Source organism: Lissotriton vulgaris, chromosome 5 (assembly GCF_964263255.1).
Source record: "Lissotriton vulgaris chromosome 5, aLisVul1.2, whole genome shotgun sequence".
NCBI classification, from domain to species: domain Eukaryota; kingdom Metazoa; phylum Chordata; class Amphibia; order Caudata; family Salamandridae; genus Lissotriton; species Lissotriton vulgaris.
In genome coordinates, this window is record NC_141693.1 from 1785342255 (window position 1) to 1785630612 (window position 288358).

The 288358-nt window shown below is 46.2% G+C and overlaps 1 protein-coding gene across 1 annotated transcript; it reads left to right on the forward strand.

Annotated features, from left to right (window-relative positions):
• The first annotated feature begins 63822 nt into the window (after nt 1-63822).
• Nucleotides 63823-190989, forward strand: CAVIN1 (caveolae associated protein 1). Its single transcript, XM_086924115.1, has 2 exons — nt 63823-64539; nt 187566-190989. The coding sequence occupies exons 1-2, from the start codon at nt 64096-64098 to the stop codon at nt 188226-188228; spliced, it is 1107 nt and encodes a 368-aa protein (XP_086780241.1). The 5' UTR covers nt 63823-64095; the 3' UTR covers nt 188229-190989.
• The last annotated feature ends 97369 nt before the right edge of the window (nt 190990-288358 follow it).

Consider the following 288358-nt stretch of genomic DNA (forward strand, 5'->3'; position numbering starts at 1 on the left):
CTGTTCAGACAGTTGGGCAATAAAGGACGCAGAATAAATCTATTTGGTGTTAGTCAGCATACTTTTCTGTGCAGGTGTAGGTGCAACCATATAGTAATATGGGGTCAGAAGTGTTAAACCCTGAAAAAAATGAAAATTTCTGTGCAAATGTTTTCAAACTACATTTTGGTAGTGTCGGGCAATGGTCCCATTGGTAGGAAGGAAAAACATTACGTGGGAATGCTAGATTTGGGTAAAAAATGATGACCACAATGATGGTAACACTACATGCTCTCATAGTCAAATGTGTCCTCTAACATTTCATGGTTTGAAAATGCAGCGGATTTTTCTAAATAAGACAACATATTAATTAGAGTTTCCAAGTCCTATTCATCAGAAAATATTCTGGAGGTAATGATATCATTTAGAGAAATTTTAAATAAATGTAGTATTTTCAAAAGTTCAGTAGGGCCAAATACATCATAATCAACCTTGTCCCAAACTATATCATCAGGAACTGGAACATCTGTAATGTTCTCCGAAAACAAGTTTCTTTGTTCACGATGAGATGATGTATGAGGTTTCAAGACCAAGTTCACATTGGATACTGCAGAGCATTCTGGGAGATATTTTCTATTTATGAGTAAGCAAAAGACAGTCACTAGGCCAATCCAGAACAGAAAAAACAATATTCAGTTATGATCCAGGGCTGGAGCCAAGGTGATACTAAGTTAGTCTTTTTCTGAAAAATGTAAAAATCACAAATTTGTTGCTTACGGGAAACTGGAGCTGGCATTGTCTCCGGTTCACTGGGATCAAGAGAGAAGGTATCAAAATTGATGAAGTAGCCAGTGAGTTCGATCCATTTTGGGTAGCTCAGCATGTTGTGTTGAACTGGTAGGTGTCTCTTGTTGAGGCATATTGATGTAGACTTTGGTGTTAGGAAGGATTGAAATTTGTCTTTCATTTGCGGTTGGAAGTTCTGTTTCCAGAGGAACAAGTTCCATTTCATTGTTGAAAATTCCATCATTTGGTATTGGTGAGTCTTTGAATGTTATTAGTCTTTCTCTCTGAACTTCCTGTATGTTAGCGAGAGGAGAGCGTCGGCTACCCAGGAGCCCACAAGGCCTACCATTCAGTATCGGCCACATAGCGTGGTTTGATCAAATCAATGGAGACAAATCTCTTTTCTTTCTTGCCCGCAGCAGGTGGAAGAAGTACTGTTCTTGTTCCTTTGACGGCCAGGACAGGTACAGGCTTTCTATAGGGTGGCACAAATTCTTTCTTGTCCTCGATCTTTTCTCTGACCAGATCCTCGACTTTGGGATCCAGACAGGTCTTGCTGTGACTGATTTGACTTCCCCAGTTACGGTGCGTTATATTTGCACGTTGCTTAGTAGTGCTCTGGATTCGTTACGATCCTGTAAAACAGCCAAACTTTTAATGATGTCAAATGTTTTTTCATCCGACGCTGTGCTTTCAAAATTGAGATCAGGTACTCACATTCTCGTCCAAAATAGGACCTTGTAAGTAGTGACACCCCCTGGAGAACTTCTTGGCAAATAATTAAGGGCTGGCTGTACCCCATATAAGTGATTGACCCAACTACCACCCAAACCTAATCTCTTGCTGTTAAAGATTGCGTTAAGTCTCGGTTTTTCCTCCCCGCGACCAAATTTCCCTCAGGATGGTACAGAGAGGAGTACCGCAATGCTACACCCAAACCTTCCATGGCTTCCTTGTAAGCCTTAGAGCTAAACGCGGGGCCATGGTCAGAATGTAATGTGACAACTCTGTATGTCCTTATAAAGACCCGTAAATCCTTTATAACAGTTCGAGCGCCACCAAGCGCTGAGTCCATACCCATAGGAATCTGGTGCAGGAATCTACAGCCACCAAGATATACTTGTAAGCCCGATCTGAGTGTGGGGGCCACAGTGATCCAAATAGACAAACATGAGGGGTCTGTCTGATATTAGTAATGGTGTCTGTGCTGGACATACTATGGAGGAAACCTTCATCTTCTGGCAGATGTTGCATTTTGACGACAAAATTCTTCATATGTTTAGTTAGTCCTGGCCACCAATAGCGCTGTTTCAATAATGAAACCATTGTGGTAATTCCTGCGTGTACAGAACCTAGACCCCCGTGTGCAGCTAGTATTTAACCTAATCTGTGATCCATGTTTGGTATTACTCTATCCCCTACTCCTGGAATCTGAGCATATGGAATGTTATTTGCATCTAACTTGTGGGAGTATTTGAGTGGAAAGCCTTTCGTTAAGGCTGTGCTGTTTTTGCGTGAAGCAATGACAGCTACCATTATCTGTCCATCTATTCTCGTTTTTGAATGAGTGATGGCAGCTACGGCAGCAGTTGGTATAGCCCTCTGAGCAGCTTCATCAGCCAATGAATTCCCTTCAACGTGAATTTCATCACGTTGATGACTCAGTGTGTGTATCACGTGAGCTCTTGGTAGTTTGTTTTTCAACTCAGCTACCTGTTCCTATAGCATTTTGTGTTTATTTATTCCACCTTTTGAGTCCTTAAACCCATTTTGACCCCAGTAGTGAAGATATTTGTTGTATGACTGCACACAATAAAAAGAATCACACACGATTAGTGTATGGAATTCTCGATCCGTGTTTATTAGTGCAATTAATAGCACTTTTAGTTCTGACAGCTGAGCCGTGCAGTCTCCTAGAGACTGTGTCCTGGTACTGCTTGGATGGAACTTGACATCCTGCATACAACCTTTTACAAGTGGCGCTGTATTGTTGTTTACTCCCTATGGCCGGGTGAGCAGATGCGTCAGTGTAAATGATATATTCATACTGATATTGAGGAATTATTTCATTTAGTAGAGAATATTCTTGTTCATATTGCAGAAATGCTTGTGTTTTTAAACTAGGATCATATCTGTATTCTACATCCACTGCAGTGAGAGAATTAGCCCATTGTATCCATCTTGGATGTAAGGTTTTAACATTAGGAACTCTTGCCTTTGTAGCAGCCTCTAAGGCTGGTGCTGGAATTACAACAATTATTCGTTTCCCCTAAGCCAGTGCTCTTTCCCTTATTACAGTGGGTCTGTATTGCTGTCAGTATTTTCTCTGTAGAAGCAAAGTGCATTTCAGCGTTTATGTACAAATGTGATTTGTATGTTATGGGTACCATTTCTCATTCTTTAAAGGATAGATAAGTATACCCTGATTGACCTGCTATACCGCGGATCACTATATTGCGTATGTTTACGCATGTCTGCAAGTGTTTTTAGCTATCATATCAGCTTGTAGGGAAAGAAGGATATCTGTGTGTTCCTGTGTCCAATGCCTAACTGAAAAATCAGGTCTGATTAAGTCGTAGAATTTATCAGAAGTGGATAGGACACTTGTAACCACTTATACCAAGAGAAGTATTGAAAAACCCTCATAAACGTTGTGTATAACGAGAAGCGGTATATGTTATTCTCCGCCCCACACAGTCGTTATGGCAACAATCATTGGGTTTAACAATTGGTATCTTGCCAGCCTCACCCGAGGCGATCTCTGGTTTTTTCGTGGCAGTCTCCAGAGAATTTTGAGTCACCCCACAGAAAGTGCGCAATATTGATAAAATAGTTACCAGACGATTTGGGTACTCTTTATTTGAATCGCTGGACCACTAGGTTAAAAATGTGGGTATGCTATCAGGAAATTTAGGAATCCATGGCATATATCAATAGGACTGAAAAAACGTCAACATGTTTCTGCTCTCTTGGCCCGTGGGTCTAAGAGCATTCGTCAGGACAAGTAAACACACACTTAACACAGACAAAAAACTACGTATCACTATTTGTGATGTAGATGGGTAGATTTTAAACTTAATAGTCTTACCCTTTAAGGTTCTATGGAGTCACCTAGAAAATTTAGAGAAAAGGTGGGGTCACTGGTGGCATTTAACCATTGTTCAGGAAATGGTTAACAAAGAAAACATTTGTGTTATCATAAAAGCTCAATTTGAGACCTTGTTTATCAATTTATGGAAAACAAACAATAACAATGGTGACATTTAAGGCGAGTAATTGGTGGCGACATATTGAGAAACTAGCGTTTTTGTGATAAGCCATACATCTATAATTTGTAAAATCCCAAAATGAAGTTTGACATACCTCTAAGTTGGGTGAACTTGGAATGAACCTAATAGAAGGAACGGGGACAATGAATATTTACCCACGCTAGTTGAAAAGAAATGCCCGAATACCTCAAGTGAGGTCTTACCTTAGAGTAATTATATAAGGTTCCCTCAGGAGGTATGGACGATTGTCCCAGGCTATAACGACATCATGGGGGTTAGTAAAAATGATGCCGTGTCGTGGGTATTGAACGCGGGCAGAGAGAAAGAAGCTTACCCGCAACGGAAGCGTGTTCCGCGTCTTGTGCTGACTCTGCCTCCTGGACGCCGGGAGCACGCTTCCAATGGCGTTTTTACAGCGCTTGTCATAGAGATAGAAAGGGGATATTTTAATGAGAAAACGAAGGTCAAGTTTGAAAGGTTAAATATCAAAATTTGGACCATTTCGTGCACTTAAATATAATTGTATGTTATCTACGATGTAGTGATATAATTATCATAGAACTGCCGAAAAATTTAGAGATTGTAATATTTCTAAACTTAAAAAATGGGACAGTCACAGACTCAAACCTGATTAGCGAAAGAATTCACACTGCAGCAAAAATAAGGTTATTTAGGTTGTTCTGTTGACAGAATCAGCGTGCAAAGTGATGCCAGGAGATGTCATCATTCAGACCATACTTGTTGGTCTTAAGACGGTCCACCCAACGTTGTTCCTTTTCGTATAGTACTTTTTCAACATTGGGTATCGTGTCTGATACTCTTTCTATAACTGTCCATTTCAGGTCCTCAATGCTGTGTTTTTGTTCAATGAAGTGTGCACAAAGCTTGGTTGTGTTCTTTTTTAGACGGATATTGCTTTTATGTTCCCCTATGCGCAATTTCACCTTTCTGCAGGTCATTCCAATGTATTTTTTATCACATGGACATGTGACTATATAGATCACATGGGAAGAATTACAGTTACTATGTTGTCGTTGTGTCCAAGTGAATGTTGTAGACAGTTGTAAAGTCTTGGAAAAGGACGTAGATTTACAAGCCGTGCAGGAGCCACATGGATAGTGGCCTGTGACTGGTGCCATATGGATGTTTCTGATTGGGTTTGACAGATTTGTTTGTTTTGGACGAGTATGTACCAGCATGTCACGTACATTTTTTGTTCGTCTGTTTGCAAAACGAGGTTTTGGCCAGTTGAATTTTCCTGTGTTTAGAATGTGCCAGTTCTTCCTGATTAGTTTGTTGACCTGGTATGATGCAGGACCGAATGTGGTCACACAGGTCATGAGGTCCTCATTTTCAGCTTTTTCAAAAGTTGTTAGGAGGTTTTCCCTTGGTTGGTTCAGGGCTCTTTTTTGGCATTTCGATATTGTAGTTGTTTTGTAATGTCTTTGTTGGAGTCTGATACTGAGATCTTTCGATTGTATTAGGTAATCCTTTTTTTGACTACAGTTCCTTTTGAGACGCAAAAACTGACTGTAAGGTAAGTTGTCTCTTAATGGTTGTGGATGATAGCTCTTATAAGACAGCAAGCTGTTTTTAGCAGTGGGTTTTCTGAATGTTTTTGTCTCAATTCGGTTTTCCACTGAAAAGATCGTTAGGTCTAAAAAATCAATGCTCTCCTTGTCAGCTGTATACGTGAATCTGAGCCATGGATCACGTGTATTCAGCCACTCCACAAATGTTTTTAGGTCTTGGTTGTTGAGCCAAATCAAGAGGACGTCATCTATATAACGTTTCCAGTATAGGATACTGGAAACGTAAGGGTTGGCAGTTGTCAGTACATGTTGGGTTTCAAAATTGCTTACGTAGAGGCCTGCCACCGATGGGGCAAAGGCACTGCCCATCGAGGTGCCATGGCTCTGTAGGAACAATTGATTTTCAAATTCAAAATAATTTTCGGTAAGTGCCATCCGGCAACATTCCAGGACAAAGTGTCTCGGTGTTTTGAAATCCCAATTTTCTGTAAAGAGAACGTCTTCCAACATTTCCAGCGTCTCTTTCTGTGGCAGACTGGTGTATAGGGATTCCACGTCAAGTCCCACTAACAGCATACTAGTTGGATCAAAGGGTTGGTCTTTTAGTTGGTTCAACAGGTCTCGGGTGTCTTGTAAGTAGGCAGGTGTTTTTTTAACAAGTGGTTGAAGGAATTGGTCCGCGAATTTTGAGAGGGGTTCCAGCACTGATCCTATACCCGAAACAATTGGGCGGCCTGGTGGAGGAATTCTGTTTTTGTGAGTTTTGGGTAAGGAGTAGAAATACGGGGTCTTTGGGTTTTCAGTCAGTAGGAAATCTGCTTCTTTTTTGCTTACCCATCAGTTTGTTTCTGCTTCATGGACCATCATTCCAATAGTTGTTTTTAGTCTTGATGTTGGGTCCATGGTGATTTTGGTGTAGAATTTTTCATCCGCCAGTAGTTCTAGACATTGATTTCTATAGCCTTCTTTTCCCAGGATAACTATTCCTCCACCCTTATCCGCGGGTTTTATGACAATGTTTTCATTTGTCTGAAGTTCTTCCAAGGCAATTCTTTCTGATCTAGTTAGATTTTGGAAGGGTCTCTTGACATTGACTGCCATGTTGTCAATTCCAGTTAGGACGGCTTGTTCAAAGGTTAGTATCTCTACTGGTACCATGTTTATTGGTGGAGTGAAATTGGATTTTTTACGGAGATTGGTGTCTCCGGGATCAGTGGTAGGTGTGGACTCCCAAAAGTATGCTTTCAACTTGAGAGAGCGACAAAATTCCGATAATTCACACTTTAGTCGGAAAAGGTCGAGGTTAGGAGTTGGGACGTAGCCAAGTCCTTTGTTTAGGACATTCTTTTGTTCCTTAGAAAGGGTTAGAGGGCTTAGGTTCACTATCAGTGACTCGTTTTGCTGGTTCCTGGCTTTGTCGGAGTCATACTTCTTGTTTGAACATTCGGCTGCTGGTCTTGCCATGATATGTTCCTTCTTCTTCCTCTTTGGTTTTGGCCCCTCAATAAAAAAGGATCTTGATTCTGGTTATTTAACCCTTGTGGTGGTATACCCATGAAGTTTTGCATTTGTTGGGGCCCTTGATTGTACGGGTTCATCCAACCCGTGTATGGTTGCATATACGGCTGGAAGAATTGCATTGGGGGCCCATGAAATGTTGTCTTGGCCATCTATTGCCTCTTCTCTGTGGTCTGGACTGATATTGTCCTCTGCCCCGTCGATGGCCAGAATCTTCGGACCCTGTCTCTGATCCTCCTGAGGAATCCCAGCCATCGGAATCATTATCTGATTTTGAATCCGGTGATTTATAATCCTTTTTGGTGTAGGGATGCATTTTCTCATGACTGAATTTTTTGATATCTTTACTTAGTTTTTGTAATTTGTTTTGCATCAGGAAATCCTCGCTCTCTGATATCTCTTTATTTAGCTCTTCCAGTCTTTTTTTATAGACTGCTGGTTGGATGCCTTTCTTTAGTTCAGCTTCACAAACTTCTATTTGGGTTAGTAATTCATCAGAAAGCCTTTTGGCAGTTTTGACTATTAACACCAGGTAGTCAAGAGTGCATTTCCAGGAAATTGCAGACCAATCGCGTCTGAAGGCCAGGTCATGTAAAATAATTCTTGGTGCGTTGGTGATCCACAATCCACGTGGTGCTATCTTTGAGCGTAAGTATTCAGTCATAATGATTCCGTGAATGGCAACCCTTATTTGCTCCTGTTTTTTTGCTGTTAGGCTGTCCCAATCATCGGTCTGGGCTAGTGCTTGAACAAAGTCTGGGTTTTGAATTAGCGTTTGGGCCGCTAGAATCTCGCTTATGTCGCTCCCCGAAAAACTCAAACCATTCATATCTTCCATGTTACGTTTCCAAGGAAGGTCTTATTATTCTTAACAAGAGTCAAAGACAATTTTCCCGCAGCTGCACGCTGCTTGATACGAGTTTATCAATATGAGGGAAGAGGAATGGCTGTCCTATCTGTTCCCCAGAACTAGGTAGAATTTATCAGAAGTGGATAGGACACTTGTAATTGTAATTGGTGGCGACATATTGAGAAACTAGCGTTTGGGGGGGACAACAATCCTTGGGGGAGCCTGAGCCCACAACCGAGAGTAGTGAGCGGAAGGTGTCTAAAGAAATCGGCGGAAAAACATTCAGGGAGTGGGGGTTCGGAGGAGGAAGGGCGCTGATGTGAGACATAGTGGTGGGGGGAATATTGTTTTTGATTGTGGCAATTTTGTCAACTAAAAAAGAATTGAGGGAGTCGCACAAAGCTTGTGATGGCTGAGGCTGAGGTGTTACACGGTCAGGAAGAGAAAGTTCAGCGACAATTGAAAAGATTTCTTTGGTCTTGGAGGCAGAGTTAATTACTTTTTGGGAGAAATAAGCAGATTTGGCTAGGATGATGGATTTTTTATAAGATTTAAGTAAGTCGATGTAAACAGACTTCAACGAGGGATCATAGTTACGCCTCCATCGGCGCTCAGACTGACGAAGAAGGAGTTTGCTGGCCTTGAGTTGGTCAGTGATTGTTGCCATAACGTCTGTGTGGGGCGGAGAATAACATATACCGCTTCTCTTTATACACAACGTTTATGAGGGTTTTTCAATACTTCTCTTGGTATAAGTGGTTACAAGTGTCCTATCCACTTCTGATAAATTCTACCTAGTTCTGGGGAACAGATAGGACAGCCATTCCTCTTCCCTCATATTGATAAACTCGTATCAAGCAGCGTGCAGCTGCGGGAAAATTGTCTTTGACTCTTGTTAAGAATAATAAGACCTTCCTTGGAAACGTAACATGGAAGATATGAATGGTTTGAGTTTTTCGGGGAGCGACATAAGCGAGATTCTAGCGGCCCAAACGCTAATTCAAAACCCAGACTTTGTTCAAGCACTAGCCCAGACCGATGATTGGGATAGCCTAACAGCAAAAAAACAGGAGCAAATAAGGGTTGCCATTCACGGAATCATTATGACTGAATACTTACGCTCAAAGATAGCACCACGTGGATTGTGGATCACCAACGCACCAAGAATTTTTCTACATGACCTGGCCTTCAGACGCGATTGGTCTGCAATTTCCTGGAAATGCACTCTTGACTACCTGGTGTTAATAGTCAAAACTGCCAAAAGGCTTTCTGATGAATTACTAACCCAAATAGAAGTTTGTGAAGCTGAACTAAAGAAAGGCATCCAACCAGCAGTCTATAAAAAAAGACTGGAAGAGCTAAATAAAGAGATATCAGAGAGCGAGGATTTCCTGATGCAAAACAAATTACAAAAACTAAGTAAAGATATCAAAAAATTCAGTCATGAGAAAATGCATCCCTACACCAAAAAGGATTATAAATCACCGGATTCAAAATCAGATAATGATTCCGATGGCTGGGATTCCTCAGGAGGATCAGAGACAGGGTCCGAAGATTCTGGCCATCGACGGGGCAGAGGACAATATCGGTCCAGACCACAGAGAAGAGGCAATAGATGGCCAAGACAACATTTCATGGGCCCCCCAATGCAATTCTTCCAGCCGTATATGCAACCATACACGGGTTGGATGAACCCGTACAATCAAGGGCCCCAACAAATGCAAAACTTCATGGGTATACCACCACAAGGGTTAAATAACCAGAATCAAGATCCTTTTTTATTGAGGGGCCAAAACCAAAGAGGAAGAAGAAGGAACATATCATGGCAAGACCAGCAGCCGAATGTTCAAACAAGAAGTATGACTTCGACAAAGCCAGGAACCAGCAAAACGAGTCACTGATAGTGAACCTAAGCCCTCTAACCCTTTCTAAGGAACAAGAGAATGTCCTAAACAAAGGACTTGGCTACGTCCCAACTCCTAACCTCGACCTTTTCCGACTAAAGTGTGAATTATCGGAATTTTGTCGCTCTCTCAAGTTGAAAGCATACTTTTGGGAGTCCACACCTACCACTGATCCCGGAGACACCAATCTCCGTAAAAAATCCAATTTCACTCCACCAATAAACATGGTACCAGTAGAGATACTAACCTTTGAACAAGCCGTCCTAACTGGAATTGACAACATGGCAGCCAATGTCAAGAGACCCTTCCAAAATCTAACTAGATCAGAAAGAATTGCCTTGGAAGAACTTCAGACAAATGAAAACATTGTCATAAAACCCGCGGATAAGGGTGGAGGAATAGTTATCCTGGGAAAAGAAGGCTATAGAAATCAATGTCTAGAACTACTGGCGGATGAAAAATTCTACACCAAAATCACCATGGACCCAACATCAAGACTAAAAACAACTAGTGGAATGATGGTCCATGAAGCAGAAACAAACGGATGGGTAAGCAAAAAAGAAGCAGACTTCCTACTGACTGAAAACCCAAAGACCCCGTATTTCTACTCCTTACCCAAAACTCACAAAAACAGAATACCTCCACCAGGCCGCCTAATTGTTTCGGGTATAGGATCAGTGCTGGAACCCCTCTCAAAATTCGCGGACCAATTCCTTCAACCACTTGTTAAAAAAACACCTGCCTACTTACAAGACACCCGAGACCTGTTGAACCAACTAAAAGACCAACCCTTTGATCCAACTAGTATGCTGTTAGTGGGACTTGACGTGGAATCCCTATACACCAGTCTGCCACAGAAAGAGACGCTGGAAATGTTGGAAGACGTTCTCTTTACAGAAACTTGGGATTTCAAAACACCGAGACACTTTGTCCTGGAATGTTGCCGGATGGCACTTACCGAAAATTATTTTGAATTTGAAAATCAATTGTTCCTACAGAGCCATGGCACCTCGATGGGCAGTGCCTTTGCCCCATCGGTGGCAGGCCTCTACGTAAGCAATTTTGAAACCCAACATGTACTGACAACTGCCAACCCTTACGTTTCCAGTATCCTATACTGGAAACGTTATATAGATGACGTCCTCTTGATTTGGCTCAACAACCAAGACCTAAAAACATTTGTGGAGTAGCTGAATACACGTGATCCATGGCTCAGATTCACGTATACAGCTGACAAGGAGAGCATTGATTTTTTAGACCTAACGATCTTTTCAGTGGAAAACCGAATTGAGACAAAAACATTCAGAAAACCCACTGCTAAAAACAGCTTGCTGTCTTATAAGAGCTATCATCCACAACCATTAAGAGACAACTTACCTTACAGTCAGTTTTTGCGTCTCAAAAGGAACTGTAGTCAAAAAGAGGATTACCTAATACAATCGAAAGATCTCAGTATCAGACTCCAACAAAGACATTACAAAACAACTACAATATCGAAATGCCAAAAAAGAGCCCTGATACAACCAAGGGAAAACCTCCTAACAACTTTTGAAAAAGCTGAAAATGAGGACCTCATGACCTGTGTGACCACATTCGGTCCTGCATCATACCAGGTCAACAAACTAATCAGGAAGAACTGGCACATTGTAAACACAGGAAAATTCAACTGGCCAAAACCTCGTTTTGCAAACAGACGAACAAAAAATGTACGTGACATGCTGGTACATACTCGTCCAAAACAAACAAATCTGTCAAACCCAATCAGAAACATCTATATGGCACCAGTCACAGGCCACTATCCATGTGGCTCCTGCACGGCTTGTAAATCTACGTCCTTTTCCAAGACTTTACAACTGTCTACAATATTCACTTGGACCCAACGACAACATAGTAACTGTAATTCTTCCCATGTGATCTATATAGTCACATGTCCATGTGATAAAAAATACATTGGAATGACCTGCAGAAAGGTGAAATTGCGCATAGGGGAACATAAAAGCAATATCTGCCTAAAAAAGAACACAACCAAGCTTTGTGCACACTTCATTGAACAAAAACACAGCATTGAGGACCTGAAATGGACAGTTATAGAAAGAGTATCAGACACGATACCCAATGTTGAAAAAGTACTATACGAAAAGGAACAACGTTGGGTGGACCGTCTTAAGACCAACAAGTATGGTCTGAATGATGACATCTCCTGGCATCACTTTGCACGCTGATTCTGTCAACAGAACAACCTAAATAACCTTATTTTTGCTGCAGTGTGAATTCTTTCGCTAATCAGGTTTGAGTCTGTGACTGTCCCATTTTTTACGTTTAGAAATATTACAATCTCTAAATTTTTCGGCAGTTCTATGATAATTATATCACTACATCGTAGATAACATACAATTATATTTAAGTGCACGAAATGGTCCAAATTTTGATATTTAACCTTTCAAACTTGACCTTCGTTTTCTCATTAAAATATCATCATCAATACTTTATTCGAAACAAGTTTCATAAAAGTACAACACACAAGATCCAAAATAGCTATACACAAAAATTAAAATTTCCTCAGTAAACAAATTATTAACATAAAAGTAATTTCAGACAGTGGGCAAAAATTTTGACCTAATGAACCAAGCATTCGCCACATATTTAGCCACCCCACAAATCATATGCATAGAAATGACATTTGTTTGTAAAATACGCATGGCTAATCTATGTTCCCTCACCCCTAAATTCCTACAAACAGGTTTCAACCACCTATCTCTAGGTTTTTTGTAGGCTACACAAGCAAATAGGAAGTGTCCTAATGATTCTTTCGGGCAGGGACAACCTGGACATTTAACCCCTGTACCGCTATATCCCTTCCAACCTTCTTTGAATGTGTTAAGAGGTAAAATGCCGTATCTGAATTCCAAAAACAAAGTTCTATCTCGAGGGACCTGGATAAAATCCAAAAAGGGCTCCAATTTTCCAAGGGGCTTATGTTCAAGAAAGGAGTTGGTTAAGTGGCCCCAATTTTGGTGCCTAAGATCTTTTGCAACAACCCAATCCCAATATAGTTTCTTTACAATTGTTTTTGGGGGCGGCATTTGTGAGATCCAACTCTCCTCCAAACCTATGGCTTTCACGAGCCACTTTAGATTGTTCAACCATTTGATTTTGTTGGCTATATTCAAACCAATCAACTCATCCAAAACCATGGCATAGTTAGAGAGTTCTGGGGTCCTTCTCAGACGAACCCAAAATAACAAAGGGCGAATTTGCACCAGATCTACTATTGATTTTTTGCCCAGGTCTAAAAATAAGGGTTTCAAGGGGGACGATAAAGGTAGCGAAACCATATTTCTAATAAACTTATTTTCCGCCACTTTTAAAGCTTTTGTATTTTCCGCACCCCAAAGTTCTGAACCATAAACTGCCGCCGCCAGTGCTTTCCCTTCGTATACTGCCAGGGTAGGGGCTATGGGTCTGCTAATAGAACGTCGCTGATTTTTGAGAATCACTCCTGCCACCCTTTTAAGGTTTAAAACCATTTTAGTAATATGGGCAGACCAACTCAAATTATTACTGAGTCTTACTCCTAGGTAATCAAATTCTTGAACCACCTCCAGCGCGGAGCCATTCAACAAGAGGTTAACCTTCCTATGTTGCTTTTTCGAAGTTAACACCATCAACTTTGTTTTAGAAGTGTTTATTGTCAACCCTCTATCTTTACAAAAACTGCAAAACCGATCAAGCAGTTTCTGCAGACCCATAGGGGATTTAGACATGAGGAGGGTGTCATCGGCAAACAGGAGAGTAGGTGTTTTCTCACCGGCAAGGGTGGGGGCATCAGCCTGGTCCTCCCTCAAATGGTCTACCACCCCATTAATAAAGAGGGAGAACAAGGTTGGAGCCATCACTCACCCCTGTCTCACTCCCCTGTTTACCGGAATCCTCTCAGTCAGTTGACCCTGAGATCCCCAGCGGATTCTGGCATAATTTCCATCATGAAGTTTAACAATAAATTGTAGAAGGTAACTAGGAAAACCCATATCAGATAAGACCGACCAAAGCTTAGTCCGTGGGATAACGTCAAATGCTGTCTTCAAGTCTATAAAAGCCAAGTATAGACTACCCTTCATAATTAGCACTGACTTCCAACAGACTGCACAAAATCTGAAGACCTGATCTATTGCACCTATATTACTTCTAAACCCGGCCTGAAAGTGGGACAAGATGTTATTATCCATAAGCCAAGATTCTGTGCGATTTATGATCACCCTTCCTACCACCTTCTGAATGGTGTCTATCAGACTTATTGGTCTGTAATTAGAGGGGTCATCCCTTTCGCCCTTTTTAAAAATAGTTATCACCTCAGCGCCTTTCCAGGAGTCTGGAACAGGGTGACCAGCCTGGATCAAGTTCATCAGACATGAAATATACTTAGCCCATACATTTGGGTCATATTTTAACATATCCCCTGGAAGGCCATCTTGGCCTGGGGCCTTCCCAGGCAGTAGTTTAGAGATAGTATCTAATACCTCTCTCTGCGAAAATGGATCCCTATTATGGATCAAAGTTTCACAGAGCATGTTTCCAGGGGTATTAGCTAATTGTGGTAGCGAGCTGTCCAAATTATCCTCGCAGTACAACTTTAAAAAATGGGAATACCATTCCTGCTCCGTAATGTGATTTAAAATCATTCCTGCTCCCTTGCTATCTAGAGTGTTAATTAATTTCCAAAAAGTAACAACATTTTTCCCACGTGCTGCTTCCTTAAGCTGTTGCCAGTGCTCTTCCTCCCAGGCTCGTTTTGCGGATTTTATACTTCTTGTATAATCTTTCCTGGCGGCCCGTACGGCCACAGAGTCCTTACTTTGTATTGCTCTGGTGATTGCTTTCCTCTTGATTCTACAATTACTCGTGTACCATGGGTTACTTGTGGTTTTAAAACCATTAAGGCCTGATTTTGCCGGTTGCTTCTTACAAAAATGGGCTCCTATTTTACTTATTAAGTTACTATAGGATACCAACAAACTGGGACCGGCTACCTTAACTTCAGAGTGGGGCAGAGCTGTCAGACTACTAATTTCTTTGGATACTAAATCCGTAATATTTTGGAGCTTCCCCTCATCACATTTGACTACATTCCATTTCAGCTTCCTATTATTGTTTACAGGGAAGATTTCTTTAGTTAGCATCTCAGTTACCCGACTAGGTTCACGGCCGTGTACCCACCTAAGCTGCATACATAAGGGGTTGTGGTCACTATAGGAGGACTCCCTAACCACCATGTCTATTACGTCGGGCCATGAGTGTGCATCTAAAAGGATGTAGTCGATGCGAGAGGGGCACCCCACCCTATTAAAGGTCATTGCACCTGCGCAATCTGATTTTGTACGGCCGTTTAGGGCCCAAAGGTTATGATCTAGCACCAGGGCATTCAGCTGAATGACTCTTGATGACCATTTCTTAATTGGGTTAAGATTTAGCAGGGGTATGCCTTGTCTACTTTCCACAACGTTCGGACCCAGTAACTCTTCCACATCTAGGGGTTCGAATGTACAGTTGAAATCCCCCCCGACCAGTATTTTAGAACTGGTCGGGAGTTTTGACAACTCCACATCCAATAATTCCAGTATTGGAGAAAGAAGCCCTCCCTGGAGACCTCTAGCATAAATACAAAAAATTTCGTATGTATAACCCCCTATACTATTCTTTAAAGTGATGTGCAAGATGTCGTTAGAAATGTGTTTGTTAGAAATAACACGGCAGTTCAAAGATGTTTTCACCCAAATCTGTAACCCACCAGAGGGTCGGCCTCTTCCCGGTAAGACAGCAGGAACATAGAATGTAGAGTAACCATTCATATATTCAGGGGATAGGCACCATGTTTCTTGAAACATACAGATATCAAAGGTGTTAATAAAATTGTTCCAATCGGAATTTACTAAATTTTTCTTTAGACCTGCAATGTTCCATGATAAAATATTGATAAGGGGACACAGGGACTTGGGTTCCAATTGACCTGTGGGTACTATATCCTGCAAACAGCTACCAACTGCAGCTGGAGATACAGTATATGTATCAGCACAGGTGGGGCCTGCAATAACCACTCTGTCTACAGGTATATTAGATTCATCTCCAGGTAAAGCCTGCTCCACCCTACTACAAAATTGGTCAATGGGCTGCTTGGTAAGTCAATCGACTTCCTCCAGACCATTGAAGCGATTATAACATTGGATAGGATGGTCCAACTGTGGGCCCAGCCATCCCTCCTTGAGCCTGTTACCACCATGGTAGGTTCTACCTCTACCTCTACGCACTTCTTGCCAATCTCCTTTTCCAGCGTCTCCCCAGTTGTAGGAGCGATGATTTCCCGGGGTTTCAAATCTCCTCCAACCTGGTTCATGCGAGGGGATCCTTAGCCAGCTCCATCTGTTATCATGATTCCCCGCGGGCATATAAAAGTAAGACAAAGGTTTAACTAGAATCTCGGAGTCATTAATGCGGCTAGGCCCAGAGCAAATAAACTCTACAATACAAGGGTCTTCAAATGTAATCACCACACAGTCTCCTTTAAGATGTTTCTTTTTCTTTCCCACCCAAGGTGTTCTCTCTACCATAAGAATATTCTTGTTCATATTGGGTGGGGATGGAAGGTTTGTGTCCAACCAATGACAAACTTTATTTTTAAGACCCCAGAATGATTCGGGGATATCTGTAGTGAGCTCAGGGACACCTGTTAATACTACCACAAATGGGCAGGCGTCAGATGGTAAATTAATATTCCGCCGTACCCGTGGTGTCTTCACAGCGGGTTGGCTCTGGATAATACTAGGCACAGTTGCACTGGCTGTTGCTGTGTGTTTCTTAACATCTATAATGGCTTGATCGGTGGTCAGTTTACCAACCTTCTGCACCATAGTAACGGTTGGGCAAGGCTTAGTTTGCTGGGTGGGTACTGTTGTCGGGATCTTAACTGATGGGTGTGGGCTTCCCATAGTACTAGGGGTATTCTTCTCAATTTCTTGATTTACTTTAACCCCCTTGCGATTTAGGTCATTTGATATAATTCCCAATTGGTTTTCTATGCCCTGGAGTCTAACTTCCAGGGGCAAAAGCAAAGACCTAATAAGAGTTGCTAAGGTGTCAAAGAAGGGCGCATCCACATCTTCTTCACTCACTACAGACACATCAGGACTAACATTATCAAGAATGTTAGCCAGACTTGTATCGGATACTGATACATCTGGTAACTCTAAGGGCAGGGGGTGTGATGCTCGAGGTTGCCTAGTAGAGATTACTGGGGCATCCACACTTAATTCTCCCTCCTGTGAACCATTTCCCCCACCAACCGCGTTCCCCATACTGGATAAAATATTTTGACTAGCTATAACATCACCAAGGCCTTCTGTGGCAGATGGTATTGGAGAGGGTGTTTTCCCCACAATAGTGGGCCCCTCTAACTCCAGGGGGACTGTATGTATAATAGCTGGGGTAGCCATAGGTGTTGTAAGGGTTGCAGACTCAAGTGGTGCTACTGGTAATGAAGATACCGTTGACAATACAGGGGTCACAAGAGTAGTAGGTAAATGAGACGTATCCGATAAACGCGATTGTTTATTCGGAGTGCAGGCTAGGGCTATATTACCCAATGATGACCTTTTGGCCTGGAGCAAATCTTGAGAACCCCTCCGTTCCATCAATATAATACCCTCATCAATTAGGGTGTGTGTACGAGTAATAAAACTATCCAGAGTACTAGTAAGTTTTTTGGTTTTGGTGTTTTTTATCCCCGCCACCGCCTGGCTTCTCGTTTTCCGTGCTGACATTATATGACACCAGCAAATAACCAACACGGGGTACTATAGTTGACGGTAAGATGGCGTAACTAAGTTGGCAAACCCTGTTAGTAATATATTACAATGAAAAAAATAATCAACTCAATAGTGCCAATAGTACCAATTGCCAAACAATATGATCCTATACCAAAAAATCACAATAATATCATCTACAATTGTAAAGGCTTGCGAGGGGGTATGGCCAGTCCAGTCCTCTTGGTCCTCGGAGGGCCTCAGAGGGCCCACCCTTTGCCCGGGCTTAGCCCCGGGCTATGTCCCGCGCGCGTCCCGCGTGCGCGCTCACCTCTATGCTAATATAGGAGGGTTGGGGGCGGGAAGAGACACCAGGTGCGCTGGGTTGTAGAAGCGCTGAGCAACCTGGGTCTCGCAGTCCCGGCCCCGGCAGCGTCCGCTAGAGTCCTGGGTCCTAGCTGATCAGGAGCAGGGTGCAGGGCAGCAGATTAAAGGCGTCCGTTTTAAAACAATGTTCCACAGGTTCCACAGCTTGATTCCCGAGGCTGCGAGCGGCACCCGCAGAGCGGGGGCCGCGAGCCTTATGAGAGAGAGCAAGCACAGAGGGGCGGAGGGCTGGGGGCGGGAAGAGACACCAGGTGCGCTGGGTTGTAGAAGCGCTGAGCAACCTGGGTCTCGCAGTCCCGGCCCCGGCAGCGTCCGCTAGAGTCCTGGGTCCTAGCTGATCAGGAGCAGGGTGCAGGGCAGCAGATTAAAGGCGTCCGTTTTAAAACAATGTTCCACAGGTTCCACAGCTTGATTCCCGAGGCTGCGAGCGGCACCCGCAGAGCGGGGGCCGCGAGCCTTATGAGAGAGAGCAAGCACAGAGGGGCGGAGGGCTGGGGGCGGGAAGAGACACCAGGTGCGCTGGGTTGTAGAAGCGCTGAGCAACCTGGGTCTCGCAGTCCCGGCCCCGGCAGCGTCCGCTAGAGTCCTGGGTCCTAGCTGATCAGGAGCAGGGTGCAGGGCAGCAGATTAAAGGCGTCCGTTTTAAAACAATGTTCCACAGGTTCCACAGCTTGATTCCCGAGGCTGCGAGCGGCACCCGCAGAGCGGGGGCCGCGAGCCTTATGAGAGAGAGCAAGCACAGAGGGGCGGAGGGCTGGGGGCGGGAAGAGACACCAGGTGCGCTGGGTTGTAGAAGCGCTGAGCAACCTGGGTCTCGCAGTCCCGGCCCCGGCAGCGTCCGCTAGAGTCCTGGGTCCTAGCTGATCAGGAGCAGGGTGCAGGGCAGCAGATTAAAGGCGTCCGTTTTAAAACAATGTTCCACAGGTTCCACAGCTTGATTCCCGAGGCTGCGAGCGGCACCCGCAGAGCGGGGGCCGCGAGCCTTATGAGAGAGAGCAAGCACAGAGGGGCGGAGGGCTGGGGGCGGGAAGAGACACCAGGTGCGCTGGGTTGTAGAAGCGCTGAGCAACCGGGTCTCGCAGTCCCGGCCCCGGCAGCGTCCGCTAGAGTCCTGGGTCCTAGCTGATCAGGAGCAGGGTGCAGGGCAGCAGATTAAAGGCGTCCGTTTTAAAACAATGTTCCACAGGTTCCACAGCTTGATTCCCGAGGCTGCGAGCGGCATTAAAATATCCCCTTTCTATCTCTATGACAAGCGCTGTAAAAACGCCATTGGAAGCGTGCTCCCGGCGTCCAGGAGGCAGAGTCAGCACAAGACGCAGAACACGCTTCCGTTGCGGGTAAGCTTCTTTCTCTCTGCCCGCGTTCAATACCCACGACACGGCATCATTTTTACTAACCCCCATGATGTCGTTATAGCCTGGGACAATCGTCCATACCTCCTGAGGGAACCTTATATAATTACTCTAAGGTAAGACCTCACTTGAGGTATTCGGGCATTTCTTTTCAACTAGCGTGGGTAAATATTCATTGTCCCCGTTCCTTCTATTAGGTTCATTCCAAGTTCACCCAACTTAGAGGTATGTCAAACTTCATTTTGGGATATTACAAATTATAGATGTATGGCTTATCACAAAAACGCTAGTTTCTCAATATGTCGCCACCAATTACTCGCCTTAAATGTCACCATTGTTATTGTTTGTTTTCCATAAATTGATAAACAAGGTCTCAAATTGTGCTTTTATGATAACAAAAATGTTTTCTTTGTTAACCATTTCCTGAACAATGGTTAAATGCCACCAGTGACCCCACCTTTTCTCTAAATTTTCTAGGTGACTCCATAGAACCTTAAAGGGTAAGACTATTAAGTTTAAAATCTACCCATCTACATCACAAATAGTGATACGTAGTTTTTATCTGTGTTAAGTGTGTGTTTACTTGTCCTGACGAATGCTCTTAGACCCACGGGCCAAGAGAGCAGAAACATGTTGACGTTTTTTCAGTCCTATTGATATATGCCATGGATTCCTAAATTTCCTGATAGCATACCCAAATTTTTAACCTAGTGGTCCAGCGATTCAAATAAAGAGTACCCAAATCGTCTGGTAACTATTTTATCAATATTGCGCACTTTCTGTGGGGTGACTCAAAATTCTCTGGAGACTGCCACGAAAAAACCAGAGATCGCCTCGGGTGAGGCTGGCAAGATACCAATTGTTAAACCCAATGATTGTTGCCATAACGTCTGTGTGGGGCGGAGAATAACATATACCGCTTCTCGTTATACACAACGTTTATGAGGGTTTTTCAATACTTCTCTTGGTATAAGTGGTTACAAGTGTCCTATCCACTTCTGATAAATTCTACCTAGTTCTGGGGAACAGATAGGACAGCCATTCCTCTTCCCTCATATTGATAAACTCTGATTAAGTCGTAGAAAGGTTTTCCTCTTTCTGCGTAATCTAAAATTTATGTTCTGCCAAAGTTTAAAAATCCCAAAATGGATTGTACATTTTTCAGAGATTTAGGAGGTTAGAGCAGTGCGCACTTTTCTAAAAAGTTAGCTGACAGGTTTTTACTTTCACTTGAAAACTCGTATCCCAAAAATAGGACATTGAGGTGGACTATTTTTGATTTTATTTACGTTCAATTTGTAGCCCTCAGAGGCGAACCCCAAAATTATGGTGCTCACTCTGGTCAAGTGTTCCTTTAAATCATCATCCATCTGATAAATATCATCTACATAGGACAATGCCTCTTCATCCAGATTCTGAAGTAATTCTGTTAACCTAGCGCTAAACAACCCTGGGCTATTCTTATTCCCTTAGGGGAGTCTACAAAATTGACGCTGGGAACCTAACGCGGAGAATGCGGTTAAATACCTGCTTTCATGTACTATATTTTGGCAAAAAAATCAATTTGAGATATCTAGTGTTGTTTTGTATTTTTTCCGCACAGTTATTCATTAATGCAGCACTATGTACATTCTGTACAGCAAATGTTTTAGTGCATGTTTTCAGATGTCTGTAGTGTGATATGAATTATCGGGTTTCATTACTGGAAACAAAGGGAAACAACAAGTTTCTATTGTACCCTGGTATTCAAGTTGATCTAAGATCTCCCTGACCTGTTTTTTCACTTCCTGTTTTATTGGGTACTGTCTCTGTGGAGTTGGAGTAGTTTTTATTGGGATTATATGGTGAGGTGACTCAGTATCCCACCCAACATGGTTGCGATAAAGTGCTGGAGCAAGGGCTACTGCCTACTCCTACGCGTATGTGTGTTTTAAGTAAATTGGAATGTGGTCAGAAAAAGTTGGTAAAATTACTGTTTCTCCCTTTGGGCAATACATAACAATTTCAGGCGGTCAATCTTTTTCAGCTAAAAGGATGTCATAGCCATAAGTCAAGTTCTCCCAGAAGAGACCTTTAACTTTTCTGGGTTTGTCCCCCTCCATTTGGAGCGTTATTTCATATAACGTATGTGGGACACTTACCCTCGTATCAGGTGTTTCCACTGTGATGTACTCATTCAACTCCGCTGTCACCAGAAATTCCATCAGGTTCTGACGAGCTATTGTTACTTTTGCCGTGCTGTCTAGCATCGACAGAGCTCATTCCCCGTTCAGACGTTGAGTCCTCAGAATTCTGGGCATGTCTAACTTTTAGACCTGCTACTTTCTTCTTTTTAAATTGAGGTTTTGATTTAGGCTTGTCTTCCTTAGAAGTGTAGCTTGAAGCGTGTTGCCTGTCTCTGGACTTTGTACGCTCCTCTTGTCTGTGTTCTTACCTCCCTTCTCCCTATGAGTTTCTTGGTGAACCCTGAAAGGAACAAGAGGAATGTGTATCAGTATCCTGATACCTGTCAGATTTTTTAATGTTATCCCTATTCCTAAGGTTATATTTCCTTTCAGAGGGCTCCTGTTGAGGAGACACACTCCTGGATTGTGATCTATTCTTTTGTTTATTATTGATATTATCCCATTTCTTGGAAGAATCGGGTGCTTGTTTGGTGTTATCCTTTTTAGGACCACCCCTGAGTTGAGGTTTTGCTGCTCTACCTCCCAAACTATCTCTACCTAATTCAGCATAGGTGTCTGTGATAATTCTAGGTAATTCACATTCCTTTTGTAAAGGAGTGAAATCACTAAGGTGTTGACATACTGCCACTGCTGCTGCCTCCCCTTTTATATTTGCTTATATAATAGGTGATACCTGGGAACAATTACCTAATAATTTCATTCCTAGCTTCAGAGCAGGTTCTGCTCCATACTCAGTTTGTATTTGTCTTAATACATCTGGTAGCATTGCTAATGGCGGGGTACCATGATTTCTGATATATATGGCAGCAAAAACTGTACCCCAAGTGGTACAATCATCCATCTGGTGAGCTATCCCCATTTGCAAGCAAATTAATAACATTCTGTGTTTTTCTTGAGGGCTTGTGTGTTGAAATACTGCCTCTAGCTGTGTTATTTTTTGAGCTATCCAGAATGGCATTTGCTCACGTCGAGTGGGCATTCTACCTATAACTGCGGATAGCGTTTGTGGTATAATATTAATTGCAGAACCCTGAATTTGTCCTGTTTGTGTAGCTCTTGTTGGCTTAAGTGTGAGTGTTCCTATCACGAATTGTGTCAGGTTTCTGTAAAGTTTTATTATTTCTTTATGAAGTGAACGTCGGCCTCCTACTGGCATTGAGTCAATCTCTGGATGTGTTGTATACGCCGCAAGGACTGGTCAAATGGCTCCATCTCTTCCGAGTGGACCTAGTCTTACTTTGTCTTTTTTATGGGGGAGGCGGCTTTTAAGCCAGTTTATGTGCTCCTGATAGGTGAGCGGAATTTTAATGTCCTCATACGGACAGTATTCATTTGATGTTTCATCTACAGTGTAGGACTGAAATGGATTTGATTGTGGATCTGCTTGTGGGAATTTAACCAATGAATAGAATATCTCTCTTCTATATGACTCGTGAGCCTCAATCATGAAGGTGACTGTTGTAGTGACCTGGGGAAGGGCACTAGGACCCTGGGATGGACAGCGGGGGCAAAGGAAACCGGACACCACATCTGGTCAAGGGTGTGAGGATGGGTAGTCTGGGGAGAGAAGGACACAGAGAGGATGCATGCGTGACCAGCTGAATGCCTAGCATAATAAAGAAAGCACAAACACCATACCTGTGTCTGCTGTACTCTGTGAGAACCATAGACGTGACAACTGGGGACGAGGCGGGATCCTCAGCTGGCGATCACCGCTGATTGAGGAGACCGACATGTGCAGGAGAGGATGAACGACGGAGCCAGGTGCCCACCCTGGTCCTCTGGCCAAAAGAAGAGGAAAGAAGTGGACCACTAGTAGAGCGGCGCCGAAGAGGAAAGAAATGGAGCCAGGAGCCCACCCTGGTCAGAGACTCAGAGACGCAGGAACACATCCGACCGCCAGAAAAAGCGATAAGAAACTGAGGCCAAAGAGAGCAGCAGCAAAGTAAAAGTGCTTCAAATTAGAAAAGAGCCCAAAAAGAGCGCCAGACAAGGACATGTACAAATAAGCGCCTGCAAGAGATCGTGCCTGCAGCCCAAATAGCAAAGAGACGTGCGAAGTTCAAAGGAACTATCGTGAGAGCAGGGCAGCCATCTTAGAAACAGGCAGATTGGATCAATCAGGAGACAGGAACAAGCGGCGGCCATTTTAGGAGGTCAGGCAAAGCTCGAGGGAGAGAAATCTCAAGTGACTACGGCGGCCATCTTTAAGTCAGGCAACTAAGCGAATAGGAGCTAAGAACAGCGTGGCAGCCATTTTGAAGTCAGGCAGCCATTGAAATAGATAGGAGACAAGGAAATAAAATGAAAAAGACATAAAAAGAAGAAAGAAACAGTGGAAATAAAGGGAAAAACAGTGGAAACAAAGGGAAAAACACATAATTGAAAAGAAAAAAAAAGAAGTGCAGAAAGTGCAACAGGGACAATAACTTCTCAAGCACATGCATGACCAGACAATTCAGAAGTGAGAGAGGCATTACAACAATGAGACCACGGATGACCAGCAACAGGTATGCACGATACATGGTAACTCCCCTGATGAAGCAGAAGAGACAGCAGCACCTGTGAGGGAGGCTAGACTATATCTGATGTCAGACGCGCCCAAGGAAGATAAAAGAACAGAGCAAATTCATCTTGTGGAGAAGCAGCAAATAAAGAAAACTGCCACTGTGGACATTGACGTGGGGAACTACCAAGCTAAGTTTGTGCTCGACAGTGGAGCAACATGCAAATCATGTGCATGTCAGAATACAAGAAAATGAAAGTGAAACCACAGCTATCACCGTCGACCGTGGATGTATTTATGTGGGGCTCTAAAAACCCAGTAGAAAACATAGGAAAATTCACTGAATCGTTAACATACAAAGGCAAGTCCTACCAAGAAGAAATACATGTGCTCAAAGGCGACATCCCTGCACCATGCCTGCTGAGCAATGTGACAGTGCAGGTGATGGGGCTACTAGCAATGACGTACCACATGTCAGAAACGGAGAACATCCTACAAGAATACCCAGCCATACTAAAGGGTCTAGGTAAACTAAAGGGAAAACAGATAACATTGCACATCAACGAAGCAATTAAGCCTATGGCCCAGCATCATCCACGAGTACCGATCCACCTACAACCGCAAGTAGAAGAAGAAATAACCAGCTTACTGGCGCATGACATAATTGAACCGGCTGAAAGGCCAACGCCCTGGGTGTCTCCGATTGTGGCAGTTCCGAAGAAGAACACCTCAAAGATCTACATATGTGTAGATATGAGGATCCCAAACACAGCAATCGCAAGGTAAAGTCACTCGGGCCACACCTAAACAACATGATCAGCTGTCTCACTGGGGCCTGCCGATTGTCGAAGCTGGACTTCTGCAAAGGGAACCATCAACTAGAACTAGATCACCTCACTAGTCCCGGTACATCACGACTATCTCCACACACCTAGGTCGGTTTAGATACAAGCGACTGAGCTTTGGGATTTCATGGGCGGCGGAGATATTCCAGGAGACAATAAGGCAGGTGATAAATAGCCTAAACTATAGTGAAAGATTGGAGTGGGTACAAAGCGCACTCGGTTTATGCGAATATTTTAAGAATCATTATTCTTGGTATGTGTGCTATGTTAGATTTATGCCTACTGTGCATATGTAATATCAAAAAGAGTGGCCAAGCCCTTGAACAAGCGACTTGGGCTCTAACATGCAAAAACAAAAATCAATTGGTTTGATACGTAATTTAATCTCAATTCTTTTGAATCTGCTTAAAGCATTTTTTTGACATTTATATTAGAAACTTAACAATGTGGAAATACACATAAGAAGTAACATAAATATACAGCACAGATACAATTTTTTGAAAAATACATGTTCAATCCATTTCTGATATTATGCAATTCCAACCCTATGCGTTTCGAGACCCAGGCTCTTCGTCAGGGGTCAATCTGAAAAAATAACGAAAACAAAATCAAGCTTAGACCAAAATTAATTTGATGCATCACGTTCATATTAATATTAGTAGCACATACAAAACACTATTCAACTCCACACTTGTGCAAATGACACCATCACCATAGTGTTTTAACAAGGAAAGTAAACTTACGTGGAACCACAGCAGAAATTACTGAAACTTCACTACAAGAATCAGAATTAAACTATCATTAGGGTATAATCTCTTAAAAAGTTCAATAAAACTCAATACACGACGTAGCTATCGAAGTACCTTGTGTTGTAGATCCTTTGAAGTAATGTTTTGAGTGACATCACATTGCTTCGGAAAGAAGTGTCCGCTATCGAAAAATGGGAATTCACAAGTCTAAAAGAGAATTGTGCAACACTTAGATTCTATCCCGAAAATATTTGATCGTAGAAACTGGAGTCACTGAATAATACATTATATGCTGACAGAGAAACCCACTATTAGATCAGCGCAAATCTGCGTTTTGGAAACATCATACTAATCTTTTCAAGAGCCTGAGTACACGCAAATCTTAGATTAATATGAATAAAGAGAAAAAAACACATCTGGCCTATTCTTTATCATTTGATAGTAGATAATCATACCGTAGTGACTGAACTGTTATTCCGGCGTCCAAAGTACTTTAACTTCTGATCGAAACCAGTCTCAATATGAAAGAATCTGTAAAGACAAGATGCCAATAAAAAAGGGTTCTTGTTTCTAATCTCGCTTAATCGAATTATGCAATTTATAATATCATTACCAGTGTCCTGTGAATGTTCTCAAAAGGCATGTTTACCATAGGTCGTCCTACTTCCGTCAGAGTCCGCTTCCTTCTAATTTCATCTAAAAAAGTGGTGTGAAGTCAGTGTTCAAATTCTAAACGGTCTATTAAATCAAAGAAAGCCTAAGAATCCGAAGTATCTCTTACCGAAAACGTCACAGCTTCACTTTTTAGTATTCGGCCCCAAAGTTCACTGGCACTTCCGTGGAAATGCCGGAACAATGGGAGTAAAGTATCCTGCTTACGTATTACATGACGAATCATCCGCATAGAAAGAAGACTATCTCTAAGTATCGCTGGAAGTCTACCGTAAGTAAAGTATCCTGCTTACATATCACATGATGAATCATGCGCATAGAAAGAAGACTATCTCTAAGTATCGCTGGAAATCTACCGTAGCAAACGAATGATATATTCACTAGAAAAGGTATCAGTTTATATACTGGTTAACACAAAAAAGCACCCGCGATCTTATGGAAGAAAGCAAATAATCAGTATAGTGAAAAACCGCGATTTGATGTAAAGATCACGCATGCAATAAATATTATAAATAGCTTCCAAAAGGAACCTGCACAATAAGTGTCATAATCTTCTATTATCAACACCTGAAAAAGTCATGCGTATTACTCATTAGAGTAGCATACTCCCAATATACGCAATGTCTAACCTGCTGGAGTTACACAAGAGACAACAACATAAAGAAAGGACTAATCTGTCTTGTATGGACAAACAAAACACACCCAAGTGCACTATGTGAATGCAAAAATAAACAATTAAAACTTACATGACACTGGCATTTTACATGATTACTAAATATCTCCCTAAAAATATGTGTACTATTGTGTATAATTGTCAATGAGTGTGAATTATGAAGTGCGTGGAAATGAATACTGTGTAAGCGTTTTATAAAGGCAATATTTATAGAAAACACAACATCTCCAGTTTGTCATTTAATCCTTGCGGATGAAGGGCTTGCAGTTTTTTTATCCAGTTAACTTCTCTCTGTAGAAGTTTTTGGGAATTGTTGGTGCCTGCTTGTTTGATCACATGTTCTATGATTTGAAATTTCAACTGGGCAATCGTTTGTCTTTGTTCTTTCCAATGCGTTGCTAATGGTGAAGTTAAATTTGCTGTCCTGATTCTACTTTTATGTTCTGAAAGGCGTGTTTTCATTTTGCGCTCTGTTTTACCCACGTATAACAAGCCGCATGGGCATTTGATGATGTATATTACATTTTAAGTTTCGCAGGTTTATGTATTGCTGTAATTTAATTGTCTTGCCTTATTGTGGATGTAAAAGAACATCTCCTAGGATTGCATTATTACAATGCACACAATTCCAACATTTGTGAGTGCTTGATTTTTGTAGCATCTTTTCATTTATCGAATCATGTTTACTTGATAATAATTCTTTCAAATTTTTCGCTCTTGTGTACGCAAAGAGAGGTTTATTTTTGAAAAGATGTTTGAAATCTTCTTCTGATTCCAGAAGTTCCCAACGTTTCATTAGAATTTGTTTAATATCTCTAGATGCCGTGGAATATTTAGACACAAATACTGGTCGTTCAGAGGATTTTTTTGTTCTTTTTCCCAGTAATGTTTGTCTAGGTATCAGTTTGGCTTTTTCCATTTTACTCTGTACCAGAGTTTCAGGATAAACTCTTTTCAAATAATTTTCTTTATGTTGTGTACATGTGGCTTCACGTGACTTTGGATCTGATGAGATGTGCCGGAGGATGAAAACTACTATATAACAAAGCATTGTTCTTGTCTGTCGGTTTTTTATACACTTGTGTGTGTATTGCTCCTGATTTTAGTTCTATTAGCAAATCGAGAAAAGTCAAGCAGCTCTTGGATCCACTGAATTAAGTAAATGTATATTGTTTCTCAGTGTAGTTTCCGAGACTTTCCAAATTAAAAATACATCGTCAATATATCTTAGAAAGAAGACAAGCCCTTCTGTCCATGTTGCGTCTGATAGGATGAAGTCATGTTCGAACATAGCCATGAAGGTATTTGCATAGGCCGGGCCCCAGGAAATCCCATCCATGTACCATTCAGTTGAATGAAAAATCGGTCTTGCCAGGTGAAATAGCTATTTTGCAAGCAAAATTCTAGCAGTTGCAAAATGAAACATTTTGGTGCATCTACTGCTTCCAAACCACTCGCATGGGGAATAGAAGTGTATAGAGATACAACATCAATTGTGCAAAGGATCCAATGCTCAGAAACTTGTTCATTTAGGTTATCAAGGCTCCTTAGAAAATCTGATGTGTCCTCGATATATGTGGTCCACTGTTGAACAAACGGTTGTAGATAAAAGTCTATAAATCTACCCGGATTCTCAAATATTGATTCACAGCCTGCAACAATTGGTCGAAATGGAGGATCAGTTTTACTTTTATGGATTTTAGGTAAACAGTATATACTTGGTCTCTTTGGAAATATGTTGGTGTGGTATTTTTTCGTAGTTGAATTTATCCAATGTGATTCCTCCGCTGTGTCCAAAATTTTACTGAGATGTTCATAAATTTCTACAGTAGGATCTTGACTAAGAGGTCCATACGTGTTTGTGTCATTCACATGTTCTGTTGCTTTTTGGTTATATTACTCAATGTCCATGATTACTAGTCCTCCTCCCTTGTCCGCTCTCTGAATGATAATTTCAGTCTTTTTTGCCAGTCCTATGAGTGCACTGTATTCAGCCCTACTTAAATTTTTTTGTCTTCTATTGAAGTTTAATTTTTTGATGTCTTGTTTTATGTATCCAGGGTTTTATGAGAAACTAGCGCCATAAAGGCACTTTTGGCTTTCAATGAAACTATTTCTTTTTGAGAGCCTAGAGAACACACATTTGTATAAAAAGTGTTTTAATCGAAGAGTTCGCATGAACTTGAATATTGATATCTCTGTTTCTAGTTCTGTTGTGTTGTAAGTGCTCACAAAAGAAATTACTTTGTAGCGGACTCCAAGTTCAAATTTAGATAATTTAACTTGCGACATATTCACCACCAGGTTCATTTCGGTGTCTGGCTCCGTAGACCCTTTTTGGGTTTCTCCTTGTCTTTCTCCTTTTTTTTATCCTTTGCCTCTCCTTGTCTTCTGTCTTGTGTAGTCCATAACAACAGTCCTGTCTGTTCTTCCGGTGGTATGCCTATCGCTGTGTCCCCCTCTAAAAAAGACACACTTGGGGATGCACTAGATGTTGCTTCTGGTGATTCAGTTGGTTTCTTAATGGTGCCAGGTGTTAAACGAACTGGTTTTCTGTTCATGTCCAAATCACTATTAGAGACAACGCTTTCTTCTGAGGAAGCTTGTGTGATACGCTTTGTGAATCTACGTTTGGCATATACTTCTGCCCAAGTATATACCTCGTTTAACTTATAATCAATGGTATCTCTTTTGAATTTTCTCAATTTGGTCTCCTGAAGTTCTTTCCTGTATTTATCCAATTTTAGGTTGAGTTCTTCTAAGAATTTATCCCAAGGTTCACTTTCCATGCGTTTTGGCAAGTCCTTTTTCAAGTTGAACATTTCTTCCTCCAGCTCATGTATTGCTCTTGATAATTCTTCGACCAACAATAGAATTAAATCTAATGAGCATTTATTTAGAATGCTGTTCCATTTATCCATGAATATTTGATTGTTTTGTAACCTGAATAACATAGGCCTAATTGATAGTCGTAATCCTCTGGGTATCCTTTTCACTCGATGGTATTGAATGAGGGTAGAGGCATGCAAACGTTGATTTAGTGCTTTACATGTTAGATATTCCAATTGCCTTAGTTGTTGTGTAACAGTTCCGCTTTGTGCATCAAATCATTTGGTTTCTTTGATAAGATTATAAATTTGGTCTGCGTCCTCAGTTGTATAAACTTTGATTGATGTTCTGTTGTCCGTAATACTTGAAATACTATCGAATGCCATTTTTAGAAAAGTGGTGCAGCTTTGTACGAGTCAGTAGCAAAGAGTTATAGATTGGAGTGGGTACAAAGCGCACTCGGTTTATGCGAATATTTTAAGAATCATTATTCTTGATATGTGTGCTCTGTTAGATTTATGCCTACTGTGCATATGTAATATCAAAAAGAGTAGCTAAGCCCTTGAACAAGCGACTTGGGCTCTAACATGCAACAACAAAAATCAATTGGTTTGATACGTAATTTAATCTCAATTCTTTTGAATTTGTTTCAAGCTTTTGTTGGACATTTATATTAGAAACTTAACAATGTGGAAATACACATAAGAAGTAACATAAATATACAGCGCAGATACAATTTTTTGAAAAATACATGTTCAATCCATTTCTGATATTATGCAATTCCAACCCTATGCATTTCGAGACCTAGTCTCTTCGCCAGGGATCAATCTGAAAAAATAACGAAAACAAAATCAAGCTTAGACCAAAATTCATTTGATGCATCACGTTCATGTAAATATTAGTAGCACATACAAAACACTATTCAACTCCACACTTGTGCAAATGACACCATCACCATAGTGTTTGAACAAGGAAAGTAAACTTACGTGGAACCACAGCAGAAATTGCTGAAACTTCACTACAAGAATCAGAATTAAACTATCATCTATATCTATACTATTATTATAAAGAGAGAACACAAACCTTTGAGCCAGGTAAACTACAAAAGTAATGCACCAATCACTACACCCAATACACCATTTGAAAGGGGAGATGTGGCAGAAGGACATAGGCTATAGATATGTACACCATATACATTAATAAAGCAAAAACGCCAAAAGTGGTAAAGTAGTCCCTTCTGGGCGTGGCCATGGGCGTCTCAAACAACAAATGTGGGCGTTTACAGGGCTGTGCCAAGTGCAAATAACAAACATAGGCCAAGCAACTTCACAACACACTTACATATGCACACATAGAGCGGAAATGCGCTTTCACTGAATTTAGAACGCACAATATGCAGACATAGAGCGGAAATGCGCTTTCAATGAATTTCTAACAAACATTTGCATATCCCAACACAAACAGCGGATATGCGCTTTCAATGAATTTAAATTCACACATACAGCCCGGTAACACCAATATACAAAAACAGCAGAGGTGCGCGCTATAAGAAATATATACACATTTGTTGCAGTTACCCAGACAACATTGACGCCTTCGCATTAAAAACCGGGCGGGCCTTCCATCGACGAGGAGTGTCAAATGACGCCACACAGGGGGCAGGATTAATCGCATACTACACCAATCACAACGCACTAAAGAAAACACACACACGACTTCGGCTTACCAAAAAAAAGTCTTTAACCATTAGCTATTGACCAACGACGTCACAGGGGGGGTAAACACGAACAAAAAAAGCCGACATTTCTTAACGGAGAAACGCAATGGACTGCGCATTCACAAGACTTTCCTCACATCTTGCGGACAAGATAAAATGCCTACAATAAGACATACGAATAACGAAAATAACACAACTGCCCATAATCACTTAAGCACTGCCAGGACTTCACCACACAATTGATAACACAAAAGGGAAACTTCTTTGAAGGGATACAAAAACGAACACACGGAAAGAGCCTTCGGAAGAAAAAAAAACATTAAACAGGTGACACAACACTTTCCTCACATCTTGCGGACAACATAAAACGCGGAAAACAATACATACGAATTAAAAAAATAACACAAGTGGGCCAAATCAGTTGAACAGGGCCAGGACTTGCACAGACAACTCTTCTGCAGGGCGGGCGGGGGCCCTGAAGCAGCCTTTTGCTCCCGGACAACGTCGGGTCGGGCTGCTTTTTTACTCGGGAACCACAGCGCCAATCCACACACCCAATACATTGTTGTAATCCTCAGGGTGTGCATATGGACATAGGCTATAGGAAATTAAAAAACGTACATTTAAAAATATAACTTAAAAAAAAAAGTAGTGCCCCGTTAGTAGCGCCGCCCGCGACGCTGACGGCCACTACGTAGCGCTGCCCGCAACGTACGTGATGACGAGGAGGAGCAGCGGTGAAGTGAGGAGCTCTGGGAGGAGCGGCAGCTCAGGTAAGGCTATGGGACACGGGACGGGAGGGAGCCGGTGCGGGAGGTTGGCTCGGAACAACTGCGGTAAGGCTCAGGGTCGGTAAGGCTCATTATCTGGGGGCAGCATTTCAGGGACATGGGACGGGAGGGAGCCGGTGCGGGAGGTTGGCCCGGAACAACTGCGGTAAGGCTCAGGGTCTGGGGGCCCCGGACCCCGCCAGCCACGACATTGTCCGGGACACAGACATGTTGTGGCGGGCGGGGGCCGGGGTGGGAGTGCACGCAAGCCTGAAAGGCTGCCCCCAGCCCCCTTCTGCCCCAGGCAACGCTGGGGCGGGCTGCTAGTTAGGGTATAATCTCTTAAAAAGTTAAAAAAAAGTCATTACACGACATAGCTATCGAAGTACCTTGTGTTGTAGATCCTTTGAAGTAAAGTTTAGTAAAGATTAAATTGTGTATCAAACCTATTGATTTTGTTGTTGGATGTTAGAGCCCAAGTCGCTTGTTCAAGGGCTTGGCCACTCTTTTTAAACTATAGTGATGACATCCTGGTATTTGGAAAAACAGACAAAGAACATGACACAGCTTTGCGTCAAGTGTGCACGCAACTGGAGCAAGAGGGCCTGACATTAAATGGAGACAAATGCGAGTTGGGGAGAGGGGAATTGGTCTTCTTTGGACACATATTCTCCAAGCAAGGGATGAGGCCAGACCCCAGCAAAGTAGAAACGTTGAAGAACGCAATTCCGCCGATGGATGTCGCAAAAGTGAGATCATTTCTAAGACTTTCCAGCTACTGTGCTCGATATATACATGACTTTGCCACAGTGAGCACACCGCTAAGAGAGCTGACCAAACAGGGACAGAAGTTCATTTGGTCTCAGGAGTGCAACAAGGCCTTCAAGGAAATCATGCAAGCAGTAATGACTGTGGAACATCTTGCTTACTTCTACCCGCAACTCTGCACTGAACTGACTGTCGATGCCAGCCTGGTAGGACTAGAGGCAATACTAGCGGAGCATCTGCCAGGGAGAGACTCACTCAGGAAAATTATGGCGTATGCAAGCAAAAGTTTAACAGACATTGAGAAGGCATACTCGCAACCAGAAAAAGAAAGCCTAGCAGTGGTGCGGGCATGTGAACACTAGCACATGTTCATCTACGGGAAGTCATTCACCATCATAACAGACCACTAGGCACTGGTAATGATCTATGGCAGCCAGTCAGCAAAAATGCCACCCAGGATTGAGCGCTGGGGCATAAGGCTGATGGACTATGACTTCACGATTGTGCACAAGCCAGGGAAAGAACACAAACCGGCAGACTACATGTCGAGACACCCGCTGCCACAGGCGCAAGGGATGATGTTGATGGCAGAAGAGTACCTACATTTCTTACTAAAGCCAAACACCCCGGCTTCGATAACACTAGCGGAGCTAGCAAGGGAGACTAAGGAAGATGCAACGCTGCAAATGGCCATCGAGACAATGAGACGGCAGAGATGGAGACACGTCAACAATAACTGCACATGGAAAGAAGGAGTGTGCAAGGAAGAAGTGCTGGCTCTAAAGAAGATACATGAAGAACTTTCGGAGACAGACACAGGAATAATGATGCCTGGGACAAGGATAGTGATACCAAGTTCACTCAGGCGGCAACTGGTAAATCTGTCTCATGAGTCACACCGAGTAGCAACTAAGAAACTGCTAAGAGAGAAGGTATGGTTCCCTGGCCTAGACCACATGGTGGAAAACACCATCGCGACATGCCACCTCTGTCAAGTGACAGGATCACCAGCCAAGCAGGAACCACTGCAAATGTCTGAACTTTCAAGAGCGTTTGGACAACATTAGCAGCTGATTTCTTCGGGCCACTGGACACAGGCAATTATCTGTTGGTGGTCATTGATGAGTATTCACGATTTCCTATAGTGCGTCATGTGTCATCAGCAGCAGCAACCTTACCAATACTGGATGACATATTTGCAGCATGGGGCTCACCAGAAACATTAAAAACAGACAATGGGCCTCCATTCTCAGGAGATGAATTTCGCAGGTTCATGGCCTACCTAGGGATAAAGCACAGGAAGATAACTCTGCTGTGGCCTCAAGCAAATGGAATGGTGGGGAGGTTCATGGGCAACATTAAAAAGGTTGTTCAAAAAGCGAAGGTAGCGCAGCTATCACTTAGTCAAGCTCTGTGTCATATGCTACGGGACTACAGAAACACGCCCCATGGCTCCACAGGAAGATGCCCGGCGGAGCTAGTACTGGGAAGAACAAGCAGGACGAGACTGCCGCAAGTAGTAGAGGTCTCTGAGACAAGCACGACTGAACTACTCAGATTTGACTGATAAGTAAGTACCAAACCAACGTTGGGCGCCATGTCCTGTAGTTCCTATAAACCTATATAGGATCTGCACATTTAGACAACATACACTGTAGGATTGGTGTCCAGACTTATTCTAAACACCCCAACCGGGTATGTTAGCCTGTATACCAGCTAGCTCACAGTGCCACTGTAAACCCCTCTTACCAAGGAGAGAGGAGTTTTTGGCAACTATCTAACATGACAACCCTGATACCTCAGACATGTGGAAACAGTGCTACTTGTTGCTCAGTCACTCGTACTCACGTTGTCTCAGAGAGATACACAGAATAAGTGGTGGGGAAGTTATTCAATAAGCATTTATTGAACCAGCGTCATTCTAGTGTAAAATAGGTGTGCTGAAACAACCATTAGACAGTAACAGATATAAATGATTATAAGTACTAACAGAGTAAAAGGATGGTAGATTTCTACTATAGTGCTAAAATCATGAATACAGGCAAGTATAAAAATGCATGACAATAAAATGCGCACTCCTACGATGCGACCCTAACTAGATGTACATAAATGTACCTAGCATAAATGTAGGTGTGGAAGCCAAGAATCCCTCTAGGATAAAGTCATCCCCATTACCTGAAGTGAGAGACTGTGGGACCCCCTCTTGGTCTCGAGATGGACATTCCGCAAGGGATGTCAGACCACTGCGAGCTGGAGTGTCTGCACGCAGGGGCCTCAGCGTCTCGCATCAGTCTGTCGGCATGGAAGTCCTTGGGGGGCGTGGCTTGGACGCCGATGGCGATGGTCGCCTGAGAGCTCGGCTCCGGGACTGAGCCCGCATTGATCCTGCAGATCGGAGTCCATGGGGCACCCTAGTCCCCGCAAACCGATGATCGAACTGATTGGAACCCACTGGGACACCCGGTGAAACTTGAAAATCGGTTGATCCGACGGAAAATCGAAGTTTGGGGACCAGCGGAGTGCGACCCAAGATGGCGCCCGGACCTTCTCGACGCTTTGCCCGGGCCCCTTAATCCGGAGGAACATCATCGGGCACGGTGCACCCTCCGCCTCCTGTCTCCCTATGACATGATGGTCCGGGTGCTGCTTTACCCAGAATCTGAGCACGGTGACCGATCCCGGACGGTCTGAGGTCCGGGCTATCGTTGACTTTGAAACACGGACGTCTAGCGACCCTGTGTGTGGAACCGACCCCCAGTGCCGCACCCGGCTGCACCCCGCCGAGTGACTGAACTCCATGGGCAGCACGGCGCCTTGGCGCCACAAAGTCTCCGGCGGCGTTGGTGACTCTCGCTCTAGATCCTCATCGGCCAAGCGGGCCTACCAGACTTGGCGCCGATTGTCCCCGCCTCCTTCTCGGTGCCCTCCGACGACACGGTGGTGGCGCGGCCCGGGGTTGCGGAAGACCAACAGGCCTTGGAGACAGAGATCGGCGACCCTCGGCTCCACGTCAATTTGCCGGGAGGGACAGAGTGGACGCCCGTACTCGGTGGCGCCTCTGACTGACTTTCCACCGTGGGACTCCAGCGCCATGGGAAAACCGAGAGGACCCAAAGGAACCACTCCAGCTGCCTCGGATTCGGAGGCACCGGACAAAGATGATCGTGGGGACACGGAGAGCTCTGGAGGCTCTCACTTGCAACAACAATTTGACCGGGTCCTGGAGGCGATAACGACCACGCGCTCGGCCCTCCAGCAGGACATTGCCCAGGTTGCGACGAGCTTGGGCCTCCTTAGAGCGGACCATGGCAAGCTTTCAGATAGGGTCAAGGAAGTGGAGGGCTCGATGAAGACCTTAGAGCCCGCGCAGAAGACCCTGGCCGCGACGATGAAGGATGCCCTATCCAGGATTGAGGCCCTGGAGCGGCGAGCGGAGGATGCAGAGGGGCGTAATAGGCGAAACAACATTCGTGTGGTGGGCCTGCCAGAAAAGATTGAAGATGGCGATATGGTGGCCTACTTGGAAGCCTGGCTCCGGGACGCGGTGGCGCCAGAAGGCCTATCCTCCTTCTACACTCTGGAGCGAGCACACAGGGTGCCAGCGAGGCCGCCGCAGCAGGGCCGCGCCCCACGGCCGGTGGTGGCGCGCTTGCTGCATTTTAGGGACAGGGACCTCATCCTCAATGCCGCCAGACATAATGGCCCTTACAAGGTGGAGAATAGCCAGGTGAACATTTTTCCGGACTACACGTTTGAGACCCAGCACAGACGGTCCTCTTTCCTGGCGATCAAGCGCGAGCTCCGGAGCGAGGGCATCCAATACTCGCTCCTGTTTCCCGCAAGGCTCCGCATAATCGTGGATGACAAGACTCAATTCTTTGATTCCCCGGAGGACGTCTGCAACTGGCTCGAACTCTATAGGGCTGGTAAAGATGGTTTCAGCTCTTCATCGCAGCTGACAACAGAACCTGGACAGCGACGGCGGTCCAGCAGACTTCGGAGTCGCCGTGGCCAGACGGGCAGACCATCGACCGTGGAGACATCAGCGGAAGGGAGTGTTGGAGATGTTGACTACGATGTCTGGTTCGCGAGAAGGCCCCATTATTGAGGAAACGGACCCTGGAGAAGAGGGGGCGCCAACGGACTCGGAGGACTCGGTGACTGACAGTGTCCACATGCCGGTGATCACTCCCAACTCGGTTGAGGACCTTTTGGATGGACAGGGGTGATGGGGTGAGCTACTTCCATTTGGGTGGGGGTCTACAGCGGGGGTGGCAAGGGTTGGCGATTGCCCACGAACTCCGGTGTGATGTGGGGAGAGGTGCCCTACCCGTGACATAGCTTTTGTTTTGAGCTCACTTTTAGTCTCGGTAGTCCGGGATTCGAGGGCCCATTACCGGCGCCCAGCCCGCACCTAGCCCTTAAGGCCCTCCTGCGGTGGCGACCGCAGGATTAGTCAGGGATTTTGGGATTGTTAGGGGTATGGTTTCCATGGGAACTAGATGGTACTATTTGGGTCCTGTTCTGGGGAGGGTGGGCAGGGGTTCGTTCCGACCGGGGGTTGTGGTTTTTTGGTTGGGGAAAATGGCCGCCATCAGTATTGGGTTGATTGTTGCACTTTCTTTGTTGGGACCGGGGAGGAGAGACTCGGAACGAACGCTATGGGACAATGGCTGATGTTGCTAATGTGAAATGCATTACTTGGAACGTACGAGGGCTTCACACTATGTCTAGACGCCACAAAGTCCACGCTTATTTAGTGCGTAGAGGGGTGCAAATGGCGCTGCTGCAGGAGACCCATCTCAACAAGGCGGAAGGGGCGGCGCTACAGCGTAGGTGGAGGGGGCAGGTCTTCTGCACTTCGTATTCAGCGTATGCCAGGGGGGCGCTGATTTGGATCAGGGCTGGGGTTCCATTCCAGGTTACAAAATCTGTGGTGGACCCGGAGGGCCGCTACGTAGCCATCTCAGGCACACTGGGGGGGAGGGACCTGAACGTTTGCTGTGTTTATGCGCCTAATGTGGACCAGCTCGCCTTCCTCTCCGGGTTATCGGGCTCGTTGACCCACTTCTTCTCTGGGCCCCTCCTGCTCGGAGGGGATTTCAATTCAATAGTAGACGTGGAGGCCGACCGTTCGCACCCCCCCCTCCCTGACTCTCCGGTTCACCGTGTGGCTAAAGGTAGGAGGGAATGGCAGACGCACTGGGGGCTCTCGGACATCTGGAGAGCACAGCACCCCGATACTAGAGACTACTCCTACTTCTCGGGCCTGCACGAATTGCACGTCCGATTGGATGGGTTACTGGGCTCGGCGGAGTTGATTTCAGCAGCGGTCCGGTCTGAATATCTGACCAGGACTATTTCAGACCATAATCCTCTCTTGCTGGACCTTCGCTGGTTTCCCGGGTTTCCCGCTGTGCCCACCTGGAAATTGCGTCCGGAGATCTTGGAGGACGGGGTTTTTAAGGCGGACCTGGAGGATACAATCTCGGAATATTTCGCGTCCAACGGGGGTACTGCGGGATCGAGGGCGCTGGAATGGGACGCCTTTAAGGTGGTGGTCAGGGGCTACTGTATTGCTAAGAAGGTGGGCATGCGGCGAGTCATCCTTGATGACTTGGCTGCGGCGGACCGGAAGCTTCGTGAGTTGGAACTCCGCCGCCCTGGGCGTCCTGAACTTCAGGAGCGCACGGCGACGGCGAAAGAGGCGGTGGCGGCGGAGGTCGAGCGGCTGCGCTGCTTCGACTATAAGGCCTATACTGCTAGGTCGCTCGCGGAGGGAGACAGATCGGGCGCACTGCTGGCGTGGTTAGCTAACCCCACACGCCAGACTTCCCTGACGACGTCCATGCGCACGGCAGAAGGGGCCGAAGTGCACACCCAACCTGAGATCCTGAGTTGTTACCTGCGCTACTATGAACGCTTGTACCGCAGCTGCTCGGCCAGGGACCCCTCCCGGATCGAAGACTACCTGCGACCCCTGGAGCTCCCAACAGTGGAGTCGGACGTAGCGAAGGCTCTAGGCTCCGATATCGAACTGGGTGAAATCCGCAGCGCCATTAAAAAGATGGCGAGGAATAAGACCCCGGGCCTAGACGGTCTTCCGATAGAATTTTATTTCGCCTATGTTGACCTCCTGGCGCCAAGGCTGCTGATAGTCTACAGAGAGGCGAAGCGATTGGGTCGGCTCCCCGGCTCGATGTGTGAGGCCTTAGTGGTTCCCCTTCTCAAACCGGGCAGGGATTCATCCGACCCGGCGTCCTACCGTCCACTAGCCATGCTGGCGGTCGATTACAAGATACTGAGCAGCATACTGGCGTCGAGGCTGCTCGGTCACATGCGCTCCCTGGTGCACGAGGACCAGGCCGGATTCATTCCCAAGCGAAACACGACCATGAACATCCGCAGGCTGTTTCGTTTGCTGGGAGAGCCGCTGGTTGACACCCCGTGCCCGGTGGTCCTTTCGGTGGATTTGGAAAAGGCCTTTGACAGCCTGGAATGGGACTACCTGCGTAGTGTGTTACGGCGGTTCGGCCTATGTGAGGGTTTCGTCAGGTGGACTACGGTACTGAATGCCTCGGCATGGGCCAGGGTACGCACAGGCCCGCTGATTTCCTCACAATACTCGGTGGAGAGAGGCACGAGGCAGGGTTGTTCATTATCCCCGCTTCTCTTCGCGCTAGCGGTGGAGCCACTGGCGCTGCGGCTCCGATCCGGGGCCCACTTTCACGGGTTATGGACACCATCGGGCCCGCATTACGTCTCGCTATACGCTGATGACCTGTTACTTCTCCTTGAGGACCCGATTGATGCCTTGAATGGGGCTGCATCGGCGCTCACGGCGTTTGGAGAGATCTCGGGCCTTCGGGTGAATTGGGCCAAGACCTGCCTGTTCCCGGTTCGCAGGGGCACGCCCAGCCCCGATATCAGTAGGGAGATTAGGTGGGAACCCGATTGCTTCAAGTACCTGGGGGTGTACATCTACCACGACCCGATTGACCTCCTGGATGGGAACATAGCTCGCAGCACTCGCGCACTGCGGGGTAACATGGATTTCTGGGCTACCCTGCCACTCTCGGTGGCGGGGCGAATCGCTCTGCTAAAAATGGTGGTGCTCCCTCGGCTGCTCTACTATTTCCGTGCGCTGCCGGTTTGGATCCCGCCAGCCACCTTTCGCCTACTGCGATCAATGGTGGTGAGACTCCTCTGGGGCACCGGCCGCCGGAGAGTGGCCCTCAAGACCCTGACAAGGCCGAAAGCTGAGGGTGGTCTTGCAGTACCAGACTTTGAAAAATACTACTTGGCAGCCCAGCTACAGACCTTCACTCAGGAAGTCGCCAGGGAATTCCGTGGCCCAGAGACCGGGAGGTGCACAGGGATGGCCAGGCACGTTCTCTCCTTCATTGCGTTGCGTCAACGTCTGGCCTTGCAGGACCTGACGCTCGAGGAAAAGACCATTCGACTATGCTGGAACCGCGCCCACGCCCGGGGACGGCTGCGGCTGCCGTACGCACCCGAAATACCTTTGGGTATGTTGACGGCCCTGCCTCACGGCGGTGATTGGTCACGACTAGCGGATTGGGAAGACGCGGGTCTACAACAGGTGGGTGACCTTTACGAGGATGGGGCGCTACTGCCCTTCCAGGAGCTCATTGACCGCTTCGATGTTCCTCGTGGCGACTTTCTTTTGCACACAGCCCTGATCCGAGCGATTCAAGCGCACTGGAAGAACGGAATGGAGGAACCTCCTACATCCCCGGTATGCCAGTATGTCATGATGTCTGCGGGTACGGTCAAGGCGGTCACATGCCTGTATAACAGACTGGTCAATGAGGGGTTAACCCCCCTCGCCACCTTAAGAACCCGCTGGGAGGCGGACGTAGGGAGGGAGATACCGGAGGCGACCTGGTCACAACTCATGAGGCGGGCCTGGAAGGGCACGCGCCACGCCCGCTTTCAACTGGTCCACTTCTATGTGCTCCACAGAGCATATTTGACCCCGGCGGAGATCCAACAATACTTTGCCACGGATTCTGCGGACTGCCCCAGGTGCCGCGCGCCTGGGGCAGACCTCCTCCACATGCTGTGGTCCTGCCCAGGATTGTCCTCCTATTGGCTCGAGGTGGGAGACACCCTGAAGGAGGTGACGGGGAGGTCCTTATCGGTTGATGCGGTGGTAGGACTCTTACACTGGTTTCCACATACCCCCAAAAATAAAATTCCTAGTAAATTCATCGATCTAGGGCTTCTCCTGGCTAAGCGGGAGGTAACTAGGAATTGGAAGGCGAGGGTTGGCCCCACGTGGACCCGATGACATAGCGAACTTTTGAAATGGGCGGCAGGGGAAAGCACGCTGCGATACCAGCTAGCTAGAAGGCAACACAATGAGAAGGCGCAGGAGGCAGCGCTAGAATGGGAGACTTTAGTGCAGGCCCTCAGGGATTATTGCGCTTCCAGCGACTCTGAAAGTGAGGATGCTGCTCGCCCCGAGTCCCGATAGACAGTTGTATTTTACATATCTGTAGAGTTCCCAGGAGACTCTCCCATGATCCCTTCTACATCTCTTACCATACACTGATGGCGGGGTTGGGGAGGGTTCTGTTTAGTTTATAGTGTTTTGGGGGGGTTTTACTTTTGCTTTCCCTTTTGTAGGATGGTTTAGAAAAGCAGATGACGGACTGTGGATCATCCGGACCGGCCTTGCCCTCCTGTCAGGCCCTCACTGGTACTCGCCGCCCGACCCTCGGGTTGTGGGCTGAATGGCTGTTTGATGGAATGTCTTACTGAGTAGGGGTGGGATGTGTTCTATTAATTTTGATTGAACTTATAATGCTGGTCCATTTTGTGACTTTTTACTGATTCCTGCAATAAAAATATATTAAAAAAAAAAAAAATGGAAGTCCTTTTCTCCTCTGACTCCCTCAGCAAGATATGGTGTATATATATCCAAAGTGGTACCCCCTGGGGATATACATTGCTGTGTCATGTCGGACTAGGATGACGGAAGGACTGACCCATATACATAGTTATTATGCAGGAGATGGTAGGCCTGCTGCCCTGCTGTGATTCCAAGAATCCTCATGCAAAATGAATGAGGCTTAAGCTTTTTGGAGAAAACCACATGTCATCTCTGAACATTACCGTAACTAGGTAAAAGGTCAGTACTAAGAACCGTTATGTAGTGTAATGGTACAGAGAATATAGGTGAAAGGTTAGGTGACTACCGGAGCCTATATTGGGGTACTTATATCGAACATAACTGGACTGATTTATTTAGTGAGCAATTGTCCTGTAAATGGGACATGCCACCAGCTCTCTGGGCCTAGACGGGACAGCTATGGTCATCGACAGTAAAAACCTGATAGCAGGAACACAGGGCATGAGGGATTTCACCCCTGATTTGAGAAGAGAAGGATATGCGAACCTAGAAGACGTGTGTAGGTTATGCTTTCATGGTTACCCCCACTTTTTGCTTGATGTCAGTATGTTTTGACTTAGTCTGACTGGGTTCCTGCTAACCAGGACCCTAGACAATGTGCTTTCTCTCCTAAATTGCAGGAACCAAGAAATGGTTGTCTTTTTCGATTGGTACGAGATACAAGATGTAAGTAGCTACCGCATTTCAAGCCTGCATACATTTTCAAGGCTACCAGGCACGATTTAAAGGCTCTGACCTTACATCTCCCACAGAGGATTAGCCCAGGCCTAAACCTTCTGGGGAAGGCCCGCAGACATCCAAAATCAATCGCCTACTACCTATTACTAGCAGGGTGTTAGCAGCATCTCTCTGCGTGACTGGGCTCGTAACTCTACGTGTGATGATTGTAATTTACTCAGCCTGCTATCACTGTTATTGGTTTGTGCCAGTGAAATATTAAGGGATCCCTGTTATATATTTTTGTATAGTTGTTTTTTGTTGTGTGAGAATATTGAGATGTGTGTGAATGTTTTGCTTGTGAGATTGTGGTATTAGAGGTGAGGGTGTTTGATGAGAGGACATTTGACGGGGGTCTTTGTCTTTAATTGTCTGAATGACCAGGACTAAACTAATGTGTCCATTTATGTATTTTACCTGTAAACGATAATAATTGGATATTCCACTCTCATTTGGCAATGAATGAATTCTTTATTATGTTTGTGTTGATACTTTCATCAAAAGATATGCTATAATTATTTTTTTTTAAATATGAATAAAAAGTAATTTCTTTTTGCACATTTCAGTATTGCTAGACTGATTTCTGGGGAACTGTACATTTTTAGCTTTATGTTGGCCACTAGATACATTGATATAGGTCTGACAGGAGCATTTGTACATGGTATTTTTCTTGGTTCCTCCCCCTGGCTCCTGGACCTAAAAAGTATGTTGAGGGGGTACCTTTCTTTGACAATTCTCTCCTAAATTGACCTTGAAAAGTACTTTTGTACCGATACAATTGGCTACTGCTACCTTGTAGATCCCTGGTACATGGTACTAAGATACCCAGGACATAGGTACACCAGGTGTCTCTCTTGGGCTGCAGCATGTATTGTGCCACCCATGGGAGTCCACCCAAACCGTGATCACAGGCCTGACATTGCAGCCTGTGTGGGTTGGCGCTTGCACCTCTGAAGACAGATATACTTCTCCTTATATCTGTGGTCACTACACTTAAAACCTATAATTCACCCCTTTGGCAGGCCAGCTTTGTAAGCGTCGTCAGCAATTTTCACATACAGTGGACATCAGTCATTAGGAGATGTTTGACTATATAGTGGCTGCACCAAACTCGGTCATGTTTGGCATCATACCCCAACACAGATTCCAGTGTTGGAAGTATGATCTCATATACTGGTCGGCTCCCATGGGTACCTCCTGAACTTCCGGTGACAGCCTTTCAGGGTCTGCCAGCATGCTAGTGCTGCTGTCAACCACAGACATGATTCTTCCCTCCTGCTGCTGAGCCAAGCTCAAGCAGGGAAAGGTAGAACAATAGGTTTCCTGTCACAGGGTGGTATAACCACCTCCCAGACAGGACTTACTGCTTTGGGCTGTGGCGGGGGCACTGGCCAGCGGCACCAGACTGCTTTGAAGGTCACATTCGGTGCCCTCCTTTCATACTCCAGTTCGAACCAGTTCAAGGAGCACTTGGCTCCCGCTCTGGTGTGAAACTGGACGAAGGACATGGGAGTATCCTCCCCTCTGTCTGGCCCTTCCTGTGGGTGGGACCCCTGAGTTGTTCTAGTCCTTCTTTCAGGGTACTTAGGGCTTACCTCAAACCTGAAACTAAATCGCTCTTCGATCATCTGGATACTTGAACTTCGTTGGACTTCGACTTGAACCGAGACTGCACCAAGGAAGAATCCTGCTGCCCCTGGTCTCGCTGTTCTTCAAATCTTCTTTATCGTCTGTGTCTGTGCTTCTTCCAGGTTCTTTAACAGACCTGGGTGCATCAAGGACACCCAAAGCAATCTCCCTTGATGTGAAGAAGTCACGCCCCTACATCTGCAGGCACCGCAACAAAGCTGACTGGCCTGCTGCTCCTGTTGTCCTATGAACTTCCCAAAGCTCATCAACACAGGTGGTGGTTCTGCAACCACCTCGGGGTCTGACCTGTCCTATCTGCAATTTTGAGACCAGTTTCCCTCATCGTAACAGCTGGGACCTAACCCCAATGCACTGCGTCAACGTGCAGTTGCCAAGGCTTGTTGACGCTGCACTCCCGAGATCTTCGTGCTACAAGAAGCTCCAGCCTCCAGCATCTCTTCCTTCCAAGATCAGCGCCCTCACCATATCCTCTGCACTGTTAGCCTTCATCTTTGGTGAGTTGCTTCTTGGGACTCCTGTGCCTTCGGTCTGTGGGTTCTCCTATGGGTCTTCTACTTGTTCAGTAGGCTCCCCTTGTTGCTCAGGCCTTTTTTGACTCTCCTGCTACTCGTTAGTCCCTTGGAACTTGTTGGTCCCAACGTTACTCCTTCTTCGTTCTCCATGCCTGATGCGGCTACCAAGGCTTGTTGATACTCCTGCCAGACACTGACCACCTAGTCACCAACGTCCAACGTGGGACAGCTTGTACACAGCTCCTAGTCTTCCTTAGCATTGCCTGGTCCTCACAGCTGCAGCGACATGGTCACATTTGACTCTTTTGAACCTCACGACATCGGTAGGCATTGCTCCGCCGTGCCTCTTGGTCCCCCCCCTAGTGGCATAGACTCTGTCCCCTCTGCTCACAGTTCTTCACTTCCAGAATCCACCCTTGGATTCCACAGGACTTCTTCACCATCTTGTCCAGGGGCACTTTCTTCCAAGTCTCCCTTTGTTGTCTATGGAGGTTTCTGACGTCTCTTCACCCCTATACACCTGGCTTCCCTGGTTTAGGTAACCTGTTTCCCAGGGCATCCAAGGCTGGGGTGGCTCTCCAACCAAAAGGGAATTCTTCAGGGTCCTCTAGGAGGGATCCTTCTTCTTCAAAATTGCAATTACGACTTTGCCTTTGGCTTCCATTGGGCACGCGACTGTGTTTCCACTCTGCACACAGCCTCCATAGGGTTCCTTGGTACTTACCATGGGTGGTTCCCTGGCTCCTCTGGGTCTCCTGGTCCAAGTCCCATTCTTCCTGGCAGTTCGATTTGGCTTTCTTTTGTATATGGTTTGGTCTCTCCCTGGAGACCACTGTATTTTGTGCTACTTACCTGATTGAATTTTAAGTATTCTTGTGTATTGTATTGATTTCTCCTGGTAGGAGATATACCAATGTGTTTGTGAGTATTATGTAATAAATAGAAGTATTTTTGTATACACACTGTGTGGTTTCTTTTTCATTAAATTACACTACAGATTAAATTGGTAAAACAAGCTGCTTAACACTCCTTCTAGATAAACCTGAAGTCTGTTCATCACAGCTACCACTTTGAGAGCTTTCTATGGTTATCAAAGACCACTAAAATCACCATAAGGTTTGTCTGGATTAGTGCACGGTGCCTCACTCAAATAACTGTACACCATATACTAGGCCACCATCCTACAACATGCTTTAGAAAAACAAGCAGAATATAACTCCCCACCCACCCGGGATCTGACCCCACACTCCCTGCAGTAACGCAGCTCATGCAAAATTCTGTGTCAGGAAACCTCTTCACTCTTGAAAATAAAATATTTCACAATTCAAAGGTGCCTTAGAGCTTGATGGAAATGAGGCGCTGTCATTTATATTGGAAGGCAGGGGCTTCCAGCTCTTTAATAGGTGAATATTTGTTTTGGCTCCTGTGTGAAGAGCCATGGAATGTTACAGCTGATAATAATGCCTGTTATTTTAAGGGCCTGTATATTTAATTGTGTCACAATGTCTCTCAAATCCCACTCTGAACCGTTATTGTTGAGTGAAAGAAGTGAGACAAGAAACTGCCGCTGTCACCGAGTGTCAGCTGAAGACAACTGTATACAAAACATGCAGTGATGCGAAAATCTGAGCAAAAAATTGTAATAAGACCATGGGGCATAATTTCAATAAAGTGGCAAAGCATGTTGTTAAGCCAAGAAGGCTAACAACACCATTCTTCACTTTAGAAACGTAGGGCTGCACCTTATTCACAAGAATATGGTGCATCCCTGCATTTCCCCCTGCGCTGCCGCTAACTTTAGCTGCCTAACGCCAACTCAGGCACCCTTGCACCGTAGTGCAAGGATGCCTGTGTTGAGCGGAAGATTGTTTATGTGCAGTAAGGTCCCCCTATCTGTACATAAACAGTCCTAGGCAATTTTCTGTTTCTATGTGTGTTGCACAAGGCAGCACACGTGGAAGCTGCAAAAACTATCATTTTTGTTTGTTTAAGACCAGGTTTTCCCTGGTCCTAATTTTGGCGCTACCTCCTATTTACGCTGCCCTTGTAAATAGAGGGCAGCGTCAAAGTCAATGGGTGTTGAGGTGGAATGCCCACTGCAACACCAATTGCCCCCACCCTTGCACTCTAACCACAGTGTGAAAGGGTGCCTTATTTACAAGGCGGGGTTAATCCATGTTAAGTGTCTTAACGCTGCCTTGTAAATAAGGTAAGGTCCCTATCGCCATCACAACGTCACTATAAGAGAGGTTGTGGTGGCGATTGGGGCTTGTAAATATCCCCCAATTGTTCTGAGGGCATGCTTAGTCATGGAGCAACGGCTCAGCATGAAACAAAAAGGGGTGGGGTCGCACACTACTCACACACCGGCGGAAGTTGCCCCTAAGGACTCTGGTCATTGTAGTAGAGTGTTCGCGATGCATCATCTTTCGATCTTGCTATCTTCACTGTCTTCGCTATCCCTGGACACGTGTTTCGGGTTTTCAACCCTCGTCAGCAGGGATAGGCAGTGTTCTGGGGTCGCCGATGGCTGCCAATATCTGCCAGGTATAGTACCACTCCGACGCGTAGGTGCGGGATCCCAGGCTCGTCAGCCCGCTGCTCAAGGGAGCTTTAAGTTACAAAAAGGGGTAGGGTCGCACACTACTCACACACCGGCGGAAGTTGCCCCTAAGGACTCTGGTCATTGTAGTAGAGTGTTCGCGATGCATCATCTTTCGATCTTGCTATCTTCGCTGTCTTCGCCATCCCTGGACACGTGTTTCGGGTTTTCAACCCTCGTCAGCAGGGAAAGGCAGTGTTCTGGGGTCGCCGATGGCTGCCAATATCTGCCAGGTATAGTACCACTCCGGCGCGTAGGTGCGGGATCCCAGGCTCGTCAGCCCGCTGCTCAAGGGAGCTTTAAGTTACAAAAAGGGGTGGGGTCGCACACTACTCACACACCGGCGGAAGTTGCCCCTAAGGACTCTGGTCCTTGTAGTAGAGTGTTCGCGATGCATCATCTTTCGATCTTGCTATCTTCGCTGTCTTCGCCATCCCTGGACACGTGTTTCGGGTTTTCAACCCTCGTCAGCAGGGATAGGCAGTGTTCTGGGGTCGCCGATGGCTGCCAATATCTGCCAGGTATAGTACCACTCCGGCGCGTAGGTGCGGGATCCCAGGCTCGTCAGCCCGCTGCTCAAGGGAGCTTTAAGTTACAAAAAGGGGTGGGGTCGCACACTACTCACACACCGGCGGAAGTTGCCCCTAAGGACTCTGGTCATTGTAGTAGAGTGTTCGCGATGCATCATCTTTCGATCTTGCTATCTTCGCTGTCTTCGCCATCCCTGGACACGTGTTTCGGGTTTTCAACCCTCGTCAGCAGGGATAGGCAGTGTTCTGGGGTCGCCGATGGCTGCCAATATCTGCCAGGTATAGTACCACTCCGGCGCGTAGGTGCGGGATCCCAGGCTCGTCAGCCCGCTGCTCAAGGGAGCTTTAAGTTACAAAAAGGGGTGGGGTCGCACACTACTCACACACCGGCGGAAGTTGCCCCTAAGGACTCTGGTCATTGTAGTAGAGTGTTCGCGATGCATCATCTTTCGATCTTGCTATCTTCGCTGTCTTCGCCATCCCTGGACACGTGTTTCAGGTTTTCAACCCTCGTCAGCAGGGATAGGCAGTGTTCTGGGGTCGCCGATGGCTGCCAATATCTGCCAGGTATAGTACCACTCCGGCGCGTAGGTGCGGGATCCCAGGCTCGTCAGCCCGCTGCTCAAGGGAGCTTTAAGTTACAAAAAGGGGTGGGGTCGCACACTACTCACACACCGGCGGAAGTTGCCCCTAAGGACTCTGGTCATTGTAGTAGAGTGTTCGCGATGCATCATCTTTCGATCTTGCTATCTTCGCTGTCTTCGCCATCCCTGGACATGTGTTTCGGGTTTTCAACCCTCGTCAGCAGGGATAGGCAGTGTTCTGGGGTCGCCGATGGCTGCCAATATCTGCCAGGTATAGTACCACTCCGGCGCGTAGGTGCGGGATCCCAGGCTCGTCAGCCCGCTGCTCAAGGGAGCTTTAAGTTACAAAAAGGGGTGGGGTCGCACACTACTCACACACCGGCGGAAGTTGCCCCTAAGGACTCTGGTCATTGTAGTAGAGTGTTCGCGATGCATCATCTTTCGATCTTGCTATCTTCGCTGTCTTCGCCTTCCCTGGACACGTGTTTCGGGTTTTCAACCCTCGTCAGCAGGGATAGGCAGTGTTCTGGGGTCGCCGATGGCTGCCAATATCTGCCAGGTATAGTACCACTCCGGCGCGTAGGTGCGGGATCCCAGGCTCGTCAGCCCGCTGCTCAAGGGAGCTTTAAGTTACAAAAAGGGGTGGGGTCGCACACTACTCACACACCGGCGGAAGTTGCCCCTAAGGACTCTGGTCATTGTAGTAGAGTGTTCGCGATGCATCATCTTTCGATCTTGCTATCTTCGCTGTCTTCGCCATCCCTGGACACGTGTTTCGGGTTTTCAACCCTCGTCAGCAGGGATAGGCAGTGTTCTGGGGTCGCCGATGGCTGCCAATATCTGCCAGGTATAGTACCACTCCGGCGCGTAGGTGCGGGATCCCAGGCTCGTCAGCCCGCTGCTCAAGGGAGCTTTAAGTTACAAAAAGGGGAGGGGTCGCACACTACTCACACACCGGCGGAAGTTGCCCCTAAGGACTCTGGTCATTGTAGTAGAGTGTTCACGATGCATCATCTTTCGATCTTGCTATCTTCGCTGTCTTCGCCATCCCTGGACACGTGTTTCGGGTTTTCAACCCTCGTCAGCAGGGATAGGCAGTGTTCTGGGGTCGCCGATGGCTGCCAATATCTGCCAGGTATAGTACCACTCCGGCAAAGATGATGCATCGCGAACACTCTACTACAATGACCAGAGTCCTTAGGGGCAACTTCCGCCGGTGTGTGAGTAGTGTGCGACCCCACCCCTTTTTGTAACTTAAAGCTCCCTTGAGCAGTGGGCTGACGAGCCTGGGATCCCGCACCTACGCGCCGGAGTGGTACTATACCTGGCAGATATTGGCAGCCATCGGCGACCCCAGAACACTGCCTATCCCTGCTGACGAGGGTTGAAAACCCGAAACACGTGTCCAGGGATGGCGAAGGCAGCGAAGATAGCAAGATCGAAAGATGATGCATCGCGAACACTCTACTACAATGACCAGAGTCCTTAGGGGCAACTTCCGCCGGTGTGTGAGTAGTGTGCGACCCCACCCCCTTATTGTAACTTTAAGCTCCCTTGAGCAGTGGGCTGACGAGCCTGGGATCCCGCACCTACGCGCCGGAGTGGTACTATACCTGGCAGATATTGGCAGCCATCGGCGACCCCAGAACACTGCCTATCCCTGCTGACGAGGGTTGAAAACCCGAAACACGTGTCCAGGGATGGCGAAGGCAGCGAAGATAGCAAGATCGAAAGATGATGCATCGCGAACACTCTACTACAATGACCAGAGTCCTTAGGGGCAACTTCCGCCGGTGTGTGAGTAGTGTGCGACCCCACCCCCTTATTGTAACTTTAAGCTCCCTTGAGCAGTGGGCTGACGAGCCTGGGATCCCGCACCTACGCGCCGGAGTGGTACTATACCTGGCAGATATTGGCAGCCATCGGCGACCCCAGAACACTGCCTATCCCTGCTGACGAGGGTTGAAAACCCGAAACACGTGTCCAGGGATGGCGAAGGCAGCGAAGATAGCAAGATTGAAAGATGATGCATCGCGAACACTCTACTACAATGACCAGGGTCCTTAGGGGCAACTTCCGCCGGTGTGTGAGTAGTGTGCGACCCCACCCCCTTATTGTAACTTTAAGCTCCCTTGAGCAGTGGGCTGACGAGCCTGGGATCTCGCACCTACGCGCCGGAGTGGTACTATACCTGGCAGATATTGACAGCCATCGGCGACCCCAGAACACTGCCTATCCCTGCTGACGAGGGTTGAAAACCCGAAACACGTGTCCAGGGATGGCGAAGGCAGCGAAGATTGCAAGATCGAAAGATGATGCATCGCGAACACTCTACTACAATGACCAGAGTCCTTAGGGGCAACTTCCGCCGGTGTGTGAGTAGTGTGCGACCCCACCCCCTTATTGTAACTTTAAGCTCCCTTGAGCAGTGGGCTGACGAGCCTGGGATCCCGCACCTACGCGCCGGAGTGGTACTATACCTAGCAGATATTGGCAGCCATCGGCGACCCCAGAACACTGCCTATCCCTGCTGACGAGGGTTGAAAACCCGAAACACGTGTCCAGGGATGGCGAAGGCAGCGAAGATAGCAAGATCGAAAGATGATGCATCGCGAACACTCTACTACAATGACCAGAGTCCTTAGGGGCAACTTCCGCCGGTGTGTGAGTAGTGTGCGACCCCACCCCCTTATTGTAACTTTAAGCTCCCTTGAGCAGTGGGCTGACGAGCCTGGGATCCCGCACCTACGCGCCGGAGTGGTACTATACCTGGCAGATATTGGCAGCCATCGGCGACCCCAGAACACTGCCTATCCCTGCTGACGAGGGTTGAAAACCCGAAACACGTGTCCAGGGATGGCGAAGGCAGCGAAGATAGCAAGATCGAAAGATGATGCATCGCGAACACTCTACTACAATGACCAGAGTCCTTAGGGGCAACTTCCGCCGGTTTGTGAGTAGTGTGCGACCCCACCCCCTTATTGTAACTTTAAGCTCCTGTGAGCAGTGGGCTGACGAGCCTGGGATCCCGCACCTACGCGCCGGAGTGGTACTATACCTGGCAGATATTGGCAGCCATCGGCGACCCCAGAACACTGCCTATCCCTGCTGACGAGGGTTGAAAACCCGAAACACGTGTCCAGGGATGGCGAAGGCAGCGAAGATAGCAAGATCGAAAGATGATGCATCGCGAACACTCTACTACAATGACCAGAGTCCTTAGGGGAAACTTCCGCCGGTGTGTGAGTAGTGTGCGACCCCACCCCCTTATTGTAACTTTAAGCTCCCTTGAGCAGTGGGCTGACGAGCCTGGGATCCCGCACCTACGCGCCGGAGTGGTACTATACCTGGCAGATATTGGCAGCCATCGGCGACCCCAGAACACTGCCTATCCCTGCTGACGAGGGTTGAAAACCCGAAACACGTGCCCAGGGATGGCGAAGGCAGCGAAGATAGCAAGATCGAAAGATGATGCATCGCGAACACTCTACTACAATGACCAGAGTCCTTAGGGGCAACTTCCGCCGGTGTGTGAGTAGTGTGCGAACCCACCCCCTTATTGTAACTTTAAGCTTCTGTGAGCAGTGGGCTGACGAGCCTGGGATCCCGCACCTACGCGCCGGAGTGGTACTATACCTGGCAGATATTGGCAGCCATCGGCGACCCCAGAACACTGCCTATTCCTGCTGACGAGGGTTGAAAACCCGAAACACGTGTCCAGGGATGGCGAAGGCAGCGAAGATAGCAAGATCGAAAGATGATGCATCGCCAACACTCTACTACAATGACCAGAGTCCTTAGGGGCAACTTCCGCCGGTGAGTGAGTAGTGTGCGACCCCACCCCCTTATTGTAACTTTAAGCTCCCTTGAGCAGTGGGCTGACGAGCCTGGGATCCCGCACCTACGCGCCGGAGTGGTACTATACCTGGCAGATATTGGCAGCCATCGGCGACCCCAGAACACTGCCTATCCCTGCTGACGAGGGTTGAAAACCCGAAACACGTGTCCAGGGATGGCGAAGGCAGCGAAGATAGCAAGATCGAAAGATGATGCATCGCGAACACTCTACTACAATGACCAGAGTCCTTAGGGGCAACTTCCGCCGGTGTGTGAGTAGTGTGCGACCCCACCCCCTTATTGTAACTTTAAGCTCCCTTGAGCAGTGGGCTGACGAGCCTGGGATCCCGCACCTACGCGCCGGAGTGGTACTATACCTGGCAGATATTGGCAGCCATCGGCGACCCCAGAACACTGCCTATCCCTGCTGACGAGGGTTGAAAACCCGAAACACGTGTCCAGGGATGGCGAAGGCAGCGAAGATAGCAAGATCGAAAGATGATGCATCGCGAACACTCTACTACAATGACCAGAGTCCTTAGGGGCAACTTCCGCCGGTGTGTGAGTAGTGTGCGACCCCACCCCCTTATTGTAACTTTAAGCTCCTGTGAGCAGTGGGCTGACGAGCCTGGGATCCCGCACCTACGCGCCGGAGTGGTACTATACCTGGCAGATATTGGCAGCCATGGGCGACCCCAGAACACTGCCTATTCCTGCTGACGAGGGTTGAAAACCCGAAACACGTGTCCAGGGATGGCGAAGGCAGCGAAGATAGCAAGATCGAAAGATGATGCATCGCCAACACTCTACTACAATGACCAGAGTCCTTAGGGGCAACTTCCGCCGGTGTGTGAGTAGTGTGCGACCCCACCCCCTTATTGTAACTTTAAGCTCCCTTGAGCAGTGGGCTGACGAGCCTGGGATCCCGCACCTACGCGCCGGAGTGGTACTATACCTGGCAGATATTGGCAGCCATCGGCGACCCCAGAACACTGCCTATCCCTGCTGACGAGGGTTGAAAACCCGAAACACGTGTCCAGGGATGGCGAAGGCAGCGAAGATAGCAAGATCGAAAGATGATGCATCGCGAACACTCTACTACAATGACCAGAGTCCTTAGGGGCAACTTCCGCCGGTGTGTGAGTAGTGTGCGACCTCACCCCCTTATTGTAACTTTAAGCTCCCTTGAGCAGTGGGCTGACGAGCCTGGGATCCCGCACCTACGCGCCGGAGTGGTACTATACCTGGCAGATATTGGCAGCCATCGGCGACCCCAGAACACTGCCTATCCCTGCTGACGAGGGTTGAAAACCCGAAACACGTGTCCAGGGATGGCGAAGGCAGCGAAGATAGCAAGATCGAAAGATGATGCATCGCGAACACTCTACTACAATGACCAGAGTCCTTAGGGGCAACTTCCGCCGGTGTGTGAGTAGTGTGCGACCCCACCCCCTTATTGTAACTTTAAGCTCCCTTGAGCAGTGGGCTGACGAGCCTGGGATCCCGCACCTACGCGCCGGAGTGGTACTATACCTGGCAGATATTGGCAGCCATCGGCGACCCCAGAACACTGCCTATCCCTGCTGACGAGGGTTGAAAACCCGAAACACGTGTCCAGGGATGGCGAAGGCAGCGAAGATAGCAAGATCGAAAGATGATGCATCGCGAACACTCTACTACAATGACCAGAGTCCTTAGGGGCAACTTCCGCCGGTGTGTGAGTAGTGTGCGACCCCACCCCCTTATGGCTCAGCATGAAAGCTTGTATGGTGCTCAAAAGGAAGATTGCAAGACGGGTGCACTGAAAAAGTAAATGTGACAGAGCTTTGTAAGCACTGGGTGGTACGAAAGTGGTTCTTAAGAGGCAATGAAATATGCAGATTATAAAGTGTTCACTGCAAAAACAATTATAGTCCTCAAACTAAAGAAAAACATGGATGCGAGTATTTAACATACAATAACAAACATACAGCAGATGGATAAGGCAGCGCGTTAAAATAATCTATAATACCAGTGACAAATGCACACGGTTTAAAGAGCCCCACGGGTCGGTAATGCTCAACACGCACTGAGTTGAGGGCGTGAATGCATGTGCCGTTATGAGGTGTGTTACACTGTGAACAGGGTTCAAAAAAACAATGAAATATTTGAATTTAAAAATGAATGCTCTAGTGTAATACCCTAAATAACGGGAAGCACGAGTACATGACGCAGACATTCACACATGCTGTGAATAGGTACAGCGTTGTGTTAGGGGCATGAATATGTGTGCTTGATTAGAACAATATTATGAGTAAAGAATATACACAGCTCGTTTGAACTATGACACAAATGAAAAATAAAAAGACAACATTGATTGAAAGCATGCAAAGGCAGGGTATAAACCACACTGTTCATTGCTGTTCATTGCTTTTAAACCCTTATAACTTATAATTTAATCGCGCTGCATACCTGTGCTGGATTTTTAAATTTATTTGATCGCGCTGCATACCTGCGCTTGTTGGCTTTGTATTGGGCTGTCTGGGAGCAACATTGTAGCTGTAGCTCTCACCTGCACTATAATAGTGGCTCACCCTGCACTTGGCAGGATTTAGGGCAGTCAGGCACCGATATCCATCGCTTCGCGGCGTTTCAGGCCGCCATCTTGGGAGGGGGAATCTGGGGCTGCCGATTTACGGGCGCCATCTTTGTTGGGGGACTAGTTGTTTCCCTTGCAGGACTCCCACGTGTACGGTTATTTAAGATGTACAGTCCTTCAGCGCGCAGCGATGGCGCGCAGCGGGAGCGCGCCGGAGGTGCGCCAGAGGTAAGCCCGTTTGCACCCGTTCGCGCACAGGATCCGCCGGGTGCCGGCAATGCTGCCTCTTCGTCTCCTGTTCCCCTTATGTATTCTAGAGATGAACTCTTAAGCCTGAACCCCGGTGCTATGCTAAGCTGCCAGCCCAATTTCACTAGTAGGCACCAGCCACTTTTCAGCAGTAGGCACCAAGAGTCCTTGTACTGTGGCTTGCTGAATGTGAGATCGCTCAGCAAACATCACGTGGAAATTGCGCTACTCATCGTGTCTCATGAGTTAGATATACTATTTATGACTGAGACCTGGACCAGAGTGAATAGCACGGTGGAATTGGGTTTAGCCTGTCCCCCAGGCTATAAAGTTAGACATAATCCCCGGGTGGGGGCTAGAGGAGGAGGAGTTGGTCTGATCTTTAGGGAGACACTAGATCTTTCCCAGCTTGTTATTAAGGAAATTCCGGGCTGTGAACTGCTGGGTTTCTCTTTAAATGGTCAGGGAGGTGTCTTATACACTTGGCTGCTGTGCTATAGGCCTCCGGCCAGCGCTCTGCCCGCTGTGACTGAGCTTATTGATCTTATTTTCGGTCTTTCCAATTCCCACACCAGGTTTATGGTGTTGGGAGACTTCAATCTGTGGCCGGATGGACCTACCGACTCAGCTTTTAAAGACCTGGTACAGGCTTGTTGCAATATCCATCTGCAGCAGCTAGTACTCTCTCAGACTCATCTAAGGGGCCATGTCTTAGATTTGATCTTTGCAGACGTGAACCAGGTGACCATATGGAATATCCTACCTCAGTGCTGGACGGATCATGCGCTCGTCCATTTCTCTCTCTCACTTCCTGCCATCTTGGTGAAGGGCGGCAGCTCAGGAGCTATTAAGGTGGGTAGACAATGGTCAAAGCTCCTGAAACAGTCAACTCTGCCTACTCTGCTTCCGGATGGTTTTACTCTGGGAGATAGTGTGGATGAAAGTTATGGGACCCTGAGCCAGCGAATTTCTGCTTCACTGGACTTACTGGCCCCGCTGCGGAAAACTAGAGACAGGATCAAACACGCTATGCCTTGGTTCTCGAGGGACCTTCTTCAGCTTGAACTCCAGTGCAAGCGGGCTGAGCGTGCCTGGAGAAAACAGTATCTCGAATCCGATAGAGCCCTGTTTAAACAGGCACTTGCGATCTATAAAGCTCAGATTAGGTGTGCCAAGGCCAGATTTTTAGAGGAGTCGCTACTGTCAGCAGCGAATAAATCTCAGGCCCTATTCAAGATCGTTAAAGATCTGTCACGTCCCGCATGCGCTGCAAATGATATCCCCACTTTTCAACTCTTGTGCGACGCTTTGGCACAGGCCTTTGAGGACAAGATTGCTACCATCTTGAGCAATCTTTATACATCGCCTGGCTCAGACCTTCAATCTATGCCTAACTCCACTTCAACACCTATTACGGAGAGGGATGCTAGGCTAACCCGGTTGAACAGTTTTCCCCTTCTGTCCTTTGAGGATTTCTGTACACTGGCTAATGGTGTCTCCTCGGGCACCCCCCTCGATCCACTTCCTCATAAATTCTGGAAACTGTTCCGTGAGGAGCTCTTTCCGCCACTTTTTGCAATATGCTGTCAGTCTTTCATCTCGGCACGGGTCCCGGAGTGCTGGAAGCTGGCGGTGGTCTCCCCGCTCATGAAGAAGGAAACACTGGATCCCACCTGTCCAGCAAATTACAGGCCGATTTCGTTACTTCCGTTTCTAATTAAAATTCTGGAGAAATTGGCCACAAAACATCTATCCAGCTTCTTAGAGACCAATGCCTGCCTGGACGTGGCTCAATTCGGTTTTAGACCAGCCCATGGGACGGAGTCAGCATTGGTGACTGTCTTGGACGATCTTCGTACGCGTGTCGACCAAGGTCGAGCAGCCTCTTTAGTGCTGCTCGACATGTCGGCCGCGTTCGACACAGTCAGCCATACAATCTTGATCAGGAGATTGGAGGAAGTGGGGGTGCCTGGCTTGGCCCTGGATTGGCTAGTATCCTACCTTGGTAACAGACACCAGGTGGTGGCCTTGCCACCCTTCAAATCCAACATCAGACAGGTTGGGCAGGGCGTGCCCCAGGGGTCGGCCATCAGCCCTATTTTATTTCATCTTTTCCTCTGCCCCCTGGTTAAGTTGATAAAATCCTTTGGCATAGCAGTTACCAACTACACTGACAACACCCAACTTATCTTCTCGTTTGAGGGAAAGGAGGCTGTGTTACAAGAGATCTTTCACTGTTGTATTACAACTACGGCGGACTGGTTGAGTCACAATTCCTTGCAATTTAATAGCTCTAAAACCGAGGTGTTGCACTGCTCAATGGACCGCACCCCTAGGCCTCTTCCTCAGGATTTTTTGCCTTCCTCTTTTCAGGGCACTATTCTCCCGGCTGACTCCGTTCGGAACATGGGGGTGATGTTCGGTTCCAACCTTCAGCTGGATGTGTCCGTGAATAAAACGGTGGCCACCTGTATGGCACTAGTACGCACGTTGCGGAAGATTCTACCTCTTCTTCCCGTGCGAGCTAGGCCAGAGGTAGTGCGTAGCATCATCTTAAGTAGGTTGGACTACTGTAACGCACTACTTCTGGGGGCGCGTGTCACCTTGGTGGGAAAACTGCAGCGAGTACATAATTGCACTGCCAAATTGGCCCTCTCGTGCCGGCGTTCTGACTCTTCCTCTTTGGCACTCACGGATCTTCACTGGTTACCAGTTCTTCAGTGGATTGACTTTAAAGCCCTCTGTTTGGTGTTCAGGGCCCTGCATGGTCAGGGTCCGTCTCCATTGCAGGATTTGTTCTCCTGGTATACCCCGTCTAGATCTCTCCGCTCGGCCTCAGCTTGCTTGGTAGTAGTTCCCAAGATTGTGAGGACTCGGATGGGAGGTCGCTCTTTCAGGTTTACCGCAGCTAGACTGTGGAACTCTCTACCGATATCCTTGAGAAGTATGGGAGACCTCCCTTCCTTTAAGAAATCTTTAAAAACACATTGTTTCCCTAGGACAGTTTAAGCATGGCAGTAGCTGGAAACATCGTTGTATGGATTACTGAAGTCTAAGCGCCAGGATACCCGTTGGGTGACAGTCATTGCGCTATACAAGTATGCCAATACATACATACATACATACATACATACTGTATTAGGAGTCAGACGGCTGTAAATGTGCCAACAGTGCCAATGTTATTTAACGTGGCGCACGTTCCACGGCACGACACTGGAGTGACACACCGTCCAGTCCCAGTCCGTCTCAGAGAAAACACTCGTCATGACTCTGCCTTCAGGCGTGCATGGAACGTCTGACCAGAAGCCTGGCCCTCAGTCCCAACCCTAGTGACTCTCGAGGCAATCTAGACGCTTCTCCCTTGCTATTTATCAGCATGAGAGCAGCTCGATGATTGGCTGGTTCAGGTGCTGCCAACACTCCTTATCAGGGCACAAGTCCAAACAAGCATTTACAATGCAATGGTCTCGGCATTATTAAAGGTAGAGCTATTGGCATTGCTCATTACATTTTTTTTCTTTAAATCATAAATAAATGGCATTGTCATTTACAATGCCAATAGCTTAATCACTCGCAAATGCATGACCTATTGTATTTACACCCACACAGAGCCACACACACAAAGCCACTCACACACACATACAGAGCCACCCACAGAGAGCCACCCACACAGTCATTCACATAGAGCCACCTACACAGAGCCACCCTCACACAGACAGAGCCACCCACACATAGAGCCACCTACAAAAAAAACTATCCACACAGAGCCACACACACACACACACACAGAGCTACACACACAGAGCCACACACACACAGAGCGTCACACACAGACAGAGCGCCCCACACACACACACACACAGCGCCACACACACACACAGAGCGCCACACACACACACACACACAGAGCCACACACACACACACAGTGCCACACAAACACAGACAGAGCCACAGACACACAGACAGAGCCACACACACAGACAGAGCCACACACACAGACAGAGCCACACACACACAGAGCCACACACACAGACAGAGCACTAAGAAACATAAAATCTTCGGAGCTCCACCCACTACTTACGCAGTGCGACGGAGTCCTCGACCTAAAAAAGAAGTGGAGGGACCCTGTCACCGGAAGTGATGTCATGACAGGAAGTGACATCACCAAAGGTGGCATGCACAATCGGGCTCATTGCCTCCTCTCGCTCACGCTGTGCAGGACTTTAGAGCTGGCACGCAAGACCCCAAGGGTTCTATGCTGATTTCAATAGAAGGCAGCAAGCCCTCGTGTCACAGCAGAGGATGCAGCTACAGCGCGGGCACACGAGGTTTACACTCAAACCCAGACTTCGAGAAAGACTGAGGCCCAGGTGCCTCGCAGTACACCTCGGGTGATCATGGCGCATGGACGGATAGCTGGATAATCTGAGCAGCAAGAACGCGGCGTCGGGCAAACCAGTAGCGTAATGAGCGCAGCATGCTGTGAGCTCCGATCTCGTCCCAGGGAGGCCAAAGAGTGAAGCCCAGCTGTTTAGCAATGGGGACGGCTTCCACCCGGTAAAATAAGTGGGGGGATGCCGTCCACCCGCGTGGTACCCCGACTCGAGCCCTGCTCCTTAGGAAACTTGTGGGCTGTGGCAGCAATCCCCTGGGCTCCTACATTGCGAAGGTAGGCGAGGGTTTAAGTGCACATGTCGGGCTGAACAAAGCAAGGCACTCATCCATCTCAATATGCGCACTTCACCCAAAGGAGCCTGTTAACCATCAAGCTCCTAATCACCTTTCCCCAAACATTCACCCGATGCACTATCCTGTAATAAAAGAAAACATTGCCCGAGCCATTCCACACATGTGCAGCTAAAAAAATTAATTAATCAAAACTAATTCCCTTAGTAAATAAACTGGGGGCAACAATACAAACAAGGCTGCTTGTTGTCTGTAATGGCAGTGCACTGCCACATCCTGCATACTCCACACTACTCTACAACACTCTAATCCACTCTAGGCCACGCCACTAACTTTTAGCCATGCTGAACGTCAGCCACGCTGGTGTACAACATGACTAAAACACATTGGCAAAGCAGAAAGCTCTTGCATATTTACATTATGTTATGTTACATGGTTTTATGGTCTTGCCTACTTGACAGCACCTGTGCTGCCTGTTACGAGACATATTGCGGGGATGCACCAGTGCCTAATTTTTGAAATAATGAGAGCGGGTGCCCAAAGCTTTGTTCAGGCTGTGCTATCAAAAATCGGTGCACCAACTACCAGAGGTGCGTAGTATTGAATTCACCTCAGGCCTCTTTAACCATTACCAGATACTGCTGCACCTTTATCTCACTCTTTCGGGTCTCTGCTTTGTCCCTTCGTGGCGGTTTTTCTGATTTTTTTCCTACTCCTTCTTTCCTGTTTGTGTTTTTTTCTCTATTGCTTGTGGTCAAAAGCTGATGTGCAAAAATAAGTGCCGGGCCCAAAAATGAGTGCCAGTGGGCTCCGCCAGCAACAACTGCCTCAAATTTAGCACTGGCCGGTTACCAAAAGCATACAGGGCATTTTAACTGTCTTTCTTGCCAGTCTAATGTGCTTGCTTCTTATTCGATGGCTTGCTTTGTCTATCTAGCATCCATTCCTAGCCTGGAGCATTTTCATTTAACTTGAGACTTTCCACTGCACACTTTTAAGGACCTACTGTTGTGCTGTCTGGCCTATGTACTGCTCACCCGCCCACTCCACATTGCTCTTTCCTCAGTTGCTTCACCTTCTCACCCGCGCCTTCTGTGTTGCTTCGCCCCATCTGTGCCCTCCTTTCCTCTCACCAGTTGCTTCTCCTCAGCACCCCATGGCTCCCTGTTGCTAGCTTGCCTATGTGCTGCACCCCGCCCGCCCCACGTTGCATTCTCATCTGTTACTTCTCCTCCCCGCCCCTGCCCCTGTGTTGCTTCTCCCACAGACCCCATCCTCTTCCTCTGTGTCACTTTTCTACCCCCCTGACCCTACGTGTTGCATGCACCACACTAGCAATTCAATTTTTTTGAATTGTTTGCGTCCTTTTGTAGTCACACGCATGCATGGTACGCGTGCCTACAAAATGACACGACGATCCACATCATAGCACCTTTTTGAGTTAATTTCCTTTAGCCATGCTGCACAGCATCGGTGATGCTGTACAGTGTGGCTAATAAAGCATTTCCAAAGGTGATAGGTCCCAAAACAAGACCTATTGGCATTTCCAATGTTTGTTATATAATGCACGTCTGCCACTTTCTTGGTTCGTTCTCTACTATTACGATGTTATGTTAAATGATGTTATGTTGTCGTTTTTATATAGTACACATCCTCCACTTATTTCACCCATTACTTCCTACTAATTTATGTTAATTGTGTTATGCTATGCTCTGTTCTGTTTTAGTATGTTATGTTTTATATCTTGCATAATTATTATATTGTACACATCCTGTAAATACTTGGCCCTTTCTTTCTATTATGCTGTTTAAAGCTATGTTACATTCTGTTATGCTGTTTTATGCTATGTTGCATTCAGGGGTGGCTCCTCCGTTATAGCAGAGGAGCGTCGCCCCACTGAAATACCCCAGAGATGGAAAAATAAAATGGTAATAGAGTTTATTCATTACCATTTTATTTTTTGTCACCCTATCCTGAACAGAGTGTCAGGATGGGGGCGTGACCGCTGCTGAATGGCAGATCTTTGTACTGGGGTGAACGTATGACATTGTTCTGCATTCTGTCCATCAATTGTTGCTTTTGCATTTGTCATCCCGAGTGGGCTGGGTATGCTCAGACGTGAGTCCCAGGTTCTCCACACCACTGGAGTCAAGCTATCCTGGCTGATGAAGGCTGATAGCCAGAAACCGGCCCTAGGATGCTTAATTCTGATCCAGGAAAGACATGGCTTGGCAGTTCGAGCCGGACTGTTCCCATGAGGCACAGGGTCAAGGCTGATTTGCATATGGCCATGTCTGCACTTGTTTAAAGTGTGCAATTCTCTTTGGCCGCCGTCTTGCGACAGCCAGCCACCTTACGCACTCTAAACCTCTCAAGACAGCTGGGTTAGAGAATGCAAAAGCCTCCAGTGCTCTTGGCGCTCCCATCAATCCTGGTGCTGCTCTGATGCTGTGAGGGAAGTCCCATCATTGGTTAGGAGAGTTAACTGGGGCCCTGGAGTTAGGAGGGAAGAAGACGGAGCTAGGACGACGCAGTAGCAACCACAGTAATTTTTGATTTTATTTACTTAATTGTGAGAGAAGTCCCAGCATTGGTTAGGAGAGTTAACTGGGGCCCTGGAGTTGGGAGGGAAGACGACGGAGCTAGGACGACGCAGTAGCAACCACAGTAATGTTTGATTTGATTTACTTAATTGTTTTCATTTTATAAAACCAACCAACCACCCAACCACCACCCATTTGCAAACCACTTCACTCGCCAAAGTTGGCAGCCGCCACTGGGTACATTCCCTTATGCTGTTTTATGCTATGTTACATTTCGTTATGCTGTCTGATGCTGTGCTACATTCCGTTATGCTGTTTATGCTATGTTGCATTCTGCTATGCTGTGCATACTACGTTACATTATGTTTTTCTGTTTTATGCTATGTTACATTCCTTTATGCTGTTTTATGCTATGTTGCATTCTGCTATGCTGTTCATGCTACGTTACATTATGGTTTGCTGTGTTATGCTGTTATATTTCGTTATGCTGTGCTATGCTATGTTACATTCCATTATACTGGTTTATGCCATGTTACATTCCGTTATGCTGTGCTATACTATGTTACATTCTTTATACTGTTTTATGCTATGTTACATTACTTTATACTGTTTTATGCCATGTTGCATTCTGCTATTCTGTGCATGCTACTTTACATTATGCTTTGCTGTGTTATGCTATGTTATATTCCGTTATGCTGTGCTATACTGTTACATTCATTATACTGTTTTATGCTATGTTACATTCCTTTATGCTGTTTTATGCTATGTTGCATTCTGCTATTCTGTGCATGCTACGTTACATTATGTTTTGCTGATGTATGCTATGTTACATTCCGTTATGATGTGCTATGTTGTTACGATACGTATTATTCAGTGTTTTTCTCGGGTTGCACAGTTGTATATAGCTCTCATCCACCAATTGCTTGATTTATTACAGCCTGTTTTATGTTGGTATGTTGCACTGTGTTATGGTACAATAGGTCCTGCTGTGTTGTGGCATATATTATGGTACGTTGTCCTGTATCATAAAAATGCATCGTAGCGCCTCCTGCCTTCACACAGTCCGCTCCAGTCTGGAACAGATTAAAAGAAGCTCTGCACTGGCAGCAGTAATGAAAGGGGGCTCCGGTGAGCGGCCGCCACCCATCGATTTGTTTTTCCGCGCGCCCTCCGGTGCAGGGCCCGTGCGGCGCGAGCTTCCCCCCTGCGCATTCCTGGACTGGCAGCGCCTGCATGTACTCGCATGCAGGCTCCCTCCGCGCCTGCCTCCCAACTATTTTAATCATTCCAGCGAGGGTGGGCCCCGGGGAAAGGCATTTGGCAGGCTCGCATGAATATAGCCGAGGTGGAGCCAGCCAATCGCCAGCGAGCTCGGAAACTTTTTGCAGAGGGCTGTCCCGGCGCTCTGCTCTGCAGCGCGGTGCCATTCCCACCCCAGACACACACAGGCACGCACTCACGCACCGAGCTCTCCATTCCCGGCCCAAGCCCAGACGAAGCGCCCTCCGAGGGGTCTACAATTGGGACGAGCTCCTTCTCCGGTCCAGTACCTCGTCTCTGCTCTCTGGCCCTCCCTGGACACCATGGCGGACATCGACCTGCACATTGTGGAGCAGCCAACCCACTCCGAAACCTCTGAGGAACAGGTGCCAGCCGAGATCACCGAGCCCACCGAGCCAGAGCCCATCAAGCCGGACCAGATCAACGGCGTGATGGTCCTCACCCTGTTGGACAAGATCATCGGCGCGGTGGACCAGATCCAGCTGACCCAGGCGCAGCTGGAGGAGCGGCAGCAGGAGATGGAGAGCGCGGTGACCAGCATCCAGGGTGAGCTGACCAAGCTGGCCAAGAACCACACCACCACCAGCAACACCGTCAACAAGATGCTGGAGAAGGTGCGCAAGGTGAGCGTCAACGTCAAGACGGTGCGGCAGAACTTGGAGAAGCAGGCCGGCCAGATCAAGAAGCTGGAGGTCAACGAGTCGGAGCTGCTGAGAAGGAGGAACTTCAAAGTCATGATCTACCAGGTACGTGCCTCACTGCGCCATATCGAAGTAATGACCACCCAGGCATGCGCCTCGCCTACCTCCATATGAAACTCATGGTCTACCCGGTACATGCCACACTGCGCCATATCAAAGTAATGACCACCCAGGCATGCGCCTCGCCTACCTCCATATGAAACTCATGGTCTACCAGGTCCACGCCACACCTACCTCTAGAAACAGACAAAGGCCTTAGGACGACCCATGTCCCATGCATCATGCATACCACCATATCAGTCATGGTCTACCAGGTACACGCCTCACCTACCTCTAGACACCGACAACAGCCTTAGGTAGTCCCATGTCACCTCCAAGTCCTATCAAGTACATGCCTCGCTTACTGTTAGAGATGGACAGATGTCTTTGGTCGGCTCATGTCCCATGCACCACGCCTACCACCATATCAAAGTCATGATCTACCAGGTACGTGTCTCACAGCGCCATATCGAAGTAATGACCAACCAGACATGCGCCTCGCCTACCTCCATATGAAACCCATGATCTACCAGGTACACGCCTCACCTTCCTCCATCTCAACCTCATGGTCTACCAGGTACACGCCTCCCCTACCTCTAAACACCGACAAAGGCCTTAGGTAGACCCATGTCAACTCCATGTCCTACCAAGAATGCACTTCGATTACTGTTAGAGATGGACAGAGGTCTTTGGTCTGCCCATTTCCCATGCACCACGCCTACCTCCATATCAAAGTAATGGTCTACCAGGCACGTGCCACGCCTACGTCCTCATCAAACTCATGGTCTACTAGGTTTGCACCTTGCCTACCTCCATATCAAACCTATTGTCTACCAGGTACGGGCCTCGCCTACCTCTAAAGACCAACAAAGGCCTTAGACCGGCCCATGTTCCATGCACCACACAAACCACCATATCAAAGTCATGGTCTACCGGGTAGGTATCTCGCCTACTTCTAGACACCGGGTAGGTATCTCGCCTACTTCTAGACACCGACAAACAACTTAGGTTGGACCATGTCACCTCGCCTACTGCCATTTCAAAGTTATGATCTACCAAGTAAGTTCCTCGCTTGCTGTTAGAGATGGACAGCGGTCTTAGGTTGGCCCATGTACCACGCCTACCAGTATATAAAACTCATGGTCTACCCAGCACGAGCCTCGCCTACCTCTAGAGACCAGCAAGGGGATTAGGTCGGCCCATGTCCCATGCACCACACGTACCACCATATCAAACTCATGGTCTACCGGGCAAGCGCCTGGCTTACCTCTAGAGACCGACAAAGGCCATATATCAACCCAGGGCACCTCGCTTACCATCTTTTGAAAGTTATAACCTGCCTTGTACGTGACTCGCTTGCTGTTAGAGATGGACAGAGAGCTCATTTTGGTCCATGCACCATGCACCACGCCTACCACTGTATCTAAATCATGCTCCACCAGGTATCCACGTCGTCTAACTCCAGATCAAAGCCATAGTCTTCCAGTATGTGCCTCGCTTACCTCAAAAGAGCGACAGGGTCGTCCTGTGTCCCAAGGGCTATGTCTACGACCACTACGTGAAGGGGTCTTAAGCTATCTCATGGCCATGGTAACGGAATGGTTCCTTGTCACCAGTGCACCCCTTGTCCACTCATGGACTTTCCTGCTAAATGTCATTGAGAGCAGGTGGTTTAGTCCAACAGGTTCCATTGAGGTGTGGCACTTCTGTAGACCCCAGAATGCAGAAATTTGTTGAAGCCCAGAACTGGGTCTGTGGTGATCCCGTGAATTTCCTTATGTCCGTTTAAGGTGAGACATTTAGCCTTTTTTTCTTCTTTTTCTTCTGGTAGTTGTGTTTTATATTATGACAAAGACAACTACAGGTACCTTAATACGAAGAAAAAACTGAACAGAGTGTTCTCACAGCTGACACGAGGCACCGTAACCTCAGATGGCTGTGGGAAGGGTGGGGCTCAGGAGCCCCCTGGCTGCCCACGCCCAGCTGTTATAGCCCCCTGCTGCCCCAGTGGGGTCGTTTACTTCACCACACATCTGGACGCACCCCAGGTTTAATAAACGTTGTTATATTGTTGTGATAACAAAAGCAAGATTCCTTTCTGTGTTGTACTGCAATTTAATGACCAACTGGTCTACTAATAGTGTATTGTATGACTGGCTAAATTGACAGGCAATATAGGCACTAATTTTATACTCCACACTAGAATAGTTTTGTTTCTCTCAGCTGTTTATTTTTACTTGGTTAAAATTCATATACATTTCACAGAAAAATTTATATCAAGCATAAAAACATTTGTTTTGAGCGTTCCCTAATCTAATACAGAATTGATCCTATTCTTGTTATCGCTCAAAAGCATACATTCTTAAAATTTTATAAATTACATAGTAAAAAAACCAAACTTTTCACATTTATTCAATAAAAAACTCATGCACTATGTGTTGAGTCAAGAGGTCCTTGACTCAACACATAGTGCATGAGTTTTTTATTGAATAAATGTGAAAAGTTTGGTTTTTTTACTATGTAATTTGTAAAATTTTAAGAATTTATGCTTTTGAGCGATAACAAGAATAGGATCAATTCTGTATTAGATTAGGGAACGCTCAAAACAAATGTTTTTATGCTTGATATAAATTTTTCTGTGAAATGTATATGAATTTTAACCAAGTAAAAATAAACAGCTGAGAGAAACAAAACTATTCTAGTGTGGAGTATAAAATTAGTGCCTATATTGCCTGTCAATTTAGCCAGTCATACAATACACTATTAGTAGACCAGTTGGTCATTAAATTGCAGTACAACACAGAAAGGAATCTTGCTTTTGTTATTACGTTGATACCCAGTCCTTTCTGGTTTATCTGGGAAACTCTCTTCTTTGAAGACTGTTATATTGTTGTGTACATGCATGCTCGCGTTTTTGTATTTTACTCTTCCTGCTGTCTTTTTTTGTAATATTTTGCTGAAAAGACTCGCGTTTGGTATTTGAGCAATGTCTATTGACTATCTGTCCAAGATAACACAGCATGGTCCAGTTATGAATGAGCGAATGGGTGAGACCAGTGGATACAGCTGAGCGCACAGCACGACCGCTCTACGCCCCCCCCCCCCCCGCCCCCCCCTGCAGAAAAGCAGATTTGGGAGTGGGTGTATTGCGTGTCGCCCAGGAGAAACTAGCAAGATAGCTAGACGAACTTGCATTTCTGCCCAGGGAGAGGCGCTGTGCACTCTCCTGTGTTCTTGTTCTTCTTTGTGGCAACGTCTTAAAGTATATCCAAAGTATCCGCTTCGCAGCGCTTCTCAGCCCCCTCCAGTTCAATCTGCGCTCATCGGCTGCACCCCCTCTTCCCGTCTATGGTACGCGTTGTAACGGCCCCTTCCTCAGAGCAGCGCGTCCGATTAGTAGTCTACGGCACCAGAAACCAACATTCCTCTTGGTGCTTAAGTACTGAATGCTACTGGTCTCTCGACCACAGAAGGATGAAAGGCCGAGTTAACCCTACTAGTGTGCCTATCTGCAGATTAACACAAAAGCCTCAGCAGCAAATTCTATACCCCTGACATTCATTACCAGTTTAGATAGGAGGATACGTAACATGAGCCTGCCCGTTCGCGCATTGATGGGCAGTGCAAAGGCGTTTGTACACTGATTGGTGAAAATATCTGTGCGTCGGAGGCGCTGCATAAACTGTGTGATGCACTTAACAAGCTCAGAATGAAGGAGGGGGCCCCTACCCCGTGATCCATAGCAGAAGTGCACACACCGCTTCTCCTACTGCTTTGCCCTGTGCACCAGTAAAATTGAGTACAACTATACAAATCCATGTGCCCCTCCCACCCACTGCAATGCCCAGTGACGCGCCTTCCACCCAATGCAAAGCAGACTATATCACAAGTACCTCGCCCCTTTGCTTACTGTAATGCCCCGTGCACCAATAGATATAGTGCAAGTGCACGTGCCCCTTCGCCATTTACAGTGCCCACTGCATCAGTAGTAGTAATATCACAAGTCCAATCGGCCCCTCGTCCATTGCAATGCCCCGTGCACCAGTGGATATAACACAAGAACCCGCGCCCCTTCACCCACTGCAGTGCGCTCACGCGCCCCTTCGCCCACTGCACTGCAGCACTCCGTGCACCAGTGTATATAACACAAGTGCCCGCGCCCCTTCACCCACTGCAGTGCGCTCACGCGCCCCTTCGCCCACTGCACTGCAGCACTCCGTGCACCAGTGTATATAACACAAGTGCCCGCGCCCCTTCACCCACTGCAGTGCGCTCACGCGCCCCTTCGCCCACTGCCGTGCGCTCATTCCCTGGCCGCTTCTCAAGGCCCCTTGTTAGGCGCCACTTAATCTGATGCAGAGTTAGCGCTGGAGAATGTGCGGGGGCCACAACGCGAGGGGGCGGTATTACTGCCTGTTGCCAAGTCAGGGCGTGGAGTAGAAGTCCCTGCTGGAGAGGGGGTGAGGACTGGAGGGGGGCGGAGGGTGGAGGGTGGCGGGTGGCGGGTGGAGGGACTTAAATTTACCCGGGAAATCTCAGGCCTTTGTTCCATCGTCGCATAAAGTTTGAGTCAAACTTTAGGGTTTTAAGACAGTCAACTAACAAGGGTGCTTTCAGACGAGCAAGAAACAATGGCATCTTTCAGTCGCGGGTTGGTACTTGGGGTGTGGTGGGTCTCTCAAGCTCCTGTGCCCGGTGCTACTGCACCTGCTGCTCTATCGACAGCTCCACCCTGCATTCAGTTCGGGGAATATTTTCTCAATGCCACCCACATTTCCTCACAATAGCTTAAATCATATTGTTTTCTGTATTAAAAACTGCTGCTTTCCAAATTATTTTGAATGTGCTGCATAATAACTAAAGAACTATCTTAGGCTTCAATAAACTGCATGTTCCATGGAGTAGGGTAAAAAGTAGGGCATATTTGTTTTACCCAACATGGACAGAAGGCACAGGAGCTTGAGAGAACCACCTCACCACAAGGATGTTGTATTACACACTTTGGACACGCAGACAAGCGCCTCGCTGTCAGGGATCCAATATGGCGGCTTCTTTACGAGGAATTTAGTGTGCCCAACAAACCACCGAGGAGAACTTTGGCCAAACCCACAACAGCATGCAAATAAATAAACACAGAAGCACAGATGAGCACATAAACTATGAGAATGTTATGGTTTCACTTGGATCCCTCGACCTTGCATCGGGATCCACATCTTGTTTGTAATATCATTAAGCTCTCATATGTGTCGTAATATGTCGCAAATGCTTTACTTGTCAGCGGGCCCTAGTGCAGAGGGTGGCTGATGCACAGAAACATAGGTATTTAATGCACATAAGGGCTGCCTACTATAACTCTACAGACTTATCTTTCTCTCCAGATCTGGGATTGTTTTGGTCTCGCCTGCCACACAGCTCAGTCTGTCTGGTTGTGAAAAGACCGTCCTAGGGTGAACTTGCAGTGGTCTTAGAGCCCGCCCATTGCTTCCCATTGGTTGGCTTTATTTTGACTCTCACCTTGCTTATTATTAATTCCTTGTGTGGGCTTACCTTCCGCTGCTGTGTTTTCCCTTCCCCTGGAACATAGCATCTTTACTTGTGTCCTTCAACCACTCACTTTTCGGGATCTGCATTTTTCTTTTTGGATTAGCACTCCATGACAGTGCATGTGTTTTCCAGATGTTTCCCTCATGTACTTAATTTCCATCCTCTGTTATGCTCTGTGTTGCTCTCTCCTGCCCCAGTGTTCCCCCGCCTCCTCTGTGTTTCATGCATCCTTGTGTGCTTCTCCCCCACTTTGCTTTTTCACTTGTGTGCTTCTGCCACAAGTCATATCTTTCCCCTCCCCTGGCCGCTCCCCATTGCTTCCCTCAACCCTCCTGCTCTCCAGCCTATCACCTCCTACCCTTCCAACTTAAAAGCACTTTTGTGCTACTTCTATTTGTTCTATATTTAATCTACTGTTCCATCTCAGATCTTTAAACAGAAATCAAGTGGCGCAATACAGCATGCTCAGGCCTACAAAATCGCATGGCTGCATCATAGCACCTTCCTGTTTTTAGCTTTCCATCTTGATCATGCTGCACAACATAGCTAACAGTTTTTGGCAAAGAAGTCCTAAAGACAAGACGCATTGACTTTGCCAATGATTGTTATTATTTTGCTACTTTTGCTCCAAAGATGGTCTAGGCATTTACTACAAATTCTGAGCTACTCCTCAGTGTATCTTTTATAGTAATCCTGGTCTATAGAAACGCTTCCCCTTGTTTATGATGATCTCTTCAACTGTATTCATACCCTTGGGTATTTTACTGTCTACCTCTTCTCACTCCTCCACAAAATATGTATAAATTCTATGTCTGACTTTGTCCTCCAAAAATTCAAGCAAATGTGAAAAGCAGTGCAGTGCGTTACATAGTAACAGGAAAGTGAAACCATTTTAGCTCATGTGGAGACTAAGGAGCAAGTCAGGGTCTAGGATGAAAGGAGAGAGTTGGGTGGGCAGAGTTTCTTCATTGTTGGGCTCACTGAGAGAGGAGCTCGGAGGTCCTTGTCGATGCCAGATGAGTCGATCTCTGAAGAGAAAAGACTTTAGTTCGGTTCTGAACTTCGAGAGTGATGAGCATGAAATCCAGGTCCTGGTGCAGACACTGTCTCCAGTTTTCATTCTTGCATTTCTCCCTCTGAAGTCTTCCAATGTCATGATTTTCAAGCAGGTGGGGCTGATTTGTAAGTTCAAGCCTCAAAGATGATGCAGTCTTTGATGGACAGTGCTTGTAGATTCATCACTCTCGCAGTGATGTGCTATATATTGAACCCTGTGATGAATTGGGTGGTGGCAATACCGTGGAGCCAATGCGGAGTCATGGAAGTTGGTGAGTAGGACATTGCCACCAGCCAGCTGAGGGAGGACCAGGGCTTGTGCAGTGTTTCTGGCATCTGTTTCTGAGAGCTGGGGATGTGTTTTGTGTACAAGCGAGAGTTTGTATAAGGCTGCCTCGGTTTTCTTTGCAGTGTGAGCTCGACAGAGAGGTCGCTGTCAGCGCTGAGTCTGAGTTCTTTATGTCTATTGAGAATTGAAGCCTGCATGCATACAGCTAATGAAAGCAACTCGTAGGGTCCCAGCTTGGCTCATGTTGCTGATGGAGGAATGAATTCAATTTCATCCAGGCTGGGCTAGAGGGAGGGACCTGGCATCCAGGCGTGGCTGGCGGTGAGGTAGTCAGTCCTTGAGCCAGTAGATGTTCTTGATGGAGCACACTTTCAGATAGACAGATTTCAGTGCTACGCTCCCTCTTCAGAGTGCTTCTCTTGCCACCTTTGCACCCTCTTGGCACCTCCTCTGTGGAGGGTCTTCGGTCTCTTTATTTTTCAGGGCTTGTCTTCAAGTAATCATCACACTACTGAGGGTGACATCTTTTTTACACGCCTTTTCCAGAGGTCCTTCGACTGCCTGTGTTTGTGCATGTTAAAGTTCAACATATTCATATATGTTGTATGTATTGTAAAATGATTGCAATCTGCGGTCCGCGCTTTCCCTTCTAGTCCCTCATCAATTTTGTTGATCGAGGCATGGAAGTGAAGAACCGTACTTGCACTGGTTGAAGCGCTTCTTGGCCACCCCTCAATACACAGCGCTTTTAGTTGGATGGGTAGCATGCCACTCCGTTTGTCGTGCTTGGCTTGTATAGCGAGGGCTCCTAATGCGGCCTATGCTGTGCATGAGAAGCTGGGGAAGCCCCTATCATGTCCAACCCTCCCTCAACTGTAATAATGGAGTGAATTCAGTCAAGGGGAATGAGAGAGGCTGTCCTTCAAGATGATACCTACCCATCATTTTGCTGGCGACCGATCCTTCGTGGAGGTAGACAGGGTCAGGCTGTGGTTTGGTGGTCTCTGTGGTAAGGTGTCATCTGCTAGGGTGAGTCCGCAGTCCCCAGCCTCTCTCCAGTGCTTCTGTTACCTATTTCACTGTGTTTGTGGCTTCTGTGTGCCACCATGAGAAGACCCATTCCACTCAATGTAGACCACACTCAACGGTCTTTGTCTCCAAACTTGTGTTTATGGCCAAACGTTCCATCATTTACACCTGTGAGAATTTTACACATGGATTGTATGTCAGCATAAGATGACTCCACCACCAGCGTGGAGAAATGTGCAGTAGTAAATTCAATGCAAGGTGTGGGAAAGAGGGCGGAGTAAATCGTGGTTTCTCTTGTAGGTTTAGGAACTAGTACGTTGCGAGCATTCACAAACTGAAATCTGACCACTTCCCATTTGGGAAGTGGCTGGAAATGTACACTCTCCTTCCAGGTTGGATAGAGGAACCCGCCAGTCCCTAGTTTTTGTGGGGGTGTAACGGAAGGGCTTATTTTACAAGGAACATGTTTTCCCCATTGAGAAAAAAGGAAAGGAAAATAGTTTTTGCGTCTTTGGCTTAAAACAGAGTCACACACGGGTGCAATAGTGCACCCTGAACCCCGCGCCTGGCGTGGCTCTTCGGGCACACCCGTACGCATGGTTTGTGAGTTAGGAAATAGCGCATAGAAGCATCTGAGTCGTAGAGCTACGCCTATGCTTTTACACTTCACTGTATGAATAGCACCTCAGTGTTTTGGTGAATTGGTGTTGGAATACAAGTCTGCTAAATCTTTCTTGGGGTAGAAGAGCATCCGGCAGATGTCAGTGGGTTTTCCACCAACAGGGGGTTCGGATTGAACCGGGGTCTACTGAAACCCTCCAATAGTGAAACGCATAAGAGGCATTGAAGGGACCCACCCAAGGACTCCTAACTCCAGCGACATGTTTCAGAATCACATTTGAATATGGCAGAACACTGATGGGGGTGAGGGAGGGAGACATCCAGTTGGGCACTTGGAATCTGAATTTGGACTAGGAATGATTAATCCCAACAGCTATGCAGCTTGTGTGCCCCTGTGCGCCAAGTAGATTATCTGTTCTTGCGCACATTTCTACCACTTGGGCATCTTTCACTGGGATACTGTGTGAGATGCGGAGAACTGTATCATGTTCTCTTTGCCCAGTACTGCATGCACTGCCAGCTGCACTCTGGTAGATATCCAGCCTGCCTCTGGCCTCCTGCAGGCCACCAGTCCCTGGTCCAGCGCCTCTGGCTCCTGCTGCAGTGCTGCAAGGCACCCTGCTTCTGCTCTGAGATCTGCATGTCCGCGTGGCACTCATGTCAGTTCTGCATGATTGTTTATTTCACAAACCAGCGGGGACCAGCCCGAAGCCTCAAGTCCTTTTTAGGCCATATGCTGTAGTTCGGAATGGAAAACGTCTGCGCGTATAAAAAATTCTAGCATCTGTCTTGAGACCTGATCCTCATTACCGGGCGCGAGGGCGGGGCAATGACTGAAGAGACAGGGATCCGACTGAAGTCCTCCTTCTATTTCTAGGGAGTGCGCGGGGGGGGGGGGGGGGGCGAAACTACAGGGCAAGAGGCAGGCAAGTTTTAAAAGCACTACTAGATCCATCGCTTAAAAAAAATAATCTTCGAGCTGTATGGATTGAATAGAATAAAAGGAAACAGAATGGGGTCATGGGTGGGGGTGTGAGATGCCCCTCTGAAAGAGGTGTAAATGTCTAAATGTCGCTTATGTCCCAAAGAAGCGAGGCTGGCATGGCTCACCGAGTGGTGTGATGTCACAGGCGTGTGCCCTTGGAGGTCCAGTAAGCCTGCGGTGGAGTCTGTAAGTCATGTATGTCCTAACCTGGCCGTAAGTCATGTATGTCCTAACCTGGCCACCCTTCCTCTTCACACGGGAAGAGTCTTCACTCACCAGGGGGTGGAGGGTGCAGATGAGCAACCGAGGAGGGCTAGGGACGTGTGCGCCACTCGAGGACTAAATTAGCTCTCTGAGTCAAGGGAGAGGTATTTGTATCCGTGCCAAGTGTCAGAGGTCAGAGCTTCACAAACCGCTGCTGTGGCACGAACACCGCTGCCCCACCTTAGAACAAGCACTGGCAAAGCCAATAAGTCTGGCTTCTGTTTCACAATTAGAATATTTTAAAAGAAATCCGTTGTAGTAAAAAAAAAGATTGCATTCTTTTTATGTTCCTTTATGATAAAAGGCAAATAACGTGTGATGATTCAGTGTGCTCTTGAGATGTAAAATAATTGTGCGTGCATTGCAATGCTGCACTCCATAAAAGGCAGCCAATATCACGAAGTCACTGAGAATACTCCTCTGTGCGGAGCCACAAACCGTTCTATGTATATTTTGAAGAATTGGTAACAATAGGTCTGTAGGCAGTGCCACTGCTAAGCAAGGCGTAAACAGCCCCCTCGTTGCACATATTAGGAAAAACACGATTTAGGGCCAAAGATTTGTTCGTTATCACTTGGGAGGGATCTGATCTATTAATTAAAGGAGGTCCAGCCTGGCTGCCAAGTTGGCCCCATGTTAAGATTATCACTTTTAGCTAATCCTGGCTTTTTACCCAAAAGCACGTTCTGTTCTCATATTTGGAGTTGTTCTTAGCCGAATGTGCGTCTCTGGCTGTAAATGCGAGCTTACAAAGAGACTTTTGATCAGGACTGACTGACAGTGTCTTACATGATAATGGGCAATTTGGCACATCTGCACACCACACCAGTGGCCCCTTTGTATTTAAGACTCACAACTAAAGATTCTAAGTAATTCAAAGCGCACGAGAATCCATAGTAGCAGGGCAGTGATACAAGACGGAGCGATATTAAGTTCTCCCATGACTTGTATGCATATTTATAGTGGGCAAGCACTGTGGTCTAGTGGCTAAGCTGTTGAATTTGGAACCCAAAAGTAATTGACGGAAAATTGCTGATTTTGTACAAATCACGCGATCTCTGTGCCTAAAAACAATGTTAATATATGAATTACAGTGGTCAATATGGGAAACGTAATTGTACAATTCAAAGATTTAAATCATCACATGATGTACAAGATCTTATATCATCTCCCAACACCCCCATAGAGTACACTGCTCTTTGCACCCTAGCTCAGCTTACGGTATATAAATACTAATACATACCAGAAGGCTTAGTGATGGGGTTTCTGAACTTCAGGCATGCATCGTATTGGCAAGAAACCTCTGACATTATTTGTGTTTGATTACATAATTGACATAAGCCAATGAGAACACTCCTTACTAAAACATCTGAAACAAAATGGCAGACCACTGGAGTCACATCTCTGATATTGTCTCCCAAAACAAATGTGCCTGGCCATTTCAGGTCTGGCCATAAAAGACACACAATTCATTCAGTTTCAAATCATCCCACCCAACGTATGGAGAAGAAAAGCATTTTTCTACACAAATTTCTAAAATTATAGAGGAGCACAATTTGGGGTTCCTAAACGTAAGTACTTAAACCAACTTCAGATAGCTGAAAAATGGCTGCAAGAAGGTGAACATGTCCCTAAAAAGTACACCATGAGTCAAACAGTGTTCGTTGCTAAAAATCAAGATAATTAATAAATAGGAACACAATTAACTCATAAACCCTGTTACATTACATTCAAATCCACATCCTACCTCCAAATGTTCATTAATGCTGGTTCCTGAATCTTTGCACAGTTTGGACTCCATGGCATTTGTTACATTCTAAAATCACTGTTCCTCACAGTGTGCCAGGCAACTCTTTCTGCCACTGTCCTGCCCACTAGTTGTCATTACAGTGACAGCTGCCTATCACAAGATCTCCTGAATCCCTTTTGGACCAGTTCACCACAAATTGGTGCCTATTAACTACGTCGATATAAGAGCCTTAACTCAGTGGTCAATTCAGAAGCAAGAACAACCCTCCCAATGAGTGGATGTAGCCCTTTAAGGTAGGGCGACAGCATCGGGGGCAGAATCTGGCACTATCTGTGCCCTAATGTTAACTGTCAGGAACATGGAGTGCTTCTAAAAAGCAGTAAACTCCAGGACACAAAAACTATAAAAAAAGACGCACACCAGGGTTTTTTATCGAAAAGCACCACTTTTTCACGTAGCACACTCTCACGACAAGTGGACATAGTGCTGCGGTCCTACATACCCATAACGCAGAGTTCCTGTTGACTTCCCCACCCTACCCTTTGAGCAGATTGGACTCCTGGGGAATGTCTGCAATGGAATCCTGGCCTCCATTGTTTTCCGTGAGCATTAAGCATTTCCTGATGTATGGAAAACAATCCATGGGAAGGCAGCCAAACCTATTTTAGAGGATTCCTTGACATGCTCGATTCAAGGTGGGTGGGTGTAAAAGGGAGAAGGAAAGCACTGCATCCTTTGCACGAATGTCTGTTGGTGGCATTAAAAAGAAAAAAAGAAATACATTTAAAATTGCGCCGTGTTAGATGAGATTCAGTATTTGAGTTAAGAAATGGACGAATGTTGCCAACATTAAGAAATAGGTTTGTTTGGCACCTCAGTATTAAGGAGCTCCTGGATCCTTGCTAGCTGGAAACAAAGTTCTGAACTCTCAAATGATGAAAGACCCACCTGAATTTCCCATTATCCTTATGCAGAGGACCTTTAAGCCAATCAGCTTTAGGAATGCCACTGGGACATGATTGACTCAGAATTACTATTCTGTAATTCCTGATACAAAACCTGAATGTGCATAGCAATCTACATCACAAGGTAAGTTCATTTTGATTCAAACTCCTGACCAGCATCTTGAGATCTTCAAATGACTAATTGGAATTCAGTGTCAAAGAGCCAGAAAAGATTCCAATGTCTAGATGTGATCTTGTGGCCTATGTTTCAGGCTACCCAGAGTTTGGCAACCGCAGTTAGATACCGAGTTGAGTTTGGGCATGAACTCATAAATACATAAAGACACAGCTGAATTAAAGGGCTCGTTGGACAATCGCAATCGACACGCTAGACCCCAAACATTTGACCAATCAGGTTCTGTGGTGGCTCGGGAGCAGCATACCATGAGCAGAGTTGCTTGTAGGACTCCAGCAAGATCATCGTGTGCCTTCAGAATGGTTTCTTGCCAGTGCAGCCCACCAGTGCCTTTGCACAGTTTGATAATGTCAATGTCGAGCACTGGATTATGACGACTGGTGCGAAGCATGATCACGCTCAAGAGATAACTCAAGTTTGAACCAGATGCACCACAAAAGTAATTATTGGACTTAGCACCACACTCCTACATGCACAAAAAACCAGGTTGGATTTTTTGGCAGTCCGAAGAGTATCATGTCGCTGAAGTTTAGTCTTATGCTGAGAGGTGCTTTCGCCAGTGGATTCAGATTACAAGCGAATAAAGTGTATGATTTGTTTTTCTGTATGTTTTTTGGCCAAGGTATGGCAGGCACAGCTTTCTGTATGTGTAGGACAAGGACTGCGATGAGTTGCTGGTTGATGGCCATCTATTCTAGCTTGAGACCTTGGGACTGTCGCATCTCTGGAACCTGTACCTTATATACCGAACTAAACCCAGTGTTACCAGATGACTCCATGTTATCAGAGACACAACCTTCCTGACATGCTCAGTCTTTTACTAACCATGTGCATTCAGGGATTTGCATGTTCACTTTAACTGCCCCATCTGGTGTAACATTCTAGATTACAATGCTTGTAGAAGAAAACCTGGATTGGACTAATAGACCTTTGCTGACTTGGAGTCATCATCAACCAGACATAACCGTTCCCAGCCTCGCATTACAGTCTAAACTTCCTTAAAAAACATAAAAAAATAGTGAATTTTTGGCCTCAAAATAATGTATAATGTAATGGGATCTTCAAATCTGAATGAAGGGGTCTATGATTCCCTGAATTTCTGGCACAGTGCAACATCATTATCTCTGTGGTCTGTTTCAAAATGTTATGCTTACCTAGGAACACAATGCAATACTGAAGCTCAGTTTAGCGACACGCAGACTCTCCTAGCCGATCAGTCAACATAGCAAGTGTAAAACTATGTGATCAAAACGAGATTCTACAAATAGTGCTTACTAATAATAACACATTGAGTAATGGGGCATTTCACATGTAGGTATTGTACTGGCTCTTCTTTATCACAACATTTTCCAAGTGCTGAAAGAAAACCTCCTCATCACGCATTGCATCTGCCAAACTGCTTGTGCAGAGCCTGGGAGACTCCATTTTAAGCGTCAAGAGGGAGACATTTCAGGCTCACTTGGATTAAAAGGAGACATCCAAGTATTTTTTTCTGAGCCTGAGACCTCCCACTCCACAAGGTATAGATATATCACCTGGGTAGCTATAGTTAGGACCATGTTTCCATAGGAAAAGCCTTTTTTGGTTTGCTAATAACTTTGGCGCTGTTTGATGAATCTTCGTGAATCTTATACAAAAAATGTTCTTCCACCTCAGCTCCTTCCTGGAAAGCCAAGAGTCAAGTGGGGAGCAAGAAACAGAGTGGTCCTAAACCACGTTTTCCCCTTTCACTTTTCAATAGGAACTTTAGACACAGCTACAGCCCAAACGCTTGAATGGACTTACACCAAATTTGGCATCACTCATGACATGATACGTGAGATCATTGATAATACTGTTGCAACATATGCAATAAAAGTATTGATGAGAAAACTGTGACTGGTATAGTTACTTTAGGGCATGAGTTATAGTTACTTACTATAACTATAACTGCTGAATTTCAGTTTTATATCTTTAAAACATTACGTTGTCGCTGAAATTTTCACCCAACTATCATGTTACTTTAACCTTTGTTTTCTCAGAGAATATATATATGTATATATGTATATATATATATATATATATATATATATATATATATATACTAGCAGCCCGTCCCGACGTTGTCCGGGTATGAATTGCTGCCGGCCAGTAGTATATTGTTTTGTAGGATTTCTTATCTGTGACAGGCCTGTGAAACGCTTTGATTCACAGTGCGCTGCTGATGCACTTAAACGTGCGCATTCAGTAGTGTGTGAACTCGAGTTTCCCTACTTTATTTTTCCTTGTAATATTATATAGCGCAAACTCGACAACATGGCATGAGCACAATTTACATTACAGAAGAACACATTCATTTGTGGTAGGCACGGGGAGACAAAGCGATTTGCCTGGAATCACAGGATGTTGAGCTGATGCCGAGATTCGAACGTAGCTCCCGAGCTCTAAAGTTCGCAATTCTAGAACTTGTGGTGGGAGGTGTGTCTAAAAGTGTATGTCGGTGCTGGCCATCAATGAGAGAGATATGTGCATTTTTCAAATGGATGGTGAAAAAATATGCGTATGTTGCTGGAGATGTGGGCCGCCGTGCCACCAATGTACTTACCGGGGAAGGGTAAACACGCATTATTCTGCAACTTTCTTTCCGCATACCATGACTTCGCAATGCCATTATAACGCATGGCATTAAATTTGATATGCTTTTACCACGCATACATTTACAACGAAATTTGTTGTAAATGCATGAATAGTAAAAACATGATTTTTTTTAATGTTTGGATAAGGTAAGTATGGGTATAGGGGTATATGTTTTGGGGTACTGAGGTATATGTTTTGGGGTGTTTGGGTATTTTAAGGGTTCAGATGTAGTTTTGGGTTATGGGGTACAGGGGTAGTTTTAGGGTTTAGGGATAGGTTTGGGTTTTGTGGTATAGGGGTATTTTTAGGGTTCAGGGGTAGGTTTGGGTTTTGGGGAACAGGGGTATTTTTAGGGTTCAGGGCTAGGTTTGGGGGTACAGGGGTATTTTAGGGTTCAGGGGTAGGTTTGGGTTTTGGGGTACAGGGTTATTTTTAGGGTTCAGGGGTAGGTTTGGGTTTTGAGGTACAGGGGTATTTTAAGGGTTCAGGGCTAGGTTTGGGTTTTGGGGTACAGGGATAGGTTTGGGTTTTGGGGTACAGTGGTATTTTTAGGGTTCAGGGCTAGGTTTGGGTTTTGGGGTACAGGGGTATTTTTAGGGTTCAGGGTTAGGTTTGGGTTTTGAGGTACAGGGTATATTTATAGGGTAAAAATGGGTTAGTGTTTAAGGGTGTTGGGGTATTTTAAGGAGCAAGGGTGGGTTATGATTATGGGGTGCAGGGGTGTTCAAAGGGAGCAGGGTGGGATTAGCACACGATATGAGACATGGCATGAAGGGCGGAATGTACCACACGCCCCCAGCATTTGTCACGCCCCCAGCACACGCCCACAGCACAACGCAAACACGCCCACAAGGGACTACTTTGCTGGCACAGTTCTTTTGCCTTTTAAATGTATATGGTGGGCGTCTGCATAGCCTATGTCCTTCTGCTGCAGCTGCCCTTTCCAACGCTGTATTGGGTGTTGTGATTGGTGCTGTGGTTCCTGAGATTACCCGCCTCAAAGGTTTGGGCTCTCTCTTTATTATATTAGTATGGATATATATATATATATATATATATATATATATATATATATATATATATATATATATATATATATATATATATATATATATATATATATATATATATATATATATATATATATATATATATATGGAGAGGATGTGGCTAGGGTGGTCAACCTCAAATCTGGGGAGGGGGTTTGAGTCTCGGTAACGACACTAAACATCCTGCGATTCTGGGCAAATCACTTAATCTCCCCGTGCCTAACAAAAATGAATGTGTCCTTGTATAACGCAACTGATGCTCATGTAAAACACTCTGATACCTGATACTGTCAGGTCAAGTTCGCACTATATAAAACTCCCAAAAAATAAATATATATATTTTATATCATCACTTAAAGTTAAGGCAGAGTTTCCATAGAAGGAATATGTATTATTTTGCTAGTAACTGTCATGCCTCTTGATTAATCCTCATAACACTCTCTACAAAAAAAGTTCATCCAACCCAGCTCCTTCCTAGAAAGTTTCAGGTGATTTGTCATGGGGTGGCCATGAATACCAGTTGGGGGGAAGCCCAAAACATAACTTTCCCATAGGAAATTTGGGGAAGCGATACTGAAAATAAGGCTGAACGAGTGACATCAAATTTTATTCAGAAAGCATGCTTTTTTTGTAATTTGGTGTTAATTCATTCAGTTATTTTATGAGAAATTTGCATTTAAAGAGTTGCTCTGGGTGAGCATGAAAGGGTTAAAGTCGTACTGATCTTATTGATTTTAAAAAGGGGAATCTTATTGAAGTATAGGACGATATGTTGTTGTTAGCCGTGTGAATACTGGTAAAAAGAGGATAACATCCCCTCAAATGTGGACGTCTTGACAGTTATGCTATGTGTCCAGCATGTGGTCAAAGGCTATGTCCATTATCACGTGATCAGTAATAGAAAATTGGCCAGAGATGTACTGTATTAAACTACGTGAAGTCCACTAACCCTAAAGGATGCTGTCAGGATGACTGGATGATACCAGTGATGTTATCAATGATGTCATATAACATGTCATGAGTGATGTAATATGTGAGATCCTAAGCAATGCAGGGTGGCAGAGTAAGTTATACTTTACAATATAATATCAAAAACATGGAGGGGGAAACTAAATGTACTAAATCGGAAACAAGTGAACCCTAGAACCCACCCCCCCACCCTTAGCGGCAAATGTGCCTTGTCATCCTTTCACTACAAATTACCAGCAGCCCCTACCTGAGTGGACCATCGAGGTCCAACTCATAATGGGCAGATGTTGATCACCGCTGAAGTTACCAGTACCCCCATAACATCGGGGATGGGGAAATTCAGACCATTTTTAACGGACAGTAATTAAGGGAGAAGTGTGGCGCAGCGACCAGAGCGGCTGACACAGGAGCGCAGGGCGCAGGGTTCAATCCCTGAAGCTAACCACAGCTCAGCATCATGTGACTCTGGGCAATAGTTCACTTTTTCTCCCCGACACTCCTAGTGCCTTGAGACCCTTAAGGGTGATATGTTTGCGCTTTACAAATAGGAATTATTATATTATAATATAATTATATAAGACAATAATCATTAAATAGAAGTTCAATAACCGGATAGTCCAGGTGCATTTGTCTAATCTGAATAGGTCTTTGCATATTGCTCCTATGAGCCCCCTTCTGATGGAAAGTCAGACATCATGTCCTGTAATTTACAAAACATTTCGTGCCACTTAGCCTGGCAAGAAAGCCCACGCTTAATAAATACATACATGGGGCTCAGTGTTAGGCGCTATAAGCACTACTGAACAGTTACATTGTCATTATTTGCCAGTGTTGTTCAGATTAACCTTTCAGAATGGATTTCCCTTCCTTGTGTGTGTTGTTCCTGAAGACTTATAGTTTGCCAGTGCGTTAATAAGGCTATGGTGTGGGGAGTAAAATGAATATGCATCAAGTTGGGGAGGCTGTGCATAAAAATCATTGCAGATTACAACGTCAGATTCGCACAAAGGCCTCATTTTGAGCACGAGGAGGCCAGGCCTCGCGCGCCAAAGTTATCACAAAGGGGGCTATTCTGCTGCTACGCCCACCGCGGCGCATCTGCCACGTCACGCATCTGTGGCAAACTTCCAAAGCGGCAGGGGGATTCCACGGATGACTCATGGAAAGTATGTGAAAAGTCTGCAGACCCGCCGCAGAAATTCAGAACATGATTTGGGATGCTGACGCAAGAATTCATGGCAAGAGCAGGGTGGAAGAGGGGCCGAACTCGCAGCAGATAGGGTTTGAGGCGGGTGAGGCAACACACATTTACAACCAAATTAAGAACAAAAGACGAGCCGGTTCTCTGTCTGGGTTTAAAGTGCTCCTGCACTTCAAAATTCCAAAAATTGCATTTCCTTTAGTAGGCAGAAGTGTTCAGGGCCGGACTGGGAACCAGAACCGGCCCTGGCAAAGTGCTCAGCCGGCCCCCCTTCCCCCCTCTGTGAGGAGAGGGGAGGGGGGAGAGGTGCGACCGCGCTCTGTGACAGGGCCGGTTTTCGGCCGTTTTTGTTACAGGGCCGTTTTTGCAGCATAACGGCCCTGTAACAAAAACGGCCCGAGGGGCCCAAAACCGGCCCCCAACCATGCGGCCCACCGGGGGATTGCCCGGTGCCCTCAACGGCCAGTCCGGGCCTGGAAGTGTTTCAACTTAGTACATCTGATTGTATCACTGCATTGCGAGGTGTTTATTAAAAATGAATTTTAAAATGTTCGCGCACCCTGCCCCAGCCATGACTGCATTGCCATTGGTGAATTAGAAGGCAAGTCAGTTGCCATTTGCACCATGTAGGTGGCCTTGATTCTTATATGGAGCAACATTATAGTCTATTTCAATCCGACACAAGATAGTACACACCCTGAACCTATGTATTTCAAAGCACTCTTAAAGGCAATACGGAAAATAGAAAGCACCAGAGGCGCAACTAGAGTAAAATTTCGGGGTGGCTAATAAAAAATTGGGGGAGGGGGGGGCTAATTCTTCCAGCAACCAGCACAGTGAAGATGCAGGGGCTCTAAAAAGGGGTGAAAGAACAACAAAGCCTTGTTAACAAGTAAATGGTCTTTTAAAGACTTGTGAAGTACTCAGTGCGGCTGTGTGTGTGCTCAGGAAGCTGTCTCACCTGGGCTGAAACACACAACGGGGGGACTGAAACCCTTTGAGCCCAATGGGGATTGTGCACCTGGAAAGCAGTGAAATAAAATATTTGTCTAGGATCACAATTTGGTCAAGCAGGGAAGTCAGGAAAAGTTTTAGGTTTCTTGATTCCACATTGTGCCATTCAGCCATTGAGTAAGTACAGGCACCGGGCGCTGACTTCGGGTGGGGCGTCGAATTTGGAATTATTGTGTGGTTTTAAAAGCCCCTACTGCCTCATTCCTGTCCTCCAGAAATGTACAGGCAAAAATATAAATGTCAAGGTAACTCTGGTGATTAATGTGCTTCTTAGAGAGAGATTAGAGGTTTGTTTTTTGGAAGTTTTGACTCGTGGTAAGGTAGCTGTTAGAAATGGGATTTTTGGTAGGCTGGTCGGGGAAGCCAAAGCGTCGTCGTGAAGCGAGGCAGTGCGGAGTGCGGTGCCCACAGGCTGCAGTGTGAGCAGAGGCTCGGTAGCGGCGTTAGCAGGCGTTGTCGGTGAGACCAGGGTCGCGGTGCATCGTTGCGGTGGTACTCCCTGCGATGCCTTCAGGACACGGAGTCAGCAGCTGCGTCGTAGATGGCGTTGGGTTGCTCTGTTGCAGCACAAAACACACAGTCCCCAGTGCTGAGGGCAGAAGAGCTTGAAGTCTTTGCTGTTCCTGAGTCTTCTTGAACAGGTGGCAAGCTCTACCTCAAGCCCTTGGAGAAACTCACAAAAGTAGATTGCAAAAAGTTCAGTCCAGTCCTTTCACTGCCCAATACAAAAGCAGCCACTGCAGGCCAACACAGCAAAGCACACAGCAAAGTGGTAGTTCCTCCTCACAGCTTCTCCAGCTCTTCTTGGCAGTCTTCTTGATCCAAAAGCGTTCTAAAGTTCAGAGGTCTGGGCCCCAATATTTATATCCCCAAATCCTTTGATCTCTTAGGCAGAGAGTGTCTGTGCACAGCCAGAACCAGTTCTGCCTTCTCTGGTGTGACTTCCTAGCAGGAGGTGGAGACGGCATGGTCAGAGGCAGACCAGGCCTTTTGAGCCCCAATTGCAGCCCAGGTCTATTCAGCCCTTTCCTCACCCACCTAGGATATCTGGAGCAAGTCCTGCTCCCCAGCCTTCTGTCATCCAAAACCCAGACAGGCAATCCACATTCCAGCAGAGGCACACAGGATGAATGAGCAAGAAAATATCTACTTTCTCAAAGTGGTATTTTCAAACACAGAATTTAAAAACCATATTCACTAAAAGATGCATCTTTAGATTCTGAGTTCAGGTATACTAAACTTTATTTTCCTACCTAATTCCCCCGTCCAGTTATGTTTATAGGAAGTTAAACAAACTACCTGTTCTGTCCTATGGAGAACAGGTAGCCTTGCAATAGCGAAAAACTAAATTGGCCGTAATTTGCTATCATGACATGCCACACATACCAGGGCATGTCCTACCTTTCACATACACTGCTCCCGGCCCACAGGGGTACCTTGGGCCTACCTTAGGGGTGGCTGACATGTAAGAAAAGGGAAGGTGAGGGACTGGCTAGTGTGCACACTGGCCAAGTCAACATGGCAGTTACAAACTGCACGCAGACTCCGCCATGGCAGGTCTGAGTTACCTTTTCAGGGCTAGTCACGTGGGTGGCACAATCGGTGCGGCAGGCCAACTAGTAGCATTTGATTCACAGACCCTGGCACACTTAGTACACTTTACTAGGGACTAACAAGTAAATCAAATATCCAATCATGGAAACACCAACCAATAACACAATTTACCACAGGAGCACTTGCACTTTACCACTGATCACCAGTGAGAAAAGTGCACAGAAACACTACGGCAGCAAAAACAGAGTCAAAACTCGGAGGTCAGAAAGCAAAAACTCTGGGGAAACACGCCAAAAGATGCCAAGTCTAACAGTAGCGCATCATATTAATATGCCTGCTGCAAAGAATGCGCACCATTCAGATCTCAAAGCGTGCATAATACAAATAGGTCAGTGGGTTACTGTTTTTTTCTGGAGAGATCCTTTTGTGACTTACAGTTTATAAATTATAATCCTAGCATTAAACAGTGAGCTATTAATTTTCACCAAAGAGCTCCATAAAAACTGCGAGGCATAGATTAGAACATTCTGATTTTATCCCATCTTTCATCATCCTAATGTTGGAAAAACTGGTTCATTTGTATAGAAATCAATTATGATTATTAAAAGGAACACCCAACCATGGTGTTAAGTTTTAAATTCAGAGTTTGGGCTTCTCTAGACCAAGCACTGTGAAACTATACCATCTACCAGAATGGATGACTTGCCGCCTGTACTTTGCAGTCCTCTGTTTTATGTAACATTTCCTATACACTAATCTACACACCTATGATTGATGCTCTGACACCCTACACTAGTATGAGTAGGGACGGCGCTATAAAATCAATTAAGCGCATCTGAGAGAGAATGGTTATGGAGACTTAAGGGACACTGTTAAAGGGTGGTAGTGAGGGAATCCGTAACAGAGGTGGTTATTGGTGGGGCGCTAACAAACATTGTCGCACAAGGCACCACCAACGCTAAAGCCGGCCCTGAGTAAGTATTTCCCTCTCCTGTTTTACATCAAAGGTTAATGTTTACATCTTGGAGTATTCAGGTAGAGCGTGGGTGGCAGGCAGAAGACATTTTAAAGTTTGGCTTGTTTTGGGCTCGAGAGCCCAAGAGGACCTTGAGTTCAGCCAGGGCCAGGCATCCGGCTCGAGCCAGGCTCCCCCTTTCAGTGGCTCGTCCACCTTTAGCTGGAGTGCATCAAGAAGAAATGCTGTCAAAGAAATAAGGGTCTGCAGATGTCAGGATAATCCCAATTACAGACGTCTGGATACTACAATTTGGAATTATAATGTACCCAGAGGTAGAAGTAGGCGGAATCTATGAGGAGCAACACGCTAATTCTTTTTTTAATGTTAACAAAACAGTTCCCCTACTTGTTTTTTTTTTTTAAACCAACCATTTCTGAAATGTTACTGCCGACCTTGAGGTGCCTCTGCTTGAAAGGGAAGGGGTCTTCTGTATTGTGAAGCATAGAGAGAGACACACAGTGAAAGAAGAATTAAGATTTCTTGTCAGAGTGTCTGCTACCTGAAAGAAATGTAAATGTGTGCAACTGGTTAATAAGCAAATGTATAGGCTGCTAAGGAGCCAATATAGGGTTTCATTGATGGAGACTCTTGAAGCTTCATTGTGACAAAGATGTATTCTTTCTGGGAGGTAATGTAAGGGTGTTACCAGCTGAGTCCCACAATTCTTACTTTTAATAAAATAATGGTTGTGCTGGGTACAGTCTGTATATTGCTAAAATATATATTTTGAAAGCACTTATGTCATCTTAAACACTTAGGGGCTTATTTACAAGAAACTGATGCATCACTGCGATAAAGCAGCGATGCAACAGTTTCCTTGCACCTGTGAGAGAAAGCCTTGCGCCACCATGGATAGACCGTATTTACAGTGCGACACTCCATGGCGCAATGATTGACAGATGCGTCAGAAATTCTGATGTAGCTGTTGGCACAAAACGCACGCACTGCTGAAGTTGTGTCGTAAGCCTGACGCAACTCCAGCAATGTATTGGGGGAGGCCTATTGTTATTGCACGGTGTCACTCGTTACGTCTGCTCAAAGCAGGCGTAAGGTTTTGACCTAGTGATGTCCAAGTTGTGGGCAGTAAAATCTGGTAGATTTCACGGCATCACTTCTACGAGGCTTTTTGGCATGGGAACGCCCACCCTGCATACATTATACCGGCCGCAGGGGAGCTTGTTAATAAGCCCATTAACGGCTTATTTACAAGAAATGGACGCATCACTATGTTAAAGCAGTGATGCACTAGTTTCCTTGCACCTGTGAGTGAAACCCTTGCGCCACCATGGATGCGCCGTATTTACAATATGACTCACCATGGCGCAAAGATTGACAAATGCGTCAGAAATTCTGACATATCTGTCGGCACAAAACCCACGCTTTGCTGGAGTTGTGTCGTAAGCCTGATGCAACTCCAGCAATGAATTGGGGAGGCCTATTCTTATTGCACTGCATCACTCCTTACGCCTGCTCGAAGCAGGCATAGGATTTTGCCTCAGTGGCATACTAGAAGTGGCGCAGTGAAATCTTGTAGATCTAAAAAAAGGCTCACTTATTGTATACAGTGCAAGTAGATAATAAATAACTGATTGTGAGAAAAAGTGTGATGATTGAGTGCACCTTTTTACATATATATACATCCCTCCATAGTACTACAATGGATCCCCTTCTAGCACGAGATGAGACTCGAGTGGGCTGATGTGGGCTGATGTAAGATTTGATTACTGCTGTTTCAAAGTGGTTGAAGGGGGCTGTTCTAAAGCCCCTCTATGTATATTGTAAACAATAGGGCTTCTAGACCACTGTGCTGTCAAGCTGGACCTAAAAGAGACAACTGACCCACGCGAGAACATGCATAAAAACTAAATTCATGTCCTCTTGGCCCTGGGAAGGCTTGCACAATCTAGATTGTCTATGAGCATGTGTCTATGAGCATGTGCACCAAGTGTGTGCATTAAAATAAAAAATTACAGTGACGTAACATAGACCGCTGCGGTGTGGAGGGGGAGGGTGGGCGAGCTCCAGGGGGCTACCTCAGAACAGTACCCTGGCCTGAGAGCTTCTGATTAATTCCAGTGGGGGTACCTCCTCATTTTATTACGCCACTGAAAAATGCTGGGCAAGGTTGTGCTTGACGAGAGGCGTTGATAATCAGTGGCGGCAGCCATTAACAAAGGGTGGTGGGGTGGGTGGGGGTAGCGCAAGTGGGAGAGCATGCATGGGGGTGGGGAGAGAGAGGGGGGACTTTGACCGGGATATGGTAATAATAATAAATATAATAAATACAAATCTTACCTGCCACCGCCAACAGCCTCCCGCGTCGCTCCTGCTGGTCCCTTCCTGGGTCCCAGCAGCCCGCGGGACAGACTCCCAGCCAATCCCTGTGCTGCAGAAGTGCAGTGCGGGGATTGGCCTGAGCAGGCAGGAAAGACGCTCCGCTCAGGCAATGAAGTCTGTTAGGTTTCTACAGTCCGGCAGCTGAATGGGCAGTAGAAACCCAAGTGCACATATGTGTTTTGGTTAGCCTGATACGGCCGGCCAAACACATATGCATACTTAGGGAGTGGACAAGCACTTCTCCTCCCACCTCCCATGCCACACCCCTCCAGTCACAAGCAGGCTCAGAGTCAGCAAACAAAAAATAAAACTATGCTAGAGCATCATTTTATTTTTCGCTTGTTAGCTTTGTGCCAGGCAGTAGGGCTACGCTTCTCCGCCATTCCATAGGAGCTGCCACTGTTAATAATGTGATTTTGTCCTTTGTCTAAAAAAATGCAAACCACCATGAGCTATTTCGTTCCTCTTTTACACCTCAAACACTAAAGCATGTAGCATCCACCTCGAGCATACTGACGTCGTCTGATCACGCCTTTCGTTCCCTGCTTCTTTCTCTCCTCTTCTATACTCAGTACGACAATCCCCTCTTCGCGTCTGTTCCCCGCTTCCTGTATCCCTTCCTTATTTGTAAATGATTCCTCATTTATGGTATCTCTTGTTGCAAATTATGCATTCGACTTCTATAGGGGACATCATTTGGATGTCTATTTCTGTTTCATGCGCTCAAAGGTATATCGATTTTGCTGCATTTAATTTTATCTTATATGCAGTAATAAACATTTTTCAAAAGAAAAAAAATCACTTTGCACTCCTACCATTAACCACTTTTTAAGATAAGATAGCTCAGTGGAAAATTACATCTTTAAAGTATTTGTAGGTTGCAGGTTTAAATCCCTTTAGGACATACTCAGTGTTTCCTGCTCATGAGGCCATTTAAATCAAGTGTGATTGGTAGGGCTCGAGTCGGGGTACCACGCGGGTGGACTGTGTCCCCCCATTTATTTTACCGGGTGGATGCCGTTTCCCCTGCCAAACAGCTGGACTTCACTCTTTGGCCTCTCTGGGACGAGATCGGATCTCGTCCCAGAGAGGCCAAGCGCTTTAAAAGCGATTTCAGTGTAAGCTAATGCAACAGAGAACAGGCAGTGGAATCTGACCCTGTGACCCTGGGGCGGAGAGGCAGCATGAGCCACCGAGCGTGGAACAGTCACATCTAAGGGGTGGGCGAGGGGAGACAATGAGCCCGATGGTGCAAGTCACCTTTCGTGACGTCACTTCCTGTCGTGACATCATGAAAGGTGACAGCTTCCCCCCACTTCTTTTTTTAGGACTTGTGCCCTGGTGATTGGGAACCTGTTTCTTAATATAAGGAGATGTGGGGGAGATTGTGATGAGAAGCCACGGTTACGGCGGTGTGAATTGAGGCCTCTAGGACCCTTGGGCCTGCGCCGCAAAAGCAAAATATCAGCGCATGAACCCGCGAATGTGCATGTCAGTTCCATCCCAGGCTGCAGCCATATTTAGACCAGGCAACCAAGAAGATACATGGGCAAGGGCGGTAGAGGTGATAGAAACAAACAAAGGAAATGTTCTGGCTCCAAGATAGCAAAGCATTGATTCTCATAAATAAAATCACCAAGCCATGTTTACACCAATAAGTACAACATGAATGATCAGCTATCCAAAGGTTGAACACTTCTGTCGGAGAACAGGAAGTGGAGGAAGGGTACTTGATGTGGTATTTAACATTATGCATGGAATCCCTCTTCTTTAAGTCCCAGTGAACTACTTCACTCCAATCACACATACAACATCTAAAAACAGAAGTGGATGAGCTACACACTGCTCCGCTGTCGATGGCGCACGTTGTCTCTTCAGATATGAATCCTGCCTGGCAAAGAACAGGCAATAAGTTGCTGAAACTGTACCAAGTTTTTAAATAAAGCCATTACTTGTGAGTGGCAGCCTGCCCACTGTCTTGATAGTGAGACCAAAATAAACTGTGACAACCCAGGTCATTCTTAAGGAAGGGCCCTGGGCTTGGCTGAGTGGTTAGAATGCTGAACAAACTATCCTTAGAGCTACAGCCTTAGTCCCAGCTCTGCCTTTGACACTGTGTGATTTTAGGGGTCTAATTGTGTGAAAGGAACTTAGGGCCAGATGTAGGTATCCAAATACCGGTCGGAAACGGCCGAAAATACCGATTTTCGGCCGTTTCCGACCGGTATTTGGATATTGAGATGTAGGGGCTTGTTAAATTACAGAATCGGTAATTTTACCGAATTTGTAATTTTTCTGATTCGGTAAAATACCGAATTGGTAAAATTACCGAGTCTGTAATTCAACATGTAGGTAGCACTGTAATCAGTGCTACAAGGGTTTAAGAATTCGTTATTTACCACCAACTAGAAGTTGGTGGTAAATAATGAACAACCTTCAAAAAGCATTTTTTTTTGCTTTAAAAAACGTGCCATGTTGCAGACATACATGCCAGGGCATGTATGTCAGCAACATGTGCACCCATGCACAATTGAGGGGTGCAACAGGGTGTCAAAGTGACACCCTTTCCCCCTTGCAAATTCGGTAATTTTACCGAATTGGTAAATACCGATTCGGTAATTACCGAATCATTTTGATTCGGTAATTTCAAAAGTGGAATTACCTACATCCCATTTACCTACTCTTAAATACCGAATCGGTATGATTCGGTATTTAAGAGTAGGTAAATCGAGATTACCTACATCTGGCCCTTAACACCTTATTCATTGCATTTTAACAGGCTATATTAACAAGGTATACATTCTGTGAATTAGTGGGTTGACTGCCATGCCCTCTCCCAGAGCAACAACGGCATTCATGAACTATAACTGAAGATTAGAGGACAAACTTTCCGCTCAGCTATAGTCAATGTATCCAAACAAGGTGGACTTTTCCCAGTTGACCAGTTACAAATGGTATTTGATGGACTGAGTTGCTGACACATTGGTTTTTGGCAAACTACTGAAAGGCCTTAGTGAAATATTGTGCATCTTGGAGCTTCTTACATTGGCTAGGGGAGTAATTTAGTTGCAGTTTGTTTTAACAAGTAACATTTTATTTGTATTTTTATGCTGGACAGAAATAGTAAAATGTCCAAAAAGTCTGTATACCTGCAATGGTTTCCAATTGCATTTCTTTACCCATTGACGAGACTCTGGAGAGTTTTTGGTAGACAGGGAGCCTACTACTGTGTACAATTTTGACCACGAGTAAGTGGTCGGAATGGTGAATATATGCTGCAAACGCTATTGAAATAAACATTTGGTGCCGGCAAATTGGACTTTCCATCAAGAATATCCAAGAACATGAAAACTGAAGTCCTTTTAGGTCTGGCTTGACAGCACACTATTGCGATACCTCATGTGATCACTGAAAAAGAGCTTCAAGAAACACTTCCAGAAGGCTTTGGCTCCGCCCACATGCTGGTTGACCTGAGCGCCTGTGTCGAAACAGAGTACTTGCTGCACTTTAATTGGTTCGTGGGAGGTGCTTCCTCACATAACATGCCGATAACATGTGAACATAATAATGCAAGGGTGTACAAGTGATTTTTTTAACATACTAATTGGCTTGTGAGGGTGCTGGTTCTCCCGCCTGTTGCAGTCCCGCAGCAGTTTTTTCCTGTGTGCATGGGACTGCAGTCTGGGCTGAGCTTGGCATGGCTTCAGGGAGCGCATGTGGTACTTGTGGTATCTGTGTGAATCTGATTGTGGACATGGGTGCTTAGATCAGCTCCTGCATCCATGCTTGTGTTAGAATGTTATCATCTGGAGTGTTCCGTTGCCATGGTGCGACTGGCTAGGATAGTTATGATGGATGTGGAAGATGTGGGCTGAGCAGGGGCGTGTCCTTGTTCCTGCTGAGGCTTTACATTACCCTCCACTTATACATCTAGAAGAGTTACATTTATATTTAATGAAGGGCGTACAGAAAACCTACAGTCTCCAGAGTCTTTCCACACTGTTCTACTTCTTTTCTGGATCACAACAGTGTTTGTATGGTGCAGTCCTAGTCACAAAGGGAGGAAAGCCCTGAGCAGGGTCAAAAGACAAGAATATGGTGAACGAAGTATAGGAGAGATAGCTGGTTAGTGCATTGTTGCTGCATTGTGATGTAGCGTCCTTTAAAGAAGTGCGTTTTCAACTCTTTCTAAATTGGAGCAGCGCTGGGGCTGTCTTTATGGCCATAGGGATGTTGTTATTGATCCAGGATGCACAGATGGAAAAGGCCTGCTTCCTTGTTTTTTCTAAGTTTACACTTCTTAGTCTACAGTCTGGCTGTGTCCTGGATGTGGGTGGGTGTGCCAAGCAGAGATGGCAAGCTTGTTGGCAAGATAAGTGAGGGTGCTGGTCATGATGGCTTTGTAAGTGATGCAGCTGGCTTTGAAGATGTGTGCTTGGTCTCATCCCATTTTCGCGTATGGATTTATAGCCTCTCGGCTCTCCTTTTCAAAGTAGGTTTTTATATAGTGGTGCATCTTCAGAGAATTAAGACACTGTCTTGTAATTTCAACTGATTTCCATGTAACAAGCTACTTTGGTGGGGGCTGAGTTAGCACACAGCCTGGATCAGTAGTTTGCTTTTAAATTACAGAGCTAGGACCCTCTGGCTTCAAGCGCTGTTTGACCCCTACTCCTTGCGCAGGGAATAGGGGTTCGGCAGCCCATGGTCTGCTCCAGTGGGCTTGTTGTACAGGTATCATGCTGGTACCTGATATTTCCATGTGCACCCAATGTCTGTTCATCTATGCGCAGCCGTGTCCCTAGGTGCCTGAATGGAGCCAACGCATCTCTCAGGCCAGGGTTCTCGGATTGGTGCAGTATTATAAATGTTTATTTTTGGACTGCAGCCATGCATTACACACATGGGAAACATCTGCATGCCTCTCGAGGTTTGGTGGTTTTTCAGTTGTGTTTGCCTTTGGGGGGAGCAGCTTTAAGTTCTTTAATTGCAGGGAACGGTGCATTCTTTAATCAGATCTTGCAGAATCATGTGCATTTCTCAGACTTGGGCTGTGGCTGGATATTGCCAGATGATCTTGAGCATATACTTCCTGCCCTGAATGGATAATTCAGAGAGCCGCCCAGTGCCCTGTGTACAGTGCCAAACAGTCTTATCACTCTCTCCTTCTCTCTCTCTCTTTCCTCTCTCTCACTCTCTCTCTCCTCAAGAACTCCCCCACTAGCTGTAATCACTGGGAAAAGCTGTGAAACGCAACAGAGGCGCCAGCAGCGGCTCTTGCCCTGACAAGCATTAGCAAAGCCAATAGGTCTCACCTCTGCGAGATATATTCGCTAAGCCAATGTTTTTTAACATGTATTGCACAGCAGCAGTAGCTGGCGGGCAGCATGGCTTAATGTGAAAAAAGCGCTGTCACATGGCTATCGTAGACCATGTCATTGTGCTTTATTTTTAAATGTCATGTGGAACAGTAGTCCACGCTAATGTGCAATATGTTAAAAAACAGGGGTGGGGGTAAGCAACATTAGGGAGGTGAGGGGGTGGGAGCAGCAACAATGAATGGGAGAATGGAAAGTAGAAAGCAAAACAAGGGAGGTGCGGGATGAGCGAGGGAGCACCAGATGGGACAGGGGAGAAAGAAGACATACTACCTCAATCACAGCGCAAGCAGCGGACGGACACTAATTACGTTGAATCAACCTGTGCTTGGTCCATGCTCCACTGAAGGGAACAGAAGTGACTCTTGACCTGCACTGGCCGATGAGGAGGCAGCAAAGGAGAGTGACACTGAAGCCTACAAAAGATAAGCAATGGGCAGGCTCCAAACCCTTTATTGTAAACATTAACATCTCACAAGTGAGAACGCATGCAGCACATGCGCTTTTGCAGGCTTGAACTAAAAATGGGTCTCCAAGAACCTAGCCCAATGGAAAAAACAGGCATTCCGGGCTTTATCACTTAGTCCAACATAAACACTACTCTGAATCTTGGACAATTTGGATTTTTGCTAATACTTTAGGCCCTTGGATCCCTTAGAAAACATCTGAAACAAGACTCACCAAGGGCAGCTTTAGGTCTTGTTTTAGTTATCCAGTTCTAAAGCCCCACTGAAAATGTAAAATAAGAAATACTTTTGCAAAATGAGGCACTGTATAATGAGATCACCTGAAGTTTAATGAAGCCTAAACATGTCAGAAGACTTCGCCTGGTGAGGGTTAGCACCCAGAGGAATGCTATGCCCAATGGTTTAAAGATTGTCTCACTAAATATTGCTAATCATACCACTGTTGCAGAATGGATTGGAAGATTGCTGCGGGACCAATGAAAGACATTTGGGCAATGCAGCATCGGAACTGGGCCTTGTGCAATATATCTGGTTGTGCATGTATAAGGCTTGAGCTGGGAGGGAGGAGAAACAATACAAGATAATGTACGAAAGTGGGAGGATTACACATTTCAGTTATACAATATTTTATGCAAAGAGAGCTCTAGCGATTTCCATTGAATCATATTTTTCTTGGTGAAATGCCAAAGTAGGGATTTAAACCCAGGTCCCTGAGGCAGCAATTTAGCTGTAGACCACAGGACCTCTCGCATCTCTGCTATCCATTGGGAAAGCAGGGACCCTGTAGATGTCAGCGCACGTACTTTACGTGTTGAAAGTGGCAGAAGGGTAAGAAAGGTTAGGTGCCCGGTGCAATAAACAACTAGGGGCCAGATGTAGGAGCCGAAATACCGGTCGGTAACAGCCCATTTCGGCCGTTACCGGCCGGTATTTAGTAATTGGCATGGGTGGGCCCTATTTTACCGATTCAGTAAATTTTCCGAATCGGTAAATTTACCGAATCGGTAAATTTACCGAATCGGTAAAATACCGAATCAGTATTTTTACCGATTCGGTAACTTACTGATGTAGGTGGGACTCTTTGGAAGAAGATGCGATCCCAAACAGAATTTGTGCTCAGTAGGGTTTGTGCCTATTAGCACTGTAAAACTTGAACGTGCTGGATTTGCCAATGTGTGTTGCCTTCGGCTATACCCAGAGGGCTGTTGGTGTAGAAATAGCACTGAATCGGTATTGATTTTTTGCCTTCAGTGGAGCACCCCCACCCCCCAGTTGTCAATATCGGAATACAATCTGGGGCTTCTGATTGGCCAGACCAGCGGGCCTCTAATTGGTTTCCGCTACTTTTCTCACCAACAATAGAAGAAAGATCATGATGATACATTAAACATAACATTTGTATGTAAAACATGAAAAGCAACGATGGTTCCTACATTTTAAATTAATACTCATGTCGGTGTAGTCAGTCATTAGTTTTAGAATGATGTTCAAATTTCTGACAGCTAGAATGCAGGCAGCTAGCAGTCCAAAAAACGAATGTTTTTATAAGTCTGTTGTTTGTTCTGCAAAGCCACTACAAAGACATTTTGTGACTAATCTTTCTGAGATTTTTAAGAAATATATGAAATATAAGATTTACTAGCGTATCACGAGAAATTTCAAGGAAAAATGACTTGACCTACAGTGATTTGTGCAGAGACTATAGGGGCCATTAAAATAAAACATTTTAGATGGAGGCTTCTAAAGCGCCACAAACAACAGGCAGCTTCTTCTGAGCGCTATCCTGGAGGGGAGAGCTTTCACGGGGATACTGCTGTCCAAGCTGGAAGATGTTCTATTCCTAGGTCTTCCTTGTCAGAACGGCCATAGAGAGCACAATGTAGGGGGTACAATATGCCCTCTAGCGCAGACCATCAGAAGCGCCTTACCCCTATTGTATGCTCCAGGAGTTGGGAACACACACCACTTGAAACCAGAGGGCCCCAGCTCTGTAAATTAAAGATAAACAACGGACCCCTCCTCTGTTCTGCCTCATCTCCTACAGACCCACCCCAATAGCTTGTTACATGGGTGGGTCCAAGGAGGGTCACTTGGTGTTGTGTCTTTAACTTCTTTGAGACCATCTACATGACCACAACAATATGATAAAGCCTCGATGTAACATATCATGGATCAGAGAGCACCGCCTTTATGTTACCTGGTGAAACAGGCCTTTCTCAATCCTAAATTTTCAAATAATTTCCATAAATGTAACGCCTCTTAGGGTTTGGGTCTGTTCTCAGCTGGGTGAACAGATATCTTGGGTCATCCAAATTTCCTTGAAATTCTTTTCGATTTTGACTATAATTATTAATTTTGAGTTAGTATTTATTGCGCAGTTTGGGAAATGTGGAAGGGAGATTTGGGGTGGGAATACACAGTAGAAATCAGCCTGTGTAGCATATTCTGTGAATCTTATGTCTTAAGCACGGTCTATACTAAAAGTTTGCATTTTACAGATTTCCCAACATTTTTTTATCATTTAACTAAAATGGACACTTGCTCTGGGCTTCGAAGATACAGACAGTCACAGCCACCTTTCAAAGTCTATTTTGAAGTATATTCTCTAAAGTGTTGAGAATTTTGAAGGATTGTCATTTCTACGGCGGATAACCTAATAATGAATTTGTTGCAAACCCACCGTTAATGAAAGGTACTTTTTACATGAAAAGAATATTTTCACTTTTACAAGACCCCTGTTAAATTTAGAATATTTTAATGGTTTAAACAGTGCTTTTGACTAGTGCAAATTAGGAACAACCAAATGCACCCTCATCTCTCTGATCTTATGGGCTTCTTCGAGGCTGAAGACTCACTGACTCGTACTGGTCTTGGAATTTCAAACCAGAACTGGTGCCTGGCTGCGGTCCAAACTACAAAACAAAGGCACTGATCACTGTTTCCATAATCAGTGTTAATGAACGCTTCAGGAAGGCCTCTGTTGCAAATCTTTCCAAATGGCCCTTCCTACTGACTTGTTTTGCCAACTAATGCAGTCATTCTTGCCACCGAGCGCTACTCTGGGTCCACAATTACGCTCCGCACTCAAGGATTCAGGAACTTGACAATAGGTGGGAGATAAGTATCAGGAAAGTGGTCCGCTTAAGGGTCCAGCTGCTCCGTTTGGCCCAGAAAACCCTATTCTTCTAGCCGCATGCCTAAGTCCATGACTCACAGAGATGACGATTGTCCTGCTGGGCAGCACGCCAAAATCCACAGTTCCCTCAGAACTCCCTTGCTTGATGTCTCTTAGGAGTGGATGGCTTGCAGAATAATGCATGGTATTCCCCCAGAAAGGGCAGGGCACAAATTAAGCTCACCCAAGCTTCAGTGACTTATTGCCAAGAAATGTTGCAGCTTTATGGCCTTCAAGCAAGTCAGCTGCATGATCATGATTGGTTAAGAACAAAACTCTTCAAAAAACTTCTAAAAAAGTTTTTCCAGACCCTCAAAGGATGACATCTGTCTCTTAAGGTTCCCGAAAGGCCCAGACTGCCGCCCACTTAGCTTTTAGAATTACTTTTGATAGACCCAATCAAACCCCTGCTAAATAAAGTGGAAGATAAACACAGGCTCCCATTCTCAAGGTTCAGACGGGGTATGTGTACAACTGTACAACTGTATCAATTATGATTCCAGAAGTTAAGGATTAGCCCTTAACTTCTGGCATCATAACTGTTACAGTATCCAATGGCAACCCTAGGACCACCTCATGGACTACAAGAGGCCGAGTGGATGATGCTAGACTTTTGAATATCCTCTCCCAATGACATGAAAGAATCAAGAACACTCGGTACTGTGGAGGACAGTGAGCACATGGAAGTACCCACGTGTTCCGTATTGTCACATTCACCAGGAATTAGGGGGTAAACTGATGAAAATGGCTCCATTGGTCTTTAGTTGATCACCTCATAGTCTCAAATCAAGATCTGTACCTAAGTACCTTAAAGCGGCCATCCAGTAAATGACATCACAGTAGATCTTAACCTCATGCGCGCTAGCGGAATTCCGCTCCTGCGCTGAGATTTTTTAAATCGCACTTTACGTGACGAGCTGGGCTCGTCATCAGCGTGCGAGGAGGCTACGCCATGACGAGCCCAGCTCGTCATCAGCCTGGAAGGGGTTAAAACCCCAGCTGCTGTGATAAAGGAAAGCAGCACTCTAGACTGTCCATTGTTGGCAGGTGCGGCCCGTGCAGGTAAGAGCAGTGGGGCAGTGGGGCCGGGTGGGGGGTATTTCGACAGACAACGATGAGGGAACATTATTTATTTAGTTTTCCCTCGTCGTCGTCTGTCAAAATCCCTGCCCCCACCCGGCCCCACCGCTCTTACATGCACGGGCCACGACTGGTTGTTGGTGACTGTTAGTGATGCAGGGCTGGGGAGAACTGTGGTTTCTTCCTCTTCACAGTATGGCTTCTTTAACACCACCAGCAGGATCACGTTTAGTATATACTGCCTCTTGGAATCATCTTGACTTCTGGTTCGTCCTGTGCATACTCTGGAGAAGTCAACAAGGCAATCAGCCAACGAAAACATAGATTTGGAGGAGCCCTCTGATCGGAACACTGGCCTCAGACCGAAATCTACATATATGCCTCTTAACCATCAAGTGCCAGCAAGGGTCGTTGCTTTCGAGCAGGCAGTCACTCATGATATCATGAATATGGACCAAACGAACAAAGGTTCTTTTTCCAACATGACTAGAATGGAGAGGCTGGCACTCACTACCCTGTCCAAAGACATCAACATAACAATTAAGCCCGCCGACAAGGGCGGTGCTATCGTCATCCAAGACACTGATATCTACCACAGGGAGTGCGCACGTCAATTAAATGACTCCAAAGCCTATCGTCGACTAACAGAGGATCCTACCACGAGAATCTCCAATGAAATAAGAAGTCTGATCGAGGAAGCATCTTGCGAGGGCTGGATTACACCTCAGGAGGCCAGGTTTTTGACCACGGCACATCCGGTGGTCCCCTACTTTTACTGCCTTCCTAAAATACATAAAGAGAAGAGACCACCTCCGGGACGTCCAATCATCTCGGGGATTGGGTCTCTACTAGAGCCATTATCCACCTTCGTTGATGTCTTTCTAAAACCTCTAGTGAGGGAGACACCTACGTACCTCCAGGACACTGGTGATGTTCTACGACTTCTTGCTGAGACCGAGTTCAACGTCGAGACCGACCTGTTGGTGAGTTTCGACGTTGAGTCCCTCTACACATGTATCCCTCAGCAAGAAACTTTGGACTGTATCAGGGAATTACTTGAATCCAAACCTCCGGAGACTATCACCCCGATACCTTTCATCATGGAGTGCGCCAGATTGGCTATGATGGAGAATTATTTCCAATATCTAGATGACCTCTATCTCCAAGTCTCCGGGACCTCAATGGGGAGTGTCTTTGCCCCCAGTTTGGCAAACCTGTATATGCATCAATTTGAGCAACATCATGTCCTAAACCACAGCAACCCTTATTTTCATCAGGTGTTGCTGTGGCGCAGATATATAGACGATATCATTGTCATATGGAGAGGCACTATTCCGGAGGTCAAAGACTTCCATACGTGGTTAAATTCGAGAAATCAATATCTCCGATTTACAGTCGAATACAGCAAGGAGCAACTTCCATTTCTGGATCTTCTCATTTTTCCGGGCGAAGATGGCTTACAGAGTCGACTATACAAGAAACCCATGGCTCGAAACTCCTTACTGTCATACCGGAGTTTTCATCCACAGTCACTACGTGACAATTTACCGGTGGGTCAATTTCTGAGGATTCGGCGAAACTGTTCCTCCAATCGCCTGTACGAACAACACGCTAAAGAGTTATCTCGAAACCTGAAGGAACGGCACTATCCCAATCATCTGATACGCAAGGCACACAAGAGAGCCTTTAATAATAACCGAGAGGCATTGATTGAACAGCAACATAACAGAACACCGACTGACAGGATTACAATGGTACATACCTTCAGTACCCGATCTAACACAGTGAAGAAAATAGTATTGAAGCACTGGAAAATGCTCAACACAGCTTCTGGAGCGATATCCAGGCCTTTGTTTGCCTTTAAACGTGGACCCAGTATTAGAGACAGCCTGGTTCACACGAGACCGAAGACACAGAGGAGAGAGACCACCACTCTTGATACCATCTGGAATACTACACCGGTACAGGGGCACCACCCTTGTGGTAGCTGTACGGCTTGCCCGCAGACCCGCAAGACTCTTTCCATTGACATTGGAACATCTAAACCCTGGAAATTGTTTAACCACACGAACTGCAACTCGGAGCGAGTGATCTATATGATCACATGCCCGTGTGGTCTGGCGTATATCGGACATACCACCAGAAAAGTGAAGCTGCGTATCGGCGAACACAAGAGCACGATAAGGTGCAACAAACAGTCCACCTGCCTGACGAACCACTTTCTAACCAAGAAACACAAAGCAGATGACTTGAGGTGGGTGGTATTGGAACAACCTTTTATCCCAGCGCACATAACAGATGTCTCACGGTTTCTTTTTATTAAGGAACAACGCTGGATCTTTAAAATGAAGACTGATATATCAGGGTTGAACGATAACATCCCTTGGGTGTCCATATGACCATGTTTGATTTTCCATGAAAACTTAACCCTGGGGTTTTGTCAACACTTCCTGAGTTTGAGTACAGAAATTCGCATATGGTCTTTCTATAAACCTCAAAACCATATGCCATTGAGGTTGGGCACTAATTATAATCATCCCTTTGGAATCTTTTCTGGGGGGATAGCCTATACATCATGGTTGGCTCTATTCATTTGGTTCCCTCAGAGGTGTTCGCCCTGTTTTATTAGGAGCTTAACTCATGGCTAGATTATACCCTCCTTTTTAGCTTACACTTAACCACACGATCTATATTAAGTGTTAGGGTTGTTCACAGCTTAGCCTTGTGATGCTTCTTATCAGCCTTAATAATCGTGGTGCATCATATATTTCATGAAGCCCTCCAATTTTCTTTTTCAATAATATTGAAAAACTTTCCAACATCTGCCAGAAACACGAGGGTTGCTATTTTCCTTCGGAACTGACACAGTGCCCTTGCTAAATCTTCTAAATTATGGTATTGACACTTATACCCAGCGCGTTTCCGTTCCTCCACCGCACACTCTGCGGGTGTCTTGTGTTTATAATCATTTGCAGCACGATGAGCGGCCACGCTCACTTGGCGAGCCACTTCTCCTGCTGAAACTGACAAAACAAACCATGCGCGACTGAGCGGTGGTTTTTGTTTACTACACCAGCGGCACGCCTCTATCCTGTTGCGCATGCCCAGGGTATCTATCGCGTCAATCGCGTCACAGAGATCCTTGTCTGAGAGGTGCGTATGCGCGTCACATCTGACGCTTACAGATCGTCTCTATCTGAGAGGTGCGCATGCGCGTTATACCTGACGCTTACAGATCGTCTCCGTAAAATAAACAACAGCTTTCTGCTATTACGGGTGATTGCTTCAATCAAGGCGGGTATATAACCACGCGCCCTGCCCCTCTTTCGTCGCCTCCCCTTCGGCTTCGCACTCAGTCGAGAGGTACCGACGGAGAGGTAAGGTAGGAGCGCTGCGCTGTGCCAAAACGAGTGCAGGGGCTTTATGTTATCACTTAGCCTTGGTTTTTATTTAATCACTTAGCCTTGGTTAAAATCACCTGCTTTTCACAAGAGTAACTACTTACAACTGATGGTTTGAGTGAGGACTTGCAATGTGCCTTAGATTTGTAATGAAACTTTAGATTCAGGCATGGGCTAGACCTGTCATTCATAGCCTGGAAACCTGATACTGTATTGGGATTGAAATATACCACAGTACATTTTCATGTGACGATTGCCATCAGTGAAGAATGAGTTTTCACAGAGGATTTTTTCAGTCAGTCTAGTATTTTTAATAAATTCTATATCGAATTCACCAGCCCCCTTTTACTCTCCATGGGACGCATGATCATTGTGGGCAATCTAACAACCAGTTTTTTGCATGCACAAATCTTTTTTTAAAAAAACATAGTTTGTGACTCAGGACACTATTCTAGCCCTTTGAGTCGCTTAGGCTTACATGTTTATATATGTTTTTTGTGCTTAGAGCGGGGCCTCATTCTCCGAGCCGTTGCCGGGTGAGGTGAGGTTTGACTCCCACATACTGATGGGTAAGTCCTGTTTGATGTTTGATAAATTACATTTAGCAGTGTCTGTGGTTTACTTTTTTGCAACTAAATTAAATTCATTGGCTGTTCTAATATGGATTAGCCTCGCTGAGCCTCTTATTGGTCCTTATGACATTTTCTATACTTACATTGCTTATTGAACACAAAATAGTTTTTGGTTTTCTTTGTTTCTTTCACAGGAATGTATCCTCCATCAAGACATTTGCACAAGGGGATACGGTAGGATGGTCAATTTGACCACACCATTAGTTTGACAGTCCTCGAGGATTCTTGGTCTGTCTTCATCACTTTAGAAATATTAGAGTGTTTTCTATGCAGTAGCAACAGCTTATTTATATGGCCCTGAAGAATGCCGGTGTAGTCACACCAGTTGGCAGAAACATGTTGGCCGATTTTACAACATAAGCTAAGCAAACAGTGATTTTTTCACACTGTTCTACACCTGTTTTTAACCTGACGTCCAGGTGAATACTAATAAAAAACTTTTTTTGCCTGGAACGCCATTTTAACATCACCCACTCACTTTTTCGTTTGCACTGCACATGACCAGCACCATTCAGTGGCATGGACACTTTCACCGTTTGAGCCAGAACTATGGGGTGTATGGCCAATTCATCTGGGCCTTGACGCACTACCCTAGTTCCAGGTGTCCTATATGACGAGGTTCCGCCAAATGGGTGGTCGGATAGGATATTGATGATACATTGAGTGTCGCGTGACCACTTGGGCTGGTCTTGTGCAATCCAATTGTGTGGTATCTTAAGGACCCTACAGGCTCAGCATCTTGTCTCACAGACCCTTCAATTCTTTTTGTTTGTTCATACGCCATGACGAGCCCAGCTCGTCATCAGCCTGGAAGGGGTTAAAACCCCAGCTGCTGTGATAAAGGAAAGCAGCACTCTAGACTGTCCATTGTTGGCAGGTGCGGCCCGTGCAGGTAAGAGCAGTGGGGCAGTGGGGCCGGGTGGGGGGTATTTCGACAGACAACGATGAGGGAACATTATTTATTTAGTTTTCCCTCGTCGTCGTCTGTCAAAATCCCTGCCCCCACCCGGCCCCACCGCTCTTACATGCACGGGCCACGACTGGTTGTTGGTGACTGTTAGTGATGCAGGGCTGGGGAGAACTGTGGTTTCTTCCTCTTCACAGTATGGCTTCTTTAACACCACCAGCAGGATCACGTTTAGTATATACTGCCTCTTGGAATCATCTTGACTTCTGGTTCGTCCTGTGCATACTCTGGAGAAGTCAACAAGGCAGTGAGGAAGAGGCAATGGAAACGGACCCCAGTGAGGAAGCAGAAGAAAGAGGCAGAGACCTAGGGCAAAGCTCCTCACCCCTCGCTCCTGCTCTCTAGATAGATGCTGAATGTAAACCTATCATGCCACGCAGACATAACTGGGGCCTTTAACTTACCTTCTTTCTCATATTCCCGCTTCTAAGGGAACTACCTAGGGTGGTGCTTCTCTCTTTAATGCTTTCATAGTTGCATCCTCAAATAATCAAGAGCACATCTGCTGTAGACATTAGGTGCCTCCCTCCAAAAGACCCCTTCAATTAAACACTATTGAGACCTTCCCGATGTCCTATCCATTGCTTGTTCCAAAGTTGTGCATATATCCCAAAAGCAGGCTTGACCTCCTGTAGGAAAGTTCCCTTTTTGACATGGTTAACCCACACTTTTTGCCTGGAATTTGATGTGAGTTCAACTGGAAGTGCACAGGGCTCCTGCTAACCAGGTCCCCAGTGCCAGATCCCCTTTCGCAAAACTGTGCAATTGGTTTTCTAAATTGGGCATAAGTTTAGTGCCCTCTGTAAGTCTCTAGTAAATGGTACCCTTTGTACTTCAGGTCTGAGATACTAAAAAGGGTCCCCAAGGGCTGCAGCATGAATTGTGCTTCCCTAAAGAACCCCTCAACAAGCTCTTGCAAACTGCCATGGCAGGCTGCATTTCTTGGTGCAGACAAAAGTAAAAACACAACATGGCACACATAGGACCCTGTAGATGTGTGTCAGGTCTGGTGGCTGAGTGGACTAATGCATCTACTGTAGGAGCCTGTGTTTGATCTCACGGTCACAAGTTCAAAGCCTGACAGGCCCACTCAGCCTTTCACCCTTCTGAGGTCGAGTAACATTGAGTTGGGTAACAAAAAACATCTGTTATTCAGCACCAAGGGTAACATATGTTTTACAAATACACATGCTATGTTATGTCATGTCCCCCTAACAATGCATGTATTATTTGTAAGTCACCCCTACAGCAGGCTTTACAGCCCTAAAGCAGGATGCCTTATTTATTACATGTGCGGGCATATTTGTATGAGCAGAAATGCCCCTGTACTGGTCAATTCCATTACTGCCAGCCAAAGAGAACATTTTAAAGCCTGCTATATACTGGCGAAAACAAGTTCCCCACCTACATAATGGCCTCACTGAAAAGATGGATGTTTGGTATCAAACATCTCGTATTATAAACCTACACTGATGCCAGTGTCAAATTTCGTAATACATGCACCCAGAGGGCACCTTAGAGGTGCCCCCAGAAAACCTACCAGCCCCTGGTGCTGACTGTGACTGGCTTTCATCAGCCTGCACCATGGATGAGTCTCAGACCCCCCAAGGGTGAGGGCTTTTGATCTGGGGAAACCAGAGACCAGGCCTGCTTGGGCAGGAGGTGTTTTCACCTCCTCCCAGAGGATGACCTGCAGATTAGCATTACAAGGCAGGGGAGCTTCAAAGGGCCCACCGCCTTTGGTATGTGAATTATCGAATCAGATAAGTGTGTCAACCCTCAGGCTAGTGCCACCCCTAAAGTGGAATACCTGATGTGGAGGTGACTTTTCAAAGTTAGCCATCTTGGTGATGGCAAAATCAGGAATTCTGGGTCAGAGTTATGACCACCTCCCCCAGGAAGTGATCATATAGGAGGCGTAGTGACCCAAAGGGTATGTAGCCCATTGGCTGCTACCTTAAACTGCCCTAACACCCTAAATTCAGTATTCAGGGGACCCCTTGCACCGGAGGATCAGATTCTGCCGATCAAAAGAAGAAGAAGGACCAGAGAGACACTAAAAGCAAGAGCCGTGGAAGAAGCAACTAACTTGGTGCCAACCCTGCCGGCCTGTCTGAGGTTCCCGATTATTGCGCCAAAGTCGATTCATCCTAAAAGCTGCTGTGGTGGACTGGGAGGACTGCCAGCACTTCTATCAATACTCAAGAACTTCCACGGAGAAGCTGAGCTGCTTCCCTGCATCCTGCAGGCACCCAAAGAGACCTGAGAGGATTTTGCACCGCCAAAACCCCACACCGGAAAGCCCCACTGCACCTGTGTTGCCTAGCTCAAGCTGAAGTGGGCTAAAGGTGCCTTGTGTGGACTTCCCAACGCCACCTGCAGCCTCTGTTTGCAGGCAGTTTCTACCACGACTGCTCCTGGGGACAAAAATCCAACGCCTGAAGACATCTCTTGCAAAGGTGTCCCCATGTGCAAAGCATCGTGAGACCTGTGCCCTCCATGCGGTTCAGCCCTACAACACTCCCCAGTCCATGCTGCGGCCTCTTTTCAACCCCCATAGGATAACAACCCCCATAGGATAACATTGGGCACCCGACTGAAAAGCACCTCTGCACCCGGCCCTCCCAGTGCCACCTGAGTGACCTAGAATAATATCCTTCCCATTCAGTGCTTTAAATGAGCCTGGACTGTCCAAAACTGAGTACCAGCACTTTTTTATTTTGAGAGGGAGAATACCTGCACTTCTCAAGAAAAACGTAATACTTTTAATTGGAGAGTACCGGCACTTCTCAGAAACAAGTCGGTACTCGGCTACAGAGTACACACACTTCTATTTTTCAACTTCCAGCACTGTTGCCATTATACATGTTCCGCACTCCAAAAAATGAAATACCCCCACACACAGGACTGAGGGGGCCATAACGCGAACACATTTAGCTCATTTGGGATGAGCATTGTACAGTTTGAAGAGTATTGCTCTATAGGTAAGGCTACTCTGTAGGGCCACACATGCAGCCGCCGAGGAGCCAAGCACCTGTGGATGGTCTCAGATATCCCTCTGTCAACAAGATAACCGCCCAATCAGGTGCGCCCACCTCCACCAATGAAAGAGCTCTGCAGAGTCACTCACAGGAAGGAATCAGCCGCGCTCTGGTACCTCAGGTCCTGAAGAAGTCAATCGTCTAGAACACCTAACCTGGCTACCTGGTTCTATCAGAGCTTTGAAGTTTCCAGGTCCATTATCCCATCCAGGCTTTTGTTTTGCATTCTGTGACCTGTAGTCATGTTTAGCCCATTATGGAAACAGAACTACATGTCCCAGAATACAAAGTAAAACCCTGAACTGGGTGAACTACTCAGACACAGTCCTTAGAAACTTGAGAGCTCTTTTCCCCCCAAACCAGAGGCCCGGAGTGGCCTGTATGTAGGGCAAAGCCGGACAAATGAACTACAGGTCACCCATAGATTGTGTCAAGCGCCTAGACAGCTCTCATTCTCTGATAGTTAAGGGCTAGCAGCTTTCGTGCAGCGCCAGGGCCCGGGGACGGCCGGGAAGAGGCTGCACCTCGAGTGGGGCCCAGCTGCTGAGTCTGCCAGGCAGTGTTTGGGTCGAGTGTTGTAGCAACCGAGCAGCGCGCGCTGGAACTAACATGGCAGCCGGTCAATGACTCACTCAGGGGGCGCTCAGACTTGCAAGTGTGTTTAGAGAAAACGCTCAAATTGTAGGGGGCGACCACCACATTTTTTCCTGATTATTCACCCTGGCAGTGTTTCAGAATGCCAAGATGGCCTACCCACATGCTACAGTAACTCAGCAATGTTTAAAATATTTCCAGATTCAAGCGATCTCAAGTTTGGGTGCAGCCAGACTTAACGTTTTATCACGTTTGCCTTTCAATTAAGGCTCATGTAGTCAGGGCAGAGCAAATATTCAGCAAAGAAAACCAAATTATGTGGCATGGTTGACTGAATTATGCGGTAAACAAATGCAAATTATGCATCAAAATTAGAACAAAAATAATGCAATCTAAGGCAGATATTGTGGCACATGTTGCATTATTTATTGGATAATGCAGAGTTTTCTTGAATTTGTCCCACTGAAACCATTATTCACCAACCATTAATTCATTTATCATTCATGGTGTTGTCACGATCTGGGCCCCTCTTCTCCAGAGCCCAAGGGGTCGGATTTCTAACCGCTGGTTAAAAAAACCAATGTGAATTGAGATACAGTGACACCCCAAACCCTCTTTCGTAAATGAATAACACACTCAAAATAACATTAAGAGACAGGGGATGTGTTTTAAACTGTTTATTTCTAAAACGAAAGTCTAGTGCGTAAAATATAATCTGTAACCACACAGAATGATATCATAAATGCAGCAATGCATTATATGGCCAACGAAAACAATATGAACATTCCTAACATGGTTAGCAAGTTACTAGCATCTTAACACCCTCTACTTCGAAGCCCTATGCTAAATATTTAGCCAGGGCCACTGGAATTATGCAGCAGGGGAAGGCCAAATTATTGCTACATGGTGGATTAAATTAGGTGGCAAGAAAAGTCAATTTACGATGCAACATTTCTTAAAACTGTCTGGGCGTAGGTTGCACCTCATTAGTGCCAATTGAACACCCATATATAGCAATAATCAACAGAAAAGTGACCAGTCAACCATTGCAAAGGGTCTTCCGCTGTGTGGAAACATACTGCGTTTAAGTTACTTTTGAACCATTTGAGCTAGACACTTTTTTGTTAAAATCTGCAGATTATGCAGCAGATAATGGATTATGTGGCAAACCTGGTAAATCCATAATTATGCGGACAAACGGCACTTCCGCACAATTTCCTAATTCTAGTGGCCCTGATTTTAGCAAAAGCAATAAAAAGCAAGCCTATAAATTTCATTCCTTAAGGTGAATCGCACAACATACCAACTCTGAGATAAAATATCTGTTTAGCTATTGTTAATCCCAGCTTTTTCCCCAAGAATGATAAACAGGGCAAGGCTGAAGGCCACTTCTCTGCTCCGTTCCCTCAGCTGACTCTGACTGAACAGGGTCATGACCTCTGGAGTGATAGCCTTAGCGCTGAGCCCCAGACACTTCAGTGTTTATAATATCTGATTGTGACTTTATCTTTTGTTTATAGCATAAAATAATACTTGCTGAAACTAAAGCCTCAACAAGACTGAACAGAAATGGTGATAAATGCATCAACTCAATTTACATGTACATTTTATACTCTAATACCTAAAAACAATAAAATGTGTCAGCACACAGACATTACATGCTCATTCAACTGAACACAATAACATGTGTCAGCTTAGATAGGACCGAGACATTATACTAACATTTCTGAGAGTGTCTAACACTTCACACTTTCTACTAAAGGAGATAAAAGAATTTGCAAATACGTGGTAAAAATATAAAGAGCCTAAGTCGACTTGTCACTGTTTTCCACAGTATCTCAGTGCTTCAGTCTCTGCGGCTGCCCGAGGCCACCCGGTGGCCATCAGGAGGGCGGGCCCGTAGTCACAGAGGGCCTAGCCCGCCCCCCCTACCTTGGGTCATCCACTCCTCCCCGGGCAGGTGGAGTCCCGGCACGAGGGTGGGCGGGCCAGTGACGCACGTCCGGGGCGGCAGGCAGGGCGAGGGTATTTAACTTCCCCTCGCCATTTTAGTAGCCTGGTTTCCACTGGGTTTCTTGGCCTCCTTCTGGAGTTTATGATTGGAAGGATGTTGGATACTAAATGTCCAATTTAGGAGGGGATAGTTGAGTTGCTACAAAAAGTTTGACTACGTCACTACTACGCCTGCGGTGTTTGGAGCATGTGAGAATAGATGCATTTACGAGTACCTGCTTTCCAGACTATATGGCTGATCATTTTCATCTTGTGATTATGTGGATATGTTCATGATATTTCAGTGGCGTAAGTAGACCTTTTGCCACCCGTGACCATCCCTGCTTTTGCCGCTCCACGGTGGCAGCAAATAAGAGCGGGGTGTACTGGCGATTCCTGCGTTTGCCGCCCGCGATGGCCACCGCCCCCCAAACTCGTGCCATGCGGAGTGGGCCAACCCCCTTGCTACGCTACGGTGGCACCTCTTTTATTCTGTGTGTCCCAGACATCTTTTGAAACCTGTCTTCTTACCTCAGTGAGTGTTGTAATCTATGTTCACACACAGCGCCTCTGGACTCCACCACCCTCAACCAGGTAGAGCGCTGCTGAACAGTACTACAGGACTGTACATTACATATTTATTGGAATGGCTTCTTCTTCATATTACGGTTCATATTGTGGATGTTTCTGGGTCTTAGTGCTGTAAGTAGCATACATTAGCATACCCCATTTAATGTTACTTAGAAAGATGCTTTGGCCTGGCCAGTGCTCAGCTCAGCATCCGCATGCCACTGCGGATCCCACACATAATAATCGAACACCACCTTTATTATGATTATTATCAGTGCTATCATGTTATAGTGGGGTACCTTCAGTATTCTCGCATCCTTTCAATAAGGGCTGGTTCAATTACAATAAACCAAGTGCAGTGTTTCTGCGTCCAGTGTTGAGCCTTCACAGCGACAAGCCTGATGCATATAAGAGCTGCCCATCGCGTTAGGTGATGGGCGGTCTTAGCACGCTACCTACATTTCATATACATTAGACCTCACCTGGTCCTCGGGAGGCCAGATCTTGAGCAACTGGATAATAATTCTTCTTTAGAACTTACAAACTATGTGTCTGATATATGAAATTATTGGAAAATATCTTTCCAGTGGGAGTAAATGTTACAGTGGGTGCTCACTGCAAGAGTAATTAAACAACCATCAACGAACAAAAATGTAGACGTACGCAGGTGTGAAAGTCAGAGACCAGAGGGTGTGAAACACAATCCCTTTCTGCTCTAAGGGGTCGCCCATTCTCCAGCACGCCAAGTAGTATCTGCCCGGCACACCTGAAGATGCCCTCTGTAGTGGAAGGGGTTGTGTAAGACCCTGGCACTCCTACAATGCACAACAAGTATCGGGAGAAATATATGCGCACAATACTTAAAAGCAGGTGAGCTACCCCCTTCAGCCAAGATCCTAATATTGTGTTAACATTTGAGGCCAGCAGTGAAAGGGTGTGGTTCTGATTTGCAATGGGCACGCCCCAGGAAAATGAATCCCACTCAGCTTAGCGTAGCAGCTAGCGTGACCACTTTCTTCCACGTCATTACAGACACTGTTTCCAGTCCTGGACTTTCGTGTGATCACCTAATGCATTCTGGGTGTTGCAATCTTGTTTTTCTTCCACTGATCTAAATCTAATTAGACTAACTCAACTGAAGCCCGTGATCTGTGGTTGAAATTTTATGGACGGGTCAGTGTCCGTCATGACCCGAAGTGAGGTGGTCACTTTAGTAGCAACACTGCCCATGACCCCTGTAATATGTAATGGGACATTATCCAATGGTGGTATCTCTTTCTTACATTTGGGCTGTACACTCTGACAGTTTTTGAAAAAGACATATACATGTAAAATATCTTGAAATACCATGTGTAGGGTACCGAACTACTGCTCTGCGGTGACTGCAAGGATACAGAACTGCAAAGCAACTTAATTCCTAAATACAGAAATGGAATCTCACCTCGTTCTGAATACTGTATTGTGTCAGGTCATATGTTGTGTGGCGCTGTTGTTCTCATTCAGGGGGAGCTGAGATTGCGCTTATAAACTTGCTATCGGTTTTAACTACTGCGCATGTCATGTTGAACAGATCGTGAAACCAGGATATATTCCACACTTTGTTATGCTCAGTCATTTGTATAGTACCTTATTTACATTAGTATTCAGGTGCCTTCATATACTGGTCTTTAGGATTCTGTCACTGACCGGAGTCTCTTTGCTGTTTGTTGGGTAGGATCGTCAGTAGGGTGGGTATGGTTGATATGCTGTTGTATTTCTGGGGCGGTGTGAGCTGTAATTGTTAGTGTTGTTATGTGTGTGTGTGCAGCCCGATGTATTTAACAATTCGGGAAAGGACTGGAATGTGCAATAATGAGGAGTCAGTAGACCCTGGTGCAACTGCACCTGCTGCACTATTGGTATGTATGCCCATGTGTGGAATGGTACTTGCCGAAGTCCGTTATATCCAGTAAGTGATCCGATTTGGTGAGGGTCAAATGAATCCGTTGCCGTTATGGCACTCCTTTCTGCTTAGTAGACGCGGGTAGCTTCACAGCTCGCGGGGGTTCCACGACTTATGTCAATTCCATCTGAAAAGCCGTGCACACCATGGGATAAACATCTGTTTTCTTAAATGGGCCATCCAGTGAATCATGTCACAGTAGGTCTAGAATTTTATTATTACTGATTGTACAAGATTTGGCTACACAAACTTTGTTCCACACACCAGATACCCCTTCAACAGCAGCATTCAGCTGCAGACAATGAGCGTGTCTTAAACAACCAGAGAACCAAGATTCTTGCCTTTTCCGTCAGAAGAATGAAAACCAGAGCTGGCTTTTCCAAATTCGAACCATGGTTACCCGGTTACCAGATTACTGCAAGCCATCAGGACCCCACTCTGCTACTCCTGGGCTTTCCTCTTTCAAATCATCGTCTTCAGGTGAATTATTCCGATTTGGTTTGGTTGATGCGAAGGAATGATGGTTCCGAGATTGCAATAAGGTGTTAAAAGAAAGCCCTGGAATGGAAAATCATTTCCCTGATGACATGGAGTCCTCTGGTAACCTCATTTTACACACTCAATATTGTTCTTAATTTGGATGTGCACTGGCCAGTAGGGCTGTCTCAAACAGATACCCAAGTAGATTCTGTGAGGATCTTGGGGATCAAGTCTGACAGTAACATTTCTTTTTATAAACAAATTATTTCAGTGGTAGGCTTCTGTTTTGGCCCTTTACGTATGGCAAATACATTTCTCCATTTTCTCTCCATTCCATCTAGGACCACAGTGGTACTGGCTTTCGTTATGTCCAGGTTGGACTATAGCAGTGCATTTTATGCCGGCCTACCATAATTTCTGTTGAGAAAACTTCAGACTCGTAGGAACTGGGTTCACCAGATCCGCGGGGGGGGTAGCATGGACCGAGCCGGTAGGCACCCGAAGCTTAGGTGTTAAGTGACTGCACAACACACGCATCCACTGAGACAATAAGTGCACGCAGAGACTGAGACCACACCTGAAGGTTTGATTCAAATAAATAAGTTTTATCTAAAATCAAGATCAGGGCAATCAAAAATCACAGTAGTAATAACTTATTACCTTCCCTTAAAAGCACAGGTGTTTCATTATTCGGCCATAAATACTTTAACCACTTGGCTGCTAGGCGTTTCCCCCCCCCTGTGCTGGAAATTGCCATTTTAGTGGCACCATGACGAGCTCAGCTCGTCATCAGCACACGACACCCGTGGGTGATGACGAGCTGAGCTCGTCATCAGCATCGAAGGGGTTAAATACATAAATATTAAATATTAAATAACTGTAGGCCTGGCAACAGCCTAGCTCCTAGTCAGCACCTGCAAGGAATCTATACTACTATTATAAAGAGAGAACACGCACCTTTGAGCCAGGTAAACTCGGGAACCACAGCGCCAATCCACACACCCGATACATTGTAGAAATTGTCAGGGTGTGCAGATGGACATAGGCTATTAAAAATAAAAAATAAACGTACATTTAAAAATATAACTTTTAAAAAAAAGTAGTGCCCTGGAAGTAGCGCCGGCCACGACGCTGCTCTGGCCGCGACGTAGCGCTGGCCGCGACGTGTGTGATGACGAGGAGGAGAGACCTGGAGCTGCGGTGAAGTGATGAGCGCGGGCACGTCATGGCGAAGAGGAGCGGCGGTGAAGTGAAGATCCCGGGAAGGAGCGGCAGCTCTGGTAAAGTAAATGCTCATTAAAATCGAGGCGGGCGGCGGGAGGGGGGCGGGAGCGGGTGTGCACAGAGGGACAGGCGGGAGGAGTGGGGGCGGGAGGGAGTCGGGGCGGGAGGGGGTCGGGGCAGGAGGGGGTCGGGCGGGAGTGGGTGTACTGCCCCCAGCCTCCCAGTTCTTTATAAAGACATTTAAATGACATTTCATGAAGTAGGATTAATCAGATCCCTACAAATCAGGCCACCTCTTCTTAAGCAAGAGGAAACATTTCACCAAGTAATTCTGAACATTGCATCAGGGGTGAACAACCTTCCATTTAATAGAAGTAAACCATTGCATTAGGTAAAATCAATCAGGAATAACCATTTCATCAGGCCAGAAATAATCAGCGCCCTATGTAGGGCAACATTTAACCATTCAGGAGAAAACCATTGCGTTAAAGGGAAACCATCTCATTAACAGAAGTGAAACCTGGCACTAGCCAGCACTAAACATGTATAGGGCTAAGATGAGCCTTTAACTTTACCCCTGGCAGGGGTTAACTCGACTGGCCTCGGGTTTAGGGATCTTCCAGAGTTTGGGCCAATTCTTATCGTGGTATGGGGCCAACGGGGCCCAGTCTCAAGTCCTCCCGAGGGGAGGGGCGGTTTCGGGGGCTCCTTTTCACTCCTCGAAGGCCCCGCTCTGCTCGTGCTGTCTGCCCTCCCCCGGGACGTTACCTGCGGTTTTCGGGCCTCCGCCGGCCCCTTGTGGCGGAATCAGAAGGCAAGGAAGGGCTCCTGCTCTCCGGGGGCTCACTCGGCGCGTGCAGTCGGCAGGGGCTCCCGACTCGCTCTGAGCCCCCGTGCCGGTGTCTAGTCCAATCCCGGGCCTTTCAGCCTGGCAGCACTCGGGGACAAATAGGAAGTAAGGGCGCTCCCGCAGCCGCCAATGGTAGCGCAGCCTGCGGGGCGCGACATCAGGACCCAATGGGAGCGCGGCGGGGGCGGAGTTGGTATCGACGCCCCCATCACGTGAGGTGAGAGGATTCCTTCAGGCCTAGCGCGGCCTGCACTGACTCCAGCGGCCCTCTCCTGGCACTGAGGGCCGCCGCAACTATGCACCCCGCGGGGGGACTCCTCCACGCACGCGCCGGTGACAGCGGCAAACCTCGCCCTCAGGCGCACTCCAAGGCAGCTATCCTACAACGATGGGACGCCGGACCCAGTGATCGGCAGCAATTGCTCCAGCCACGGCACTCGGGGGAAAAGGGGTGGCTCTCTAAAGCACCCACCGGGGAGCCCGGGCTGCAGCAGTAAGTCAGGGGATGCCGTGCGATGGACAGCACAGCGCTTGAGGGGCACAGCGCTTCAGGAACAGTTCAGCGGCACCGCAGTTTCTGGCAGATTACCGCGCTGGGGCAGTCTCTACAATAGCGCTTTGTGGGCATAGCGCTTCAGGGCAGCAATCTTCTCAAGAACCTTAGCGCTTCTCAGGGGTCTCGGCAGGAGAGCGCTGAGGCATAAGTTAGGCAATTTAGGCAAGGCAGTTCAGTCAGGACAGAGCAGGGGCCCATGCAGGACAGCGCAGGGCAGCTGACAGGAGCTGGTTATCTGGTTGATGCCCGGCAGTCTTGGTTAGTCCAGGATTGTTCTTAGCACTTGGTGGTTCCTGCGCCCTTGATAGGTTACAGTCTCTTAGTTTCTTGAGGAGGGGGGGTTGAGTTGAAGGCTTTCCTCAGCAGGTCACTTCAGGTGGTCCCTGGGTTCACCTCCCGCCGGGACAGATCAGTGGGCTAGCTCAGTGGTCCTTACTCAGCTTGGTGGGCAGCGCCTAAACCCTGTCACCCCCAGTGGTATAGGTTCCTGACTAGGCCCTACCGCCTAAGTCTCCTGCGTAGGGTCCCCTAGGTAAGTGATGACCCAACTGACTGGAAAGTTTCCCTCCCTTTTCTTTTATAGTCCCAGGTCAGGTGACCACTCTCTAAGATGGCAGTTGATGACCACTCCCCTATTCCGGAAGGTTCCAGGAGCTTCCTCACTCTAGCTATGGGCAGGGAAGGTAGGCTGGTGTTGCAACATTGTTTAGGGGTTCCAGCCAGCTCCTGGCTATTAGAGTGCGTCTAACAAGACCATGCTGCAGTAGCAGGGGTCAGTGGCAGCCATGTTGGGGGAAGAGAGCACCTGTACCTTAGCATTGCTTTTAATATTACACAGGGCATCTCAACCTCAGAAGGCCTATACAACGATGGGGGGACATCCTGAATTAGGGGAGCGAAAAGCGAAAAATTTCAGGGAAAAGGGCCAAGTCCAACAAGACTGTTCCGAATGCGGCAGCGAGGCCAGTCCTTCACATTCCCAGATGACAGTACATATCTTTGCATCTGCGTAATTTGCATTGGCTTCCCGTGGAAAAACGAATTCTGTTCAAGTCCTCTCTATTAATGCACAGAGCGCTCCGTCAATCAGGATTTTACTATCTGCCAGGATTTCCTACTATAACCCTACAAGAGTACTACAACCATCCATCAGCCTTCTAGCCAGGATCCCAAGAGTTCATCTGGCCAAATCTGGTGGACATTTATTTTCTTTCCTTGGCCCGGTGGATTGGAATAATCTCACATTGGATTTGTGACAGATTAATGAGGAAGCATTGTTTAAGAAAAGGCTCACGACATGGCTTTTCAGGCAGTAGCGGTCTTTAATCTTTCTCTTTTTAACATGGCTCTTTATGCAGTAGTAGATCGCTGCCTTTATTCTCTCTGACTATTCTATATAGCGCCGGGGCACTCTGTGCGCTTTATAAATCTCTCTACATTAACATCTGTATGGCAGACGTATTTACTGGCTATGCTATCCCTCTAGGATTAGGACCGTGTACACAGATCATTGCATTAACCCACTAAACTATCCTATTGCGCTTTGGATACTTGACCTGTGGGACCAGTAGCAGATGCCTTATTTGGCTGTGCGTTACGTGTTACACACAGATCGCCGCAGGAGGCGCTGAACCCCCTCGTCTGCTCACCGATATAAAGACCAGATTCTTGGAACCGCTCCATTTTGTTCATTTGTTGGTTGGCGTGGTTGAATCTTTACATCCTGTGAACTGTCAAGTTCCTTTTTATTAATTCCTCGCTCTGGAACATCTGAACTTCAAAGGAGCGGTCCTGTGGTTGCCACGAGCTTCAAAGCTGCATCAGCCTGGCGCAATTTTAAGCCGAGCGATCTGCGCCAGGACAAGCCGCCTTTCACCCGTAAACAAGCCTTTCTTCAGGCAGTGGCGGCTGGTGACATTTGAAAGTGGTGGGGCGTAAATACTGCACTGTGGGGTCGGGGGTTCTCCCACGAGAACATTTTGAAAAAAGTGGGCAAATGATGCATTCTCAAGAACATTTGAGAAAGAGGTGGCTTGGCGAATACATCTCTGGGAGTAGCCAGACAAGTCTCTTTGCACTTGCACAGATGCATCTCTCTTCCTGCATTATAGGCACAGTTACTCACCCTTCCCTGACACATCACTAAGCCAGCATTCACCCATCCACATCACTCACTCTGGACTCACACAGGCACACTGCTCAACCTGCACTCACACAGACATCACTCACCTTGGACTCACACAGGCACACTGCGCTTACACAGACATCACTAACCCTGCACTGTCACAGACATCACTCCCCCAGGACTCACACAGGCACACTGCTCACCCTGCACTCACACAGACATCACTCACCCTGGACTCACACAGACATCACATACCCTGGACTCACACAGGCACACTGCTCAACCTGCACTCTCACAGACCATCACTCACCCCTGCACTGTCACAGACATCACTCACCCAGGACTCACACAGACATCACTAATTTTAAAATGTGGGAACTCATTTTAGAGATGTTTATAAATAGTCACAAATTAGCATTTCCGTTTTCCCCTATGGACTTTGTACAATTTCTGTGGAAAAATATGCCCTGTGGCGGAGACTCAAAACACTGGAATGTCGAATTTGCTGCTTGCACTGTCAAACCACCTGCTCGTCGAGTGGTGTTTCATTAAACTCATGTGTAAGTAAGAATACATTAGTATGCTTAAGTTGAGATTAGGCTGCATTTCAATAAACTGATGCGATAATGCGGTGTCCCACAAAGCAAGTAAAAGATTCGTAATTGAACAGTTATGCTGCGACATGGATGGATGGTGACACTTCACAAAATTATAAAAAACCAAAGCTTAATCTATAAAACTTCGACACAGGCACAGCAGTTCTATAATTATTAAAACATACAATAATCATGTTGTACTTCGGTCTAGGGTGAAGGGCTGCTGTTGTAAATCTCCCACTAAAGAGAATCGGGGGGAGGGGACAAAACGAATGAAAGAGTAATTTCCCCCCATTTCATATAGGATTCTACTACCTCTTCTCTCTAAATAATCATTGCGTGCTCACGCACCTTGAACACGTCCTTTCCCCACTCCAGTCACAACAGTCATTTATCTATATAGACAGATGTTCCTAAGTGAAAGTAAGGGTGAGGGAGGGATGTAATTAGTAAATGCTCACTCACAGTGTCCGGCTTTGATGTCCCCAGTTTCTTCAGCCCGTCCAAAGGCAGCAGATCGGCTGAGTCATTGTCATTGTGCATGAACTAACTGCTGCACCAACTTCTTTATCCTCCTCTGTTGCTACTTGCTGCTCCCTGATCTCGGCCTCCTTCCTCCCCGAGTCCGACAGCATGCCTGTCTGCAGGAGTAGAACATCTCGGTGGCGGACCCCAGGGTGGCATCGGGCATACACTTACAGCGCTGATCTGGCAGGGCCCTTGGTGCGACCTGAAGTGTTGAACTCCCGCATCTACACTTCCGACAGCCGGCCATAATCAAATGAGTCATCAGTCAGGCCGCAGCGACAAAACCAGTGCACGGGCAGCTCCTAGAGGCCGCAGCGACATAACCAGTGCACGGGCAGCTCCTAGAGGCCGCAGCGACATAACCAGTGCACGGGCAGCTCCTAGAGGCACGCACAATCAAAAAAAAAAACGTGACCAATCTCTGGATTCTGCGCTGTGTTTAGATGATGTCAAGGTGGGAGACAGAACAACGGCCTGTTTTAGGAAGTTAGAGTCATTATTAGGGGAGGTCAGAGACTACAAATGTAAGGGCTTTCCTTAATAACAGCCTGGAAGTTTACAACTGCGTGCTCGGGTGTCTGCACTCACTGACGTTTCCTTCCAAAACATACTCATTGTAGAACCGACCCCTTGTGGATGTAAAAGTTCAATCAGGCCATCCTAATTATATGTATTTTTCTGGCCGGCGAAGCCCCTTGCAGCTTTAATACACATGGTCCTTTCCAGGAAATGTCCTCGCCGGGGCCACTGACCTTCTGTTTGATGGTCTTGCAGCAGGGCAGCTTTCATTAACTGCTCACTGACACTCTCGCAGGCGCAGCAATCTTCCGGGCCTCGCTGACGCTGTGGCCGGGCCCGGGACACCCAGCGCTGGAGTCTGATGCTGGTTTCTGTGCAGCGCTCCTCGTACCAGTGGTGGCCGGGCCTAGTTTAAATTCTTTTAGCAAGCGCGGCGGTATCTCAGCCAATCCTGGCGCAGCATAACATCGCCACTGCGCCAGGATTGGTTAACGAGCAGGGCTAAAACTGCCCGTAGTGAGACCCAGCTCCCTGGGTCTCTACCTGTGTCCGTGCTGAAGGAGGAGGAGGGAAGGGGCTTCTGCATGTGTGCGCATGCGTGGGCAAGTCTAAAAAATGACGTGTCCTAAATGCGCACACACTGCAGCTGCCCTCCCTACCAAGCTGATATCTGCTGCCTGCCTGCCACTCACAAGTAACTGCCGCAGGCCCGCCCCCCACACCCTTCCGCGATCGTGATGAGGTCACTAGTTAGTGACTTACTCCGACCGGTTCCGAACTTCCGACCTCAAAATAAATAATTGATTATGACTGTCGGTGCTGCGCTTGTAATTTATATTTTTTGGTATGCGCTCACAGTGTCAGTGTCAGTGACGGTCGTCCATGGCTAGTGGGGCAACGCCCCAACGCCCCCAATGGACGAACCGCCACTGTCTTCAGGGATGATGTAAAGCGGCCGCGGCGGAACTCTCACGATGATGAAAGATTCAGGGGTTGGAAATGGAGCCTGAGGCCTCGGCTTCAACCGCTCTGCAAAAAGATACACACAGCAGAGACGGGCGGTGGATTGGTCCTGGCGGCCGTTGTTTGCTTCACATTTACCCTCTAATATGCGCCCTGAGCCCTCCCCGCCCTCTTCTTTGGGGTCTTTCTGTATTCGAGTAACAGAGCTCGCTAGTGCCCCATGCCTCGAGTGAGTTATAAAGCTAGGGCGATGGTGACCAGATGTTGAGAACAAAAAACCGGGACATTTCAGAAAAATAGAAGAAGGACTACACATTTTCATCCACGGAATGGCGCAGAATGACAGCTCTTATCAACAGGATAACAAAAGATGCATTAGGAAAATAAATAAAATGTAATTTCTACAACTAACTTCATACCTACTAATCAAATGTCTTACTTATAACAGCTGCTAACTAGCTCAGCTGTAGAATACCTAAAAAAGTGCTTTTCACTGTTTTCAGTCGACCCCCTCTAAACAAGCATTTACAATGCAATGGTCTTGGCATTGGTAAAGTTAGAGCTATTGGCATTGCTCATGACATTATTTTTGTTTATGTTTTTGTTTTTAAAACATATAAATAAATGGCATTGTCATTTACACTGCCAATAGCTTAATCTCTCGCAAATGCGAGACCTATTGCATTTGCACCCACACACAGAGCCACACACACAAAGCCACCCGCACACACATACAGAGCCACCCACATAGAGCCACCCACACAGAGCCACCCACAGAGTCATTCACATAGAGCCACCCACACACACACACAGAGCCACCTACACACACACTGAGCTACCCTCACACAGACAGAGCCACCCTCACACAGACAGAGCCACCCTCACACAGACAGAGCCACCTACAAAAAAGCTACCCCCACAGAGCCACACACACACAGAGCCACATACACACATAGAGCCACACGCACAGACATACAGAGCCACACACACAGACAGAGCCACACACACAGACAGACATAGCCACACACACACAGAGCCCAACACACACACAGCCCAACACACACCCACAGTGCCACACACAGAGCCCCATACACACACAGAACCACGCACACTATCTCTTACACACACACAGTCTCTCACACACACTGTCTCACACACACACTGTCTCACACACACACACACTGTCTCTCACACACACACTGTCTCTCACACACACACACTGTCTCTCACACACACATACTGTCTCTCACACACTGTCTCTCACACACACACACTGTCACTCAGATACACACACACACTGTCTCACACACACTGTCTAACACACACACAGTCTCTCACACACACACTGTCTCTCACCACACACTGTCTCTCATACACACACACACTGTCTGTCACACACACACACACACAGTCTGTCACACACACACACAGTCTCTCTCACACACAGTCTCTCACACACACACACTGTCTCTCACACACACACACTGTCACACACACACACTGTCTCTCACACACACTGTCTCTAACACACACACATTGTCTCTCACACACACACTGTCTCACACACACACACTGTCTCTCACACACACACACACACTGTCTCTCACACACACAACTCTCCGCTCTTGTCCCCCACCCCCGTCTCTACCCTGCCCCGTCTCCAGCCTTGCCTCCTCCCCAGATCTCTTGCTGCCCGGTGCCAGCCTGCTCCGCCTTCCTTCACTGCCAGTCCCCCTCCCTCCCCCGCAGCACTGCCAGGCAGCCCTCGGTGCGAACAATGGGGGGCCGCAGCCCAGACATGAATTCTGTGCGATTACTTTAACATCATATTGGTGTCATTAAGTCTAGGGTTTCATGAAAATTGGTGTACAGATTGCTCAACGGTTCGTCTGGCTGAATCCTACGGGACATAACGACAAGGATGCCACATGTCCGTTTAAAAGATGACATACTTAACATTCGATTACAGAAGGCGGGTGCACTAGCACAGAATCGGATGGTCGTTGATGAAGTATGTGGATTACTAAAAAAAGAGGCCCACGCTGGTCCCCCAATGTCTCTACGGCGGCTGGGAGACATGCGCTGCTGACCAAGAGCGACTTCAGAAGCGCTGGCTGGGCCACTTCTAGATTGCCTTGCGCCGGCTGACCCTGGCCGAGGAAGTTTGCATTTTCGTTACAGGTTCTGCTCCCTGTCGAGTTCAACTGAAGCCAACTTTACCGTGGGTAAATGGCAACTATGACTTTATCTTGCTTATCTAATCCTGTGCATTTCTTGTAGAAGCTGAAGACATCCTGCCAGGGCCGAAATAGACACTTTCACCTTTCCCTAATACTTTTCACTGTAAATCCCGTCTTTTTCGGAATGAGGGACATGTTTTTCTTTTTCCCCTCTTCTCCATTGGCTGGAGGAGGGGAGAGATAGAAACTAAAAAAACACGCCTCTCAAACCGAAAAGGACGGGGCTTAAAGCGAAAAGAGATCGTCACCGAGACCTCTTCTCCAATGGCTGGCCGCCGTTTAGGAGGCCAGCCAATGGAGAAGAAGGGCGGGTTTAAGCCTCGCTACTCTGATACATAAGATCTCGCCAGCGAGACTGCGCATTCGCAGCCTACGCTAGCCGAGACCTAAAAACCAGGACAAGAGCTAAAGTTGCAGAAATCTGCCGGGTCAGCAGGGGAAAAACCGGGACTGTCCGGGCAAATCCGGGATGTCTGTTCACCCTATATTAAGGCGACCCTGTCTTGTTCATTATTTCGCTCGAGCTTTAAGTGGCTCGCCCACTTAGATGTCACCAAAATGCATGGGATAGCAGAAGTGACATCACATGCCCTTTGACCACCACATTCAGTCACACACACACATACTTATACAAATTCACACACATTCACACATATACACTCTCTCACACATAAACATATTTTGTACTTACCCCAGCTGCCATGGAAGGGAATATTCCAGCGTACTGTACTCTATTACACTATTAGTGAATAATATATTTTATTTATTCACTATTAGTGTAATATTTTTTTTTATTACAGAAAGTAAAAAGAGTGGAGCCCCAGCTGCCTATGTATTCTGGCACTGAATTTGCCACTTCTGATGCCAGGGGTCGAAAAGGCAGTGCTAGGGGTGGCAAAGGGCAAGCCAGGGGTCGCAGCTGCGACCCCCAAATGACATCCATGCTCGCACACCTCTAGATTTAAGGGGAGGGGGGTGGCTGTGGCTGCATGTCCGAATTTTAGCCCAAGAAAAAGATTATAGCACCAAAAATGCAGTGTTTAATACATGTAAGCAAAGTACTGAAACACAACGTGCTGTTGTCATTGTTCATATTGGCACAATAAACAGGAGTACATCTGGAGGCACCAGTGGCATTAACACTGGCCTCGGTTTCCCAGAATGCTTTTGTAACAGTAATGCTTTATCTGGAACTGTGCTCCGGGTTAGGTAAATTCCTGTAGTCATCCCTGGCTTTTCAGTCAGCAGCACTTTACATGATGGGATTTTTCAGCTAATGTTAAAAATGAAACTACACATTCCAGAAAGGAACCTTATGTAGGTTAATAAGCCATAACTAAATGATGTGCATTATATGCCCTAGGTACCATTGTTGCCACATTTCCCAGATCCATGCGTGACTTGCTAGGCCAGTCCTGTATTTTTTTCCTTTAGAATTCTGGGACTTGTATTTTTATTTATCCCACTATAAAACCATGGCTGAAAGTCCCTGAATTCCTAGGAAAAAAACATGAACTGTTCTAATTAGACACGTATGGACTTGGGAAACCTGGCAGCTATGGAGTACACATGGCAGCCATGCGCCTTGCAACCGCCAAGAGACTTTATTAATACTAATCGTCTCCATTCCCATCTGATCATAGCCAACACATGATGTGGCAGTTGCAAATGGGATCAGCTCATCCAGTCACATTTTATTCTTGGTCTTCTGTTACTTGAATTTATAATGAACAAAGACAACTACAAATGCCAAAATCCAGAGAAAATAAGCACTGGCTAAGCTACACATAATTAGCCTGAGCATCTCATTCAACTTCACCACAGAAACTGTTTTCGGTCCAAACCTTTTAGGCTGGAAATCATTGCTATTGGGTGTGTTAGTCTACTTAGTGCAATTGAAGTGCAGACCAAGACTACAACTCCCAGAATGCATGAAGGTCCTGGGCCCAAAATTGTGTCAATGATAACCAGGACCACTGAAAATAAGCAGCAAGAAAGGACCAAATTATGCGACAGGGTTACCTAAATTATGCGGCATGAAAAGGCAAATTATACGGCATAATGCAACATGTTTAGTTAGTGTTACCTAATTGTTTTCACATGTTTACAGGTTAACACCATCTGGGCAACGTTTGACTTCATTAGTACCACTGTGACACTCAAATGCAGAAATAAGCAAGAGAAAGGTGACCAGGCGACCATTGCAAAGGGGCCTTCCACTGGGTGGCAACACAATGTCACGCTTTTAATAACTTTTGATTAGTGTGTGGTAGGGACAATTTTTTGTTGTTGAAATCCGCAGAATATGCAGCTGAGGATAGATTATGTGAGAAATGTGGCAAATCCATAGGTATGTGTAAAATACAGAACCCGCAAAATCATGTCATTCCTGTGGCCCTGATGATAATATGGAATGAGTTGGTCTGTCATTCATACATGAGAGGGTAAACTTGAGATAGAAACCTCTAGGGATTTGCTAAGTTTTTTTCTGTTGGAGAAGTTTTATGAAATTTCCAATTTCTGTTCATAGCGAACCTTGCGAGACTTTGTTGTTTATTTTTGCATTTGTTAATGTAAGCAGACTTTATCTTTGCAAGCTTACCTTCAAATGAGCCCTTCAATGCACAATGGCACAGTGCACAAAAAAGACAAATTTCTGCCAATTATAGATGCATAACCAATCTTTATTCTTATAAAACAAAATAAGCACCATCAATTGTCCTAAAAGTCACTCATTTCATGAAAATGAGAGCGAACACTTTGTGATGTTCCAAAGATTTCAATAAGATCCTTGCCATGATTGCAAAAATATTAATCAAAAACATTGTTGCACTTTTCCTGTCAACAGTGTAATCACAGGCAGTGCCAACAGAATTATGGGTGTCTATGGCTGCAGCTTTTCCACATAACTATGGATTTGCCGCATTTGCCACATAATCCATTGTCTGGTGCATAATCTGCAGATTTTAACGAAAAAACTATTTTGTTTCTAGCTCAAACGGATCAAATAGTGAAAAAGTGTTGATGTGCTCATGCGTTGGAAGACCCTTCGCAAAGGTTAACTAGTCATCTCTCAGTAGCTTATTTTTGTATTTGGTTGTTAAACTGGTACTAATGAGGTGAAATCTTTCCCCAGACAGTATTACCATGTGTACAAATTACAAAAGAATGAAGTAATACTAAAACAAAAAGTGCCACGTTATGCCACATAAATTGCCTTTTATTGTCACATAAATTAGTCAATGCTGCCACATAATTTGGTGCTCCCTTGCCGCATAATTCCAGTGGCCCTGATCATGAATATAACTAGTGCACTGTGTCTGCATGCCCTCGCCCCTTCCCTTGCCAGTACAGTGCCGGCACGGGTGTTTCTCTACACTGAAAGGCTGATCCACCCTGCCTCTGGACACTTCCTGATTGTGTCAACACCCATTGTCTCGTGGCAGTGGGCGGCGTGTTATTGTTGTGCGGGAGTTGATTGCAAAAGCAGAGCTCTATCGACAGGAACCACAGGCCTCATGCCTTCAACAGCAGGCGTTCATGGCACCAGGGAAGTCAGAGATGGCTGGCTGCAGAGAAGTGATCTGTGATTGCAGATACAGGGGACAGAAAGGCAGGGCGTCCTCCGGCAACCCCTGCGATGGGATGGACCTGCCTGGGCCTGGAATTCGCCCTGGCCCGGGAAGGACAGAAATAACCTTCGGAATTACATCTGAAACATGATCTGGCCAAAGCGCGGCCTGGTGGGAACACGAATGTTGTTTGTTTCCCTTCTGATCGGCCATTCACTCTACAGTGGTTGGAATTTACAGACACCGACAGCAAACTGTGCAATGCAAAATATGCACTTACAGAAAGTAATCAAAAGTATTCCAAAGCCGGCTTCGCGAGCACACGCCTGGTTAGGATTCACCAGTGTCCACCGTGGCTTGCAGCACAGTGTCTGTTGGTTTGCTGTGTTTCCCTCCCTGGATGTCTGTTTTCAGCTGTCCACTAGGGGTCGCCCCTGCAGTGCTTCTCGCCTTCCTTCAGTGCCACAATGTGAGCTGCCAATAGTGTCATTCCTGCATTATTGTCTGCCCCTGTGTGGCCAATGCCACACTTTGACCACTCATTGCTATTGCTGCATTGTTGCTTTGTTGATTCTCTCCTCCCCAGAACCTCACTCAGGGCCATACTTTGATTGGCCCCTCGGTGCTTCATTATTTTCTCTATCCACCTTATGTATGTGGGTATTGGTAGAGAAGACCCCTAGGGGCACTGGGCAGCTCTGCACGGTCAGTGGCCAACGTTATGATCCAAGATTCGCTGCACAGTCGAGGGCAGGTGGCTAAAGTAGTCTACAGGGAGTGAGGTATTCTAAGGGGCTTAGATGTAGTATTCTTTCAAGAGACGAGTTTTCAGCAGTTTTCTGAACTGGAGGAGGATGGCATAGATCTCCAGTGTCCATATGCCAAACCTGGTTGGTCACAGTCAGGATTTTTTTGCTAATGGAAGACCTACTGAATCCATTGCATCACAGTTCAGATTGGGAAACTGAGAATTAGGTTAGGGTGTCCAGGTGGAACAGTCCCAATTTTTCACCATCCATAGGGTCAAACACAGAGGGAGGCACGGTTTCCTGCATTCCAGTTCAGAATTAGGTAGCAGCCCGAAGTAGAAAAAAATTGTTAACTCAGATGACACTTTCTGCAAAAGTTGCATTTAATTCCTCTAAGTGCTGCATTATCTCTCTTTTCTATGTTGGTGTGCTTTGTCAATTATGTCATTAAATGTGCATCTGTCGAAGTAAAATTGTAGTCCTACTTCTATGCTTCTGCAGGTTCCTGGTCTTTGGTTTTCAAAATGTGTTCACACTAGGTAGGGCCCAAATGAAACTTGACCAGTGCTTAATTTGAGCAGGTGGTTTCCAGTGTTCGGCACCTGCAGTCAGTTGCCAATACCGGCACTTGTGACAGTCTCCCACATGGTGGCGCTGCCTTTCTAATTTTGAGATGAGCACAACTACAGTTGTTTATTGATTCTCTATTCATTAAATTGAATTATACCTGTCTCCTAAGCAATTCTTATAGGTTAGGGGCCTGTAACAGTCTGAATTGTCACACTTGTAAAGGTGTGATGGTTAGTGGTTGTCATTGTTCGCCTGGCAGGAGCAATGGGTGGTGCAAGCTGCAATCTTCTGATGAGGGATCTGACATTGATGTTTTTTTTACAAATTAAGCACCTCTTGCAACTATGAAATCTCTGGGATCATAAGAGGCGGGGAGAAAATTTCTACAGAATCATTTTGTTAAGATGCAACCGGTTGGACACTACCCAAAGGCTAATGCAAGGAGAAAAACATGTGTCCCCGTGAAGCTGAAAAGGAACTCCCACAATGTTGACTGGTTTTGATTGGGTTGGGGATGATATGGGTGAACCACACTCGCAGTCCTGGAATGATTTTCTGTAGGCACTCCTCCTTTTGGCCACATCAGTTGCGGATGCTGCCTAGAAGCAGCAGTGGGACTGTCTTTCTGCACTGTTTTTAATTTGATTTGCGAAAGACATTAATAAAGTTGGGGTCAATCGCAAATCAATTTTAACTTCACTTTTTCACCTATGCACTGCATTTAATTCCCATACACTTTAACATTCTCATCTAGGAGTATAAGGAAGTAGGACTTCCATATGAAAACATCCTCGGACTCCCCATCACTATGATAGGGTTGTAGCCCTTAGTGTCACCAATATGACCTAAAGAGGAGACCCAGATGATGAAGCGTGTCACCAATGTGGTGAATGAGAGGAATCAGGTAATTTATTGTATATTTTTCATTTTTTTGTCGCATGTGTCTCATTGTTGTTTCCCCTTCAGACCGTATAGTGTCCAGAGTATAGTTGTAGACCCTTGGATATATCAGGTATGTGGACCTTCTTGGGAAGCCTGGACCATCTGAAATATTCTCTCAAGCAGAATAGAGGGACTTTTTCTGCCGTCCCAGGTTTCAGCTCGGCAGGTGAGCAAGGCTGGCATTGTATTATCAATGGAACGTGTATTGCACACTTAGCAAAGGTTTCCTGGTTGCTATCTACACCAGCCCAGGTCAAGAGGGAAGAAGGAAAACGCAATTGATTCAAATGAACGTTATGACCAGATTCAACTGCCTGTTCCATTTCACACCCCTACACATCTCCGACTGCCCGATGCCATCTGTGGAAAAATCCTTGAAAATTCCTTCGGGAGCAGAAGTGGTGGCTGAAAATAGGTAAATTACACATCACAACAGAATGTGGAGGCCTTAATCTGTCGCATCTGCCACATTACTGGTTGGCCTCTCAGCTCACCCGCATCAGGTATACAATCCACACTTTGTTAGACACACCCAGCTGGGTTACAATGGAACCAGCTTATTGGGCAAGGCCAGTGACATCAGGATATACAATACGGATGACCCGGACACATTAATCTCTTACCAGAGGCGCAACTAGAGCCAAATTTCGGGGGGGGGGGGCTGAGAAAAAATTTCGGGGGGGGGGGGCTGAACCTTTAATCAGTAGGCAGAGTGGAGCTGCAGGGGCTCTTAGAAGGGGTGAAACAACTGCAAGGCCTAATTAACATTCAAATGGTCTTCTAAAGACCTGTGAAACGTTCGGCTGCAGCTCTGTGTGTGCCCGGGATCTGTCTCATCCCGGGCTGCCACACATACGGGGGGTGGGGGGGGCTGAAGCCCGGTGAGTCCAATGGGTGTTGCGCGCCTGTCTCTTACCACCTGATGCTTCATGCAACTGTTTACGCCTGGCAGAGAGCGCATGAGTTACCCCGACCGAGCCACCATATGGAGTAACATGTCACTGACAACAGAAAGTGAAGAAACCCTTGTAAAGAGCAATAGACTGCAGGCATTTCCTCTATTTCAGACCTCCTTATTGATGAAAGTATAACATATTTGCGCCAGTTCATTGACAATTCAAATTGCTGCCACGCCACTTTACAAGACCCTGATTGGCTACTCCAATGCCATCTCCCTACAACTGGAGTAGTGTTGGTTAGACAGGCTTCAACTGCAATACTTCGAAGAGGAGTGGACTGAGCTTCTGAACCATCACAACAAACCCTTGCGAGGAGCTTGCTTGACACTCAGCTACTTCAAAGTGTTGCACAGATGGCACTGGCCACCTAAGGAACTTAGCATATTTAAAAGGACTCTCCAAGGTGTATGCTGGCGATGCGGATCAAGGGAAGGAGATATCGTCCATCTGCTGCGGCAGTGCCCTACACTCACATCATGCTGGCCTAAATAGGGATCAAAAATCTGCCACATGCTGAAGGAAGGTAAGAAGTCAGCTGAAGGCACAGACAGGCCTTCTTCAAGACCGTGATTAATATAGGACATGACCAACCAACAAACGTAATGGCTCACCGCATCACGGGTCTCAGCCAAGACGAGCATCTCAAGATTCTGGAAACCAAAGGGTAGAGTCACAACCATCTCACGGCTTGAGGACATGTACAAAATAGACTCCTATAAGCATCTGATGGCCAGCCTGAAAGAACCAGATCAATTTCAAGACACAGGGAAAGACTTTATTAGAGACTGGTGAGACCCTCACAGCACACCTATAACTGCAGTAGTCCAGAAGGGTGGTCTCATAAGTAACCGCCCAAGGCCACTCCCCCCAGGTAGAGGTTGGAGGGCCGCTGTGCACGTGGCATAACTTCAGAGACACACAGAGTTGCCAAAATTTTCACCACACATATCCCAGACCGAAGAAGTGAATTGTGAACATCTTGAAGAATCAAGGGATCAAGCGATAGGGGATGTTAAGTTTGAATCTTTTTCTGGATTCATAGTTATGATAATATGTGAAGAAATGGTTTCACACATGTGTCATTATCACATGTACGCAGGGCTTCGAAACTGGTCTCTATCGGGCTCTGTTTTGTGCCCTGGCACAGGCGCTCTATTTTTTTCCGGACTGCAGTGACAGCAGGCGCATCGATGTGCGCAAGCTCACACTGCTCATTCTCACTTGTGAGAAGTTACGGCATGACGTCATGCCAGGTGAGCATTGTAGGGGAAGGGAAATCCTTTAAAGAGAGTCCTTTTCTCTCTGGATTTCCCTTCTCTTTTTGAAACTCAGGGGCAGCAGCATTGTGGTGCTATCACCAAGGCTTTAAGTGGAAGCTTTTTCAATATATACGAGCCATAGTTGCGGCTTATATATCTTATGTAGCTAACAACCATTCACAAAGCCAATAGTCATGACTTGTTGTAGGCATCCGCGGTCAGTAGTAGGATGACCTGCAGGGCGGTGACGTGGGAGGGTGAGGGGCAGGGTGGGGGGGGGGCAGTAATGTATGGATTACGGAGTTGTACAGGTAAGTAAACATAAAAATAAATAAAATGAATTTCGTTGCGTGCACTGCATCACCAAATGCGATGCAGTGCACGCAACGAAATTCGTTTTATTTATTTATATGTTTACTTACCTGTAAAACTCTGTAATCCATACATTACTACCCCCCCACCCTGCCCCTCCCTCTCCCCACGTCACCGCCGTGCAGGTCATCCTACTACCGACCGCGGCTGGTTGTAGGTATGATGTTACTTGTTGTGTCATATATCTGGATGCAGTGATAGAAACAGCAAAACATAAATCGGGCGCACCCTTTGCTAAGCACAGATTTGTAGCTTATGTGTTTTAAGTCACGCCTTTAATTACATTGGCCACGCCCCTTTGAGAAACCCCTCACAGTTTTTTCCTCCCACTTAAAGCCCTGCATGTATGTATAAATCTCCAAAGACGCAATAAAGAAAAATTTATACGAAAAGGGGAAGACACTGTTTCGGGATTGAGGTGGGCTTTGCGTGAGCTTCTTGAGTTGCACAGGCTTGTTGTTGTAGGCACGGATCTGTCATCTGCTGTCTGAGTTTCCTCTGCTTGGACTCGCTCCAAGCATTCGTGAAGACGCCTTTGTTCTTGTTGATTTTGTTGACCCCGAGGAAGGATACAGCTAATTTCCGTATTTCCCTCTGTACCTGCGTCTTTTAAAAGTAAAGGAATGTCTTCCAAGGGGAGCAGTGAATTCTCTCGCGTCGAATGCTGTGGGGAACTTTAAGTTCAGCCCCTAAGTAAATGTGGGCTGCCAGTAACCTGGCGTATATAGTACAAGTTTGAATCATATAGCTCATATTACTTGGGGGTAGACTGTTTCTAAGTACTTCAGTTTGCATCAAATAAGCGAAAGTGGTTGTGTTCTGTACTATGATCACACAATGTGGTGATGCAGTGGAGCTGTGACTAAGACTTACATCTCATGTTTCCGCATAATGCAACAGATCAACTGGATCACATCTCCATCTCATAAATGGGTGGCACTTCTACCCTGCTACCTGGCTTTTGCCTTCACCCGACACAGCTGAAAGAGAATTGGACAGATCCACTCAGAACACACAGTAGGCTCTTAATTCACAGGGTACCTTAGCAGCTGTCCTTTGTCTGTCCCATTTTTTGATCTACCTAGAGTTAGCTTTTAGCTCATTATACTTAATCAACTCATATATATATATATATATATATATATATATATATATATATATATATATATATATATATATATATTCACAGGAGATGTTTTAGGTCAATTTTCTATTTTCTATTGGGCCTGCCTGTATGAAGTCCTGTAAAGCAACTGGCAGGACTCTTCCACTCTCCACTTCAGCCCTTTTCTTCTGAAGCATTCTGTTATTCCAGGTGGGTAGAAGGTAACTCCCACCATTTTTTTTTAAAGTAAACCATCAACCTGTGTCAAGAAGTAATTTGTGCTAATAAGTTAGAGAATACGCAAGTAGGACTTCCCCTCCCTTAGATTCTTTTCAATTTTTGGGCGGCCTGAAGCTGCAGGTGGAGAAGGCAATCCGAACCACTATACTTGGAGATTTGGGAGCGCTTCCCTTACTTCTCTCTTTTCATCTGGAAGTGAGTATGTTCTACCTAGGGTCACCAGCACTGCAAACCTGTCTCCTGTGGGAGATATTCACATTTTGTAGAATGCCATTTGGGCTGCAGTTTTTCAAAAGATGATGTTAAATTAGCTTAGTGGGGTTGAAGGTATCACACTATTTTGGGATGTAATTCTGATTTTTGTAAGGGATCTAAATCAACAAAATAGACGTTTAGGGAATACATCGTCTCTTCTCGAAGTAAAAGGGGTACCTATCCAAAAACATAAGTGTGAGTTCTGAAAGTAACTTCTAGACTCTCCGGGTCTCATGATATTGGCAAATGGTCTTGGACCTCTACTTGGTCAGTTCAATTGTTAACAGTGAGTATCTGCCATCATTCGTGCTACTATGCAAAGTCTACTCTAAATGTAAAAAAAGATTTTAACATGTTTTAAAAAATTTATAAAATTGTTTGAATTTGGGTTTGAAGGAAAGAAAGACGTTGTTGATTATATCAAAAAGGAAACTGTATCCACTAAAGTACGCAAATATTTTATTTCAAGTAACATTTATTGTGTAAGACTTGAATCAGAATAAATTCACACAAGCATTTCTGAGTACAGTAAGTAGTACTAAGGGAGTACTGTTTTATGTAATCATGCATATCTTTGCGGATGATCCCCAAAGCGTTCCACTCCTTGTAGTAAAAGTGCTGAGAGGACACTGTCCTTTCTATTTATACTAACTGCATATTAATATTCCTCGAATAGTTTCATGTCATCCCTAGTTTAGGTGTTTAAGGTGCAGCTTAAAAAGGCATGCAAGAGTATGTGAAAGAATACCACAGGAGTGCTACTTCTCGTACTACTGACTTCCTTTGCCAATCAGCCTAATAGCTTTTCCCCCTAGAAAAGTATTGCAGAGGGCAGGCATGATGTACATCTTGTTCAGATTTGAACAAAAAAAAGTATCATGTAGGAATTTTGGCATTTAAGTATAAAGACATTGAGTGAGTGAGAGTGTAGTACATTGTACCAATAGCGACAGCCATCTGCGGGCAGACGCAGTACCACTGAAACATGTCAGTTTGCCTGACTGACTATGAAACAAACAGCTCTACATTTAATTGAACCTCCTGTTTGTTACATCAAAAATATGCCATTATCATTACCAAACTGCAGGTTAGTTATTTGTATGAACCCAAAAAAGTAAATGTAATCACATTTTCAGTGACGTATTAGCATGTGAAAGGTATCCAAGAGAACTTGTATCAGACTATGGCATTCAGTTTATATCATGTGAAATATATTCGATATCACACTTTGACCTGCAGCTTTATGCCATCCTTAAATGAATGGATTTGCTGAATGAGTGAATTATTTATTGATAGAGAGTGTACAGTGGACAACAAGAAGTGGTTTTGTGTTACATTCATATTATATGCACATAGAACATCCTCCACACACAACCATAGAGGTCTCTTTTTATTATTATTGGGGGTGAGAGAGCAGGCAGAACATTTCTGCTATGCATCCTGTTTTAATGCAGAAATGGGCAAATAGAAGGGTTCTAGTTAAATATTTATATGAATAGGCTTGTGCCAATGTTGAGATCATGCAGCAGTAATTTGGAATATAATGTCAGACAAAGTGATAAAAATGTTAGGTCGCAGCCGCTAACTAGATTCGCATTATAGATCAGACAGGATGCAAGTAAGGAGGATGTTGTCTTCTTATGTATATTTATTTACCTTCATGCATATTCATTTCTTCTGCATTTATACAGAAGGTAGAGAGTTTAAGGTGCAATGGCAGCAGTTTTTTTGAGTCAAAGTTGGAACACCAGCAGTTGCTGGTGCATCCTCTCCTTCACAAGACCTACTTTCTTTTCCTTAATACATTTTCATAACACTTACCTGGAGGCTGTGCTTCTTTACACTGGTGATGAGTGTGGAGGCGCAGGAGAGACAGACAGGAGAGGATTCATGCATCAATATTGGAGTGTAAATTACTGTATTTGTATGTCAATTTAGTCGGCAAACCTATTGTCGTGGATATCAAGGCAGTGTTTGTCCACCTACCCTATGAAGTGAGTCTAGGCCTGTTGGTTGTACTGGAGGTTAAACAACAGACTTTACCCTTTTGCACAAATCGTTGCTGGGTTTTAAAGTAGATCTAGATATATATTATATCCTGTAGTAATAGTCAGTTGCGCTCCACGTTACTGTGCAATATCATTCATCAGAATTCTTACATTGACTATTTATTTTGTTTTGCTGTATCTTTGCTATAAATATTTATATTCCACCTTGGAGGGCATGAGTGCATTGCTTTTTCCTATGAACACAGGGGATCCTGTACTTGTTTGTGATCAATAGAAAGTAGGTGTTGATGCATATGTAGAAGCCAGTGGTGGCAATATATTTACAGGGAAAGAGCACTTGGCAATGCTTAAACCTTGTTTAGGTGCAAACAGACATTTGAAACAATTACAGCCTTCATTAGTTGTAGAACTGGCAAAGAAAAATTGGAAAATGCAACGAAATGACTGAGTTAGAGATATTGCATGAAAACGAGCGAAGTTGACACAAGACAAACATTTCTTCAAAGGGGGGCAACATTTAAGTTAACCAATTGAAGGTTATGTGGCAGAGTTAAGAAATGTCCCTTCTGTGTCCAATTATAAGTCATTTTAGGATGAAATGTCAATAGAGCAATTAGTAAAAAAAAATAACTATTGCAGCTAAAGCCTTATGCAATTTTACAGGCGAGGATTACCGGGCAATACATTGATTCCAGTTTTCCTGCACCCGAGAAAACCAGGTGCGGAACACTGGGCCTTTCATGATTAGGCGTAAAAGAATTTCATATGGCAGTTCCACTTTGCCTAACTCATAATCGGGCCCTATGTAGTGAAAGGCGTGTCCCACTTTAGATCAGGTATGTAGAAAATATAGCAGGCATAAGGGACATTATGCCTGTGTCGGTAAAGGAAAGTGGAGCATGGAAAACAAAAGTGAAAGAAAGTCTTAGGTTATACAAGTAGTTGATGATTTATTAGAGGATTTATTCTTTAAATATATGAAGTACCAATATAGTACCAATATCGACAGTCTGTTCTGCACTGTGAAAAATTGGTGGCGTTAAAGATTCAAATAATAGTAGATTCAGGGACAAGGGCATGTTATCTAGGAATGATCAACAGGACAAGTTCAAAGATAACAAACTGAATTCTCCAGATATTAGGTTTAGAGGTTTCTGAAAGAAACTCATTGAGGTTGTAGGTTATTTTAAATCTGCCTTGGAATTTAAGGAAAAGAAAATTGCTTTGAAAATTAATGATGTTCTTGTTTATTGGGTTGGCCTCAGAAAAGGGAGCTGATGATTGCACTGCATCCAAATCATCCTGATCAGGTACTGTTGTTATGAATAACACATTCTATCTGTAGATGAGAGTACTTTGCTAGAGGATTGGGAGAAGACATTTCCTATGATTCCTTGTGTTTTTTGGAAGGCGTTGTATTTAAAAATACCAGAAAGAAGGGCAAGGCCTGCAGTTCACAAAGTTAGAAACATGCATTTGTCAATAAGGGTTGGATTAAAAATTGCTATTCAGAATATTTGATAAAGGTGCCATTAAGAAAATGGAGATCATTGAATGGTTATATCGTATTGTCCTAGCTCGCCAACTGAACAGAAAACAAATCTCTGTAGATTTATGAGATTATGTGGTTCCACAGTCATCTATCACCCAATATTAGTGGGAAGCTGCTGACTGTCAAGAAATCTGTAATTTTGAGCACTTTGAGTACTCTTGATTTTTTCATCAGCATAAAAACAGGTAGCACTCAACTATGAGTCAAAAATGTTAACATCGGGGCGTGGCCAAGATGGCGTCGGAGTAAGACGTGCTTTTGAGTCGCTCCGGCGCCCCACCTGCTAAGCATTGTACAGCATCGCCTACGGGGCCTCAGTCCGCTCTAAGACGACCGCAGCAGCCGGCGGTACTGAGCGGGGTGGTCCGGTGCTCTCGGCGAATCTCGGAGTGGTCGTACGGCGCCATTGGGACCTCTTCAGCATCGGGCCTGCTAAGCCCCGGCCTTGCGTGAGACCGAGGCTGCCTTGGAACGCAGTGGCTCGGCGTCGACTGGGCGTGGCTTCACGGAGAGGCGGGCGTCTTCTGCCTTCCCAGCCCTCAGGCTCCCTCCACTACAGCGGGACGTTGGTTTGGTGGTGCACCACCTGCTTTGGACAGCCGGGAGGTTCGGCGGCCGGCTGCCTCGTGGAACCTGGACTGCCGCGCGGTCCCCCCATCGGGCCTGTGCGATCCGGAGGCGGAGGGCCCAGTAGTGCACTGTGCCGAGTAGCTGACTGCGGCCTGGCTCCGTGAGACGGGAGCGCTGGCTCTACTGCCGCTCCTCGGCTTCGCTGCTGGGAGGCCTCACATCGCCATTTTCTCGAGCGGCCATTGCTTGTGCCGCAGGTGCTCTTACGCGGCCTACAGCTTGGACGACCTTGCTCCGCAGCCCCGCCGCCATGTCGAACCCGCCTCGCAAAGGGAGGACAGTGAAAGAGGTAGCCTCCAAGGCATCGCAACCGCCAAACTCCCCAGGGGCGAGTGGCTCGGCGAGACAATCGGATGAGGAGGCGCCGGCCACCAAGGCATTCATGTCGGAACTCTTCGCCTCGATCAAAGAGGACATCTCCGAACTACGGGCCCAGCTGGCGTCGGACCTACGTGAGGTACGGAGGGATGTGGACGGCATTGGAGAGCGGGTGGCCGTGTTAGAAGACCATGACCTGAGTGTGGCGAATGATGTCCACCAGCTTCAACAAGATGTTCTTTGCCTTACTGACCAGAACTTGAATTTACAAGCATACGCCGAGGACCTGGAGAACCGCTCCAGGAGAAACAACATCCGTATCAGAGCGGTCCCCTGGGACGGTGAGGCTGGTGACTTGAGGGGATATGTGCAGGCCCTCTTCCTCCAGGTGCTAGACGAGGAGGACGTTCTGGAGATTAAATTGGACAGGGTGCATAGAGTTGGCCTGCCCAGGCGCAGAGGCCCTCCTCCGGACATCCTAGCATGTGTCCATGATTTTCAGATTAAGGAACGCATCCTCCGGAAAGCCAGGGCCCTTCCCTCCTTGAGCTTCCGAGACCATCGACCACAGCTGTTCCAGGATTTGGCAGCGTCCACGCTTCAGAAACGGAGGGAATTCCGACCGGTGACTACCTATCTGAGGGAACAGGGCATCTCCTACTCCTGGGGTCACCCCTTCTGGATTATATTCCGGTGGCAGAACGTCGCTCCTCATCATGGCACCGGGTTGGGGCTTCCCCGGAGTGGCTGCGACCGGACCACTCTATTAGCCTGCAGGAGAGGGGATCGGCGGTGGCGTCAGTGGCCTCGGCCACCCTTGCGGATTCTCAGCATTCCTCTGGAGCGGCATGACCCCTGCCTTCTTTGATGGTTGGGCGCCGGGGCGCCTCTGTTCCGACGGCCCTGGGGTACTATGGTACTTTTGGAGAAGACACTCCGGGCACTGGCCCTGGGGGCCCCTGATCTGGTGCCCCCACCCCGATACCTGTCTGATGTGGACCGTGTGACCTGTGGCCCATTGGAACTGCCGACTGTACATTCCAGGTTGCGGGCCTTGTGCTCTGTTTCTTTGACTTTTGGGTTGTTTTGGGGGGGTGGGTCAGTCTGTGCTTTGCAAGCACTTGTAATGGCAGAACAGTTTTGGTTGGGGTTGGGGTTTGGGGGAGTGGTGGTGGCGACTTTGTGTGCTAGCTGTATGGTGTATGTGACTTCATCGATGTTTACTCCTGTGCTTTGTGTTTTGCTCTGTATGGGGGGTCCTTGGGCCCTGGTGTTTTTTGGAACAGTAGCCGTTCTGGGAATCTCGGAGAGTGGAGGGGTGGCCCCCTGGGTGGATCTGTGGCTAGGCCCTTCCCTCTGGGTCTCTTTGATTGCATGTTATCCATGGGTTTGGGCCCCGGTGTGTGTCGGGGTTCGGATTGGACTGTGTGGCTGCCCGGACGTATGCATGGCGTGGAGTTCTAGTTCCCCGTTATGACTATTAGCATAGGAACTTGGAATGTGAAAGGCCTCAACTCCCCACAGAAGAGACAGAAGCTCTGGAAGTACATTGTGGACCATCACTTGGATGTGGTCGCCCTTCAGGAGACCCACTTGGCTAGGAAGGACGAGATGAGGCTCCGCCATAGGCAGTTCCCTCTTATCTACAGGGCGTCCGCGACCACGAAGCATAGGGGGGTGGCCCTTCTCTTCCGGGCTTCCCTACATTTTCAGCCCATAGGAGTGAATGTTGATAGAGAGGGCCGCTGGCTGATGGTGAAGGGGATGTTGCACGGCCGCCTCTGTACCTTTGTTGTGGTGTATGCCCCGAATGCGGGTCAGAATGGCTTTCTGCAGGGCTTGCTGGATAAGCTGGGGGACTTTGTGGAGGGACACTTGATCTTGCTGGGTGACTTTAACATGGTATGAGACAGGGACTTGGATGCTTCTGGAACACGCAGGGCGGACACTTGCGTCTTCTCCGAGGAAACTAAGCGGCAGTTGGGTGATATGGGGCTAGTAGACGGTTGGCGCTTTGTCCATACACAAACTAGAGACTATACTTTTTTCTCTAACGTTCATCGCTCGTACTCCCGCATTGACTATGTCTTGGTTGGCCAGGCTCTCCGGGGGGATATACAATTGTCTAATATTTTTCCACTCTCCCTGTCCGATCACAGCCTGGTGGTTCTGGGTCTGCACTGGGCTCCTGGGGGGGACGGTTGGCGCAAGTGGTATTTCCCAGCAGCCCTGGTGAGGGACGACCAGTCCTGTAAGGCCTTACGCAAGGCTATCGGTGATTTCTTTCTCATCAATCCTCCTTCTGACACCTCGGTATACAACACGTGGGACGCGTGCAAGGCCTCATTAAGGGGCACTTGCCTCGCTCTCAACGCGCACCTGAACAAACTGCGGCGCGAGGAGAGGGAGGCTCTTGAATCGGAACTTGCCACTTTAGAACAGGCCCACAAGGCGAACCCCTCCAGGGTGACTTTACGGCCCCTAACGGCGGTGCGCGGGAAACTGAGGGCCCATTATAACAACAGGGCGGAATTTACTCTTCTACGTCTCCGGCGTACCTCCTACTCCCAGGGCAACAAGATTGGGCACCATCTTGCCCGGCAACTTCGTGACAAACGCGAACGGGATTACATAGGAGGAGTGCGTGACCACGCGGGCTCTGTTCAGCACAAAGACGCGGACAAGGCGGCCATATTTGGTCGCTTCTATGCAGCGCTTTACTCGAGTGACGCTCTCGACCCGGAGGCTCAGTCCACATTTCTGGAGGGGCTCCATCTCCCAAAAGTCTCTAATGAGTGGAATGACTTGCTGTCCTCCCCCATCACTCGGGAGGAGGTCCTGGACGCCATCAAGGCCCTGAAGTTGCACAAGGCCCCTGGGCCTGACGGCTACACGGCCCTCTTCTACAAGACGTTCGCCTCTGACATTTGTGATTACTTAGTCTCCCTCTTCAATGCAATGGCGACTGATGGTAGGACCACGGATTCCATGGCCGAAGCGCTGATTACTATAATCCCCAAGCCGGGGAAGGACCCTACTTCCTGTACGTCTTACCGCCCGATAGCGCTCCTCAACTTGGACGCTAAATTGTACTCCTCCATCTTGGCGAGCAGACTTCAGGATCTCATGCCTGCCTTGATTCATCCTGACCAATCTGGTTTCATCAAGGGTCGGCAGACTCATGATAATCTGCGCCGCGTGGTACACCTCATTGAAAAGGCGGAACGGTTCCGCATACCAGCGGTACTGGTAGGGCTTGATGCGGAGAAGGCCTTCGACCGCGTGGACTGGGGGTTCTTGCACCAGACACTGGTGGCCTTCGGGTTCTCGCCCCACTTCATTCGCATGATTGAGGCCAATTACCGTAGCCCTACCTCTCGAGTATTGGTCAATGGCCACAGATCCGGGAGTTTTTGCCATTACCCGGGGGACGCGCCAGGGATGTCCCCTCTCGCCCCTCCTTTTCGCCCTCAGCATAGAGCCATTGGCGTTGGCGGTGCGGGAGGATGAGCGAATTATGGGGCTTCCCTTTACGGGCGAACAGCATAAGATCTCGCTCTTTGCCGACGACGTCCTCTTGTCCATTCGTGACCCAGCACAGTCGCTACCCCATGTCCACTCAGTACTCTCCACTTACGAGGCGGTGGCGGGCTTCAAGGTTAACTTTGATAAGTCCTACATCTTGAATCTGACCCTGTCCCCAGGGGAGGTGCAACAGACTCAGATGCTCACTTCGCTTGCTTGGGCGTCCTCGTCCTTGCTTTACCTGGGGGTGCGACTGACTTCCACCATAGGTGCCCTGTTCCAGGCTAACTTTCCCCCGATGTTGACATCGATCCGGGCTGAACTGGAAAGGTGGAAGCCCAAATTCATCTCCTGGCTCGGCAGGATTCATGCACTCAAGATGGTTCTTCTTCCCAAGCTTTTGTACCTCTTTCAGGCTTTACCTATCCCGGTGGGGCTGGACTACTTTCGCCGGTTGAAGACCGTGATGCTGAAATTTGTTTGGCAAGGTGGCCGAGCGCGGCTTCCATTTGCGGTTCTTCGGCGCCCGCGCTTAGATGGGGGGGTGGGCTTCCCGGACATGCATTTGTATTACAAAGCTGCCCAATTGAGAGTTCTGGTGGAGTGGTCCCAACAATTTTCGGAGAAGCATTGGCTCCACATGGATCGGAGCGTTGCGGGCCGCTCCATCTGGGATCTGGCCTGAAAGCCTAAGATGGACCGGCCCAGGAACGCATACATTAGCACCCCCACGAGCACGGTGTTGAAGGTCTGGGACGCGGTGAGTGGTGACGACCGATGGACCACATTCCCGTCCCCGTTCACCCCGATTCATTTTAACCCGGCCTTCCCCCCGGCTTTGACGGAGGGTCCCTTTGAGGCTTGGAGGGAGGGTGGCTGCAGGGCCCTCACCCACCTGTTCCATGGCACCGAACCCCTCACTTTCCACAACTGTATGAGGGACTACGGAGTTCTGCCAACGGAGCGATTCAGACATTTACAGCTCTTGCACTGGGCGACGTCGCCTTCAGTGGTGGATGCCGCCACCAGGCCCTTGACGACATTTGAATCCTTCCTCCTACGCACCTCCACCATGAAAGGAGCGATCTCTTTCCTATATAAGTTATTACTAGATACCACTATGTCTCCGAGACCGCGATATCAGGACCATTGGGAATCCACGTTAGGGAGGCACATCTCTGACTGTGAGTGGCGGGGCCTGTGGCGGGACGTGACAGCGCATAACCACTCTACTGACCTCAGAGAGGCCCATATGAAACTCATCTTTGATTGGTACCTATATCCGTCTAAACTGCGCCGCATATTTCCAACAGCTTCAGATAGGTGCTGGAGAGGCTGTGGGATGTTGGGGGACTTTAGCCATATATGGTGGGAATGCCCCTCCATTACGCCATTTTGGGCCGAGATTCTCTCCCACATAAAGGATATTTTGGGTTACCCACTCCCTGACTCCATGGCTTTTGTTCTACTGGGCCTTAGGGACCCACTGCTCGAACATCAGACTAGGGCATATAAGCGTATCATGTGGCTGTGTTTGGGTGCGGCTAAGATGACCTTGGCAGCCGCCTGGAAGACCCCGACTGCCCCTGCCATCTCCTTGTGGCATGCCCGATTGTGGCGCTTGTTGAGCATGGAACGTCTCTCTGACATTTTCCTGGGTAATTTCAAGAACTTTATGTATAATTGGGGCCCACTTGTGAGATTTCTGTCCCGAGGCCTTCCTTCGGCAGTGTGTCCGTCAGCGCTGCGGACCCTTCATCTTTTCCAGATTTGATTGTGAGAGTGATTGAGATGAACTGCGTGCTTGGTGTCGCCACCACTGGGGGGTGGTGAATGTTGGGGAGGGACGAGGGGTGGGGGGGGTAGTTGGGGAAGTTATTTCTTGTTTTCATCTTTGCGACTTCCTTTGCTTTTGGGATAGACAAGAGGTTATGATTGGGGCTGGGACTGCTCCCCCTGACCAGGGACACTGCCTCTACTGTTGGATCGCCCGGCATAATTTGGACGCTATGATGGGCAGGCCTTCCTGCCCGCGCCTCTGTTGCTTTGCCCGGCCCCTGGCATCAGGATGTGGACTTTGGAGTTCTGCTGCCCCTTCCTTTGCGGACATTTTCCCTCCCCACTCATTGCTCCCCCTGTGTGGGGATTTGTGGCGACCTGTCGCCTGTTCTTCTTTTCTTTCTCCTTTGGGTCCTCTTGCTCTATACCCGTCCCCCTTTTCCGTTTCACCTTGCATACTACAAAATAAAAATTTTACAAAAAAAAAAAATGTTAACATCATTGATGACACCTGAGCTTGCAGTTTGTTCTCAGTATATGCCATTTGATCTAGTGTCTGCATCCAGCGTTTTGCAAAAAATCATACATTGACCTTTTAATTATGTACAAATGGCACAATTTTAGGGTGACATTTTGCTATTTGGTGCATCTAAACAAAATTATAATACAACACTGTATAAGAAGACATTATTTACTCTTGAGGTCAATGGTCTTATGATCGCAAAGGATAAATGAAAACTTGCAGTAGAAAATGTCGAATATCTGGGACATAGTTTTAAGCAAAGATGGCGTTACTCCAAAAATGTCTGATGAAAGTTGTTGCTGATGATGCTTCCTGTTCCAAGGACAAAGATCAGTTTTGGTTATTTTTCGGGCTGGCAGAATATTAAGCAAATTATGTTCTAAAGTTCACAGACAAGACGGTTAATATTAGAAGTCTATTTAAAATACCATACGTTTGGAGTGAAGAATGTGAAAATGAATTCAAATGTTGTAAGATAATATTGCAAAAGCTCCTCCCTTGAAATCTTTGGACACATGTTGCGAGTCTGTGATAATGGCAGACGGTAGCTATAATGGTTCAGTGGCTGTATTACTCAAGATGATAACAGGAAGTTGGAAATGATTGCTTTTGCATCCAGACTGTTTCAAAAGGAAGAAAGTAAATCTTCAACAACTGAAATGGAAGAATCTGAATGCTGGTGGAGTGTGGATTAGTTTCCATAACATATGTGGGGATCTGGGTTTTCAGTGTACATAGATTATCAATCCTTACTTGATCTATTGTGCAAAAAGAGGTGGAAAAGCAAATAAGAGAATTACTAAATTGCAATAATTTAAATTGGCACTACATTCCTAGTAGGAGAAACAATAAGTGGTCGCCATTGCCTTTAACGAAGATAAAATGTACGGGTGGTTATTCAAATATATATGACTATGGTTTGGCCAATAGAGAAGAATCGTCTGGGTTGCTAATGAATTTTCATGTTATGGAGGTATTTTGTATCACGAGGATTTAGTAGCTCCTTTTATTTCAAGAGGAAGCATTTTTGATCTTGCTCCTGAAGGCTATTATGTATGAGTTCTACAAAAACCCTGTAAGCCACCTGTGTGGATGAATGATTACATGTCAGTAGTTTTGTTTGAGGAAGAGTTCTCACCTTGGTAGTTGCCTGCGGTTCCTCTTCTGATCAGGAAAATCGTCTCTTTAGTGTTTGTTAATCAGAGAAGCCAGTTCAAGGAAATACTGTTTTCCAACTTGATTTTTCGTGTCAGAGCAGTTTTCTGTGTTTGGCTTGTGTTATTTTTATGTGTACATTTTCTTGATGTTTAGTATTGTTCTCGTTTGTTGGTCATTATGGAGAAGCAGGAGATCTACATTTTAGGAAATCCTTAAAAACGTGGGTGTTCTCCCTCACAGATGCTGCGTGCAGAGCACTAGTGTAAGGTATGTTTCACCGAGCGGCTTTCTTCCCTCCAATCTATTTCCATTTGGGTTAGTTGAGCGCCAAGATACTCCTTGGAGTGGTAGGAGCGCTATATAAGTGTCCATTACATTACATTACATGTGTTGTATACTCGACAGGGTGAGTCTCTTACGGAATGTTCTGGAATGTTTGTGGGATTTTATGTGATAGCATTCCACGCTATGTTGTTGCTGCTGTTGGTCATGTTTGCTGTCATTAAAGACTTACCTCACCGTATCCAGTAGCACAGCTTTGCGATTCAAAACCTCTTTCGACTGGATGAGATTTCCGCCTGACAGTAGGAGACTACACTGCAAAAAAATGTGAAAGTCAGGGAGTTCCTTCACATTTAAGACAGGATCCAGCGCACTCTCGCACTTCCAAGCAGACCCACAAATACAAGAGAGGCCCAGAGGAGTATGGGTACTCTTAATCCGTTAAAACAGAAGAATCTGGAACACACTCATAACTTTTCTACTGATTTGTCACACCAACCATTTGACTGAAGTCCCACTAGTGATACACCTACCTCCTATTAGTTAAATCTACCACAAAAAAACTGAAACAAGACTAATCCCAATAACCAGAAATAACACAAAACCAATGTTAACCTATAACCACTAGCTTTGGCTTCTGGAGTAGCGTACTACTCTCCATAAAGTGCCTCAGCACCTGGTCATTGTAAGTGCTTTATAAATGCAATCACAACATAGTAAGTACAATTCACACAAAAAGTTGGACTCGGTGACAGGTTCAAATTATGATTTTTGTGCTCGTTAGACATCAGCTGCGGTCCGTGCAGGTAATAGCGGTGGGGTGGTGGGGCCGCGTAAGGGGGGATTTCGAGGGGTGATGCAGAGGGAAAATTAAATAAACAATTAGTTTTCCCTCGGCATCGTCCCTCGAAATCCCCCTTTTCACCACCCCACCGCCCCACTGCTGTTACCTGCATGGACAGCAGCTGTTAGACAGTCATTGTTGCTCTTGTCAGATAGTACATGTGTGTGCACAACTGTACCATCACCAGTGCAATCTATGCAATGTCACTCCAGACCTATGTTTATATTAGATACGTAATGTTCCAGCATCTCCGCTGTACGGATCATAAGGCCACAGGCACACTGTCATTTCATCATTTGTAGCACGCCCTTCTCAAACCGCTTGGTCATTTTAAGGCTGTTGTTACACCTTGGGTTTGGTTGTGGTGATGTCTTTAAATCGCCTTATTAGTGAGTATCGTCAAACTGTGCAGGCCTCTGTGCTTCTGGCCGTGAAGCAAAGGGTCGGATTGGTAAGGTGGGCACTCGGGCAATGGCCGAGGGGCTGGTATCTGAGTTCCAGCTGTGGGTTGCTTTTTAAGGGCAGCATGGGGCATGATTTGGGCGATGTCTGTGCTGTTCAGATGCTGCAAGCGGCCCAGTGGTGCCTGAGTGTCTTTTCGGAAGGTAGATGGACCTCTATTACCTCCCTTTTACCAGACCGCCTATTAATGTATGCAGATTGAGCGGGGGTAGGGTGCCTGAGCAGAAGTGGCCTCGCTTGTATTCAGGTTTGGTTAACCAGTGTGAACTAGTACGTGGTTTTTGCTTTTATCTAAGTAAAGTTAAAAAAACATGCCTCTGTCAGAGACCCTGCCCCCTTATTTTTATAATACTTCACCTAAGCAGTGTTTTGCTGAAAGGCAATCCGCAAATGTGGGCCACTTTTTTTTTGGATGCTCGGGCCTATTTTTGATCCCAATCCAACCCTGGTGAAGCAGGCTAGTAAACAGGGGGTAGGGGAGGGGGACAGCAGACTCCTTTAATCTGGTCTATTAGCAGCTAGTGATGTCACCGTCCTGTGCAGCTTGAAAGTATGGAAATACTAGACCTTACAAATATTGCTGTCTGGAGTTGGGCTTAATGCCTTTTTGACACATGTAGCTCACACGCAGACAGGCGCACGTGTTTACTTCAGGGCTGCATGTGCATGTGGGACGCGTGCCTGTGGTAATATATAGGGTGCATACTTTCTCTGGGAATTCGTAGCTCGCAGGCGAGGGCCAACAGGTGGACTTGAAAGGATGGTAGGCCATAAATCTCTGGTTTCTACAGCAATGAGCTGGTTGCTACGGTAATACAACCCCGAAACCCCCAGGCTCGAGCACCTGGGCCGCAGGCAGTGGCCAGCAAGGTGTATTTTTGATTTTTGATGAAGGTCCCTGCCATCCTGGCCAGCCGCTTCATCCATGAGGTACTGAATTCCTGCAACCGGCTGCTCTAGGGGTTTCAGCCTGGTTTATTCTGACCATCCTGGCCTGGCTGCAGGTTGTACCAAAGAACTCAGCCATTTGAATCTCTTTTTTGGTCGAGCCTAGACAGCGCATGCGCTGCTCTGTGAGGCATGCTGTATTCAGGTAGAGACTTAAACATCCGCCCAATCTCCGCCCACATTTTTCATTGGCTTGTGTCATTGTCCACTGTAAACTGTGGCTGTTTATTGGTCAAAAGGCTTAGTGGTGCCTCCTTAGTACCGCCTTGTCTCATTTTGTAACCTTCCATGGCGACACCCCCTGTTACGTGTGTTGTTGCTCTGTAGGCTTTAATTACAGTCTCCAAGCACTATTTTTTCAAATATCATTGTCCTGCCTGCTGTTGCAGGTGGGACACGCTTTGAACATTTTTTATAGCACGCATTTGAAATGCAATAGGTCTAATATTTGAAAGAGTTTAAGCAATTGACATTGTAAATGGCAATGCCTTTTACTTCTCTGTTTTTAAAAACAAGACTTAAATAAAAGGAATTGTCATTTAAAATGACAATAACTCAAACTCTCATAAATGCAACACCTATTGCATTGCAAATGATTGTTTATCTTTGAATCCAATTTCATTGGCCAGAAAGCCCTACCAATAAATGAAATGGATTAGTGGGAACTGACGTCACATAGATTATCAATTACATCACAGTAAGTGACATCACATGATTTGTGACCTAATGGATGTCCATGTTATTTTTCTTTAAAAAATCTTTACTGAAATCTTGCAATGCAGCATGTTAAGAAACAGTGATTGATAGCTGGCTCAAAAACTAGTTCCTAAAACTTTCAAAAAGCATCCTTACATTTAAACAATCAGTAGTCAGAGTGCTTAAATCACACAAGCTGGGAAGCAATTGAAGTGTAAAAATAAATTGCAATTGCTATGCTACATAAAGGATACATCTACATGGGTCAGCAGGTAGCATCGTATCGCAAATTACTGAACCAGACCAGCAAAGCAGTCAAAAGCAAGAGTTCTTAAAGCCTTATAATGCCAATTACAACAGGACATTATTGAAATGTGAAGTATGAAACATATGGTTTATTTGCCAATAAACATTTAAGCTACATAGACTACTGAAAGGAAGCCCTCTATTGAAAAACACAGTCTACCTAGGTGGATAAATCCACCTTGAAGTTTGGTTTGATGCTTTGTGTGGATTTGGGGCTCATGCTTTAGGCAACAGCTGGAAATTAGGAGCTGGCACATGGAATTGTGCTTTGGGAGCCATCCATCTGCGAGCTTCTGGTCTGGAATCCAAGGCTTGTGCAACTTGGCTGGAAACCAGAAGATGCTGTATAGCCCATTTGTGAACTTCCCCCCTTTGTGTTCTGAGTAAACCAATATGCCCAGCATTTGAAAAAAGCCATGCTTGCTCTAATTGTGCTGATGCTCTGCGCTGCAGCCAGTCAGCTGCCAGCATAGATAGCTGCATTCTCCAATTTAGTAGTGCGTTGCTTCTGTGAGTACTGCTCAATATTACAGGCAAGAACGACTCATTTCAAAGGAACTTCTAATGGACTGAACCTCACAAATAAAGGGAATGTGGAAGCCACACTACTCAGTCTGTAATTCCGTCGCTTGCACAAAGCCCAGCGCAGCAGGGTGCACTGAATACATTGGGGAGTCCAGGGAAAAATCCTTTACCATCAACACTAACATTAATGTAGGAGGCTGATGGACCCTGACAAGGTTTGACCCCTACGGTCAGACAGAAGACTTGATTTTCAGCTGCCTCTATTGAGACAGGTCATTTTCAGCCAGTGGCCGCCATCTTTGGAACTACCCCTGTCACAATGCCATCTGTTCCCAACATGGTGCACCTAGGCAAAAGCTTACAAATCCTGCAATTCTCTGCATCATTGCCCACAAGTAATGCTCTGATTACATTCTGTAGTTGATGATTCAAGTGCATGGGGGCTTGGTGCTTGACACCTACCCCAAAAATAGGGGCTCTAAGGCACTGCAGCGAGGTTGTTAATATTGACTTAGAAAAAGATCACTTCCACTACATCGCCTACCACTACGTTGTCAAGTTAGTGTAAATATTTACTACTCTTAACTCCACATTTACATTGATTGTCTGTATCTTGTGATGTAAAGTAGTAGTTAGGTTAATGCAGTGTATGTGATATTTGTGTAATGCAATATATCCTTTAACCCTCTTCCTGCCCACACACTTATCACAAACTTACTATAGGAGGAGGACACCTCTAGAATACCACTGGACATACATAATTTTAAGCATTTGTTTTTTCGTCTTTTCTGATAATAATAATTTATTTATAGTCATATGTTGAACAAGGATAAAAAACAAATACCAGCTTTTGCTGATTACTTTGCTAGCCTGTACATAAAATACAGTCAAGCGAGGCATTATCGCATTCTCCCTTTAACGTCCATTGAAGAGTTTGGCTTTTAAGGAGGGACAACAATGAAAAACGTAAATCTCAGCAAAAAGGCCTAAGCATTATTGGCTGCTTTGGCCAGGGATTATCTTTAGGCTGGCAGGAGCCCCCTTCATAATCTACCAAGAGCCCTCTAGAGCTGGAACAAGGCCTACATGGACAATGAGAAGGTTCAGACTGCTGGAATCCCAACCCATACTTCCATTAGCCCATTCGAGGGTTCTGGGAGCTCATTATAGCCTGCCTGCACTTTGACATATCTTGCTAGGACCACCCACATATGTTAGGAGCCCCAGCCCCAGTTTCTAGCGCAATCCTCATAAGAGTTCACAGTAGCCTGTCAGGGATCCTACCCGCTGGCAGCATCACACACAGCCTATGAGGGGTTTTGCCACAGCCTTCTAGGAACATCAACAACCTTCTAGAGCTCACACTCACCTCCTAAATAAAGTGTTATCCGATCCAGCCAATATCCTACCCAACCTTGCCAGAAGATGGCCGTCGCCCAACCTTTCACTGCTTTTGTCAATGTTCCAATTCTTCATGTTGCCACATTCCTCCCTTTGCCTCCCAACTCATGACAAAGAATACCGGTAAGCCACACATGCTGAGGCTAGCTGCCCATGGTTAACACGTGTGATATGACCGGTCCCAGCTCTGATGAGCGGTTGAGTAGTTTCTCAGCGGCAAACACAGACCCGACTACCACACCCAGAAAGGAATCCCGAGCCTGGAAATAGCCCGTATCTTAAGTGCTGCAGCTGCCTGCATATCCCTCAACTCCCACATTGCATATGGTAGCGAAGGCCTCTGAAGTTACTTGCTTCAGGGTTGGCATTTTAACCACTGACATAAGTGTACTTTAAGTAAACCGTCCCACTGAGCAGAGTACAGGTCACTATGCCAGTGAAATAGGGCCTTTTAGATAGACGACATGTTACGAAATAGGGTCTACAACTACTAAAAATAGGAACGCTAAATTCACATGGTGGTATCCCTGCAAAAGGTTACGGCGGAGAATTATTGTCGGAATTGTGAGTGAAAGCAAGAGAGTAGACGCTAACACTCCTTAAATTTAGAAAGTTAGAGAGTAAATGCTAACACTCCTGATATTTTGAAAGTTAAAGAGTAGATGCTAACATTCCTGATATTTAGAAAGTTAGAGAGTAGACGCTAACATTCCTGATATTTAGAAAAGAAAAAGAGAGTAGACGCTAACATTCCTGATATTTAGAAAGTTAGAGAGTAGACTCTAACATTCCTGATATTTAGAAAGTTAGAGAGTAGACGCTAACATTCCTGATATTTAGAAAGTTAGAGAGTAGACTCTAACATTCCTGATATTTAGAAAGTTAGAGAGTAGACGCTAACATTCCTGATATTTAGAAAGTTAGAGAGTAGACACTAACCCTCCTGATATTTAGAACTTAAAGAGTAGACGCTAACACTCCTTCTGATATTTAGAAAGTTATTTAAGGTTTAGACCCTCTACGTTGAAATGCTATTCAAACAGCACTGGGAAAAAGAACCAGTCCTTTGAAAAATATTTAAAAAAGAATAGGGATCACAACTGAAACTCTAATAACTATAATCACTGGGTTCTAATTACACATACTACACAACTGTCAGGCTTGTGGCCGGAAATGAGAATTTAATTTTGCACCATTATTTTCACAACGTGCTCACCAGTCAGTGTCCAATTTCCTTTTTTTACCTTGGTGAATTGGTAAAAAAATGTAGTTGATTTTGCACTAGCCTGTTGGTGAAATGTTGCTTCATCACTGAACATTTAGTTCTACGAGTGTCTTAGTTGGTGGAACTGAAGATGGAAACTACAAACATCAGTCCTATATCGGTTCGGATCCCAAATCTACAACAGCGACTATGGGGGTCATTAGGATGACGGGCGGACTTAGTCCGCCCGCCATCCTATCGGATAATGGGACCGCCTGCCATAAGGGCGGGGGTCCCGTGGGGGGTATTAGGATGCGCACACCATAGTGGCGGGCGCATTCTGCATTTTCAACATTGTGGTGGGCGGTGCTCTCAGCACCACCCCCCACAATGCTAAAAATGCATGTATGCATTTGCATACACAAAGAGGCAGGAACCGCGCAGTACCTGCCGCATTGCGTATGCAAATGCAGGGGCGTACCACAGGTACCCCCCATGTGCACATCCCACCTCGCCTTCACCATGGGGGCCCGCAGGGGGCCCCTGAAGTAAAGACTGCCTACCTGCCGCCATGGAAAGGCATCTGTTTTAGCCCATACTAATATGGCCGGCGGTGTCTGATAGATACCGCCACCATATTAAACCTTTTCCGCCCCGGTCGCAAGGCGACCGGGCGCAAAAGCGGCGGACGGTCTTTCTGTCCACCGCGGTCCCTCCCCGCCATAGTAATATGGGGGGGAAATGGGTGGCGGGCGGGCAAGGATGTTGGGCGATCCGCCCGACATCCTAATGGGCCCCCATGTCTTTACAACGTGTTGGAAATAAAGTTTCTCAGTTTCCCAGCTTTGTTTAATAGTTTGTATGCTCATTTGCCAGGGTTCATTTATATAAGTGGCATCTGTGGCCTCTGTTACTATAGAAAGCTGCACTATCAATGTAACCGTTTTTGTACAAAAATTAATATTAACAATTATTGTAATGTCTTGGATAAAACTGCAATTACATTTTAGGTAATTAAATATAATGCAGATTTGAAGTTATTTTAGTGAAAGTCCCAAATTTTATTAAGGACACAGCCCCAGGTTTTGCTGTATATGCAGCTCTTGTTTGAGATTTATTCAAAAGCAGCAACATTATTATGTAGACCTGTGGCATGTTTCTACCAATAGGCAGAGTCTTGGTCATAGGCACTTCTCTCACACTGTTGCTAGTATCAGTGACGATAATCTGTACAGAACCAATATCTGTTTCCTTCACAGAAATGGAACTTATGGAGGTCAGTCTTAAAAACAACCTAGGCACTGTTAATATCAAACCTGAATACATTTTCTGACATTTTATGGTCACTGTCTGGCATTTGTACATTGAAAAAATCATTACAGCAGATTATTTTTTTTGAAGAAAATTGAAAATGACTACAATGTTCACAATGGAAGATCAAATTAAGACCTGAATAAAATAATGAGAATAAACCAGGAAGGAGAATTTCTTCAGGAGTGGGCATTAGCTAAGCATGGGCCCTGCTTACCTCACCCGAGGATGCGCTGTTTGAAAAATGAGGAAGTGCCCTGTGTTCAAAGACACATGAGAAGCAATGTGAGCTAAGGTCCTGTTTGGGACCAAATAAAAAAGACGAGTCGAGCAAAGAAATGTGTAATTCCATAGCAAACTATTTAATTGAGTGCACGATGAAGATGAAAAAGAATAGAAACAGTTATAGCGACTTACTTAATAAACTCGGACCAGACCCATTTTGTATGCATCCCCCTACGCTCTTTAACCAATTAGGAACGTTGATGTTTGTTTTCTTGCTTTCTGCAACTTAGGTCGTGAATGTCTCCTATCTTAAGGGAACAACCACCTCTGTCAAACTCTGCATATCAGCGGTCCTTATAAGAGAAATCCGAGCCCTAATGATGATTGTTTTTTTTTGTTGCTTACTCTCTTTCGCTCCTTGTGACCATTTGTCACACACGCCTGGGAGAAAATATCTATCAGAAAAAAATCTAGTATCACAGAGTTGGGCGAGGCCTTGTCATTGAAGTTGGTACTTCCGGGTCCAAAGAGGTCACTTCCTACTTTCTAGCAGGTGGGACACCTTGGTGCTGGCTGTACGAAAGGAGGCCAAATATCAAGTTTGATATAAAGGAGATGTGGCAATGTCCTGATTAGATCTTCTTTGACACTAAGTAAGACCTAAAAGGAGGTCATCTGAGAGATTATAAGGTGGGGTGCTGAGTGAGGAAAAAAGTAAAATTGTGCGTGCTTTATCCCTTTACCAAGGTTAAATAGAGTACAGAAAAGTCAGGAGATTTCCCAAAATGCTTGTGCTTCTCTAATGCATGTACCGGTGAGACAAGCCTGATTGGGAGCCCTTCAGAAACATTGCTATTCAAGCAGCCCTAACACCCCTTGCTACCCCCTGATTCCCGTATAGCCGGCCCGCCACTGACATTATAAAGGGCACGTTCACCCCTAACTAGCGGAGAAGGAGTTATAAGAAGTATACATAGAAATAATGTAGGCACAGAAAGAAGTGGAGCTCGGTGCGATGACGTTGAGTCATTCGAGGTTGCTGGCTGTTTCAACGCTTTGCCTAGATGTATTTACGGATGCCTTCTTTCCTATACAAGATGGATCCTGTTGGTCCACGCCCCATAGTGCATGTAATCTGTGTGCATTCTGAGAGTCTGCTAGAAGCGGTTTGTATCTCAGGAATTTGCTGCTTGGAGCTGTGTTGCCGACCAGCTTTCATTCCACGTGCTAGACATGACCTCATATGCCGTCTCCTTCCAGCGCAAGAGGAGACCTGTTGGTCTTAAGCTGTGAATGCCTTCAAGATACAATCTTCTTTACATTTGCAAGCTGCATACTCAAGACTCCTCTCTCGGTTCTAAACTCAGGCCCAGTAAACAATGTGCTTTCACCACGTGGCCCCTACTGGCAGGCAATGCTCATCTTCATGCCCTACCCAAATCTAAAGGGGTCATATTTTGGAAAATCATTCCAAAACGTGTTATGCTGTCGGTGACCACCGAGCCAAACTGGCATTTATATTTTGGAAGATAACATGCTGGGGTAAATTATATTTTTAATTACCATTTTTCATTTCCCTAGCTTTAATGGATCAAGAATATCTCAAGCGTACTACTGATTATTACACTTATATAATTTAAAATATATGAAAGCTCCAAGTTTACCCACTGGTTCGGGAAGCACTCCAGCCACGGTGTACATCCACACACCCACAACCACGTCTCAGACAGCCGACGCGTTTCGAAAATTAATTCTTCTTCAAAGGCTTCATTCCACAAAGTACACAGTGTTCGTTGAGACCACACCTTTATTTCATGCAAAAACATTAGTTGCCTTCTGATAGGCTGCCGTTAAATGCCTCCTGATAGGCTGAAGGTTTTCTGGGAAACGTAGTCCACCATGTACAGTTGCATGCGGAATTACATTAAAAGACCCTCCAATGGGCCCCGAGGCGTGCGTGGTAATTGAAAGGTGCCGTCGCTCCAAAAGATCAGGACAAGATTCCCTGTTCACTGGCCCGCTGCTTTTCTGCCTTCATGCGGTGGTGCTTCCCCTTGCGGCTGGGCTGCCGCGTGCACATGAAAGCTCCAAGTTTACCCACTGGTTCGGGAAGCACTCCAGCCACGGTGTACATCCACACACCCACAACCACGTCTCAGACAGCCGAGGCGTTTCGAAAATTAATTCTTCTTCAAAGGCTTCATTCCACAAAGTACACAGTGTTCGTTGAGACCACACCTTTATTTCATGCAAAAACATTAGTTGCCTTCTGATAGGCTGCCGTTAAATTAAAATATATATACAGATGGATCTGAGAGGAAAGCACTGAAGCCAGGCATTATTTATTTATTTTTATTTATTTATTTATTTTAAAAGTTTTATATAGCGCGGACAAGATCTTTGCAGATATCAGAGCGCTTTACATAGAGGGGTACAAATAAATCAATAGATCAAACAGTACAAATAGGTTACATAGAGGGGTATATGATGGAGCATAGTCAGATAGATAAATCAATAAATCAAACAGTACAAATAGGTGACTGCAAAGCCAATCATGCGAGTAATGAGACAACTCATACAAGTAGGCAAAGGGGTCAAGCATGTAGTACAGATCGGTGCCGAGTATTAACAGAGTTCTAGATACTGGTTCCATTGTATTTATCCATGAGGATAGCTTTTACTTCTTTTTTAAAGAGTGTAGTGGAAGAGATAAGCCTGGTTTCTGGAGGGAGTGAGTTCAAGATCCTAGGGGCCATTCCCGAGAAGGAGCGCTTATATGTTTTTTCCTTCCGGAATCTTCGCGGTTTCAGCAGAAGATTGTTTGTGCCTCTAGTGTTTCTGGTTCCGCCAGAGATTGTGAGTTTCTGAGCGAGGTAGCCGGGTGATTTTAGGTGAACCGCCTTGTGTGTCATGCAGGCGATTTTCAGGTGTATTCTGGCTTCAAATGGCAGCCAATTCAGGGATTTCAAGTCAGGGGTAATATGGGAGTGCTTTTTTGACCCAGTGATGAGTCTCGCTGCAGCGTTTAGAGAAGCTCTTAGTGGTGCGGTTGTGGTTAGGGGGAGTCTGCAGAGGGCGGTGCTACCGTATTCAATTCGAGGGATGACTATTGCTTGTACTGCGGTTTGGAAGTCTTTGGCTGGGAGGAAGGGTTTAAGTTTCCTCAGAGTATTGATCTGGAAGTTCGCTCCCTTAGTTGCTTTGCTGATATGTTGTTGCATGTTGAGATTGGTGTTGAGTGTTATGCCTAAAGATTATGCTGAGTCCACGATGGTGGGTTGGACATTGAGTGCGGTTAGGTGTTTAAGCCAAATTTGAGTGGTGGAGATCTTCGCTGGAGGTGAGATCAGAAGGAACTCTGTTTTCAGGGCATTGAGTTTGAGGTGATAATCGGCAAGCCAGGATTGGGTGCATCTTATTGTTGATACTTCAACTACTTAAAGAGAGAGATTACTAATCTATGAATAGAGAAAATGAACACATTTATTTCTTCCTAATTTAAGTCTGCTCTTATCCATAATTTCTAGTTGGGGAGTTGGGGGAGATAATTTGCATTTAGTTTGTGATCAGATCTATAGATTAATGGTAAACGGAGAACTGTTTTATGTAGGGTCCCAAACGGCAATCCATACCTAGGATTAAGTAACAAATACTCACCATATGCATAAAACACACGTAAACCAGTAAGGCTTCATTTAAAGTATTCCATACGTGACTTCGCATGAACCAATTCAACTGGAGCAAATAACTTTACATTAAATGTTCCAAAAGAGGAAACATAAATGGGGTTAGCTGTCCATATGTAAAATCTTACCTGGTACAGACACATATTATCTTCTCTAGTTACTGCAACTGTTCTCCAGGTCTCCCACTTTCATATTTACATACCCACTTAAGGAGAGAAGTTGTTAACAGATGACTTGTATCCTTCCACTGCTCACATTCACATTTCTATTTCTTTTAGCACTGTGGGTGAGTGCTTGTGTTTTCTTGTTCTCTCCCTCAAGTGCTGCTTCCCTCTTCACATCCTTGTCCTGTGCTCTTTGTGTTCTCCCCATTCATTCATCAGTTGCTCCCCCTTGTGCCTCCCCATCCTGCCCAGCTTGTTTAGGTCGAACGTGGGCAGCGCATGTGCTGCTCTGCGAGACATGCTGTATTCAGGTAGGGACTTGAAGCTCCACCCACTCTGCGCCCATATTTTTCATCGGCTTGTATCATTGTCTACTGTAAACTGTGGCTGTTCATAGGTCAATAGGCTTAGTGGTTCCTCCTTACTACCGTCTTGTCTCATTTTTTAACTTCCCATGGCGACACCCCCGTTATGTGTGTTGTTACTCTTTAGGCTTTAATTACAGCCTCAGAGAACTATTTTCTCAAATAGCTTTGTCCTGCATGCTCCTGCAGGCAGGACACGCTCTCTCCTAACACTTAAAAATAATTTTTATAGCATGAATGCATTTGCAATGCAATAGGTCTCGCATTTGCGAAAGTTTAAGCTATTGTCATTGTAAATGACAATGCCTTTTATTTATGCGTTTTACAATGCCAATAGTACAAATTCTTGTAAATGCGATACCTATTGCATTACAAATGCTGGTTTGTCTATGTTAAGCCACACCCCAGTTTCTCCGTTACTTGCCCCATTGCTCTCACTGTTTGGTGGCATTGACTTTTCCCCCACCGGCCACCCATTCCACTGTTACTACCCAGACCGTCCCCGTCAAATTCTTTTTTTAATTTACTATTTTGTTTAGAGGGCCTAGCAGCCAATTTACTGCCCGATCATTCCTTTCTTAAAAGGCACTTTTGCACAACTTTTTTTATTTTATGTATTTATTTACCGCTCCAATAATTCTGCATAGGCAATGCTAAAAGGTCTTTGCCAATACTTGCTTTCTTTGCATTCTGATATTTGTAGCAAGTACCAGAATGCACAGAAAACAAAATAAAATCTCGAAGAGCTACTCAGATTAGGCAGTTAAAAAATTCTGTACTCCATCTTCCGGTAACCAGCAGTATTTCTGTGGAGGTCAGGTGACAGAGGCGTAGATGCCCTGTCTCTCTCCAGGTGTTCTGGAACTCAGATGTTCCCACTCTGGACTGTGAGACTCTAATGTTGGCCTCAGGTGCGAAGGTGATGTCGTCTTGCGTTCATTATAAAACAGCCCTGCGGGATGCGAGTTCCAGTTTCGGCTCATCTTGATCCAGGCCTTCCCTTAATCCTCACACTCATTAATGCTTCTTCTGGGTACAAGCCCCGTGGCTAGGTTTACTGTAAACATTGGTGAATGATTGGCTTCACTGTGTCAGAGCATAGGAATTTCTGGAACTTAGTCTCTATGATGACATTCCAAATTGGTTAACCTGCTTCTTCCGTCACAAGGGGCGGCCCACAGTTCCCCTGCTTGGGCATGCCTGATGATTGACGGATGTGACATGTTGGCCTCCTGCTAATCTGGTGTTGAATATATATTTATGGAGAATGTAGGCAGCCAGTCAGGTTCAGGAGAGTCGTATAGTTGTTACTAATGACGTTTGTGTAATGTTTTACAGTTTCACCAGAGAGTGTAAACTCTAAAACAAGTGCAACTGCCTTTAAAGACAAGACCCCAACCAAGCCAGAGCTCACATTGTTTTGTGTTCCATTTCAATGAACCTTTGTTTTTTTACTATCTTTGTATAAAATTGAAAAACAATGTTTTGAGTTAATGTCATGCAGGAATTGCTCTGTCGCTTCCCACACCTGTTTTGTTCTCTAAGATTCATTTGACCCAAATCTTGAGCTTTCTCATTTGCGTCAGTGGTTCTTTTTGGTTCTTATGGAGTGTGCTTACCCTTTCATCATCCATTCGCATTGCGTGATAAAGGTCCATAGATGCTTGTATTTGCCCATGATGTACCTATAAATAATTGATTTTAGGCTCCTTTTGAGGGTTAGTTGTTTCTCTTGTCTGCAAAACCGAACAAATCAATATTCGAACCGAAGTAGAAAATTGATTTGAATCCTATTGTAGATTTATTGGTTGAGGGATCCCAAAGAAATTTGTAATGAGCACTGGGAAGGTTTCTGGAAGGCTGTCCGGTGAGCACCTGCCTCTTGGATCTAATAAAGTATTGCCATGAGGCAGGTGAGGAGTCACAGACATTTATTTATTTATGTATTTATAAAGTTTTATATAGCGCTAGCTAGACCCGTGTGTATCAATGTGCTTTACATACACAAAGGAAAAGAAAAGTGTAGTAATAGATCATCAGTATATAGCCCCACCAGGAGTGCCCAGCTAGGCACTCAGCCCTACTCCAACTGACAGCTTCATAGAACAACACTCCAAATGACATCACACCAGAGTGTTCTACAGATGGAGTAGTGGGAAATATGCATACACTCAATATACAGGATATTACAAAAAGGTTGCATAACATCGCAGGACATGAGTTTGCATAAAGATAAAAGCAAAGACATAATACTTATGTATCCAGTGAGGGGAGGAGGATGCAGGTGGCTGACACAGTCAGAAAACCACTATCCTTGAAAGTCAAAGTGAGTGGGGAGTCCAATTGGTTATTGATGCCTAGGATGGTTGCCTTGGTCGGAAGAGTATTGGTTGAGGAGAAAGAGTTTCAGGTCCTTTTTGAAACAAGAGAAGGAGGGGTTGCATCTGAGGTCAATAGGGAGTGCGTTCCACATCCTGGGTACGTTGAGAGAGAAGGACCGGCACTGGGTCGTTTTCTTTTTCAGTTTCGGAGGGATGAGAAGAAGTGAGTTGGTGCTTCTCAGAGTTCTGAATTTTCCTGCTTTTACTAGTTTGCTGTTTAGGTAGTTTGGGGATTGGGTGTGAAGGGCCTTTTGATTGTTGCAGGCCAGTTTGTAAATGCATCTACCTTCCATGGGAAGCCAGTTGAGTGCATTGAGTCATGGTCTGTTCACACAACCCAGAGCTGACACATTTAGAATTTGTCAGAGAGAGGTAGCAGACCTAGGTTGGCCGCACTCACAGAATCCTGAAAATCCCACTGCGGGCCGGTGGCTTTTAAAGTCCGCGTGAAATGAGTTGTTCCTGACCCCAATAGGGCCGTCAACTTCAGGCAACAGGACAACCAGATGATGCTCAAGTAACGCGGCAAGGGTCTCATAAGTTGTATTGCAGGCAAGTAAAATGGTCCCCAGCACCGTGGTTGGTTAGTAAAAGACAACAATAAGTTGGCTCATCCATTCTCCTCAGTCCTGGTGCCACTGCACTTGCTGCGCTATTGATAACCAAGCCGATGGATGCACCATGTATATGAAAAAACATGCAGGACTGACTGGGAAGATCAGAAGAGTATCCAGTCAAGGGCGTCTCTTCCAAATACTTCTGTTATAGAGGGTGATTATGAGCTTCAAAGCGCTCTACGTTTGGTTGGTGTAAACCCAAGCCCACCTGATATCTTCCTCGCAGCAGATGAAGCTGAGACGTCCTGCGCTCCTTAACATAAAGAAACGATAAACACCAGTGCAGCCACCCTGCTCTATGAATGAACAAGAAAACATCACAAAATGTCAACTTCTCATAATACAAAACCCACAGCAACCTTGACGTGCAGTGCTGGGAAAGTGTTCTATACTGCGGCCCCTGCCCCATCCCCTGCTTCTCACGTCATCCTGAATGCAGATAAACTGAAAGTCTACACAGGTGTGGTATGCACAGTGAGATTGTTAATTATATTTTTACTGGTAAATATTTAGGACAAAATGCAGAGTTGAGTTTGCGTGCACTCCCTGTAGTCGAATGCACTATCTTAAGTTTAAGCAGACTCTGCTGGTGTGAAAACAAACTGTCCCCATCACAAACAGGGCCGGTGGCTTCTTTGCATCCCTCGGTTCTGCAGCATCACCTGGGAAGGGCAGCACGCGCAACTATCACCACAGACTAGTTCCTCCTGACTATGCACAGTGCAGAGCTTGTCTCACTGGGCGCCCATCTGTAGCACAGTCACAGTCTGCTCCCCACCACTGCTGCTCGTTAGTGGCGCCTGGTGATCTTTTAAACAGGTGAGCATAACACTTGCCCTGAATTCTAGTGAAAGAATTTAGTGAGCCAGATTTCTTTTAGGTTGGTCTGGAGGTTACTTTTGGGAAAAAGAGGGGGTGAGGCAGTGCATTTTAAAGCACAATTTTTGCATACATTTTCTAAAAAGCCATAAGGCGTGATTACTACCCTGGCAGTCCGGGAACCGCTGTCGCTTTTTGGCAGTCCAACCGCCTACATACTTGGAGGTCCAACCGCCGGATTACGGTGCGGGCAGGGAGACCGCCTCCAGACCACCACCACCACCAAGATCGAGCTCCTGCAGCGATGGGGGCAGCGGAGGTCAACAGTGGTGGTGCCAGCATGGGCGTGTGTATTATAACCTGCCTTTCCACCAACCATTTAACCGCATGCGCGCTAGCGGTTTTCCCGCTGAGTGCTGAGATTTCAAAAATCCCGGGTTACGTGACAAGGTCAACTCGTCACACGCACAGCGCAGGTAACGCCCATGACGAGTTGACCTTGTCACACGCATCGAAGGGGTTAATGGTGATGACACTGCCACGAAAAGGTGCGCAGAAGGCAAGTAAAGGGCCACAAAAAAGGCCCCAGGGCGAATAAGCCCATGTGGATTGTAGCCAAGGCTCATGTTGTGACCACCTCTGCCTGCATTGTCAGTGCGTGCACTGTTTGCCATGATGCACAACATGGTGCATTGAAACAGTGTTCCTGACTTGCTGGAGGCGCAGCACTGCAGCTGTCAATACTTCAGGCGTTCTCCTAGAGCCAAACAGGGGCGGCCTTAGGCATGTGCAAGCTGTGCACCTGCACAGGGCCGTCAAACTCCAGGGGCCACCACACCAACATATATCCTTAATATAATAATCCTCTGAGGATGAATACATATTTGCGTGGTGGCCCCTGGCAGGGATTTGGCGGCCTCCGGCTCTGTTCCACTTCCAAACACCCTGACCCCCCCCCTCTTCACTGGCCTCTGTGCCTGCGTTCCTCCAGGGACCCCCTACCTACGCTCCCTGCCCAGGGCCGCCATGAGCCTAGAGCCGTCCCTGAGCCAAAGCACGCAGCCGCCGTGGCTGCGCCACCAACACACCACCAGCCCCGTGGTTATGTGGTAATGTGACGGTATGGAAGCTGCCGGCTTGGCAGCATGCTCCTGGCCACCACCGCTGCAGACTGGAGGTCCTGCCACCAAACTGATAATCGACCCCAAAGTCTTTAAAATATTCTAATGCTTTCAAGGTGCGCCAAGGAGTACTAACACTCCCAAAGAACTGACCTCATATTAGGTCTACCCTAGACCTCATGTTTCCCAAAACATTCCTTATCACAATAAATGTCTACATATGAACAGTCAGGGGCTTTTAGTCAGCCATTGTCATCCGTTCGTCTGTACACGGGTCATTCACATTTTGCTTCTGCCTACCCCACAGCATGGCCAATGGGACAGCCACTTTCATTTGCTTCCTTCACTGAGTGACAGCAATTTTCCTGAGATATGCCTCCCAAAGTAGTCCATTTCTATGCCAGATGGTAGGCTAATCACTGCTTTTATTTACGCACACTTTTCTTGCCTTTCTTACATGTATTTTTTGTGGTGGTCATTTCTTTTACTTATTATTTTTTGTAAACATATGCACGCTACTGGTAGACGGCGTGGTTTTAAATTTTTAGTACTTTTACACATTTGATTTTATTGCAAATGTTCGCTAAAAAAAATAACACAGGCTTGCCAAGTCCAGACCTGTTGGCTTTGCCAATGCTTTCTAATTTGTCCTGGGTGCACTGTATTTGTCAGGAATTATTTCTAGCATGCCAGAATTGTGGTATTAGTGTCCCCTCTATGTCAAGATTTACCTCCAGTAAGCTAGGCACCACATTTTGTTATGACTGACCTCGCCCATATGCCATAAATGCCACCCTTATACTAAGAATTACATAAATGTAGCAGTGCCGCATTGTACCATGGCTGCCAAAAAGCACCATGGGTGCCCTCTTTTATGTAATGTAAATGTAAAGTATTTTGTAAAGCGCACAGCTGCCCCAACGGGCGTCCCGGCGCTGTATAACGTTGTGGAACCCTTCCTGGCTATCCCTGGGGGATGCCCCAACTGGGCACCCCCAAGGTGAAGCCAGGCATCCCAGTGTTGTTGGGGCTGTTGTGGAGATTAAGCAAGCTATTGCCCAGAGTTGCAGCGTGGGACCCATGACTAGAGTAGGCACCGAGGCGAGAATTATCAGGTCTGCGGACATTGAGCACAAAACCCTGCTGTGTCGGGACTTGAACCCTGGTCCCGGGCCTGATTTCTGCCTCAGAGTCTGCCGCTCTAACCAGCGAGACACACTTCTCCACTGGAGAATTGTCTCCAGTTTGTCAACTCAAGAATTTTGCCATGTCTGCCCCATGTGCCAATATTCACCTCCACCCGGCCCTGCCTTATGTACCTCACCCATATGCCATGGACGCCCTCCCCTACAAACCAAAATTTACCACCAGTTTGCTGGGACCAACTGAGAGAGCGCACACGCATGCACGCATGCGCACACACGCTTTCTCCCACGTTTGTTCTCATGCTTGTTTTTGCTCTCACTCTCACGCAAACTCTCCCCTACATTGAAAAAACACGGGGTATATTATCAAGAACGGCGTTAAAATTATCGCCGCTTTAGCGGCAGGAAACTGCCACTAAAGCGGCGATAATGGGCTTGATAATATGCCCTTGAGAATTCCAATAAAAGCCCATGTTTGCGATAATTTTAACGCCGTTTCTTGATAATATGCCCCACACTCTCTCACACTCCTGTTTTTCCGATCTGCTAGTGTGGTGTTACAGAAGTCTACATTTCAAACTGGCCTACTTCCCTTGCTTGCTAGTGAAGTTAGGTAAAAACATTTTATATCTACACTATTTCAAAGTCAAGTAAATTGCACGATGTGAATCAAATGGTGCACTTTCATATAACTGGTTCATAGGGTTTATATTTAGTTTTACGTGCAGATGAAGCAAAAATAGTGCTGGAAATGCAGAACTTTATAAAAATTAAAAACATACCGTCCAAGTCATGTTATTTCATGCATGAATCCTGCTGGCATTCCTGTTTCCTTTGTCAGCACTCAGCAGTAATCGGCAGGATGGGCTTTCCAGTCCTTATGTGCAGCGAGACAAAAACTACAAGTCCCAGAATGCAGCATTGTACGTCCTTAAAAACTCTCGACTGGCTGAGGGGGTCACACAAGACAATAAGCCACTTGGCACTATGTAGATGTTTACAAACTTACGTTTCAGTTTCAGTCTTTATTATTCGCTGCATTCAAAGATCAATCAATATAGTGGTGAAAGGGCAGTGAATTTCATGTGTAGATTGAAGTACTCCATCGCTAATGAGCAAGCATTCCCATTCCTCTAAAAACACTGTAGGTGCAATCTCATAGCACCGCCTGCAACACCCCCACACCACACCTTACGTCGTCACGCTGTGTAGCAGCATCACAATCACCTGCAACAGAACAGGCCTGTATTGAGAAGGTGGTGTGTTTTCATGAGCCTTTCAGCTGAAATATTGCTGGGGCTCGAGCTTCCTCTTGAAGGCTCCGCCCCCTCTCCCCCCCCGCTCCCCCCCCCCCCGAATCTCCACCCTCCGGAACGAGGATGAACTCTCAGTTTACGACTCTATAATCCGGCAGACTTTACATATGTGTGTGTACACAGCAGCAGGGAAATCCGAGGCTTTTCACCCTCTCCCATGACTGGCTTTGTTCCTTTCACCTCAACCCTCTTGCCAGGTTCCACTTTGGAATGGACTTCTTGGCACACACTCTCCCCTCCCCTCCCTGGGTTTGGCACTCCTGAAGTACTTGCAAGAAGTACATTCCTGAAGCGCTGTAAAAATACAGTAAGGGCCGGGTCCAAAAACCTTTTTGACTGGTGCCAGCCATTCTATGGACCTCATTTATGAAAAGTGATGCATCGCTGCGAGAAAACAGTGATGCATCACTTTTCATTGCGCCCTCCTTGCGACACCAATGATGCATCATATTTACAATATGACGCATCATTGCGCAAGGACTTACAGATACGTCAGTATTTCTGTGTAAGCGCAAAAGTGACGCATTGCTGGAGTGTGTCACAAAAGTGACGCAACTCCAGCAATGCGTCCTTTATCATGGGGCAAGCCCCATGTGAAAGGGCCACCGTCAGTCTTACGCCTGCTGTGAGGCAGGCGCAAGATTTTGACGCAACGGTGTCCTAGCAGTGACGCAGTGAAATTTCATAGATTTCACTCCGTCACTTCTACGACCCTTCCTTGCGTCAATACGCCCCCCTTGCATACATTATACCTGGCGCAGGTATAATGTGGCGCAGGGGTTTACAAAGTGACGCGTCTACCTAGATGCGTCACTTTGTAAATATGGCTCAACAAGGCGCATTTTTTACGCCACTGTTGCGTCCCAAAAAGTGATGCACCAGCGGCGTAAAAGTGACGCACAGCCTCATAAATGAGGCCCCATGTCCTTAATGGCACTTTAAGGCAGTGATTGGTGCAATCACCTTTTAGCATATTTGAAAGTCAGTTTCAGGGGGGTGGTTAAATGCTGCAAGAATGTTTGTCCACATTTGTTGCGGTGCATTTTTTGTGGTGGTGATAGTGATCTGCTGGTTTGAGTGCTTCTGTATTACTGTGCTCCGCATTAAAGTATTTGTTGTGTTATAAGGTAGCTATTGTTTTGACTTTTGTGCTGTTTATTTAGCTGTGCATTGTTATGTTTTAAATGTGATGTTATATTGCTTTATGTATGTTGTGTGATATTGCTTTACTTAGAGATGCTGCTATATTTCCATCCAAAAGCAGTACAGGCCTTGACATTTCCTGTGACAACCAACTATGTACCCCTTTCTAACTTGGTATAATAGCGCGGCTCCTGCTCCTCAGGGGGCATATTTACAATGACATGGTGCAGTGAGGCACCACAAGCAATTTTGCTGCGCCGAGCTGCGTCATTTCAAAAACGAAGAGATGCGCCCAATATTCAAGGATATGACACAGCCCTGTGCTCTCCCCTGCGCCGTCACACAAACAGCAGCCGTGCCCCGGTGCAGGCACCCTTGCACCATGTCTGCTTGCAGGGATGATTGTATCCTTGCAGGAAGGGACACCTTCCTGCACAAATACAATCATTAATGGCGTTTTGTTCCTTTTAAGTGTGCTGCAGAATCCAGCACACATAGAAAGAGCAAAAAACAAGGAGAAATAAAAGTATTTCTCCTTGTTGCGCCACTTTAACACCTCCCCTGCAAAGGCTTTCGTTTTTGGCGCGGCCTGAAATTTACAAATCCTTGTAAATCTGGGGCACTGTCAAAAAGCCATGGGTGTTGCTTGGGAACACCCACAGTAACACCCATGACACACCCCTTTGACACAGAGTACTGCGTAAAAAAGAGCCATATTTATAAGGCCATGTAAAGCAATGAAATGTGGCTTTGCGTGGCCTTGTAAGTATGGGGCAGCACACAGCGCCACCGGAGCTTAAAGAAAAGTGAAGTGACGCTCCAGTGGCACTAGGGTTTGTAAATATGCCCCAAACTATTTAAGACACCAGTCAGCCCAAAACGGTGGCAGAGACACTGCCTTAAGTTAGCACTTGTGGCTATCAACTTATGTGACACGGCCCAGAGTCACAGCACACTTCAGTGTCCATCCGAAGCAAACAAAGTCCTGGTGCCCTCAGTGGGCAGGAGTGAAGATCCACCGAGAGTTTGCCAGCCTCTCCGGTGCCCGCCCGCCTCCATCTTGAGTGTTCTACGCCTCCTCCTCTGGCACCCATGATCTCCCAGAGTGCCCCGGTTTTGGAGGGGACCGAAGACTGGGCATCTTTTCAAGAGGCCTGTCATCTCAGCATCCCTGTGCGATCTCCTTCTAGCAGCTGCAGAGAATAGTTCTTCAGTTCACATGCACCAAAGCCAGAGGAATGTAATAACCGCCGTTTACTCGCAAAAACCAGTTCAGTGCTCCCAACACGAGAGGGGTGGTGCAGATTATTTCAGTAAAAAGATGGTGATGACGTCGCACATGTCTTACCCTGCTCCCACCTACTGTTTCCCAAGGCAGTGATCAACACGTCAGTGGTCAAATTAGTGATAATTTGACGTTAACAGCATTGTTCCACAAGGAGACGCTGTACAGTTTTTGGAAAGTATGGATTAGAAATAATACACAATTTTAAAAATCCTACAAACTCTTTCCCTTCACACCCATATGTGGATTCGGGCACACAACTGTATATAATGCCCCTTAATCAGAGAAATCCCAGGCACTGTGTTTTATAGAACCAGGAAAACATAACTTGTCTCAGTCGCCACATAAACCATCACCTGCAGCATGAACAGCAGAGAAGATTTTTTTTCTAGCTCTGACTGACCAGAGATTACACAAAATATCAGAAGAAAAAAGGGCAGCACAATCCATGCCACTCTGCATGAGTTACTTGCCCCCCCCCCCCCCCGCCCCTTAAGGGCTGCATTCAGACCGCAAATAAGTGAGAAGAGAAAGAGAAAATGAGAATCTCACCAGCTTTCTTGACTAGTCATATGTGGCATTATCCAGATAACAATCCACAATGTTAATAACACTAAAGCGATAAACAGGATGAGTGTGTCTGTGCTTTAGCCTAAGTAAGCCACCATTAGAAACAAAAACAATGTAGACCTATTTACAAAAGGGCGGGGAGATCGACTTTTCAACAAAATGAGTGGCATACGAACATAGCAGTAGAATTTGGTGCTATGATCTTACAAAAAACAGAAGGAAATATAAACGTGAGATGTATATAGATATTCAGATATATTGTGGCCAAGCAGTTCAGGCTTGACTGTCTATTTTGGAGCAGAGCCAAGACTGATTTGCATATGGTTGGTCTCTGTCTGTACTTGCACAGTGAAAAAAAAATAACGGATTGGAATGTGAATTTACCTAATTTCCAGTGGCTGAGATTAATTTAAACATTCCACCCATATACTTTTATCTTCCTCATCTATGCTTTCAAGATCGGTGTTAAAGCTCTAAAATAATAAACAACTAGCTGGTTTAAATGTGATGTTTCCCTGCCCTTCCAGCAGCACCACGCTGTGAACACAGTACACATGTCACACTGTTCTACGGGAGAATGTTTAAAACAACCCTGGCACGGGCACTGTAACCGAGATAACTTTACTATGGGTCCAAGTCACAAAGAAACGTTATATACTGTTACCCATAGACATACTCCTTCGCCATGTGTAAATGTACTTCTGTTGAGAATTCACAAACATTCCTAGCAGTACACATGGAAAGCTGCGCCAGTTCAGACATCTGCTGTTTTCCACACGCAGAGTTATGCGGTACGGAATTCCACATTAGGGAAGATGCAGACCAATCTGCAAATACATTTTTCCCTTAGCTCTTTTTTTTACATGAGATATGTTTTGGGGATGTATGACGTTACAACGCATACTTTTACAACGCCTACCTTTACAACGCAATTTTTACACCGCAACATCCATTACAACGCATACCATTACAACGCATGCCATTACAACGAATTCTTTGAAATTACCTTTACAACGCATTCCACTACAACGCATACTAACTTTACAACGCATACCATTACAACGCATAACATTACATTGCATGTAAGGTAAGTGTTGGATAGTGTAGGGGTTAAAATTACTATTCTAACTCCAGGGGGTGCAACAGTAGGGTAAGTGATGGATAGTGTAGGGGTAAAAATTACTATTCTAACTCCAGGGGGTGCAACAGTAGGCTAAATGTTGGATAGTGTAAGGGTACTATGTGTTGTAATGCTATGCGTTGTAATGGTATGCGTTGTAATGACTGCGTTGTAATGGCATGCGTTGTAGTGGTGTGCGTTGTAGTGTCATGCGTTGTAATGGTTGCGTTGTAAATGCATGCGTTGTAATGGATGTTGCATTGTAAAAGTTTCGTTGTAATGGTAGTGCGGTGTAAAAGTTGCGTTGTAGAGGTTGTTTCCCATTTTTTTTTCCTATCGAGAAACACCTTTCTCTGCTCCCCAAAAAGTTTGGAGCTGTTCCAGTTCCCTTCTTACCCTGGAAGAGGAGTACCTCCAGTCTTTTGCTGAGGAAAATCTTGGAGCCTCTCCAGCAAGGGAAGAGGTCAGTGAGAAGTTAGTGAATGCCAACAGACTTATGAGGTCTCAAAGCACAAATAGACATAATGAACCTAATAAACACGGTAAAATCCTCTTTTTGGCGGTTCAACCTGTCATCTGCTCCTCTGTCTTGTGGTGACTGTCAGCCAGTCCTGTAAGAGCATTTAACATCAATAAGCAACTTGCCACTTGTAGTTCTAATTTCATAGTTATAAGTATGCACCTGCAATCCCAGCATGCTTTGCAATTGATGTTGTCTTTACAAACTAGAGCTGGTAAAACAACTTGTTGTGTTTTTTCAATACCGGGCTCATTTTAAAAGGTACCAAGGCCATTCTCAGGCTGTGGTGCTGGAACCTGTGTGAAAACAGCTCCCCAAGGTGTGTGCACAGAGAGGTCTCAGGCTGTTTGCCCATTTCGGAAACCAAGATGGCGGAAACTGGCCCACACAAAGCATGGAAGGCCGATTGTTCCTCCAGTGCAGGCGAACAATGGGAATGTTCTGACAACATAAATAGATGCTTGGCAGCCTTCCCTGGCTGCGCGCAGAGATGTGGGACCAATTAACCTTAAATGGTCAAAGCTGTTTTTTTTTTAATCGCGACTGTATTTTTGGCAAACAGCTGCATGGAGCTGAGAGAGGGGAGCACAAGCGAGCTCATTCTTCCAGGGCATGGAAAAGAAAGCGCGAAAGAAAAACATTTTTGAGCTCGGTTTCCTACTTTCCAGGGCGTCTGTGCTTGTGTTATTTGCTATGGGAACCGGGCTCTGTGGAAGCTTCTCAGTTCTCCCATGTTTTCCACATGTTGCTGATTCTTTTCTCATGTCAGCCAAAACATTATTACAATGCTTGGCTCCACGGTATGGTTTGGCCCAGATGCTTGTCCTATAAGGCTGGTTCACATGATACATATTAACCATTTTCAAATTTTAAGTGTGGAACAACAATCCCAGCATGCTTTGTGGTGTTGGCTGGAAAACTCGTGGTATCTGAAAGCCACCCTTGTGACACAGGGCAACTTGACAGCTATTCATTCGGCCAAAGTAGTGTTTTTAAAAAAAAACACAAAACACCAAATCGCAGTTATGTCATAATTTTAGTAAAGAATATATAGAAATGTCTTCATCCCCTCCCCACCTGCAGTGAGAGGGGAGCGAAGGAGGAGGCTTCTGAGCACTTCACACTAGTGATGTACTGATGAAAGATCGAAAACACTGATAGTTTCTGAAAGATTGGGAAGTGGCTGGTGGTCCACCCAAATCAATTTACTGAGATCACTCACATTAAGCGCATTCTGATGGATGTCACCATCTTAAGGCGCAAGAACCACAGGCGCCAATCATTCAGATGACTCAGTTTCCTCAATCACATTCATCTCAAGTAGCTTGTTCCACTTTTTTCAGTGGCTCGAGTATCTAATTAGGAACATTGCACACCTTATGAGTACATGGGTTTGCTAGTTTCCTGTGAACAATACAGTGTTCAAAATTCTTAGGAAGTTCCAGATCAACCTATAAAAACTTTTTCAGACATTACCATTGCCAACCAACATGACCCGACCACGAGCATTTAGGATGAGAATTATCCCCATATTCCTTTGATGTCTCCAACCCAACAAATTCTCACCCCTCTTCACCACATAAACCTTGCCAATAGTTTCTCTGTCTTAGAACCCAGTTCCTTTAACCAAATACCCCAATTTGTGTGCCACCGTTACTACCTGGGTTAAAGTCTGCAGGAAGTAACTGTATCTCCTCACTTGCAAATTTCTCCTCCCATATTTTGTTTCCAATCATAGTATAGGGAGACCCAGAACCTGCTAACACCCAAAATGTCTTCTTCCCAATGTTCATCTCACATTCAGGCATGATCACCACTCCCGTATCTACCTCATCAATGTTGTCTTTTTAATTAAGAACAACAGTTCGCAAACCATCCCTCACACTCTCCACAGCCCGTACCCTCCATACAGATTTCCAAAGTCTAGCATAATGTCCGTTTAAGCCACATTTACAACAGTTTGAGTTTGTTGCATAGCAATTGGTCTTACTGGAAATATGTCCAAAACGGACACATCTACAACACTGAGTTTTGTGCGCCTCAATTGAAGTTCTAGGCTTTACTCCAGAAGCTGTTGTTAGAACATTTTGTGCCGCATTTAGCTACCTATCATTCTCTGTGACTTCATCTATGCTGCATTGCATCAAAGCATTGTCAGACAATTAGGAATGATTCCTCATCTCCTTTACTTAACCAAACGTGTTCTTCATTCTTTCTAAATAGCCTCTTTAAGTGAGGGATTCCTGGATAGCAGTTTCCTCTGCACCCCACTTCTGTTGATGCATCTGACCACTTAATCCCTGATCAGCAAATCCGTTAATTCCCCAAACGTAGAGTGCCATTCTAGTCCCACACGCGGCCTAGGGATGCGAGGTGTCCACCCAGAGAGCACCCTCTCCCCGCACACTATCTGCTCGGGTCCTGCAGCTGTGCCCGTGCCCTTTAGCCTAGCTGGGCCTCCGGGCGCATGCGCGATGTTTACGTGGCGCCACGTGGCACAGTACGGTACTCATAGCCAGCCTAAGGTTTAAGCAGTGGCAGCTGGTGCTGGTTTTTTATTACACTAAGACCAGCTATAAGCTGATCAAATACTACTGTTCTGCATGGTTTTATTCAGGGCTTTAGGTGGGATGAAAAAACTGGGGGGTCTCTCAAAGGGGCGGGGTCAATGTAATTAAGGGCGTGGCTAAAAAAACGCGTAAGCTAAAAATTTGTATTTAGCACAGTGTGCCTCCCAACTTGTATTTTGCTGTTCCTGTCATTACATCTAGATATGATACAACAAGTAACATCACACTTACAAGTCAGGACTATTGGCTTTGTCAATGGTTGCTAGTTGCGTAAGATAAATAAGCAGCAACTATGGCTTGTATATAATATTGAAAAAGCTTCCACTTAAAGCCAAGGTGACACCACGACAAAGTTGCTGCTTTTGAGTTTCAAAAAGAGAAGGGAAATCCAGAGAGAAAATGACTCTCTTTAAAGGATTTCCCTTCCCCTACAATGCTCACCATACGCACACCGATGTGCCTGTTGTCACTTCAGTCCAGAAAAAAAACCAGACCACCTGTGTCAGGGCACAAAACAGAACCCGATAGAGACCCGTTTCGAGGCCCTCTGAAAAAACTGACAGTGCTCAGACCCGGTGAGACCCAGCCCACTTAAAGCCCTGGTTTTATTAGTTGGAATTTGGCATGTAGGTTGTGCCAGCTGACGGTAATGTTCCCCTTTTTGAACGGGCATTTTGTTACCTCACACGGTATTTCTCATTCCCCACCAGTAATAAAATTAACACCCTTTCCTAAATAGGCTAACAGTGAACTATCTTTCTAGAAGTTAGATACCGAAGCCACCATTACCTTTGTGCTGCTGCCCCCTACAGGAAGACCATTGACTGACTTCAAATGTTGCTGGAATTAGGGCGCTAGAAGACTTCCTCGAGAAGTGGGAGAGGTCCCCTCTGCATCCCTACTTTTCATGTTCCTATTTTGTTGAGGAGTCCCATGGGTATTCTGATTATCTCCGATGCACCTTTCACTCTCATAAAAGTGTATGTTTTCTCCCTGCACCCACTTTGCACTTATATTTTGAAGTTCTACTTACCAGGTGACCAGTGCCGGGTGGAATGATGCACCCGAGAGACTGCCATGTGTGGCTCGCTACCCCAGACCCCTTAATCTTTCAGAGGAGGGGAACTATTAGATAATATCTTGATTGACTTGCCTCTTTTTTCCTCTATAGGGAAAACATTTTTTCCTAGTAGAAAAAAGTTTTCCCCTTACAATCCCAGCAGGTCTGTGGGTGATCTGTTCCTCTTTCCATCTTTGACAGGGGAGTTATCATAGCTACCCCGACTATCTCGGGAGTGGAATGAGCCAGAGAGAAGCTGGCCATGACCACAACTATACACGTGTGTTACCATTACCAGCCTTCAAAGGCACAGTTCAGAACTCCCTTTTCCCAAGCCTTGAATGTGATTTTACAATGGCATATTTTTTCGCACTTATGGTGGGGAAATCTGCGCTAGAAGAAGCATTTATGTTCACCAGAAATCCCTCAATTGAATTTAGTCTAAAAACGCACATTTACTGCTGAAATCCCCTTTCAGAATAAAATGCTATAGGGCAGATTTGCAAGCCCTCTGCACCACCAGTACGTCACTTTTTGTGACGTACTGGTGGCGTATCCTACTGCTCCATATCTACAAGGACAGGAAAGCCACCCTGAGTTGCTTTTCCTGGCCTTGTAAATATGGCCCCTTTACACACAGCACTTTGCTTGAAAGGGGTGTTCCATTGGTGTTGCTGTGGGTGTTTCCACGCAACACCCATGGAACAAGACACATTTCCAGATTTACGAGGATTCGTAAATCTGAAAATGCGTGTGAATGCTACGCCTACCTAGGGGAGGCGTTGGGAGGCACAACGAGGAGAAATGTTTTAATTTCTCCTAGTTTGTTCCTCTATCAATGTGTGCTGCATTCTACAGCACGCATTGAAAAGGAAAAATGCCTGTAGTGATTGTTTTTGTGCAGAAAGGTGCCCCTTCCTGCACAAAAACAATCTCCCCATGCATGACGCATGGTGCAAGGGTGACTGCGCTGGCGCGTGGCAGCAGTTTGTGCGTCAGCACAGGAGGAAGCACAGCAATGCGAGATATCATTGTAAATATGTCGCATCCCTGTGCTTTGGAAGTGCTGCAGCGTGGCGCAGCCAAAGGGCTTGCGTTGCCCCACTGCTGCACTTCCTCGTAAATCTGCCCCTAAGTGTGTATCTTCAAATGTGACCTGGCTCAACGTGCCTTGGATAAATGTTGAAGGTCCCAGGCCCACTAGCCTCCCAGGAATTCTACATTTCCCAATAGGACACACCATCTCTGGAAAATCCAATAATTAAGGTTCCCCTCTTGTGGAAAGATAACTTAAGTAGAAAACGTTCTGTTTCCCGGGAGAAGGAGAAGCTTCACAATTCCTCACGACAACGCTATGTCTCCCACAATGGAATACTATCCAGAGTGGAAATGTTGTTCCTCTGGAATGTTTCAAGCGGATCCAAAAATCTGGACTGGAAATCAACCAACCAGAGCCGCGAGCCTCCCACGTGACTGACAACATGGCAGATGAGTTTGAAAGAGAGCAGCCGCCCTCCTGCCCCACGCACACACACCTCACTTGCTAACTTGGAACAGACGCCAGACCTCTGCAAACCTGCTACATTCAAACAGGGCTGGCTAAGCAAACACTTCACTGCAGAGCAGTAAATCCAGCGGCACTGCTTACATTCCACAGAGGGACACGAAAAGGTCATATTTCAACAGTGCCGGGGATGCCACGCCCCTTTGACCCAATGAACCCATCCCATGAACCCACCCCTGCACCCTGTTTAGGGCAGGTGGGCTTTCCCATAAGTGTGCATTTCCCAAGCCAGTCTCACCTCCGTTGACAATTGTTGATTATTAAAAAGCTGTTACCCGCAGCCATAAAGGAACTCTTCGTTTATGAAGACAGGAATAGAAACATTTTCAAGGGTTGGACTAAAAACAGAATTGTCCTTTGCTAAATAGGGGCGCAGTTCTTAAATGTGATGCCATTTGCATTCCCTCAGGTGCGCCACCTTACCTTTTAATATAGATTGTTATGTTATCAGTCAGTTGTATGGCGCACCTCCACCACAGGTGACAAATATAAAAACTACATTAAGTGCCTTTTTTATTTGTCTATTTATTTGACACATTTGGTATAGTGCACACTACATTGTATTGCTTCAAGGTGCTTGGGAGAGAGAGTGTTTTGAGCAGCTTACCGGAGCAAGGGGTCTTAGATGGCTTTTCACTTTTTTTTTCTGAAGGCGAGGAGATTGTTAAACTTCTACAGTTGTTGGTGGAGGCTGCGAGACACGCGAGAGCCCTTTTCTTGGGCACGCTGAGGCGCTCAGGTCGTTTAGTGTAGTAGTCTGGAAAGGGTGTACCGTCGACATCAAAGTCTCAAATAACCATGTGTTAAGCAGTGGTTGCAGTGCATAAACACAAATGGGATGTATGACGTTACAACGCATGCTTTTACCACGCATGCCTTTACAACGCGGTTTTTACAACGAAAACCTTTACAACGCATAGCGCTTTGGGGTGCTGGATAGTGAAAAGTGTAAATCACTATTCCAACTCCAGTCCCCGTAGACACTAGGGAAGGTGTTGGATAGTAAATTAAACTTATTCCCTATCCTAGAGCGCCCCCCAGCGCAATGCGTTGTAATGGTTTGCGTTGTAAAAGTTGCGTCGTAAAGGCACTGCGTGGTAAAAGTTGCGTTGTAAAGGATGTTCTCCACACAAATGAGAACTGTGATAAGTTTGGGCGAGGCAACAAGAAGTATGGAAACTGTTCATTTAAAATTATAAAAGATTATAATAGATTCCCAATAAAAGATTGGGAACGCCGTTCCCAATAGATCCCACCCACTTCAACCACTGGTGTTGCGAAGCTGGATCTGCTGACTGAGAGGTGCCAATCTACAACATATTTTCACAGTGTGAGTAGGGAAGGGGTGTGGTGCCGAGAGCCAGAGGCACTCTGCCCCTTACCAAGCCCCTCACCCCCTCCCAAAAACCCCCAAAACAGAGGGTCTTCGAGCCATACCTTTTATGGACATCGGCTGCTTACAGCCTACGAAAATGAGATTGAAACCCAGTATTTACAGTAGTTTTCAGCTTGTTTTCCCAGCCACTGTGTGATTTCAGCTCCTCTCTGGGTGACCATGTGAAGCGAGCAGAAATTGTGTGTTTACACGGTGGCACTGTGAGTTGGCACGTCTGGGGCTAATGCCCCCATTTAAGGGATCTATTTTAACCCCCCTGGCTATAAGTTAGCTTCCCAGTGGGTACACTCAGCCTTTCATCCTTCTAAGGTTAATAAAATGAATACCATTGAATTAGATAACAATGAATATCTATTATCTGCCAATAGCTCCAAGAGACCTACTTGGGGGTGATATTTATTGGGGTTTAATTGATGAGTCTTCGCTCATGGTTGCGTGATGTATGGAGTTATTTCAACTTTTTTTTATCACAGAGAATCCTAAAAAGCTTGAGTCCGTTGAGAGTGCCGTAGAAAGTTATGATCTGAAAAGTTATTATAATTATTTAATAGGCATAAACTGGATTCAACAATGGAGCATGCATGCCAGCATTTGTTTATTTTTATCACTGTTTAACAAATGCCAGACAACATTGAATGTGAAAGTGATGAGCACATTGAAAGTTCAATTGTGTCGGTCTGCTTAAATGTTCTGCATTTTTCGGCTACCGTTGTAAAATATTAAACTGTTAACTCATAAGGACTTTGCCCCAACAATTTTGCAGTTAATGTTTAAAACAGATAGTAAAAAGTGCCATTGTCCCATCTAATGTGTACACGAACCAACTCAGCAGTGCCAGTAAATACACCGAAATGTACCATAAAAATTAACCTAACGTGGGTCACCGGAAAGTGCGTTTATTCCCATTTGTAATATAAAAACCACCGTTTGTAGTTAGTATTGCATTGGTTCTGTTCAAACACTAACTACAGTGAGCAAACTGTAATGTAAAAGCGTTTGTGTTTGTGAAATGTTAAATGATAAACAGCACTTTGCCTCCCCCTCGTGGACAATATAGGACCTTCACTACTATTTCATTGAAATAAAACATTGGTTTCAATCCCTTTGGCTCTTCCTCCACACATTAAACCAATTACAGAGATTATTTGTTAAAAGTCCTGTGAATCCCAGCTCTGCAGTGAATATTACAGCTCTGGAACGCCACACTCATGAATCCATCAGTGAAAGTCCACGCTTCCCGGCTCCAAGCCACATACATGTACACCTTAGCGTTTATTTAGTAAAGTACCAGAGAGAGCGGAAGTGACCTCACACGGCCTTTCAGCTGTGATGACATAACTGCGTTAACACCCAGACCTTCTGCAGTCTTCTACATGCAGTTGAGTGGCTAAGGCAAGGTGTTGAAACTACAGAATGTAAACATGACTTTAGGAGCCCTTGTACCCGCGTTTCCTCTGAGACCTGGGTGGCATGTGTAGCACCCGGGGTATCAAAAGGCGCTTCTGGATACTCCAAATTTGACATTCATGAAGTTATAGTTTATTACATTAAGACCAATACAAATAATAGAATATTCCATGGATCACACATGGCCTTCGTGGTGATCTAGGCCTTGAACACATTGACACGGAGACTTGACACCCCGGAAAGGCTTCAATGCAACATTCTATTGAATCCAGGCACTATTTCCCTGTTGCCTACAACCCCCTAACTACACAGTATCACTTTCAGCCCCTCAATAGTTAGAAAAATCTGAGCATCCTGCTCTGAGCTTAGCAGTTATACAGGGACTTAAAACTTCGGGCATATTATCAAGAACAGGCGATAAAATTATCGCCGCTTTATCGGCAGGAATCTGCCGTTAAAGCGGCGATAATGGGCTTGATAATAGGCCCTTGTGAATTCCCATAGCAGCCCAGGTTCTGGTGTTAACCTGGGCTGCTATGGGAATTCACAAGGGCGTATTTTCAAGCCCATTATCGCCGCTTTAGCTGCAGTTTCCTGCCGATAAAGCGGCGATAATTTTATCGACCGTTCTTGATAATATGCCCCTTCGATTCAAATATTCCAAAATGTTGTGTCAAGGGAAAAGTGTTTTGGAAGGGGGATTTTATTTTATTTGCTCCATCCTTATAACATGGAATTTCCCTTCCTTCATCCGTGCAACCTCTCTGAGGTCTTTACTTTTTGTAATATTATTTGGGGAGATGCTGGGCTAGAGACACTCACCGCTGAAGCTAGTGGGCAGCAGTGCTAAGTGCCCTATTGTCAATGTACGGCTTTGCCCAAGCTCCTTTGTAGGTTTGTGTTTTGAGAGCTCAGCTGTCAAACTGGACCCTTTGATTACAATATACGTAGAGTGGTCATTGGGTCTGTACCTTTCAGCCATTGTCTTTCTTCAATCAGCCTGTTCCAGACTTTAGCTTAAACCTTTGTCAATCTCTTCTTGGCTAAGACAAGTGCAGTATTCATATTTCACCTAATGGTATTAGCTGGGGGGTGCATCCTTCCACTATAGTGCTAGTCTGGAACTGTATGAGAGACTATGTTACAGCTATAGCCCTCTCTGTCCCCTCTTGCTGGCTCTCTTCCATGCGTCTTGTTCTAATGTGCTAGCTATGCATACATAAGCACAATAAATCCAGCCATATTGGCTTTGCAAAGCTTGACACGCTTGACTGCATCCTCCTAGATACTTCCATATGTGCTAAATATGCATGCGTAAACACATTACATCCAGACCTATTGGCCATGCCAATGATTGATGCATTTGAATGCAGCCTCCTGGATCCTTCCATGCACCGTGAAGGATGGAGGGTAAGTCCTCATGCCCAAGGCCCCTGAATGAACAGAACCCTACGCTCGCATGACAGCAGGACTTTGGGTAAAGCCATGCAGCAAAAGGCAGATACCCTACCTGTTTTAGTGGTAACTTTTTCTTCTCTGGAACAGTAAACCAGGTATGTGTTTACCTAGCGGCCTTATCGTGGGCCTCAGGCAATACAACACTTGACACTTTACATGTAAGCAATGCTTGACTGCCTGCGGTCTCGACCCCTGGAGAGTCAAGTGTACAAATGAGATAACTTGTTTATTGAGCTGGAATGAAATGGCATCCGAGGCTCTGGAGCAGCAATAATAAACAACAGCATTCACCATGTCAGGAATTAGAACTATTATGAACACATTGGGAATGGCATTTACAAACTGGCATTGGAGAAAGTGAGTTATGTATTTGTTTGTTCAGTGTTGGAGATCGAATACAGGCATTCTTTTGTTTTTCTTGATCTGAAATACACTGCTCTAGGAGACTGTAAAATACAATCGCACTTACACCTTAATGAAAATCAGTTAATGTCAATCACTAAATATAAAGGAACATGTAATTTATTTTTGAACAAACTAAGTGTCTGATAAAAACAGTGACTGAAAGAAGATATTAAAGTTGAAAATTGTATAGGCTTTTAAGAGGAGCCAAATGTTCTTTGCTTATTCAATTAGCAAATACACTAATGCTCATAAGGAGAAGTCAAGTGATAAAAGTCACTGATAATCAGAATCTCTTAGGATATTAGAATCATGGCGGCCAATGTAATGAATGCATTCACCCAATTGTGTCTATTGGGATTAGGAGAACTTCTTAGATACTTTTCTGTAAAAATATTGACTAGCTTACCTGACATTAGAATGCAGAATTGTTAACAGATACTATTTACTGCTGTGCGTCAAAACATTGTACACAGAAATTATTACTGAGATAAAGATCTCGTTCCTGAATGTCATTTGTAGAAATATCAAAATATTGTCCCGCTCAGTGTAGATATCCCATTATTTACTTCAATAGAGTAATATTTTTGTGGATGATGTTTAGGCAGTGGCAGCTGGTAAGTACAAGATAGCAAGGGGCCACACAGACACGTACACTCACATACACCCATGCAATTACATACACCCACACATACCTATTCACAACACTGACTCACAAATACACATACATTCATACATGCATGCAGCAGTCAATTAAAACACATTTACTTGCTGCATCGCTCGGGGAGGGAAGCCTCGGAGGTCCCAGGAGGCTTGGGACTGGTGCCTCCCCTCATTGGCTGGATGGGAGGCAGCAGTCCTTACCTCTTTACAGAGTAGAATGGGGTCAGACATACTGCTGAAGCCACCGACTCTGTGTCGATGTGCCAGTGATAGACACTCAGCCCTGGTCACTTCCAGGCTTAAAACTGAAGCGTCCAGGTCCAAAGCAATCACTGATGCTCCCCTTTGTCACAAGGGGGAGGGTCTCGAGGACCTTTGCAGAGCTGAGGAGGTCACGCCCACAAGAGCTATGATATCCTCAGCCCTGCAAATTCAGCCGGCAGCATGGAGCCTGCGCATTCAGGCATGTCTAGCTGCTGGCTGCCGACCTGAAAATAAAGTGCTCTGTCAGGCTGACCTTTGCTCTGCCTGACAGACACTCTTTATGTCCAAAAGGTGCGGAGGCCTGGCCCCTCCCCCTTTATGGACGGACCGCTGCTGCATTTCGGACTCGATATGTTTGTCCAATGATAATCTGACAACGATATTTGGATACCACACGGCTGTCCACAGACTGCTCGAATGATACTTCCGGCCCTGGTGTCAGATTTACTATTTATCTTTTTTCTTCCTTGGACTTTGGTAGGATATGCCAGCAGACAAAAAAATACTGGGAACTGTTGTCTTAGGTCAACCGTGAGATGCTGCATCGAGCGCATGGTCCCCAGTTAACTGAGCGGTGGGCAGGACTTTAAGTGGGCCGGGTCTCAAGGGGTCTGAGCACCAGCAGTTTTTTAAAGGGTGCCTCAAAACGGGTCTCTATCGGGCTCTGTTTGAGCCCTGGCACAGACGGTCCGTTTTTTTCCCGGACTGCAGTGACAGCAGTTTGCAGTTTGCTGTCACTGCAGTCTGCAAAAAAGCTACAGGGCGCAAAACAGCCCGATAGAGACCCGTTTCGAGACAGAAGGCACATCGATGTGCACTGCTCACACTGCTCACTTCTCACTAGTGGAGAAGTTACGGCATGACGTCCTGCCAGGTGAGCTTTATGGGGGAAGGGAAATCCTTTAAAGAGTAATTTTTTTTCTGGATTTCCCTTCTCTTTCTGAAACGCAAGAGCAGCAACATTGTGGTAGGGTCACCAGGGCTGTAATTGGAAGCTTTTTCAAAATTATATGTAATAATCCATAGTTGAAGTTTTTTAAATTTTTATCAACTAATAACCATTGACAAAGCTAATAGTCCTCACTTGTTGTAGGTATGATGTTAATTGCTGTATCACAAATCTGGATGCAATGACAGAAACAGCAAAATACAAGTCGGGCGGCACACTATGCTAAACACAGATTTTTGGCGTAAGTGTTTTGAAGCCACGCCCTTAATTACACTGGCCACGCCCCTTTGAGAGACCCATCAGTTTTTTCATCCAACTTAAAGCCCTGGTGGTGGGGTCTTCCAACCCACACGTGCAACGGACACCTGGTCAGATACACTACCATAGATTCCTTTTTTAGGTCTCAGCTAGTGACGCGCTGAAGAACCATTGTCGGCGTCTCAGCAGTCTGAGAACACCGAAGTGAGACAAGACCTGGCTGTGCGCAGCGTTTCCCCATAGGATAACGTTGTGCATGCGGCCAGGTGTTGTCTCCACGGCATTGCATGGCAGTCCGGATCGCGTCGCACGCCTCTCTGGAATGCAGAGGGGGTCTGCAGAGAGGCGCGCGGCGCTGATAACAGCTTCCCTGACTGGCCCCCTCCTTCCTGTTGCTGGAGCAGCTCTGGTTTGCAATTTCGTTTCAGTGTGGCTGGCAGAGAGGAGCCGAGCGGCGGCGGCGGAGGCATTGCCAAGCGCAGCGTTTTACACAAGGACCGGGGTGTCAGAGTGGGAAAGAGGTGGGCTGAAGGCACTCAATCTGTGGCTTTCTGTGGCCCTGACGGTGTCTGTCAGTGAGCGTCTGCTAGGGCTTGTCTGTAGCTGCATATCAGAGCCTCTCTGTCGGTTTTTATCAGAGCCTTTTAGTGCCTGTCCATGTCTGTCGCTTTTTGCAGTCCTCCTGTGCCTACTTCTGGTGTTTGTAAGTGATTGTGGAGGGATTCGGTGCGCTGCCCACCCGCTTTGAAAGTGAATATGTCAGCTCTTCACTACGGTCGTCAGTCAGCATGAGTTTGGCTGTGCCTGTTGCCAATCTTTGTCTGCCCCTCCTCTTCCCTCAGCGCTCAGTGCCTGTCTGACTCCATCTCCTCTTCATCGGCCTTACCTTTTACCACCTAGTGTTTCTGTTTATCTGTGATTCAACATGGACCCCCAGCCATTCCATCAACTAGAGCCCTCAGACGCCTGCCCCTTTTCCTCACTGGCTCAGCCTGTGTGTGCCTCTCCCTTCCTACCGCACCTGGCTCTCCTCAGCTCTGTCTTTACCCGCCTCTGTCACACGCTGTTTCCTGCCATCGGCCAATTCCTGATTTAAACCGTCCTGCCCATACTGCCTCTCTGGGTGTTCTGTCTGTCAGTGTCTCTCTGTTAAACCCTGCCCTTCTCCAGCGACCCTCCAATGGTATTCCGCCTGTCCATAGTCGCTCTCTTCCCCCGTCAGGGTATGTCTGTCCACGTCCCAACTGAGTCAGTCTATCCACGTCCCTCCCTCCGCAGCAATTTCCACCCTCCTGTTGAAATCGTATGTCAGACCCTTCCCCTCTATAAATATCTGGGGAGAAATCCTAGCACCCTTTCCCAAGATTCCCTCCACCAGGTTTGCCCCTCTTTGTCTCCTGCCCTCCAGCGGTCGCTGTCATTTCAGATATTTTCGGTTGAGGAGAGGCATATTTGATATGAAATTGGACACTGGACCCCTCCATCTGAGGTGATCTGTCTACCACACTAGACTATGCTCCTGCCCATGGACTCCCTCCGCCAGGTTTGCCCTGGGCTGCCCACCGCCAACATCTGCCCCACCCTCTTTGTCTCCTGCCCTCCAGCGGTCGCTGTCATTTCAGATATTTTCGGTTGAGGAGCGGCATATTTGATATGAAATTCAGGTCAGACTAATGGCTATCAGTGTGAGTGTGCATGTGTTGGGGAGGAGGGGCGTTTCAAAGGAGATGGAGGAGTGGAGGTGCATACCTCAAAACAAAGGGCTAGCATTTTGACAGCAGAGAGGGGCGAACTGACCATGGCTGCTGCCTATTCCTGGCCCCTCCCGCTTTATTACCCCAACCTCTGTCTATCACCAGGGGAGCTCAGCCTTACCTTGTTCAGCAGCAAGCAGGAGTCAGAAAAAGACATAGAAGGCGCCGGGAAGCCCCGAGTCACAGGCTCTTCCACAGCACAGCTCCCACTCCCTTCACATCCCACGCTTCCCTCCTCACTCACGGCTTACCCCACACTTCTGACAGCTCTTCTCCCTCCCCACATTTCCCCACCTATCCACTCTACCCTCTCTCACCCACCCGTCCACAAGGCGTACCACTGCTGCCTACAGGCAGACCACACCCCCCTCACAAACCCCCAAACTCAACACCCCACTATTCTCACAGTTCTATCCCCTACCTTTCTCAGAAACCACCCTCCTCACATACCACCCCCATTCCCACAGGCAGCTCTAAACTCCACTTTCCTCACTTTCTACCCCCGCCCTCCTCACTCACGGCTCACTCTCCTCTCCAGTCAACTCCCATCATCACCCCCACCACCCATAGGTCAACTCAGCACCCCACATCTCACCCTTTCCATTCAACCCCCCGCCGCCCTTCTCTCTGCCTGTGCGTGCTTCTTCCAGTAACGGACTCCTTGGACTCTTAGTGCTCTCTAATCACATCGACGTCTGGTTAAGTTAGTGGGATCAAGCAGGATGGATAATATGTGTGCGTGTGTGGGTGGCTTTGTGTGTGTGTGGGTGCAAATGTAATAGGTCTCGCATTTGCGAGCAATTAAGCTATTGGCATTGTAAATTACAATATCATTTATTTATGTTTTAAAACGAAAAACATAAATAAAAATAATGTCATGAGCAATGGCAATAGGTCTAACTTTAACAATGCCGAGACCATTGCATTGTAAATGCTTGTTATGTTTTACCGGAAACATCAGTTCTTACACTCAAAGCACTGTAAAAATATGCTGCTAGAACTTCAGTCGCACTTCTTTAGTAAACTACAGAGGTAAAGGATGAAAGGCGTAGCACACACATCAGCAGTGAAGACTACTCACTGAGTTATCTGAGAGGCTAATGATGACTTCTACACGAACAGTATCTTTCTATAAACACTGGTTCTCTGTCATAAAGTTTAGGGTCAAAAGGGGGTGGTGATGGACTGGGCATCCAAATCAATCCAACACTCACACCCAGTCAAAAGATCTGGATTTAATCCATCACCGTTCTTTAGCCCACTCTGCCACCCCAGTTCGGACATGGCCATATGCAAATCAGTCTGACCCTGTGCCTCATGGGAACAGTCCAGCCCGAACTGCCAAGCCATGTCTTCCTTGGACCGGAAACAAGATCAAGTTTAGGGTCATACATTTAGGGCACTGGTTGTGCCCTAAATGTAAAATCTCTAGCAGGTCGACCTTCGGACAGGAGAGGGCGCTGCTGTACTTTGCTTCAGAGGATGCTTTTCTCATGTCACTTAATCGAGCTATACATTCTGACACATCCTTGGCACACTTAGCTTTACTTTTCACTTCTATATAGCCTTATCTATCCTTTTTTTTTTTAATCGATGATTATATATTTATTGATGGACTATTATGAATCTAGCTTTTGCAACGATAGGCAAAGTATTTAAGTATCTCATTAAAGTTGCTTTTTTGCTTATAAGTATGAGTTATCAAATAACAGGGCGTACCCACTTTGTTTTGCATGAACGTAGTAAATTAGAGGCGTGGCCAAGAACAACATTTATGCTTACCCTTTCATCAAAATTAAAACTGTATTCAGAGACGCGAGGTTATGCATACCATAGCCAGAGCCTGCTATGAATCTGCTATGAGCCAGAGCCTGTAGCCCTTCCGTGAGTCTCCTGTGAGCCAGAGCCTGTAGCCTTTCTGTGAGACTCCTGTGATCCAAAGCCTGTTGTCCTTCTGTGAGTCTGCAATGAGCCAGAGCCTGTTGCTCTTTGGTGAGTCTCCAGTGAGTCAGAGCCTGCTGTGAATCTGCTATGAGCCAGAGGCTGTTGCCCTTCTGTGAGGCACATGTAAGCCATAGCCTGCTGTGAATCTGCTATGAGCCAAAGCCTGTTGCTCTTTGGCGAGTCTTCTGTGAGTCAGAGCCTGCTGTGAATCTGCTATGAGCCAGAGCCTCTAGCCCTTCTGTGAGTCTCCTATGATTCAGAGCCTGCTGTGAATCTGCTATGAGCCAGAGCCAGCATCCCGTCTATGAGTCTCCTGTGAGCCAGGGCCTGCTGTGAATCTGCTATGAGCCAGAGCCTGTAGCCCTTCCGTGAGTCTCCTGTGAGCCAGAGCCTGTAGACTTTCTGTGAGACTCCTGTGATCCAAAGCCCGTTGTCCTTCTGTGAGTCTGCAATGAGCCAGAGCCTGTTCCCCTTTGGCGAGTCTCCTGTGAGTCAGATCCTGCTGTGAATCTGCTGTGAGCCAGAGCCTGTTGCCCTTCTGTGAGTCACATGTAAGCCATAGCCTGCTGTGAATCTGCTATGAGCCAGAGCCTGTTGCTCTTTGGTGAGTCTTCTGTGAGTCAGAGCCTGCTGTGAATCTGCTATGAGCCAGAGCCTGTTGCCCTTCTGTGAGTCTCCTGTTAGCCAGACCCTGTTGCCCTTCTGTGAGTCTCCTGTTAGCCAGATCCTGTGAGTCTCCTGTTAGCCAGACCCTGTTGCCCTTCTGTGAGTCTCCTGTTAGTCAGAGCCTGTTGCCCTTCTGTGAGTCTTCTGTTAGCCAGAGCCTGTTCCCCTTCTGTGAGTCTTCTGTTAGCCAGAGCCTGTTGCCCTTCTGTGAGTCCCCTGTTAGCCAGAACCTGTTGCCCTTCTGTGTGTCTCCTGTTAGCCAGAGCCTGTTCCCCTTCTGTGAGTCTCCTGTTAGCCAGAGCCTGTTCCCCTTCTGTGTGTCTCCTGGGAGCCAGAGCCTGTTGCCCTTCTGTGTGTCTCCTGTTAGCCAGAGCCTGTTCCCCTTCTGTGTGTCTCCTGTTAGCCAGAGCCTGTTCCCCTTCTATGTTTCTCCTGTTAGCCAGAGCCTGTTCCCCGTGTGTGAGTTTCCTGTTAGCCAGAGCCTGTTGCCCTTCTATGTGTCTCCTGTTAGCCAGAGCCTGTTCCCCTTCTGTGTTTCTCCTGTTAGCCAGAGCCTGTTCACCGTGTGTGAGTTTCCTGTTAGCCAGAGCCTGTTCCCCTTCTGTGAGTCTCCTGTTAGCCAGAGCCTGTTGCCCTTCGATGAGTCTGCTGTGAATCTGCTTTGAGTCAGAGCCTGCTGTGAATCCCAGCTTGGTATGAGCTTCAGAGCCATGACTATGGCATGTATAACCTCACGTCTCGGAAATCTGGGGTGATCCTAAGCCATGGTCATAAATCACATTTTGCCGCCACTCTTACCTAGCAATGAGGTTACATTTGTTAGATGTAGGAGGGGCAATATGATGCCTCCGACTAATGATTGGAAGGCGGCTGCCTAGTACGGTCTTGCTATAGTTTCATCCTGCGAGCTTCTTGCGCGCTCCAGCTGCAGTGCACCTCAGGCCTCAGTCCACGTGATCGCAGCCTACGTGGACACTCAGGGGCATATTTACAATAACTGGCGCATCCCTGCAAATCAGCAGGGATGCGCCAATTATTGTGCGCCACAGCTCCGCCATCATGGATGCACCGCATTTACATTGCGGCGCACCATGGGGCAAAAATGGCACAGATGCGTGACGCATCTGTGCAGTAAAAGTGACGCATTGCTGGAGTTGCGTCACAATGCTCTGGGGGCCCTATCAAGTTGATGCTGCGTCAATCATTACGCCTGCTTCATGCAGGCACAGGGTTTTGACGCAGCATTGGCCTAAAAGTGACTGAGTGAAATCTTATAGATTTCACTCAGCCACTTTTAGGAGGCGTTCCTGCGCTGGAACGCCCCGCCCTGCACAGGAACGCCTACATGTGGCGCAGGGCTTTACAACGTGACGCATCTCCCAGATGCGTCACGTTGTCAGTACCCCGCACCATGGAGCAGGATTTGCGCCGCCGCTCCGTCACAAAAGTGACGCAACTGCAGCGTAAATGAGGCGCAAGGGGCTTGTAAATCTGCCCCTCAGTTCTTTTTATAATTGGATTGTATTTATATAGCGCTTACTACCCCTGTGGATGCGCTTTTCGGCAAGAAGCACGATACTCGAGAACCCAAAAGGTTTAGTGGTGGATTCCTTTATGAAATCAATCTCAGCGGTGGACATTGAGCCTGTTAGTTGGGTTGAATGGCATGATGGAGAGATAGAAGAGAGAAGGGTCTAGAAAGTGGTATTCAACGAGAGATGTTCCCACCCATTATCATATTCACATCTCTGTACGTCTTTTTGGGAGCCTCTTGGTGGTCTGTATGACGTGCCAGACCCCACTCCCGCTCTTAGTCCTTTCTGGTGAGTTTAACAATCTCCAGGCTTCCATCAACGTGCATTTAGCACAGAGTTTCATGCCGGTGATTTGTCTTTACGATGGCGAGATTCCACTCTCCCGGGAACCTTGGTGGTACCCTTTGGCAGGGATACAGTTCTGCTTTCAAAGCATCTTAAGTCCTTTAACAGGGACTGCAGAGGACTAGGTGGCACTTCCGGTTTGATGCATCAGTGCAGTTTTGCACTGCTCATGCTGGCAACAGCATCTGGTACCTCCAATCAGCGGATGTATGACGTTACAACGCATGCATTTACATCGCATGCCTTTACAACGCAATTATTACAACGCAGTCCATTACAACGCATAGTGCTTTGGGGCGCTGGATAGTGAATAGTTTAATTTACTATTCCAACTCCTGTCCCCGTGGACACTAGGGAAGGTTATTGGATAGTAAATTAACCTATTCCCTATCCTAGAGCGCCCCCCCAGAGCAATGCGTTGTAATAGTTTGCGTTGTAATGGTTGCGTTGTAAAGGCTCTGCGATGTAAAAGTTGCGTTGTAAGTGTTGTTCACCCCAATCAGCTGAGTCTTCTGATGGAACACATATGTTCCAAGACAGAAGACCCGCCTCTACCTGAAGTCACTTTGACAGAATCACGACGACACTCACTCAGTGATCTTTTATTTTTATAAATGTATCTCTCCACTCGGGGGTTGTGCAACTTCATTCAAGAAAATCATTTAGCTTTGTACCATCTTACCTCCCAGAAAATTCAACTTTAGTACAGATTGGTGGTTTAAAATAAGCATACACACTATTTATTCTCAAAACAGTGCATACAAAATCGTATTTACATCTGCCAAATGGTAACGAACAAAATAGAAGGAGAATAATAATAAAACTGGCTGCTCTAGTAATTTATGTTAAGGTATATTATAACTGAGCAAGTAGATTCCTCAACCCCATTCCATGTAAGTAAGTTGAGCCACTAGGTCAATGCTTTCCCCCATACTGTTCTGACTGTGAGGGCTACCACCTCAATATGTTTTACTGGAATTAAAAAGACAACCATCCAATGAAAATGAAAAAGAACATGGTGTCTGTTGTACCGAGCAGTGGTGTTGATAGTTATTCTTTCTCTTTCAGGACGAGGTCAAACTCCCATCGAAGTTGAACATCAGCAAATCTCTGAAGGACGCCGAGAAGCAGGAAGAAGAATGTGACGAGAATGTGAACGAGGAGCACGCCGAGGATGATCAGCGAATCCAGCTGTCCTCGGACGAGGAGGTGGAAATTGAAGAGATCATTGAGGAATCGCGGGCAGAACGCATCAAGAAGACCGGTATGAAGAGGGTGGACGACATCAAGAAGGCCTTCTCCAAGGAGAAGATGGAGAAGACAAAGGTGAAGACCAAAGAAAACCTGGAGAAGACCAAGCAGAACATTGAGAAGACCCGGCACACTCTGGAGAAGAAGATGAACAAGTTGGGTACTAAGATTGTGACCGCCGAGCGGCGGGAGAAGATGAAGACCTCCAGGGATAAGCTGAAGAAGTCCTTCACCCCTGACCACCCAGTCTATGCCAGGTCAAAGACGGCGGTATACAAGGTGCCACCCTTTACCTTCTACGTGAAGAAAGTCCGGGATGGAGAAGTGGAAGTACAGGCCACTGAGATGGTGGAAGTTGGGGGAGAAGAAGGAGAAAATACAGAGCTCCTGAGGAGGAATGAAAGCCCTGACCTAAACGCACTGCTGGAGATCTCAGAGGATGCAGATGCCGTGCTAGCGGAAAAGAGCGACAGCGATTAGGTGGGAAGGCCACCAAAGTATTTCCTTGGGACAGCTGAATTTTTATAATCTTTCACATTTCAAGCCTCTGGCTTTGCACCAGCGAGATAACGAGAAAGTGTACACAATGCATTATATTAAACCCATTGAAGCTAATTTCTTATTTCCTTCCCCAACCAGGTGCATTTATTTCTGTTTTAGCCCAAAGAGACTTCAGGAAGGTTCTGTAAATGTCCTGTGTTCTTTCAGTCCTGAAAATAATGTGGAAGTCATTCCTTCTGTGGGCTGGCTGGCCGCTTCGTGGGTAGCGCGTCAGGATGTACATACTTCCAAGGCCCATATACTCTGTGAAAGTGCTAAAACCTTGATAAAGGAGACCGTGCCTGTACACTAACCTTTTCTAAGCAATAGGAACGTGATGTCAAGGTTACATTCTGTTTGTTGGAGTGGTCATCTCATGCTATCCCATTTAGTCGAGTGGGTCGGAAGCAGAGTTCATGCGGTGATGGGGAGTAGATGTGTCCAGTATGTTTAACTAATTGCTCCAAGGAATGCGCATCATGGTGTTCCATCACAAACAGAGTCTTGTACGTACATGTTGGAGAGAGACAGGTGTCTTACTTAAAACAGTACCCTATTTAGACAGGAGAGGCTCATGCCTTTATAGACATAAGATGAGTGGAATTGATACTTCTAACCAGCTTCCAGCTTGTTGTTGCTTTTCTCCATTGACCATGCTAAAAAGCAACACACCTTAAGCCTGCTCTTTCTTAAGCTGATGGTTCTTGTCCACCATCTATTATTTCAGGGCTAATGTGAGGTAGAGACTTACAAAATTAAAAAGAAAAAAATACATTGTTCATTAAAAGTAATTTTGTTGAATTAGAGTGCAGATGTCCATCCTGTATTGAGTTGACAAGCCTCGGTGGCTTGTGTCACCCATGTTGGAGAACACGTTGGACAGATCTGCGACCATTTCCATCATTCTTCAAAGGCAGGCAGCCTGGTCTTAGCCTTGCCTGCTCCCTACACTGGTCCTCCTGGGCTTATAGAGCATCTTTTGTAAGGATCATCCTTCTCATGATGGCAGGAGGGTACCACCTTGGGCTGAAGCCTAGACTTCACGATAACACCATCAGCCTTTGAAGGTCTTCTTGGATCTCCATGGCTGCCAGTGAGTATAGGTGCTAAACGCTCCGCACTTGTGGGGTAGTGTCGTATGACAGTAGATTGAGGTCGTTAATATTAATCGACAATAACACTGCATCCTGTACATTGCCTTCAACTACATCGTCATGGCAAGCACAATATTATTACTAAGGTTTTTTTATCAGTCTCTTAGAGTCACATTAGAGAAATTTAGAATACCTGAGTCCTACACTACAGCTTTACGCCTGGCAAGGGATATGGAAAGCACAATACAACCATACAATATCATAAATATGGCATGACAAAACTCTGTCATCCCTCTGGCCCTTAAATACACTCCCTTGCAGTGCCTTGACCCAAATATAATTCCATGCAAATAATGGCCCTTGCTCAACATAGCACCAATATGAAGCCCACCGTGGAGCAAGCAGAGCAGACTGTGACATAAGCAGCCACTTTCACCTTCTGAAAAGATGGCTGCACAGTTGATGACCACTAGATGTTCATTGAAGTAGGCAGTCACTACCTGAAAATCAGTACGTGAAGTAAGCGCGCCTGCTATGGGACATTCTGCGTAACATGCTGTGTAAGTGTGTGTTCAGATTGGTAAGTCTTTGAAGAAAGGTACTGACAAATGGAGGAGGTTTTTTTTTAGGAATCCAGACTGATAAGCAGAAACACAAGTAACCAGATAGACAATTTGAAATGAAATGTTCATACTCCTCATTAAAACCTCTGAGCACCAGTGTCCATGGCCAGGCAAGCAGGTACTGTTTTGGTGGCCCACCCCAGGCCTGAATTCATAGTATTTCTGTCTGTTGCGCGGTAGTACAGAAGCAGTTTGTGAGCACCAACGGAAAGCGTCAAAAGCAAGAAAGTGACATATATAAGAAAAAAAAAGGATTGAATGAAGGTTCGGTATCGAAGACTGTTCTCTGGGTCACAACGCAGTATTGTGCTATGATCAGCGCGGATACCTTGGCCTACGGACATGCTGTGTGACATACGGTATTCATCTGGTAGAAATCTAAATTAACACTGACCAATTAGCTCAATGATCAGAAGAGGGGGAGGGTAAGGTATCACTGATCATAGTTCACAAGTATCCTTTGTGCCAGTGAGTTAGGCACTCCGCACAGTGAAGATTAAATATGACGTCTCCAATCGTCACTGTGTTGGGCGCTTCGCACAGCGAAGATTAAAGATGGCGTATCCAGTAGTCACTGTGTTGGGCGCTCCGCACAGTGAAGATTAAATATGGCGTCTCCAGGAGTCACCGCATTTCCCATTCAGAAAGTAACTTTGACATCAGAAGGCGAACGGTCCCATTGCTCGTTTCCCCTGTGTATATCCCAGCTGTTGCCGTCATCTATGTACCAGCTCAGTAGCAGTATTATGCTTAGCCCTCTGTACGCTTACCCCCCTCTGTCTGTATAGCTGTAGCGCAGTCTGCCTCACAATGATGACGTCACACCTTTCGGCGCATGACAAGTGCCCCACCCTCACGTGGGTTAACGAGAGAGCTTCTTTATATGTGCACAGAATAATTGTTTAATGTCTTTCAACACTGTCATGTGAAACGGAATTAAAACCACAAAAAATAAATAAATAATTTAAAAAAATCGAAAAAAAACTGCTGTACAAATTGGAGGGAATGTTTGTTGTCTCCATTAATGTTTTCAAAGAAAGTGTGAAGGAAGAGTGACACAAGCCGGGCAAGACTGGTCACTCGAGCAACCGGACAAAGCTCGAGGGGAGTAGGCTGGTGAAGGCTCTCTGGTGTAATTCCACCTTTAGAACCCAGGGGTAAAAGTATACTTGCCAACATTTAGGAAGACGAAAGAGGGAACTTTTGAAGATTTGAACAAAAAACCGGGGTTAGGGGGGCTTTATTTTCCCCACTGTCCTATATTGAAGTGAATGTAAATTCAAGCTGGAGGCAGCAAAATTTGCGATTTTTGGCTTTCAAAATTGGGAGTCTCCAGCCTGAATCAGGCGTGTTGTTGTGTATACAAGTAGCGTCCCACGTGTGCACACACAACTCTGCTGTGCCCTTCAAGAAGTGGTTTCTTATGTTTCTCCAGGGATGCCTTCCGGATGTTATAACACTGGATGGCCAGAATGTCAAAAACTGCTTCGACGGTACATGTCCGCACGTACAGGCTAAAGGCAGCCTTACCATCTCCACGTACCTCCAGTCGTGGGCTTTTGTGAGATAACCTAATGCATTATGGGTCTTGTAGTCTTGTTTTGCTTCCATGTAACATTGTAGGTTAATGCATCTGAAGTCAATGATTTGCAGGTGAACATTTCAGGACTGGAGACAGGTTCCATAATGAAGTAACCTAGCATGCCAGCTCAACTCATCTCACCCAAGCTCCTCCAACACAAGTTGCTCCTGATTTTTCATGCACATCTACTTAGCAGTGGATGGGGCGCAGGCGCGGCTCCTGCACTAAGGCGGAGGAGCATCCCCACACTAAGTGGAAAAAGAAAAAGAAAATGATAATAATGCAATGTTAATAACGTTACAGTATTATAACTTTTTTCTTCTGTAAGGATCGAGCCAGGTTGGGGTGGGGATGGGCTTGTCACAGGAAGAGGGAGTAGGAGTGTTTGCTGCTGCACCAAGTGCGCATGGCGGTTTGGCTGACTGTCTTGGGCCGGCCAAACCGCCAAGCGCACTTAGCATGTTCTCCACCGGCTGTATTATACAGCCTGGTTGGAGAACATGCACAGCTTCTCAGCCCCTGTCTGAGTATCGAAACACGGCGCTCAAATAAACCACGATCCTGTTGTCATGGTGAAAAGAGCATAGTGATTGGCTTAGGGGAGTCTGCGAGAGTGGGTACTGCCGGGATGCAGGAGAATAGCGAGGACACCGGCGACGACAAGGTAAGTCTTCTTTTTTTTTCTAAAGCCCCCCTTCTCCACCGTTTCCACCCAGCTACCACTGGTGGGGGGGGGAGGTATTAGGAATGAGGCAAGAAATTAGATTAGGGACAGGTGTGCTTTAGATGCAGGTACATTTATATACAAATGATGCTTTCAGTATTATGTCACTCAAGGTCAATAACATCTATCGACCAATAGTAATATTGTATCCGCTACATCGACCTAACTTGGGAAAGCCCATCTGGCCCTACAACTCGGAATGTGGACCACTCATGTGCAGGTCAACCCCAAAACTTCACACCACAAGGGTGAATGGGATGCAGCAGAAGGGAAGCAAAAGCTGCATTTGATCTAACGAGACACGGTGGCTCAGATGTCTCTTGCATAAACCGCAACAGGCCGGGGTCGGGGCAAGGATTCTCAATGCTCTTTGAAAAGGTGTACCTGGAATGTGAAATCTGACATATATGTGGCTGTTCAGGACTTTCAGAGGCACTGGCCTATCACTAGAACTCTTAATTACCTTATGGGGCAGTCCAAGAGTGAGCCTGACTAGGAGGATGCCATGGAGATTCGGGCCTGATTCGGAAAGGGCCTCACCGCGGCACTTGTGGTGGAGGCCCTGTAGTCATGGGGGAGTCTCTGTTGCACTCGTGGCAGAGGCACAACAGTCATGGGGAAGTGTCGGAAACACGTGGTGGAGGCCCTGTAGTCATGGCGGAGTCACCGAAGCACTCATGGTGGAGGCCCCACAGTCGTGGGGGAGTTTCCACAGCACTCGTGGCGGAGGCCCCACAGTCATGGGGGAGTTTCCACAGCACTCGTAGCGGAGGCCCCATAGTCTTGGGGGAGCCTCCGTAGTACTCGTGGGAGAGGCCCCACAGTGGGGTAGGAGTTTCTGTAGCACTAATGGCAGAGGCCACACAGTCGTGGGGGAGTCTCCCCACTCGGGCAGAATCTGTGCAATGTTCTTATTGCAGAGATTACACCCCGATTGTGGAGACTTCCCCTCGACTGCGAGGCCTCCACCACGATTGCTGCGGAGACTCCCCCACAACTGCGGGGCTTCCGTACAAGTGCTGCAGAGACTCCCCCACAACTGCGGTGCCTCCTGCACAAGTGCGGAGGCCCTTTGTGTATCAGGCTTTTTGTGTGTCATATGAACTACCCTTGAACAACCCTCCCCGGCTGACACCTTGCAGCTGAGGCAGGATGAGGAGCAGGCGCTGCAGCTGGAATCACGTGATCACTCTTCAAGCGGAAGAAGAGAGACTTCAGAGAGCTCATACACAATGTTTGAAACACATAACATGATCTAAAATAAAACATGAGCCACTTCAAAATGTTGATTAGGGTGTTTTGTAACAAGGGTTGGTGGCAGGAATACATGCTGACACTGTAATTTCGCTGAGGGATTTATGCAGAATAAGGTAGACAGAAGTGAGCACACACAGATACAGACCCCCACTAGGAGCAGATGTGATCAGTGGCTCAACCTTGGGGCATATTATCAAGAAGGGCGTTAAAAACTATTGCCGGTTTAGTGTCAGAAAACTGCAGCTAAAGCGGCGATAATGGGCTTGATAATATGCCCTTGAGAATTCCAATAGGAGTCCTTGTTCTGGTGTGAACATGGGCTTCTATTGGAATTGTCCAGGGCATATTATCAAACTCATTATTGCTGCTTTAGCTGCAGTTTTCTGCCGCTAAACCGGCAATAATTTTTAACGCCGTTCTAGATAATATGCCCCCTAGTTCTTACTCAAGATTGCAGGCTCCAAGGAACCTCGGTCACCACTATGTTCTGTGACGTCATTCACAGGTGACAACACACCACACATCTACCCCTTTTACAATGAAACACACAGAGAAAATACCTAGAGTGAAACAAACTAAGCCCGTAGATGCACAAAGAAGAAAAACACATCCACCCAGAACCAAACAAAAAACTGCCAAATAAGACTATTCATGAACAACAGCACCAGAACCCTAACATCTATTACAGTACGACAGGACAACACAGAATATATACCCCAACATCGCAAAACCAGTCATTATATCTAGAGAGTATACCGAAGCCTTTTACAAAAAAAAGCCCATAAAATAAGGCACCACAAAATCGATATGCAACACCAAGTGAGATTTATTAACAAATGTGTGCAAAACAAACCCACCTTAATTTAATGCCAATAATATTACTGTACCAAAGGAAGAAGAAGAGCCCTTTCCCATTCTTAACCTATAGTAGGAAAAAAAAGTGTGACTTGAAGCCCACCTAGATGCCCATAAATATCTTTTACAGTGGTGTCTTTGAAAGCGTGAAAAGAAGAAGCCATTCCCCTGGAGAAATGGCCTCGAACATTCTGAGGTAAGGTAACCCCTGCTTTCTGGTGAGTGAAAGAAATCAGAGTTTGTATCCAATGACCTACATTTGCAGTCTTTGTTTGCAAAACCAAATGTTATAAATAAAAAGTCTACTTTTCTGAACGATTCTGGGGCAAATTAGCAAGGAATTGCCATATTTATCGCAAAACGCGATTAGCACGTTTATTGATATCGCTGCCTATTGCTGGATATGTTAGCAGAGATAACATGCTATTAGCAACGTTTATCTCCATTGTGCTAATATATCCAGCGTAGCAGCGAAATGCCTGAATATCGCTGGAAATCCAGCGATATTCATGCATTAACGCCAAAGAGGACTTAACCTGACAATCAACTTCCAATTGAAGAAACAGGTAAGTCATGTTTGTAGCAGGCGTTAGATTCTAGCGATAATCACGCTTAGCGCAACTTTTTTTAATAGCAAAGCCTGCGTTGCTAATAGGCGATAGCTGTGTTAGCGACTGCTTTCAGTCGCTAACAGTTTAGGTACGCCCACTTTGCATGTCATTAGAGATAAATATCGCTGACATGCAAAGCGGGCCCCAAACTGGTTGCTATCGCCTGAAAGCTGTCGCTAACTTCTGTTAGCAACAGCTTGCTGATAGGGCGATAATAATATTGCCGCTTTAGCGGCAAAAAGTGCCCCTATAGGTGCGATATTGCCCTTGCTAATATGCCCCTCTGTTCTCTCTAGGTCTATGGGCCGAACCACATGTATGTCCAAGGAGTGCCAGAGCATTTCCTGATCCAAAGGCAGAGATAGAAAAACGTTAGGGAGCTCAAAACCCTGTGAGAACCACTTTGTAATGGAAAAATCAATCCTTCCTGGAGATCTGAATTGAAAATACTATATCAGGAGGTACCAACAGCACTCTAATCTCCACCTTTCAGTCCCCAGACCCGAAGCGAGAGTCGAAACATAAACTTCTCCTTTAACAGTGGGAATCCAAGGCGAGATTGAATCACTGGGAAGGTTACATGGTGGTTGCATTGCCAGCTTCCTCAGTAACAGAAACCCAAGGCGACGATTCCATGAAGGTGCCACCAGCAAAACTTCCACTCGTTTTTCCATGATCTTGGAAAGCGCCCTGCTTATGAGGGGAAAGGTAGGAAAGGCGAGCAGAAGGTCTCATCATTTGCGTTTTCATTGATCATGTGGTGTTGGAGTTAGGATGAGAGAGTTTTCGAGGGAGAAACAAATTTATTTTGTACCCCTCTTTTACCAATCAAAGCCCCCAAGCATCAAAGACATGTGATTCCAAGACTGAAGGAAAAGCTGGATTCTCCCTTCCTCTCTGGATGGAGAGGCAGGACTTGGAGGGGTCACTGGAGTTGTTGTAGCTGTTTGTGGGACTTGTCAGTGAAGGGACCGCCACCTCCACGTCCTCTGCCTCGAAAGGACTGATTACCTCCTATCGCAGCAGAAAATTTACTAAATCCCCTACCCCTAGGTTGTCGTACAGGTGTAAAAAGCTTACAATCGTCAACTGACTTTTTCACCGGTTCTTCTAATTGGGAGCTGAAAAGCATTGTTTTGCCACAGCAGAGGGGCTTAGAAGCCCCTTCTGAGCTCTATCTATCTTCCAAGCCCACATCCAGCTGTGCCGTCTGGCGGAAATAGCTGAAACTGAAGCTGCTGCTGCTGCCGAAGAAGACTCAAAGATTATGTCAGAAAGAAATCAGACATGTTGCTCCAATATGGAGAATTTTAAATTAGTGTCCTGTCCCTGCTGAGACTCTTCCGCCAAAGCTTGAAAGTCATGCAAAAGTATCTGCACTGTGTATGTTGCAGAAGGTCCAGCTATGATTGCAAAATTGGAAGCGGAATAGGATATCTACTCAGCTGTCTCCACCTTGTTATACAGAGGGAGAATCATCCTCTGGTTTTATAATGTTGCTGGATGATAGAACAGCCATGAATGAGTCAACCAGAGGACATCACTTGGAAAGAATCCTCAGGAAGGTCGCCTTTTCGATATCAGACCACTCTATGGAAAGCAGGGCCATCATGGCCTTATGGACGACTAACTACTGGGGCTCTTTTCTTCTGTGCTGCAAGAAGAAATATGCTTCCTTCAGGTGAGAAGAAGTCTCCAGAAATTCAAAGTTCAGTTTGAGATGTGCAATCACCTCCATTACTGTAGCCTCCTGCCGATATCTGCCCTCTGTTCGCCCTCGTCCTCCAAGTGGTCATAATCATCATTGTATGCAGCAGGCATCTTAGCTACTGTTGCAGGAGGATGGGCTTCTCGAGATGCTGAGGCTGCCTGCACAGCCTAATTAACCATTGATTGTAACAAGTCCACATCTAAAACTGGACCTGCCTCAGACACATCCCCAGGAGTAGCATCTTCTCCCCGTCAGAGCATTCAGGGACACCTTTACTCTTAGATGTACACTTCCCCTCCATGTTGACTGCCATGCAACAACATGGAATGGGAGACAGGCACTGGTACTCCTCTTCACTGGCAGCCCTAGTATGTGCACTGGCACCCATCTTCACTGGCACTGGCAGCCCTTTGGAAGGCACTGACAGCCCTAGTATGTACATTGGCACTCGTCTTCACTGGCCGCCCTAGTATGTGGACTGGCACTCATCATCACTGGCAATTGCAGCCCTTTGGCATGCTCTGGCAGCCCTAGTATGTGCACTGGCAGCCTTAGTATGTGCACTGGCACTCATCTTCACTGGCAGCCCTAGTATGTGCACTGTCACTCATCATCACTGACAGCCCTAGTATGTGTACTGACACTCATTCATCATCACTGGCAATGGTAGCCCTTTGGTGTGCACTGGCAGTCCTAGTATGTGCACTGGCACTCATCTTCACTGGCAATGGCAGCCCTTTGGTAGGCACTGGCAGCCCTAGTATGTGCACTGGCACTCGTCTTCACTGGCAGCCCTAGTATGTGCACTGGCACTCATCTTCACTGGCCACCCTAGACCTCGAGTGGAGAAAGGCTGCTCAAATTTGTATGCACTCTGCGCTTTATTTTACGTGATGATTGTAAGGCTGCACTGAATTAGATCACACTTTACTTTTAAAAGTCACATTGCATTTGTGTTTTTAATGAACTTACTTGTGCTCTTCTACTGGCTCGTTTGGAAGAGGGCTGCGCTGATTAAGATCGCACTTTACTTCAAAACATTTCTTTTTGCATCCTGTGCTTAAGAAGCTCACTTGTGCTTACCTGCATTTTTCCTCTATTGCCGCTGCACTGCCCCACACACCCCGGTCCGTCACGGCAAGTGCCGATTGAACGGAGGGTGGAGACGGGGACAGACGCTCATACTTCTGGCAGGGGCAATTCCGGCGCTCGGGCGCTCAGTGGTCTAGTTGACCGGAGGCACAAGACCTTTTAAGACGATATCAGGGCGAACGTGCAGCGGGCGCGCCGCAGGCGCGCCTGAGGCAAGCCCGTCTGCGCCCGTCCGCGCCTGGACTGGGCCCAGGGCCATACCCCCTGTAAATTTCACGCCAGGTCCCGATAGAATCTGCTACTCGAGAGGGGAGATAGATGCACTCAGGCCAGACCTGACTTGCCTACTAGACCAGCTATGAGCTTAGCAAACCCTTGCCACATCTGCCAATCGTTTTTTTCCGACACACGGGCTAAATCCCCTGCCTTTCAACAAAAGGAGGATCCAGCTAACGTGATTATCAGAGCAGGCTTAATCAATGCTCGGTCTCTCATCAAACACAATACAGAGACAGCAGAGCTAGTAGAAACCCAAATACCTAGCCTACTCTTCATAACAGAGACATGGGCGGACGAAGCTGCAGAAATCGATCTAGCACTTGCAATCCCAGACGGCTACTCAATCATTAGAGCAGACAGTAAGGAAAAACGAGGGGGCGGGCTGGCAATAATTTATAGAACTGAACTAAGAACTAAGGGCACCAATCGAAATAGCAGCCCAGACTGCGAGATTCTTAATTTCCAAATAAACATCTCCAAGAACAATACCTTCAGGGGCCTTTTAATATATAGACCCCCCGAAGACCAAGACTCCCTTGACTCAAATTTTAAGTTCCTTCCTAGAAAATAGCGTCAGGAATACTGACTTTACTATTCTAGGAGATTTTAATCTGCACTTAGAAAACAATTCGGACCCTAGAGTTACACATCTATCAGAGGCACTAATGAATCTAGATATGGAGCAATTAGTGAAGCACGCCACCCACAAGGCAGTTCACACACTTGACGGGATTTTTACATCAAACAAATGTATCCGGACGCCAGAGATTCTTCCAATCCCGTTGTCCGATCATAAGGCAATAATATTAACTCTAGAGGTAGGAAGAAATGAGGAGTCACCAGCGGTACGCCATAAAAAGTCCACCTATCTAGACTGGTCCAAAATTGATGCCGTAAAACTGAAAAATCTGCTAAGCCTTTCTACCCCAACGTTGGACAGTGATTGTAACATTGCCACCCTTCAAGTGTCCAACTGGATAAGCCACAGATAAGTAGAAGAAAGACGCCATCCCAACCTTGGTTTTCACAAACCCTAAAAGAACAAAAACAGATTTGTAGAAAGCTGGAGAAAAAATGGAGATCAGCGTACGAACAAGGACCAAGAGAGGAATATAAAGCCTCTCTAGGCATTTACAAACAGTTAATACTGGCTGAGAAAAGTAAATATTTTACACAAAAAAGTGAAGAGGCTAAAATCTCTAATAAAGAACTCTTCTCGACAGTCCGAAAACTAACAAATACAAACACCAATATGCCCACTGAAATGAGCTCAGACTTCTGCAACTCACTGCTCCATTTCTTTGTCGAAAAAGTATCTGCAGTCTACGAATCCTTTAGAGGATCGGAGGTGGATAGGTGTAATCAAACTAAAATACTGACACAAGAAGTGAGTCCATGCCATTCACATGGTCAAAGCTTCCTTTTCCAGCCCCCTTCGTATGAAGAGATTCTTCAGGTGGTAAAATCAACAAAATCGGGTGGTACATCGGATCCCTGCCCGCCAAAGGTGATGCACCTATTTGACAAACAACCTTCTGAGCGAGCAATTATACCTGCTTTTCACTAATATAATCAAAACCAACCAGTTCCCCGTACTTTGGAAAACAGCTTCCGTACTACCCCTTCTTAAAAAATCCAATTTAGATCCCCAGGAACCAGGAAATTATAGACCAATTGCGAGGATACCTTTTGCCTCGAAAGTATTAGAGAAGATTTTGAATAGACAACTGTCGCAATTCCTGGCAGAAGCAAATGTATTGGATCACTTGCAATTCGGTTTCCGTGAAGGGCACGGAACAGAGACCGCATTGCTGATGGCCACTGAGGAGCTCAGGAGTGTTCTGGATGCTGGGGGGAAGGCCGCCCTGATTTTGTTAGATCTCTCGGCAGCCTTTGACAGGGTAAACCACAACACTCTACTCAACCGGCTCAATGAGGCTGGACTACACAGGACAGCTCTGGCCCTATTAGCATCCTTCCTATCCAACAGGTCTTTTACGGTGGAACTTGGAGAAGCCAAATCTAAAGCCTTTAGATCTCCTTGTGGGGTACCCCAGGGGTCGTCACTTAGCCCCACTCTTTTCAACCTTTATGCGGCACCCCTGGAGGCTATCATCCGGAATTGTGGCTTTCTCCCAGTTTCATACGCAGATGACACGGAAATAGTGGTCTCCATCTCTAATAACACTCAAGAGACAACGACCAAGTTTAAACACTGCATGGAACAGATCACGTGCTGGATGCAGAGTAACTGTCTCAAGCTAAATGGCTTTAAAAGCGAAGTGATGCTGCTGGGCTCAACCATTCAATCCTGGTCCCAGGACTGGTGCCCAGATAATCTAGGGCAATGCCCTTCGCCAGTACAAAAGGTAAAAAACTCAGACATACTCCTCGACAACAAATTGTCCTATGAAGCACAAACCAATAAACTATCATCATCGATATGGTTCATCCTGAAGAGGATCAGGAAGTTGCTACCTTTCATTACGCTGACATCATGCAAAACAGTTGTAACTATGCTGGCGTTGTCAAGACTAGACTACTGCAATGTGCTGTATGCGGGGATGCAGTCCCAACACCTCATGAAACTCCAACGCTTACAAAATGCAGCAGCGCGACTGGTGCTGAACATACCTAAACATGAGTCTATAGCCCAGGGTTTTAGAGCTCTGCGCTGGCTACCTATGAAAAATAGAATAACATTTAAATCCCTGTGTCTTGCATACAAAGCCCTGCATGGTGCAGGCTCACAGTTTTTAAAACCATTTGGTTAGTTATCAGCCAAACAGATCGCTGAGATCCAGTAACCTCAATCTGATCCAGGTCCCCAGATACAAACAACTTAGATGGGGAGGGAGAAGCTTCCTGCTGTATGCAGCAAAGGCGTGGAACCTGCTTCCAATTTCAATTAAGAACTGCCCCTCTCTACTTTCCTTTCGGAAAGAGATAAAAACATGGCTATTCAGTCTGGGATAGTCATCTCCGGTTGAGCAGTTCGGTCAAGTATTCTATTTTTAGCGCCAAGACGCCCTTGGCCATTCGCTGCGCTTTACAAATCCATAATCAAATCAAAATCAAATCACCATAGTATGTGCACTGGCACTCATCATTACTGGAAATGGCAGCCCTTTGGTGTACACTGGCAGCCCTAGTATGTGCACTGGCAGACCTAGTGTGTGCACTGGCACTCATCCTCACTGGCAGCCCTAGTATGTGCACTGGCACTCATCATTACTGGAAATGGCAGCCCTTTGGTGTACACTGGCAGCCCTAGTATGTGCACTGGCAGACCTAGTGTGTGCACTGGCACTCATCCTCACTGGCAGCCCTAGTGTGTGCACAGCCAGATCTTAGTATGTGCACTGGAAGCTCTCTGGTATGCACTGGCAGCCCTAGTATGTCCACTGGCACTCATCTTCACTGGCAGTCCTAGTACGTGCACTGGCATTCATCATCACTGGCAGCTCTAGTATATGCACAGACAGTTCTTAGTATGTGCACTGGCAGCCCTCTGGTATGCACTGGCACTCATCTTCACTGGCAGCCCTAGTATGTACACTGTCAGCCATTGTATGTGCACTGGTACTCATCTTCACTGGCAGCCCTAGTATGTACACTGTCAGCCATTGTATGTGCACTGGTACTCATCTTCAGTGGCAGTCATGGTATGTGCACTGGCAGCACTAGTATGTGCACTGTCAGCCATTGTATGTGCACTGGCACTCATCATTACTGGCAGCCATAGTATGTGCACAAGCAGCCCTAGTATGTGCACTGGCACTCATCATCACTGGCAGCCCTAGTATGTGCGCTGGCACTCATCATCACTGACAGTCCTAGTATGTGCACTGGCACTCATCATCACTGGCAGTCCTAGTATGTGCACAGGCACTCATCATCACTGGCAGCCCTAGTATGTGCACTGGCACTCATCATTACTGGCAGCCATAGTATGTGCACAAGCAGCCCTAGTATGTGCACTGGCACTCATCATCACTGGCAGCCCTAGTATGTGCACTGGCACTCATCATCACTGACAGTCCTAGTATGTGCACTGGCCCTCATCATCACTGGCAGTCCTAGTATGTGCACAGGCACTCATCTTCACTGGCAGCCCTAGTATGTGCACTGGTACTCATCATCACTGGCAGCCCTAGTATGTGCACTGGCACTCATCATTACTGGCAGCCATAGTATGTGCACAAGCAGCCCTAGTATGTGCACTGGCACTCATCATCACTGGCAGCCCTAGTATGTGCACTGGCACTCATCATCACTGACAGTCCTAGTATGTGCACAGGCACTCATCTTCACTGGCAGCCCTGGTATGTGCAGAGGCAGCCCTAGTAAATGCACTGGTACTCATCTTCACTGGCAGCCCTAGTATGTACACTGTCAGCCATTGTATGTGCACTGGTACTCATCTTCAGTGGCAGTCATGGTATGTGCACTGGCAGCACTAGTATGTGCACTGTCAGCCATTGTATGTGCACTGGTACTCATCATCACTAGCAGCCCTAGTATGTGCACTGGCACTCATCATCACTGGCAGCCCTAGTATGTGCACTGACACTTATTATCAATGGCAGCCCTAATATGCGCCCTGGAATCCCTAGTATGTGCACTGGGGGCCTTAGTATGTGCACTGGTAGCCCTTTGGTATGTGCTGGCAGACCTGGAATGTGGAGAGGGCTCACGCTGCAGGCTTACTACTGGAAGGATCACCATTATGAGTGTTCGGGGTGCTGCTTTTGTTACTGGGGTGCCGATTTTGCAGTGCTGCTGCAAAACCGGCCCCCAGTAACAAAAAAACCAACCCCCACTGCTGCAAATCAGCTCCCACCCTTCCAGCCTCCCGGGAAAACGCCCAATGCATGCTACGACGACCAGTCCAGCTCTGACTGCACAAAAAGCATTGCTACATCATTTCCACTGCGCCTGCAGAATAGGCAACTTCCGAAGCTCTAAGAACCACTTCTATATTCACCTGAGCACAGCACTACCTACATCAAGGCCAAGACAGGATCAGCAGCTACGTGATTGAAAAGGGCGATTGAGCATTGTTTTGTGTCAGTCTAACCCTAAACGCAAACAAAACCCAGGTTCTGTGGACCTGGACATCAAGAAGAGACAGATATCATAAGAAGCAAGCATTTGCAATGCAATAGGTCTCGAAATAGTTACATTTAGAGCTATTGGCTTTCCAAATGAGAATGTTTTTTATGTATTTTTGTCTAAAAATATCCTTGTAGTAGCATAGCTAGAAAACTTTTAAGTTGTGCAGCTGTTGCTTTTTCTATTTGTATTGACTTTTGTAGTAATGATGGCACACCGCGCTTTAGCTTTAGACGTTTAAAACTAAAACGCGGCATGCCTCCATTGCTACAGAAGTCAATAAATAGAAAAAAAAAAGGTTGTGCAGCCACTGTATTCTTTTTTTATTTATTTACTATTGTAGCAATCACGGCACCCTGCTCTTTAGTGCAATATGTTTAAAAGTAAAGCACGGCATAGCACAATTGCTATAAAAGTAAATTAATAGAAAAGAAATTAGGTGTCCGTCCACCCTTCTTTTTCTATTTATTGACTTTTGTAGGCTTTAAAGCTAAATTACGGCATGCCGCCGATGGCATAAGAATCAATAAATGGAAAAAAAGTTGTGCAGCCAACGAATTTTATTTTGATTTATTTACTTTTGTAGAAAGACAGTTTTGCGAGCTGGGCACAACAGAACAAACCACAGCGGCCAAGTGGCATGATAATGCAGCAGAAACAAGACTGCGGCTGCCATTGTTAACATTTACGCGTTGCGTTCAGGAACTGCAGTTGGGGAAGTGTGTTGCTGTTCTGCTTGCAACACCAGCAAAGCAAAAGTCAATAACAAAATAGTGCAAACAAACTGTAAATAAAACATCCCCAGTAAGATTACATGTAATAGGGCCAGGGACTAAATAAGTACACTGAACAAATTAACCAATGAAGAAAAAAGCATTTACAAAAGACAGTCAAAGAAGCTCATTGAAAACATGGGCGGGTAGTGGGCGGAGTTTAAAGCCCATATCTTGAACACAGCATGTCTCGAAGAGACAGCGCAAGCGATGCCAAGGTGAGACCTAAAAAGTGTCCTTGGAGTTTATAATTTTAACACAGTGTGGACTGTAGCAAGAGGGTTGGTTAAAACAATTTGCAGTGTGCACTGGGAAAGGAGTGCAGGATAGTTCTGCACCCACAGGACTCCATGGAAGGTTTAAAGGCCTTCACTGTCCTTGCACAACTGCACTGTGTGAATTCTTCAAAAATAGAACACTGTGAAGACGATGGTAACCAGGTCATCATTAAATCCCTCTCGGTGTAGACATTAACCCCGGGTGGGTAACTTCACTCCGCCAGCGGAGTTTACAGAGTTTTGCCTACTCTGTGCCTCTGTTGCGAACGCGGAGTTTGGTAAAACTCCGACTCGGTGGCGGAGGGGAGTTAGCCGGCCCCTCCGACTCCCCTAATTAATCATATTTATTCTTTAAAAAGGCACTTACCTGCTGTGGCTACCTCCTCCTCGACATGGCCACTCTCCTTCCTCGTCTTCACCGTCGTTCTTCATTGCAAACCCCTACGTTGTACGTCTTAGCGTCTGTTTCCTTTGCAGAGGAAGAGAGGACCACGCAGTTTGGAAGAGTGGTTGACCCCACCCCCATTGAGTGAGAGCACTATAGGTCTGTTGCAATTAGCTAATTTTCGCTGTCTGGTAGGGGCGACATAAAAAGCAGTAGGGATGTAGTGCCCAATTGGTAGGCGGTAGCACACAGCTTTCCAAACTGTGTGGCGCGACACATTACTGTGTCGCGTCGAAGCTGTAGGTGTGTCGCGCGATGAGATGGCTTTTGCCGGGAATTGGCAGAGTCGAGCTGCAGGGGCTCGTAGAGGTGGTGAAAAACAACAAAGCTCTATTAACATACGCAAGGTCTTTAAAGACGTGCGAAGTGCTCGGGTGAGGCTGTGAGCGGTCCCGGGCTGCCACACACGAGGGCGGGGTGAGGGGGGAGTGGGGGCTGCATGAGTAATGGTACACATTATTCAATTGTGCAGCAAAAATGCCTTTGCGTGAGCACAAGTGCATTTTATTATTTTTGTTCCTCCTTTGGGAAAATATTTTTCCTCTTATTGTCACATTTAAATTGGTTAACTCCTGCCCCTGCCAGAAATAAATCTCTAATTTCCAGATTACTCTATATTTTCTACATTTTCATGGGCATGTCCACCCTGGAACTCCCACGCCCTGCCCCTGGAGAGGATTTAAACTCATAAGCACTGGTACAGCAAACAGGGGCAATATTTTGCCCGAATAAGTGAATCCATTCATGCAAATTCGCCGCTTGTGAAATCCAAAAGCGAGTTTGCCGTCATAAATTGAGCCATTTGCAAGTGAAAATTGAAATGACAAATGCCAGCCATTTGGCTCTGTGAGTCAGACCTGTGCAGATAAAGCACCTTCTGCTCAGCCAGTGGCATCATGAGCCCGCCCTCCCCTCCCCCCTATTATCTTTATTAGCCACAGACAAGGATTGCCCTTGTGCCACTAAAATGTCACTGAGTTGTTTATGGGCAGTGCCCATCACCAGGTTTTCTGATAGCTGCTCATACATGATGTGGCATATAGGGATGGGGGTCAAGGAATGGATATTGGAAGGAGCGGTGGAAGGAAGGAAGGAACGAAAGATGGAAGAAGGAGAAGAAACAGAAAGTAACAAAATGTGGAAGGAAAGGAGGGAGGAAACAGAAAGGAAGGAAAGGTGGAAGGAAGTGAGGAAACAAGCAACGAAAGGTGGAAGGAATGGGAGGAAACAGAAAGGAAGGAAAGGTGGAAGGAAGGGAGGGAGGAAAGAGAAAGGAAGGAGGCGTAGTTACATAATTTAAGTGACACTGCTATCAGGGGATTTACTTACCTTGTGGCAGGATACCGCAAGTACAGGCTTCTGGGAGCCCCACCCTGCCTGCAGTCTACCGGCACATGCACGCACAGATGGTGGGGTCGGGATGAATGGCTGTGCGCGCATCCCTGTGTCTTTCCCTATATGTGCTTTCATACTGTTGTGTGTGTGTGTGTGTGTCTCAATGAGTTGGTACCTTCGGATTTGCTCCCAATTGCCTCTTGGCATGGTGTGGTAGTATTTAACATGCACGTCCCTACGCTACCTGTTTTTTTCTGTTAGTATGTTGTGTTGTTAGCATGTTGTGTGTTTGTGTTAGCAAGGCGGCACACTTTTTCGTTTTTGCTCATTCATGTTTGTTTGATCCAGGCCTTTCTTTGAGTGTTTTTGAGCATGTTTGTGACTATAATTTTTATGTCAGGTACTATATTTCTTGCACTTGCCCGGATGCATTGGCCTCTGTATGTGTGTCTGTGATTGTGTGTTTTTTGTATGCGCATCTGCCCATGTGCGTGCACTGATTTGTGTATTTTTACTCTCTCTGTGCGTGTACCTCTGTTCTGTGTAGGGGTATTTGGTCGTGTTTCTTTTTGTGTTCTTGTTTCTTATCGGAGTTTGTCTGCGTGTGTGTGCACCGGTTTGTACTGTGTGCTCCTGGGTCCATGTCTGTTTACATTCATGTTTAGGCTTTCCAGCCTGCATTTATTTGCCTTCCTGGTTTTTTTGTTTCTGAACCTTTTTCTTTGTGTAGGAGTTGTTGAGTGTGTTTGTCTGCCTGCGATGGTTTCTGCATTTGCTTTGCGTATTTTTTTCACAGCTGTGTGCAAGTTTAAAGCCAGTTGTATTTGAAACATCTAGCAGGGCAGATATGGTTTCAGTTACTTGAGGGTGTACTGTCAAAAGTGCAGGTGCTTCCGTTTTTGTTTTGGGGTGCTCCCGGAGAGTTTGTCTAGTTTCAGCATTGTGTGTTTGTTAGTCAATTGCCCTTTGTGTGCAAGCTTTTGTGTATGCGAGTGTCTGAGAATTTGCATCCATCATGCTGGCGCTTCTTTGAGTCCTCTCTTTGTGTGTGAGTGTGTGTATATGTGTGGGAGAGCGTGTGCTCGAGTCTGGAAATGTCACATATTTCTATGCATGTGATTGTTTTTGAACATGTCGGTCATCCTTTGTTTATTTATGCATGTTTGTGGCAGAGTATGAGGGGGAGGTATGGGAGACATTTACATACTCAAGCACTATAAGCAGAGTATGAGGGGGAGGTATGAGAGACACGTTTGCATAACCTAGATACCCGCTTCTGTGGTACGGTGTGCATTAAAATAATTCATATGCGCTACAGGTGAAACATGTTTTCTAAGATTGACTTTTTCATCTTTAACGTTTATTTTATTATAGCGATACTAAGGGAGCAGGTGGCAATCAGCCACCAGTTCCACAATAGGTCAGCAGCACGGACGTTATTATGCATGAACAATGGTTGTGGGCATGTGTCAATGTGTGCATGATTATATTCTTGTTTCTGGCACAAACTTAACCTTGCTTACACCCAGTTTTGCGAGTCACTGTCTTCGTTAGAAGAGATTCACAATTGCTTTATTAGCCATCCTGCTCAAATTTGCTTGAAAATGCACCATTTGCCCACTATTTTTTCAAAATTTTCTCAGGGGGAGAACCCCCCCCCCCAAACCTTCCTAAGGTGGTATGGGCTCGCGCGCTGCGCACGCCTTAGCGTGTCACACGATCAAGATTGTCTAAAAGGTGTGTCACTCACATGAAAAGTTTGGAAAGCTATGCGGTAGCATTTAATAGCATGAGCCTCCCAACTACATTAGTAGGGCTTCGAAAGAATTGCGCTCTGGGGGGCATAAGAAGAGAACTCATTTCTCCAGAACAATATCCATCCGACAGCAGCAGTTGATTTATTTTAATTTTATTTAGAACAAACTCAACCCATCAGCACTGGAACATACTTGAATACCAGTTACATTAAACAAGGCCATAATTCATTTTTGTGGGGGCAGGGCATGGGGATATTAAGAGGTTTGCCTAGAATCACAGGATGTTGAGTCAATACCGTGCCTCGAACCTGGTTCCCGAGTTCCAAAGTCAGCAGCTTTTGCTCTAATGCCACATCCTCTCTGGGGTCTCCTGCAGAAGGAGGTGGGGGGGCTCTCAGTCTCCGATATTCTCAGCATATAACAGATTTTCACAGACATTAGACTGAATTCCCCTTTGAATAATGCCCCAACCGCAGGGGCCTCTGTTAACGCCCTGCCAGCTCAATTAGCTCATATCGTTTTACTCCGCTTCTATGCAGTCCTGTGCTTGTAATTTTCGATTTATAAGAGCCAAAGGCAATACTGCAAATTAAGAAATGTAAAACTTGCTAGAATCGGATTAACTACTTGCATGTGGTGGATAACCCATATCGCTGTAATATACATTGCCATTTCACCTCATTGATGCTCTAATTTTGAGTTCTAGTTGTAAACAACGTGCTGTTCCAAACTTAACCACAAGATGGCAGGATTGTGCACAATTGATCAAAAACGACTGAAGCTTGTAAAACTATTGTTAAATGTAACTTGTCTCGTAATATTTTGTGCATTTTTGTACGTTTCTACCCTCAACCCAGGCCCCATAGTGTCAGATTCAGTACCGAGGTACAGGTAAACATACAGGGTACCCACGACTCCTGGGGACACGCGGTACAATATATACGAGGTACATTATACTCAAACAAGTCAACAATTATGTACAACTAGGAAGGAGGTTAACATAAAGAAATAGGGGAAAAATAATTTGTGCATTAACTTGCTATTGAGTGGAGCACGATTTACGCGGGAGAAGCTAAACGAACCCAATGTGTACCCTCTCCTCTTTCAGGGGTGTTGGTTGGCAGGTGTGATGTACACAATACACATCTGCAGCCCTGCTTTAGCCATGGTGGTGTCAACCTTCAACAGTCTTGAAACATTATTGTCTTACGAATGTAAAGCCCAAACGTATTAAGGTCGCGGAGATTGGTCTGGGCTTGCTATCCCCCACTTACCTTTGACATAATCGTCTCGTTGACAGTGAAACAGGCAAAATGCACACTGCAGAGGTGTTATCACAACCCGGCACACCTACCTGTGGTGGTATGGCCTACCCAATAGGAACGGTCACTCAGCACCCCCCACCGCTTTTTATTGTTATTCTTGTGCCACAGTGTGAAGGAACCCTGCAGTAGCGGATCCTCGAGGGAGTACTGCGTGGCAGTGGGGCGGGGAAGGGGCAGGGTGGGAGGTAGTAAACTACGGCATACGGCCAAACTGAGGTAAGTAAAGAAAGAAAGAAATAAAACGAACTACATTGTGCACGTTGCATACTTTCATCAAATCCCTTTTGCTCCACCAACCCTTGCTGTTTAGAAATGCCGAACCCCTAGTAACCTTCTCCGCACAGGCACTGACCATCTGGATTCATTCTTCCTGATTTTGTTGGGAATTCTTAGCAACACTAAATCACCTACTGACAGATTACAAGGGTGTGCTTTATGCTTTGTTTCCAACAATAATTGGACTGCAGCTGCTTAGTGGCAACACAATCAGCAACACCCTCCAACAAAGCACTGGTCTTCGGCCACCAATAGAACTGTTTCAAGCCTTGCACGTACTGGTGACTCCTAAGTGCCCTCCATATTCCTCTTTAATGAGTAGAGGACTGAACAAAGAGAGTGGCACACAGAGATCACCTCTCACAACAACTCATCAGAAACCTGAATAAAAATCATAAGGAGGAATCAACACACCCCTCCCTGGGCCAACCTTTTCCCATAAACTCAGAAACTTTAATCAAAATAGGATCCATCACAGAGTTAGGGAAACAGCCAGGTCTTAAGTTTCTTTTTAAAAGACTATTTGTTTCCAATCCGTCGCAACTCTGGGTTCTGACTGTTCCAGAGTTTGGGTACAAGATGGGAGAATGATCTACTACCCCACATTGATCTCTTAATTCTGGTAGTGCTCATCAGAACATTCAACCCTGACCTAAGACAGCGGCGAGAAGAGTAAGGCGAGATCAAGGTTCGTAGCATACCTGGACCTCTGCCATACATGGCTCTGTGCGCCAGCAGTGACATAAATTTGATCCTGGTCTGCACCGGGAGCCAGTGCAGCTCTCTCAAGGACGCTCTGACTGACTGGTTCCTAGGTATTTTGAGAAGCAGTCTAGCTGCCACATTCTGAACCACTTGTAGTCTATTGGTGACATATTTAGGGGACCCAAGGTACAGTGAATTGCCATAATCGAGTCTCGAGACCACCAAGGCTTGCACCACGGGCTTTCTTGAATTCTCTGGGATTAGACTCCGGATTTTCCTGATCATCCGGAGTATACCAAAACAGTTACCCAACATTCTTTTGGCTTGCGTCTTCATAGTGAGATTCTGAACGAGCCACATGCCCAGTTTTTTTATAGAACATTTCGGAGTTGGGGGGGAGGCGTGGGGGGGTCCCCAGTTTGCTGGCCAGGGGATCTCTGCCCGAGGGCTGAAATTACTGCCCAGGATCATCAGCTCGGTTTTATCCCCGTTCAGCTTGAGACTACAATCAGCCATCCAATTTCCTATTTTTTTCCGACACGGCATTAGCTGCCTGTGGTTGGAATTGATAGAGTCAGCTATTGACACCTTTAATTGGGTGTCATCAGCATATGACACAATGGAGAGTCCAAACTCCAGTACTATATGGGCCAATGGGCTCATATAGATATTAAAAAGATTTGGACTCAGGGAGGATCCCTGAGGCACTCCCCAAGGTGCTGCAAGAGTGTCTGACAGGATTCCGGCCTCCATAAATTGAAATGATCTATCATTCAAGAACGAGGTCACCCATTGGTTGTCTGTTCCTCTAATCCCAATGTTTTCTAGCCTGATGACAAGAATGTATTGGTCTACTGTGTCGAAGGCCACGCTTAGATCTAATAACACCACCGCTGCGGACCTTCCCTGATCTAATATGCTTTTTAATTTTTCGGTGACCATAAGTAGGGCTGACTCCGTACTATGCTCTGGTCTAAAACACATCTGGTTCTGGTGTAGAATGCTATTTTCTTCCAGAAACTGTGAAATAGCACTCTTCACATGCTTCTCTGCGATCTTACCCAAAATTGGCAGTAGTGAGATCGGGGGATAGTTTGCCATGACCGCAGGGTCAAGTTGCATTTTTTTATAACGGTTTTACAATGGCATGCTTCCACTCCTTTGATATTATCCCTTCTTCAAGAGATAGAAAGATGAGGTTGGTCAGTTGCGTTAAAACACCATTTCCCCCTTGAGCAAGAATGTGGGGCGGTGCAGGGTCCAAAGGGGATCCAGACTTGATGTTTCGTAGATGGGAACCCGCTTGTTCTTCACTTAGTTTAGGGAAAGAAAACATAGCTGGGGGGGGAGAGGGTTGTTGTTTTCTCCATACTAGGGGAAGGTTTCTGTAAGCTCATGGGAGCTGCACTTACTGCAGGCCTCTGGCTCATGTTTGAGTGAAGCGAATTATAGATCTTTTCCTCCTTATTCTTGAAGAACGTGGCCAGCTCATCGCATCTTTCTTTTGAATATTGAGCAATATGGGAGCCTGAATCAACTGTTGTTAGAGATTTTACTATTTTAAACAACTCCTTTGAGGTGTTGGCAGCCCTCTTTATTTTTTCTTTAAAAAAAAGGTTGTGCTTTCTTAATATGTTTGTGATACTGCTGGATTGCTGCCTTCTATGCTATTTGGAGCTCTGGTGTAAAAGCCTTCCTCCAGCTCCTTTCTAGCTTTTTGCAGTTTTTCCTTTGGGCAACCAGCTGGGGGTTGAACCATGAGGACCTGTTGGAGTTGTTGGGTTTTATTGGACCCGGTTTCCTAAAATTCCTGTCTAAAGTTCCATTCAACCAGGTCGTCCAGTTTTTCTGAGCTTGCTCTAACAGCCTGATTCATATACATGCCGTTTTGCGTGTCCCTAATAGCGATTCATAGCGAATCGCTATTGAGGACACGCAAAACGGCATTCATGTAGGAATTGCTACTTAAATAGCGATTCCTACATGTTCTTTATTTGCGAGTAGCAATTTGCTACTCGCAAATACTCCCCAATCATTCCTATGGGCCAAGAGGCCCATTGGAATGAATGGGGATTTGCGAGTAGCAATTTGCTACTCGCAACTGAGATAGCGATTTTAAGGGTGCCAGGGGTGTCCAAAGGACGCCCTGTAGCACCCCTAAAATGCACTTTTGGACAGGTGTTGCGCACACACATGTCCAAAGGACATGTGTGTGTGCTACATGCAACTTTGAATGATGCTTTTAAAAGCATTTTTCTGAGTTTTTGCTATTTACCGACAGGTCTGACCTGTCGGTAAATAGCGGTCCCAAAAGTCCAAAATCGCAATTTTGTTGTGTGTCATGAATAGCATTTGAGGAATCTCTATTAGAGATTCCTTAAATGCCATTCCACGCAAATATGCGAATTCTTACATAGCGATTTTTGCATTTGGTATCATGAATACCAAATGCAAAAATCGCACTCGCTAAGGGCCAGATTCTGAGAATCTGGCCCTTTGCGAGTGCAATTTACCTACATGAATCAGGCTGCAGGTCCCTTGTTTCTGAAGGGGTGTTTGCCTCAAGGTCTGTCGCCAGGCTTCAAGCACAAGTCTTGGACATTTACGTCCTAGCACTGGGCGATTACCCTTGGGCTTTATTATAGGTGGTTTTAAGTATCAGATGGGGATAAAAAATGGTCTGACCAAGGCATCCGAATCGGAGCAAGCGCCTCCAGTTTAGGGTTGTTAGAGAAAATCGCATCAAGCCTATGACCCTTTTCATGAGTAGCCTGATGCAACAGTTGTGTTGGTTGTAGGGCCTCTAGATCAGCCACACATGTTTTGATTAACGGTGAAGTGTGCACCCCACAAAAAACATTTTGATTTCTCCGCTGCTCAGGAACATGCCAATGCCTCATGTGAAGTGTGCACCCCAAAAAACATTTTGATTTCTCCGCTGCTCAGGAACATGCCAATGCCTCATGTTCTATACTACTGTAGTGAGATTATGCCAATGAGAGAGAGCGTGAAGCAAATGAAACTGTGCGTTCCTTGCCCTGAATAATTTGAGTTAGAACAGCTCCTAAACCAACCTGGCTCGCATTAACTGTTACAATGTAGTCTTTGCCAGCTTGAAAAGGGGAAAGGGCAGTTGCTGCAATAATTAATGTTGTCACAGAATCAAATGCAGCTTGCACATCATCACTCCAAATATATTTCACACCTTCCTTCAAAAGATCCCTAAGTGGTTGCACCACATAAGTATATCTATCCACAAACCTGGAATAGTACTTGCTAAGACCTAAAGAAATATAAGCTAATCTTTGTTCCTGGGGATTTGGGTATCTTGAATGGCCTTAATAAGAGACAGTTTGGGTGAAATACCTACAGAACTAATAGAATGACCTAAGTAGTCAAACTTTTGAGCATTAAACTGACATTTATCAGGTCTTAATGTGACACCATATTCACTGAGGGCCAGATGTTCGACGCTTGCATTTTGCGAAGCGCAAATTGCGTCGCTTTGCGACTCGCAAAATGCAATGTACAACAGTGTCTCAGACACTGTTTGCGATTACTAATGGGGTCGCAAATTGCTTGCCTCATCAATATTCATGAGGCAAGCACAATTTGCAAACCCATTGGGAATGGATAGCGCTCACAGGGATGGTGGCCTGCTGGAGTCAGCAGACCACCATGTCTGTGACTGCTTTTTCAATAAAGCAGTTTTTTAAAAATGCAGTCTGTTTTCCTTAAAGGAAAACGGGATGTATTTGAAAAAGAAAATTGAAACTTTTAAGTTACATTTTTTCAGGGCAGACATTGGTCACTGGGACTACTGCCTGCTCTTAAAAAATATTTACGCACCCATTCACCATTTCCTTTTGAGTAAGGTTTACCACCTACTTAAAGTAAACTACGAGTGTTTTGTGACCGCAAATGCAGTTGCAAAACAATGGTACATACCATTTGGACTCACTATTAGGAAGAGACACCTTTGGCACACCCCTTCCAAATAACGAGTCGCAAACGCTATTTTGCGAGTCTGTGACTAGCAAAATAGCGTTTGTACATACCACCACTGGTTTTTGTGGTCACAAAAGGGTTGAATACCCTTTTGTGAACCAGAATGGTATCCATAAGTGTTGAATACCTTTTAGCGAATGCAAAAAAAGATTGTACATCTGGCCCTTAAGCTGCGTAACACTTCATTACGAATTTCATTGTGTTCAGCCAGTATCTTTGCAAAATGAGAACATCATGCTGGAAGGACTGCACACCCACAATGCCCCCCAGAATGGTATCCATCAACTTTTGAAAAACACTGGCAGCAGATGCCAGACGAAAAGGCAATCTAGTAAATGTGTATGCCCCACAGGGGTACCAACTGTGATAAGTAACTGGGAAGTAGAATCCAATGGAATTTGGCAATATGCAGACTTCAAGTCAAGAAGAGAAAAGTGACAAGCATCACCCATATTAGCCAACATATCATGTATCCTCGGTAATGGATGACTTTCAACCACAATGCACTTATTTAAACTGTGCAAGTCTGCACAGAGCCTAATACTTTTGTCCTCTTTTCGTACAACAACTATGGGACTGACCCGCTCAGAAGCTTCTGCTTTTTTAATTACGCCCTCACAGATCATTTGTTCAAGAATCTCTAATGTTAAGAGGAACAGGGTGGGCCTTGTGAGTCACAGGCATGGCGTTTTCCTTAACACAATGGAATGAACATAATTCTTAACACAACCAACAGAATTACTGAATACTTGTGGGAATATTTTGCTCCATAATACCATACCTTCTTGGTTAATACACTGAACACATACAAGAGGTATGTCAACAACTCTGACTGGAGAATCAGCTCCGGGAACCAAAATAATTCCAAGTTTGTTCAATTCTTTCAACCCACAATAGACCTGCCTTTCTTAGCAACATACATTTTTGTAAAAACAGACCTACCCAAACAAATAATGCAATCATTGAAAAATCCCAACATGTCAATGTCCTGAACTCCATATGCTTTAGGTCGTACATTAGGAGTCTGTAACTGTACACAGTCTAACAAGTTAATATTTAACAAGGTGCTAGAGATAATTGTGATAGAGGCTCCAAAATCATACATCATGTCTGAATTTAATTTGCCACCTAAGGTAACCTGACAGATTGGATCCTTAATTTTAACCTCAGATACTTGTAATACATCAAGATTGAGTACTAGGTTGTATAATTCAAGGTTTTAATAGCCAAAGGAACTTCAATACTGTTGACTTTCGATTGAATTTTACCCATCCTACAGACTCCATGAAAATGACCCAGGGGCATATTACCAACAACTAGCGATAATTATCGCTTTGTTGGCTTAGCGGCAATATTTTTATCGCCGAGCTGCGGCGATTTCTATCGCTTAGGAGCCTTGCTATTATCAAGGTTTATCTCCTAAGCAATAAAAATCGGCCGAAATGCATGAATATTGATGAAAAGGCAGCGATATTCATGCATTACCGAGCTAATGCTCTTAGCCATGTTATCCACCTCCCATTGGATAACATGGCTAAGAACTGCTCAGGGCAGGTGTTAGCTTTTGGAGATATTCGCGCTTAGCGCGAATATCTCCATAAGTTGGTAATAGGAGATAGCGATGTTAGCGACTGTTTCCAGTCACTAACATCTTGGCACGCCCGCTTTGCATGTCATTATGTAATAAATTTGACTGACAGGCAAAGCGGGGCCCAAGATGGGCGCTACCCCCTACTAGCTGTCGCTAACTGGTGTTAGCGACAGCTAGGTAATAGGAAGATAATTTTATCTCCGCTTTCTTGGCTTTTGAAGCCAAAAAAGCGGAGATAAACCCCCTTGATAATGTGCCCCAAGTTTCTTGCATTTGACAAAGCGCTTACCAATTGAAGGACATTGAGGAGAATTCCACATGTGTGATTTTGACCCACATCTGTAACAGTAATCTAACAATTTGCTTCCAGATTTCCCATACTTTTCGTTGGATTTTACACTATTAACATGAACATGATCTTCTACAGTATGGACTGCCAAGGAAGCAGAAGAAGACATTGCCTCTTGACCCATGACACAAGAAGATTCATTAGAACGTTCAATACACTTATCAACCATTAAAACTTCATTTAGAGAAGGATCCCTGTAACATAACAATTTCTCCTGGATTTTATCGGAACAACAACCATAAACAAACTGATCACGTAAATAAACATCTAAAGAAGCCTCAAAGTTGCAGTTAGTAGCTAAAAATCTTAGCACATATGTTTCCATGGATTCATCAATAACTTGTTTCCTCTTCACAAAATTGAATCCTTCAAGGAGAATACTTGGCTCATCACAAAACTTTTTCTGTAGCCTTGCCTTAGCTTCAAGAAAAACATCCCATTCACTCTCCTCATCAGTGGGTGCTGGTATTCTGGATAAGTTGTGTTGTAAATATTTAATTTACTATCTTAATTTCTATGCAGGTAAGTACTTAATCAATAATAACTCAATCGGAAAGAAAGAAAACAGAGTCCGTGGTGTTAGAGTTCTTAGGGGTTTTATTCCTTAAAAAGGAATTATTCCGGAATAGGATATCATGTTCCTGCAACCACACGGGGTTCAGGAAGGGATAGAGCAATGTTTTATTGACAATACATAGCTTATATACTTAATTTACATCATAGGAAGCAATATAGTAGGCGTAACAGCTGAGAGTAGACAAGATAACAGTATCCACGTGTTACTAGTACGTAATCAGAAGGCGTGGACTAGGCGTAACTGGAGGTGTGCTCTAGAAACGTCATAGGTAGGTGTCACATGTGGGTGGTACTAAAACAGAAATGTTGCAATGTCAGCAGAAATCAGAAGCTTGGATGCGCGCGCAGCTGCATGACGTGTGATTTGGCGTGAAACTGGAGGGTGCAGGGGGCTTGACATTTGCACTGACGGAAAGAGACAGAAGTCTGGCATGTCAGATCAACTTGTGCTTCTATCATATCTGATATCTGATGTTTTAGGAACGGAGCTATCTGGGCGGAAAGGTCTCTGGGGCAGAAGCTATTCTATACTGACTGTGAGTGCGTGTATAAGCGCCTGAGTGTCTGTATGAGAAGCGTGGGGGCATGGGCCTTCCATGGGAGCATGGTAACAGAGGCTATGAATTATTTGCACGGAGACAGGCCGGCCCTTTGGCTCTGCAGCTGGGGAATGTTTACTGGAACTAGTAGGCAGGAATGTATCTTCGAGGAGCAGAACAGATAACTCGAAGGTTGTAGTCAGTCTTGGCAGGCAGCAGGCTGAGCTGAGCGTGGTGGGCCGCGCTGGAAGTAAGGCAGAGTTCACAGGTACGGGGGCAGCCTGGGCAGCCTGGGCTGAGGCTTTCAGAGTCAGAAGGAAGAAAAAGGCTCGATGGCAGAAATTCTGGGCCTACTTTGCCAGAGCTGAAAAACATGTAGAGTACACTACAAAAAGACGTTGGCATAGCATACTTAGGAACGGACTATCCAACCCATTCAGGGTGGGTCTGAAAGAGGACATGTTAACGTTGGACGCAAATGTATTTGCGTCTTCATAGCTGGCACAGGAGGGAAGTTACATGCACTTTAACTCGTACATGGAGACGGTGGGGTACACGATAGGGAACATAACTTGACCAAACATTTATATTTCCTCATTCCCTCCTTGTTCCCTACGGACCCTTCATGATATATCGATCATCATAAATTGATCAGTTTGTTCTTGTAACATAATTTGTTCGTCTCTCTTCCGTTGTCTGTTTGAGAGAAAACTGGAATGTTCAATGCACGATGTGGCACACAGTCCACATATCGCCGGCCCACACTGTAGGCACAGGCAGCAACTGAATACTATGACAAGGCCGAAGCCTAGGAAGGATAGGATCTTCCATCCCCAAGCGGACAACGTTGTCCAGAACCAACCGGACCAAGTCCAGGTGCCTGGAGTCTGATGTATTAAACTTGCAATTTTGTGAAGACGTGTAATAGCTTTGTATACAGATGGCGCGTTTTCTGGAATGAAAACACAGCAACTTGACCCGATGACCTTACAGGCTCCACCTCTATCTGCCAAGATGACGTCAATAACAAGACGATTCTGAAGGACAACAACCCGCATGGCAGATTGCTCCTCTGTTAGGTTACCTAAAGCGGAGGCAGTTTCATGTACTACAGCTTCAAGGGTTCTAGTTAATCTACGTATTAATTTACTGTTTTGGACGGGGCCTAAAAAGAAAAAGAATCCTTTATTAAAATCGGTGTATTGTTCCCATGCCGTTTCTGTATAGTCGACAAGCGGGAGATCTCTTCGGAGTCTATTCTTTACTAGATTTGTGTTTCTGTGATAATCAGGAGGAGCTAAAAAAACAGGTGGCAGAAGGAATGCAATATAACAGGTACCATCCCAATCTGGAGGCAGACGTATGTATGTGGTATGACCACAAACAAAATAAGAATGACGGGTAGCTTTAAAGGATGACTTACCATGATCACTGAATTCGACCACAGTAGTACATTTACTATGACCTAAGTGTACTGAACCTTTCTTTCTGACACATAATTCACCAGTGACTGGTAATACTGACATAGCGGGCAGAACTGGTGCAGCTTCGGATTCAACAGTAAGAATCATAAGGTTAATTGTGTAATTACTTAATCCGTATACTTCATTTTCTAGATCAGTTCCTATTCTAATGGGGAGTCCCTCCTTATCAGGGTAACAGACGTTGAGCAGGACTAAGTTCAGGTTTCCCCAAACCCAGCTCCCGTCGAGAACAGCAATATCAGGATCTAAGGAATTAATTATTTTGAACCATGCACCACAGGAGCCGTTGTGAGTGAACGGGTACGGAAAGAGGGGCAGAGCTCCCTTGTAATTCTGGTAGGGAGGGAGTCGGCCACATATCCAGCAATTTGTAGCGTTATTAGTCTGATGGGAGTGGTGTAACATACTAATGAATGTGTTGTTGCGCAGCGCAAGTCTGTAAGAGAGTTCATGTGGAGGTAACTCGCTAAAAGAATGTTCAGCAGAAACATTGTAAGCAGATTGTTCACGCTTGAAAATAGGGCAATAGATTGGAAGAAGTACACTTGCAACAATTATCAGAATACTTAGAAAAAACATGATTAATAATGTCACTATACAGTGACTACGCAGTGATTTGCAGTATGTACGTTTCTTGAATTGTCTCTCTCTCTCTCTATCTCGATCTAGGGGATACATGTCAGAAACTATTTAACCGATTCACCTAGGGGAGGACTTAAACAATTAAACTGTCTGACTTGCTAGATCGAAGCTTGAGTCGGTACTCCTCTTGGGGAGTTTTCTCTCGTTCAGGTAATTTAAAGTCACTAGGTTTAATACAGTCTTTGGTGGGGGTGGGCGAGTCAAGGTCTGGTTTCAGTTCATTACATAATTTAATATGACTCGTGTGGACCCACCCCTTTCTGCCCTCCAACTTCACAGCGGTCCTCGTAGTAAGAAGGACGGTCTTCGGCGCTTTCCAGCGGGGCTCCAGCGGGCTTTTCCTGTCAAAGTTCCTCACAAGGACTATGTCGCCAGGACGGACATCATGTGGCTTTACATCAGTGTTGTCAGGAAATGCTGCGGCAACCTGTGAACGACATGATTGGAGTGCAGACATCAAGGAGGCAAGGTAATCTGTCAACATGTTACAATCAACATCGGTAATTTTCTTAGGAATGGGCGTCCCCCACATATTCGGTGGTCTGCCAAAGACCACTTCGTACGGGGATAGTCCTGATCTCGAATGTGCAACCATTCTCATATAGAACAGCGCAACTGGCAGGGCGACTATCCAGTCGACCCCTTTCTCCTGGCATATTTTGGCAAGGCGTATCTTGAGTGTCTGGTTATGCCTCTCTACAAGGCCTGCGGCTTCGGGATGTCGGACACAGTGGAATTTCCACTGATATCCTAGCAAAAGGGAGACATGCTTCATAAGTTCGGATGAGAACGGCTGTCCGTTATCTGAGTACACGACACGAGGCAGGCCGTATCGTGGGAAGAATTCTCGAACCAGCTGCTTGGCAGTGGTCGGGGCAGTGTAATCTGAGACTGGGTATGCTTCGGTCCAACGAGACAGTGCACAAACAACTACGAGGACATATTTGAATCCTCGACAACGGTCCATCTGGATATAATCCATCTGGAGGACTTCAAAAGGGTGATCGGGAGGATGAAATCCACCTTGCTCTACAGGGACGCTTTTACCTGGATTGAACTGACAACAGATCATGCAAGTACGCACTTTCTGTTTTGCTGCTGCTCGTAAGTGTTTGTTTTACCAGAGATTCTGTAAACTGTCTAACATAGCTTTTTCTCCTAGATGTGCAGGACTATGTGCTGTATTTATCATGATTTGAACCATGGAGTCGGGGAGGAACCATGTAGGTTTTCCCTTTGTGACCCATCCTTGATCTGTCTGGATCCCTCCTAGTTCGGTCCATTTCTTTATTTCATCTGAAGTGGCATGTGTCTGGATATCGATTACGTCTAGGGTGGGATCCCTGACTGACATACACTGAGTTGGTACTATTGTCTTTGTCACATCAGTAGTCTGGGTGTGAGTCAATGCTGTATGTTTTGCTGTCTGGTCTGCCAGGTCGTTACCCTGGGAAACAGAATCTGTAACCTTAGTATGTGCTTTACACTTCATGACTGATATGCCTGAGGGCAAATGTATTGCCTCTAATAATGCTTGAATGAGGGGACCGTGTTGAATCTTGGCACCATGAGAGGTCAAAAACCCTCTTTCTTGCCATAACATGCCGAAGTCGTGTACGACTCCGAACGCATAGCGGGAATCAGTGTATATGTTAACATTTCTGTTTTTGGCTAGAATACAAGCTCGGGTCAGAGCGATGAGCTCCGCTGCTTGAGCAGACAATGTGTCAATACGGTGTGTTTCTTTAACTTCAGTTTCAGTGGTCACTGCATATGCGGCCACTAATTCTCCTGTACTTGTTCTCATGCATGAACCGTCCACATAAAGTGTCAGGTCTGGATTTGTCAGCGGAACATCTGTTAGGTCTCGTCGAGGTTTTGTTACTGTATTAATGATCTCTATGCAATCATGTGGTGTTGGATCAGTCATAAGTGCAGGTAACAAAGTTGCGGGGTTCAAGATGCTACAGCGTCTGATTTCTATGTGTGGCTGGAATAGTGTTAATTCATAACCTGTCAATCGTGCTATGGTCAAGTGTTGAGTCTGGGTTCTGTTTAAAAGAACCTCTACAGAATGTGGAACTTGAACTGTTAATGGATGTCCTAGAACAATTGAATCACTCTGTCTGATTGCTAATGCTGTTGCTGCTACTGACTTTAAGCACGCAGGGAGTGCCTGGGCTACTGAATCCAATGTACTCGAAAAATAAGCACAAGGCTTATATGAACCGGCTTGGTCTTGAGTGAGGACAGACAGTGCTGTACCCTCACGTTCTGTAACAAAAAGTGTAAAAGGTTTGCTGTAACATGGTGTCGCTAGAACTGGTGCTTGGCATAAGGCTTTCTTTAATTCCTCAAAGGCTTGTGTATGTTCCTGAGTCCAGGGAAGGACAGTCGAAGTCGCTGCCTCCTGCGTTGTTAACTGAATGAGTGGTTTGGCTAGAAACGCATACTGAGGAATCCATTGTCTACAGTACGAGGTGAGGCCTATGAAGGCCCGCACTTCCTTTTGTGTCTGGGGTTGTGGCATATTTGCAATTAACTGAATGCGATCGGGAGTGAGCTGTCTCCCCACTTTGGACAGCAAGTGACCCAAGTACACAACTTGCTGAACACAGAATTGTAGCTTCGAAGGGGACACCTTGTGTCCCTTGTCGGCCAGAAAATGTAAAACTGTCAGTGATGCTTGTTCACATTCGGGCTCACTTCGTGCGGTGATCAGCAGATCATCGACGTATTGCAGTAAAGCGGTGTTAACTGGCATTGTGATACAATCAAGTTGTCTTTTCAGTGCTTGGCTATAGATGCTGGGGCTTTCTGTGAATCCTTGAGGTGCGCGTGAAAATTTGAAACTGCGTCCATTTAAACTGAATCCGAAGAGATATTGGCTCTTTGGATCAATAGGTACGCTGAAGAAGGCGTTCTTGAGGTCAATTACAGTAAAGAACGTCGCTTCTGAATCAATAGCAGTCAATAAGGATGAGATGTCGGGAACCACAGGGTACTGTGGAATAATGCATTTATTCAGTTCTCTTAGATCAATCACCAGCCGATATACTGGCGGTGCATTGGGATCAGTACGTTTAAGAATCGGAATGATGGGTGAATTACAGATATTGGAGTCGGTCTCTACGACCACTCCCTGGGTAATGAGCTCTTCAATGATTTCCAGTAAAGCCACTACAGCATCGGGCGGTAACTTGTATTGTCTGATTCTGGGTAAAACTACACCTTGTTTGAGTGTAACACGGTATGGGGTAATGTGCATACAACCTACATCAGTTGGGCCTTTTGCCCACAGGTGGTCTGGTACATTTTTCAATCTGACATCAAACTCACGCAACATATAATGACCCTTGAAATCCCGCAAAAAGAGTCTGACTCCCTCCGGGGAACAGCAGATCACGGCTCCTAGAGCCTTCAATGTTTTAATTCCTAACAGATTTTCTGGACATGATTTCGTAAGTAACAAGTCTGTAACACGTGATAATGGACCCACAGCCAGGGGAACTGGTTCTGATACCTCATTTACAATGGGCTTTCCTGAAAAACCAAGGGAAACATTCTGTGAGCCGGAGAGGGGTGCCCCTGGAACTTCCTCATGACTGATTGTGGTGCGACTTGCCCCTGTATCAATTAAAAACTTTCTGTCTTTTCCCAATACTTGACTGTGTACATAAGGACCCTCTTGATCTACAGGAATCTCAATAAGAGGCAAGCCACCCTCCCTCTCTAGGCTGTTTCATGTATATCGTGGATAATCGGGGTAAGCGGACTGGGCATACTGGTACATCTGTTGTGAAACTTGCTGAGATGCGGCAATGGGCTGCGGCTGTGATACCGCTACTGTCTGTGCTGTAGGTGATGAAGCATGCGTAGGCTGTGTATTCTGCATGGGCTGCATATTCTGTGAAGACTGATGCTGGTTATGGTCTTGTCTAGGCGGATGCGGTCTTTCTTTAGTTTTACCTGTCGCTATGTTATGTTTCAGAACTGGGCATTCATGTACGTAGTGACCTGGCTGCTTGCAATAGTTGCATGTCCCTTTAACGGGAGCTGCGGTGTGACCTGTCTGCATCGTACCCTTTCTGTGGCCATCGGTTGGGACCGATTGGGCTACTAGCATTTTCATTTTCGTGTCTTTCATACGTTTTTGTTCCTGATCCTGCTCTTCTCTAATTCTGTTCTGATGATATTGTAACATTTGTAACATCTGGGATGGCGTATTGGCTTGCCATGTACTCTCGACCTTGTATACACGGTTTTTAACTGCTAACAGGGAATTTTCGACTAACTTTGATACAAAAAGATGCGGGTACGATTCGCTACTTGGTTTAAGACCACTATTAATAATGAAACATTTCTCGAATCTTGAATAGAAGTCACTAGTATCTTCGTCGGGTTTCTGTTTACAGGCTGATATTGCATCCCAGTCTTCCTTTCTAGTTGTCAATAATCTTGGCAGAACCTGTACTATCAGACCTGGTAGTGCTTTAGTTTTCTCCCCAAGGCCTACCCCTGGGACCCGTTTGTTCTCTTCGTCTTCTATTTCTGTCCATACAATCTTTTTCTCTCCCACCTCCCATTCTTTTTCTTTTAGTTTCTCGTAAATGCCCGTGGGCAGCAATACCTTTAACATTTTCGTGATATCTTCGTACGTATAATCCCCCATCAGTAACATGTCTTTAAGCTCTCTATGAAAACCTGCAGGGTCTTTATCATGGCACGGGACTAGTTTCTTCATTTCTGACAGTTCTAACTTAGTCAGAGGCGTGTGTACATACACTCGTTTCAAGTTATGATCGTCACCCATAACTGGGTGCACTTCTCGTAAGGGGTTCTGACTTTCAATGCCATGCCGACGTTCCATAGGATACATTTTCCTTTCTGGGGGCGGGGCGGGAACATATTCGGAGCTTATGAAAGTGTCATATCTATGGCGTTGTTCTAGAATTATTTGAATTAATTTGGTACTTAAACCTCTCCATCTGTCCATGAGTAGTTCTTCTAATGTTTCGTGTAAGGGACCTGAATCAGAATGTTGATTTCTGTATTTCGTGAGAAGGTGCTGAATCATGTATACACCTGCTAATTTCTGCTCGTCTGGGGAAAGGTTCAAGAATGTCTGTGCTACGGTGTCATCATTGTATATATCCGGATTTTCAGTCCATAATATGGCTGACCGGGCTAGTTCTTGTTCATCCATAGAATTGAGTACATGGTACCCTACTCGATCTCGAAGCCTTTTATCAGTCTCCTGGAACTGATGTTCAGCAGAATTCGGGTTTGTCAAGGCAGAAAAAAGAACTCTCTTTCTTTCTGGACGGATGCCTTTCCTAAGATAAGTTCCCTTACCTACATACGCTATAGTGTCTGTAGTCTTTTCTGGTTCTTCAGGTTCTTCTTCCCCCTCGGAGGAAGCCTTTTCTTTCTCTTCTTTGTGTACGTCTATCACTGCTTTTCTTATTTTCTTGTACATACTGGCTATGCAAGTCCCCTTGTCGTGTTTTCCTTCATATATATTTTGACCCCACCTGTTGAGTGCATCTAATTCACCCTGATCTGTCTCAGGCCTGTCTCGTTCTCTTATTAGGCAATTTATGAAAAAACGTAATATCTGTTTTTGAACGTCAACTTTCTGATGCTCCATGGCATCCTTAATACTGTCGGGGTCTTTCCCAGTCTGGATAAACTGATATATTCTATCTAGGTGCTCGTTCATTCCTGGAAACATCAGCAGGAAATCAGTAGCAGATCGTAATCGTAGTGATGCCATTATCATTCTATCGTCTTTGCCGGGTACTGGATCATATCTGCAAACTGTAAGTTGTCCCTTGAATATATCGAGACGGGGTGATTTGTACGTGTAGGGGCTCTGCAAGTCCCCCAGCTGTAACCTGCGTGTTAATGGCGGGGTCTGGGGACCCCCCATCGCACCTCCTGAGGCGGAAGCTTGGACACTATCTCTCTGTGGAGTCTGTATCTGTACTTGAATTTGTCCTTTAGTAGGGTCAGGTAAACGTGGGTTCGGTAGATTAACTTTAGGTATGGGAGGCGGTGGAGGGGGTGGAACAGGCGGAATATGATCTTGGGGCGGGTTACCACCCCCATCCCTGTCGTTAGGCAGGGCGCGGACAGGCAGATTGGTGTAAGCGGGTGCTACATCCTCTAGATAGGAATTCAAGAATATGTCTTTAGTAGTCTTGTGAGTTACTTTAGTTGGAACCAATGGTGACGGTAGATTTTTCGGTATTTCTGAAATGGCCTCAGGCGAACCCTCGGCCGCGAGATACATACCGTTTACGAGGTTATTTCGTGCACGGTCTATCTGTTCTGACTTTACTCGGATCCCCTCAGTAATTAGTTCGTTTTCTTGGGCTTTCTCTGATTCTTTAAGTCTGTCCTCTCTACGTAGTTCTTTTTCAGCACGCTTACGTGATTCCTTACGCCAAAACTCTATGGCGTCTTTCTGAGATTGTCTGGCCTTCTTTTTCCATAATGCTTCCTCTACCTTCATGATGCACTCGGCATCCCATGTTCCAGTAACTGGCCATCTGTGTCTCTCGTCTAGATGTTTAGTATAGTCGGCCCATAAATCTAGATACACTATGGCATCTATGCCATGCTTGTGGTACATAAAGTTTCCAGGAGTATCCTTAGGGGGGATAGGGATTTCTTCCTCTAGTATCCCTTTCCTAGTTCCTATCTGCTTTAACTTGTTGAAAAACGGCATCTTGTTTACTCGGTACTGAACGCTCAATCCTTGCTACTTAATACTAGATACAGCTAGTTATACAAGAACACAATAATGCACATAAAAACAGTCACACTCATACCACGACATTGATCACAAAAAAGGACATTTGCGACATATACGACTACCCCCTATATCAGATGTACTGCTAAACAGCACAGATACACTGCTGAAAACAGTGCAAGAACTTGAATCATCGGATGTACTGCTAAACAGTACAGATACACTGCCTAAAACAGTGCAGACCAGACTTGTGTACCCAAACCCGTCTAGATACGTCCCAGCAATGGTACTCACCGGGAAGCACGGAAAACAGAAGGCCTCGGAAAACTCGACTGGACTGGACCGGACTCGACTCGACTCGACACGTGGACACTTCGGAAAACTGGTGGGCCTCTTGACACCTCGGACCTTGCTTCTTTCGGCTAGGCTCTGGTCGGGATCCTCCGCACTCCTCACCGCCTCGTCTGGGTGCTGATCGTAATCTTCGTCACCTCCGTGGGCCAGAGGGAGATACAGGAAATCCTGCCGGTACGCGTAGTTTCCTTCTAACTGATGGCAGGGGACAGAGCTTACAACGCACCAACCGGCGCGTGAGGTGGGGGAGGGGTCCCTATTCGGGCGCCAAAATGTTGTAAATATTTAATTTACTATCTTAATTTCTATGCAGGTAAGTACTTAATCAATAATAACTCAATCGGAAAGAAAGAAAACAGAGTCCGTGGTGTTAGAGTTCTTAGGGGTTTTATTCCTTAAAAAGGAATTATTCCGGAATAGGATATCATGTTCCTGCAACCACACGGGGTTCAGGAAGGGATAGAGCAATGTTTTATTGACAATACATAGCTTATATACTTAATTTACATCATAGGAAGCAATATAGTAGGCGTAACAGCTGAGAGTAGACAAGATAACAGTATCCACGTGTTACTAGTACGTAATCAGAAGGCGTGGACTAGGCGTAACTGGAGGTGTGCTCTAGAAACGTCATAGGTAGGTGTCACATGTGGGTGGTACTAAAACAGAAATGTTGCAATGTCAGCAGAAATCAGAAGCTTGGATGCGCGCGCAGCTGCATGACGTGTGATTTGGCGTGAAACTGGAGGGTGCAGGGGGCTTGACATTTGCACTGACGGAAAGAGACAGAAGTCTGGCATGTCAGATCAACTTGTGCTTCTATCATATCTGATATCTGATGTTTTAGGAACGGAGCTATCTGGGCGGAAAGGTCTCTGGGGCAGAAGCTATTCTATACTGACTGTGAGTGCGTGTATAAGCGCCTGAGTGTCTGTATGAGAAGCGTGGGGGCATGGGCCTTCCATGGGAGCATGGTAACAGAGGCTATGAATTATTTGCACGGAGACAGGCCGGCCCTTTGGCTCTGCAGCTGGGGAATGTTTACTGGAACTAGTAGGCAGGAATGTATCTTCGAGGAGCGGAACAGATAACTCGAAGGTTGTAGTCAGTCTTGGCAGGCAGCAGGCTGAGCTGAGCGTGGTGGGCCGCGCTGGAAGTAAGGCAGAGTTCACAGGTACGGGGGCAGCCTGGGCAGCCTGGGCTGAGGCTTTCAGAGTCAGAAGGAAGAAAAAGGCTCGATGGCAGAAATTCTGGGCCTACTTTGCCAGAGCTGAAAAACATGTAGAGTACACTACAAAAAGACGTTGGCATAGCATACTTAGGAACGGACTATCCAACCCATTCAGGGTGGGTCTGAAAGAGGACATGTTAACGTTGGACGCAAATGTATTTGCGTCTTCATAGCTGGCACAGGAGGGAAGTTACATGCACTTTAACTCGTACATGGAGACGATGGGGTACACGATAGGGAACATAACTTGACCAAAAATTTATATTTCCTCAGTTGTCAAAGACTTGTTGTCCTTCTCGCCCCAAATGACTGAAGATGATGGCTGCTTTCCGTTTGGAAATTAATTTGTCTGCACCAACAGCTACCAAGTAATTTTCAAATGATCTGAGCCAAATTGCCCATTTCATAGGAGGTTTTCCTGGACGCTCTAAGAATAAACGTAACTAAGTCAAAGCATTTGCAGAAGAGGAAGATGAAGCAATAGTCACTCCCACAGAGCACACAATACAGTGGATTAAATATGCTGTAAAATAGAACTTCTGAATTCCAGGAAATAGTACATACACTAAACAAGGTGTGCCTGTCACTCCTGATTCCACAAACGTGCATGCACATAAATATGTGACAGGCTGAAAGACTCACAATGTATGCCTGTCACCGATGTAGAAATCCACAAAACCCACAATGACTGCCAGGATGAAAATAAATGCACGAAAACAGTAACTCCAGAGGAATTTGTAGCAAACCAGAGACACTGTTGAGACAGTAGAAATGAGGTACCAGTGGTGGCAGTAACATCCAGTGCTTCAAAGCACTAAGTAAAGCTTTCAGGTAATCAGTGCGATAAATAAGTGCCAGGTAAGGTTGCCTTACACACCCAACAACACAAGTGTGAACAGGTAATTCCACAAGATGTTGAAGAACACAGGATATGTAAATAGGGAAGCCGTGAACTCCTTTGTGAGTGTGTCCGTGTCCAAACGTCACCAAAGTTTAGTGTGGGAATCCGCTGGAAATGACATCCAAAAGTCTTACATTGAAGCATCCAACCACAGGTAAGTAGAAAAGGTATTTATTTCAAGATATATCCAAAATACAAGGAGTCCACAGAAGCGTGACATCAAGCACATTGCAGTAGGTAAAACTAACCTAACTGCCATGTGTTGTACAATCAATAAAGCCTCCAGTAATTCAAAGGCAAACATGCATCAGTGCACAGACAAGAAGCATCTGCTCGCACACGCGTGTTTCAACATCAACAATGGAAATAGGGAATCAAGTCCACTCTTCTACCCGCAGAACGCAGAGGCGCGAGAGCGGTGACAAGAAAGAAGACCGGACGTTGCCCTCACGCCTGTAGACCACAGTGCTCGTGAGTAATGAAAGCAGGCAGTGGAGAAGATACAGGACAACAGGCAGGCAGCACGACTTGCTGACTGGTGCAGTGGGAGGAGGTGGGGGCGGGGCCGGCTCTAGGTATGGGCAGTGTGGGCAGCTGCCCAGGACCTCGTGCTCAGCACAATAACATGGGGCCCGCTTCGTATGAAAGCCCACATTTTCACAGGCAGCCCACCTACTCCCCCAGGCCCCCCCCCCCCAACCTGATCACATTGCTAATGTATTTATAAGTGAGGGTTCTGCCTTGGGACGTCGTGAGCGCTGCCTGCCTGTTGCTCAGCCTTTCATCCCTGTTTCCTGCGCCTGTTAAAACCTTCACGCCTCGCGTCCCCCGCTTCGCGGGTGCCGCTCGAAGGCAAGACTTTTGCTGCCAACCTGCCCAAGGCCACTGCGGAGTGCACAGGAGCACCAACGCGACTTCTGAGAGTGAACATCAACCCTTCTCCTCGAGGCGGGACTGCGAGGACCAGCGTGCAGCGCGGCGCTGATCGGCCGCAGCTGGTCCTCTTCCCGCCCCCTCCACCGATAAAGATCAAGCGGTGTGTTAGGAGTGTGGGTTCTGCCTTGGGACGTCGTGAGCGCTGCCTGCCTGTTGCTCAGCCTTTCATCCCTGTTTCCTGCGCCTGTTAAAACCTTCACGCCTCGCGGCCCCCGCTTCGCGGGTGCCGCTCGAAGGCAAGACTTTTGCTGCCAACCTGCCCAAGGCCACTGCGGAGTGCACAGGAGCACCAACGCGACTTCTGAGAGTGAACATCAACCCTTCTCCTCGAGGCGGGACTGCGAGGACCAGCGTGCAGCGCGGCGCTGATCGGCCGCAGCTGGTCCTCTTCCCGCCCCCTCCACCGATAAAGATCAAGCGGTGTGTTAGGAGTGTGGGTTCTGCCTTGGGACGTCGTGAGCGCTGCCTGCCTGTTGCTCAGCCTTTCATCCCTGTTTCCTGCGCCTGTTAAAACCTTCACGCCTCGCGGCCCCCGCTTCGCGGGTGCCGCTCGAAGGCAAGACTTTTGCTGCCAACCTGCCCAAGGCCACTGCGGAGTGCACAGGAGCACCAACGCGACTTCTGAGAGTGAACATCAACCCTTCTCCTCGAGGCGGGACTGCGAGGACCAGCGTGCAGCGCGGCGCTGATCGGCCGCAGCTGGTCCTCTTCCCGCCCCTTCCACCTCATCTGCTCCTCCTATAAACTTTGCGCAGCCCCAACGCGCACGCGGGACGCGCGCGGGGCGGCCACCGGGGCGAAGACCGGGCAAAGAGCGGGCCGTTTAAGGCCGTTCAAGGACGGCAGAGGACGGCCCAGGCCCTGAATCCCTGTCTTACCGCCCTGGGATCATCAACCAGGTAGGCCGCTTGTTACTCAGCCTTCCTTGAGGCCACAGCCACTTAATACTTGGTATAGCCTGTCCATTGCTAGCGTCAACTATGCGGCACAAAACAAGAAGCTGCACCAAAAAAGCTGCGGAGGTAGCTCAAGTGACTGGCCCCATTGACCTCTTTATCTCACGGGTAACAGAGACAATTGATAAGAGCATTGTACTCCTAGAGAAAAGAGTCTCCCTCGACCTCATGGAGGCCAAGCGCTCTTCCTTGGGCTCCCTTGTAAATGCACATTCACCTTCTCAGCAAGCTTCGAACAATTGCTCCTTGTCCTTGCCCTTGACCACTATGGGCACTGTTACAGTACCAAGTGCCGTCGACTTGTCAGTTACCTGTTCAGAGTCGGACCCGTCCTTTGTGGACCTGGAGGCGACCCCAGACCTAGAAGCCTGTCGGACACCCGGAGAGACGGAGCCGGGCCTGGATGGGTTAACTGCCAAGTCGACCCCTTATGTGCCCAGTGATTCCAGGGGAAAGGTTACTTTTATTCCTTCAAAAGTAGTAACTAAGCCCAAAACCAAGGAGTCTAAGTCTAAATCTAAAGAGAAGACCAAAGCCAAAGTTAGCAACCATAATCTGGTGACACCTACTCCACATACAACGCCTGGCATTCCATGCTGGGTTGAAAATATGGTCACGGACCTCAAGCATGACCTTGAAACTATAATAGTGGCCCAAATTAAACCCTTGATTTCCAAATTGGATAGATTAACATCGCTTATTAATACTAAATGGCCCAATAAGATCAATGAGTTTGGGCCCACTCAGCAGCAAGGGTACAGAGAACCACCACCCAATCCCCAACCGCCAGCTAAGGTCACTAAGGTCACTAAGTCTACAGCTGACAAAGCGAAAAAATTTCCGCCACCCAAAGAACAATCTGCATTACATCATCCCCATTCTGAGAATAATCTTGCTCAACAACCATCAAAAGCGGTGAGCAACTCTTCACCCATCCAGCAACCAGCTGCTGGATTGAAATCTATCATTCCCCAGGCCACGGACCCTAAAGGGAAACCCACGAACATCCCAGCCCCTCACTCTTCCACTAATTCTGAAGCCCCTAAGCCAAGGCAGACTCGTTTTAAGTCTATAAGTCTGCCACCAGAAGTTTCCCCTTTTGTGGTTGTGTTGACTGCTGTCCCCCCACTGAAGGAAGGAGTTAGAGAGACCTATGTAGAGCTTAGAAATAAATGTGCCCAGTGGCTTCAAATACATAGACCATTTCCCAGTAGTATGAGTGGGGAAATTCTTACTGTGCGTAGAGGGGATTGGGTGGGTAGAAGCAAGAAAACAATATCAGGGGATGTAATTACTGTCAATTTTAGGGATGTGGGGGCTGCGACTTTTATTTGCAATGCCCCTAACAGCGGCCCAGCCACTCAGATTAAACCACTCCCCCTATCTTACTTCCTCCCCAACTCGACAAGACCCAACTTCCACCGGCCAAGTAATCAAGGGCCTGCACGTCCCCCTCATTATGCCTCTAATCATTGGCAACAACCGCCCAACTTTTCATCTTTTGTCCCGCATCATGCTGGTCCCCAGTGGCAACAACCTTTCCACCCCTTACCTCCTTTTTTCCAACCTACCCAGCAGTGGCAACAACTTCCTCAGCCACCATTTACCAATCAGCAATGGCAACAGCCATGGCAGGATCCGTCTCCATCTCTGTCTTTCAACCCTTCCTATACACAGTTTGCCCATCCAAATAGGTACTGTGTATTGGATGAGGTTGATTGACTTTCTCCTAAGGGAGGAATAGATACTAACCTCCCTAGTGTTAACACCAGCATGAAGGATCCAGTGCTGGACACATCTCTCCCTATAAACCTAGAGGTGCTATCACCCACACAAATTAGGGGCAGCGGTGACCCATCTAACCGCCAATGCACTGTGATCTCAGACGGAAACTTAGCACAGGGCAAGTTGAAAATCCTTAGTTGGAACCTTGCTGGGATCTCAAGGAAATTAGGCCTCCCGGAGTGGAATACCCTGGTCGATGCCCATACAATTTGTATATTTCAAGAGACATGGGCCATTGAACCATTACATCGGGTGGGGTTTGTCACTATTTTTACACCAGCAGTAAAAACCAAGGCAGGGAAGGGGCGGCCATCGGGGGGGCTTATTATTTGGATAAGTATCCTCCTTAATTGTAGGATAATCACTAAGAAGCCAAGAACCCCGGATATTCTTGGTGTCTCACTATTGGGCCTACGGGGAAGCATGATTGTTGACCTTTATAATGTATATATTAGGGGAACAAAAAACGGGTGTATTTCACCTACAATGTTGGAGCTTGAGGCTCAGTTAGGAGAGCAGAGTGGACTTGGGCATATCTTACTTAGTAGCAGGGGATTTTAATTGTACATATGAACCACTTCCCCTAGAAGGAGTACCAGACCTAGGAGAGGAGGATAGCAGATGGGGTATTCCTACCCTCTCTATCCCACCTATCAAACGCTGGACCCGCAGTGCAATCCATCTAAATGCACTCACATTGGAGTTTGGTTTAAGAGCTGCCAACGGTCGCACTCGATCTGATCTGCAGGGAGCTCCCACATTCAACAGAGTTGGCCAATGCACACGGATTGACTATATTCTGCTGGATAGGGGCCTCTGGAGTCATGTTAACGACATGGTTATCACCAATACCATAGAGAGCGACCACAACCCACTCTCCTTATCTTTAAAAAATCCTTGGCCCACTGAAGTATCGCCAGTCCCTCTAAGCCGCCAACAGGGGATTACTGTTGCCACTTGTGGCAGGCGTCTAAAGTGGAGTAAGATTATGTGCAACGCCGATAAACTATCAGCAATAGATGAAGTGGCTAAGGGTATGCAAGCCGAAATTGGCTCGATTGACCTAACTATAGCAGCAGACAAGGCCACCGCTACATTTGAAACTGCTGTAAAAATCATAGGGGACCTCTTTTGGGTCCAATTGCCCCCAGGGAAACAAAAATCCTTACCAAAAACTAAAGGTAAACACGATTGGTATTCAGCAACGTGCAGGAAGGCCAAATCTCGCCTAATAGAGGCAGTTAAAGGGAAGTCCCTTCCACTAATCCGAATTGCTAGAAGAGACCATAAAAAGGCCCTACAGGTAGCTAAAAGGGAGTGGGAGGATGCCTACTGGCTAACCCTTAAGGAAGCCAGTATGAAAAAAGACTCTAAATCCTTTTGGGACGCCATAAGGGCACGAAATAGACCGGATAGCGACCTCGTAACCTGCAATATTTCGGGGCAGGTATGGGAGGCCCATTTTGCCAAACTTTATTCCTGCCATAATGATTTGAATGGGAGAGGGTCTGCCCAATCCTCCCCTTATATTAATTATATTCTTCTCCCCAGTGATCCTGAATTCACACAGAAGGAAGTAGAATATGCTATTAATTCCATCATTCCACAAAAAGCTGCAGGACCTGATGGCATCCCGGGGGACCTCTTAAAATCTGATGGTGCTACTTGGAGCAAATTAATCCACTCCCTCCTTCTCGCCATTTGTAGGGGTGCCCCCATTCCTGCGTCATGGAAGGGGGCAGAGGTGGTTCCCATCCACAAGAACGGTCCAAGGGATGATCCGCCCAATTATAGGCCGATTAGCTTGCTAGATGTAAGCCAAAAAGTTGTTGGTAAAGTCATTCTACTCAGGATACTTAACTGGGTAGATGAAAATAAAATACTTACCGATTTCCAGGCCGGTTTTAGAGTAGGCACTGGAACGATAGAGCAGGCCTTTAGGCTTATGATGATTTACTGGAAGGTGGTAGTGATAGGCAAGGGCAGTCTTTATCTCGCATTTATCGACTTAAAGACTGCCTTTGACCTTGTCCCCCGGGACTTGCTATGGAAGGTCCTGGCCAATATGGGGCTCCCACAGTATCTACTATCCCTATTAGTCAGGCTCCATCAGGACAGCTTTGCCCAAATTAGGTGGGGTTCTGGAGGGGAGAAAACGGGCTGTATTCCGGTCGAGAGAGGGGTCCGCCAGGGATGTGTTCTGGCTCCCACCCTTTTCTCTTTGTACACCAATGGGGTGGTTGAGCACTTACTTAAAATTCCATCTGACGAACCATCCCTGGCGGGGGTTCGTATACCAACCCTTCTCTTTGCGGACGACACGCTCCTAATCTCTAAAACACCTATGGGACTACAGAAACTCTTGGATAATTTCCAATCCTTTTGTACTGATCGGGGCTTGGTCATAAATACTAATAAAACAAAATACCTTGTCCTTAACCCCCCCAAACAGCAAGTGCGTCCCCCTATCCTAAACACTGAGTCCCTGGAAAGGGTGAAAGTATTTGACTACTTAGGGATACGCATTTCAGACAAAATGGATTGGACTCCTCATCTAGACAAGATGCTGTTAAATCATAAAAGGATCACAGGTGCCCTATTGAGGGAGCAACGTTCCAGTTCGTTGAAACCAATAGGAACAGTCCTAGAGATCTATGCCGCCAAGGGTGTCAGCTCTGCACTTTATGGAGCTGAACTCTGGGGCTCTGCATCTTCATTAGCTCTCCAAAAATCTGAGCATAATTTCTGCAGACGAATAATGTCCCTCCCTCAAAGTACTCCACTCTTACCCTTATTTATGGACTTTGGCTGTACTCAGATTGGCGAAATCGCGAAATTTCGCCCTCTTTTGTTATGGGCCCGTATTTGGCGGGTAGAGGAACTTAGTGCCTACGCCAGAGGTCTGGAAGAAATAATGGCGTCACCACATTGGGCCAGAGTCAAATGGCTAACAGACATGAAATCCTTACTGTCGAACTTGGGCCTATTGGACTTTTGGTCAAGCAGAACCTCTCCACCAAAACAAGTACTTAAAAATCTTTATCGGGATTGGATTTGCTCCCAAAGGCATTCTAGCACATCCATTGGCAGGCTTACTGAGGACTTCCTGAAGTTTAAAGACATTCCCAGGTGAGAACCCTACCTAGATATAATCGGGAAACCGTTTGCCCGGTCTTTGTATTTTAAATTCAGAACGGGTACTTTGCCATTGAACACTTTTACCAAAACATGGAAATCCTGTCCACACAAAACTGACCTGTGTCCTTCATGTTTAGCCCATCCAGAGACTTTAGCCCATTTCCTATTTGTCTGTAGCGAATATGCCAATCCAAGAAGGGCTTGGCTAAAGAATTTGTGCCGGCAACTGGGAACTAGGAGCCACGATGTGGCAATCAGGATACTTCTTTCGGACAGTTATGTACCCTATGTCTGTGCCTTAGCCAAATTTTTATTCTGGGCTTGAGCTATTCGAGCCAGAAAGCTTAAAAATTCTGTTTAATTTTTTCTTAAATTTTTTCTTAAACTATATTAATTCTAGCAAATGTTATATTTGTTGCTGTTAACTGGATATGTCTTACTAATTTTATCAACTATCAATTCTTTTTAACTTGCTTTTATGATAATGAAATTTTATCGAAATAAAGCTTTTTGACTTTGACTTTGAGATACAGGACAACAGGCAGGCAGCACGACTTGCTGACTGGTGCAGTGGGAGGAGGTGGGGGCGGGGCCGGCTCTAGGTATGGGCAGTGTGGGCAGCTGCCCAGGACCTCGTGCCCAGCACAATAACATGGGGCCCGCTTCGTATGAAAGCCCACATTTTCACAGGCAGCCCACCTACTCCCCCAGGCCCCCCTCCCCAACCTGATCACATTGCTAATGTATTTATAAGTGAGGTGTCTTGACCTCGCTGGTCAGGGCATGGTGGCATTCCTGGGTGTGAAAGGTGGGGGGAGGGGAAGCAATGGGTATAGGACATGAGAGCAGCATAGCCAGCAATTACGTTTGCACTCAGGAACAAGGGCGGGGCAGCACCTCTGTTAAAAACCTGTGGTGAAGTCTTGTCTGCCCTTTGTGTATTTCGTCTCCAGGCAACAGAAGGCCCTTTTGTTTCCACAATGAGCCGGACATTAGCAGGTGAGGAGAGGTTGATGAGGAGAGGAGGGAGCATCCAGCTCAAACTGGCACAGTAGGGCAGTGTTCAGCAAGTGTCTCACTACTGCTTTGGGGCACAGGGGAGGTAGTCCTTATTCCCTGGGCCTCGAAGCACTGAATCAGGCTGCAAGGTTGTGGGGCCCCTTTCACTGGGACTTGGGCCGTTATCTAGTGCTGCGAAGTCCAGGGCAGGTGGGCCTCACAGCTCTCCATCAGGCTGCAAGGTCCAGATGTAGGGCTCCCTTTGCAGGGCTTTGTAGCCATTATGTAGTGCTGGGAGGCCCAGGACAGGGGGACCCTGTCCCTGGCCTCACAGCGCTACTGTTAGATCATTGCTTTATTTTTCCCAGAGATACTAGCATGTTTGCTTCCCAGCCTAGGCCGCCAGTGATAAACTTAGAGGGCTGTCTAGTATATGCAGCTGAGGGTGTAAAAATTGATTAACACCCAATTTACCCAGCAAGGAGCTCCGTGGCCCCTCTTATCGCAAATGAAGTAGATTAACTGTTTTGTGACACACTTTGAGCCCCTCACTTATGTACAAACAGCTGTGAATTTCTGGTCAACTTAATTACTTGTAGGGTTTCATAGATCCTGATTTGAAAGCCCATGATTGTGCTGCACCTGGGTCTTGTTTAACAGGGCAGGGATGTTGGGGTGTAGCTGGACAAGGTTTCTCGTTGTGAAAGAGTGCGACATGCTGTTAGCTACTAACCATGAAAACTTGTTGTCTGCCTTTTCAGATGTAGAAAAAAGCACCTTCAAAGGAATAAATGCATTCCGATGAACTACTCCCGGCAGAGCCACCCTTTATCCGTAGGCCCCTGCCCCAATCAGTTGATCAGAAAAGCTGCAAGGGTCCTTAAACATCCCTTTTTTTTCTCTCTTCCTGTTGATCTCTGAAGATAGCAAAATGCGGCTGCACACATGATTGTTGAACATCTTTTAGTGCTACTCTGACCCTTTTTTAGGGTAGTTCCTGCAGGAGCATGCGCTAACGCATGCGTCTTGCTTGTGAGACACTGTTGTATGCATAAAAGGGCTTGGAACCTGCCTGTTGCTTACCACATGTTGATTTGCGTGGTACTCTTCTTTCCAGCCTCATAATTTGTCAAGGCAGACCTAACATCATTTCCATTCCTCTCTGTGGAGCAGGGACCAGGTACTGATTGATTCAACGTAATCAGTGCACGTTCGCTGCTCCCAATGTGAGTGAGGTAATTTTTTTATTCTGTTTAACTTTTAGTGTCCAGAACAGAAGATGTGAGACTGGAAAAAATGTGCCCAGCAGTAAACACAAAGTTGCAAAGATTTATGTTCTATAGTTAAGTTTCTTTTATTTTGCCAAGTCTTCTTTTCTTACTTTTCAAGCATGTTATTTTTTGTTTTTGCTTGTGTATGCTGTTCTCAAATATTATTGCAAATTAAGATTATTTCTTTCTTACGTGTATTTTCTGAAATATTGCTTTAACACATAATCATTCAGTACACCTCCAATAGGTCCCACTCTAATCCACACCAATCCATCCCACCTCACCCCAAACCAATCCACCCCACTTAATCCAATCTACCCTAGACCAATCCAAACAACCCCACTCCACCATACACTAATCCTCCCACCCCACACACCAATCTGACCCACTTCAATCCAAAACCATCTGCCCACTTCAATCCGGACAAAGTGCTTGGTTGATTTTTGAGCACAAGAGCAAATTGTGCTGCCTAGTATTGCCTTGCTGGCATCACCCCTCCATGCATGCTCAATATTTTACTTGGAGTCCCAGAGACCATTGTTCATTTTAGCTAACATGAGGAAATATCCTTATGACCTTTAGGAAGTTCCTCCCAGAAATGTTCACGTGACCTGTTTGCAGGACACTCCCGCCCCGCACGGCCACCAGCTGTAGCGTGTGCTACTCCCTCCCGCTGCCGCCCTCAGCCTCACTGAGCCCGCCCTGTGGACCCCGCCCCCCCGCTGCATCTCCCGTCCTCTGTCGCCTTGCTGCCGTTTTCCTGTCTGTTGAGTGCTGTACTTGTGTGCCCCGTCCTTGGTTCATTGTTTTTACTGCGTGACTGCTAATCTATTTTTTCACTTGTGTGCCCCGTCCTTGGTTCATTGTTTTTACTGCGTGACTGCTAATCTATTTTTTCACTTGTGTGCCCCGCCCTTGGCTCATTGTTTTAATTGTGTGACTGCTAATCTATTTTTTCTCTCCCCCTGCGCCGATCTCCTCGCTCTGCCCCCGTGACCCTCGCCCCGCTCCCTGCTTCCCGCCGCCGTGCTCACGGCCAGGCCCCCTTTGCCTTCTGTGCCATCCCCGCTCCCGCCTCCCAGCTGCTCCGCCCTCCCTCCCACTTCGCCATATATGGCGACCGCGCGTATGCGCAGCGTGCACGCGCAGCGGGCGCGCCGATTGTGTGCCGAAGGCGCGCCAAAGGTAAGCCCGTCTGCGCCCGTCCGCGCCTGGCCTGCGCCCAGCGCCCGGACCCCTATCTGCCGCAGTCACCAGCCCTCCCGCCGGACCTACGCCGCCACCGAACTCAACGCACTCAACGCCGGCCGACTCCCGGGTTGCTACCGAGCCACCCCGAGACGCACCCACCGACCCTTCTGCTGCAACTCCTGCAAGTTCACCTGCATCCGGACCTGCACCACTCCAGCAGTGCCCAAGACCTCGACGAGCAACAGCAGCAGCCACCTGCAGTGCATCCTGCTCAACACCCGCTCCGTCCACAGACACGCCGTCGAACTCTGGAACCTGCTCGACACCACAACCCCAGACGTCGCCTTCCTCACGGAAACCTGGATGAACGCCTCCTCAGCGCCCGACATCGCCATCGCCATCCCGGACGGCTACAAGATCATCCGGAGGGACCGCGTCAACCAGACAGGAGGAGGCATCGCCATCATCCACAGGAACTCCATCCGCATCACGACCAACACTGACGACACCCTCGCACCCGCCGAGCACCTGCACTTCCAGATCCACATCAACCCCAAGACCACCCTCAGAGGCACCCTCATCTACAGACCCCCGGGACCACGCACACAATTCAGCGAGGACATCGCCGACTTCGTCAGCCCGCATGCCCTCCCCTCCGCTGACTACATCCTCCTCGGGGACCTCAACTTCCACCTGGAGAACAACAACGAGCGCAACACCACCACCCTGCTGGACAACCTCGCTAACCTCGGACTCAAGCAACTGGTGACCACCCCCACCCACTACGCCGGACACACACTCAACCCCGTCTTCTCATCCAGCAAGGGCATCTCCTTCAGCCACGCCACCGGACTCCACTGGACGGACCACAGCTGCGTCCACTTCAGCTTCAAAAGGACCACGATCCACCACCAACAGCAACAGGTTGCACGCAGAAGCTGGAACAAGATCACAGCCGACCAGCTCGCAACTTCCCTGAGCAAGAACCCACCCACCAGCGCAACCAGCCCCAGCCAAGCGGCCACCAACCTCACGAAGTGGATCTGCGACTGCGCAGATGACCTCGCCCCTCTGAGGACCCCGCCCAGCAGACCCGGCAGCAAGAAAGCCCCATGGTTCACCGACGAACTCAAGAGCTCCAAGAAGGACTGCAGAGCCCTTGAGAAAGCCTGGCGCAGAGACCCAACACCGGACAACATGACTGCCCTCAAGCTCGCCACCCGAAAACACCACCAACTGATCCACAACACCAAGAAAACTGCATTCAAGGAACGACTGGACAACAACGCACACAACAGCAAGGAACTCTTCAACATTGTTAAAGAGCTCTCCAACCCCAACGCCGGAAACAACGACATCACCCCTTCGCAAGACCTCTGCAACTCCCTCACCACCTACTTCCACAACAAGATCGCGGACATACACAACAGCTTCAGCACTCAACCGACGCACGCCATGACCGAACCACCACCACCCTCCGCGCCTGGACCCCGATCAGCACCGAAGACACCATCCGCACGATGAACTCCATCCACTCCGGATCTCCGACTGACCCTTGCCCTCACCACGTCTTCAACAAGGCCGACGCTGTCATCGCACCCCACCTGCGGGACATCATCAACACCTCCTTCAACACCGCTACCTTCCCGGAGAGCTGAAGGCACGCTGAACTCAGCGCCCTACTAAAGAAGCCATCAGCTGACCCCACCGACCTCAAGAACTACCGACCCATCTCGCTGCTCCCGTTTCCCGCAAAAGTCATCGAGAAGACCGTCAACAAGCAGCTGGCCACCTTTCTTGAGGCGAACGGATCCCTCGACCTCTTGCAGTCTGGCTTCCGGGCAAACCACAGCACCGAGACCGCCCTGATCGCAGCAACCGATGACATCCGAGCCCTGCTCGACAACGGAGAAACAGCGGCCCTCATCCTCCTAGACCTCTCCGCGGCCTTCGACACTGTCTGCCACCGTACCCTAGTACAGCGCCTCAGCAACGTTGGAATCCAGGAGAAGGCACTGGAGTGGATCACCTCCTTCCTCGCCGGAAGGACACAGAGAGTCCGCCTCCCCCCGTTCAGATCAGAAGCCACCGAAGTCATCTGCGGCGTTCCTCAAGGCTCCTCGCTGAGCCCAACCCTCTTCAACGTCTACATGAGTCCCCTCGCAGCCATCGCACGCCAGCACAACCTCAACATCATCTCCTACGCCGACGACACCCAGCTGATCCTCTCCCTCACCAACGACCCTGCCACCGCCAGAGCCAACCTACACGAAGGGATGAAAGAGGTAGCCGAATGGATGAAGAACAGCCGCCTGAAACTGAACTCGGACAAGACGGAAGTCTTCATCCTGGGATCCTCACCCTTCACCTGGGACGACTCCTGGTGGCCCCCAGCCCTGGGCACCGCCCCCAAGCCAACAGACCACGCACGCAACCTGGGCTTCATCCTGGAATCCTCCCTCTCCATGACCAGACAAGTCAACGCCGTCTCCTCGTCGTGCTTCAACATCCTACGCATGCTACGCAAGATCATCCGGTGGATCCCCACCGAGACCAGGAAGACGGTCACCCAGGCCCTCGTCACCAGCGACTGGACTACGGCAACTCCCTCCACACCGGAACCACCGCCAAACTCCAGAAGAGACTCCAGAGGATCCAGAACGCCTCAGCACGACTCATCCTGGACATCCCCCGTCGCAACCACATCTCCGGACACCTGAGAGACCTGCACTGGCTCCCGGTCAACAAGAGAATCACCTTCCGTCTCCTCACCCATGCACACAAAGCCCTGCACAACCAAGGCCCAGGATACCTCAACAGCCGCCTCAACTTCTACGCTCCCAAACGCCAGCTTTGATCGACCGGCCACGCCCTCGCCGCCATCCCCCGCATCCGAAGAGCCACCACAGGGGGAAGGTCCTTCTCCTACCTCGCCGCCAAGACTTGGAACTCCCTCCCGACCCACCTCCGCCTGACCCAGGACCACCTCGCCTTCAGGAAGCAGCTCAAGACCTGGCTGTTCGAGCAGTAGCGGACCCCTCCCCCCAGCGCCTTGAGACCCTCCGGGTGAGTAGTGCGCTATACAAATGCTTGATTGATTGATTGATTGATTATTAGTAGTGAATGACATATCAGGGTAAAAAAGACACAATTGAATAATTAAGACTTACCCTGCTTCCATTATTTTGTCTAGGAGAGCATCGTGGCACAGATTTGTAGTTCTCAATTTTTCAATCTTGCCCCTGCTCTTGTCTGATCCAACAAGAGTATGCAGTTCCTTTTGAAGACTGTGGAATAAGTGTGTAGAAATAGGGTTTATAAGAGGGGGATATGCTGCATTAGGAGCAAGTGCCCTTACACACCTGTATGCGTGTCATGCTTCATCTTCAGGCAAGCTCCTTTTCAGACCAGCACTGCCCAACGGGCACCCACAAGGGGGCACTTTACTGGAGATCTTTCCATAGAACTGTTGGATCATTATATATAGTAAGGAGCTTGTATGCTGGACCTAACCGCACCTGACACCCCCCCCCCTCTTGATATAACTGCTCTTCTTTGACCAGAGAGCCTTGTGAAAAATACTTTTGTCTCCACAAGTTAACTTTACTTCTGATCTCCAATGTCTTGAGAAATATGCTTATCGGCTCAGAGGATCATCACCACTTAATCACTGAAGGAGAAGGTAAGTATAACATTAATTTTGTTACCTTGTATTATTTCCCTGTTAGTTAAGAATGAACTTTCTGAAAAACCTGTTATATGTATATGTTTGTATTAGAATGTAGGCGAAACAGGGCAGATTCTACAAATAACTTCCAGATGTGTACAGGACATGATATGAAGATGGCAATTTTTTTTTCACATCTCTGCCCTACCCCATATTTTTCTCAAGTTGAACGACCACATAAATTTGTGAATATATAGAAGAATAGGACTATCTTTTTGGGGCGATTGAGGGATTTTCATCCGAATAGTGCCATTCTGCCACTTTCACTTTTAACGGTTCTGACACCAAATGAAAAACCTTGGTATGAAAACCCCCATAAATCTGCAGCATACCTTTACTTTAAACACACAGATACTAAACTTTACATAATGAATCAATACCAGGGAGCCACCCAATGAGACTAATCTGGAACTTTGAAGTTACTCTATTTATGTTTCACTGGAATTGTCTTATGTACTTATCATTGTCAGATTGCAATGTTCCTTTTATCTGTTTTTTCCTAAGAAATGTATATACCCTCACCTTGCTTACATCCCCTGTGAGGAGAATATAATCATTCTGAATCCTAAATCTGAAAGATTTTTTTCTACTGAACTCTGCTGTTCGTTTTTGTTCTAGTCTGATTTATGAAGCTCTCAAAAAGAATGAAGAAGGTATTTGTATCTGAATTCAACTTCATCTCGTATACCCTTTTGCATGATTACCTAGGAGTTAGAATAGCCATCTTTCTGAGACATGCGTCTAGCTTTTCCATCCAATGTGACTGATGTAATCCACTCAATATAGTTTTAAAATAGATAGACATATTTCATTTGAATATTTATCTTTTAGTTCGTGGTACTGATATCAACACTATGTCTCTTCAGCAATGACAAAGATCAATAGTCTTGTGATGCTAGTTTTCTATGATGTCACTTCTTGTGATGTCATAAGCAAATTCGAGAGGCCTCACATATTCCTTTTCGCCCAGGGCCCCACAAGTCCTAGGACCGGCCCTTGGTGGGGGATGGTGGCCCGGAGAGTGGCCCTTTCTGTCCCCGTCTCCCTTTGGCCGGCAATTATTCCTCTGTGCGGCTGCACTATATAACGTAACTAGGGGTTGGGCTGGGGACGGATGAGGGGCACGCCCAGACAGGAGCCTGGTTAATGGGCAGCTCCTAGCCCCCCCGTGCTTCCCCTTTTTCTCTCCTCTAACTTAGAAAGGGTTTCAGACTGTAGCCTGACTGAGCGAGAAGGCGCTGTGGTGTGCCCCTTGCAGATATGTTGGCTAGGCCACTGACCACGGGATGGACTGCCGTTTTGTTCCCCCCCTGAGCAGCAGCTGGAGCCCCTAATTGCTCTGTGGGTCCTCCATGTTGGACTGCATTGGACCTGTGGCCGGATTCTCCAGGAAGGCGGAGGGGGTGCTCTTCCTCCCTTCAATATTACTGAAGAAGCTGTGCATGGAGAACCATTCTGGTGACTAGAGGGCACATATGGGGTACTAGACCTGGCATCACTCACTGTGCTGTTGCCTGGTAGCCTGTTGACCACGGGGTGACCCTGAAAGAGACGGTGCAGACCACTGTCACATTGATGGAGTTGGAGTGACCCATATTTGTATCATGTTGGAGGGCTATCCTTGCTTCCTCCATGACCAGGTGAGGCCAGGAAGATTATGTGGTTGACGCTTCCCTTCGCTCTTTATTGCTTGGTGCCTAGGAGCAGCGCAAAGAAGGCAGCCTCGGGACTGCTTGGGCCACCCTGGTGCAGGGAACAGGGGCTTGTGATGGCAGAAACAAGCTTTCCATGCCTTGTTGTGCCTGTCTCCATATGTGACAATACCCTGGTGCAGACTGATACACAACTCTTGCCCTTCCAGCTGAGGCCATGGGGTGTGAGGCTATGAGTCAGAATCCCTACACTGTTTGGATGCATCTGCCAGGTGCGACTGCCCGTGCCGCCCCATCGTTTAGTGAGTAGGGTACTGGTGGATCTGCGCTGGTCATTCACAGTCTCCACTGGACTCCCCAGATCTTCAGAACTGGGTTCAGCTGCTCGCTAGTGGAATTGACAACATGGGGCGCTGAGGAGGCGCAGAGCCCGAGCAAAAGCAGAATTGGTGCTATGTCGAGATGAGCAACTCTGGCAGTATCCTGACTTCTGCTGCATCCTTGTCTGAGCTGGACAATATACTTGTTGCTATAGCAGAGACCCGTCAAGATTTGTGTGCTAGGGTGGATGCGGTGGCGATTGAATTGCGGCGAGTATGTGAGGACTAGCATAAACTGGTGGCTATGCCTCAGCCATACTGAACAGGAGATCACATAACTGCGTCTGATGATGAAGGCTCTGGTGGGCCAGGTATGCTCCTTTTCCACAAATGTGCAGAAATTGGAGGCACCGGTGGAGGACTCAGAAGGGCGCTCCCGTCGCAACAGCCTACGCATTGTGGGCATCCTGGAGGGGGTGGGGGGTTCTAACCCTGTGCAGTTCTTCTACGCCCACCTCTCGCAGAAGGTGGCTCCTGGCCAGTTGTCCACTCACTTCTTAATTGAGCGTGCCCACTGGGTGCCAGAGTGGCGACCTCCGGTGGGGGCCCTTCCAAGTCCTCTAGTGGCCAGCTCAATGAATTATAAGGACAAAGACAGGCAATTGCAAATTGCTAGAGAGAACGCACCATTTCAGTATGACAACACAAGGGTGTTCAGTTTCCCAGATTGCACCATCAGCGTGCAACGCCCCAGAGTACTCGCTGCTTTTCCTAGCCAAGCTGAAAGTTATGGCCGGTGTCAAGAGTTATTTTTTCACAGAGCCTGGGTATGCTTGGGACTGGGTGGAGCAGCGGTGTTACGAAACTTCCATGCCGCCTTTGCCCACGCCCCAGGGTGGGCAGCTCACTCTTCACATCACAGTAATGAAGGGGCCCTTGAGCCCAGCAGAGCGGAGATTCATGAGGGCCCTACCCAGAGCAGGCAAAGGAAAAACAGGCTCAGCCCTTGGCGGCAGCAGTTAATCTTTGGGCTGATCATCAATCGCTTTCAGTTGATGCCTCTGGAGATGATGCTTCGAATCTGAACTCCTTACGCACCATTAGCAGTGTGGCCTCAATGGTATTTCCGGACGTGACATTGCAAATGGCAGAGCAGATAGTGTGATGGTGCAGACGCGCATGACCTGCATGCACACAATAGGAGGCCTAATTGGGACCAGTTTCTGATTCCTGCTGATATAGATTATGAAGCAATGGGTCTCCTGAAGGGACCAGTACTGTTTATCCCCTTCAACCAGCCTCAAGACAATGGTAATAAGAACATACTGGCAACCCCCCCTCGCCTAACGCCTGGGTGATTTCTGTGCGGATGTTTGCACACATAGCAGCATCCTATCTATTGTTGCTTGTTTGGACGACCACGTGTTCAGGGGCTGCCCTGGGTGGGGAGTTGTGGGTTCTGTTATTGCAGTTAATTAAATTATGCAGTGCTCTATCCTGGTATTTTCCATATAATATTAGTGCACAGCTTACTAGCGCGGCTGGATGTACCACGCGTACCGTTACAACGGAGGTTTTAACAACGCAAGTCGTTACAACGACTTGCGTTGGGGGGCGCTGGATAGTGAATAGTTTAATTTACTATTTCAACTCCAGTCCCCGTGGAGAGTAGGGAAGGTGTTGGATAGTAAATTAAACTATTCCCTATCCTAGAGCGCCCTCCAGCGAAAGTCGTTGTAATGACTTTCATTGTAAAACCTGCGTTGTAATGGTACAGCGTTGTAATAGTTTCGTTGTAAAGGATGTTCCCCGCACGGCTAAGGTGCCATGGTTAGCAGTTCACTTGGGAGCTAATCCTCATATTACATTGTTGTGATGACTAAGGTGAGCATAATCACAGGGAATTTCCACAGCATGGGTACTGCGTGTAAGCGGCATGCAGTTCAGCAATATGTCAGGCAGAAGGATGCACAGATAGCTATGCCGCTGGAGACGTATGAGGCGGGGGGGGATATCAAGTTGCAAAAGCGATGGGGGGGGGGGTAAATGATTCTGCACCACGTACTCTGGCTTCACACAAGGTGCACTGATTTGGGTTCAACCCGGGGTCCCCCTCCGCTTTATACCATCCGAGATTGATCTAGCGGGACACTATGTGCTGGTGGATGGGCAATTGGATGGTAGGACAGTCTTGTTGGGAAGTACATTTAGCCCTTACATGGCGCAACTGACGTATTTTGCGAGATTATTTGCACTCCTTACTCAATGCACATCGTGTGGATATTGGGTGGAGATTTTAACTGCGTGCTCAACCCGCAGCTTTATTGCTCTCATCCACGGCTTTCAACCTCCCGGGTGGCGACGTCTGCGGCCCACCTTTCCCACTGGCTACGACACTGGCCTTTACTAGTCTGTTGAGATCGCTGTATCCTCTCACCAGGGAACTCTCCTATTATTTTGCCCACAAGATCTACGTGTTCAGTTGAATACTTTGTGATCCAGCCACTAGACTTTTAGCAACAGGTGTGGAAAATGTAGGAAGGACCTTCTCAGATCATAATCTCCTACAGCTACAGCTGGAAGGGGGAGCCCAACTGCCACCGTTCCCCACCTGGCGCTTGCAGCCTACCATGCTGGAAGACCCCGTGTTTTGTGACTCAGCAACAGATTCATTGACCCATTGCTTGACAGACAACTGGGGTACGTCCACTTCTAAAATAATAGATGAGAAGCAATGAAAGTAATGATTCGAGGTATTGTATTTGGGCAGTTGGGGTAAGGGCGACACTGCAAAAGGATCTGATATGAGTTGAGGAGTCGCAAGGTGCGTTAGTGACTATGGCCTGAGCTAAATGTGTGCTTGTAGGAGCACTCACAAAAGTATTAGAATGCCGCACCCAACTTATTGAGCAACTGCGCTGTCTAGACTTTAGCGCTTATCAAGCGAATATGAACTCCAATGGGAATAAGTAGGGCCGGGTATTAACTTGACTCTTGCGCAGTGCCACTCCAGCTACACCAGTTACAATGATTAGAACTCCTGGCGGGCAGGTGGTCATGCATCAAGTGGGCAATTATGATGCATTCATTACACATTACCAGGCCCTATATGATTCCTGCGAGTGGATCGGCGAGAAGTCATAGGTCACTTCCTTGCCACAGTGACCTTCACTATGGTAGACTATTTGGATAGGGACTGGAATGCTTCTATTACATTACAGGAGATTATTATTTATTGCACTTATAAAGCGCGCTATCACCTCAAGAGGCATCCTGGCGCTAGCAGTGGCAAAAAGCAAAGAGGAAGGGCAGTTGGAGGCGGCTGACGATTAAGGCACGCGTGGAAAAAGCCAAGTTTTTAGCTGCCTTCTGAAAACAGGAAGATCATCGATTCGATGAGCTATACGTGGGGCATCGACTACTAAAACCCCGGGGGTCAATGGATTCCCTATAGAATTCTATAAGGCATGTGAGGCTCATCTTACCCCAAATTGCTGGAAGTATATCAGGAAGCACAGTTGTATGGTCATCTCCCGTCTTTAATGTGGGAGTCTCTCTTGGTGTCTTTCCTGAAACCCGACAAAGAGCTCTTGGAGCTTACCTCCTACCAACCGCTGTCCACGCTGGGGTCAGACTATAAGTATGCTGAGTAAGGTCATAGCAGGCCAATTGTATGAACATATGTCGCAGCTGGTGCATCCGGATCAGAGTGGCTTTGTGCCTGGGCGATCCACCCCCCTTAATGTCTGCCGTTAAGATCGTGTGTTGGAGATTTACTGGGTCCAGTGACCTAACGCAGCTTACTTGGTCCTGGGACTGGAGAAGGCTTTCAAAACAGTAGATTTAGAGTACCTCTTTTCGACCTTGACCATCTTTGGGATCACGGGGTCACTACTAAGTCAAACTCCTCTCCTGTACACCAAGGCTACCGCCTGAGTTAAAGTTGGTCAGTGTATCTCTCCCCCTCCCCTTTTCAGAGAGAGTGGGATGGGACAGGGCTGTCCGCTGCTCCCCCTACTCTTCAACCTAGCAATGAAGCCTTTTGCTCAGCGGCTTAGGGAACAGGGACAAACTTGGGGCATTCCACTGCACAATGGCACACATATTGTCTCATTGTATGCAGATGGTGTGTTGATATACATAAGGGACATTCGGGAGGGCATAGATGGAATATAGACAGTGCTGCGGGAATTTCGAGCCGAGCAGTGAATTTGTCACTGTTGTTCCCGTTACATCTGGACTGCCCCAGCAGCATTTTGAGGTTGATATCTATCCGGTGCGTTGGGAGCCATGCACCTTCCCAGTACCTCAGGATAAACATCATGAATCACTAGACATAATTGATGGCAACCTCACCAGGACTACAGCCTCATTGCAGCCTCAGCTGACGTTCTTGGGTACTTTACCACTCATGGTGCAGGCTTGAGTCTCATTGGGACGGATGTTGATGCTGCATGGACCGATATACTTTTTTCATAACCTCCCTGATCACATTCCTAAATCCAACTCTTGCACACTACACTAGGTTCTGGGAATCTTTATTTGGAACAAAGGGAGGAGGCACTTTGCGCTCCGTAAACTGCAGTTGAGTATGGAGCGGGGAGTTGGGATCCCCTATCTTGAGCATTATTGCCTGGCGGCACAGCCCCAGTGGACTACGTGCTGGCTGGCAGGTCGCCCCCAGAATCAAGGTCCTCCTAAAAGGAACCCAACCCATCTGTTCCTAGTTTTCCATCATGATGGTCTGAAAAACATGCCTGTTGGAGCTACATCCCCTGTTACAGAAGACTAAAGGTTATATCACAAAAATATCCAGTGCCCATGTGACGGCTCAGAAGGTGTCCATGTGCCAGTTTTGCAGAAACTGTGCTTACTACATCGCATACCTTACACCTACGAGTTAGTGCACGACCTGTGCACAGTACAACTCAGAAACATGAAGAGGCAATCACTGCTCTGTTTCCAAGTATGTGTTTCAGACAGCGCAACTTCTTAGAAAACAGGTGCCTGGACTTGTGAGCCTGTGCATTGACGTAGAATGCATTCTCGACACAGCCCCATGATCACCAAGTTCAACATTCATCGCTAGCTCCTCCAGTCCAAAAGGACACTTGGCAATGCCCCCTGTACAAACCACTCTGGCCACATTTAATGGAAACATACTGAGCTGTGCTTGTTCTTTCCCCACCCACCAAGGCGTGTAATAGACTGGTAGACTGGAACAGTGCATGCTGCGTTAAAGTGCCTTGTGCAGCTCTCGCACATGCTTGGCAGGAGCATCCTCTCCGCAGGGATTTCAAATAAACAAAAGCCCACACACTTGGTAAAAATCAATGCTTAGCAGTCTTTGCGTTGGCTTTCAAATAAACACAAAATCCCACTGGCACAGCCCAGAACTATAAAATAAACATCAATTGTGGTATGAACTGCACAGGCAAACGGTCCAAGGCACACTGCAGGTCACAAACATTGTTTACTCCTTCAGCTCCAGCTTGAGAGAGCAGCGCAGCTGGCTCTTACCAGATGTTCCATCAATAAGAGCATGCATGTCCATTTCTTAGCAAGCTTGTCACCTATGACCAGTTAAAGCAGGTAAAGACCCAGATCAAAGAATGCTAATACAGTTATCACCCCAGTTCCTTCTTGGTATCTTTGGAAAAGAACAGGGCAGTGTGATTCTGGCCTGCAATAAGCGAGCACAAAGCCCCCCCCCCACAGTATATATCATATGCCCTGGGTAGTAAATTCCCATTCAGCTGTTTTTTTTGCAATTTGTCTGAAGTACAATGCAGCAGTAAATAAAAAATATTAAGACTCCCCATTAACGTTTTATCCTCTACAGTCAAATCTTAATCAAATACAAAGATATCTCCATTCACATGCACGGTTCTGGAGCGCCGAAAGGCCGTGGTGCTGGAACAATTGTAAGAGTGGGGGTTCTGCCGTCAATGGTAGACTACAGGAATCAGCGGGATTGTGAGAAATCCGAGAGTCATACAAAGAACAAGTGTAGCAAAGAAGCCATGCCATTCGGCATGAGAGTGGTAAATCGAGTTTACATTTTGGAGAACACTTCTGCAAATATATTGTTAAGCATGGAATGGTAATGCACTGTCATTTACCCGCGGCACATTTTCCATTGAAATGGCTATTAAATTATCCAGACATACAATGTTACTGGTAAAACTGAACAGAGCACAAACTATAATGTGTGGAAATCGGATTTTAGTGAATACTTATTGTTTGCACATCACCAAGTAAAGTATTTTGATCCTATTAAACTCTTTGTTTAATCATACTTCAGAAATACAAAGGTGGGGGCGTGGCTTGAACGCCGGCCAAGATGGCGGCGTAACTCCAGAGCTCCGCATCAAGCCTCACTGCTTCGCTCTTCCTCACAGCACTGAAGGGGCTGTTCTCATGCTGTGAGGCGGATATGCGGACCGGAAAGTGAGGTGCGCTGCTCGCCCTCTTTGTTTCCCGGTTCCGCATTGAATTTCGCCAAATTTCACGGAGGTGCCGATCCCGATAATTGCGGCCGCCATTTTGTGCGCCGGCCGCGTTTCCATACGGCGGCTGGTGGAGAAGCTCCTGATATGCCGCATTTGTAAACAAACATCCTGAATACGGCCCTACATCAGAGGTGAGCCCTCGTTTACAGCTGATGTGGCTCCTGGACACTTACTTTCATTTGCGCTTGGTGTGACCTGGCATTTCTGGCTCTGCCCGCCATTTTGTGGATTCCCTCACCTCTCCACAAGGTCTCTTTGACTATCGCAGCTTGCTTTTTCTTCGTCTTTCGAAACCCCTCATCATTGTCTGCTGCCTGCATGGCGCTCCTTCCATACCACGCAAAGGCACTCGCGTGAACTTTTCATTTATGCTATGACTCATTCAGCTTTGTCCTCCCGGCTGTGACGATGCCCTCTTATGATTACCACATGACATTGCGGACCTTGCTTTTCTCTCAGAAATTCATGGCATTTTGCTAAACCTTATCTTTTTGTACTACTAAAGTGCCTGCATTTTGCTCTTTTTCCGCTGTGCCTGGACACCTGCTTATTTTCATTTGACTCATTGCTTCCTCTCAATTGCTTCTCCGAGCTTTCATGGGGAAACTTCGCAATTTGAAGCTCAACTCCACATCTAAAGTACCGGTCGGTTCAGACTCTGACTCACCTATTCAAAACATGGAGGAGGGTCGGTCATCAGAATCTGACTCAGCACATGGAGTCATTCCAAAGGCTTCCACCGTGGGTAAAGCGTCATCCTCTTTAGTTTCTTCTAAGCGCCTCAAAAAAGATCCACCTTCTCCTGGGAGTTCTTCTTCCCCCTCCTCTATGGATCTCATATTAGAGGAACTACGTGCTTTCAAACCTTTTATGGAAGCCACCACCAAAAATATGCAGGCAATGCAGGAGAAGTGGTCATCTCTGGATGCGCGTGTTCTCACCTTGGAACAATCCACAGATTCCTTGCAGTCCTCTTGCTCCTGTATTCCTTCCATGGAGGCGGAAATACTACTACTTAAACGACAGACAGAAGACTTGGAAAACAGGAATCGCAGGAACAACCTACACTTATACGGCCTTCCGGAACTTTCAGAAGGGTCTAACCCTACCACCTTCTTCCAGTCCTTCCATGCCAAGATCCTAGATGCACCGGCCCTATCTTCCATCAACATTCAACGAGCTCACAGTCTTGGTCCTAAGGTCGCTACCAAGCCTAGAGATGTTATCATGCTTTTCCTCCAATATCCTGACCTCCTTCAGGTCCTTTCAGCCGCCAAACTCAAGAAACAGATCACTTGGGAAGGTCATCATCTCTGCATATCGTAGGATATCTCCAAGGCCACCACGGAACGCAGGAAGAAGTTCTTGGACATGAGGCCACAACTCAGATCCCTTAATGCTAGATATGGTCTCTTGTATCCTTGTCTCTTTAAGGTTACTTATAAAGACAAAACAACCACCTACGAGGATCCTGCGGCCCTACAAGCTTTTCTTCGTCGGCATGGTCCTGATGTCATGGATATGTCCAACCCCGGTTGACTGGTCTTGTTAACTTTCTTTTTGATCTCATTATAATATGGTTCTGATCTTGTCATCGTTCGCACTGTTGATGTTATGAAGTACCTACTGTTGTCCTTATATTCGCCTTTCCTCTTTTGTACACCTATTGTTCAACCCATCTCTCTTCTTGTTTATTTTAAACCCGTGCATTTATCCTAATGTTTCTCTTCTTTCAACAGGTATTCCCCTTCACCTCGTCACCCTGTTTTACCTTACTATTTCCTCGTGCTGCCTTTTGATGTCATAGTAATTGAGGTTTGGTGTTCGCTCTGGATGTTGTCGTCGTCGTCTCCTGCCACCACATCCCCCCATTTCTGTTTTGGTTTTTCTCGTTTTCGTAAGTATGTCTTTCAGTCGTTCGTTTTGGACATGTACTGTCTCCTTGATTGCTATTGTTGCTGTCCTCTTCCCTACTCCTCTTATCATGGACTCTTCTCAACTTTTCTTTTCTTCGTCTTCTCTTTTTCTTTATTTTCTTCTTCTCCGCTCTTCTTTCTTCTTTTCTGGATTGAGCATTGTTCTCATCCTTGACTCCTCTATTTTATCACTCCTCTCTTCTATTTTTCTCATTTTCTCTCCATTGTATTTCTTATGCATTACTGAGCATGTTGCACTCAGCTGTTTTTCTAAATTGTTTCGTTCCGTGTAACGACATGGAACGTTAAGGGATTAAATAATCCCATTAAAAGACAGAGGGTTCTCTCACATTTATCAAGACTTAAAACTGATGTTGCCCTCCTTCAAGAGACTAATCTTGCTGAACCGGAGGCTTTGAAACTTAAACGTTGTTGGGTGGGTCATGTTCTTTCTTCTCCTACGACGTCTAGGAAGAATGGTGTTGTACTTTTGTTACATAAAAAGTTAAATGTTTCCTCGATTACTCATGAATGTGATGTTGATGGTCGTTGGCTCATTGTTAATTTACTCATCAATAACATCCCACTCACCCTCTTTAATGTGTATGCCCCTACTGGAATCAATAGATCCTTTTGGCCTGCTATTTCTTCCAAGTTGTCTTCCCTTTCTGGAGATTACATACTTCTCGGTGGAGACTGTAATCAGATTGTTGATCCCTTCCTTGACCGACACTCGAAAGTCACTTTTGTTCCCTCTAGAATGCACACGCAGTTTGTAGATATTTGGAGACTGTGCAATCCTGATGTTAGAGAATATAGTTTTTCTCCCCTCCTCATCAATCCCAATCCCGCATTGACCATATCTTTCTCAGTAAATCCTTATCCCAACACGCTATTCGTTCTGAAATTGGCTCCATCTTACTCTCTGACCATGCCCCAGTTTTTGTAGATCTTGACCTACTCCCATTCGCTCCCCACTCTGTCAGATGGCGATTTAATAATGCTTTACTTTTGGAACCCACCTTTTGTACCGAATTCACTGCCTTTGCCAAGGAATTTTTTCTTTTAAATCAAACCCCTGACTCCCCTTTTGTTATGGTTTGGGATTCATTCAAAGCAGCCTCTAGGGGTTTTATTATAAACTTTGTGTCTCGGCGGAAGAAACTTCGAGAGGTGAAGCCGGAGAAAATTTTGGCTGACATTAAAGCTTTAGAACTTGCTTACTACGCTTCTAAATCTGATTCTTCCCTTAAGGCTCTTATTGAAGCAAAAATCTATTTTAACAAATTCACAACAGACGCTGCTTCTAATATTCTGCTAAAATGTAATTCTAGATACTATGGGGGTAAGAATAAAATGGGGAAGCTTCTGGCCAATTACTTAAAGATTCGTAAGGAACGCACAAAAATTCAATCTATCAAAACTTCTTCCGGTGAATCCACATTTAAGGATAAAAATATCCTCACTGAATTTGCCAAATTTTACGATACTCTTTATACCCCAGAACAGGTTCCAACGTCTGATGATCTCCTGTCTTACTTTCAATCTCTTCCATCTCCCTCGGTTTCACATGTTGACTTTCACACTTTGGAACAGGACATTTTGCTTTCTGAAATCTCCCATGCTGTATCTAAACTTCGTCATGGTAAATCTCCAGACCCTGATGGGTTTACTATTGAATTTTACAGCCACTTTGCCTCTCTCCTTCTTCCTAAACTCTTACTCTTATTTCAATCTTTCTCTGATGCCGGTTCCTCTAGCGGTTCTTTTCAACAAGCCTTACTTTGCTTAATTCCAAAGGAGGATGAGGATCACTCCTTGTGCAAAAATTATAGACCATTATCTTTGGTTAACACTGATTCCAAAATTCTAGCGAAGATATTGTGGAATTTTAATTTGCGATCTGAACATCATCTGCGCCAGCTTGTCACCCATGTACTACGTGCACGGCAGCCATTCTAGGTCACCTATGTACTACGTGCACGGCAGCCATTTTAGATATCATGGTCTCCCTGTCCACGATCGATCGCCAGCGCGCCCCTCTGACCCAGCAAGCATCCTCCGCGCACCCTGGCTCCCCCTCCCTCCTCCTCCTTATGAGCATGACCCTTCTGCATGACCCTGTCCTTGGGAGTCACGCCAACGCCTGACCAACACCTCCTCTCCTCCCATGAATGCCCCTCTGTTGATAAACCTCCCTCCTGCGCTGGATTATCCACGCAGCATGAATACCACCCCATTGATGGCCCCTCACCCCATGTCCGACTGTCCACACAGGTCCGAGGCCATTGCCTAAGCCGGGAGATATCATTTACTGCCCTTTATTGTATGAGGTCGCTCTCCTTCAAAGGACCCTCTATTGATCCAGGCCTCCCCACCCCCTGTGATATGATCAGGCGCACACATCCTAAGACTCGACGGAACACTCAGCTGCGTGATGGCCCCCTCCTCTTATCAGCAGGTTGAGGACCTCTATTGTGAAGGTATATGGGGGTGGGATTAACACGAGGATTACGAAGATGTCTTTTCCTTGCTTTACAAAGATCTGATTGTATTAAAGGAAGGTCACATGCCATAAACCAGTGTATAAGAGGCCAGGCCTCCGAGAGGCTGTTAGAGCACCTCGAGATGATACCTTGTTGTCTGATCTGATGTGTTCTGCTCCGACGGAATAAAACTTCTGTTTCCTGCCTTCTGGTCTCCGGCGCCTGCCTCATTGCTTGGTAAACTTGAATGGTACAAGGGCGGTTAGCGCCGGGCAAATCTTGAGAAAGGTCCTAGCCCTACCTTTTTCCACAATTGGCGTCCCAAAGCGTGGGGCCCATCAGCGACACGTGGATCCAGTGGGAGAGGTCCCGATGACAGAGTGAACGACTGCAACGATCGGGAAGAGCTCGTGTCCGATAGACCCTCGTCTGACAGCCGATCATCCGACCTTCACTAGTTCTGAACAGACCTCTCTCGAGTGATCTACGGTCCTGACTGGGAACCATCAGGAGTGCCGCGAACAACACGAAGGAGAGAGGACGATCGGGCGCTGGATCCAGAGGACAGGAAACCGTCCATGCGGTCCGGGTAAGGTCGTGTAAACACGACGAATTGAGGAAAATTGTTTTTGTTTGGATAATACTAGTATTACGCTTTGTTGAAACCCTCTGGAGATTCACTGTCTGCAAACGGGGAAAAACAAACAGGCTCTCTCTTTGCAAGCAGTGAAGGATAGGTAACGCAGACTTTTGTCCCCATTGTAATCCGTCGTGCCTATCTTCCTCCCCCACTGTTTCCCGAACTGTCGTTCGTGGATTATTGTCTGGAGATTCTTTGTCTGCAAACAGGGAAGAACAAGGTCTCTCTTTGCAGGTAGAGAAAGAGTGGGTAACGATAATTTTTCGTGCCCACTTATTCTCCCCACTGGATTGTTTGATTGGCCGATTATTCGGTATTGGTTCTTTTGAGGTATTCACGGCCTCCAAATAACGTAGAATAGAAATATTCTGTCTAGTCTTTGTCCGCCGTGATAAGATAGGTAGTGCAGACTTTTGTCCCCGTTGTAATCCGTCATGCCTGTCTTCTCCCCACTGGTTGGTAGCCTGTTTAGCCCGGACCGCTTATTAGAGATGAACCATCCAGCTCCACTGGAGGGCACCCCTAATAAGGACATGTTCACTAAGTATGGACTAGTCGCTATAGCTTACACTAAACTATGGCATAAATATACGAAAAAGAACCCTGAAAGTCAGTGGCCACTGATAGGTTCCTTTGACGAAAATAAAATAAAAACATTAGAAATAGCGCTCCAGAAGAATAAGACCACGCCCACTATGCTCGACAGTATCGGCATGTGGCGCAAAGAAACGGAACAACGAAAGAAAAGAGAAGAAGCAAAAATAGGGAAAGAATTACGAAAGGCAGCCCACCTAGCCGCGAAGCAACTAGAAGAAGAAATAAAAGAAAGAAAAGATGCTATGCAAAACCAAGAATCAGGGTCGACAGGCCAATGTCCTGTTAGGACCCCCTCTGCGCTCTACCCTGAATTGCCCTCCAAACAACGGGCGAACGATGAGTTACTACTAGGTCCCCCAACCATCTACATGCCCCCTCCATATGCCCCCTGCCGACAAAGCTTTCACGCTCCGAGTGTGAGCGAAAGCGATCTCAGTGCTAGTGCACCAGCCCTCACGGCCTTTGCACCAGCCACATTAACAACCTCATCAGACGACCCCGAGCCTAGCAAACAATCACCAGCCAGACTAAATAGGTTGAGCAAAGATGAGCGGGATGGGATCGACAAAATAGCAAAGACATTAGTAGAACGAAGGGAGAGCGAAGATTATACAATGAGCGTATATAATTCACATGCCGACAGCCACAGACGGCATTTCATCTTGCGATTCAGCTACTACACCTTGAACGCGTATGAAGATAGGTATCAGAGTAAGGGTCCCGCTAAACTAACAACACTGTATAGGAAAATTGATGTTGGAGATGGGACTGAACGTGAGGCGACGGAGCTCTTCATGCAGATGCTTGAGGTCTTCCGCCACCTCACGGAACAGAAACCAGAAGCCAAAGCTACAGTCCCTGAAACGACCTCGGCAGAGGTAGCCAATACTATGATGCCTATCAGAGAAGCAGCCCCTTACTGGATCCCGCCACGGGGCCAGGGAACGAGCGATGATATTAATAACGAGAATGCAAAGGGAAGGGTTGTGTACAATTGGGTTTACCAACCATGGGACCGACAAGATATCCTAACCTTTAAGCAAACCCTGCCCGACTTAAGAAAGAACCCGACAGCATTTTATACCGAATTAGGCACAGCCTTGGGTTCGACAATAATGACTTTAGCAGATATTGACTTGTTCTTTGGGTTATGTCTGCCGGCTGACGTGTGGAAGCAAATCCGGAAGGCTGACCACACGGATCTGTTTGGACATACCTGGGACCAACTCGGTAAACTAGATAGACAGCGAGAGCCGGGGAGTAAACCAGTGAAGGACATACTGGAACTCCCAGATAAAATAGTTCAGAAATTAAAAACACTGGTCCCGGAAAGAAAAGTAGACTGGTCGATAGTCACGGCCTGTCGACAGAAACCCCAGGAAGATGTGTCAGAATACTTCTCCCGATTTGAGACAGTGTTCTCCGACTACAGTGGCCAAGACATGACCACCGCAACCGGACAGCACCTGTTTGTGCAAAATTATGTAAAGGGACTAACACAAGAAGTCTCCCAAAAACTGCAGACGAGTGAGAGTAGTTGGGGGGCCTCCAAACCCGCAGCTATCCTTCAGATGGCTCAGTATTACGAGCACCAAAAGAATGAGAATGATAGGGCGTCCGAGAAAAAGAAGAAAGATTTAAAGGAAAGGGTAATGATAGCCCAGATACAGGGTATAGCGCTAGGACGGGAACATCAAAGGGGGAACTACCAATCAAACACCCCCAGAGATCTACCTCCTAAGGATCACACCCCAACATCCCACACTGGACGGAGAGACATTAGCAATGACCAATGCGCCTTCTGCAAAGGATTCGGCCATTGGAAAACTCAGTGTCCGGTTTTGCTAGAAATGAATAGAAATAGGGATTCCAGGGATGTGGCAGGTGGTCCGAGAAATAGAGTACAAGGACGAGGGAGCTCCAACGACACCAGCAATGACAGATCAGGGAGACTGAACACGTTTGACCGTCCCCGACAGAATCAATACCAGCTGTCCGAAGGTGAACATGCCCCCGACTTTGCATAGGACTGCCAGGGGCAAGGGAGGGATCCAGTCAAGCTCTGTGTTGACCAGCAAGGTCCTTATGTCACCGCTAAGGTCTTGGGTACAGAGTCTCCATTCTTGGTAGACACTGGGGCGACACGTAGTGTGTTATCAAAACGACTGATTCCAAGGGCACCCTTGTCTGGCTCACACATAACGTCGATAGGTTTCGATGGGACGCCCTCCACTAACCCCCTGTCCGTACCTATTACCTTTGACCTAGAAAACAACACTACTGACGCGACATTTCTACTCTCCTCCAACTCCCCTGACGCCATTATGGGCATTGACTTACTGAAACATTTTCGAGCTACCATTAGGTGTTCCCCAGATGGAATACAAGTCATCCTGTACGACAACCCAGCCATGCCCAGATCCCCTCCCCCACGACACATGTGCTCCATAACTGACGCTGACCTGTCCCTGCTTGACACCCTGCCTCCGTACTTGTGGGCCAAAAATGACTCTGATGTGGGACGAATGATGATTGATCCTATTCACATAACTGTACGACAGGACGCTATGCTCCAGAAGCTCCCGCAATATCGGATATCCCCAGAGGGTGAGAAGGCACTGGTAGCGATCATTCAGTCTCTGGTAGATGCAGGAGTGGTTGAAGAGGTGGTTAGCAACGTCTGCAACAGCCCAATCCTACCTATTGTTAAGAAGCAAGGTGAAGGAGATGAGAAAGCGTACCGCTTCATCATCGACTTACGAGAGATTAACAAAGTGGTTGTACCCCAATATCCCGTAGTCTCTGATATCACCACCATTTTGACCCTCATCCCGTCCACCGCCACCACCTTCACTGTTATCGACCTTAAGAACGCGTTTTTCTCTATCCCCATCCATCCAGACAGCCGTTATCTCTTCGGCTTCACTTTAAAATCCCGCTCGTACCGATTTTGTAGAGCTCCCCAGGGGTACACTGAAAGTCCCAGCATTTACAGCCAGGCCCTCAAAAGACAGCTGGATGCCTTCCAGCTACCAGAGGGAGTGGTGTTGATCCAATATGTCGATGATATCCTTTTGACGGCCGACACCACCCCGCTTGCAACGACAGCCACTGTCCAACTCCTACACTTCCTTGCAGAAAATGGCCATAAAGTCTCCAAAAAGAAGTTACAGTTTTGCCAGCCACAAGTGACTTACCTAGGCCATCTTCTGTCCAAAGAAGGGAGGAAACTTACCCCTGACCGAATCCAAACCATCCTAGACACCCCCATCCCAAAAACACAAAAACAGGTCCGCTCTTTGGTTGGCCTAACCTCTTTTTGCAGACAGTGGTTGCCTAACTACAGTCTCATTGTGAAACCATTACTTGCCCTACTGACCAAAGATATCCCCTCCCCGCTCCCTTGGACCGCTGAGTGTCAAGCCTCCTTTAAGGAATTACGGGATGCACTCTGTTCAGCGCCTGTCCTAGGAACTCCAGACTACTCCAAACCCTTCTCCCTCTTCACCCACGAGAGGGAGGGGTGTGCATTGTCGGTCCTAACTCAATCAATTGGTCCTAAGCAGCGCCCTTGTGCCTACTTCTCCGCCACTCTTGATCCTGTAGCCAGAGCCTTACCTGCCTGCCTTCGAGCAGTAGCTGCCGCTGCTGTCTCTATCCGTCAGAGCGAGGGAATTGTACTTTCCAACTCCCTCACTGTATTAGTGCCCCGTGCAGTTGACACCCTTTTGAACCAGACAAAGACCCAACACCTGACTAGCGCACGACTGACAGGGTACGAGTTGACTCTGCTTGCACCCCACATTACACTAAAAAGATGCACGACTCTGAATCCTGCCACATTGTTACCCCTGCCCGAAAACGACCCCGACGTTCCTCCCATACACGACTGTGTGACCCTCACAGACGAACAGACTAGGAGTAGGGTTGACCTCCGAGACACTGCTTTTCCTGACCCCGATGGAGAGCTATGGGTAGACGGCTCATGCATCAAACTCCCAGATGGCACCACCTCAGCTGCCTATGCAGTAACGACAGCCCGAACAGTAATTGAGACAGCCTGCATCACACAACGATCTGCCCAGGCAGCAGAGCTGATAGCCCTCACCCGAGCATGCATCATAGCCGCAGGGACCACCGCGAACGTATATACGGACAGCCAGTATGCCTTCGGAGTGGTCCACCATTTTGGGCTCCTGTGGAGGGAGAGGGGATTCCTGACATCCCACGGCACCCCAATCCTCCACGGAGATTTAGTGTCCGCTCTGATTGAGGCAGTTCTCCTCCCCAAACGATTAGCGGTGATCAAATGTCAGGCACACAAAAGAGTGACAGACTTAGTCGGACAAGGGAATGCTTTAGCCGACATCACTGCACGAACCACAGCTGAGAATAGGACGGTGACACGCATATATGTGACCAGGTCACAAGCAGAGAAATGGAGTGACACAAGGGAAATGATCAGAGACATACAGTCGGCCAGCACCCCTCACGAACTGACTAAGTGGGCAAGGGTGGGTTTGAAGGACGAAGAGGGTTGCTGGCGAACGAAGGATGCAAATAAGTGGTTACTGCCCGACTCATACCTGATCCCCATACTGACAATGGCACATTCCCCCGCACACATAGGATCTGCACCCATGATCGAACTCATTTCCAAAGTCTGGCACAATGACAAAATCCCTGACTCAGCCAGACGTCTAGTTCAGCAGTGCCTTATCTGTCTGCAACACAACCCCGGGAAAGGAACTGTAGTACCCCGGGGAGGGTTTGGGACCCCCAATCACCCCTTTGAGGTCCTTCAGATGGATTACATCCAGCTAGAGAGATGCCACAACTTGAAGTATGTACTAGTCATTGTATGTGCCTTCAGTAAATGGGTAGAGGCCTATCCAACCCGTGACAACACTGCCATGACTACTGCCAAAGTACTACTGAAGGAATTCTTCCCTCGCTATGGCCTTTGCCGAATTTTATGGAGCGACAATGGCCCCCACTTCATAGCTGAGGTTATCCAATTAATCCTAAAGGGGTTGGGGGTGAAGCAACGATTTCATGCGGTCTTCCACCCCCAATCCGCTGGTCTAGTGGAACGCCATAATGCCACACTAAAGCTGAAACTGGCAAAAATAGTGGCCACCACTGGACTTAACTGGCCGGATGCCCTCCCGCTGGCTTTGTTATCGATGCGCTCCACCCCCACCAAGCACCATTTGACCCCCTACGAGGTCGTGTTTGGGCGACCGATGAACCTCTGGACTGCTCCCAAACCGATCTCCATTCATGACGTCCCAGACGTCCTACTATCTGATTATTTGTGCAAGTTAACCAAAACGTTGTCTGTCATTCATCAACAGGTGCAGCAAGCCATCCCCGATGCTTCCAGGGGCCCCAGCCATGACATCCAACCGGGAGATTTCGTGCTGATACGAAATTTCCAGCGAACCAAGAGTCTGGAACCTCGGTGGACGGGCCCCTGGCAAGTGCTGATCACCACCCGAACGGCACTCCGAGTGGAGGGGAAGAAGCACTGGCTGCACGCGCATCATTGTCGGAAGGTCTCTGCAAACCTAACCACGACAGAAAACGTCAGCGCCCAAGAAGAGCTCCTGAGCAAAGACCGACCGATATTGGACTGTTATCCCGATACTGAGGCACTCGAACTTGCAAAATTCTCTGATCCCACTGTGCCATCCAGAGAAGGGTATTTCCTGCGTCGAAAGGAGGGAGTTCCGGCAAAGTAGGCCACGGACTAAGTTAAATCTCAGAACGGTGACCTAAACACAATCAAGGGTTGCCGGGAGAGAAGCTAAACGAAGTCTGTGGTTCTGCCCGCTACCGAGCCCCCTTGAAGGTGATGGAAGCGCCAGATAAGAAGATGATGGAAGCAACAGGAAATACCCAGTATAGAAATCCAAAGACTGACAACTTGCACAAATCAAAGACAATCGCACTCTTCATTGTCTTCCTCTTCTGCCTCCTCCTCATGACCTCCTTCTGGATTCTGGAGGAAAGCACACCGGCTCATGAGGCATTGCTACCTACTGCACAGCCGACCCCCCTGAAAGAGCATCACCTAATCTCTCTGTCGCCTCAGCTCCGAGAAAGGCGCAGGGAATTCTGGAACAATTCCTTCGTGCAACTGTTGCACCAACACAACCTTGCTGCGAATGCTACGAACTGTTGGATCTGCGGGTTGCTCCCGCATGCCACTGGACACTCTATTCCCTTCATCCCTTCACCCTTCTCAGTTCACGGCTCTTGCCTCGCCTGGCTGATCCTCATGCAAGAGAGCCACAAGGACAACACCACCTCCAGCCGGACAGTGTCACACTTCTACTCTGGGTTCTGGCTGAACAGAACCGGAAAGACTCCTACTGCCCTGTGTCCTGCGCTCGCAGGCGCCACCTTCCTCAAAGACATTCCAGCCAAGGAACGAGTCGAAGTACAGGTGCTCCACAATCCAGCCAGAACCACCTTCTCTCATCTGCAAAAACAAACTACCGCCACTCTGACTGTGGCCCTGTCTGTTATCAATGTCACCGGCCATGTGTGCCTAGAAGGCCAGGGGACGCAACTGGTGGGTCACAGCGCCTGCCGAATCACCAGAACATTGGACTCAGCTGACCCCCCTTCCTTTGTTGCTTCTCCGAACATGTACTTTGTGTGTGGCACCAAAGCTTACACCTGGCTCCCGAGAGGTTGGAAGGGCGCCTGTTACATTGCCTTCGTTCTTCCACCCACATATGTAGCCCCTGCCAACCATCACCGGCAGAGGCGTGCAGACGACCTTGGACAAGCCGACTCCACCGGAGCACAGTTCCTAGATGCAGCAAAGGGACTTGTTCCTCTGTGGGGCCCAATGGCCAACAGCCGTGCTATCCGGCACCTGACCCAGGCAGTAGAAACGACGATCAACATCACTGCTGGTATCCTCGCCAACAACACTGCGGAACTTCAGGCGGTCCGCCTTGTGACCCTTCAAAATAGACTTGTCCTAGACGTGGTCCTAGCCGACCGAGGAGGAGCATGCCGCATCATCGGATCCAGCTGCTGCACATACGTGCCTGACAACTCGCCTTCAGTCTACAAAGCCATTGAGCACCTCCACAGACTTTCCTCAGAGGTTCACCAAGAACAAGAAGGATGGTCGCTTGGGGGCTGGTTTTGGGACACTTTGAAGAATTGGGGTTGGAAGTTGTTTTCCTTCATGCTGATACCTGTTGTAATATTATGTGGGTGTTGCTTAGGTATCCAATGTCTGCCACCTTTGTGCGGCCTTGTTTCTAACTGTATGTGCCCAAAGACTTTGGACTTCCGAAATGAGCACATGAGCCCCCTCTATGAAGTAGAAATACGTGGCCTTATGGGGATAAATCCAAACTGACAAGTTGGCGAGACATGTTAAAAGGGAGGACTGTGGAATTTTAATTTGCGATCTGAACATCATCTGCGCCAGCCTGTCACCCATGTACTACGTGCACGGCAGCCATTCTAGGTCACCTATGTACTACGTGCACGGCAGCCATTTTAGATATCATGGTCTCCCTGTCCACGATCGATCGCCAGCGCGCCCCTCTGACCCAGCAAGCATCCTCCGCGCACCCTGGCTCCCCCTCCCTCCTCCTCCTTATGAGCATGACCCTTCTGCATGACCCTGTCCTTGGGAGTCACGCCAACGCCTGACCAACACCTCCTCTCCTCCCATGAATGCCCCTCTGTTGATAAACCTCCCTCCTGCGCTGGATTATCCACGCAGCATGAATACCACCCCATTGATGGCCCCTCACCCCGTGTCCGACTGTCCACACAGGTCCGAGGCCATTGCCTAAGCCGGGAGATATCATTTACTGCCCTTTATTGTATGAGGTCGCTCTCCTTCAAAGGACCCTCTATTGATCCAGGCCTCCCCACCCCCTGTGATATGATCAGGCGCACACATCCTAAGACTCGACGGAACACTCAGCTGCGTGATGGCCCCCTCCTCTTATCAGCAGGTTGAGGACCTCTATTGTGAAGGTATATGGGGGTGGGATTAACACGAGGATTACGAAGATGTCTTTTCCTTGCTTTACAAAGATCTGATTGTATTAAAGGAAGGTCACATGCCATAAACCAGTGTATAAGAGGCCAGGCCTCCGAGAGGCTGTTAGAGCACCTCGAGATGATACCTTGTTGTCTGATCTGATGTGTTCTGCTCCGACGGAATAAAACTTCTGTTTCCTGCCTTCTGGTCTCCGGCGCCTGCCTCATTGCTTGGTAAACTTGAATGGTACAAGGGCGGTTAGCGCCGGGCAAATCTTGAGAAAGGTCCTAGCCCTACCTTTTTCCACAATATTAGCACTACGCATGGACCCCCTTTTCCCGGATATAATTGGCCCAGAACAATCTGGTTTTGTCAAGGGGCATCTCTCCTCTGATTACTCCCGGGTTTTTCTTAACATTCTTAGCAAATCTTCTTCCTTGACTCTTCCTTTCGCAGCTATCTCCCTAGATGTGGAGAAGGCTTTTGATAGGATTGGGCGGGACTTCATGTTTCAGGCTTTACGTTGGATTGGTATTCCTCCTAAATTCATTTCTATTGTTTCTTTACTTTACTCTGATCCTAAAGCTTCTATTTTTGTTAATGGTATGTCCTCGGATTATTTTTCTTTACATAGAGGGGTTTGACAAGGTTGCCCCCTATCTCCCTTACTTTTTGTTTTAGCCTTAGAACCCATCCTTACTAAAATTCGCTTAGATGACACTATCTCTGGTTTTCATTTTGGTTCCCAACAAGTCAAACTCTCGGTTTATGCCGATGATATTCTTTTTTATTGTTCCGACCCTGCCACCTCTATTCCCTCTTTTCTTCAGCAGGCTCTTCCTTCTCTGCAGTTTCCCGATATCGCTTGAACGCCGACAAGTGTGAAATTTTACCTTTGAATCCTCTTTGTCAGAAACATATCTTTTCTTGTACAGGTTTCTCATGGCAACCATCCAAAATCAAATACCTAGGGGTTTGGTTTGCTCCTCTATTATCTGATACTCTCAAAAAACTTTGATTATATTTACAAGAAAATGGACACAGCTATCACTCGTTGGCATCCGCTCTTTTTGTCCTGGTGGGGTCGACTCAACTCTATAAAGATGATGCTATCCCCCTTGCTTCTTTATACTATTTCCATGCTTCCTTTACACATTCCTCTTTCTTTCTTTAAGAAGATTGACTCTTTATTACTGAAACTCTTACGAAACGGTAAACGTCCTCGAATAGCTCTTGCCTCTTTGCGTAAGGACAAAGCTCAATCTGGAGTACGTTTTCCTGATTTCAAACAGTATCACCGTGCTTTCTCCCTGAAGCAATCGACTCGCTGGTTTTCATCTAATCTGCCTCATTATCCTCCTGTCTGGCTAAGTATGGAATCCTCTTTCATTTCTCCTTTTACCTTCCGTGAATTCTTGTCCTTTACATCTTCTTTAACTCGTCTTCTTTCACATTCTCGTAATCTTCTTTCTCCCTACTTAACTTCTTCCTATCCATCCCTCCTATCCATTCACGAACAACCGATTTGGAATAACTCTCTTCTCAAAATCCGTAATCGTACCATTTATTCGAAAACTTGGCACTCTCGAGGAATATGTTGGATTTCTCAATTACTTTCTCAGGATACGCCTCCCTCCTTCCAGGATCTTCAATCTCTTTTCTCTTTGCCTGCTTCTGCCCGATCGCAATACACTACCCTTTATCCAGTCTTGCTCTCCTATCTTCAATCTCTTTCACCCTCCAACGATGTTCCTTTACATCGCAGATCCACTTCCCTTTTACTGGAGACTTCTCCTTCTGCATCCGCTCTATATAATTCTTTCCGTTTTACTACTGATAGATTGAAATCTCGTATTGAACTTGCATGGGAGTTGGAGTTTTCTCAGAATTGGCCTGTACTTTTTTGGGATAAAATTTGGACTAAACTTCATAAGACCTCTAGAGCTGCTAACACTACCCAAACTTTATTTTTCATTTATCACAGAACTTTATTTACTCCACTTGCTTTATCCCGTTTTTCACCAGACACTCCCTCTACCTGTTGGTCTTGTCCCTGCCCTTCTGCTGATCTTAAACATATATTGTTTGAATGCCCTCCTACTTCCCAGTTCTGGCAGTTGGTTTGGCGGCAAATACAAAAGATTTTCCAGTTTCAGGTTCCCTTTTCACCCTCACTAGTTTTTCTTGGCTCCCTCTCATCGGACCTCCCTCATTCTCCCAATCACTACCCTTTACTTGACCTTTTCATTGCTGTAGCCTTTCATATCGTCACTTCTAACTGGAAACAGGCTGCAAATAATTCATATCAGTCTTGGTGGAATGCAGTCTGTTTTAACCATCGTTTAGACACCAATTATGTATCTCCCATCTCCCTAGCTATCAAACGTGACCTGATTTGGCTTCCGTTGTTAACATACATCTCTTCCTCTGCCCCTGTTCATCCCTCTCCAGATCCTGAAAGATCGCAAACCCCCGTGATTTTCTCATTACCTGTTTTTTCTTTTTATTTGATTTCTATAATTATTAAGTCTCAATATACTGTGTTTTACTTATTATACTTGTACTCTTATGATGTGTTCATAATTCTTCATGCTTGTAATGCTTACTTTTTATGAAATTATTATTATATTGTTTATTTCTTCCATCCACTTTTTGTAACTCTTCTCCTTCACCCCCCTCCCTCATTCCCCCTTTTCTATTCCTCAATAAATCAAACTTAAAAAAAAAAAGAAATACAAAGGTGCTTCATTTGTGCTTTTGCTAACTGTTGATGTAGTTTAAAATATGAGTACAGGTCATTTACAAGTATTCACATTTTGTTGTGTATAAGAAAAATGTACACCCTACTGCCTTCCCCTTAACACTCCCTGTACACCAGGAAGATGATCATATAGATTAGAATACCATTTCACTTTGCAGTCAGAGAAAGAACGTAAACACAGAAGAACCCGATATTTGTCATAAGATAGAGCTTGGCCTTTGACCCCTGTGACAAGATAAAAACAAAACTTAAAGGCATCTTTATTGCTCATTCATCTTCTGAACTTCAGCATGGTTATTTTGGGGATACCACAGGTCCAACCCAATTTCCAGCACCCATACCGAAAAGAGGAGTTTGAGTCTTTGCAAATTATACAAACAAAGGTGAGAGAAATAATGAAACATTACTTGAAAGAGCAAATTCGAGGTAGCTCTTCCGCTGGATTCCAGTGGAATGTCTAAGGACAGTAGTCCAGGCAGTGATTATGAGCAGGGTGGATTAGGGTAATGTCCTATATTTGGAAATGGCTGTTTTTTTATTTATCCTTCTGCAGTTCATTCAAAATGCAGCAGCCAGACTCATGTGTTACAGTGTCCGAAATAGCTCAGCATCTCTCTGTTTAATTCACTTAATTGGCTGCCTGTTTGTAAAAGAACTAAATTCAAGATGGTATACCATGTCCACAAAGCACTATATGACACCGGACCTGCTATTCTGTACAGCTGAGTGGCCTTTTATAAGCCTTTACGAGTTCTTTGCTCTGCTCACTTAGGCCCCCATTAGGATGGCGAGCGGACTTTGCCCGCCTTCCTCATGCAAAACGGGACCGCCCGCGATCCTAGGGGCGGTCCCACCATGGCCATTATAATGCGCCCGCCACACTGGCGGGCGCATTATGGATTCATAACATTGTGGCGGGCGGTGTTGACACCGGCACCCGCCGCAATGTTATGAATGCATGGTATGCATTTGCATACACAAAGCGGCAGGCACCGCGCGGTGCCTGCCGCATTGTGTATGCAAATGCAGGGGGGTACCACAGGTACCCCCAATGTCCACCCCCCACCTCGCCTTCACCATGGGGGCCTGCAGGGGCCCCCAAAGTAAAGACTGCCTGCCTTTCCGTGGCGGCATTGCCGCCACGGAAAGGCATCTCCCAAAGCCCATACTAATATGGCTGGCGGTGTCTGATAGACACCGCCATCATATAAACCCTTTTCCGCCCCGGCCGCAAAACGACCAGGCGGAAAAGCGGCGGATGGTGTTTCCGGGCCGGCAGGTGGACAAGGATGTCGGGCGGACCGCCACCACCCGCATGGCGGTGGTGATCCGCCCGACATCCTAATGGGTCCCTAAGTGTTTGTTAACGCTAAGCATATCAAAAAAACAAATTAGCTGAAGTGCATTGGAATTCATTGCCTGTTAAACTTCATTAGACCTCGTACCATGCCAAGTTCGGGAAGAGATTAAAGTCCTGGCTATTTCCTCTATAGTTGAGTGTGAGGTAGGTTGCAAGGTAGCAGCCATTCTAGCTCCGTGATATCCCTTTGGGGATGAATGTTGCACTCTCTAAATAAATAAATAAGATAATATAAATGAAAGGGTACAAAGAATTTAGTTAGGACTAACATAGAAGGAAGGTAGAATAAACAATTGGAATGAACGAGCAAAGGAACAAAAAAACACAGAATTCTGTGTAAGTGCTAGAAAAACAACAACCATTTATGTTTTATGAAGAAATACAGATTAAAGGCTGATAACCACTGATTTTTACTTGTTTTAAAAACATTGAAAAACACTTTAAAAACACCGGAATTCATAACAAGCAAACTGAAAACAGGAAAGCCTATATATTATTATAATTAAATCTGCTTGTGCATTTCCAACTTCGCCTGATAGTAAGCTGAGATTTTCCAGCATTCATCTATTATTTTATATCCAACCTTTTTTAAGACATCACCACACACTAATCGTCAATGATCAACATGGAACTCCTAGATTTGTTGTTGTTTTTTAAGTCCTAATTACTCCATTTCTTTCTTCTAGTCGAGCTTCCCAAGGAAAACTAATCACACCGAAGATGAGAGTTGTTTGAACAATCTGGCCCAGCCAGCTTAAGATACACAGCTTGCATGGATTAATCATCGGACCGAGCAGGAGTTAGCCAATCGATATAATGTTTCCCGACACTCGCATAGCTTCGGGGATCACATGTTATGTCTATCTGGCTTATTGAGTTGATGTTTTTAAGAAGATCTTTTAGAGAAGGGGGTTCTGCTGACTTCCAGAGTCTACATTTCTCTCTTCTTGCCAGCAACACTATTAAAAAATAAGCCTCGCCTTAGCAAGCTTAGTCACTATGTTTAGATCAGGTCCTTTCCCAAAAAATACAAGTTGAGGGCTTATCACCATATGATGGCCTGTTATCTCGCTAATAAACTTGCTCACACTATTCTAATAGGAGGCCAATGCTGGACAACAAATGAACATGTGGACATTGCCCACCTGCAGAGCCCAGTGGCCTCAGTACATCTGAATAGCGAACCTGTTTAGTTTTTAGGTCAAACTAGAGTCCTGTTGTACATACTTTAGTATTGACTTCTTTTTCATTTGGTTGTTTCAGTGTCCTTTAAATTTCCTTACTTGCCGGTGGCCAATCCTTCCTCTTTGTCCTTCCTTTTTTTGTCTTTAGTTTCCTCCCATGGAGCAGGGACCAAGTACTGTATCTTTATGCTGTTCATTTGGGGGACTATTTTATTTTTATATCTTTCCTGCTCTAACTACACTGTGGGTGTGTGTTCAGTTTCAGGTGCCTGTTTTTCTTTTTTGATCACTCTTAAATTCTCTCTTATTTATTTCTGTTTCGTTCTCACCATAATATGTCCTTTCTTACTCGTCATTTCTCTGCCACTGTCTGGCATCTACTATCCTTTTATCTCATTCTCTTATACTCACGTTGTACATCTCACTCACCACCCACATTTAAATTCATCACACTCCCCCGCCCTCATGTAGCGTCTGCCATCTTGTTTTTAAAGTGCTTATTAATGTCTATATGAATGAGACCAAGGCATAGTTCACGGAGACTCGAACTCAGTCCCCAGCTCCAAGGTCGGACACTTTAGTCCTCATACCACATCCTCTTCCCTCGAAATATAAGATGGCTGGCACTTTTTTGAAATGCACAATTAAAAGGCATTCCCATTATGCGTTCTAAAGCAGCGCCTGACATCTTGTTTTTGAATTACGCATTTTTCAATCAGATTTCAGCAACAGCCAGAGTGTGTGCACCACACACAGGAAGACAGAGGCGTCCGCGCTTCCGCCTGCATGCCTGGAGTCGACCACTTGCTGCAAAAGGTAGTTAGGGTTCTCCCGGATCAGACTTTACTGATTTTGTTTTTTCATATTCCTGACTGGTGCAGAAGGCTTAGTTGGGATTATGTTTCATCTGATTGCGAGTTCTTGAAATTTGATTTGCAGTAAGAGTTGTTCTGCTTGCCCAGAGACCTCCTTCCTCACTGCGGTACCTTATGGAAAACCTCCCTGGAAACCAGTGTTTAAAAGTGAGGCGTGCTGAATGCTGCAGGCCTAGCAAGGCCCTTCCTCAGGTTTCCTATGTGTTAAGGGGTGCCTCTACGCCATTATACCCTTTCCGTGTACTTTCTGCCAGTCACCGCCCTCCATTCTGGCCTCCTCTGCTTGCCCAGAGATCCCCAGGTGCTGGTGTCGCACTCTGGCAGTATAACCCGCTCCTGTGTGTTAAAGATGTGTCTGAAACAAAGGCTAAACGCTCGTAGACCAGAAGTCCTCCCTTTTCAAGACTGTCATAGTCATCATGTTGCATGCCGGGCACAGAGTTAAAGAAACAGCCCTTTGCCTGTAAGGTCATCTTTGTGTTCGCATAAAAGTTCAGTGCCTCATATGTGGCAGTAAGCGCGATATAAATGCAACAGTAGTATATTATCCATAAAATTGTGTAATATTAACAGGCTCCTTTATACTCCTTTATGGCGTGAGGGTGCATTAACCATCAACGCTATATTACTCACTTTATCACTACTAGGCGCTAAAATGTAGCCCTTTAATGACAGAGGGATACCTATAACGCAGGTTGGATTGTCTTCATGGTTTTCATCAGAAAAGCATTCACATTTGAGCTTAAGGCTTCCCCGGCTTCAGACTGGCAATCTTATATTGAAAGCCCTCTTCCCCAACTCTCTCAGCGACCCCCACAGTACCTGGAACAGCTGCTTTCAGCTCGGCAGCAGAAGACACTGCTCCGGCAGAACAACACAGGCCCTGGAGTGGAGACCATCGGCGCTTTCACAATATGCGCCGCAGTTGCATCAGATCTGAGTCCAAGGCAGGGCCGGTTCTAGGATTTGCGAGGCCCTGGGCTAAAAGGGAATGCGCAAGGCCCCTCTAATGTAGATAAGTGGCCCCTTGCTAGGAGACCATTCACAGACACTGTGGGAGGCCTATTGTCCAGAATTTTGTCGCCCCCCACAGTTTTAAATTTGAGCCCACAAGCATTTCTCACACCTTCGATAGGTGTGAGAATTGCTTGTGGGCTAAAAGTTAAAACTGTGGGGGCGCCAAAATGATGGACAATGGGCCTCCCACAGTGTCTGTGAATGGGTCTCCTTTCAATTGAAGGGAGCGTCTCCCTCCCTTATGTATCCAGATACCATCCCGAGAGGCCAAGGGAGGGGGCTCCATTTAAAAGAAAGGTGACACCTTTCTTTGAAATGAATGGCCAGGGAACCGGCAGGACACATCACAAGTGCGTGGTCCCATGCTGGTGCGAGGCCCCAGGCAGCTGCCCACGCTGCCCATGCCTAGCGCCGGCCCTGGTCCAAGGGTGCCCAGAGCTGTGGTCAGCGACTGGAGGCACATGTCACGTGTGCATTTTATGTCCTCTGCAATCGTGTAGGTTAAATGCCTGCACATGGTAAGCGCGGGCAAGGAAGTAAACATAGCTAAATATGTGTGTCTATGAATTATGCATGTCAAGTGACCGTGTACTTTTTGCTAGAAAGTGTGCAAAATCATTTCAGCAAATCTGTACCTTTCCCACTTATTCCTCAATTTGTAGAAACACCTCGACGGGTCAAAAAATGTACATCATCGATTGGAGAGATTCAAATGAAATGTACTTATTTTCTTTAGAAAGGCCAGTTTTTTAACCATACCGGATTAGTTATTCGCATTTATTGATTTGCTTTCTTACCATAGGCAATAACCCTTTTCCCTACGTTGCGCGTCATCGTTCCAGTCATTATTTTTAAGTGTGCCCCACCTCAGCCAGGAGAGAAAAACAGGAAGTGGAAAGAAAAGTCCACCCACCAACTGGTTGCTATACACAGGCATCACCTTTTCTTTGAAAAATGTTTTAAAAATTAATTTCAATATTTAAAATGTGTGCTAGGAATCACAATCGGATTTGTAGTGCACAGAATATACGTGCCCATATAAAAGTAATAAAAGATAAAAATAAAAAAAGAGTGCTATGTTTTTTTAGAGTTCGTTATATATGTTGGCATTGGTAGGTGCTCGAGTGCCCGGCCTGCTCCAGAATAGTTGATGACAATAACTGAAGTCATAGCTTCTTTAAGGCCCGGCTGTCTTATATTGTAGCTATTTCTTTACATTCTCTTCATCAGGTAGGTGCTGTTTTAGAGATTTTTTAAGCACGATAGCGGAGTGTTCCAGTGATCGAGTACCAGGAGGAAGACCGGTCTGACAATTGGTCAATATGGTCAGGTCTAAACTGAGGTGGCATGGTGACCAAAAGAATGATGGATTTAACCCAGCTCTCTTGACTGGGGGTGATGTTTTGATTTGTTTTGCATTCCGTCCATCAATTGTGTGTCTTTTGACAATTGGGGTTAGCATGGGACATATAGGTTAAGATAATGTAGGATGTAGGATCAGGATTTTTTGTTTTCTTTGGTGTGCCCCCAGGGCCGGATACGCCATAGCGGGCACCGGGCAATCCCCCGGTGCGCCGCATGGGTGGGGGCCGGTTTTGAGCCCCTGGGGGCCGTTTCTGTTACAGGGCCGTTTTTGCAGCATAGCTGCAAAATCGACCCTGCACTAAAATCGCCCGAAAACCGGCCCCTGCAAAGACCACGGCGGCACCTCCAACCCCCACGAGCGGGGAGGGGGTCCGGCTGAGCACTTTGCCAGGGCCAGTTGTGGTTCCCAGTCCGACCCTGTGTGCCCCAATGAACCAGAAGTTGCTTCGGTGCAAGGTTAAATCTAAGGTGGTGACATTTGATGGACACCAGGCTCTAAAGGGAAAGTGGATGCAAATGAGAAAGCACCATTGGATCTGTTGTCCATGGGGGCGTCAGTATGCTTGGTGTTTGCAGAAGGAAATGCTCTACCGCTTGCTTGAAATACTGTCACTGCGAACATATTATTGTGCACCATGTATTACATTACTATGTCTTATGTTGAAATTGCTGCACACAGTGCGCAGTAACGACAATTATCTTTCTGAAGCGTACAAAAGCAAAATCGTTGGAGATAGTCTAAAAAGCTGTTCAAACAACTGTTTTAGTTTTGGCCAAATGAAATTGGACTACAATCAATCCACTCCCACTGTGTTATATTTTTTAACGTTCCTGAATGACTAGAAAGCAAGCAGTTTGAAATATGAAGGGGTTCTGCCCCTAAAATATGTCCTAGCTTCAACTTCATGCTCTTTAGTTTAAATATCGGTCCCTGTCACACATGTTTGTCGCCCTTTTCTGGTTTAATGCACAAGCCTATAACCTATGAAGCCTACTATTCCTTGGCTCATGCAACCTTTGTGCATTTTTGTGTTTGGAAGCACACAAGTGCTTATACCTGTAGCCCTACAGGATGGAAGAAAACGCCGGCTGGTGGCTACATGGCAAAGATTCACTATGCAGGTTCCTCTATTCTGTAAAGCCCGCAGCTCACATCTGGTATTACTTTCAATCTCCCATTCTTCTGCCTGTAACCCCTGACCTTCTGCCTCAATTCTCTGCCCATCTCTCTTCTCTCTGCCCTTCCAGCTCCACCCGTTGAGCTCTATACTCTCTCATCCCACTTGCATTTTCTCCCCTTCACGCTTTACTTTACTTTACTTGTTGATTTATATAGCGCAAGCGAATCATCCCCAAAGGGACCTCACGGTGCTTCGAGGAAAAGGTACTTGTTGGACAAATGCAACTAAAACAACCATGTCTTTAGAAGTTTCTTGAAGCTGGTTAACTCATTACAAGCCATGATGTCTGTGGCAGTTTATTCCAGTGGCTGGCTGCCAAATAGGAGAAGGCTCTACCACCTATCCTAACCTTGTGTATTCTCTGGGTGCGCAGCAGGTTGGCATTGCCCAATCTTAATTGTCGAGCAGGTTGATACCAGCTGAGCTTATTTCTAAAGTATACAGGACCACTCTCTTGTAGTGATCTGAAGACCACACAGAGCATCTTAAAGATGGCTTGCTTCTTAATCGTGAGCCAGTGTAACTGGTTCAACAAGGGGCAGACGGGGTTTGTGCCGGTTTGTTGAGGGCAAGACGGGCTGCTGTGTTCTGCACCACCTGGAGCCTTGATAGAAGATCCTCCCTTGCCCCCACCAGCAACAAGTTGCCATAGAACAGCCGACTCACCAGGAGTGACTGGTTAAGGGTGTTTCTTGCTGACAAAGGGACCCATAGGAAGACCTTTCTAAGCATCCTCATTGTGCCGAAACAGGTACCGGCCACTGCCTTACCTGCTCCTCCATAGACAGTTTATCATCTATCCTGATGCCCAGGTTCTTGGCCCAACTCCTAGAGAGGGGGGCTTTGCCCAGCTCAGTAGGCCACCATTCAGGAGACAAGCTTGCTTTGGCCTTCCCAAACAGCAGGATCTCTGTTTTTGAGGAGTTGAGTTATAGATAATTCCTCCTCATCCAGCTGGCAATGCTACACATGCAGCTTCTAAATTTTAGTTGAGTTGACATGAAGTCCTCCTCAATGGGGACAATTAGCTGGTGTTGTCCGCATAAGAAATAGTTGCGAAGCCGAAGCCACTGGTGATATCGGCCAAAGGAGTCATGTATGCTTTAAACAGGGTAGGACTCAGAACACATCCCTGCGGAACACCTCTGTCCATCCCTGTGGTCTGCGATACAAATGAGTCCAGCTGAATACTCTGGGTACGGCCTGATAGAAAACTTTGTATCCACTTAAGAGCACTGCCCTTCACCCCAATCCCCCACAGTCTGTCTAGCAGCTGCCTGTGCGAGAAGGTATCAAATGCTGCTGACAGATCAAGGAGGACTAGGATCACTGGGGTTCCATTATCCAGTATCATCCTTATGGTGTCCGTCACCTCCAACAGTGCGGTCTCCGTGCTCGTGCTTCTATATTTCTGCACTGTTCTTCTCATCTACACTTATTTGCCTTTTCATTCTCTCTTTTTCCTCACTTACCTCTCTCTACCGCCTTCCTGCACTTTCTTATTCTCTTCAATATGCCTGGTCTTGCTCTTTGCATTCTATTTGTATCTACATTGTCACCTTATACCCAAGCCTTTTTCCAGGTACCATCTGTTATGCTTTCTTTCTTCGCCCCATTTTAATGCGCTACTATGTATTTTCGGATGTTTATTCAGTGCCAAAATCTCAATACAAGGCGTTGCTTTGGACTCTCAGTCTCATCCAAAGGCCTTGTTCACTTAGTCATTGCAGCATGCACGTGACATCACCCCCTTCCCTCACATGTGTGGCAAGCCCAGCTGCAAGCCTGGGCAGGTCCCAAGTTCATCACTGACTCCTTTGGGCCTGAGCAGACTTTCAAGGAAACCTGTACGTCGGCTTTGAAAAAAAATGGAGTACCTAATTTTTTAGGTCTCGCCTAGACAATAATGTCTTAATGGCTATAAATAAGGTAAAAAAATGCTTATAACACTTTTTTATTATAACTTTTTAACATGCTGCACATAACTTTAAAACATAGGAAAAAGCCAATAGCTCTGGCTAAACACTTATAAGGTCCCAAAAGAAAAACCTATTGGCTATGCCAATGCTTGTTGTAGGGAGCCACTGGGCAGGTTAGACCCTAAGGGAAACTGTGCGTGATTCTTCCTGAAGTAGTCTAGACTGAAAGTGCCTATCCAAGGGAAAGGGAAGGACTCTCAAGAATACATGTCTAGATGGCTCAAACCGGATTGAGCCATTGGTGGGCAGTTTTCATTAGACCTCTCTTCCTGGCTGTGGACACAGAGAGAAACAGCCAAAACACAGGTGGCATGCGAAGCAGGAAGCCGGTGAGGTACAGCAGGTCATTATTGCAGGTTGACCAACCAAGTGGATGAGAAAGGGCACAGCTGGGACGCCTCTCCAATGCACAGGATATCAACTGCATCCAACCTTGCCGGGGTGATCATTTCCACAAAAGTAGTATATGCTTCCCTGAACTGAAGAGGGCAACTCAGAGATGCAAGAGAGTTATTCCATTTTTTCTGGCCAATAAGACTCAGATTCTGTCTTATTTACTTTCGATCCGTACCCTAATGCAGGGTGGCTGCACTAGGGTGCTCCCATCATGTATATGATGCACATAGAGGGAAATAGCATTTACAACACTGCCACTTCCATGTGTTACCATTACAATGCTTCCATTACAATGTGAGTGCCATTACCATGCATAACCATTACTACACATTTTCTTTTACATCAAATATGCCCTTTAGACTCACATTTCACTCAGACAAAACCAGAGAAATTCAGCAGTGATTGTTACCTGAGCTAACTATAACTTAAGCCCCCACAATGCACTGCTTATGACTTCACATATTACATCACTCATGACATGGTCAGTAACATCAATGATGACATAAATGATGACATCATTCACAGAACCACTCACACACCCATTCATACCCCTATACAACCTCACATACACCCACTCCACCACTCACAAACTAATTGAGACTCATACCAGTATTCACACACTCACTCACTGATTCATAGAACCACTCACACAACCACTCACTTATACAGTCACTCACAAAACCACTAACTCACCCATAAAGCCACTCTTGCATCCACTCACTCACCAATAGAGCCACTCATACACCTAGCTATCCAGCCAAACAGACAAAAACCCACCCACTCATACACCAATACAGTCACTTACACACTGACTCAGTCACCCATACAGCTATTAACTAACCCTGAGGGAGAACTCCGCTCCGCCTCCGTGGTGGAGCGACGTTAGCTGCTCCCTCCCCATCCCAAATGCTTTAAAAAGATATAAAGAAGACATTTACCTATGTTTCTGCTGCCTCACATGCCTCGTCTTTCTTCATTAAAAAACGATGTTGTACGTCTTGCGAGTGCGCATGAGCACGCGCAAGACTTACAACATAGTGTTTTTTTAATGAAGAAGGACGTCGAGGACGCGAGAGGAGTAGAAAGGAGAGCGGCCAGGCAGGGGAGGCGGAAGAAACCCAGGTAAGTGCCTTCTTTATATCTTTTTAAAGCATTTGGGAGTGGGGTGGGAGCGGAGTGGAGCTACACATAACTCCACTACGTTTTTTTCAAACTGTGGATTTACGTGTAGATGCACTATGCCATGCCCACCCAGGCCAACTACTAACACACCTACTCTCTCACCCATACAGTCACTCATATAGCCACTCACTCACCCATTTAGTTACTCAAACACCCAATTACTTACTCAAACAGATTATAACACATGCACTCACTCATCTATACAGTCACTGCCATAAGCACACTCTCACCCATACAGCCACTCTCACATTCACTCTCACCCATGCAGACACTCACACACCCACACCCACACATTCATCCATATTCTACTTATTCACCCACTTACTCACCCATACAGTCACTCACACACCCCATTACTATACAGCCTCTCACATTCCCACTTACTCACCCATACACCACTAACACACCCACTCAGCCACACACACAGCCACTCATTCATACATACAGCCATTCACTCACTCATAGAATCGCTCACACACCCATAGAGACCCACAGGCACCTACTCACACAAGGATACACACAGTCACACAGTCAATCACATAATATGTGTTCCAAATAGTATTACTCTTTAGTAGTACACAAACTATGCTTATTTAAGTTTTGTTGTATCTCAGTATACATCTGTAACACTCAGAAACATTTCGAAAACACTCACACTCACTGGATAATGTCATGAGGGATTTCATTTGAGATGTCATCAGTGATGTCACTGACCATGTCATGAGTGATGTAATGTGTGAGGTCATAAGTAATGCATTGCAGGGGCATAAGTAATAGTTAGCTCAGGTAACTATAACTGCTGAATTTCACTGGCTTTGTACAAGTGAAATGTGAGCCTAAATATAACATCCCTGTAGCCTTTGTTTTTTTCAGTGAATTTCTAATGGTTGTAAAATTCTGTTTCCTAACTATAACCTCCCTGTAACCTCTGTTTTTTCCAGTGAATTTCTAAGATTTTTTAAAATTTTGTTTCCTACCTGTAACCTTTAGCCTCTGAAAATTAGAGTGTGAGTGAGTACGAGAGTGCCTCAGTGGTTGTGTGACTGAGTGCATTAGTGTCTCAATGGGTGTGTGTGTCTGAGTGGAGCTGGGACTTCCTGAATAATTGTCTCACTGGAGTGTGAGTGGGTACTTCACTGTCTGAGTGAGTCTCTTACTGTTTGAGTAGATGTCTAAGTGGGTGCATGAGTGTCTGAGTGGGTCAGTGACTGGGTGCATGAGTTTTTGAATGGACTTGACACTTGAGAACGACGTATAACATGCCAAGTGAAGGTTGGAGTGAGAGAGCACATCCATCATCCATGTTAAAGTGACTATTCTGTACATGGTTGAAATGGTTGTGTCAGTATTTGCCTACAAAGAGTTGTTTAGGAGTACACCTGTGTCAGTGCCATGAGATGATTAAGTAAATATGCTGGCATGTAACTGCCTTCTATAAAACCTCTATGGTTGTCTAAATGTGTATGCAAGTGGCCGCACAAATGCTTCAGTATTGGGTTAGGCAATAGGGAGCTAAGTAGGTGTCCCTGCAACTCACTTTGAGTCTGCTGCATGCATAAATTGTTTCTGGTGAGTGCCGGAATGTATAAGTGCTTCTGTAGTAGTATCTGTTACTTAAATAGAGGCTCTATGCGTTTGTGAACATATATGTCAATTGTTTTAGGAGTGGCATACTCTATGTTATACTTGGCATAGAGGCATGCAAGTGCAAAAGTAACTTATTCAACTCAAAAGGACACCTCTTAATCTCTTAAGCACAAAACCTCATCATTATTGCATACCTACAGCATATCTTAGAAGTGTATTGTGTGCACTAAAATGTGGCTTTGATACCTGAGAAAGACCTATAACATGCCAAGTGAAGCTTGGAATAGGAATACACAGACAGGGTCTGCACTAGTAGCCATCACACATGATTCACACACTATTTCTCTGCATGGTTAAGAAGATTGTATCGGTACTTTCCTACATATGTAAATGAGTGTAGCAACACACCTGCATGAGTGCCAACAGATGTTTAGGTAACTGCACTGGTATATGACTTTGTGTTTTAGTAGCTCTTTGGCTGTCAAAATGTGTTTGTAAGTGGCTTCACAAATACTTCAGTGCCTCTGTAAGGTTATAGAGACCTATGATCATGTGACTGAAACTACCTTTGTGCCTGCTGCAGGAATAAGTAGTTTCTAGTAAGTGTCTGAATGTATATGTGCTTCTGTAGTTGTATGATTAGGTTACAGAGAGGGTCTTTGCTTTTGTGAACGTGTATCAGTTGCTTTAGGGGTGCATAATCTATGTAGTACTTCACATAGGGGCCTGCAAGTGCTCAAGAAACCTATTCAACTCAAAGGAACATCTGTCAATCTCTTAAGCACAAAATAGCATCATTTATGGCATACGCACAGCATATCTTAGAAGTATGTTAAGTGCACACAACATGCCAAGTGAAGCTTGCAGTGACAGTGCACAGACAGGGTCTGCACTAGTAGCCATCACCCATTTTGAAATACTATTTCTCTGCATGGTTGAGAACATTGTGTCAGTACTTGCCTATCATATCTGAGAGTACATCTATATGAATGCCATGAGATGTTTAAGTAAATGCGTTGGGATGTAATTGCCTGCTATAATACCTCTGTGGCTGTCTAAATTTGTATGTAAGTGGCTGCAGAATTACTTGAAAGCCTGTGTTAAGCAATACAGAGCTATGTAGGTGTGACTGCAACTACCTTTGGGTCTGCTGCAAGTATAAATAGTCTCTGGTGAGTGCTTGAATCTATTTATGATTCTGTGGCTGTCTGAAAAACCGAAAAAGAGACTTTGGGCAAGATGTAGGTAATTCTATTTTACCGATTCTAAAATACTGAATTTTACTGATTCGGTATTTCAGAATCAGTAAATGTGATGTATCTAATTATTCGGTAAATTTTACTGAATCGGTAGGATTCGGTATTACCGATTAGGTATTTACAGAATCTTTAAATATCGATTCTGTATTTACCAATTCAGTAATTCCCATTCATTCCTATGGGCCTGGAGGCCCATAGGAATGATTGTGAATTACCAATTCGGTATTTACCGAATCGGTAAATACAGATTCGGTAAATACCGAATCGGTAATAGGGGGACCATGTTCAAGGGTGGCAGGGCGTCACATTGACACCCTGTTGCACCCCAGAATAGTGCATGGGTGTACATGTGGCACACATACATGCCCTAAGGGCATGTATGTCTGCCACATGGCACAGTAAAAAAAGCACAAAATTGCTTTTTATTAAGGTTTTTGATATTTACCACCAACCTTTATTTGGTGGTAAATACCGAATCCTTAACTGTGCAATGCACTCATTTGAGTGCTCCCTACATTTCAGATTCGTAATTTACCGATTCAGTATTTTAAGGAATCAGTAATTTACAGATTCCTTAAATTACCGATTCAGTAAATTACCGAATCTGAAATGTAGTCACCTACATCCCAAATGCCCAATACCGGTTGGTAACGGCCGAAATTCGGTAATTTCGGCTGATAACGAACGGTATTGGGCCACCTCCATCTGGCCCTTTATGTTTTTCTGAACATGCATGTCAGTTGTTTTTGGGATGGCATTCTCAATATAGTACTTGGCATAGGGGCATGCAAGCGCACAAGTAACTTAGTGAACTGAAAAGTACATCTCTAATCTTTTATGCACAAACCAGCATGATTTATAGCACATTAACAGCATCTCACATGTGACTTGTGCATACTGAAACTTGGATTTAAGACTTGACAAACAGCTTTTACATGGCAAATCAAGCTACAAGTGAAAGTGCACACACAGGACATGTACTAACAAGCATCATCCATATTTGAAAGACTATTTCTCTACATGAGTGAGAAGATTGTGTCGGTACTTGCCAACATATCTGAGAAATTGTAGGAGTACACCTGTGCCATGAAACGTTTAAGTACATGTGCCGGTATGTGACTATCTATTTTAGTATCTCTATGACTCTCTAAATATCTATGTAAGTGGCTATAAACAAACAACTCAGTGCTTGTGTTATGGATAAGAGAGCAAAATACATGTGACTACAACTATGTGTGAATTTGCTTCATACACAAGTCGTTTCTGGGTAAGTGAATCAATGTATATGTGCTTCTGTAGCTGTAGCTGTCTGACAAATCAGTGTAACAGAACTACAACACCCAGAACTCAAAGAAAAACACTCTTTGAGAACAGCACATCATATGTACACATGTAAATATTTCCATATCTTCTAATGCCTTGCTAACTAAAAGTTTAACTCTTAATCTACAGTTTGTTTTACTGTCAATTACACCATGTTGTAAGCAGCAAATGTACAACATCCTAATTCAAAGCAACATATTGTGAGCCAACTTTTCACACAACTAGTCTGTAAATCAGACAATCTGCCACATTCACATACATTCATAAAGTGTCTTACTCACTGTTGTGATGTACATGTAATGAGATAGGGAGAGCTCGTGAGGGCTTGTGGGGATTCTTTGTAGAATTTTATGTACCATGGCAATGGCAGCTGCTGCCGGGAGCTGGAGGTGACCAGATGGAATAAAGTTGGTCCCATCTTACCTGGTGGTGTCTTCTTTTCAGTGGCGACGAGTTGGTCTGGCACCTTCAGTATCCCTCCTGTGGGGTTTCCGTGAGGTTCACCATGCTGTATCCTTCTTCCCTGCAAGTTTTGTCTGCGAAGACTTTTGGAGGCTCTTCCCTGCCTGCCTGCCTTCACTTTTGCTGGGTCGAACACAAAGCGTTGTATCCCTCGCGCACCCCACGTGTGGATTTGGGTTCAAAGCGACCCTGGCAATTTTGGAGCATTTTTGACGTGGACGTTTACCTCATACAGTTAAGTTCTTGTGGCGTCCATCCTGGCCTTTGCTATTGCCTGGACACAAATCTGTGTGTGTTGTGATGTGTATCTCCCTGGGCACGCACGTCACATGCGTGTTAATGTCAGCCGCGCCAATCACATCTGACACATCGATGCACAGTACTGACGGTCATTTTGGATTGGTCTTCAGAATACAATAAATCACGGACCCAACCCCGCGACCATCCGAACCATTATTCTCCGAAACCCTTTAAACTCCGGCAAACATAATACAATTAGAGAGGCAGTGTGAGCGGCACAAAGCCCTAACGCTATAGTGCGACCTGGGCACCAGCACGTGACCTGTGACTGGAAACGTTACCTCAATTGATTTCTTCATCTCTGTGTGAGGGAAAATTTCAGGATTGCACACAGTATGCTGGAGGCTCGAAACAGTGGTGGCATTTCGAAGTTCTAAAAATGTAATGATGCGGCACGATAAATGAAGAAAATAACTGGAACACTAACCCCTCGAATCCGCTAGCCTACTAAAATAGCTGCTGGGCGTGATATTACGAAGTTACATTTTTTAAAAGGAAATGATGCGGCACGATAAAAGAACGATATTCAGTGATAGGGGCGCACATGCAGTGTTCTAAATATAGCATACAAGCATCCGCACGGTCGTGTAACATATTTGCGAATGTCTGTGCGTTTCAAACCAGGCCGGAAATGGCCGCTTACCAGTACATACCCATATAGCCCTGACCACGAGGCTTCCGCCATTGCGAGCCACGCAGTGGATTTCATCCACGTTCGCTGCTTACTTTACCGGGCTAGTCTCCTGCTTCTGGCCTGGAAATTCTCCACGGCTGCATCCTTTCAGCTGCACTTTTCCTCGACGAAAAGAAAATAGAAAATCGTTTAGGCTATTAATCTCGCTCTCTTGCGACAAATTACAGCTTGCATAGGAACTGCTTGTACGGGATGCCTAGCAATGTCCTGAAAAAACCCTTTTCTATACAATAGACTTTGCTGCGACAAGGCAAACAAATGTCTGAGGCAAAATAAAACATGATTTGGAAAAGGGGAATTTTTTATTGGCATCTTTGTGAACCGTAACATTACGTTCTAAAAATAACTGAGATGCCGAGGTACATGAAGTAAGAACTCCTGAAAAGCTACTCTAACGCAGATTGAGTAATCAGCGACCCAGACATCTCATAACTCACCTAAAATGACTACGTTGTGAGGCCCTCTCCTTTCCTTCGCGTGCAGCACTCAGCTAGCGCTGTAGTTCTTTTGCTGGCCTGCTGCCGCCGGAGCTGTTGGGAGAAGACAAAGAGGGTTAGATCGGCCTCCCCCGAGGCTTTTGTACCTTCGGGGGAGGGAAGGTCAGCCCTGCCTTCCTGATGACGTGCTGGCTCTTCCCTGTCCTTGTTACCGCCTTGACGACGTCCCTGCTGACTCCCACCCCCAGATGCCACTAAGGGCGCCACGCCTCTAGGATCGGGTGGCGCTGTTCATTTCCTTCAATTGTCTGGTCAATTTATTTCTTGCACACACCATTCCTCCCTCTGTGCACTCAGTTTGTTATCGCTGTGCTTCCGGTGATGCGCACACCTTTAAACTTCATCTTGCCTATTTTCTTCACGTCTCATCTCCATTTGAGCATTCGGTGATGCGTACCCCAACCGGTAACATTTGGATTGTTTTCTTCACGCTTCCTTTAAAACATTTATTGCCCAGTTACACTATAACTTGCTCGTTTGTGTAATTTTCTGTTTTATCTGTAACCTTTAACCTGAGCCTTAGAGAACTTGTCAAGTATTGTTGGGTAGGGCAGCAACTCACCCACGTATTGCAATGAATCACGTTTCAGCACCTCCACCCTTTCTGCAATCAGCAGGCCCGCCAACTCTTCAACGGCAACAGTGAAAGGATCTATTTGATGCCTATTTGGAGGCCATTGAAGGTGATACTTTTACTTCTAAAAAAAAACGTATTAATTTACAATGTAGATACGGAGGGTAGGAAGGTTTTAAAAACTCTTACTTTGGAACTATTTAGCACTCATGTGAGTGGTGGTGATAATGGGGACTCACTCATTGTGGACGTCTATGCTTCCATTGTCAAAACCTTAGATAAAAGGTTTAACCCCAAAAGAAATATAGTTCTTGAGCATCACAAGTTCTTGCAACGCGTTCAAATTCCCGGCGAGTCAATTGATGCCTTTGTGGCTACCCTTAGAACTCTAGCTGTTACCTGATATTACAGAGAATTCTGGAACGAAATTATTTGTAATCAATTAATTGAAAGAACTTGCAACAAAAAAATTCAAGAGAAGTTACTGTCTTCTGATGAACATGATTTAGAGACTGCCCTGTCTTTAGCAAAGAGCACTGAACATTCTCAATTTTGTGTTAAAGAGATGAGTAGTACTGTTTTACCTGTCAAAGTCAAATTGTTGAATACAAAACCTATCTCTAAATCTTTGAAGGAACCCAACACTAATACTGTGTGTCCTGCAGCTCATTACCCCAAACCCAAAGTTGAACAAGGGGACGCTCAATGTTTCAGTTGTGGGAGCAAATCACACTTAGGGAACGCAAAGTTTTGTTTCGCATTAAATCATACTTGCTTCAAATGTGGAAAGAAGGGTTCTTTTCCCCGCATGTGCAGAGCAGTTACGTTAAAGAAAGGTCCTGCACAAATGGTAAAAACCATTGTTGAAAACATAGCTGATTCTGATGATGAAAATTACAAATTGTTGATGTTGTATTCTTCATCGCCTCATGCCGAACGTGTTGTTGAAATATCTTCCATGGCCGGGTCTCACAAAAGGAAATCTCCTGCATGCAAGATTAGTACCACTGGGAAATGTATGAACTTCTTAGCTGATTCTGGTTCCCCTTTCACACTCATCAATGCCAAGGATTTCAAAGGGTTAGACACTATTCAGTTGCAAAAATCCAACATCAAAATGTTCGCTTATGGTGGTAAAAGGGTTGAAGTCTTGGGAAAATTTGTAGCAAATCTTGCTTTTGGTATGGATCTGGCGACTGGGACTGTGCATGTGGTGAAAGAATGAGCTAATTTATCGGGGTTGGATGAGCAGGGTGCACTTGGCATTATTTTAGATCCCTATCATCCAGACATGGTAGTGTCCCGTTCTGCATTCAAATTATTTTACAATTTGCCTCCATCTGATCCAACCAGTGTGTGTGCGGTTGCTCATTCTTCAAGTGACAAATGGGTACGTAATTATCCTGAAGTGTTCAATAGTATTCTTGGTAAACTACAGGGATTTCAACATCGCATTGTGCTCAAGGAGGGTGCCAAAGCAGTAGCTCACAAGGGGGCATATTATCAGGAACGGCATTACAAATATCGCCGCTTTAACAGCAGTAAACTGCCGCTAAAGCGTCGATAATGGGCTTGATAATATGTCCTTGTGAATTCCCACAGAAGCCCAAGTTCTGGTGTGAACCTGGGCTTCTATGGGAATTTAGAAGGGCATATTATCAAGCCCATTATCGCTGCTTTAGCTGCAGTTTCCTGCTGCTAAAGCGTCAATAATTTTAACGCCGTTCTTGATAATATGGCCCAAGGTGCGCAAAGTACCTTTGAGTCTCCGCAAGGAACTTAAGGGTGAGTTGGAATGGTTGTGCACAATAGGGGTAATTGAACCCATTGAAGGCTCCGAATGGTTGGCCCCCATTTTTTTAGCATGTAAATCAGATAAATCCCTGAGGATGTGTATTGACTTGAGAGACCTTAACTTTAACATCTGGGTTGATTGTCAGCCTCTACCAAATATCAACAAGATGTTAGCTAATTTAGAAGGTGCCTAGTATTTTACTTCTCTGGATATTTTCTCAGCTTACCACCAGATTGAACTTTGTAAAGAGTCAAGGCACCTTACATCCTTTGTTACACCTGAGGTGGATTTCCGTTACAAATGTAGGCCTTTCGGTCTTGCCTCTGCTTCTGCAGTGTTTCAGCGCTTGATGAACAATCTACTCAAGGACATTGCTGGAGTTGTGTTTTTTAAGAATGACATTTTAATTTATGGGAAAACTGAGTCAGAACACGATGACAGGGTCAAGCAAGTTTTAAGTATCATAATGTCCAGTGGTTTAACGTTGAGAACTGAAGTGCAGATTTCTTTAAGAGGGAGTTGACTACCTTGGCCATCACATCTCCTACAAGGGAGTTGAACCCAAATTAAAAATAATTGAGGTCATTCAGAATGTACCCACACCTGTGAACAAGGACCAGCTCTGTTCTTATTTGGGGTTGATGGAGTACTATGGGAAATTTGTAAGTAATTTTTCTAGCAAAACAGCATCCATGCGAAATCTGCTAACGAAAAATGTTAAGTATGTGTGGGATGATGATTGCAATAATAATTTTGAATCAATCAAGTAGGAGATTGTGCATGCATGTCCCCTTAAGCTATTCAATATCAACGACCAGTGCATCATATCCGCCAATGCTAATAATGTTGGCGTAGGAGCAGTCCTAATGCAAAAGAGGGGTGATGGTCCTGAAGAAAAAATTGCATTTGCTTCAAGAACATTAAGGGGTGCCGAAGGTGCTTATTCGACTATTGAGAAGGAGGTCTTGGCTTTATGGTGGGATGTCCAACGTTTCAGAATTTTTTTGTGGTGAAATGACTTCATCTTTAGGACCGATCATTAACCTTTGATTGATCTATTCACTACCAAAGGTAGTGGGAGAGGCACGCCAAGCATTGCAAAGTGGCAGTACAGGCTGCAAGAGTTTTGTTACCATCTTGAGTATGTGCCTGGTGCTAAGAGCCTTGTAGCCGGTTGTCTATCTAGGCTGCCCCTTCCGAGTGGTGAATGTGAGTCTGCATCTGATGATTTGGAAAGGGTTTGCGCAGTATGCTCTTTTGAGAACACTGTGGAGGGTACGTTTTCTGAACAAGAATGGTTGGAAGCTATATCTGGTGATGTAGAGTTCAAAACAGTTATGGACTACTTAGCTAGTGTGTGGCAAGACAACAAAGACTGTTCCCCCGAGTTAATTCCTTACAAAAGAGTCAGTGAGCAGTTATCTGTAGTTTGGGGGCATTGAGGAGAGGTGGATTATTGGTGGTCCCTGCATCCATGCACACAAGAATTCTAGACTTGGCCCATGAAGGCTATCAGGGGATACGTGCCATGAAACGCAGGGTTAGGGAGGATTTTTGGTGGCCTGGGTTACACAGAGATGTTGAACACTATGTTCACGACTGCAGTATTTGTATTGCTAGCGACAAATTCAAGGTGACCCATCCTTCCCCAGTCAATGCTGTCGAACTGAAAAACTCACCATGGTGCAAATTAGATTTTGATATTGCCGGTCCTTTTGGGGTCATTAGTAGTCCTCCCACATATGCCTTGGTTCCCATCGACTACATGTCAAAATGGCCCGAAGTCAGGTTTGTGGATAATGTGAACTCTTTGATGGTCATTAATTTTCTGCAAGATGTGCTCCTCAGGGAGGGTTTT

Coding starts and splice junctions, on each gene's coding strand:
- CAVIN1 (XM_086924115.1), top strand. CDS start 64,096: ATGGCGGACATCGACCTGCACATTGTGGAGCAGCCAACCCACTCCGAA. Junction 64,540..187,565: donor TCAAAGTCATGATCTACCAG/GTACGTGCCTCA, acceptor TTTCTCTTTCAG/GACGAGGTCAAACTCCCATC.